This window comes from Aptenodytes patagonicus, chromosome W, assembly GCF_965638725.1.
Source record: "Aptenodytes patagonicus chromosome W, bAptPat1.pri.cur, whole genome shotgun sequence".
In the NCBI taxonomy this organism is placed as follows: domain Eukaryota; kingdom Metazoa; phylum Chordata; class Aves; order Sphenisciformes; family Spheniscidae; genus Aptenodytes; species Aptenodytes patagonicus.
This window is the reverse complement of record NC_134981.1, coordinates 22,125,947-22,414,304: the sequence shown is the minus strand read 5'-3', so window position 1 is coordinate 22,414,304 and position 288,358 is coordinate 22,125,947. Positions and strand designations below refer to the sequence as shown.

At 42.9% G+C, this 288,358-nt stretch overlaps 1 protein-coding gene across 1 annotated transcript; it reads left to right on the top strand.

Moving 5' to 3' along the window:
- The first annotated feature begins 72,905 nt into the window (after positions 1 to 72,905).
- Positions 72,906 to 225,355, top strand: LOC143171939 (guanine nucleotide-binding protein G(q) subunit alpha). Its single transcript, XM_076361125.1, has 7 exons — positions 72,906 to 73,052; positions 110,277 to 110,461; positions 160,942 to 161,096; positions 182,304 to 182,432; positions 183,420 to 183,549; positions 215,773 to 215,926; positions 220,638 to 225,355. Exons 1-7 carry the CDS (start codon positions 72,917 to 72,919, stop codon positions 220,826 to 220,828), a joined length of 1,080 nt encoding a protein of 359 aa, XP_076217240.1. The 5' UTR covers positions 72,906 to 72,916; the 3' UTR covers positions 220,829 to 225,355.
- The last annotated feature ends 63,003 nt before the right edge of the window (positions 225,356 to 288,358 follow it).

The window sequence follows — 288,358 nt, the reverse complement described above, 5'->3', positions numbered from 1 at the left end:
CAGGGGAGACTCGAGATCGACCCCTAGGGTTTTGGATTCAGGGATGCAGCGGATCCGAGGCCCGCTATACTCCAACTGAAAGAGAGATATTGGCAGCATATGAAGGGGTTCGAGCTGCTTCGGAAGTGATCGGCACTGAAGCACAGCTCCTCCTGGCACCCCGACTGCCGGTGCTGGGCTGGATGTTCAGAGGGAGGGTCCCCTGTACACATCATGCAACTGATGCTACGTGGAGGAAGTGGGTCGCACTGATCACACAACGGGCTCGAACAGGAAACCCCAGTCGCCCAGGAATCCTGGAAGTGATCATGGATTGGCCAGAGGGCAAAGATTTTGGAATATCGCCAGAGGAGGTGACTCATGCTGAGGAGGCCCCACTGCATAATGAACTACCAGAAAATGAGAAGCAATATGCCCTGTTCACTGATGGGTCCTGTCGTCTTGTGGGAAAGCATCGGAGGTGGAAGGATGCTGTTTGGAGTCCTATGCGACAAGTTGCAGAAACTGCTGAAGGAGAAGGTGAATCGAGCCAGTTTGCAGAGGTGAAAGCCATCCAGCTGGCTTTAGACATTGCTAACCGAGAAAAGTGGCCAGTGCTCTCTCTCTAGACTGCCTCATGGATGGTGGCAAATGCCCTGTGGGGGTGGTTGCAGCAATGGAAGCAGAGCAACTGGCAGCGCAGAGGCAAACCCATCTGGGCTGCCGCATTGTGGCAAGATATTGCTGACCGGGTAGAGAACCTGGCTGTAAAAGTCTGTCATATACATGCTCACGTACCCAAGATTCGGGCTACTGAAGAACATCAAGACAACCAGCAGGTAGATCAGGCTGCTAAGATTGAAGTGGCTCAGGTGGATCTGGACTGGCAGCATAAGGGTGAATTATTTATAGCTTGGTGGGCCCATGACACCTCAGGTCACCAAGGAAGAGATGCAACATACAGATGGGCTCGTGATCGAGGGGTGGACTTGACCATGGACACTATTGCGCAGGTTATCCATGAATGTGAAACATGTGCTGCAATCAAGTAAGCCAAGCGGTTAAAGCCTCTTTGGTATGGAGGACGATGGTTGAAATATAAATATGGGGAGGCCTGGCAGATCAATTATATCACACTCCCACAAACGCGCCAAGGCAAGCGCCACGTGCTTACAATAGTGGAGGCAACCACCGGATGGCTGGAAACATATCCCGTGCCCCATGCCACTGCCCGGAATACTATCCTGGGCCTTGAGAAGCAAGTCTTAGGGCGACATGGGACCCCAGAAAGAATTGAGTCAGACAACGGGACTCATTTCTGAAACAACCTCATAGACACCTGGGCCAAAGAGCATGGCATTGAGTGGGTATATCGCATCCCCTATCATGCACCAGCCTCTGGGAAAATTGGGCGATACAATGGACTGTTAAAGACTATACTGAGAGCAATGGGTGGTGGGACATTCAAACATTGGGACACACATTTAGCAAAGGCCACCTGGTTAGTCAATACTAGGGGATCTGCCAATCGAGCTGGCCCCGCCCAGTCAAAACTTTTACGTACTGTAGAAAGGGATAAAGTCCCTGTAGTGCACATAAAAAATATGCTGGGGAAGACAGTCTGGGTTATTCCTGCCTCGGGCAAATGCAAACCCATCCGTGGGATTGCTTTTGCTCAAGGACCTGGGTGCACTTGGTGGGTGATGCGGAAGGATGGGGAAGTCCGATGTGTACCTCAAGGGGATTTGATTTTGGGTGAGAATAGCCAATAATTTGAAGTGTATGATGTTAATTGCTATGTAATATTGTATGCCATATCAGCGGTATTACAATAAGGATCACCCAGATTAATGAAGAATGATGAAACCGAGCAAATTGCAGAGATAATAGAACCGGACAAGCGCAGCGATAATGGAACCAAAACTGGCTTCAGCATGAAACAATCCAACACCATACACCACCTCTCCTGCCCTGAAGGACTGTGATGACAGATGGAGCCCAAAGTCCTGGACTAAATGAACTCAACGGACATTTTATAGGGATGGCCCATAGGCTTAGGGAATGATATCCGTGTGTATACATCAAAAGACAGGAAAAGTGGTGGTGATTAGTTGGGATGTATTGGAAAGTGTGGGACCTGGGCATTATGTAGATGGTATAGAATAAGGGGTGGATACTGTCCTGGTTTCAGCTGGGATAGAGTTAATTTTCTTCCTAGTACGTGGTATAGTGCTGTCTTATGGATTTAGTAGGAGAATAATGTTTATAACACACTGATGTTTTAGTTGTTGCTAAGTAGCGCTTACACTAGTCAAGGACTTTTCAGCTTCTCAGGCCCTGCCAGTGAGAAGCTGGGAGGGGGCACAGCCAGGACAGCTGACCCAAACTGGCCAAAGGGATATTCCATACCATGTGATGTCATGCTCAGTATATAAACTGGGGGGAGTTATCCACGGGGCAGGGGCCACTGCTCGGGGACTGGCTGGGCATTGGTCGCCAGGTGGTGAGCAATTGCATTGTGCGTCACTTATTTTGTATATTCTTTTATCATTATTATTATTATTATTGTTTTCCCTTCCTTTTCTGTCCTATTAAACTGCCTTTGTCTCAACCCACGAATTTTACTTTTTTTTTCCCGATTCTCTCCCCCATCCCACTGAGCGGGGGAATGAGCGAATGGCTGTGTGGTGCTTAGCTCCCTGCTGGGTTAAACCACAACATATCTTTTGAGGAAAAATCATTTGACACGTGTTTTTTGAGGAGACTTGTTTATGAGATGACAATCAAAAGATATAGCTAGCATTTACAAGGATAAAAGTAAATTAGACATCAGAGCACTTAAAGTCAAAAGCTATTATGGAGTATCTGATAAATTAGGGTTCTTTTTTATATCATGTATTGCTGATTAAATGGAAGAATTGTTATCCTTATACATTTACTGCTATTTTTGTTTGCATTACTAAGTCTATGACTAAAACTTTATCAGAGTAGTATTAAAAGCTAGTCTAGCAACACAGCAACCTTAGAAATACAATAATATTTCCCTATGCTTCCCACTGAAACCAACAATACCAACATGTAGCAATGCACTAAGAATTTGATTTCTTCTTTCAGTTTTGCTAGTCTAAATGAGTGGTGAATCAACTGAGCTGGAGAGCTGTAAAATTCAGTCAAAATCATATCTTAAAAACACAGTGGTATTTTAATCCAACAGCTATTAAAGGTAATTCCGTTTCTTTGCTTGTAGGTTTAAGTACCTTCCAGGGCTGCTGAAGCTAGTAGTATGCCTACACATATAATGCCTCCCAAAGGTTTTGAACAGTTATGACATTTTATTCCAGTCACAAATGATATGGAACAAATTAAAGGAGAATGAATCTCTTTTAAGTCTGATGTTAAGGTATAGAATTACCTGGATCATTTAAAAACAAAAGATCACACCCTAAATCATCAAGAATAAGGTGGCAGACCCAGAGCATTTGCCACTGGGCATGGAACAAATGTTATAAAAGCTATGGGATAACATCAAATATGTAAGGAAATGTGGAGTGTGAGAATGTTTATTCCAGCAAGGTTATCTGATCTGGGACCATGTAAATTGGGATGATAAGAAAAGGGGAAGAGAATAGAAAAACATACAGAGATGCAGACGTGACAAACAAACATGGAGACAAAGACAAGAAACAAACCTCACCAGTCACAGTAATTGGCTATCAAGAAAGTACAGGCACCACTTCCAGGAAGACCAACCTGGACTTTGCAACTGCTAAGGCTGTAAACCAGGGGAGATCCCAGATACCCGACTGGGAAGGGGTGAGGGAATCAATAGAACTATGCAAACTGATGATGGAACGTGCAGAGGAAGGGGAAGCAGAGAGGAACAAAAGGGAGGGGGGATAGACAGAAAAAGGTATAAAAGAGGCCGGTCGTGTTTAAAGCGGCCCTGGTCAGTATGCTTGTCTGACCAAGCCTTCAGCCTGATCACTGCAGTCTGGCCTATCTTCTTATGAAATCCTTTCTTAGCTGCATAATCTCACTCTCTATCCTGTGTGCATATGTGCTGCAAGAACTAAGTGCCAGCTACTGGTGAGAACAGTGTGAGGCCAGTCAGACTGTGGGTGTAAGCGAGTGGAGTTTCAGGGCCAGCTACCGGAGTGGATGGGGGTCTTGACCACAAGCCACTGGGGAAGGAATGGTGTGCGTCCCAAAAAAAACCAGCTACTGGGGGAGACGGGCATGAGTGTGTGTGTATATGTGTGTGTGAGGGCTGCAAGGACTAGTTGTCAACTACTGGGGAAACAGGTGTTAGTGGATTTGGTGCCAGCAACTGGTGTCAGACCAGGGGTGTAGGCACCTCTGGCTTGTGGGGTCAGCCACTGGAGCGAGTAGCAGTATCAACATCAGTAGACAGAGGAGCCATAGCTCTCTGGATTGTCTTGTGGGTCCTACATACTTCATGCTTGGAGTACCAGCTACTGGGGGAACTGGTGTGAGTGGACTTGGTGCGAGCTACTGGAGTCAGACCAGGGGTGTACGCGCCCCGGGCCTGTGGTGTCAGCAATTGCAGAGAGTAGGAGTCTCAGTGCCAGCTACTGGATGAAGCTACAGCTTTCATCGCCCTTTTTCTCATGGAATGTGTGACAAGTCATCACCATAATCTCATTCCTGCATGACCTGCAGGCCTCCTTCAAAATTTTTACATCTTTCTGGCAATAGTAACTCAGTTCTGTTTGCAAGTCAAAAAATCTTATCCTGATTAGCTGTGTGCCAAGCCAAAAATTGTTTTGTCTTCTCAAGCACCATGATGTCCACCCCAATAATATTCTGGTGGTGGAAGAGGGCCTGCATAACTTTGATTTTCAGCAGTGTTGAAAAAATAACCTTTGCAGCCTCCAAAGCATGGGGAAGGCTGCTTAGTTTCATGGGTAAAAAATGTAAAGAGTCTATTGTCATGGTTTAGCCCCGGCCAGCAACTAAGCACCACACAGATGCTTGCTCACTCACCCCCAGTGGGATGGGGGAGAAAATTGGAAGGGTAAAAGTGAGAAAACATGTGGGTTGAGATAAAGACAGTTTAATAGGGAAACCAAAAGCTGCACGCACAAGCAAAGCAAACCAAGGAATTCATTCACTACTTCCCATCGGCAGGCAGGTGTTCAGCCATCTCCAGGAAAGCAGGGCTCCATCACCTGTAACAGTTACTTAGGAAGACAAAACGCCATAACTACAAATGTCCCCCCTTCCTTCTTCTTCCCCCATCTTTATATGCTGAGCATGGCGTCATATGGTATGGAATATCCCTTTGGGATATCAGTTGGGGTCGGCTGTCCCAGCTGTGTCCCCTCCCAACTTCTTGTGCACTCCCAGCCTACTTGCTGGTGGGGTGGTGTGAGAAGCAGAGAAAGCCTTGACGCTGTATAAGCACTGTTCAGCCATAACTAAAACATCCCTGTATTATCAACACTGTTTTCAGCACAAATCCAAAACATAGCCCCATACTAGCTACTATGAAGAATATTAACTCTATCCCAGCCAAAACCAGCACAGTCTGTGAAACTTATACTCAGGCTGGGTACTTCTGCACACATGAGTTTACCACCTTGGGTGATTAACTGCACATCCATTTTTTCCTTCAGAAGCTGACCAACCACAAAGTAGCCATCATAGCCTTTGGCATTTATGCGCTAGGAAAGTGTAGCCCTGAAACTTTGTGTCCATAAACAACTGAATAAAGTCCAGGAAACATGTCCCCTTCAAACTCCCATTCTCATTCAGTTTTCCTTTCTGCCCCTTCTTCTTCATCCCAAGGGACATTCGGATCCAACTCCATGGCAAAAATGTAGTTTGGGATATGTGTCTGGGTTTCCTGCATACATTCCATGTCATAGATAATATAACCCTGCCCTGCTTCTGGATTTTTGATCATGGGCATGAAACACTGGTGCTGGTTTATGTTACAGATCTGTTTATAGCACATTCCACACTTCCAGTCTTTACAATCATGCTGTTTTTCTACATAGGACTTACACTTCTCACATAATATTATAGCCAAACAATCAATTTGGTTTTTAATAGCCCGGGCTTTGTGCCTCTGTAAACATTCCAGAGCCAGAAATGTTCCCTGGCAGCAAATAAGGCCAACAATGTCCTCGGCTGCATTAGGAGTGTGGTCAGCAGGTCGAGGGAGGTGATCCTTCCCCTCTGCTCAGCACTGGTGAGGCCACACCTGGAGTCCTGTGTCCAGTTCTGGACTCCCCAGTACAAGAGATACATGGACATAGTGGAGAGAGTCCAGCGCAGGGCCACAAAGATGATTAAGGGACTAGAGCATCTCTCCTATGAGGAAAGGCTGAGAGAGTGGGGACTGTTCAGCCTAGAGAAGAGAAGGCTCAGGGAGGATCTTATCAATGCGTATAAATATCCGAAGGGAGGGTGCAAAGAGGATGGAGCCAGGCTCTTGTCAGTGGTGCCCAGTGACAGGACAAGAGGCAATAGGCTCAGACTGAAACACAGGAGGTTCCATCTGAGCATCAGGAAACCCTTTTTTACTGTGAGGGTGACTGAACACTAGAACAAGTTGCCCAGGGAGGTTGTGGAGTCTCCCTCCTTGGAGATATTCAAAAGCTGTCTGGACATGGTCCTGGGCAACAGGCTCTAGGTGGCCCTGCTTGAGCAGGGGGTTTGAACCAGATGACCTCCAGAGGTCCCTTCCAACTTCAGCCATTCTATGATTCTATGATTCCTCAGACCTGCACAACAGCTTGAAGCTGGGGCATCTTATTCTTCTCCCCAAGTTAACTGCACAGACATGAGGCAAGCAGTGACAGCAATAATATTTACAGCTATGGCCACGGTTCTACAATGTATGGCAAAGCTCACAGAAGTTCCTTGCCGCACATGCCTTCCTGACATCCTTAACACCATAATAACGTTCATTCTGTAAAAGGAAGATACAGGTTTTGGGATATCCAAGACTGTCATTTGGCTTTAAAATCCCCCAATTTTTTCCCCCTCAGATAGGAGGATGACACCTATAGTAACATGTAGCAGATCCTCAAACAAGGGGATGTCACTCAGCATGACCTTCAATGTGCACAGACCACCCCAGTTTGTCAGGTAGCTCTTTTGCTCTTTAACAGTTCTGCGTCTGTCAGGTCCCTCTGAGCTGCAAGAGTCCTAGCAAAACAGAGATTATTGTCACTGTTATTTAGATCAAGTAAATAGCACCACTTTTTGTCTATAATTTTGGAATGGGGATAGACTGCAAGGTTCTGCATACCCCACTCCCAATGGCTTTTACGATAATGACAGCCAGGCGGAAAGTCTGATCAAAACACAGTTCTCTCTTACTTTTCAGGAGAGTACTGACCCAGTCTAAAAATTTTACAGCATTCATATAAATTAATACCGGGAGAATATAAAGACTTATGCATGCTGACATCTTCAAGACGGAGCTCAGCATAATCACCAGGTTCAAACAGCTGATGCAAATGATCAAAAATTTGCTCTACACCCCAAACAAATGTTTCATAAGCTTCATGTAGTGATAGCTGACCTAAATTAACAAATCTGTATTCTTCTACATATCACCTAGCTCTGAACCTGGCCTTTCAAATGCCTCCTCAGGACTTGGGAGTGCAGCAGGTGTCCCCCACCCTGGGGAAACATCCTCATTGTGTTCAACAGCCTCTTGCTCTGCAGAGGGCTGCAGTAACCAGGAAGTCCTTTCCAGGAGGTCATCTTCTACCCTAGTGGGAGATATGTTCACTGGAACACCACATTCAGAAAAGCAGTTTGCATTTAAGGGCCTTTGTGGTCCCCATAACCCCTTGCCAATAAGACGCTTGAAGCAATGCAAAATTTGTTTAGCTTTCTTAATTAGCAGACTTTTTTGTAACAGCTTTTTCTCATTTGCAATCCTGTAAGCCAAGGGCCCAGAACAGCCGCACCAGCCCTTTTATCACAACCATCTGGACTGATACTCCTATGTGCTCAAAAATCATCATGGCCTTTCAGTGCTAAAACCATTTGCTTAATGTTGCACCCTCCCAAAACAAACCCCTGACCCTGGATTAGCTGTACTAATTAATGGCCTTGTTTGTGTATTTGCTTTGACGTCCTATGAACAATAGCCACAGCCTTATCAGCACAGCTAGCACTTGTATGACCACCCCCCCGACTTCCGACAGCCTCTGTCATAGCACCACCACCAGCACTTTTATCACAGAATCATAGAATCATTTAGGTTGGAAAAGACCCTTAAGATCATCGAGTCCAACCATAAACCTAACACGGCCAAGTCCACCACTAAACCACGTCCCTAAGCGCCACGTCTACACGTCTTTTAAATACCTCCAGGGATGGGGACTCAACCACTTCCCTGGGCAGCCTGTTCCAATGCTTGATAACCCTTTCGGTGAAGAAATTTTTCCTCACATCCAATCTAAACCTCCCCCGGCGCAACTTGAGATCGTTTCCTCTCGTCCTATCGCTAGTTACTTGGCAGAAGAGACCAACACCCACCTCGCTACAACCTCCTTTCAGGTAGTTGTAGAGAGCGATGAGGTCTCCCCTCAGCCTCCTTTTCTCCAGGCTAAACAACCCCAGTTCCCTCAGCTGCTCCTCATAAGATTTGTTCTCCAGACCCCTCACCAGCCTCGTTGCCCTTCTCTGGACACGCTCCAGCACCTCAACGTCCTTCTTGTAGTGAGGGGCCCAAAACTGAACACAGTATTCGAGGTGCGGCCTCACCAGGGCCGAGTACAGGGGCACGATCACTTCCCTACTCCTGCTGGCCACACTATTTCTGATACAGGCCAGGATGCCATTGGCCTTCTTGGCCGCCTGGGCACACTGCCGGCTCATGTTCAGCCGGCTGTCGACCAACACCCCCAGGTCCTTTTCCAACAGGCAGCTTTCCAGCCACTCTTCCCCAAGCCTGTAGCGTTGCATGGGGTTGTTGTGGCCAAAGTGCAGGACCCGGCACTTGGCCTTGTTGAATCTCATACAGTTGGCCTCGGCCCATCGATCCAGCCTGTCCAGGTCCCTCTGCAGAGCCTTCCTACCCTCGAGCAGATCAACACTCCCGCCCAACTTGGTGTCGTCTGCAAACTTCCTGAGGGTGCACTCGATCCCCTCATCCAGATCATTGATAAAGATATTGAACAAGACCGGCCCCAAAACTGAGCCCTGGGGAACACCGCTCGTGACTGGCCGCCAACTGGATTTAACTCCATTCACCACAACTCTCTGGGCCCGGCCATCCAGCCAGTTTTTTACCCAGCGAACAGTACACCTGTCCAAGCCGTGAGCAGCCAGTTTCTCCAGGAGAATGCTGTGGGAAATGGTGTCAAAGGCTTTACTGAAGTCCAGCCTTTCCCTCATCCACTAGGCGGGTCACCTTGTCATAGAAGGAGATCAGGTTAGGCAAGCAGGATCTGCCTTTCCTAAACCCATGCTGACTGGGCCTGATCACCTGGTTGGCCTGTACGTGCCGTGTGATGGCACTCAAAATGGTCTGCTCCATAACCTTCCCCGGCACCGAGGTCAGGCTGACAGGCCTGTAGTTCCCTGGATCCTCCTTCCGTCCCTTCTTGTAGATGGGCGTCACATTTGCTAACCTCCAGTCGACTGGGACCTCCCCGGTTAGCCAGGACTGCCGATAAATGATTGAAAGTGGCTTGGCGAGCACTCCTGCCAGCTCCCTCAGTACCCTTGGGTGGATCCCATCCGGCCCCATGGACTTGTGTGTGTCTAAGTGGTGTAGCAGGTCACTAACCATTTCCCCTTGGATTACGGGGGCTTCATTCTGCTCCCCGTCCCTGTCTTCCAGCTCGGGGGGCTGGGTACCCACAAGAACAACTGGTCTTACTATTAAAGACTGAGGCAAAGACGGCATTAAATACCTCAGCCTTTTCCTCAGCCTTTGTCACTATGTTTCCCCCCGCATCCAATAAAGGATGGAGATTCTCCTTAGCCCTCCTTTTGTTGTGAATGTATTTATAGAAACATTTTTTATTGTCTTTTACGGCAGTAGCCAAATTAAGTTCTAGTTGGGCTTTGGCCCTTCTAATTTCCTCCCTGCATAACCTCATGACATCTTTGTAGTCCTCCTGAGTTGCCTGCCCCTTCTTCCAAAGGTCATAAACTCTCTTTTTTTTCCTGAGTTCCAGCCAAAGCTCTCTGTTCAGCCAGGCCGGTCTTCTTCCCCGCCAGCTCATCTTTTGGCACATGGGGACGGCCTGTGCCTTTAAGATTTCCTTCCTCAAGAATGTCCAGCCTTCCTGGACACCTTTGCCCTTCAGGACTGCCTCCCAAGGGACTCTGTCAACCAGGCCCCTAAACAGGCCAAAGACTGCCATCCGGAAGTCCAAGGTAGCAGTTCTGCTAACCCCCCTCCTTACTTCTCTGAGAATCGAAACCTCTGTCATTTCATGATCGCTATGCCCAAGACGGCCTCCAACCATCACATCACCCACAAGTCCTTCTCTGTTTGTAAACAGCAGGTCGAGCGAGGCACCTCCCCTGGTAGGCTCACTTACCAGCTGTGTCAGGAAGTTGTCTTCCACACACTCCAGGAACCTCCTAGCCTGCTTCCTCTCTGCCGTGTTGTATTTCCAGCAGACGTCCGGGAAGTTGAAGTCCCCCACAAGAACAAGGGCTAGCGATCGTGAGACTTCTCCCAGCTGCTTATAGAATATTTCATCTGCCTCTTCATCCTGGTTGGGCGGTCTATAACAGACTCCCACCATGATATCTGCCTTGTTGGCCTTCCCTCTGATTCTTACCCATAAACACTCGACCCTTTCATCACCATCGTTAAGCTCTAGACAGTCATAACACTCCCTAACATACAGGGCTACCCCACCGCCTCTCCTTCCTTGCCTATCCCTTCTGAAGAGTTTATAGCCATCCATTGAAGCACTCCAGTTGTGCAAGTCACATGGTCTTTCAGCTCTGCAACATTCCCATTGCTCTTACGAATCCACTTGCTCTTCTTGAAGTAGCTGTGGTCTGTGGGCTGCAGTTTGTATTCCAAAGTTGGGGTCTTATTGCTTTGGAAGTAATCAGGACAGTCTAACAGGACAGTCTTGATTTCATGCTCGGTCCTCTGCCTCTTATTTGCAGCACCGACCTAAGCACAAAGAAGCACATATAGCACCAGCCTGCACCCTGCAATGGTCTTACAGGTAGCAGTAAGATCCCCAACAACCATGAGCAAAGAGAGTTCCCCACCGCCACCTGCACTCTTCGTGACACTTACTTCGAAATCCAGTTTGCTATTCATGGGCCCATTGGCTGTTTTTTCTGGTCTTATGGTGGTCTTTTTTGGGATTCCCTTAGGCTGGAAAGACCTATCCCAGAGGAGAGGAAAGGGGAGGTGCCATTCTTCATTCTCTCCACAAAAAAATAATTCTCTCTTTCTCCGAGGAGAAAAGGGGGAAGGTATAATCACTGATTTTCTCCATGAGGTGGTTCTTGGAATACTGGGACAGCAGCAATGCAGAGGCCACAATCCAGATTAGGCTCAAGGCCAGTGCTTTTGTATTGGGTCTGGCTGGGATGGAGTCAATTTTCCCAACAGCAGCTGTCATAGTGCTGTGCTTTGTATTGGTAGCTAGAAAGGTGTTGATAACACATCAGTGTTTTGGCTATTGTGAGCAGTGCTCCCACAGCATCAAGGCTGTCTCTCCAACATCCCCCCTCACCCCCCAAAAAACAATAGGCTGGGGGTGGGCAAGAGCTTAGGAGGGGACATAGCCAGAACAGCTGACCCAATCTGAACCAAGGGATATTCCATACCATATGACGCTGTGCTCAGCAATAAAAGCTAAAAGAAAGGAGGAGAGGAGGGGGCATTTGTCATTAAGGCGTTTGTCTTCTGAAGCAACCGCTACGTGTACTGAGGCCCTACTTCCCAGGAAGTGGCTGGACATCGCCTGCTGATGGGAAGTAGAGAATAAATCTTTTTTTTGCTTTCCTTTGCTTCCGCGTGTGGCCTTTGCTTTTCCTTTATTAATCTGCTTTTATCTCGACCCACGAGTTCTTGTTTTTTCATCTTATTTTCTCCTCTCCCTGTCCTGCTGAGGAGGGGAGTGATGATAGAGTGGCTTGGTGGACACCTGGCATCCAGCCAAGGTCAACCCACCACAGTCCTTTTTGGCACCCAATGTGGGGCCCGAGACAACGGCAGTTTTGTACTAAGCATGCTATAGTTATAGTAGTTATTAAGTGGCAAGCTTCTGTGCGGGTCATGGAGTTTGCTGGCTGCACTGCTTATCTCTTTATTTTGCTGAGCTTGGGAACATGTTAATACAAACAATTGCTATGCACTTTGCCCTGGCATTGATGCCCTTACTGTGCTGGGGGAGCTATCTTGTGGAGAGGATGAGGGAATACATCTCCCTCTTCCTATCTGGGATTGATGTGGGTGGTTTTATTATGCAGGCTCCTGAGGTCCTTGTTCACCTTTATGTGAGCTGTTTAATACTACTAATTAACACTGTTGGCATAGTGTGGGGTTTGTGGAATCTGGTGTCATCCTGCCAAGTAACTCAGCTGAACCAAGTAATTCAGCTAAAGAGGTATCACATTTATAAATTCAACCTAGCACACTCCGATCAAATCTCCTGTTACCTCAAACCCCTTTGTGCTCCATGTTGGGCGCTTAAAAAGACTGTGGTGGGTTGACCCCGGCCAGCAGCTAAGCACCAAACAGCCACTTTCTCACTGTCCCCCGCAGCAGGACAGGGGAAGAATAGGAAGAGGAAAAGCAAGAAAACTCATGGATCGAGATAAAGACAGGTTAATAAGTGAAGGAAAGAGGAAAAAAACCAAGCCGTGCAAAGGCAATCACTCACCACCTCCCACCAGCAGATCGATGCCCAGCTAGTCTTCAGGCAGTGGCCACCTTGGAGGACCACTCCCCCCCCCTCAGTTTTTATTGCTGAGTATGACAGTATATGGCATGTGTAGGGCCCAAGAAGACTTTGTCATGGTAACCCAGGATAGTTTGCCTCCCCCATCCGAGTATGTAGAGTCCCAAGCACATCTTATCTTGTTACGGTAACCTGGGGTAGTTTGCTTCCCCCCCACCTGCACATACCCTTGCGTGGGTGCCAGCGTGAAGACCAGCTGAGGATCTTGGAATTTGGACAACAGCACCTGCATTACATCAGCGAGTTCGCTAATGAGCAAAACAAGACACTGCATATGTATGATATGTTATCGGCACAAGTTTTATTGTCCACCCCTGCAGTGCTTTCCTTTGAGCTTCACTCCTGAGCAGGGCTCTACTACGTCGGGTCCCCATTTGATTAGCATCAGTGTCCTGGGGCTCCCACCGTGGAAATGCTATGCTTTCAATAAAGCCAAAGCTTTCACTTGCTGAGTGTTGTGCGTTGTCCCTGAGGGATCCACACCTGCTTTTCGCTGGTAACAGCATGGAGCATCCTTTTGGTCAATTTAGGTCAGCTGTCTTAGCTGTGTCCCCTCTTAACTTCTTGCCAACCCCCATCCTACTTGCTGGTGCGGGTGAGTGGGCAGAGTGAGAAAAAGAGAAAGCCTTGACGCTATGCAGGCACTCTTCAGCAATACCCAAAACATCGGTTTGTTATCAACACAGGTTTAGTCACAAATCCAAAACAGCACCATACAGGCTGCTATGAAGTTAACTCCGTTCCAACCAGACCTAATACAGTATGGTTGTGTAAACAGTTGTAGCATACTGTTTTGCACCAGGAGGTGCTGGTTCATTATGATCCCAGTAAGAAAAGCACTCAGACTCTGTAAAGTATCATTTAAAATGCTATTTATTAGAGCTAACACTATAAAAAGGAGAGAATAGTGTAATCTTACATCCTTTAGATGCTGGGAACCCTGAGCTGTGCAGAATTGAATGGGCCTCCAATCAGTGCACAGCATGCTGTGCATATCCTGTCTGTGGTAGGGTTACAACATTTTGGTCGTTTGAGCTACTATAGGATATTCTTACAGGAAAACAAGTCTATTCATCATTTCTACTGTCAAACAGAAAGCATGTTCACATGAGAATTTCTTGCTACACTTTTAGATAAAGGCAAGGACATGCAGGTGGCATAATCGCCAGTACCAAGTGAGTTGCCTGCAAGATCCTCTATTACAATCAACCAGATAAGTTTATCCTGAGGCCAAAGGATATGCATAGCACAACATAGGCCTGAAGGCCAAGCTGTATGTGCAGCATAGCACAGCACAGCACAGCACAGCACAGGCTTGGGCATATTCAGGTTAACTGTTATGTGGATCAGTAACTCCTCAATGTACAATGGTCTTGCAGTCAGGATCAATACACATAGTTCAGAATGAAATTATCTTACTGTCAGAAGCAAAAATAATTAGTAATTTCAAGGCCATATCAGATTCCATATAGTTACTGCATACCTTCTCCTTGTTTCCTTTATGGAAACGAGCACACATTTCCTATCACTCTGTAATGGAGATAGATACACAGAATGACAGTTGCAAAGACACCCACCCATATGCAAAGTATCAGAAAGAATGACACCTGTCTAGAGATACAGGCTCACATGGCTTCATCTAGTACTAAGGAAGCTGACACAATAATAAATGTTCAATCCAAGAGGTTTCAGTTGTCAGCAGCATGACTGTATAGGTTACAGTGAGGCAGACAAGCAGAAGAATCAGCTAAGCACTTAATTCCTATCTCATTTTAAAACTTTGGTGCAGCCCAGAAGCAACTTAATCATCCATTATATTCCTTCAGCCTAGCTGGAGAAGGGAAGGCTAATGAGAGAGGACTTAACTGATTACTATGACTACTCAGTGGGTAGTTATAGACAAGACAGAGCCAGACTCTCCTCAGAGGTACACAGTGAAAGGATAAGAGGCCATGGACACAGGTTGCAGCAAGGGAAATTCTGATCAGATTTAAGAAAAAAAAAGGCTTCATAATGAGGATGGTCAAACATTGGAACAAGGTTCCTGTAGCAATCCTTACCGAGACTTTTGCACGTTTAGGAGTTAAGTGATCCACATCTGTGGTGGGTTGACCCTGGCTGGATGCCAGGTGCCCACCAAGCCACTCTATCACTCCACCTCCTCAACTGGACAGGGGGAGAAAATATAACGAAAGGCTCATGGGTTGAGATAAGGACAGGGAAAGATCACTCACCAGTTACCGTCATGGGCAAAACAGTCTCGACTTGGGGAAATTAGTTTAATTTATTGCCAATTAGAAGTCAGAGTAGGGTAATGAGAAATAAAAACCAAATCTTAAAACACCTTCCCCCCATCCCTCCCTTCTTCCCAGGCTTAACTTTAGTCCCGAATTCTCTACCTCCTCCCCCCGAACGGCACAGGGGGACGGGGAATGGGGGTTGCGGTCAGTTCATCACACGTCGTCTCTGCTGCTCCTTCCTCCTCACGCTCTTCCCCTGCTCCAGCGTGGGGTCCCACTCACAGAAGACAGTCCTCCACGAACTTCTCCAATGTGGGTCCTTCCCACGGGCTGCAGTTCTTCATGAACTGCTCCAGCATGGGTCCCTTCCACAGGGTGCAGTCCTTCAGGAACAGACTGCTCCAGCGTGGGTCCCCCACGGTGTCACAAGTCCTGCCAGCAAACCTGCTCCTGCATGGGCTCCTCTCTCCACGGGTTCACAGGTCCTGCCAGGAACTTGCTCCAGTGTGGGCTTCCCACGGGGTCACAGCCTCCTTTGGGCACATCCACCTGCTCCGGCATGAGGTCCTCCACGGGCTGCAGGTGGATATCTGCTCCACCGTGGACCTCCATGGGCTGCAGGGGGACAGCCTGCGTCACCATGGTCTTCTCCATGGGCTGCAGGGGAATCTCTGCTCCGGTGCCTGGAATGCCTCCTCCCCCTCCTTCTTCACTGACCTTGGTGTCTGCAGAGTTGTTTCTCTCACATATTCTCACTCCTCTCTCCCAGCTGCAGTTGCTGTTGCGCAGCAGTTTTTTCCCCTTCTTAAATATGTTACCACAGAGGTGCTACCACAGTCGCTGATTGGCTCGGCCTTGGCCAGCAGTGGGTCCATCTTGGAGCCAGCTGGCATTGGCTCTATCGGACATGGGGGAAGCTTCTAGCAGCTTCTCACAGAAGCCACCCCTGTAGCCTCCCTGCTACCAAAACCTGGCCATGCACACCAAATACATTATAGCAGTTAATCTGGGTAGGCTCAAGACTGTGCTGTGCTGCACTTAAATTGTGGCTTTCAAGCCTGTGCTGTGCTGCACAAATTCCTTGCCTGCAGGATAAATGTACCCAGCTAAATGTAACAGAGGAGCCTGCAGGCAGCTCCCACTCTAGTATCCTAGAGACACACACATACACACACATGCGCGACACTGACACGGCCGGTCACACAGACTGCCACGGACAAGGTGTTGCCTTCAACAGCACCTACATATAGGTCTCACATAAAGCATAAACATAGACAGCCAAGTCCCCTTCCTCTTCTTTGCCTGGCAGAGGTAGAAGGTCACTAGTGAAAGCACACACACACACACCACTCTCTAGATTCACGAGCACACACACGTTCATGGATCCCTTAAGTAGAGGCACTGCTCCCTCTGTCTGCCCGGTACCCCTGACCAGATCCCAGGCCCTTTTACCTGCCCCATGGGCCCCCTTCTCACCGACTAGTCCAGCTTGATGCTCGCTAGCAAACATGCACGCACTCACACACTCATCCCATAGCCTCTCCACATTCGCAAGTCGCCCTCAGCATACCAGCACAGACCCTTGCCTGTCTGATATGCCTGCCCAGACCCGAGGTGCCCCTGCTACTCACCAGCTAAGCCAGCTTAAAGTTTGCTAGCAAACACACGCACACCCCCATTTACAGCAGATTTGGGGAAGGTACAGTCACTGGCTCACCCCTCCCCAGCAGTCGGCACCAGGTACACAGGCTGTGACTTGGAGTCCTGTTTCAGCTGCCAGTGCTGAGCCCCTCACTCACCTCACTCACACCGGTTGCCCTGCCCCATTAGCTGATTTTTGGGACACATACTGTTCCCATCCCAGTAGCTGGAGGTTAAAGACCACCCACTCGCTCCAGTAGCTGTCACCACTGGCCAGGGGGCCTACACCCCCAGTCCGACTCCAGTAGCTGGCACCAAATCCACTCACGCCGGCCCCCCCAGTAGCTGGCACTCTGGGCTCAAAGTCTGTAGGACCCTCCCTAGATCCAGAGCTATGGCCTCTCCAACTACTGATGCTAGGACCCTCACTCGCTCAAGTAGCTGATACCACAGGCTGCAGGGCACTCACACCCCTGGTCTGACTCCAGTAGCTGGCACCAATTTTCTCACACACACACACACACACACGTACGTCTCACCAGTAGCTGGCACTTAGCCCTTGCAGCACATGTACACATGGGCTATAGAGTGAGATTACGTAGAGAGATAGAATCATAGAATCATAGAATCACTGAGGTTGGAAAAGACCTCTAAGATCATCGAGTCCAACCGTCGACCCAACACCACCACCCACTAAGCCATGTCCCTAAGCGCCTCATCTACTCGTCTTTTAAATACCTCCAGGGATGGGGACTCAACCACTTCCCTGGGCAGCCTGTTCCAATGTTTAACCACTCTTTCAGTAAAGAAATTTTTCCTTACATCCAATCTAAACCTCCCCTGGCGCAACTTGAGGCCATTTCCTCTCGTCCTATCGCTAGTTACTTGGGAGAAGAGACCGACACCCACCTCGCTACAACCTCCTTTCAGGTAGTTGTAGAGAGCAGATAGTTAAGAAAAGATTCAATAAGAAGATATAAGAAGATAGGACAGACTGTGATGATCAGGCGCAGGGCTCAGCCAAAGCAGCATACTGACCGGCCCTGTTTTACACACAACCAGACCCTTTTATACCCCTTTCTCTCTACCCCTGTCTTTGTTCGTCCCTGCTCCCCCTTCCCCTGCACATTGCCTCATCAGCTGGCATAGTTCCACCGACCCACTGCAACATCCTGGACCCTCAGGTTTGCATTCAGTTGCAAAGTCCGGGTATGCCTGCAGTTTCTTGATAGCCCATCATTTAGTGGGACTGATGAGGTTTGTTTCTAGTCTTTGCCTTTGTTATGTTTGCCTGTCAGGTTTGTGTCTCTGTATGTTCTTGTTTATGGTTTCCTTTCTTATTATCCCCTTTGCACTGAAAAGGTTTTTGACCAGATAGATACCCTTAAAGGAGCAGACACTGTCTCCTTCCCCATACCATTACAAAAACCCAGTCACATCAGCTATCCTGGTCTTTGGTATAATACTAGATCAGGGAGACTGATCAGTTTAAAAAGAGAAAGTGGTCTTCCCCAGGCAAAAAAAAGCCCAAACAGAGCAACACTAATTCACACTATCAGCTGGAATAAGACAGCAAGCTTTCCACTCTGTGATCTTCTTGCTTTCTCTTCAGCTATCCTACCTCCCTAAAAGAAAAAAAAAAAAAAACCCAACACATGAAATCTGCCTCAACAGCTACTACAACTTCAGGGGATTATTATTATTATTCCCCTAAACATTAGTTTAAGTAACAAAATTCTTGCTAGCACAAACAAAATGCTACATCTGTACACTGAGTAAATAGAAACGTGCAATGGGAATGGCAGTAAGTTAGTTACCTCGATCACAGGTATACCATCCTTCTTTTCTAACTACAAGAGGTGCTGTTCCAACCACTCATTAAAGAGCTTGAATACACTGTCTTTGAGTCCTCTAAATCCAGTGAAAGGAAGTCCAAACAAAATTGTGTTTCACATATGGCATTACCAATTCAGGCATCAAGGAAGTTCCATTCATGCAATGAAACCATGGTGTTTTAAAGTTTGGGTTCCCCTGCTTCCCTTGTTGCAATCAACAGCTAAATTGATCTGACACTTCATCCATACAAAAGGGTATGTATGTGGTATGTGGAGTGTGCTGGGGAAGAGAGGAACTGGAAAGGGGGTGGGGGGTAGGTAAAGGATTCAAAAGTAAAGTCAAAAAATAATGAGGCTGTTCTGCCCAGCTTCCACTGCAACAAAGGAGCAAACTAGCCTTTCAAATTGGGTGTCACAGCTCCACAGATGAAATAACTGGTCATAGAAAGCTGCAAGCAAATTGCTTTGACAATGGTATTACTGTTTGTCGTGGTTTAATCTCAGTCGGCAACTAAGCACCACGCAGCTGCTCGCTCACTCCCCCCAACCCCGGTGGGATGGGGGAGAGAATTGGAAGAGCACAAGTTAGAAAAACTCGTGGGTTGAGATAAAAACAGTTTAATAATTGAAATAAAATGATAATAATAATATGATAATAATAATAATACACAAAACAAGTGATGCACAGTACAATTGCTCACCACCCGCCGACCGATGCCCAGCCAGTCCCCGAGCAGCAGCCCCCCCCGGCCAGCTTTCCCCAGTTTATGTACTGAGAATGATGTCACATGGTATGGAATATCCCTTTGGCCAGTTTGGCTGTGCCCCCTCCCAGCTTCTTGTGCACCTCCAGCCTTCTCAGTCAGTAGAATATGGTGTCGTGGTTTAATCTCAGTCGGCAATTAAGCACCACGCAGCCGCTCGCTCACTCCCCCCCACCCGGTGGGATGGGGGAGAGAATTGGAAGAGCACAAGTTAGAAAAACTCGTGGGTTGAGATAAAAACAGTTTAATAATTGAAATAAAATGATAATAATAATATGATAATAATAATAATAATACACAAAACAAGTGATGCACAGTACAATTGCTCACCACCCGCCGACCGATGCCCAGCCAGTCCCCGAGCAGCGGCCCCCCCCGGCCAGCTTTCCCCAGTTTATGTACTGAGCATGACGTCACATGGTATGGAATGTCCCTTTGGCCAGTTTGGCTGTGCCCCCTCCCAGCTTCTTGTGCACCTGCAGCCTTCTCAGTCAGTAGAGCATGGGAAACTGAAAAGTCCTTGGCTAGTGTAAGCATTACCTAGCAACAACTAAAACATCGGTGCATTATCAACTTTGTTCTCATCCTAAATCCAAAACACTGTACCAGCTACTAGAAAAGAAATTAACTCTATCCCTGCCGAAACCAGGACATATGGGAAGCTGAAAAGTCCTTGGCTAGTGTAAGCATTACCTAGCAACAACTAAAACATCGGTGCATTATCAACTTTGTTCTCATCCTAAATCCAAAACTGTACCAGCTACTAGAGAGGAAATTAACTCTATCCTTGTCGAAACCAGGTCAATATCCACCCCTTATTCTATACCATCTGCATCATGCTCAAGTCTCATATTTTCCAGTACATTTTCATTAATCACTACCCCCCTGTTCTTTATATATATATATATATATACACACACAGACACACACAGATATCATTCCCTTCGTCTGTGGGCCATCCCTCTAAAATGTTCGGTGAGTTCATTTAGTCCATGACTTCGGGCTCCATCTGTCATAATAATCTTTCAGGGCAGGAAAAATGGAGATGGTACGTGGTGTTGGATTGTTTCATGTTGAAGTCAGTTCTGGTACCATCATCACTGTGCTTTGCTTGGTTTCACTGAAGTTATTCTTCATTAGTCTGGGTGATTCTTATTGTAATAACATTAGTATGGCATATAATACTATTAGTATGATTAGTATATCTGTGTATTATTAGTATAACTATTATAACTATAATTAGTACTTAACATCACATAATTCAGATCATTGGCTATTCTCACCCAAAATCAAATCCCCTTGAGGTACACATCGGTCTTCCCCATCCTCCCGCATTATCCACCAAGTGCACCCAGGTCCTTGAGCAAAAGCAATCCCACGGATGGGTTTGCCTCTGCCCGAGGCAGGAATAACCCAGACTGTCTTCCCCAGCATATTTTTTATGTACACTACAGGGACTTTATTCCCATCTACAGTACGTAAAAGTTCTGACTGGGCAGGGCCTGCTCGATTGGCAGATCCCCGAGTGTTGACTAACCAGGTGGCCTTTGCTAAACATGTGTCCCAATGTTTGACTGTCCCGCCACCCATTGCTCTCTGCATAGTCTTTAACAGTCCATTGTATCGTTCAATTTTCCCAGAAGCTGGTGCATGATAGGGGATGTGATACACCCACTCAATGCCGTGCTCTTTGGCCCAGGTGTCTACGAGGTTGTTTCGGAAATGAGTCCCATTGTCTGACTCAATTCTTTCTGGGGTGCCATGTCGCCATAGGACTTGCTTTTCAAGGCCCAGGATAGTTTTCCGGGCAGTGGCATGGGGCACGGGATATGTTTCCAGCCATCCGGTGGTTGCCTCCACCATTGTAAGCACGTGGCGCTTGCCTTGGCGGGTTTGTGGGAGTGTGATATAATCGATCTGCCAGGCCTCCCCATATTTATATTTCAGCCATCGTCCTCCATACCAAAGAGGCTTTAACCGCTTGGCTTGCTTGATTGCAGCACATGTTTCGCATTCGTGGATAACCTGTGCTATAGTGTCCATGGTGAAGTCCACCCCTCGATCACGAGCCCATCTGTATGTTGCATCTCTTCCTTGGTGACCTGAGGTGTCATGGGCCCACCGAGCTAGAAATAATTCACCCTTATGTTGCCAGTCCAGATCCACCTGAGCCACTTCAGTCTTATCAGCCTGCTCCACCTGCTGGTTGTCTTGATGTTCTTCAGTGGCCCGACTCTTGGGTACGTGAGCATCTACGTGACGGACTTTTACAACCAGGTTCTCCACCCGGGCAGCAATATCTTGCCACAATGTGGCAGCCCAGATGGGTTTGCCTCTGCGCTGCCAGTTGCTCTGCTTCCATTGCTGCAACCACCCCCACAGGGCATTTGCCACCATCCATGAGTCAGTCTAGAGAGAGAGCACTGGCCACTTTTCTCGGTCAGCAATGTCTAAAGCCAGCTGGATGGCCTTTGCTTCTGCAAATTGGCTCGATTCACCTTCTCCTTCAGCCGTTTCTACAACTTGTCGCATAGGACTCCATACAGCAGCTTTCCACCTCCGATGCTTTCCCACGATATGACAGGACCCATCAGTGAACAGGGCATATTGCTTCTCATTTTCTGGTAGTTCATTATACAGTGGGGCCTCCTCATCATGAGTCACCTCCTCCTCTGGCGATATTCCAAAATCTTTGCCCTCTGGCCAATCCATGATCACTTCCAGGATTCCTGGGCGACTGGGGCTTCCTATTCGAGCCCGTTGTGTGATCAGTGCGACCCACTTCCTCCACGTAGCATCAGTTGCATGATGTGGACAGGGGACCCTCCCTCTGAACATCCAGCCCAGCACCGGCAGTCGGGGTGCCAGGAGGAGCTGTGCTTCAGTGCCGATCACTTCTGAAGCAGCTCGAACCCCTTCATATGCTGCTAATATCTCTTTTTCAGTTGGAGTATAGCGGGCCTCGGATCCTCTGTATCCCCGACTCCAAAACCCTAGGGGTCGACCTCGAGTCTCCCCTGGTGCTTTCTGCCAGAGGCTCCAGGTAGGGCCATTCTCCCCGGCTGCGGTATAGAGCACATTTTTTACATCTTGTCCTGCCCGGACTGGCCCCAGGGCTACTGCATGATCTATCTCCTGTTTAATTTGTTCAAAAGCTTGTCGTTGCTCAGGGCCCCATTTGAAATCGTTCTTCTTCCGGGTCACTCGATAGAGAGGGTTTGTGATCAGACTGTCATTTGGAATATGCATTCTCCAAAAACCCACGACGCCTAAGAAAGCTTGTGTTTCCTTTTTGCTAGTTGGTGGAGACATGGCTGTTATTTTGTTGATCACATCCATTGGGATCTGACGATGTCCATCTTGCCATTTTATTCCTAAAAATTGGATCTCCTGTGCAGGTCCCTTGACCTTACTTTGTTTTATGGCAAAACCGGCCTTCAGCAGGATTTGGACTATTTCCTTCCCTTTTTCAAAAACTTCTGCTGTGTTGCCCCACACGATGATATCATCAATGTATTGCAGGTGTTATCCCTTTAAGGAAGATGTCATATGTCGCCCAAGCAAGTGGGCCACCGGAGGAAGAATTATACGAGACAGATGACCCTAGAGAAGGGCCATCACGGAGCTCCACCCTGTTCTAATGCAGTCTGGATCAGTCCATGGCAAATGGTGGGGCTGTGTTTCCACCCCTGGGGCAGTCCGTTCCAGGTGTACTGGACGCCCCTCCAAGTGAAAGCAAACTGTGGCCTGCACTCCGCTGCCAAAGGGATTGAGAAAAACGCATTAGCAATATCAGTTGTGGCATACCACTTGGTTGCCTTTGACTCCAGTTTGTATTGAAGTTCTAGCATGTCTGGCACAGCAGCACTCAGCGGTGGCGTGACTTCATTTAGGCCACGATAGTCTACTGTTAGTCTCCACTCTCCATTAGACTTCCGCACTGGCCATATGGGACTGTTAAAGGGTGAACGAGTCTTGCTGATCACTCCTTGGCTCTCCAGTCGACGAATCAGCTTATGGATGGGAATCAGGGAGTCAGGAAGGAGGAAACATCATAGAAGAAGGTAGTGACGCTGCCATTCTCTATTATTTCCTCCGTAAAAAAACTCTCAGAAAAGTTACTGCAATTGCTAGTTGTCTCCACGAAATGGTATCCATGGTACAGTAACGGCTTCATTGCGAAATTTACATACCACACTAAGGTCAAGGTCAATGTTCTAAAAACAAACCTCACAAGCGTGACATTACTATTCACTGCAGACCACAGCAAACTGCAAAACCCAACACCAATCTTTAACATGTACAGCAGGAAAAAGAGCGCAATGCAGATTATACAAATCAATATCAAGAACAGAGAAACCAACATTGTGACCCACAACTACTAACAGATATGAGTTCCTTAATACACTCCGATTAATCTGTTATTATCTCAAACCCTTCGTGCCCCACGTTGGGCGCCAAAAAGGACTGTCGTGGTTTAACCTCAGTCGGCAACTAAGCACCACACAGCCGCTCACTCACTCCCCCCCACCCGGTGGGATGGGGGAGAGAATTGGAAGAGCACAAGTGAGAAAAACTCGTGGGTTGAGATAAAAACAGTTTAATAATTGAAATAAAATGATAATAATAATATGATGATAATAATAATAATACACAAAGGAAGTGATGCACAGTACAATTGCTCACCACCCGCCGACCGACGCCCAGCGAGTCCCCGAGCAGCGGCCCCCCCGGCCAGCTTTCCCCAGTTTATGTACTGAGCATGACGTCACATGGTATGGAATGTCCCTTTGGCCAGTTTGGCTGTGCCCCCTCCCAGCTTCTTGTGCACCTCCAGCTTCTCAGTCAGTAGAGCATGGGAAGCTGAAAAGTCCTTGGCTAGTGTAAGCATTACCTAGCAACAACTAAAACATCGGTGCGTTATCAACTTTGTTCTCATCCTAAATCCAAAACACTGTACCAGCTACTAGAAAGGAAATTAACTCTATCCCTGCCGAAACCAGGACACTGTTGTAAGAGTTCAAAGGTTTTGGACATCAGGTCAGCAGCTGCCAATCAAGCAGACAGAAAAAGCTGTTTGTTGAGCCTTTGATTTCTACCTATGCTGCAATTATCCCTGACTATTCCTGTACCTCAGCAGCTCCTCTGATTAAAGCAACCTCCCTTTTACATCTCTCGGTGGCGAAGCCACCGAGGCGAAGGGCTCTGGAGCGGAGGATCGCGCCGGGGGACCCTTCCTGAAGCGGCAAAACCGCGGCAAAAACCGCGAAAAGCAAAAGCGCAGGGAGTGAGAGGGTACCCCAACTCCCCACCCCCTCCCCCGAGCCGGAGGAGGGAGTTCCTGACGAGCGGCAGCTCTGACTCAGCGTGGGCGGGGACAAGAGGGACGGCGGCAGTTTAAAACCCAGTGTACCCGCCATTTCAGCGAAGCCACCGAGGTGAATGGCTCTGGAGTGGAGGATCGCGCCAGGGGACCCTTCCGGAAGCGGCAAAACCGCGGCAAAAACCGCGGCAAGCAAAAGTGCAGGGAGTGAGAGGGTGCCTCAGCTATCCCCACCTCCCCCACCCTGAGCCGGAGGAGGGAGTTCCTGAGGAGCGGCAGCTCTGACTCAGTGTGGGCGGGGACAAGAGGGGCGGTGGCCAAACCCTCTCACTTACAAGAGCAGCCCCCAGGGAACATGAGTGACCTGGAGTGTGGCCAACAGGATGGGCAAACAGGATGTGGCGTGGCGTGGCGTGGCGTGGCGTGGCGGTGAGCGGGCAAGGTGCAGCCCCCCTCCTGGTTCTAGAGGCCAACTCAATTAGTAATTGTGGCCTTCCAAGAAGAGGACCAGCTACGGTTTCCATTCGGCTGAAAGCTGTTGCCAGAAGGAATGTGGCGACCCAGACAGAGCTCACATGCAAGCATACAGCTGTCCAGGTCTCTGGCTGCAGGGAGTGCCTGAGCCTGTCACTTGTACCGGAGGGCAGCAGAGACACCACCTGTGTGCGGTGTGACCAGGTGGATGATCTGCTTGGCCTGGTGGCAGAGCTGAAGGAGGAAGTGGAAAGGTTAAGGAGTATCAGGGAGTGTGGGAGGGAGATAGATTGGTGGAGCCGCACCCTACCATCCCTGAGGCAGCAGATGGAGGCTCCACAAGAAGCAGAGGATCCCCTGCCCTCTTGCCACCAGGTAGAAAGAGGGGACCGAAGTGACGGGGGGGAATGGAAACAGGTCCCTGCTTGGGGTGCCAGGCAAACCCCTGCCTGGCCTCCCTCACCTTCCCAGTTGCCCTTACAGAACAGATATGGGGCCCTGGAACTTGAGGGCCAGGCAAATGAGGATGTAGATGAAGGTCCATCCAGGGGGTCACCTAGGGTGAGGCAGTCAGCCCCACGCATTATGACTGCCGCTGCTAAGAAAAAAAGGAGGGTGATTGTTGTAGGCGATTCCCTTCTGAGGGGAACAGAGAGCCCTATATGCTGACCGGACCCATCCCACAGGGAAGTCTGCTGCCTCCCTGAGGCCCGGGTCAGAGACATCACTAGGAAGCTCCCTGGTCTGGTACGGTCTTCCGACTACTACCCGCTGTTGGTTATACAGGCTGGCAGTGATAAGGTTGCAGAGAGAAGTCCTGCAGTGATCAAAAGGGACTTCAGGGCACTGGGGCGACTGGTTGAAGGATCGGGAGCACAGGTAGTGTTTTCCTCTATCCCTACAGTGGCAGGGAAGGATACTGAAAGGAACAGGAAAACACACCTGATCAACACGTGGCTCAGGGGCTGGTGCCATCAGCGGAATTTTGGCTTTTTTGATCATGGGGAGGTTTACACGGCACCGGGCCTGCTGGCGACAGATGGAGTCCAGCTATCTCACAGGGGGAAAAGGATCATTGCTCATGAATTGACAGGGCTCATTGAGAGGGCTTTAAACTAGGTTCGAAGGGGGAAGGGGATAAAACCAGGCTCACTAGAAATGAGTCTAGGGGTGGCATGCCAATGCTGGGGGCAAAATCGATAGCCCAGCTCAAGTGCATCTACACCAATGCACGCAGCATGGGCGGCAAACAGGAGGAGCTGGAAGCCATTGTGCAGTGGGAGAGATATGACTTAGTCGCCATCGCAGAAACATGGTGGGGTGACTCTCACGATTGGGGTGCTGCAACGGATGGCTATAGACTCTTCAGAAGGGACAGGCGAGGAAGGAGAGGCGGTGGGGTGGCCCTGTATGTTAGGGAGTGTTTCGATTGTCTAGAGCTCAACGATTGTGATGATGATACGGTCGAGTGTTTATGGGTAAGGATGAGGGGGAAGGCCAACGAGGCAGATATCCTGCTGGGAGTCTGTTATAGACCACCCAACCAGGATGAAGGGGCGGATGAAGCGTTCTACAAGCGGCTGGCAGAAGTCTCTCAATCGCTAGCCCTTGTTCTCGTGGGGGACTTCAACTTCCCGGACGTCTGCTGGAAATACAACATGGCAGAGAGGAAGCAGGCTAGGAGGTTCCTGGAGTGTGTGGAAGACAACTTCCTGACACAGCTGGTAAGTGAGCCTACCAGGGGAGGTGCCTCACTCGACCTGCTGTTTACAAACAGAGAAGGACTGGTGGGAGATGTGGTGGTCGGAGGCTACCTTGGGCTTAGCGACCATGAAATGGTAGAATTCTTGATTCTTGGTGAAGTAAGGAAGGGGGGCAGCAAAACCGCAACCATGGACTTCCGGAGGGCGGACTTTGGCCTGTTCAGGACGCTGGTTGAGAGAGGCCCCTGGGAGACAGTCCTGAAGGGCAAAGGGGTCCAGGAAGGCTGGACGTTCTTCAGGAAGGAAGTCTTAAAGGCGCAGGAGCAGGCTATCCCCATATGCCGTAAGAAGAATGGGCAGGGAAGACGACCGGCCTGGCTGAACGGGGAGCTCTTGCTGGGACTCAGGAAAAAAAGGAGAGTTTACCGCTTGTGGAAGAAGGGGCAGGCGACTCAAGAAGAGTACAGGGATCTCATTAGGTCGTGCAGAGAAGAAATGAGAAAGGCAAAAGCCCAGCTAGAAGGCAATCTGGCCGCTGTCGTTAGAGACAACAAAAAATGTTTTTACAAATATATTAATGACAAGAAGAGAGCCAAGGAGAATCTCCATCCTTTATTGGATGCGGGGGGGAACATTGTCACCGAGGATGAGGAAAAGGCTGAGGTACTTAATGCCTTCTTTGCCTCAGTCTTTAACAGGCAGACCAGTTATCCTCAGGGTACTCGGCCCCCTGAGCTGGAAGACAGGGACGGCGAGCAGGATGAACCCCCCATAATCCAAGAGGAAGCAGTCAATGACCTGCTATGCCACCTGGACGCTCACAAGTCTATGGGGACGGATGGGATCTACCCGAGGGTGCTGAGGGGGCTGGTGGAGGAGATCGCCAAGCCACTCTCCATCATCTATCAGCAGTCCTGGTTAACGGGGGAGGTCCCGGATGACTGGAGGCATGCCAATGTGACGCCCATCTACAAGAAGGGCCGGAAGGAGGATCCGGGGAACTACAGGCCTGTCAGCCTGACCTCGGTGCCGGGGAAGATTATGGAGCGGTTCATCTTGAGGGCGCTCACAAGGCATGTGCGGGACAACCAGGGGATCCGGCCTAGCCAGCACAGGTTCATGAGAGGCAGGTCCTGCCTGACCAGCCTGATCTCCTTCTATGACCAGGTGACCCGCTTAGTGGACGAGGGAAAGGCTGTGGATGTGGTCTACCTGGACTTCAGCAAGGCCTTTGACACCGTCTCCCACAGCATTCTCCTAGAGAAGCTGGCGGCTCACGGCTTAGACAGGTGTAGTCTTCGCTGGGTAAAAAACTGGCTGGACGGCCGGGCCCAGAGAGTTGTGGTGAATGGAGTTCAATCCAGTTGGCGGCCGGTCACGAGCGGTGTTCCCCAGGGCTCAGTTTTGGGGCCGGTCTTGTTCAATATCTTTATCAATGATCTGGATGAGGGGATCGAGTGCACCCTCAGGAAGTTTGCAGACGACACCAAGTTGGGCGGGAGTGTTGATCTGCTCGAGGGTAGGAAGGCTCTGCAGAGGGACCTGGACAGGCTGGATCGATGGGTCGAGGCCAATTGTATGAGGTTCAACAAGGCCAAGTGCCAGGTCCTGCACTTGGGTCACAACAACCCCATGCAGCGCTACAGGCTTGGGGAAGAGTGGCTGGAAAGCTGCCAGCAGAAAAGGACCTGGGGGTGTTGGTCGACAGCCGGCTGAACGTGAGCCGGCAGTGTGCCCAGGCGGCCAAGAAGGCCAATGGCATCCTGGCCTGTATCAGAAATAGTGTGGCCAGCAGGAGTAGGGAAGTGATCGTGCCCCTGTACTCGGCACTGGTGAGGCCGCGCCTCGACTACTGTGTTCAGTTTTGGGCCCCTCACTACAAGAAGGACGTTGAGGTGCTGGAGCGTGTCCAGAGAAGGGCAACGAGGCTGGTGAGGGGTCTGGAGAACAAGTCTTATGAGGAGCGGCTGAGGGAACTGGGGTTGTTTAGCCTGGAGAAAAGGAGGCTGAGGGGAGACCTCATCGCTCTCTACAACTACCTGAAAGGAGGTTGTAGCGAGGTGGGTGTTGGTCTCTTCTCCCAAGTAACTAGCGATAGGACGAGAGGAAACGGCCTCAAGTTGCGCCGGGGGAGGTTTAGATTGGACATGAGGAAAAATTTCTTTACTGAAAGAGTGGTTAAACATTGGAACAGGCTGCCCAGGGAAGTGGTTGAGTCCCCATCCCTGGAGGTATTTAAAAGACGAGTAGATGAGGTGCTTAGGGACATGGTTTAGTGGGCATGGTGGTGTTGGGTTGACAGTTGGACTCGATGATCTTAGAGGTCTTTTCCAACCTCAATGATTCTATGATTCTATGATTCTTTCAGAGCGCGATTCACACACTAAGTTCCCTGCTCTCCACTGAGATGTGAGACCCTCACTCAAATTATCTCTATTTCAGCCTGCTCAGAGTGACTTCCCCAGTTATCAAAACTTAATCATGCCTTCAAAAATGTTGAAAAATAGGTCATTAGAGGCAAAAGGTCACAGGGTGCAATATTCATTTTTCTCTATCTTCCAGTCATTCAGGTGGCATCTGTAATGACATCTGACATGCTGGAGATTGTGAGAATACATTAATTTGTGCAACCTTGCTTTTGCTCCCACTGTGGTGCACTAGCTTGCTTTAAAGAACAGGTTTTAGCAAGGTCTGAGGTGAGAGGTCATTAATCATGGAAGCATTATATGTGAAAAAGGGTGCTGTGTATTCAGATGACCGCTGTACAGCAGGGCAGTTTTAGGGTTGTTGGTTTTTTTACCACTTTGTCAGAGATAAGAGTTTGAAAATTGATAAGACCTTTCTGTAACCTTGCATTCCTGTGAAATGATGAGAGAGAAAGGGAGGGGAAAGAATGGTGAGAGGGGGAGGGAGCGAGAGAGAGAATGATTCTAATACTGACCATCTTAAATGTACAATAACTTTATGATTCTTGACTGAAACTGGTCATCAAAATCAGTCCCAACTCAATACAGTGTAAAAAAAGATCATTCTTGGAATAAGAGTCCTTTCAGCTGTACATTTCAGAGGCAGTCATAGGTACCAGCAGCCTGCAGTGACTCTCCTGCATATTTTGTATTGCACAGTGAAACCCTGGCATTGGATAACATCATTCCCAGCTGTAACGTTCCAAAGTAGGTTTCAGCAAAATTAGAAGTGAAGAACTGGAATTTGTTGACAATAGGCTTGGGGGATGATTATTAGTCTATCTTTTTTTCTTCCTTGAAACCAGAGGAATGATTTCCAAACCTAATTGCATGGAACTGAATGCGTATATTTGCATGCGATGAACCAATGGAGAATACAAAGGCAAAATCTGAGTGTGCAATAAAATACTTGCCTTTGCCTATGGAGGGTTTCCTGGTGTGCAATGCATATGCAAATGAGTGTTTAACTAGGTTTGCCTCATTTTTTTAATCTACCCTGATGCCTGTATTTTTCCCCTTGTCCAATGTATATTATCAGAGGCTCATAACTTAGAGTGGTTAGAGCCGGGCGCAGAGAGAGTATGCATTGTTATGCTTCCCCCATAATGCTCTGGCAATGTGACTTAACCCTGAACTGCAATCACCCTGCTATTTCAGTCCTGAGCTTTTCTCTCTACCACGTGCAATAATCACCGTTTTCCATTCTCCTGTCCTGGGATCTGAAGCTGAAGAAGTCTCCTGAGTTCTTGTGGTCCAAACAGTAATGGAGCCTCACAACACATTATAAACCAAAATTTACTGAGGCAGTAAGAAAGATGAGCAACAATGTGCCCATATGGTGACTCACCTGATCATCGATAGCAAACACAGGATCATAAGCGATGCCATGGCTCTGGTGGACTATCACGGACACTTAATGTCCGGGTGACCTGACAGCAACAGCCAATTGTGCAAATGCCTTTTGAATGCGGGTAAGAGTTGCATCACCCCTTAGCTGCACCAATGATAGTGTGATTTGAGAGAATCATAACTCACGTGGCAGTAGCGTGTGCTACACATCATTTTGGATGATGTGGGCAGCATCCTGCTTACGCAACGATGTTGGTCAGGAGGCAGGGTGTCGCTTCCACCCCTTGATTCTCTCAAATCATCACTTGACATGGAGTTATAGGCTAGGGTATTATTTGGCAGTTTGTTAGCTATATAATTAGCTAGATGAGGTTGGTGTTCTAACATCTGCAGGGTATAAATTACGTAGTCAAAGCTATATGTGCTCCACACTAGGCACTGATAATGTCCTGAGTCTGAGGTTGAAAGCTGGTGCATCATGAGATCGGTACTGTAGAATCACCTCTATCAAGTATCAATTGCGTGGGCATCCGGGAGGTGATTACTAAGGCATCTTCCCAATTGCTACCAAAGAGGCTGCAAAACAGATTACAACCAGCATCCACTTATATCTAGTGGCCCCAACCCCGGTCAGGGAGTGGCTTGACCATGACTGGGAAAATGCGTTACAAAACAATCTACAACCCCATCCACTAACACAAAACTAAATATAAACAATGGCAATTGTGGTGATTTAACCCCAGCCGGCAGCTAAGCACCCCACAGCCGCTCACTCACTCCCCCACAGTGGCATGGGGGAGAGAATCAGAAGAGTAAAAATGAGAAAACTCGTGGGTTGAGATACAATTTAATAAGTAAAGCAAAAGCTGTGTGTGCAAGCAGAGCAAAACAAGGAATTTATTCACTACCTCCCATCAGCAGGCACGTGTTCAGCCATCTCCAGGAAAGCAGGGTGTCGTGGCTTAACCTCAGCCGGAAACTAAGCACCACGCAGCCGCTCGCTCACTCCCCCCCGGTGGGATGGGGGAGAGAATCAGAAGGGTAAAAGTGAGAAAACTCATGGGTTGAGATAAAGGCAGTTTAATAGGGAAAGCAAAAGCCACACATGCAAGCAAAGCAAAACAAGGAATTCATTCACTACTTCCCATGGGCAGGCAGGTGTTCAGCCATCCCCAGGAAAGCAGGGCTCCATCACGCGTAACGGTTACTTGGGAAGACAAACGCCATCACTCCAAACGTCCCCCCCTTCCTTCTTCTTCCCCCAGCTTTATATACTGAGCATGACGTCACATGGTATGGAATATCCCTTTGGCCAGTTTGGGTCAGCTGTCCTGGCTGTGCCCCCTCCCAGCTTCTTGTGCACCTCCAGCCTGTTCAGTCAGTAGAGCATGGGAAGCTGAAAAGTCCTTGACTAGTGTAAACACTGTCTAGCAACAACTAAAACATCGGTGAGTTATCAACATTGTTCTCACCCTAAATCCAAAACACAGCTCTGTACCAGCTACTAGGAAGGAAATTAACTCTATCCCTGCCGAAACCAGGACAGTATCCACCCCTTATTCTATACCATCTACGTCATGCTCAAGTCCCATATTTTCCAGTGCAACCTCATTAACCAACCACCCCGCTTTCCATCCTTTGATATAACACACAGATATCATTCCCTTAGTCTATGGACCACCCCTGTAAAGTGTCTGTAAAATGTCCAGAAATGTCCATGAAATATCCATTGAGTTCATTTAGTCCGTGACTTTGGGCTCCATCTGTGATGGTGGTCACTCAGGACAGGAGAGGTGGTGTGTTGCGTGGAGTTACTGGGTACCAAAGCCAGCTCAGGTCAGGTCACTGCTGCACTTGCACTGCTTCTTGTAAGGCTTGTCCTCCACTTGTTCAGGTGGTTCCTGCTATAGTAATTCCTATAACACGCAACTCAAATCATGGGTTACAACAATTTAAAGGTAAGGTATTTCCATTACAATCTCCACCCCTGGTCCCTTTGGGCCAGGTTATAGGGTTTAACATTGCAATGAACTCCTCCCCTTGCTCCTAGCCTGGCTAGCAACAAGGGGTTTCTGCTATAGTAATTCCTATAACATGCAACTCAAATCATGGGTTACAACAATTTAAAGGTGTTTCCATTACAGTCTCCACCCCTGGTGCCTTCAGATCAAACCATAGGGTTTAACATTGCAATAAACTCCTCCCCTTGCCCCTGCTCTGGCTTGGACTTATCCACAGACTGCAGTCCCTTAGGGTAGTACCTGCTCCAAGTGGAGCCTTATCTATGAGCCACAGTCTCTCCAGGGGTACGCCTGCTGCGGCATAGACTTATCCACAGTCACTTTGAGATGCACCTGTTCCAGCACGGCCTTCTCCATGGGCCACAATGTCTTCAGAGATATACCTGCTCCAGCGTGGCCTTACTCGCAGCCACAGTCCCTTCAGAAGCAAACCTGCTGTAGCACAAACGTAACCGCGGCCACAGACGCTTCGAGATGTACCTGCTCTGGCATGGGCTTATCCACGGCCACAGACGCTTTGGGGTGTCCTGCTCCCGCATGGACTCATCCACAGGTCACAGTCCCTTCGACTCGAGTTCACACTGGAGTTCCAGCCTGTCCAGTACAGCAGCACAGAAACAGCAGGGATGCCCTGGCCATCTGCCAGCCCAGGCACATCGCCACTGCTGTTATCAAAATGTTCCCAGGCACAGCAGAATACGATGATAAGCAGTACAGCAGTACAGCAAGCAGTGAAAGCAAAAAGCAGCCACTAACGAGCATTGGACTCTAACATAGAGTAAGGCAAGCAAGCCCCATGGCAAGCACAGGAGCCTGCCAATTAATAGCTAAACAGCTATAACAGGTATAAATTCGATCTAGCACATTCCAATCAAACTTGTCATTATCTCGAACCCTTCGAGCCCCACGTTGGGCGCCAAAAAGGACTGTCGTGGCTTAACCTCAGCCGGCAACTAAGCACCACGCAGCCGCTCGCTCACTCCCCCCCGGTGGGATGGGGGAGAGAATCGGAAGGGTAAAAGTGAGAAAACTCATGGGTTGAGATAAAGGCAGTTTAATAGGGAAAGCAAAAGCCACACATGCAAGCAAAGCAAAACAAGGAATTCATTCACTACTTCCCATGGGCAGGCAGGTGTTCAGCCATCCCCAGGAAAGCAGGGCTCCATCACGCGTAACGGTTACTTGGGAAGACAAACGCCATCACTCCAAACGTCCCCCCCTTCCTTCTTCTTCCCCCAGCTTTATATACTGAGCATGACGTCACATGGTATGGAATATCCCTTTAGCCAGTTTGGGTCAGCTGTCCTGGCTGTGCCCCCTCCCAGCTTCTTGTGCACCTCCAGCCTGTTCAGTCAGTAGAGCATGGGAAGCTGAAAAGTCCTTGACTAGTGTAAACACTACCTAGCAACAACTAAAACATCGGTGAGTTATCAACATTGTTCTCACCCTAAATCCAAAACACAGCACTGTACCAGCTACTAGGAAGGAAATTAACTCTATCCCTGCTGAAACCAGGACACAGGGCTCCATCACACATAATGGTTACTTGGGAAGACAAACGCCATCACTCTGAACGTCCCCACTGCCTTCTTCTTCCCCCAGCTTTATATGCTGAGCATGACATCACATGGTACAGAATATCCCTTTGGTCAGTTGGGGTCAGCTGTCCCAGCTGTGTCCCCTCCTTACTTCTTGTGCACCCCCAGCCTACTTGCTGTTGGGGTGGTGTGAGAAGCAGAGAAGGCCTTGACTGTGTGTAAGCCCTGCTCAGCAGTAACGAAAACATCCCTGTATTATAAACACTGTTTTCAGCACAAATACAAAACATAACCTCATACTAGCTATTATGAAGAAAATTAACTCTATCCCAGCCAAAACCAGCACATTCTCCACCCCTTATTCCATACCATTTACGTCACGCTCAGGTCCCACACTATCCAATACATCCTCATTAACCACCACCACCCTTCCCATCCTTTGATATAATACACAGATATCATTCCCTTAGTCTATGGACCACCCCTGTAAAGTGTCTGTAAAATGTCCACAAATGTCCACAAAATGTCCACTGAGTTCATTTAGTCCATGACTTTGGGTTCCATTTCTTATGGTGGTGACTCAGGACAGGAGAGGTGGTGTGTTGCGTGGAGTTATTGGGCACCAAAGGCAGCTCAGGTCGGGTCACTGCTGCACTTGCACTGCTGCTTGTGAGGCTTGTCCTCCATTGGTTCAGGTGGTTCCTGCTATAGTAATTCCCATAACATGCAACTCAAATCTCGGGTTACAACAATTTGAAGGTATTTCCATTACAGTCTCCACCCCTGGTCCCTTTGGGCCAGACCATAAGGTTTAACATTGCAATGAACTCCTCCCCTTGCCCCTGCTCCGGCATGGACTTATCCACGCTCCACAGTCCCTTAGGGTTGTACCTGCTCCAAGTGGAGCCTTATCTATGAGCTACAGTCTCTCTAGGGGTATACCGGCTGAGGCATAGATTTATCGAGAGCCACAGTCGCTTGGAGGAGCGCCTGTTCCAGCGTGGCCTTCTCGATGGGTCACAATGCCGTCAGAGATATACCTGCTCCAGCGTGGCCTTACCCACAGCCACAGTCCCTTCAGATGTATACCTACTCCAACATGATCTTACCCATGGCTGCAATCCCTCCAGGGGCGTACCTGCTTTGTCGTGGGTTTATCCGTGGCCACACCCTTTAAGGTGCTCCAGCATGACCTCATGCACAGCCACTGATGCTTCAAGGTGTACCTGCTGCAGCATGGACTTACCACAGCCACAGATGCTTCATGGTTGTCCTGGTTTTGGCAGGGATAGAGTTAATTTCTTTTCTAGTAGCTGGTACAGTGTTTTGGATTTAGAATGAAAATAATGTTGATAACACACCGATGTTTTAGTTGTTGCTAGGTAATGCTTACACTAGCCAAGGACTTTTCAGCTTCCCATGCTCTACCGACTGAGAAGGCTGGAGGTGTACAAGAAGCTGGGAGGGGGCACAGCCAAACTGGCCAAAGGGATATTCCATACCATGTGACATCATGCTCAGTACATAAACTGGGGAAAGCTGGCCGGGGGGGGGCCGCTGCTCGGGGACTGGCTGGGCATCGGTCGGCGGGTGGTGAGCAATTGTACTGTGCATCACTTGCTTTGTGTATTATTATTATTATTACATTATTATTATTATTATTTTATTTCAATTATTAAACTGTTTTTATGTTAACCCACGAGTTTTTCTAACTTGTGCTCTTCCAATTCTCTCCCCCATCCCACCGGGGTTGGGGGGAGTGAGCGAGCGGCTGCGTGGTGCTTAGTTGCCGACTGAAATTAAACCACGACAATGGTTTAACCATTTTCAAGGCCCAGGATAGTGTTCTGGGAGGTGGAATGGGGCACGGGATATGTTTCCAGCCATCCGGTGGTTGCCTCCACCATTGTAAGCACGTGGCGCTTGCCTTGGCGCGTTTGTGGGAGTGTGATATAATCGATCTGCCAGGCCTCCCCATATTTATATTTCAGCCATCGTCCTCCATACCAGAGAGGCTTTAACCGCTTGGCTTGCTTGATTGCAGCACATGTTTCACATTCATGGATAACCTATGCAGTAGTGTCCATGATCACGTCCACCCCTCGATCACGAGCCCATCTGTATGTTGCATCTCTTCCTTGGTGACCTGAGGTGTCATGGGCCCACCGAGCTAGAAATAATTCACCCTTATGTTGCCAGTCCAGATCCACCTGAGCCACTTCAGTCTTATCAGCCTGCTCCACCTGCTGGTTGTCTTGATGTTCTTCAGTGGCCCGACTCTTGGGTACGTGAGCATCTACGTGATGGACTTTTACAGCCAGGTTCTCCACCCGGGCAGCAATATCTTGCCACAATGTGGCAGCCCAGATGGGTTTGCCTCTGCGCTGCCAGTTGCTCTGCTTCCATTGCTGCAACCACCCCCACAGGGCATTTGCCACCATCCATGAGTCAGTCTAGAGAGAGAGCACTGGCCACTTTTCTTGGTCAGCAATGTCTAAAGCCAGCTGGATGGCCTTTACTTCTGCAAATTTGCTCGATTCACCTTCTCCTTCAGCTGCTGCATGATCTATCTCCTGTTTAATTTGTTCAAAGGCTTGTCGTTGCTCAGGGCCCCATTTGAAATCGTTCTTCTTCCGGGTCAGTCGATAGAGAGGGTTTACGATCAGACTGTAATTTGGAATATGCATTCTCCAAAAACCCATGACGCCTAAGAAAGCTTGTGTTTCCTTTTTGCTAGTTGGTGGAGACCTGGCTGTTATTTTGTTGATCACATCCATTGGGATCTGACGACGTCCATCTTGCCATTTTATTCCTAAAAACTGGATCTCCTGTGCAGGTCCCTTGACCTTACTTTGTTTTATGGCAAAACCGGCCTTCAGGAGGATTTGGACTATTTCCTTCCCTTTCTCAAAAACTTCCCCTGCTCCGTTGCCCCACACAATGATGTCATCACTGTGTTGCAGGTGTTCTGGAGCCTCACCATGTTCCAGTGCTGTCTGGATCAGTCCATGGCAAATGGTGGGGCTGTGTTTCCACCCCTGGGGCAGTCGGTTCCAGGTGTACTGGACGCCCTTCCAAGTGAAAGCAAACTGTGGCCTGCACTCTGCTGCCAAAGGGATTGAGAAAAACGCATTAGCAATATCAACTGTGGCATACCACTTGGCTGCCTTTGACTCCAGTTCGTATTGAAGTTCTAGCATGTCCGGCACGACAGCACTCAGCGGTGGCGTGACTTCATTTAGGCCACAATAGTCTACTGTTAGTCTCCACTCTCCATTTGACTTTTGCACTGGCCATATGGGACTGTTAAAGGGTGAGCGAGTCTTGCTGATCACTCCTTGGCTCTCTAGTCGACGAATCAGCTTATGGATGGGAATCAGGGAGTCTCGGTTGGTGCGATATTGCCACCGGTGCACCGTGGTGGTGGCGATTGGCACCTGTTGGTCTTCGACCTTCAGCAACCCCACAACAGAAGGGTCCTCCGAGAGACCAGGCAAGGTAGACAGCTGTTTAATTTCCTCCGTCTCCAAGGCAGCTCTACCAAAAGCCCACCGGTACCCTTTTGGGTCCTTGAAATACCCTCTCCTGAGGTAGTCTATGCCAAGGATGCACGGAGCATCTGGGCCAGTCACAATGGGGTGCTTCTGCCACCCATTCCCAGTTAGACTCACTTCGGCTTCCAATACAGTTAGCTGTTGGGATCCCCCCGTCACCCCAGAAATACAGATGGGTTCTGCCCCTTTATATCTTGATGGCATTAGGGTACACTGTGCAGCGGTGTCTACTAGAGCCTTATACTCCTGTGGGTCTGATGTGCCAGGCCACCGAATCCACACAGTCCAGTAGACCCGGTTGTCCCTTTCCTCCCCCTGGCTGGAGGCAGGGCCCCTCTAGTCCTGGTCATAGTATTCGTTACTCACTTCTTGTAAATGCGAATCAAAAGTCCCTTTATTAAGATCGGAAGTAAAACCAGCCCTTCTTCTCTGTCTGGGGAACTGCCTGCTGGAAGCTGGAGCAGCAATTTTCCTGGAAGAACCCCCTTTTGTGGTTGTTTTTCCTTGCAACTCACGGACCCGTGCCCCTAGGGCTGCAGTAGGTTTTCCATCCCACTTCCTCATGTCCTCTCTGTGGTCACGCAGGTAAAACCATAGGGTGCCCCGTGGTGTGTACCCTTTATATTCTCTCTCTTGAGCAAAAGAACGCTAACTCCTAATAGCCAAGGTATTGGTCCATACAGGTGGGGAGTAGGACCTATCCTCTCTGAGTTGCTGGACCTCCCGGGACAGTTTCTCCACATCTGAGATGAAAGAGGTAGATATATTCTCTTCGTAGTGCCAGTGTTGGCCAGCCAATTCATCCACCGTTTGTCCCTCTCCGTCTTTCCATGTCATCACTGCCAATGAGTTGGCATATGACGATGTTGTGCTCGGTACAAACTTCTGCCACATGGGTCGTGTGCACTTGACTTCATCTGGATCTTTGGATAGTTGTTCATTGTTCAGGTCATCATAAATCACCTCCAGCATGGCTAATTCCCTCAGGTACTGGATACCCCTCTCCATGGTGGTCCACTTGCCTGGGTGACATAGAACATCTTCCTTAAAGGGATACCTTTCCTTCACGCCTGACAGGAGTCACCTCCAGAGGTTGAGGGCTTGTGCCCCTTTTCCAATTGCTTTGTCAATGCCCCCTTCCCTGGAAAGGGACCCCAGCTGCTTGGCTTCTTTACCCTCTAATTCCAGGCTACTGGCCCCATTATCCCAGCATCGGAGCAGCCAGGTGACAATATGCTCGCCTGGACGATGGCTGAAATCTTTTCGTATATCTCGCAGCTCACTCAGGGATAGGGATCAGGTGGTTACTGCCTCGTTTATGAGTTCTTCCTCTTCTTCCTCCCCGAGCAGTGGCTAGCTCTTCTCCTCCTGTTCTCATGATAGGCCTAGCCCTACTCCAGGGTAGCCTGCCTTGTATAATTCTTCCTCCGGCTCCCTTTAAAAGAAGCTTCTTCCTCCCTTACTAAACGAGCTGACTTCCGCTTCCAAGTTTTCTTCTTGTGTACAGGGGTGACTGATACCAGCATGGGCTGGTTCTCTGGTCAGCCACATTGCCTGTCACCGGGGTCTGAGTGGCCGCAGGGCCTGTCGCCGGGGTCTGAGTAGCCGCGGGGCCTGTCGTTTTATTGTCAGATCCAGAGACCTTCTCTTCCCTTTGAGGGTACTGAATGGTGTTGAACAGGGCTCGGTAGGCATGGGCCAGGCCCCAGCACGTTGCAATGAGCTGCATCTCTCTGGAGTTGCCAGGGTGACAGCATACTTTGTCCAAGTATTCTACTAACTTTTCAGGATTCTGCACTTGCTCAGGGGTGAAGTTCCAAAACACTGGGGGTGCCCATTGGCCTAGGTGCTTGCCCATCCTATCCCACACACCCTGCCAGTCACAACTATTCAGCCTTGGGGCAGATCTCTGGATGATATTCTTAAATTGCTTATTAACCTTAGACAAAACCAAAACAATATTCCCAAGAAGTACCGATAGAAGTACCTTAACTACCCAAGGATGTTCAAAATACTGAAAAGTTACTGTAATGAAGGAGGAAACATCATAGAAGAAGGTAGCGATGTTGCCATTCTCTATTTCCTCCGTAGAAAAACTCTCAGAGGAAGAACTGTAATTGCTAATTGTCTCCATGAAGTGGTATCCGAAGTACAGTAATGGCTTCAGTACGACACTCATATACCATCTTAAGCCCAAGGTCAGTGTCTTAAAAATAAACCTCCCAGGTGAAACATCACTAATCACTGCAGACGACAGCCAACTGCAAAAAACAACACCAATCTTTAACATGTACAGCAAAAAAACGAGCACGATGCAGCTTAGACAAATCAATATCAAGAACAGAGGAACCAACATTGTGACCCACAGCTGTTAACAGATATAAATTCCTTAATATGCTCTGGTTAATCTGTTATTATCTCAAACCCTTTGGGCCCCACGTTGGGCGCCAAAAAGGACTGTCATGGTTTAACCCCAGTCGGCAACTGAGCACCACATAGCCGCTCGCTCACTCCCCCCTCCCCCGGTGGGATGGGGGAGAGAACTGGAAAAGTAGAAGTGAGAAAAACTCGTGGGTTGAGATAAAATCAGTTTAATAATTGAAATAAAATAATAACAATAATAATAATGTAATAATAATAATACACAAAGCAAGTGATGCACAGTGCAATTGCTCACCACCCGCCAACCGATGCCCAGCCAGTCCCTGAGCAGCGGCCCCCCCCCGGCCAGCTTTCCCCAGTTTATATACTGAGCATGATGTCACATGGTATGGAATATCCCTTTGGCCAGTTTGGGTCAGCTGTCCTGGCTGTGCCCCCTCCCAGCCCCCCGTGCACCTCCAGCCTTCTCAGTTGGTAGAGCATGGGAAGCTGAAAAGTCCTTGAATAGCGTAAGCACTACTTAGCAACAACTAAAACATTGGTGTGTTATCAACCTTATTCTCCTACTAAATCCAAAACACAGCACTACCAGCTACTAGGAAGGAAATTAACTCTATCCCTGCCGAAACCAGGACAGAGTTGTACCTTCTCCAGCATGGACTCATCCACAGGTCACAGCCCCTTCGACACGAGTTCACACTGGTGTTCCAGCCTGTCCAGTACAGCAGCACAGGGACAGCAGCCATGCCCTGGCCATCTGCCAGCCCAGGCGCATTGCCATTGCTGTTATCAGAATGTTCCCAGGCACAGCAGAGTAAGATGATAATAGCAGTACAGCAGGCAGCGAAAGCAAAAAGCAGCCACTAACGAGCAGTAGACTCTAATATACAGTAAGGCAAGCAAGCCCCATGGCAAGCACAGAAGGCTGCTGATTAATAGCTAAACAGCATTAACAGCTATAAATTCCATGTAGCACGTTCCAATCAAAGCTGTCGTTATCTCCCTTTGAGCCCTACGTTGGGCGCCAAAAAGGACTGTTGTGGTTTAACCCCAGCCAGCAACTAAGCACCACACAGCCGCTCACTCACTCCCCCCACAGTATGATGGGGGAGAGAATCGGAAGGGTAAAAGTGAGAAACCTCATGGGTTGAGATAAAGACAGTTTAATAAGTAAAGCAAAAGCCGCGCACGCAAGCAAAGCAAAACAAGGAATTTATTCACTACTTCCCATCGGCAGGCAGGTGTTCAGCCATCTCCAGGAAAGCAGGGCTCCATCACGCGTAATGGTTACTTGGGAAGACAAACGCCGTAACTCTGAATGTCCGCCCCTTCCTTCTTCTTCCCCCAGCTTTTTATTGCTGAGCATGACGTCATATGGTATGGAATATCCCTTTGGTCAGTTGGGGTCGGCTGTCCCGGCTGTGTCCCCTCCTTACTTCTTGTGCACCCCCAGCCTACTTGCTGTTGGGGTGGTGTGAGAAGCAGAGAAGGCCTTGACTGTGTGTAAGCACTGCTCAGCAATAATGAAAACATCCCTGTATTATCAACACTGTTTTCAGCACAAATCCAAAACATAACCCCATACTAGCTATTATGAAGAAAATTAACTCTATCCCACCCAAAACCAGCACAGCAATAAACAAGATAATTACAAAAAGTACAGCCAAAATCTTTTCACAGCTACCCTGAGATCTGGGAACCAAGAGGAACCATGACCACAATTCGCCAATTCCCCAGTCGATATTTTCAGTTGCCACCTGATGCAAGGGCTTTAGTTGTTCCTGGATTTTCTTAAGGTCGATCTCAATGTGCACATCTTGATTGACGTAGACACAGCAGGTAGTATTTACTAACACGCAAATGCCACCTTGTGTGGCCAGCAAGTACTCTAAGGCTAGATGGTTTTGAACGGTAGTCTGTGGTACTTGAGCAACTTCTTGCTGCAGTGCTTGGATGACATCAGTTGTTACGTTTTCTATGTTTTCCAGGGTAGCAGAGTGTGGTGGGTTAACCTTGGCTGGACACCAGGTGCCCACCAAGCCGCTCTATCACTCCATCTCCTCAGCTGGACAGGGGGAGAAAAATACGACGAAAGGCTCATGGGTCGCGATAAGGACAGGGAGAGATCACTCACCAATTACATCACAGGCAAAACAGACTCGACTTGGGGAAATTAGTTTATTTTATTGCCAATTAGAAGTCAGAGTAGGGTAATGAGAAATAAAAACAAATCTTAAAACACCTTCCCCCCACCCCTCCCCTCTTCCCGGGCTCGACTTCACTCCCGATTTTCTCTACCTCTCCCTCCCCGAACGGCACAGGGGGACGGGGAATGGGGGTTGCGGTCAGTGCATCACATGTCTCTGCCGCTGCTGCGTCCTCACTCTGTTCCCCTGCTCCAGCATGAGGTCCTACTCATGGGAGACAGTCCTCCACGAAATTCTCCAACATGGGTCCTTCCCACGGGGTGCAGTCCTTCAGGAACGGACTGCTCCAGCGTGGGTCCCCCAAGGGGTCACAGCCTCCTTCGGGCACATCCACCTGCTCCGGCGTGGGGTGCTCCACGGGCTACAGGTGGATATCTGCTCCACTGTGGACCTCCATGGGCTGCAGGGGGACAGCGTGCCTCACCATAGAGCCGGCTGGCACTGTCTCTATCAGACATGGGGGGAGCTTCTGGCATCTTCTAACAGAAGCCACCCCTGCAGCGCCCCCCGCTACCAAAACCTTGCCATGCAAACCCAATGCACAGAGAGATTGTCATCGCTTTCTCCAGCTCAGAGACCCCTAGCCAAGGAAGGAGGTCTGGGCAAACTGGTGAAATCTGGATCCTCGTTCTACCAAAGGGTTAATACCACGCCGATGTCGCAGGGCATCAGGGTAATTGCGGACATGGGTCACATTGATGTTTTCTTCAACATGCATCCCAGGCATTATGAATCCAAGTCTGCAGGCCCCCTCTTGCTCCATAGGAGGGTTTTCATGGCACAGCTGCTGCACAGCCAGCATAGGCCGGGGGCACCTATTGTGCTAAGGTCACAGCAGCAAGTGGTGTCTTTCAGGCAATTGTCAATATTGGCATGGTAGGTTTGCATGGTGTAGGATGGACCCCGCCGCATGGTTTGTAGTTGATCACAGGACAGATCATAGCCCATAAAGTTCTGGAGAACGTAGAATTCTGATCCTTTCTTTACCAAGGCGGCAGTGGGTAGTTGGTCGTTGAGAGATTAGCCCGAATAGAGTAACATCTGACAAAAATTTTAGGTGCATAGCCCCACAATTCCACCAATACCAGCATTCCCACCACAGGAACTCCTTGGTGCCCAGATGCAGGATGTTGTGTACAAATCCAACAATCAGTTCCCATTCTGACATTCGCCAGCTCCTCAGATGTGAGAATTAACAAGTTAGGATCCCAACCAGCAAGGCCCTGGTGGACTGTCCCTAAGAACAGTATCCACAGCATATTCAAAAGAGGGGCTTGCTCAGAATAACCGACAGTAGTACAAGTAAAACAACTACAATAAACAGCAATATAGCAGGAGGCTTTTTCCAGACTGTTGTGGATGAGATAAAGACAGTTAAATAGGTAAAGCAAAAACTGTGCATGCAAGCAAAGCAAAATAAGGAATTCATTCACTACTTCCCATTGATGGGCAGATGTTTAGCCATTTCCAGGAAAGCAGGGCTTCATCACGTGTTCACAGTTATTTGGGAAGACAAATGTCATAACGCTGAACATCCCCCTCCCCTCCTCCTTCCCCCAGCTTCTTGTGCACTTCAGCCTACTCACTGGCGGGGCAGTGTGAGAAGCAGAATAGGCTTTGATGCTGTACAAGCACTGTTCAGCAATAACTAAAACATCCCTATGTTATCAACACTGTTTTGGTCACAAATCCAAAACATAGTACCATATAAGCTGCTATGAAGAAAATTAACTCTATCCCAGCCAAAACCAGTACACAGATCAGTCCGTTCATCCAGGGTGGTCCAGTAGTTGGGCTGAGTCAGTGGCTCCGAGCTCATCATGGATATTATCACTTCCTGAAATACAAAATCACTTCTAGGACAGCCCAAAAGGGCAGTCTGTGGATCCAACAACGAGATTTGGGCCCTGGTGTCCACAACAAAGGTGACTGAGTGTCAGTCATTCACGACAACTTCTAATTGGGGCTAGGACATAGGGTACACAAAAAGGTCTGCTGGGAAACAGAACTACGAGGGCATCTCCATCTGGTGGTGGACACCCGCCCACCATTTCTCAGGCAGCACCTTAGAGAGAGGAAGGAGGGGCTGAAGGTGAGGCACTGCAAGGCTCACATGGAAGGGGGGGGGTAGGGCCCACCTGCTGATGGCCATTCAGAAGCTGTACAAAGACATTGTTTGGCAATTTATCAATTTGTTGGGGGGTGGGTAAACCCCCTTTCCAGCAGGAACCGCCAGAGGCGGCCCCTCTCTGTCTGGCGGGTGGAGGTGCCCCGTCCTCTGCCCGAGTGAGGATTTCTCTGCATCTGACCATGGGGCACAGGAGCCATTGCCACAGCACCCACCCCTGCAGCCAGGGCAAGCAGAGCCCCTGTGTCCCGCGGTCCCCATCACTGAGGTGAATTAGAGCTGCCTCAGTGCACCAGAGCCTCCTGAGCCACTCCACGCAGCCTCCTCCTGGCTTTTTACGAAACTGGTCACACAGGGAGCAGAACTGTTCCCTGGTATAGGCTTGCACCCCGTTAGTGCTCAAGGCAGGTAGAGGAAGGGCAGGGGTGTCTTCCCCTGTAGGGTTGGAAAGAGGGTCAGGGTCTGGTCCAGGGCCATTTTTGTCCCTGTCCCAATTATCATCCTTATGATCGTCCTGGTAGATAGTGGCCCTAACTTGGGCCGTTGTACCGGGACAATTGCTCTGGGCCTCGAGGGCCCGCTGGGCCAAAGGGGCTAGCTTATGCTCGTCCCTCTCGGCCCCTTGCTTAGCTTCTCCCACCCGTTCAATGGCACCATACAGACTGATAATTTCAGCTGGTATTTCAGACAGACTGTGTTGGCAGTGTGTCTACCCTGCGGATACAGGTCAAGGGCAGGGTGTCGGCAGTCTGTCTATGCTGCTGATATTGGTCAAGGGGCAGGGTGTCAGGAGGCAGGGTGTCACTCAAAGCACAAATTCAAATGCAGATTTGCTATAAGTCTGAATGCCACATTATTAGTCAGTGTTCCCAGAACACCACTATAATATCCCATTATTTTTTTTTTCCTTTCTCCTGTGCAAAACACTTCTCATTTTATAGAAGTGGAGGGACAGAGAAAATCCATCAAAACTATAAAAAGGAAACTCTGGTTCTTGCTTTTTATTCTCTACAGAAAGCTGGCTTGCTAGGAAAGACTGGCTAAGACCAAAGTTCTCCAGAGTAATAAAAGCTTCCCTAACATGATTTTGTATTACCTAAGTATTTTTAAAAATATGAAGTGTAATTTTCACTGCCTCTAATGAAAATTCATCCTTACACAGTAAAGGCATCCAAACTAAAATAAAGACATAGTGATAACCAAAAGCAATTTCTGTATTTCAAACTGTGTTTTCTTATGGTAACAGTTCTATTCTTAAAAGGTTCCCCTTCCCGCAATACAAATTATTATTATTCTTCCACAAAGATATTTGTAGCTTACACAGTCACTTTGTTTTTAGTGTGCATTAAGCTATAGTTAGTAGAAAGTCTACTACAGAAGCTGCCATCCCAAGAAATGCAGTTCATACTAAAGCAAAGCTTATCATCTCAGTCAGACAGCTCTAAACCCCACATGAGAGCACTAGGAACAGTATGATGAAGTTATTCCCACCCACCCCCCCAACAAATGCATGAGGAAGATTAAGCAAGATGAAATTACTGTGCTCTAACTACCCAACCTTGGTCCAAATTTATCACTGGGAAGATTTTTTTTTCTAACTTTGGACTCCAATACTCCTTGAATAAGTTTTACTGGGTTTACAGCTTGATCTAGCCCCCAAGACAAGCAAACTCTTCATTTTCAACTGCAAAATCTTTAGATGTGTGGTGGGTTGTCCCTGGCCAGTGTTCTGCCCTGGGGGGGGGGGGGAGGTGAGGTGAGAGATTGAGAGAGATGGTGCAGGGTTTTTTTCTGGATCTCAGTAAGAAAGGCCCAGCAAAAAATGGCTTAATAAAATAGCCATTTTAATAAGACAGAATAAAAAGAGGAATATAGATAGACAGTAAATCTCATGTCCCTTCACATGCTGGGAACCCCGCATTCATGCAGCATTGGATGGACCCCGTATAGATTTCCCCACAGCATGATGTGCAGATTGTGTCCATAAAGAGAAGCTCCTCCTTTTTGGTCATTGTCCTGGTTTCGGCTGGGATATGAGGAAGTAGGATGGAAAAACTACATCAGCCTTAGGGGCACAGGTCCGTCAGTTGCAAGGAAAAACAATCACAAAAGGGGGTTCTTCCAGGAAAATTGCTGCTCCAGTTTCCAGCGGGCAGTTCCCCAGACAGAGAAGAAGGGCTGGTTTTACTTCCGATCTTAATAAAGGGACTTTTGATTCGCATTTACAAGAAGTGAGTAACGAATACTATGACCAGGACTAGAGGGGCCCTGCCTCCAGCCAGGGGGAGGAAAGGGACAACCGGGTCTACTGGACTGTGTGGATTCAGTGGCCTGGCACATCAGACCCACAGAAGTATAAGGCTCTAGTAGACACCGCTGCACAGTGTACCCTAATGCCATCAAGATATAAAGGGGCAGAACCCATCTGTATTTCTGGGGAGACGGGGGGATCCCAACAGCTAACTGTATTGGAAGCCGAAGTGAGTCTAACTGGGAATGGGTGGCAGAAGCACCCCATTGTGACTGGCCCAGAGGCTCCGTGCATCCTTGGCATAGACTACCTCAGGAGAGGGTATTTCAAGGACCCAAAAGGGTACCGGTGGGCTTTTGGTAGAGCTGCCTTGGAGACGGAGGAAATTAAACAGCTGTCCACCTTGCCTGGTCTCTCGGAGGACCCTTCTGTTGTGGGGTTGCTGAAGGTCGAAGACCAACAGGTGCCAATCGCCACCACCACGGTGCACCGGCGGCAATATCGCACCAACCGAGACTCCCTGATTCCCATCCATAAGCTGATTCGTCGACTGGAGAGCCAAGGAGTGATCAGCAAGACTCGCTCACCCTTTAACAGTCCCATATGGCCAGTGCGGAAGTCTAATGGAGAGTGGAGACTAACAGTAGACTATCGTGGCCTAAATGAAGTCACGCCGCCGCTGAGTGCTGCTGTGCCAGACATGCTAGAACTTCAATACGAACTGGAGTCAAAGGCAGCCAAGTGGTATGCCACAATTGGTATCGCTAATGCATTTTTCTCAACCCCTTTGGCAGCAGAGTGCAGGCCACAATTTGCTTTCACTTGGAGGGGCGTCCAGTACACCTGGAACCGACTGCCCCAGGGGTGGAAACACAGCCCTACCATTTGCCATGGACTGATCCAGACTGCACTGGAACAGGGTGAAGCTCCGGAACACCAATGTATTGATGACATCATCATATGGGGCAAGACAGCAGAAGAAGGTTTTGAGAATGGGAAGAAAATAGTCCAAATCCTTCTCAAAGACGGTTTTGCCATCAAAGAAACAGGAGATCCAGTTTTTAGGAATAAAATGTCAAGATGGACATTGTCAGAACCCAATGGATGTGATCAACAAAATAACAGCCATGTCTCCCCCACCGGCGCACGCAGAAGAGAGCGGGGGGGCCAATAATGCAGAAGAATGGACAGTTGCAAAGGCAAGGACCAGCAGGCGGAAGAGACTTCCCCTGAAGCCTGAGGTGCCCTTGCAGAACTGCTTCACCGCTCTGCAGGCCACACTGGAAAGTCCTGTCACACCTGGAGAAGCAATGGAGCTGAGTAATGCAGCCCGATCTGCCCCTTGTATAACAACCAGCGCAACTAAGAAAAGGCGATGGGTAATAGTAGTTGGCAACTCTCTTCTGAGAGGTACAGAGGCACCCATTTGCCGACTGGACGCACTCTCTAGAGAGGTGTGCTGCTTACTGGGGGCTTGCATCATGGATGTCACTGAGAGGCTACCAAGCCTTGTACAGTCCACTGACTATTATCCACTGCTGCTGTTTCACGTGGGCACCAGTGACACAGCCAGGAGCAGTCTGAGGACTATCAAGAAGGACTACAGAGCCCTGGGAGCGGCGGTAAGGGACTCGGGAGCGCAGGTACTTTTTTCATCAGTCCTCCTGGTCAAAGGGAAGGGGTTTGAAAGGGCCAGTCGAATCTGGCGAGTCAACAAATGGTTACGGGACTGGTGCCACAGCCAGGGGTTTGGCTACTTAGACCATGGGACTCGCTTTGAGAAACCTGGTATACTGGGGGCTGACGGGGTCCATCTGTCAGAGGAGGGGAAGAGCATCTTCAGTCATAGGCTTGCCAAGCTGGTGAAGGGGGCTTTAAACTAGAGATGCCGGGGGAGGGGAACCTCAATCCATCCCACTCCTACCATTTTGATGCCAGGGCAAGCAATAGATGCCCAGAGCCTGGAGAAGGATCACAGGTCAGCAGGAGAGCGCCTGAAGAGCAGCACAGAGGAACTCCAGCCAGTAAGACAGCTTCATCGGGGGCCCAACTTAAATGCCTCTATGCAAACGCACGTAGCATGGGGAGTAAACAAGAGGCGTTAGAGACGTGTGCACACCTGCAGGGCTACGACCTTATTGGCATCACAGAGACGTGGTGGGATGGCTCCTATGATTGGAGTGTTGGGATGGAAGGATACAGGCTCTTTAGGAAGGGCAGGCAGGGGAGACGAGGAGGGGGTGTTGCCCTCTATGTCAAGGACCAGCTGGAGTGCATGGAGCTCTGCCTGGGGATGGATGAGGAGCCAACCGAGAGCTTATGGGTCAGGATTAAAGGGAAGGCAGGGACAGGTGACATTACAGTGGGGGTCTGCTACAGGCCACCTGACCAGGAAGACCGAGCGGATGAGGCCCTCTATGGACAGATAGGAGCAGCCTCACGCTCACAAGCCCTGGCCCTCATGGGGGACTTCAACCACCCCGACATCTGTTGGAGGGACAACAGGGCAGGGCATAAGCAATCCGAGAGGTTCCTGGAATGTGTCGATGATAGCTTCCTTCTCCAAGTGGTAGAGGAGCCAACGAGGAGAAGTGCTATGCTGGACCTTGTTCTCACCAACAAGGAGGGGCTGGTGGGGAATGTGAAGCTCAAGGGCAGCCTGGGCTGCAGCGACCACGAAATGGTGGAGTTCAAGATCCTTAGGGCACCGAGGAGGGCGCACAGCAAGCTCACTACCCTGGACTTCAGGAGAGCAGACTTTGGCCTCTTCAGGAATCTGCTTGGTAGAGTGCCATGGGACAAAGCCCTGGAGGGAAGAGGGGCCCAAGAAAGCTGGGTAATATTCAAGGATCACCTCCTTCAAGCTCAGGAGCGATGCATCCCAACAAAGAGGAAGTCAGGCAAAAACGCCAGGAGGCCTGCATGGATGAACAAGGAGCTCCTGGAAAAACTCAGACGCAAAAAGGAATCCTACAGAGGGTGGAAGCAAGGACAGGTAGCCTGGGAGGGATACAGAGAAATTGTCCGAGCAGCCAGGGATCAGGTTAGGAAAGCTAAAGCCCTGATAGAATTAAATCTGGCCAGGGACGTCAAGGGCAACGAGAAAAGCTTCTATGAGTACGTCAGGGATAAAAGGAAGACGAGGGAAAATGTGGGCCCTCTCCGGAATGAAACGGGAGACCTGGTTACCCGGGACATGGAGAAGGCGGAGGTACTCAATGACTTCTTTGCCTCGGTCTTCACCGGCAAGTGCTCGAGCCTCACCGCCCAAGCTTCAGAAGGCAAAGGCGGGGACTGGGAGAATGAAGAGCCGCCCAGTGTGGGAGAAGATCAGGTTCAAGGCCATCTAAGGCACCTGAAGGTGCACAAATCCATGGGACCCGATGAGATCCATCCGCGGATCCTGAAGGAACTGGCGGATGAAGTTGCTAAGACACTATCCATCGTATTTGAGAAGTCGTGGCAGTCCGGTGAAGTTCCCACTGACTGGAAAAGGGGAAACATAACCCCCATTTTTAAAAAGGGAAAAAAGGAGGGCCCGGGGAACTACAGGCCAGTCAGTCTCACTTCTGTGCCTGGGAAGATCATGGAGCAGATCCTCCTGGAAGCTATGCTAAGGCACATGGAGGACAGGGAGGTGATTCGAGACAGCCAGCATGGCTTCACCAAGGGCAAGTCCTGCCTGACCAACCTAGTGGCCTTCTAGGATGGAGTGACTGCATCAGTGGACACGGGAAGGGCTACAGATGTCTATCTGGACCTCTGTAAGGCCTTTGACACGGGCCCCCATAACATCCTTCTCTCTAAACTGGAGAGGTATGGATTTGATGGGTGGACTGTCTGGTGGGTGAGGAATTGGTTGGATGGTTGCATCCAGAGGGTAGTGGTCAACGGCTCAATGTCCAGATGGAGATTGGTGACGAGTGGCGTCCCGCAGGGGTCCATATTGGGACCGGTACTGTTTAATATCTTCATCAATGACATAGACAGTGGGATCGAGTGCACCCTCAGCAAGTTTGCAGATGACACCAAGCTGAGTGGTGCGGTCGACACGCCTGAGTGACAGGATGCCATCCAGAGGGACCTGGACAAGCTGGAGAAGTGGGCCTGTGTGAACCTCATGAGGTTCAACAAGGCCAAGTGCAAGGTCCTACACCTGGGTCGGGGCAACCCCCGGTATCAGTACAGGCTGGGGGATGAAGGGATTGAGAGCAGCCCTGCCAAGAAGGACTTGGGGGTACTGGTGGATGAAAAGCTGGACACGAGCCAGCAATGTGTACTCGCAGCCCAGAAGGCCAACCGTATCCTGGGCTGCATCAAAAGCAGCGTGGCCAGCAGGTCGAGGGAGGTGATTCTGCCCCTCTACTCTGCTCTGGTGAGACCCCACCTGGAGTACTGTGTCCAGCTCTGGAGCCCTCAGCATAAGAAAGACATGGACCTGTTGGAGCGGGTCCAGAGGAGGGCCACAAAAATGATCGGGGGATGGAGCACCTCTCCTATGAAGAAAGGCTGAGAGAGTTGGGGTTGTTCAGCCTGGAGAAGAGAAGGCTTTGGGGCGACCTTATTGCAGCCTTCCAGTACTTAAAGGGGCCCTACAGGAAAGATGGGGAGGGACTCTTTATCAGGGAGTGTAGTGATAGGATGAGGGGTAACGGTTTTAAACTGAAAGAGAATACATTTAGATTAGACATTAGGAAGAAATTCTTTACTGTGAGGGTGGTGAGACACTGGAACAGGTTGCCCAGAGAAGTTGTGGATGCCCCCTCCCTGGAAGTGTTCAAGGTCAGGTTGGACGGGGCTCTGAGCAACCTGATCTAGTGGAAGATGTCCCTGCCCGCAGCAGGGGGCTTGGAACTAGATGGTCTTTAAGGACCCTTCCAGCCCAAACCATTCTGATTCTATATAAATTTTCCCCTTTAAAGATTCTAAATTTGAATTCAAGTTTTATGTTTACCTTCATAGGTTGACATGTTTCTGTTTTCATGTTTCTCCATCCATTGTTTGTTTCAGGTCTGTGGTGGTTTAACCTTGGCTAACAGCCAAACACTGACCCAGCCACTCCCTCCCTCCCTCTCTTCAACAGAAGAAAATGAGGAAATATGATGAAAAAGCTTGTGGATAGAGATAAAGACAGGGAGATCACTGACCATTTACTGTCATGGCAAAACAGACTCGACTTGGTGAAAATTAATTTAATTTCTTGTCAAATAAAGTAGACTTGGGTAGTGAGAAACAAAAAATAAAAATTAAAATTTTAGTCTTGACATTAGGAAGCATTTCTTTACAGAGAGGGTGATTAAACACTGGAACAAGTTTCCTGGAGAGGTGGTTGATGCCCCAAGGCTGTCAGCGTTTAAGAGGCATTTGGACAATGCCCTTAATAACATACTTTAACTTTTGGTCAGCCCTGAACTGGTCAGGCAGTTGGACTGGACGATCATTGTAGATCCCTTCCAACTGAACTATCCTATTCTATTCTACTCTATTCTATTCTAAATCAACACCTTCCCCCCCCCCCCCACCCCTTTTTCCCAAGCTCAACTTCACTCCTTCATTCCTGACTCCTGTACTCCAGCAGCGCAGGGCAGGTGAGAATTGGGGGCTTATAGTCAGTACATAACAGTTTGTCTCTGCAACTCCTTCCTCCTCACACTTTTCCCCTGCTCCAGTGTGGGTCCTCCCCATGGGCTGCAGTCCTTCAGGAAAAAATGTGATCCAGCGTGGGTTCTCCACAGGCTGCAATGTGAATATCTACTCTGGCGCGGTCTCTTCCACAGGCTGCAGGTGAATATTGGCTCCAGTGCCATGGAGCACCTCCTTCTTCTCCCTCCTTCTTCTCTGACCTTGATGTTTGCACTGTTGTTTCTCACTCTTTTTTCCCCTTCTCCTCTCTCTGTGTGGCATTTTTGCCCTTTCTTAAATATGTTTTCACAGATATGCCACAAACTTTGTTGTTTGGCTCAGCTTTGGCCAGCCATGGGTCTGTTGCGGAGCTGGCTGGAACCGGCTGTGTCTGGCACAGTGCAGCCCCTTACCTCTTCTCACAGAAGCCACCCCCGCAGCCCCCCTGTTACCAAAACTTTGCCACATACACCCAATAGAGCTTCTTTCAAAAACTTCCACTGCCAAAATCTTCCATACCAAACCTAGTCACGAAACATAAAATCTTGAATTAAAAATATTGCTATGCGTGCCAGAACACATTTAGGGTAATCTTTACTCACGGTTAGGCCCTTTTCCCATGTGCCAGCTTATTTTAGGTCATTAAAACCAGAATACATATTTGACTCAAGAATATCAGGAAGTGAAGGGGGAGGGTAGCCATTTATAATTACCTGAAATAAGATAATAGAGATATTGCCACTACTGTGCACAGAAATTAAGCATGCTGTTTCTGATAAGCACTGAATTCATTCTTATAGCATCTTATGCTTTTTCCAAGCAAGCTGCAAAAAAATACAACACAACTGATGTGCAATGCACTTTTGAACTAAGCCTTCAAAGGGGAACATTAAAGGCCATTGGTGTGATGGATTTAGATTTCCAGACTCCTAAGGGATATTTTTCCCATTAAAAACACTGCTGCTTGGTACGTTGTGCAAGAAACCACATGAGGAGCCAAATTCTGTTTTTCAGTATATCCACAGGGCTACTCTTTCACTAGTTTGAGCTGTTTACTTGTATTTAATGTTAAAAATGAGCTCTAAGGAAATAAAATGTTTAGCCCTCACCAAAAAGCCAAGAAAAGAAAGTAAGGCTTTAAATGTAGGAAAAGATGCAGATGCATTTTTTTGTATTTGCTGAGCTTTTTGATATTCAAACAGGGCATCTGCCCCAGTTTCCTCCTGGAACTTTTGGAGGAATAAACTGTATCTTATCCTGAATCTAACCTAAAGACTCATCCAAATTGGATTTTCATCCACAATATACGTAGAAACAACAGTATCATTGGCATAAAGTCATCAGCTTCCTTCTGACATCTGTGCACATATATTTGTTGCCATTTATACACATGGGTCCTGAATGTGAAAGGCATGTCATATGAACCGTGGCATGACAACATTTCTAGTGTACCCTTTATAAAGTGCAATGCCATTACAACCACATAAAATGGCTCTGCAGCAGTAAATCACTGGATAACTTCTCTTTATTTCAACATTACGTCTGACTTTCATACTGAATTTCCAACTATTCTGTAACAGGATAGACTTCTACCTCCAGCCATGAAGTCTCATTTGGCTGTTGTGACTGGGCATTCAACCTTCCGGTGTTAGTAGCAAATTACCAGAAACTGAAAAATAGCCTTTCCTTAGTGTTAAAATTTTTTCTTGGGGTGCCATGTTGCCATAAGTCTTACTTTACAAGGCCCAGGATAGTGTTCCGGGCAGTGGCATGGGGCACGGGATATGTTTCCAGCCATCCGGTGGTTGCCTCCACCATTGTAAGCACGTGGCGCTTGCCTTGCGGGGTTTGTGGGAGTGTGATATAATCGATCTGCCAGGCCTCCCCATATTTATATTTCAGCCATCGTCCTCCATACCAAAAAGGCTTTAACCGCTTGGCTTGCTTGATAGCAGCGCATGTTTCACATTCATGGACAATCTGTGCAATAGTGTCCAGGGTCAAGTCCACCCCTCGATCACGAGCCCATCTGTATGTTGCATCTCTTCTTTGGTGACCTGAGGTGTCATGGGCCCACCAAGCTATAAATAATTCACCCTTATGTTGCCAGTCCAGATCCACCTGAGCCACTTCAATCTTAGCAGCCTGATCCACCTGCTGGTTGTCTTGATGTTCTTCAGTGGCCCGACTCTTGGGTACGTGAGCATCTACGTGATGGACTTTTACAACCAGGTTCTCCACCCGGGCAGCAATATCTTGCCACAATGTGGCAGCCCAGATGGGTTTGCCTCTGCGCTGCCAATTGCTCCGCTTCCATTGCTGCAACCACCCCCACAGGGCATTTGCCACCATCCATGAGGCAGTATAGAGATAGAGCACTGGCCATTTTTCTCCATCAGCAATATCTAAAGCCAGCTGGATAGCTTTCACCTCTGCAAACTGATTCGATTCACCTTCTCCTTCAGCAGTTTCTGCAACTTGTTGTACAGGACTCCAAACAGCAGCCTTCCACCTCCGATGCTTTCCCACAATATGACAGGACCCATCAGTGAACAGGGCATATTGCTTCTCATTTTCTGGTAGTTTATTATACAGTGGGACCTCCTCAGCATGCGTCACCTCCTCCTCTGGCGATATTCCAAAATCTTTGCCTTCTGGCCAATCCATGATCACTTCCAGGATTCCTGGGCGACTGGGGTTTCCTATTCGAGCCCGTTGTGTGATCAGTGCGACCCACTTACTCCACGTAGCATCAGTTGCATGATGTGGACAGGGGACCCTCCCTCTGAACATCCAGCCCAGCACCGGCAGTCGGGGTGCCAAGAGGAGCTGTGCTTCAGTGCCGACCACTTCCAAAGCAGCTCGAACCCCTTCATATGCTGCCAATATCTCTTTTTCAGTTGGAGTATAGAGGGCCTCGGATCCTCTGTATCCCCGACTCCAAAACCCTAGGGGTCAACCTTGAGTCTCCCCTGGTGCTTTCTGCCAGAGGCTCCAGGTAGGGCCGTTCTCCCCGGCTGCGGTATAGAGCACATTTTTTACATCTTGCCCTGCCCGGACTGGCCCAAGGGCTACTGCATGATCTATCTCCTGTTTAATTTATTCAAAGGCTTGTCGTTGCTCAGGGCCCCATTTGAAATCGTTCTTCTTCCGGGTCACTTGATAGAGAGGGTTTACGATCAGACTGTAATTTGGAATGTGCATTCTCCAAAACCCCACGACGCCTAAGAAAGCTTGTGTTTCCTTTTTGCTAGTTGGTGGAGACCTGGCTGTTATTTTGTTGATCACGTCCATTGGGATCTGATGACGCCCATCTTGCCATTTTATTCCTAAAAACTGGATCTCCTGTGCAGGTCCCTTGACCTTACTTTGTTTTATGGCAAATCCGGCTTTCAGGTTTTGGACTAAAACAAAGTGTGCCACAATTGATATCGCTAATGCATTTTTCTCAATCCCTTTGGCAGCAGAGTGTAGGCCACAGTTTGCTTTCACTTGGAGGGGCATCCAGTACACCTGGAACGGACTGCCACAGGGGTGGAAACACAGCCCTGCCCAATCAAAACTTTTACGTACTGTAGAAGGGGATAAAGTCTCTGTAGTGCACATAAAAAATATGCTGCGGAAGACAGTCTGGGTTATTCCTGCCTCGGACAAAGGCAGACCCACCCGTGGGATTGCTTTTGCTCAAGGACCTGGGTGCACTTGGTGGATAATGCGGAAGGATGGGGAATTCTGATGTGTACCTCAAGGGGAGGAGTTCATTGCAATGTTAAACCCTATGAACTTCGCTGATTTCAGCGAAGCCACCGAGGCGAAGGGCTCCGGAGCGGAGGATCGCGCCGGGGGACCCTTCCGGAAGCGGCAAAACCGCGGCAAAAAACGTGAAGGCAAAAGCACAGGGGGTGAGAGGGTGCCCCAGCACCCCCCCTCCCCGAGCCGGAGGAGGGAGCTCCTGACAAGGGGCAGCTCTGACTCAGCGTGGGCGGGGACAGGAGGGACGGCGGCCAAACCCCCTCACTTAGAAGAGCAGCCCCCAGGGAACGCGAGCGACCCGGAGCGCGGCGAACAGGGCGGGCAAACAGAACGTGGTGCGGCAGTTTGCGTGGCAGTTCACGAGAGAGGGCGTGCAGGGAAGGCGAGCGGGCAGGGCACAGTCCCCCTCCTGGCTCTAGAGGCCAACTCAACTAGTAGTCATCGCCTTCCCAGAAGAGGACCCAGCTATGGATTCCACTCGGCCGAAAGCCATAGCCAGAAGGAATGTGGCGACCCAGACGGAGCCCTCACAAAAGCATACAGCTGTCCAGGTCTCTGGCTGCAGGGAGTGCCTGAGCCTGTCACTTGTACCGGAGGGCAGCAGAGACACCACCTGTGTGCGGTATGACCAGGTGGATGATCTGCTTGGCCTGGTGGCAGAGCTGAAGGAGGAAGTGGAAAGGTTAAGGAGTATCAGGGAGTGTAAGAGGGAGATAGATTGGTGGAGCCGCACCCTACCGTCCCTGAGGCAAAGGCAGCAGATGGAGGCTCCACAAGAAGCAGAGGATCCCCTGCCTTCTTGCCACCAGGTAGAAAGAGGGGACCTAAGCGACGGGGGGGAATGGAAACGGGTCCCTGCTTGGGGTGCCAGGCAAACCCCTGCCTGGCCTCCCTCACCTTCCCAGTTGCCCTTACAGAACAGATATGGGGCCCTGGAACTTGAGGGCCAGGCAAATGAGGATGTAGATGAAGGTCCATCCAGGGGGTTGCCTAGGTTGAGGCAGTCAGCCCCATGCATTATGACTGCCTCTGCTAAGAGGAAAAAGGAGGGTAACTGTCGTAGGCGATTCCCTTCTGAGGGGAACAGAGGGCCCAATATGCCAACCGGACCCATCCCACAGGGAAGTCTGCTGCCTCCCTGAGGCCCGGGTCAGAGACATTACTAGGAAACTCCCTGGTCTGGTACAGCCTTCCGACTACTACCCACTGTTGGTTATACAGGCTGGCAGTAATGAGGTTGCAGAGAGAAGTCCTGCAGTGATCAAAAGGGACTTCAGGGCACTGGGGCGACTGGTTGAAGGATCGGGAGCACAGGTAGTATTTTCCTCAATCCCTAAAGTGGCAGGGAAGGATACTGAAAGGAACAGGAAAACACACCTGATCAACACGTGGCTCAGGGGCTGGTGCCATCGGCGGAATTTTGGCTTTTTTGATCACGGGGAGGTTTACACGGCACCGGGCCTGCTGGCAGCAGATGGAGTTCAGCTGTCTCACAGGGGGAAAAGTATTCTCACTCATGAATTGGCAGGGCTCATTGAGAAGGCTTTAAACTAGGTTCGAAGGGGGAAGGGGATAAAACCAGGCTCACTAGAGATGAGCCTAGGGGTGGCATGCCAATGCTGGGGGCAAAATCGATAGCCCAGCTCAAGTGCATCTACACCAATGCACGCAGCATGGGCGGCAAACAGGAGGAGCTGGAAGCCATTGTGCAGCGGGAGAGTTATGACTTAGTCGCTGTCACAGAAACATGGTGGGGTGACTCTCACGATTGGGGTGCTGCAACGGATGGCTATAGACTCTTCAGAAGGGACAGGCGAGGAAGGAGAGGCGGTGGGGTGGCTCTGTATGTTAGGGAGTGTTTCGATTGTCTAGAGCTCAATGATTGTGATGATGATACGGTCGAATGTTTATGGGTAAGGATGAGGGGGAAGGCCAACGAGGCAGATATCCTGCTGGGAGTCTGTTATAGACCACCCAACCAGGATGAAGGGGCGGATGAAGCGTTCTACAAGCGGCTGGCAGAAGTCTATCAATCGCTAGCCCTTGTTCTCGTGGGGGACTTCAACTTCCCGGACGTCTGCTGGAAATACAACACGGCAGAGAGGAAGCAGGCTAGGAGGTTCCTGGAGTGTGTGGAAGACAACTTCCTGACACAGCTGGTAAGTGAGCCTAGCAGGGGAGGTGCTTCGCTCGACCTGCTGTTTACAAACAGAGAAGGACTGGTGGGAGATGTGGTGGTCGGAGGCTGCCTTGGGCTTAGCGACCATGAAATGGTAGAATTCTTGATTCTCGGTGAAGTAAGGAAGGGGGCCAGCAAAACCGCAACCATGGACTTCCGGAGGGCGGACTTTGGCCTGTTCAGGACGCTGGTTGAGAGAGGCCCCTGGGAGACAGTCCTGAAGGGCAAAGGGGTCCAGGAAGGCTGGACGTTCTTCAGGAAGGAACTCTTAAAGGCGCAGGAGCAGGCTGTCCCCATATGCTGTAAGAAGAATGGGCAGGGAAGACGACCGGCCTGGCTGAACGGGGAGCTCTTGCTGGGACTCAGGAAAAAAAGGAGAGTTTACCGCTTGTGGAAGAAGGGGCAGGCGACTCAAGAAGAGTACAGGGATCTCATTAGGTCGTGCAGAGAAGAAATGAGAAAGGCAAAAGCCCAGCTAGAAGGCAATCTGGCCGCTGTCGTTAAAGACAACAAAAAATGTTTTTACAAATATATTAATGACAAGAAGAATCTCCATCCTTTATTGGATGCGGGGGGGAACATTGTCACCGAGGATGAGGAAAAGGCTGAGGTACTCAATGCCTTCTTTGCCTCAGTCTTTAACAGGCAGACCAGTTATCCTCAGGGTATTCAGCCCCCTGAGCTGGAAGACAGGGACAGCGAGCAGGATGAACCCCCCATAATCCAAGAGGAAGCAGTCAACGACCTGCTACGCCACCTGGACGCTCACAAGTCTATGGGGCCGGATGGGATCCACCCGAGAGTGCTGAGGGAGCTGGCGGAGGAGCTCGCCAAGCCGCTCTCCATCATCTATCAGCAGTCCTGGTTAACGGGGGAGGTCCCGGACGACTGGAGGCTTGCCAATGTGACGCCCATCTACAAGAAGGGCCGGAAGGAGGATCCGGGGAACTACAGGCCTGTCAGCCTGACCTCGGTGCCAGGGAAGATTATGGAGCGGTTCATCTTGAGGGCGCTCACAAGGCATGTGCGGGACAACCAGGGGATCAGGCCCAACCAGCACGGATTCATGAGAGGCAGGTCCTGCTTGACCAACCTGATCTCCTTCTATGACCAGGTGACCCGCCTAGTGGGTGAGGGAAAGGCTGTGGATGTGGTCTACCTGGACTTCAGTAAGGCCTTTGACACCGTCTCCCACAGCATTCTCCTAGAGAAGCTGGCAGTTCACGGCTTAGACAGGTGTAGTCTTCGCTGGGTAAAAAACTGGCTGGATGGCCGGGCCCAGAGAGTTGTGGTGAATGGAGTTAAATCCAGTTGGCGGCCAGTCACGAGCGGTGTTCCCCAGGGCTCAGTTTTGGGGCCGGTCTTGTTCAATATCTTTATCAATGATCTGGATGAGGGGATCGAGTGCACCCTCAGGAAGTTTGCAGACGACACCAAGTTGGGCGGGAGTGTTGATCTGCTCGAGGGTAGGAAGGCTCTGCAGAGGGACCTGGACAGGCTGGATCGATGGGCCGAGGCCAACTGTATGAGATTCAACAAGGCCAAGTGCCGGGTCCTGCACTTTGGCCACAACAACCCCATGCAACGCTACAGGCTTGGGGAAGAGTGGCTGGAAAGCTGCCTGGCGGAAAAGGACCTGGGGGTGCTGGTCGACAGCCGGCTGAACATGAGCTGGCAGTGTGCCCAGGCGGCCAAGAAGGCCAATGGCATCCTGGCCTGTATCAGAAACAGTGTGGCCAGCAGGAGTAGGGAAGTGATCGTGCCCCTGTACTCGGCCCTGGTGAGGCCGCACCTCGAATACTGTGTTCAGTTTTGGGCCCCTCACTACAAGAAGGACGTCGAGGTGCTGTGGCGTGTCCAGAGAAGGGCAATGAAGCTGGTGAAGGGTCTGGAGACCAAGTCTTATGAGGAGCGGCTGAGGGAACTGGGGTTGTTTAGCCTGGAGAAAAGGAGGCTGAGGGGAGACATCATCGCTCTCTACAACTACCTGAAAGGAGGTTGTAGCGAGGTGGGTGTCGGTCTCTTCTCCCAAGTAACTAGCGATAGGATGAGAGGAAACGGCCTCAAGTTGTGCCAGGGGAGGTTTAGATTGGACATGAGGAAAAATTTCTTTACTGAAAGAGTGGTTAAACATTGGAACAGGCTGTCCAGGGAAGTGGTTGAGTCCCCATCCCTGGAAGTATTTAAAAGACATGTAGATGAGGTGCTTAGGGACATGGTTTAGTGGGCATGGTGGTGTTGGGTTGACGGTTGGACTCGATGATCTTGGAGGTCTTTTCCAACCTTAATGATTTTTATGATTCGATGATTCTAAACTGGCCCAAAGGGCCCAGGGGTGGAGAATGTAATGGATATACCTTTAAGTGGTTGTAACCCATGATTTGAGTTGCATGTTATAGGAATTACTGTAACAGGAACCACCTGAACCAATGGAGGACAAGCCTCACAAGCAGCAGTGCAAGTGCAGCAGTGACCCGACCTCAGCTGGCTTTGGTGCCAATAACTGCACGCAACAGAATACCTCTCCTGTCCTGAGTGACCACCATAAGAGATGGACCCCAAAGGACTAAATGAACTCAGTGGATATTTTGTGGACGTTTTATAGACATTTTACAGGGGTGATACATAGACTACGGGAATGATATCTGTGTATTATATCAAAGGATGGGAAGGGTGGTGGTGGTTAATGAGGATGTATTGGATAGTGTGGGACCCGAGCATGACGTAAATGATATGAAATAAGGGTGGAGAATGTGCTGGTTTTCGCTGGGATAGAGTTAATTTTCTTCATAGTAGCTGGTATGGGGCTATGTTTTGGATTTGTGCTGAAAACAGTGTTGATAATACAGGGATGTTTTAGTTACTGCTGAGCAGTGCTTACACAGAGTTAAGCCTTTTCTGCTTCTCACACCACCCCACCAGCAAGTAGGCTGGGGGTGCACAAGAAGTTGGGAGGGGACGCAGCTGGGACAGCCGACCCCAACTGACCAAAGGGATATTCCATACCATATGATGTCATGCTCAGCATATAAAGCTGGGGGAAGAAGAAGGAAGCGGGGGACGTTCAGAGTTGATGGCATTTCTCTTCCCAAGTAACTGTTACACGTGATGGAGCCCTGCTTTCCTGGAGATGGCTGAACACCTGCCTGCCGATGGGAAGTAGTGAATGAATTCCTTGTTTTGCTTTGCTTGCGTGCGTGGCTTTTGCTTTACCTATTAAACTGTCTTTATCTCAGACCATGAGTTTTCTCATTTTTACTCTTCTGATTCTCTCCCCCATCTCATTGTCGGGGGGAGTGAGCAAGCGGCTGTGAGGTGCTTAGTTGCCAGCTGGTGTTAAACTACAACAAATTTATTACAGATTATTACAGATACCACAAAATTCACCACTAGCAAGTATACTACCACAAAATTCACCGTTAGCAAGTATACCTATGATTAATAAGGTGAGTATATAAATATAAGGCTTTACAATTTATTATCCATTATTATCAATTGCTGTTAATAGCAACCGATAGTATAGCAGCAATCAATGGTATAGCAACAATCACTTACTCCAACAACCAATAACAGCAACAACCAAGTAGGTATATATTATTACAGGTTACTAGAAACTTATCTTTAGTGAAGCGAAGTTATTAACAATATAACAGCAGATATAGAATCATAGAATAGTTTGGGTTGGAAGGGACCTCTAAAGGTCATCTAGTCCAACCCCCCTGCCGTGGGCAGGGACATCTTCAACTAGATCAGGTTGCTCAGATCCCTGTCCAACCTGACCTTGAATGTTTCCAGGGATGGGGCATCCACCACCTCTCTGGGCAACCTGTTCCAGTGTCTCACCACCCTCAGCGTAAAAAATTTCTTCCTTATATCTAGTCTAAATCTACCCCCCTTTAGTTTAAAGCCATTCCCCCTTGTCCTGTCGCAACAGGCCCTGCTAAAAAGTTTGCCGCCATCTTTTTTATAAGCCCCCTTTAAGTACTGAAAGGCTGCAATAAGGTCTCCCCGAAGCCTTCTCTTCTCTAGGCTGAACAACCCCAACTCTCTCAGCCTTTCTTCATAGGAGAGGTGCTCCAGCCCTCTGATCATTTTTGTGACCCTCTTCTGGACCCGCTCCAACAGGTCCATGTCCTTCTTATGTTGGGGGCTCCAGAGCTGGACGCAGTACTCCAGGTGGGGTCTCACCAGAGCAGAGTAGAGGGGCAGAATCACCTCCCTCGACCTGCTGGCCACGCTGCTTTTGATGCAGCCCAGGATACGATTGGCCTTCTGGGCTGTGAGCGCACATTGCCAGCTCATGTCCAGCTTTTCATCCACCAGTACCCCCAAGTCCTTCTTGGCAGGGCTGCTCTCAATCCCTTTATCCCCCAGCCTGTACTGATATCAGGGGTTGCCCTGACCCAGGTGCAAGACCTTGCACTTGGCCTTGTTGAACCTCATGAGGTTCACACAGGCCCACTTCTCCAGCTTGTCCAGGTCCCTCTGGATGGCATCCTGTCACTCAGGCATGTCGACCACACCACTCAGCTTGGTGTCATCTGCAAACTTGCTGAGGGTGCACTTGATCCCACTGTCTATGTCATTGATGAAGATATTAAACAGTACCGGTCCCAATACGGACCCCTGCGGGACGCCACTCGTCACCAGTCTCCATCTGGACATTGAGCCATTGACCACTACCCTCTGGATGTGACCATCTAACCAATTCCTCATCCACCGAATAGTCCACCCATCAAATCCATACCTCTCCAGTTTAGAGAGAAGGATGTTATGGGGGCCCGTGTCAAAGACCTTACAGAGGTCCAGATAGATGACATCTGTAGCCCTTCCCATGTCCACTGATGTAGTCACTCCATCCTAGAAGGCCACTAGGTTAGTCAGGCAGGACTTGCCCTTGGTGAAGCCATGCTGGCTCTCTCGAATCACCTCCCTGTCTTCCATGTGCCTTAGCATAGCTTCCAGGAGGATCTGCTCCATGATCTTCCCAGGCACAGAAGTGAGACTGACTGGCCTGTAGTTCCCCGGGCCCTCCTTTTTTCCCTTTTTAAAAATGGGGGTTATGTTTCCCCTTTTCCAGTCAGCAGGAACTTCACCGGACTGCCACGACTTCTCAAATACGATGGATAGTGTCTTAGCAACTTCATCCGCCAGTTCCTTCAGGATCCGCGGATGGATCTCATCGGGTCCCATGGACTTGTGCACCTTCAGGTGCCTTAGATGGTCTCATAAGTATATTATCATATACTTATTATAGATTACTTTCTGTTCTTTCAGATCAATTTTCTTTTTCCACACTGTTTTCCTGTTCTTGCAGTTAGAACAGACAATGGCAGTTACCGATTCTTATTTTCTCAGGATGTTTTCCCCCTATTCTAGACTATTTTTCACCTTTTCAGATGATAAGTTGCCATTACAGCTCCTTGGTTTTTACACTTATCGATGGTATCTCAGGATGTCTCTGATTTCTAGGTACCCAGCTGTACTTCAAAGATTCCAGCTGCACTTTTCAAGTATACTTCACAGGCCTAGTTCCGAGGCTAACAGTTCCCAGGCTGGCAGGCATTTCCTCTGTCAGTATTTTTTCCAGCAGACATTTTCTTCTGTTCAGTAATTTTCCCCTTCTAACCAGGCCACCTTTCTGGCTGCTCACATCATCTGGTTATTTGGGTACAGTGGAACAATAGGGGGAGCTCAACTTTTTTTCCCTGGTAAACAGAATCATGACTAGTTTCTTAGCATAATCAAAAATTAATGGTGGAATTTTCCTACCATAAGTACAAGAGGTTTGAATATGCAATACAGTTCAAAGTATAGATAGAATTTTCTTAGGATCCAACCTAAAATTTAGCCACTGTTTTTTCTGAAAATTCCCCAGTCTTTTCAAAGAGAAGCTGTAATTCCATTAAACATTATTTAATTTGGAGTTTAAAACTCACTCTTTGCAATCTCTTTAGATATATTCAGCACCAAAATAAAAACAAGATTTCAGAGTATTTTTCATCAGGTCCTATATACGATAATGCAAATCCACAGTTCAAAATGTAAATGGATTAGGAAGTGGAAATACAGCACCCTGAGTGCCTGCTTCATTGTTATACCCACACCAGAGTAATAAATAGGTTTTATTCATATGTGTATTTAAACCATCTTAGCACTCTATACAGCACTCTATATATGTCCAAAGCATCATTTTCTAAGTGTTGAAAAGTTTCTTTTCTCTCAGTCTCTTCAGACAAATGAAACCAATCATGTTTCTAGTTATGTTTCCCCACTAATGAATTTCCATAATTCTTTCAAGTATTATTATAGATTCACCGATCTCCATTCTTTTCCTTAAGAGAAGAGAATACGATCTATACTCAATGCCAGGGGAATTTGGTTAATTGACAGTAATCACTGTAATACTGTTAGCCGTGCATCTCAGGCATGACAATTTTTCAATTTCTACCTGTGTTCAGGTTCAGAAATCATCCCATACTGGTTTAGGCAACATACTAACTGGCTATCTCTAATATAAACAGAGGTTTACAATACAACCCACATTTTTACTTCAGTATCCAACTGCCTCACTTCCTGCACAAGTACCAAATGGAAACCAGTTATGTGCTATTGCCTGCTAACTAAGTTTTCTTCATTATTTTAAATACACTTGTAGGAATCGTATTTTTCTCAGGTATTTCTGATGGCCTTACATAAGACACATGGAGGACCATTTATTCTTAGTATAACATGCTTTTTTAATAGATTCTCACATGAAGATAGAAAGATATCTCCATTGTTACTATATTTCCATTTAGAAGAAGACATTGATTAGTCATCTTAAGATCCTTCTCTGCACTCAGTTTAAAATAATAAAGACTGGAATCAGTCTCCTGATGGACTTCTGTTATCATTTTATAAAATTATACATAGCTGTAAAAAACATTTAATTGCCCATCCCAAAATGCAATTCACCAGGTCACAATTTTTATCCTCATGTCACTTATCACTCAATCATGACAGACATTTCCTTTTATTTTCCATTAAGAGATTTGTTAGTAATGTGCAAAAGATATTTGATGCTTCTATTAATACAGGTTATAAAGCATATATACAGTACAGGATTCACTACTGAAACTTCCAAATTCTTGCAGTGAATTTGGGTTTGAATTATATATTGTTGAAAAGACAATTGTAAGAAGTCCTATTACACTAAGGACAGTAATTATTTTGTGTTGATATTTACTGGAAAAATATCATATTGACTCATGATTTTACATACTCTAATGCTATGTGTATGGATATTCTGTGGAAAGAGATATTTGCAGTTTCCTAGCTGTGAATTGTCAGTTTGCATTCACATACAAATTACTTTTTATACCGATTTTTTTCGATTTATGTCCTTTTGTTTTAATGTTTGCTAATCAGTAAAGTGTTTCCCTTTAAGACAACCAGGTGAAAATACAGATATAAATGTGAGAGAACTAAAATGCATTGTCCATTTAAATCTTTTGCTGATGGCAAACTCTCTTAGTTATCATCTCTTTTATTTGTGGTGTTGAATGATACCTAAAACTGTAATGATAGTGTGTGATATCTGCTGGAATCACACCAAGACTATCCAATTATGATTTACTCAGCTACAGAATTATTTGGGCAGAACAATATAGAAATATTTTGACTTCCAGTTTTGCTGTAGTGGTGATCTCTTTATTTTTATAGTTACATATAATGCATTCTGTGCTGTAAGTACTTGATCCCATCTGGAACACTTTGCTTGCATTGAAATACAAATATTTTTTTTTAAAAGCCCAAATCTCCTATACCTACTACATGCCTGTGTTTTGATTAGGCATTGCTCAGGTATTTTAACTTAGGAAATGATAATGCAAGATGATAATTTTTCATCTTCCATACTAACCTTTCGTATGAGGTTGTGAAAAGTGTTGTGGCATGCTTTGATTTTGGACTAGTCTTCCATTATAAAATTATGGCCAATAAGATAGTTATCCACAGCTATTTTAGTGACATATTTTGGATTGCAAAAATATAACCTCATTTGATATACTCTTTGGACGATGGAAGGAATTATGAATAATACTTTCCAATTATATACTAAAAGAACTACCTCTATCTGCATACTGAATAACTGTTTTCTCCCTGTCTTGTGACACAAAAAGAAATAAGGTGGGAATGATGGCCTACCAAATTATTCTAATGGCTAGAATATTTCTGAGGATGTAGGATCAAATATTCACATAATAAAGTGGAGGATTTACACAGTTACATTGTGTATATTAAAAATCTTAAAAGAGAACCCAGGGTCTGATACTACTATGTACAATGATGAAAAACAATGTAATTCCATTGAAGATGATGTATTTACAGTGCTTTAAAACTTGAATGAAATCAGAATTAGGCTGCATATGCCAAATAATATACTGTAGGAGAAGAGTAAAAGCTACAGCAGGAAAAGAATGTTTGAGGTCTTAGATACATATCCCAAACAACTAATGTTGTTAACATCTATAACCCAGAAAAGCATGAGGTGGCTGCAAATAGTCAGTACGGAAAGTGTCTATAGGTTAATAAGAATGCACAATCATATGCCCAAGAGTTTGAGTTGCACAAAAATAAAAACCCTATAAAGAATAAAAGCTGCCTTTTAAAAAGTAGTGCTAATTCAAGAAGTTGAAAGGAAAGGATAAATGTACTTGAATGCTGAAGAATGTGATAAATAAGCATAAAAGGAATCTTGATAGAAGTGACAGTATTCCTAGGCTGCCAAAATACAGATTTATAATTTAGGTTGCTTGGCATCCATTTCACAATAAAGACAGTAGATAAACAACAGGAAAAAAGTCATCAAAGAAGTGGCAGATGCTAATATTGAACACTTAACTATCTCCCTTTTCTGAGCTGCTGAATTACTGTGGTATCAACTTGTACTCTACCGATGTAACGGTGTAATTTGTGTCATATGGCTATGTCAAGTGTTTTTTCATTGCTGGAACTTAATATCCTTTTCCACCAGACCTATGTGGACTATATGGGAACAGTTGGCTGATACAGCTGATCCAGTGGCTCATTGCCACAGAAAGGGTGGTCCCACCTCCCCATACCTACCAGCCATTTCCCTTGCACTGGTTCTAAGGTTCATCTGAACCTTTGGAAAGCCAATGCAACTCCAGTGTAATTCCTGAGAGCCAGAGCTGGCAAAAAGAGAGGAAGAGGATGAGATGGTGCAGAGCAGGGAAGGGAGCTGCAGAGGGTGATGGAGGGAAAGGATCTCCCTCTGTCTCTTCTGTCCCGCTTGACTGCACTGTGAGCACCAGAGCCCTCTGTCCACAGAAGCCATATCATCCACAGAGCCCACTATCCATGGCAGCCATCTCACCCTGTCACAGTCCATTTGGATCTCTCAAATTTACATGACAGATTATTCTGTAAATTAAACTTTATTTCATGAGCTCATTAGGTTAAAAAAACCCCAACCATCAAATCAAACAAGGGCTCAATCCCCTTTGTACAGACTAGTCTAACGTGAATTCTCTAATTCATTACTTCACTAATTCATGAGCCCATTGCCCACAGGAGCCATCTCACACACAGAGCCTGGCATCAGGCCTCCATGTCTCTCTTGCCCCTGCAGTTGCCATGGCACCTTCCCTTCTCATCAGCCTCCCTCTACACTCTTGAGCCAGAGGAAAATCGAGCTGTGGACAAGACTTTATACTGCCCTGACCTCAAACTACCTTTCTTCAGCAGAGACACCAGAAGAGAAATACCAGGCCATAAGGAGACATTTTACAGAGGATTTTCTCTTGGCTACAAGGTGCAGTTTCTAGAAAGAGCTAGTATGTCGCAGTAAGCCAATATGGCAATGCGCCCCCTGTTGGGTGCCCAGGGCAGATACAGCATGATGCGAGGTGAACAGCACACAAGGTGCCATTCCTCACGTGAAGCCAAGAACTAACCCTCACCGCGCTCGGGACTTGAACTGAAAAGCAATTATAATAACATCATAAGGGTCCTTGAGTGAGGGACGGAGGGATAAGTTACTATTCCCGTTTCAAAGAAGGAACAGGAAAAGGGCAGGATCGCCGTGCGTACCCTGGGCACCGTTCTCTCTCCCTCCTTCTCACCCGGCTGGTGTAGCGCGGGCTCACCGGGGGTAATCCGGGTGGGCAGGGGAGCCGGGCTGCGCGGGGCGGTGGCGTGCCTTCCAGCCGGCAGGTGGCGCCGCAGCTGCGCCGCAGGGGCGTGGCGCCTCCTCAGGGCCGTCCCTCAGTGGAGGCTGGGTTCCCTTCTCCTCCCTCAGAGAGGGGTGCCCAGAGGCACGGGTGTCGCCCCGAGGGAGGCACATCAATAACACCCGACAGGTTCTGCCTAAATGCTCTCAAAATGTCTTAGTCTTTACAAGTGAGGGAAGTTGTAACAGGGTTTAAACATTCTTCAAGAAATAAAATCTCTCATTAGTTTTACACACACACACACACATATTCATACATAGACAAACTTTCCTTCTTTCAAATGTTCTATATTTTGATACAGATACAGAAAGATACATAGGATACATCTGTGGTGTACTGAATCCAGCTCTATGCACAACATACGAGTGAGGCTATATACTTGCCTGGCAAGCAATCCCCTTCTGATAGTTTCTCTTGTGTGCATTTTCTTTTCCTTTCTGTGTTGCATTGTCAACAAATTAACAAATACTTTTTTTAACCCTCTCTTAGTCATTAGTCTATACCTTAGGACCATGGCAGATAGCTATTACTTCTAAATAAACATCACTGGGGAACTCATAAACAACACATACTGGAACACACTGATTATTTCAGTTGAAAGAAATTGCAAATACTGAATGTTACTCATTTAACAGTAGACAACCAGCAGATACAATTTGTTCTTCTAAAAAAAACTGATTAGGAAGGCATACTGGAAGGGTAATTTGCTCTACTCAGACATACTGATGGCCTCTAAATTAACTGTAAGCACTCAAGACTGAGATATAATTGTGCATAGCACTGTGAAAACATCTTCCTAATGCACAATGGCAATCAAAAAGGACTTGTAAGATATTCCATTGCTTAAGATGGGATGCTGACCAACAATAAAAATCAACAATGTTGTTATATATGGTCTGCTGGTTTACTGTCATGTGAGTACCAAGTTCAGATGCTAGTTGCAATCTTTCAAAACATCACAGAAAACATATCTCAAACAATAAATATCTTTAGGTATATGGAAGAAATGAAAGACTGGGCTTGATTAGTGCAAAGAAAGATACAAAGATGACAGAGTGGTGGTTCCCCAGTCTTTGTTGGCTTGTGAGCAAGAATACTGAAGACACAACATGTTTAATATCATACTTTGCTCCCTCTGACAGTCTCACTTTTAACTTTTAATTTCCTGTGACAGTGAGAAACATTAAAACATCTTGCAGGCAATGGGTTTGCTATAAGACATGACTACTTGGATAGAGGAATATGAAATTATTAATGTCACAGGGAAGACTTATCAGGAAGTATCTGTACAGGATTAGGTAACAGTATGGATAATATCTATGGATAATTATCTGTATGGGTAATAATTGTATATGTCATTTATTGACAGTTCTTATTAGGATAAAATATTTATAAAGGATGTTTCATGTTTCAAAACAAAAGCCAACCATTATGGAGATGAGGGCTGAAAAAAATTTCCTCATAGGATTATTATCACATAACTGTCCATTATGGGGGTTCTTCTAACTTCCACTAAGTCACAAAGCAAATGGGTAAAACAGTGTGTAATGGCTATCAGCTGATGCCTGATTCAGGACTACATGGCTCATCCATTAAAAAACTGAAGATATTTATTAAGTAGTGATTTTGAACCCAATTATGTCAATGGGAGTGGTACATACAGATTAAATTTATGGCCCCTGGGGTCTCTTCTCTCACTAAAAATGCAAAATTAAATGACAGTTTCACATTTGAGGTACACACAGTGTTCATGCCTTCTACACTGAGCATGTAAAAGAGTTGGTTAAGAAAGCTGAGTCAGATTTCATCTACTGGGGAAGGTTACAATATTGTTTGAGGTATGTAGTTTTTTCATAGGACTGCTGTGCCCTCAATTTGGGGAGGGATTTTGATCAGTTGATCCATATGTCGCCAATTCATTGACCCATTCATATCCTTTCTTTAGACTTGATGCCAGATGCTGTTTGCTGTGGACTTGAACTCAGTGCAGCAATGTTTCAGGCACAGAGCAGTTGTACATCCATTGAATATTTCTTGCAACCTGCACCGCACACCCATTTTCATCTTTTTGGGCCACAACTTTTAGGAGGAAATTCTGATATGTTGAGAATTTATTTAATGAAGAAAAATCTTTTCCCTTTTGGTTACTTATTTGCATGTTTACATTTATCATATTTGTAATTCAATGTATAGAAATATTTATCACTGAATTTAATATTAACACATTAATCTGGGACCATAAGATAGATAAATACATACATATACCTACATACATATGAATTTTAAAATCCACATCAGGTAAATAAAGAAGATGCTTTTACTGAAATATTTTTGATTAATAAATAGGATTAAAGAATTTAGAATAAAATTCACATATTCATTTACTGGAATAAAGAAACATACTTATAAAAATATTCCAAACTTTCTTAAATGCTTTTATACATTATACATAAAATATGATATAGATCTAAACAAAAATCATGCATTTTTAAAGTAACAAAAGACATTTTCATGCTCTAAAAACTGAGAACTATATTATTCTACTGATTATTACATTTTCATTTTTTAGTTTCCTCTTAGTCTTATACCTTATGGTGGACTCTACTTAATTCATATTGTCAGCATATATGAACAGTTGTAAGAAAGAGCATGTGATTTTCAAGACAGATGACAACAGGTGCTGGAGAGGACATCACACATGAAACTAGAAGATGGAGAGTGATGCACCCCTCTACCTACTTAATAGACTACTATGACTTTCCTGGAAGATTTTGCAATATTCCCAGATAGTTAATTTAATATGGAGGTGGGAAAAGGTAGGGCAGGTGTGGGAATTTTGAAATATTTTACAAATCAACAAAAACTAGAACTTAATATGTCCATCAAATTGTGTGCTATCATTCTGTGGGCTACTAAAGGCTATGTTAAAGACAGGCTTTCTAGTACTGGAATTGAAGGCAAGCTGGTCTGGGGTTGTGAAAAAGGATGGTAGTTAAAAGCATTGGTTGAATAAAGGTCACAACAACAGAATATAAAATGCAATATATTGATACCTTGAAATGATAGAATATTAGGTTCTTATAAGCTAGGGAAGTATCCTACTGTTTTTATTTGTTGTAAACGTCTTTTATTTCTTCTGTATATGACAGAACTATTCAAATACCATTTTCAGGATTATCGGCATAAAAAGTTATTAGTGTCTAGTATACTTTTATCCCCCACAAAAAATTGTCCCTACAGGACAAATAAGAGAAGGCTGTTCCTCGCGGCCGTTTGGTGTGAGAGACCGTCCGCTCCCCTCCCCTCTCATCCCCTCCCCGACAGCTGCGGGCCTGGCAGGGGCAGCCTTCGAGCACCGGGCTTGGTCGGGGACAGCATCCCGGGAGTTCCTGGCTCCACCAGCCGCTCGTTCCTGGCGCGCAGCGGCGCAGGAGAAGAGTGGGAGAGGCAGCGGGAGAGACAGTCCGCCATATTTCTGCCTCACCACGCCCGCGGAGCCAAGCCATTGAAAAGCCCGGCGAGCTGGGCTCACGGTGTGCATGCCCCAGTCTTTGCCTGCTTTCTCTTCCTCTCTGGTGGCGCCCTTTCTACCCGCCCCCTCTCTCTTTCTTACTGTCAGGGCAGGAACGAGCCGCGACAGCTCTTCAGCAGCGGCTCTCCCCGCGAGAGGGGCGAGTGACCGTGCCCGGAAGAAAGGTCCACCGTAAGGAAGTTCTCCCGCCAGGCGCACGCTGAGATTGCCGGGCGGCGGTGGGCTTGCTCACTTTCGAAGGAGCCGAACTCTCGCTTTAGGATAGAGGGAGCGACAGGGAAGTGTGTGTGTGTGTGGGAGGGATTAGCGGCCATTAGCATTTCCGTGGGGGGTGGTTACTTCGGAGGGCGGTGGGGGTGTAGTTTGCGAGGGACACCCGGGGACTGTGGTGGTTGGAGGAGGAGGTGGCGGCGGCAGTAGAGGTAGTGGTGAGGGAAGGAGGGAGAAAGGTGTCTGTGCCGAGCAGCTTGGCTCGCCTAGATAGCACTGCTGCCGCCGTGGCTGCTATGGTGGATGTTTTCATGTTGCTTGGTGCATAATTTAGAGGAGAGGAGGAGTTGGAAGCGGCGACTATTAGAGGCAGGGAACGGGGGATCTGTGCTGCCGGGGCCCCCCTCTCTTTCTCCTTGCCCGTGTGTGGCATCGAGGCAGCTCCCTGCGCTTGCCCTGCAGTGCCCGGGTGGGGGCTCCCGGGCAGAGAGCGTCTGTGTCCCCTAGGGCTGGTGCTCTGGTGGGGTGGGTGTGTGTGCGCGCGCGTTTTTAGGGTGGGGGGTGGGGGTTGTGTCTGAACCAGTTAGGAAGAATGACTTTGGAGTCCATCATGGCGTGCTGCCTGAGCGAGGAAGCCAAGGAAGCCCGGCGGATCAACGACGAGATCGAGCGGCAGCTGCGCCGGGACAAGCGGGACGCCCGTCGGGAACTGAAGCTGCTGTTGCTGGGTGAGTGCGGGCCGCCGTCGGCACACACGCTTTAAGTGCCGCTGGGGGTGCAGCCCAGACATCGCCGCCCCGGGCTCCCTCCGGCTGGCCCCACTGGTGCGTTACATGGCGCGGTCGGTTAGGTTTCCCCCGGGCGCTCGCCACCATTGCCGCGGGGCGGCCGTGGCGGTGGTGACCCGCTCGCCGTTCCTCCGCCGCCGCGTTCTGTGTGTGCGCCCGTGTACAGGCTTCGCCGAGGCGCTTGTAGCTGGATAAATAACTGTGGTTCCTATGGGTGGGTTTGATATGGTCGGGAACCCGGTCTTCCAACATGGAGAGGAAAAGGATGGCTGGTGAGTGAGGGGGGTTTGGGGAATATCCGCGATGATGGGTGTAGGAGAGTGATGGTAAGGAAACAGATTAATGAAAGAACTCGCAGGGGGAGTTGCTTTGCAGATTGATGGTGACAGGCTTTAATATCTGCATTTGTTCTGTGAGCCTTGAAAAGGTTGTTGGGTCACCGGTTGCATTTTTTTAATTGTGATTTTTATTTAATGAGGCAAACTGGGATAAGGGGCTTATGCCCAGATTGTATACTGATTTTTAAAGCAAAAGGAGAAAGAAACCATAAAGACCCAGATGCACCCATGAAGCTGAAGAGTAACCTTAAGTATGCTGGAGGATAACAGGATCTTTAATACCTTTGAAATCCACCCACTGTTCAGGAAATAAAATCTGTTGTATCATTTCTCTTTAATTAAAACAGAGGTTGTTATTTTGGAGCCACAAGTGTGCAAAGGCAATGTTTGTTTGATAGGAATTGGGCTTGTGTTAAAATAAGCCTTTTTAATTAAAATACATTTGTCTATATCTGATGTGCTCTACTACATTGTGTAGTTCTTGTGGTAATACAGCTTCTGCCTTAGACCAGCAGGCCTTGAAATATGTCTGCACCAGTGTTTGGTGTGTGGATGAATGGGAACGTTCCAAGTGGATGTGTGGTGTTTATACCAAAGACTTTTGTCTTGGGTCATGTACGTGAAAGCAATGATTTATATTGGGGGAATAAACTGCCTTTTCAATAAGGTAAGGAGAGTTGAAAGGAAGTCAGAATTTATTTTAATGCTTGCTTATGAATGTGTTATTTCCTACTTTAAATAATACAGTTGGTCTTCTGTATATGGAGAAAGGTATTGGGATCCTTAACTGATGTGGAAAAAGGAGGGGTGGAGACAGATACAGTGCTACCAGTAATAACGTTCTGTCTCATTTTGGCCTAATTTTTGGTTGATGGAAGTGTGTGCTGTGGCTATTTCAAGATCCAAACCCAAGATAAAATAGAGGACAGATAGCTTGCATTTGTTTAATTTTATGGATGTTTAAGTATAGTTACTTAACTATATACATTTGCTACAGGAGAGGCAGTTGACATTTGACTTGTTACTCGGGTCCAAATTGTTTCTGCATTTCCTGGTTTTCTTGCAGTAATGCTAGCGGTTTCTCCCAAGTTTTTAAAAATGCATGAAACTTATTGAATGATACCAACATATACCACCCAGAGAAGGAATTCAGCGATTTGGTTCTACAATCAGTAGTGCAGAACTTGTATTGTTTTATAAGATCCACCCACTGGTAATGTTAAGTGTATGGATAGGTAATGGTAGATTAGGGCCTAATTGTGGCATTACTTTAGACCAAATGAAATAAGGTGATTTCAGAGCAAATAGATAAGAAGCCATCACTTAGAAAGCTTTGGAGAAAACTCACTGATTGCCTGTATAAACATTTTCTGCATATATCAGTATAAACCATGCTTCTGAAGATGTAAGCATGATGTACGAGAAACCAAGAGAGGTAAATGTTTTGCTTCATACTTAATAGCATATCTGTATTTGAGTAGAAACCAGTATAGAAATTGTTATTGTGTACACATCTTTCGTATTGTACTTTGTCAGCCTCAGTCATATATTAGATTGAAAGTGTTTGTGCATGTGCAGCTGTTTAACAGTTAATGATCTCATCTTGTAAAATGCAGTATAGCAGTGAACCACTTGAAGTCACGGGGTTGGATAGAGATTCAAGTTTCAATTTATTAAAAACAAACAAACAAAAAAAGCCCCCGCAACAAAACTTTCTAAAAATTTGTTTTAATTACCGGGTTTCCCTTCGGTATCTGACAGTACTTCTTTCAGTCACTCTCACTGCTTCCCCAGCCATAGTCATTTGTTCAGTTCTTAAGTTTGTGTTATTTGTTTGGGTCATTCATATGGTTGAGATGGACAAAACCATTTTAAAAATAGGAAAATAATAATTAAAATGGTGAGACTGGGAACATAAATGTCTGAAATTGCTTAGTCATCCTTTTTTTTTTTTTATTGACTTGACCTCTACTGTCCCATTACATATCTTTGTCTCTCAAAACTTAAAGTAGCAGTATTGCTTAACTTTATTTTATGTAAATGTTAGGCAAGCTTTTTTCAAAAGTGCCAACTTCTCAGTCCCTCTTTGAAAAGTGTTGTTGGACTTAGAAACCTAAGTAGGTTAAAGGCTTTTGAACATGGGACAAAGGTATATCCTTTTGATCATAAGGAGAGAACACAGTTTAAGCTGAGCTGTGTTAATTGACCATGTGTGCTCTTTGAACTTGTTGCAAGTGCAAAGTAAAAGGTATTAACTCAAAAGGTTTTAAGGAACAAATGAGCATATCTATGCCACATTTTTTTTCTTGTTTAAAAATTAGACGTACATACAAATGCACATATGTAGCAAATATAAAGAAAAAATTCTGGGTCAGAAAAAGAGGATTTCCCCCCTTTAACTTGTAGAAATTATAGTGCTTCCTTGCAAAGTGAAATATTTCCCTTCTAACTGTGTAGGTTACTGTTACTGTGTGACATACTATGCTGTGTACACCCTTCTTGTGTATTAATAATGATATCTTTTTACTTTTCATGGGATCAAAGAGTTTAAAACGTTGAAAGTAATTTCTGGAAAACTTTTTTTGCATGGTAAGATTATTTTAAATTATTAGTTAAAAAATAAACCCTCTCCATGATTAAACATTAAAATACCACTTTTGGGTACTGCATTGAACATCATTGTCCTGTTCTAATCTATTCTAAAAATTAAGCAAAGTATCTTTTTTTATTATTGTAACTCTAAAAGTCAGAGCTCTAACATATGTACTGAAGTGTATTACAAAGACATAGTAATAGTTCAGCTAGCACAACTTGGCTGTAATGTTTAAGGTACTTTGGAACAAATTCAGTCTTCCACTGAATTTGGTTTTCATCTCCTGTATTTTTCAAATTCTTCTGGATTTCATTACTACTGAACATTTTGTAAAACCTTATGATTGTTCTCCAGAGTGTGAAGTTGTTAATATCTATCTGTTTTTTGCTGTTGTAAAAACATTTATTGTTATAGTATGAAAAAAATGAGGTGTTTTTAGTGTTTTATATTGGTATGTACCAAACGATGTACCCTATTCTGCATGCTTGTGTTTTAAGCATGTATGTACATATTTATTGTTAAGTAGTAAGAGCCATGTGTTCTAGCTTTCTGTGTCTATCATTTTGACTGTCATCAGTGGAAGTTTTGCCTGGTCTCAGAAAGCAATGTTTGGGCCTAAATGTTAGATTGTAGCCATAAACCTTCACTACTGGACATACTATGCCTGTATATTGTATATGCTTATGTTATGCATTATTTTCTCATCAGGAAACGTCTTGAGTATCTAGGAAAATAATTAGCAATACCTTGCTAGCTATGTCTATATATCTATAAGCTTTGGCAAAATTAAGTATTGGAGGACTTGACTGTTTGCTATTTTGTATCATGCTTGCAGGTACTGTGACATGCGCAAAACATGGCTCTTAAGGCAAAGGTGTTCTTTTTTGTTTGAAATAGCAGATGAGTCAGTGAAGCAAGGTGTCAAATATGAGTATCCTTTCATTCCCTATATGTTACCAAAGGAAACAGGTGGGAGGTAAACCATTTGAATTTAGCATGAATTGCAACTAGTCTTAACTGGAAGACTTTTTTTTTTTTCTTTCTTTTCTTCTTGTTCTCCAAACCTACAGGATATATATATGTGTTTGGGTTTTTTTGTGGGTTTTTGTTTTTTGGTTTTTTTTTTTTTACACCTGTGTTAGCTGAATGAAAGATTTGCATGCAGAACTTGGTGAATTAGCAAAGACTTAGACTTAAAAAAAACTTGAAGAGGAAGTGGGCCCATCAAGCCAACAATGAATCTTTCTTCCCTGCTGTAATCTGAAATACCTATGCAAATAGACAGTCTCCTCTACTTATATAAGTAGGTAAACTGATACTATGTGATAGTATATTCTAATTGGCTATTTTCTTTGCTCTTCATTAAAGCAGAAAACTTAATTATTTTGAAAGAGCATTGCAACCTTTTCTTCTTATCTTGTATTGATCCATACTTATACTCGCACTGAACACTTGAAAATAATTTTAGGTAGTTACAACAGTATCTATTTACGATTAGAAAACAAACAAATACTTAATATATTATCTTGATGTGTGTTGAAACTAGATTGGTAAGTATCTCTTACTTTGGAGAAGCTGTTTCTAAGGTTATCTAATTTGATTCTGAATGACAAACACTGATATATATTATATATAGACATGTACATCCATATATAAAAATAACTGTTTTTGAGGAAAACATGAATCATCATCTTGATATCAATGTGATATCATGATTTCACATTTGCTGGAAAAGAGCATATTAATTTTTTTAATGCATGATGAAGGAATATTTTATTTTCAGCCCTTATAAAGGATTTTCTTGTGGGTTAGGTTTTTTTGTTTGTTTTGATTTTCCTCCTCCTTTAGAAGTGATCTACTGTAGTTAATGGAAATTAGCTTAGAACCTCAATAGTCAAAGAATTCTGACTAACTTAATTTTGCTCATATGTCAAAAAGCCAAGGGACCCCAAATTTGTACTTCCCATTAAAAACAATATCGAATTCGTATAGGAGGGAAACATATATGCTGAACAGAAACATATATGCTGAACAGAGGAATCTCTTGAGAAGGAACTTTTGGGTATATATTGTAGTGTTAAGAAATAATTCCGTGGTTTTAGCTACTTCAAATTATTTTTGTTGGTGTATAAAGGCAATGGCAATTTCATAGGGACAGGATTTCTTTTGAAGTAATATGACAATCTCTACAAAATTAATCCCATGAAGGTGTGAAAATAGCATTATAAGGTAGATGTATGTTTCTTGCTCTGCCGAATGGAATAACACTCAGGAAAGATGTGTTCTCATACTTGAACAAGACTGTAGGAACAGCTGTTCCTAATAAAATTATGGGAAGTTTTTCAATATTCACCTTTTATTTGCTCTACTTATTTAAAAAGTCTGACTAGCAAGAATCAAGAGCAAGAAAGCAATATCAAAACTGAGGAAGGACTTGAATGTAGAAAATACTATGAAGCCATATATATGGTATTCTTAAGATCAAAGAAGTAAGCGTGCAGCAGGCTTTAAGTATTGTGTTAACCCTGTGCAAAGAAATGAGATAGACTCATGCCCTTCAGTATTAATGTAAGTGATACTACAGTTTGGAAAGTTTTAAGTTACTGGGGAAATTCCAGGAACAACATAAATGTGGGTTTTTGTTTGTTTTTTGTTTGGTTTTGTTTGTTTTCCAAGCTAAATTTAAGAATAGAATAATTCAGTTGGAAGGGACCTACAAGGATCATCTAGTCCAACTGCCTGACCAATTCAGGGCTGACCAAGTTAAAGCATGTTGTTAAGAGCATTCTCCAAATGCCTCTTAAACACTGACAGGCATGGGGCATCGACCACCTCTCTAGGAAGCCTGTTCCAGTGTTTGACCACCCTCTCGGTAAAGAAGTGTTTCCTAATGTCAAGTCTAAACCTCCCCTGGCACAGCTTTGAACCATTCCCATGCATCCTGTCACTGGATACCAGGGAGAAGAGATCAGCACCTCCCTCTCCACTTCCCCTCCTCAGGAAGCTGTAGAGAGCAATGAGGTCACCCCTCAGCCTCCTTCTCTCCAAACTAGACAAACCCAAAGTCCTTAGCCGCTCCTCATAGGATATGCCCTCCAGCCCTTTCACCAGCTTTGTTGCCCTGCTCTGGACGCATTCCAGGACCTTCACATCATTCTTAAATTTTGGGGCCCAGAACTGCACACAGTACTCAAGGTGAGGCTGCACCAATGCTGAATACAGAGGGATAATCACCTCTTTTGACTGACTGGTTATGCTGTGTTTGATGCACCCCAGAATGCAGTTTGTCCTCTTGGCTGCCAGGGCACACTGCTGACTCCTATTGAGCCTGCTGTCAACCAGCACCCCCAGATCCCTTTCTGCAGGGCTGCTTTCCAGCCACTCCTCTCCCAATTTATACTTGTGCCCATTGTTACTCCATCCCAGGTGCAGAATCCAGCATTTGTTCTTGTTAAATTTCATGCCACTGATGATTGCCCAATGCTCCAATCTATCCAGATCCCTCTGCAAGGCCTCTTGTCCCTCGAGAGAGTCAACAGCACCTCCCAGTTTGGTATCGTCAGCAAACTTGCTAATGGTGCATTCAACTCCTGCATCCAGATCGTTGACAAATATATTGAAGAGAACTGGCCCTAGAATTGAACCCTGAGGAACACCACTGGTGACCAGCCGCCAGCCAGGTGTAGCCCCATTCACTACAACCCTTTGAGCCCTGCCCTTCAGCCAGTTCTTCACCCAGCGCACCGTGTACCTGCTCATCTCACAGTTGGACAACTTGTCCAGAAGGATGCTGTGAGGGACAGCATCAAAAGCCTCACTAAAATCCAGAAAAACTACATCCACCGCCTTCCCTTCATCCACTAGGTGGGTGACCTTATCATAGAAGGATATCAAATGAGTTAAACAGGACTTTCCCTTTGTGAACCCATGTTGACTGTGCCTGATTGCATTTTCCTTTAAATGCCTTTCAGTAGTACCTAGTATAATCTTCTCCATAATTTTTCCAGGTACTGAGGTTAGACTAACAGGTCTGTAGTTTCCTGGGTCTTCCCTCATGCTCTTCTTGTAAATTGGAATAATGTTGGCTAGCTTCCAGTCAGTGGGGACCTCCCCAGACTCCCAAGACCTTTGGTAGATGATTGAGAGGGGTCCTGCTGTAAGATCCGCTAGCTCCTTCAGTACTCTGGCATGAATCCCTTCAGGCCCCATGGACTTGTGAACATTCAGCTGATACAGCTGGTCCCTTACAATTCCAGTGTCCACAAATGGAAAGTCACTGTTCCCATACTTGTGGTCCTCCAACTCAGAGGACCGGGTAGACCAAGGTCTATCAGTATTATTAAAGACTGAGGCAAAAAAAGCATTGAATGCCCCCGCTTTTTCTTCATCCCTATTAGTCAGATGACCATCTTCAACAAGTATTGATCCAATGTTTTCTTTAGACCTCCTCTTGCTATTAACATACTTAAAAAAGCCCTTCTTGTTATCTGAAACAACACTGGCCAGTTTCAACTCCAGTTGAGCTTTGGCCTTTTGTGTCTTCTCCCTGCATATGCGAACCACAGCTCTGTACTCTTCCTGCGAAGCCTGACCTCGCTTCCAGAGATCATACAATTTCTTTTTCCTCCTGAGCTCCCTGTTCAGCCCAGCTGGTCTTCTGCCCTGCTTGCTTGACTTAGGACACAATGGGATTGCCTGCTCCTGTGCTTCTAAAAGGTGGTTCTTAAAAACTGACCAGCTCTCATGGACTCCTAAGCCCTCAAAAGCAGCTTCCCAGTGTACTCTGCTAAATAGCTCCCTGAGTAGCTTGAAGTTTGCTCTCTTGGAATCCAGGGTAGCAACTCTGCTGTCCTTTTTTCTCATTACACTGAAAATTTTAAACTCGACCATTTCGTGATCGCTGTGGCCAGGACAGCCACCTACCATCACATCCCCCACGAGTCCTTCTCTAGTCACAAACAACAAGTCTAGGAGGGCATCTTTCCTAGTTGGCTCACTGAGTACTTGTGACAAGAAGTTATCTTCCACAAACTTCAGGATTTTCCAAGACCTGCTCATCACAGCAGTATGATATTCCCAGTTGATGCCTGGGAAGTTGAAATTTCCCATAAGGACAAGGGCTTCCGATCCAGAGATTTCTCCTAATTGCCTATAGAATAACTCATCAGTGCTAACATCCTGGCTGGGCGATCAGTAGTAGACACCCACTGTGACAGCTGCTTTGTTTTCCATCCCCCTAATCCTCACCCAGAGGCTCTCAACCACATCATCCCTAACTGTAAGGGCTGTACAGTGAAACCTCTCCCTTATGTATAGTGCGACACCTCCATCTCGCCTGCCCTGCCTATCCCTCCTGAACAGCCTGTAGCCTTCTATCCCAGCACTCCAGGCGTGGGACTCATTCCACCAAGTCTCACTCATACCAATGATATCATAGTTCTGGGAACTGACCAACGCTTCCAGTTCATCCTGTTTGTTTCTCATACTGCGTGCGTTGGTGTACAAGCATTTCAGACATGCTCCTGAGCCCTCAGTGCTCCCTGGAGCAGCATAAATGTTCCCACTAGCATTTCCACCCTTAGGTGATGCCATGCCAACCCTTGGCTTACCTTCAGCTCTCCTGTTGGTATCCTCTTCCCCCATCGATTCTAGTTTAAAGCTCTCGGTCAGCCCCGCTAGTTTACACCCAAAGTCCCATTTTCCCCATCGGGACAGGTGGATCCTGTCAGGCCCCAGCATACCTTGTCTCTCAAAGGCTCTTCCATGGTTTAAAAACCCAAAGTTTTGGCAGAAGAAGTTTTTCTTATATCCCTGTGTCTTGTTTTTATTTGTAGTGGTCTTCTGAGCCCTCAATCTGTGGAACTTCTTTGCATCTTGAGCTGAAAAAGCAAATAATGACAAGTCATTTCCCAGGCTCACCTTAGCTGATTCTAATAATGGCTATTAGTGGAGTTGGCTTTTTGATGCTATACTATTTTCTTTCTCTCTGAAAATCCATAAATAATAAGGAAAAATCCATTTGAATACTGGATTATCTTTTTTCTGTCCTTTCCCAGTAGCCTGCTTTAAATGTACTAAGGCCTTTGTTTGCTCTAAAGATTTGTCTTTCAGTCTCTCTATAGAATAAATTGTTTAAAAAAAACCCCCACACAAAATAACTTCCATGTTATTGAATAGAAGAAATGGAGAAAACCTTGAAGCTTTAGGTGTTGGCTTTTCCTCCAGCCAAGTATAGTGATCCTGTTAGTTTTCGAATATATCTTCTTCTATGATGAAGTACTCTAGAATATCCCAGGTTTCCTTTATTGAGAGGACTGTAATGAGGAAGTCTAGAAATTAAGTTTAGGTTTGCAGTTGTAAATGAAAGTTTTCCTTCCTGCCGTTCTCCTTTTTTATTCAGTTGCCTTACTAATGAATCTTCTTTCTGGAGATCATAGGTCAGGATCTTTCTCACTCTTTTCCAATTTGGATAGACTTAATCTCTTCAATTAAACTATAGGAAGGCTACTTAAAACCAGACAGGAAATACTTAATTGTTTCCCTTAGCATTTTCTCTTGGAGCAGAGGGGAAAATTATTCTTTTCATGTCTTTTTGAAGTGGAAGACCTCCCTGACCAATTGATATTGCAAATTCAAGCATTTAATGCTTTCATAATAATCTTGTTCTGGATTTGGGCAGTCCTTTAAGTCTGTCAGAAAGCAAGGTAGATTATTTTTCTAATAATGCAGACTATTGCAATTCTATATTGTGACAGAAATGTCACCTAGGAGTGTTTCTTCTTTTTTTAAGCTAACAATATCTCTGTAATGATAAATATTGTGGGCCTTATTCTCCTCCCAGTAATCTCATTGTAATTATAGTTCTTCAGAAAAATGCTGGAAATGACATTAGGCTTTGTTCCTGGATCAATTTAATGAATCCACACTCACCATCATTTCTCAAACAAAACACTGATTCAGGCTGATCTAGGTTTTGGGTGTTGGGGTTTTTGTTTTGTGTTGTGGTTTTTGTTTTTTTTTTTCCCTATTTGCTTTATAGTGCATTTGATGTTGTAAATTATCAGGGAGTCAGACCAACATTGCTATTTGTCTTTGAACCATTTAATTACTATGGCTTGGATCCTGCTGGATGTTTCTATTGCTAAATGATCAGGAGTTTGCCTTCAACTGAGGACTCTGGATCAATATTTTCATATAATAACTTTTCTGTTTGGAAAAGTATCATACTGACACTAAATATTCAAGTTGGAGGAGGAGAGAGGAAGAAGGAGATATTACTCTTGTAGATGATACTGTTCCCCATCTAGCTTATCATCCAATTTATAGGCTGAGGTGGAAAAGAGACCAAGGTACCAAAGCAGTAGCTTTTAGTAATTTATGTTGCACTAAGAAATGCTTGCCAAGGAGTAGTAAGATTTTCATGTTACCCAGACTTCACTAAATGTCTGAACTAAGCTTCATATTTAAATATATTGGGAACATCATCTTGTTATAATTCCATAAAAAAATTACTATTTATAGGACTTTCTTGAAAGATGCAACAAAGGATATAAATATAGAGATTTCTGTAAACTTGTTCGCATGAGTAACACAGCAGAGTAATCCAGCAAATATTGCTTGTAAATATTTCTGAAACTTAGAAATGTTCATGAAGAATTAGACAAAAAGTTGTGTTTGAAATAAGTTGCAGTAGTTCAGAAAATAGAAGGAACCAGAAGTCAAGAAAACAAAATATAACAATTAAATATAGCTATTCAAAAGTGAGGGGAAAAAGAAAGTTTATAGCAGTTTGCAAAAATGCAGGTGCCAAAAATGCTTTTATTTCACCTGTAGCATTGTGTGGCTGTGTTGAAAAGAACCTAGTTAACCAGCAAATCTACCCTTTCATTACCTGTATACGCTGTTAGCTTTGATCAGACAACTGACATATGCAATCTTCCACAAGAGGATGGGGTTGATCTTGCTACAGCTGGAACAAGTAATCCTAGTTTCAGCACACAGTCTGCTGCCCCCAGTGCTGGCTCTGGTACTTAGCAGACCCCTCATTTCAGCTCTCTAAACTGGCAGAAAACTTTTCACCCTTTTGTACTGATTACTGAGAGGTACTAATATTTTTGGTGGCACCAGTAGTCATTTGTTCTGAAAAACCTTATTATGAGATGTTCTAGACTATGCAGTCATACTGGTGTTTGGAAATAATTTTGACTAATATTTTTGAATGTGTATATGGAAGATCCTGTCACTGTCTCCTCTAAATGTCTGTTTAAAACCACTGAAATTCAAGGCGTTTATTTCCAGTACATCTGTCTTTAGTTACTGGCTCCTCACACTGCAGCTATTGGCAGACTTGCACACCTGAATGCGTGCATTTATCCTCATCGTGTCACATTGTGTAGATGAAGAATCCATTTCAAGAGATTCCAGGATTCCCAGAGAGAACTGGGTCCTCCATCAGGGAGCACTTCAGTACCTGACTTATTTGCCCATTGACCTGATTTAGAAGCCTAGGCAGAATAGGATTAGTGAGTAGGCACATGTATAAATAATAACAACTGTGAGGTCAAGGCAGAATCAGAAGCCAGGACTCTGCCTTTTGACTGACGGTGAGAACATGGTAATTTTTGTTCCTTTTATCTGATGATGCTTCCTACTTTTCAATACACGGAAGGAAGATATACTGCAGTGTAGACTGATAGTGAGTTTGCTTTCTTGAGAGATTGAAGATGGGAGTTTGAATTGTATTAGGCAAATGAGGGAAATGAATTAAAACTTTTCCATATCCAGCATGACTCTGCTAAAGACTAAGCTGTTCTATGTAGAAGAGGTTATTGCTTTCTCTGTCTGTATTTTGAAGCAGAGAAATTGCCCTCGCACTGTATGACAAGCTTGCTCTGGTAGATAAACTCTGTCAGTTGAGCCCCTCTGGGAGGCAAAAAGATGTTTTAGTTTATGGACTCTGGTGCTTAAGAATGTGGGACTAAACTCCTTTGTCTTGTCAACAATGAGATGCTTTAGGATGTCAGAAGCAAAATCCTAACCATCTGGGGAACTTAAATGTCAAAAACAGAGGCAGTATGGATTTTGCACAGTAGAAATACAGAGCAGCAGAGCAGATATGTAGAGACTTTGCATTTGTGGAGTTGGGCCTAAATCCCAAATCATTCTTTCTTTTCTTGTTGCTGTGAAGGGAAATTCAGACTGAACATGTCTTACAGTCGTTGACAAAGACCCCGCTAAGGACAATCAGTGAAATACTCAAAAAGAACAGCAGGATGCACATCTGGAGTATAAGTTAAAGCCTTAGTTCAGAGCCCTAGTTTCCAGGTAGAAAATGTGTTCTCATCACATACCTAATGAGTGACTTTTTGTAATAGTATGTGTATTGCTCTATCATCTTCTGCCTCACATTCAGGGGTCTGCAAGTTTGGGTCTTCAAATTCACAACAGACTATTGCTGTACTGCCAAATCTGATTGGTAAGGAACTTTAGAAGCCTAAATATAATGCTAAATAGATATGTTAAAGGTACTTTTGAAAAAGCTGTTTTGTTAATTAATATCCACACATTCCTTACATAATCTTTGGTTAAATTAAGCAAGAATTAATAAATAGAATAGATTAACAAAATACTAGCTGGTATTTGTTGCTTCTGGTTTTGTAGCAATGACATTGTGAAGGGTTCAGTTAATTTTTGCTTGCTTTTTTTTTTTTTTTTTTTTTTTTTTTTTTTTGATCCTGGTTGGTAAGTATTAAATATCCTTCTCAGGCCTATGAAAAACCTTTACTATGTAAAGGGCAGAATTCTACATTACAAAGCAGTATCCTAACTAAAATCAAGAAACACACTTTGTGTGGATATGTCAGAATTTTATCAACTTTTATCAAATAAATATGCTATGATCAGAGTTTAATCAACTGGAGCAAAGTTTAACAGTAGAGAAATTGAAGATATTCCAAATTAATTCTTGCTTTCACTCTGCTTTCTTTTTGGATGATAACAGCTCAGTAGTATTTGTAATAAAAGGGAATATTTATTTAGCACTTTACATGTTCAGTGTGTTGTACACCCACTAGCTAATCAGTCTGTCACCTTGGTGAGGCAGGTAAGTAGGTAATTATTATCCCAGTGATTGTAGGTGGGGGAATGGAGACAAAGGCTATGTCTACATTAGCAAGTAGTACGGACAGGAGAGAGTGGGTCTGTAGGGCAAAACAGTACGTGTTGAGATCCTGATGTCCATGTTCCAGGGGTGGTGGTTTGTTTTTTTTTTTTTGCTTCAGACCAGGTCTAGTCTGATCTCAGGGACTAAATGCCTGTTTGTGGCTAGAATGCATTGTGTGGTCTTAGAGTACATCTTTCAGGATGTACTTAGTTTCCATTTGCCTTCTTAATTTCATTCTAAAGGAATCCAGTTCCTCACTTGGGGATTCTTAGATGCTGATGAATAGTATATGCATAGTAAGCAGGGACAATCAGGAGGTTCACTTCAAAAGTATGCTCCTGAACCTAACTTAGGTCTAGAGGGATACTCTGGACAGTGATTTCAAGTGGGAGTTTTGCCATGCCTACAGACTGAGAAAGCCAAGCGTTCATTTACAGTTGGACTCAATGATCTTAAAGGTCTTTTCCAACCTAAACGATTCTATGATTCTATGATTTTCAGAGCTGCTAAGCACAGCTCAAGTGGCAAAAGGCTTATGTTTGCTAGACATCTCTAAATAGTATTTTATGTACACAGAATAAAAACTTGGCCCTAGTGATTGAATACTACTTTGCACAAAAGTGGTAGCACTGGCATTTCACCTCAGGAACTTTTCTTCCCTGTTAGTGCTGGGTGATAATGAAATATTAATCCTTTAAATAGATCGATTTAGGTTTAGAAACATCTCTTAATTATGTCTGATTCTCATGAAGAATGTGAGCTGCGTATTCTCTTTTTTCTGTATATCGGTGTCAGTAATAACGTAAAAATCATTAGTCTGTTAGGTGAAAACGCTTTGAATGTTTTGTACTCTTTATGGTATTTCTATATTTTAAATTGTCTAAGCCATTGACGGTGTTTCACTTGTCCATTGCCTTGCTTTCCACGTTAAACTGTAGAAAGTTTATATGGTAACCTAATTAATTGATTAGGGAAGTTTTTATTCTTTGATTAGGCAATGTAAAAACTATTCAGTTATTTGTCTTTGTTGACATCTAAATTACCAGTCTTTTTTTGTTTGATTTGATTTTCTTTCAAGTAATGGTTATAACTACTGTCAATTCACATCACTGAATTCAAGGGAAGCATCAGTAAAGTAGGAAATGATGAGAATTAACGTTTCTGGTGTTTTTAAAAATAAGAAAGCAAGCTGGGAAAACTGCAAACAAAAATTTCAGTCTGTCTTTTTGTCAGGAAGAAACAAAAGACAGCTCCCCTCCTGCTTCTCTTTGCATATGCAGGTATATTCACACAGCCTTTAAATTAACTTTGACCTAGGCGATATGTGTAGCTGCACAACAGTATTCTTAGAATGAGAGGTTTGAAGTTGGCTTTCCCATGTGTCAGTTCTAAGTCTACCAAAATGACCCTGAGTTCTGAATTTTTCCTACACTTAAACTGGGCCAGGTGTCTTTAACTTGATTTACAATTATCTTTTACACTGTTGTGGTTTAACCCCAGCCAGCAACTAAGCACCACACAGCCACTTGCTCACTCCCCCCGGTGGGATGGGGGAGAGAATCGGAAGAGTAAAAGTGAGAAAACTCGTGGGTTGAGATAAAGACAGTTTAATAAGTAAAGCAAAAGCCGTGCACGCAAGCAAAGCAAAACAAGGAATTCATTCACTACTTCCCATCGGCAGGCACGTGTTCAGCCATATCCAGGAAATCAGGGCTCCATCACGCGTAATGGTTACTTGGGAAGACAAAAGCCATCACTCCGAACATCCCCCCCTTCCTTCTTCTTCCCCCAGCTTTATATACTGAGCATGACGTCACATGGTATGGAATATCCCTTTGACCAGTTGGGGTCAGCTGTCCCAGCTGTGTCCCCTCCTTACTTCTTGTGCACCCCCAGCCTACTTGCTGTTGGGGTGGTGTGAGAAGCAGAGAAGGCCTTGACTGTGTGTAAGCCCTGCTCAGCAATAACTAAAACATCCCTGTATTATCAACACTGTTTTCAGCACAAATCCAAAACATAGCCCCATACTAGCTATTATGAAGAAAATTAACTCTATCCCAGCCAAAACCAGCACATACATGTTTCTCGGAAGTGCTTTACAAAGGTCATTAGTCACCAATAAAAGCGGAAAAGGAACAGTTTAAGTTAATAAAGAGATGGGAAGCTTTTGGTCAGATAGATGATAGAATAGGTTTAGACCATTGGAGAAGCGTCTCGGAAAATATCCTAGACTAATTAGAAGGGGGAAAAAAAAATCTTAGCTGAGTTTGTAAAGGAAGCGGACTATTATACTCTAATGTTATAAGAGTGCAATACTTCCCTAATTGTGGTCTTCTGTGTTATTGACAGCAAAAGGCTCCCATTCTTAGGTAGGCTATATAACATTGCTATAGGTCATGTATTATTTTTAAATAATAAGAAAAATAGTTGTTTATTAAGTGAGATGAAGAAGGCAAAGCAAAATGGGTGAAAACAGAGACAAGATTGGATTTGGACCTAGGAAATTAGCTAGCTGAATTCACAGGACATGGAAATATAAAACATGATCTTTCTTGTCGATCATTCTCTAACTTCATGGACCGGACAATTTTTCTCTTATGGCTTCAAAACAAATTAATAGATAACTCCTGAATTTAATTAGAAAGATGATCATTTCAAGTAAACAAATCATAGTGTAATTGCATCATGCATTGGTTTCTAACTAAGATTGCCAGTAAAATTCATAATGGTAAATATGAATAGATGCATCTTTTTATGTTAGCAATCCTTCCTAGCAAAACCCAAGACAACATTATTCTTTAATAACATCTCCTTCCCTGTATTTGGTTTACATGGCAAGGGGGGGCTGCAGGTGTGACTTCTGTGAGAATTCACCAGAAGCTGCCCCCGTGTTGGACAGAGCCAGTTTCAGCCAACTCCAAGATGGACCCGGTGCTGGACAAAGCTGAGACAATCAGTAAAGCTGGTAGCGCCTCTGTGATAACATATTTAAGAATGGGAAAAAAACGCTGCGCAACAGCTGTGAGAGAGAGGAGTGAGAATATGTGAGAAACAATCCTGCAGACACCAAGGTCAGTGAAGAAGGAGGGGGAGGAGGTGCTCCAGGTGCCAGAGCAGAGATTCCCCTGCAGCCCGTGGTGAAGACCATGGTGAAGCAGGCTGTCCCCCTGCAGCCCGTGGAGGACAACGGTGGAGCAGATATCCACCTGCAGCCTGTGGAGGACCTCACACCACAGCAGGTGTATATGTCCTGAAGGAAGCTGCAGCCCATGGAGAGCCCACGCTTGAGCAGGCTCCTGGCAGGAACTGCAGCCCATGGAGAGGGGCCCATGCAGGAGCAGTCCGTTCTTGAAGGAAACGGACCCATGCTGGAGCAATTCGTGAAGGACTTTATCCCGTGGGAGGGACCCCATGCTGGAGCAGGAGAACAGTGTGAAGAAGGAACAGCAGAGAGGAAGTGTTATGAACTGACTGCAAACCCCATTCCCCTGGGCTGCTCAGGGTGGGGGGGAGAAGGTAGAAGAGTCAGGAGTGAAGTTGAGCCTGGGAAGAAGGGAGGGATGGGAGTAAAGCGTTTAGTTTTGTTCTTATTTCTCACTATCCTACTCTGTTACAATTAATTGGCAATAAATTAAATTAATATCCCCAAGTCAAGTCTGTTTTGCCCGTGACAGTAACTGGTAAGTGATCTCCCTGTCCTTATCTCAACCCATGAGCTTTTCGTCATATTTTCTCCCCCTGCTCTGTTGATGGAGGGGAGTGATAGAGCGGCTTGGTGGGTACCTGATGGCCAGCCAAGGCCAACCAACCACAGATGTTTGTGGTGCCCAACATGGGGCTCTCGAGGAATTAGAGATAAGGATAGTAATTAGGAGAGGTAATGGGCAAAACATGGACTGAACATTGCTAGAGAGTGGAATAATTGTGGGATTTTTTGTTCTTGTAATTGTGGTGAATGAATGAGGGGTGGAGTGCGTGTAAATTGTCCACCTTTGTCGATGTTGTGATGATGTTATTTTGACTTTAGTGTGGGGAATTATTTTTGTTGATGTAAGTGAAGTTTGTGAAGATTGCATAATGAATGTAATCTCCCTGTCCTTATTTCAACCCACGAGCTTTTCTGTCGTATTTTCTCCCCCTGTCCAGTTGAGGAGGGGGAGTGATAGAGCGGCTTGGTGGGCACCTGGTGGCCAGCCAATGTCAACCCACCACAGGATCTAATCTGAGAAGTGATAATTCACATTGTCCTGGTTTCGGAAGGGATAGAGTTAATTTCCTTTCTAGTAGCTGGTACAGTGTTTTGGATTTAGGATGAGAACAAAGTTGATAACCACCGATGTTTTAGTTGTTGCTAAGTAGTGTTTACACTAGTCAAGGACTTTTTAGTTTCCCATGCTCTACCAACTGAGAAGGCTGGAGGTGCACAAGAAGCTGGGAGGGGGCACAGCCAGGACAGCTGACCCAAACTGGCCAAAGGGACATTCCATACCATGTGACGTCATGCTCAGTACATAAACTGGGGAAAGCTGGCCGGGGGGGGCGGCTGCTCGGGGACTGGCTGGGCATCGGTCGGTGGGTGGTGAGCAATTGTACTGTGCATCACTTGCTTTGCATATTATTATTATCATATTATTATTATTATCATATTATTTCAATTATTAAACTTTTTTTTGTCTCAACCCACGAGTTTTTTCTCACTTGTGCTCTTCCAATTCTCTCCCCCATCCCACCAGGGGTGGGGGGAGTGAGCGAGCGGCTGCGTGGTGCTTAGTTGCCGACTGAGATTAAACCACGACACACATATAGATGGCTTAACCACACCAGGCTCAAATCTGTTCTCATTCAGGCAAATGGATGTTTCACCACTGAATTGGAAACGAATAGGATCAGGACCTGTACATATAATTTTGTGATATCTTGCAAAGAACTGTTTCTCAAATAGAAATTAAAAAGCATTACAGCAGGTTAATAATAAACTTGTAACAGTAGAGCTGCATTAGACTAAATATAGGGAATTAGTGGAAAAATTAAGTGTTCTGCTTTTTTCACTTGACAGTTTAGTTTAAAAAATATAGTGGTTACTAGAAAATTAGAGTGAACTCTAAATAAATTTGACTTCATTTGTTAGTATGCTATAACAAAGCTGAAATACAGAATCATAGAATCATTAAGGTTGGAAAAGACCCTTAAGATCATCAAGTCCAACCGTCAACCCAACACTACCATGCCCACTAAACCATGTCCCTAAGCGCCTCATCTACACATCTCTTAAATACTTCCAGGGATGGTGACTCAACTACTTCCCTGGGCAGCCTGTTCCAATGCCTGACAATCCTTTCAGTGAAGAAATTTTTCCTAATATCCAATCTAAACCTCCCCTGGTGCAACTTGAGGCCATTTCCTCTCGTCCTATTGCTAGTTACTTAGAATCATAGAATCATAGAATCATTGAGGTTGGAAAAGACCTCTAAGATCATCGAGTCCAACTGTCAACCCAACACCACCATGTCCTAAACCATGTCCCTAAGTGCCTCATCTACTCGTCTTTTAAATACCTCCAGGGATGGGGACTCCACCGCTTCCCTGGGCAGCCTGTTCCAATGTTTCACCACTCTTTCAGTAAAGAAATTTTTCCTTACATCCAATCTAAACCTCCCCTGGCGCAACTTGAGGCCATTTCCTCTCGTCCTATCGCTTGTTACTTGGGAGAAGAGACCGACACCCACCTCGCTACAACCTCCTTTCAGGTAGTTGTAGAGCGCGATGAGGTCTCCCCTCAGCCTCCTTTTCTCCAGGCTAAACAACCCCAGTTCCCTCAGCCGCTCCTCATAAGACTTGTTCTCCAGACCCTTCACCAGCCTCGTTGCCCTTCTCTGGACACGCTCCAGCACCTCAACGTCCTTCTTGTAGTGAGGGGCCCAAAACTGAACACAGTATTCGAGGTGCGGCCTCACCAGGGCCGAGTACAGGGGCACGATCACTTCCCTACTCCTGCTGGCCACACTATTTCTGATACAGGCCAGGATGCCATTGGCCTTCTTGGCCGCCTGGGCACACTGCCGGCTCATGTTCAGCCGGCTGTCGACCTACACCCCCAGGTCCTTCTCTGCTGGGCAGCTTTCCAGCCACTCTTCCCCAAGCCTGTAGCGCTGCATGGGGTTGTTGTGACCCAAGTGCAGGACCTGGCACTTGGCCCTGTTGAATCTCATACAGTTGGCCTCGGCCCATCGATCCTGCCTGTCCAGGTCCCTCTGCAGAGCCTTCCTACCCTCGAGCAGATCAACACTCCCGCCCAACTTGGTGTCGTCTGCAAACTTCCTGAGGGTGCACTCGATCCCCTCATCCAGATCATTGATAAAGATATTGAACAAGACCGGCCCCAAAACTGAGCCCTGGGGAACACCGCTCGTGACCGGCCGCCAACTGGATGTAACTCCATTCACCACAACTCTCTGGGCCCGGCCATCCAGCCAGTTTTTTACCCAGCGAAGACTACACCTGTCTAAGCCGTGAACCGCCAGCTTCTCTAGGAGAATGCTGTGGGAGACGGTGTCAAAGGCCTTGCTGAAGTCCAGGTAGACCACATCCACAGCCTTTCCCTCGTCCACTAGGCGGGTCACCTGGTCATAGAAGGAGATCAGGTTGGTCAAGCAGGACCTGCCTCTCATGAACCTGTGCTGGTTGGGCCTGATCCCCTGGTTGTCCCGCACATGCCTTGTGAGCGCCCTCAAAATGAACCGCTCCATAATCTTCCCCGGCACCGAGGTCAGGCTGACAGGCCTGTAGTTCCCCGGATCCTCCTTCCGGCCCTTCTTGTAGATGGGCGTCACATTGGCAAGCCTCCAGTCGTCCGGGACCTCCCCCGTTAACCAGGACTGCTGATAAATGATGGAGAGTGGCTTGGCGAGCTCCTCCGTCAGCTCCCTCAGCACTCTCGGGTGGATCCCATCCGGCCCCATAGACTTGTGAGCGTCCAGGTGGCGTAGCAGGTCGTTGACTGCTTCCTCTTGGATTATGGGGGGTTCATCCTGCTCGCCGTCCCTGTCTTCCAGCTCAGGGGGCCGAGTACCCTGAGGATAACTGGTTTGCCTGTTAAAGACTGAGGCAAAGAAGGCATTGAGTACCTCAGCCTTTTCCTCATCCTCGGTGACAATGTTCCCCCCCTCATCCAATAAGGGATGGAGATTCTCCTTGGCTCTCTTCTTGTCATTAATATATTTGTAAAAACATTTTTTTGTTGTCTTTAACGACAGCGGCCAGATTGCCTTCTAGCTGGGCTTTTGCCTTTCTCATTTCTTCTCTGCACGACCTAACGAGATCCCTGTACTCTTCTTGAGTCGCCTGCCCCTTCTTCCACAAGCGGTAAACTCTCCTTTTTTTCCTGAGTCCCAGCAAAAGCTCCCCGTTCAGCCAGGCCGGTCGTCTTCCACACCCATTCTTCTTATGGCACATGGGGACAGCCTGCTCCTGCGCCTTTAAGACTTCCTTCCTGAAGATCGTCCAGCCTTCCTGGACCCCTTTGCCCTTCAGGACTGTCTCCCAAGGGACTCTCTCAACCAGCGTCCTGAACAGGCCAAAGTCCGCCCTCCGGAAGTCCATGGTTGCGGTTTTGCTGGCCCCCTTCCTTACTTCACCGAGAATCGAGAATTCTACCATTTCATGGTCGCTAAGCCCAAGACGGCCTCCGACCACCACATCTCCCACCAGTCCTTCTCTGTTTGTAAACAGCAGGTCGAGCGAGGCACCTCCCCTGCTAGGCTCACTTACCAGCTGTGTCAGGAAGTTGTCTTCCACACACTCCAGGAACCTCCTAGACTGTTTCCTCTCTGCCGTGTTGTATTTCCAGCAGACGTCCGGGAAGTTGAAGTCCCCCACGAGAACAAGGGCTAGCGATTGATAGACTTCTGCCAGCCGCTTGTAGAACGCTTCATCCGCCCCTTCATCCTGGTTGGGTGGTCTATAACAGACTCCCAGCAGGATATCTTCCTCATTGGCCTTCCCCCTCATCCTTACCCATAAACACTCAACTGTATCATCATCACAATCGTTGAGCTCTAGACAATCAAAACACTCCCTAACATACACACTCCTTCACATACAGTGAAGGCACTTTTCAGGACAGCATTTAAACATGTTTAATCTTACTAACTATTGAGTCCAGTAGAATTTAGTGAAATGAAAGAGGGCTAATAAATTAGTTTATAAAGCTTGGTATTTGTACATAACTAAGTTACACGTGCAACAAAATTAATGTGGAGCAGCTGATATGTGGTAACTATTCGCACCATGGTATCTCGGTTCTTGGACTCTTCCTTCCCGTTTTAAAAAGCTATTTAGATACTTGGGTTACCAAGTGATGTGCAGAAATTTTTCTAAAGCATCTAATGCTTTTTATTCTTTATTTTTAAATAATGCCTCTGAAATGATTAAAAATCCTTGCAGTATATTCTCTTTATCTCTAAGTTTTCTACCCTTGTTCATGTTAATAAAGCCATAGTTTGCAGTAATCTTTTGGGACTACTTAAAGAGTAAGGATGTAAGAATAAAATCCTTAATAAGGTTTCTATTATTAACCTTTCCTGAGGTCATTATCACTTTCCTTAATTTATTTTTCCAAGCTGTTCTGTAACTTAATTTTTCGAAGAAGTGCAACTATATATTTGCTGTACTACTGAAATCAGTAAAATTGGTAACTGGAAATCATGAAGTGGTTTATTATTGAAAATGGTCTGAAGTTCTCTTCTGTTCACTTACATGGTTCAAAGATCTTCAGGGGGAGACTGAACAGCTGGGTGTGGGTTTGTATGAAGGAGCTGTGTCTGAATGGCATGCACAGTCAGTGGAGGTGACACTTCATTCTTTGGTGGTGAATGGGGATCTCTAAATTGTAAATTCTGCAAAATGATATCCAAAGCCATATGGGGAGTCTGTTAATCAGAAATCGTGAATTTAGTGGAAGGAGTAATGTTTATATTTTTCCTTGTGTTGAAAAATGATAGTTTTCAAAGGGACTTTTATTATAAAAGATTGAAGGCCTTTAGGGCAACAGTGTTGTTATGCTGTTAGTTTTTTTATACATCTAAAAGGGCTAGGCTATTTTATAGTCATTATAAGCTATTATCTGTAGTTTCTGTCTGTGTGTCCAGGGCAGGCCTGAGAACAAAGAAAACATTCTTAACTTCTGTTGTATTTCCCAGAGTTTGTTTTTCACAGGACGCTTTCGTACGTTCCAATCCCACTTAAACTGTAGCCTCTAAATCCATTTTATCTGATTTAGAGACTACATTTTATCAAAAAGTTTTTCTATTTTTAACTTAAAAGAATTTAAGATCAGTTATAGAGTGCACCCTCAGCAAGTTTGCAGATGACACCAAGCTGAGTGGTGTGGTTGACATGCCTGAGGGACGGGATGCCATCCAGAGGGACCTGGACAAGCTGGAGAAGTGGGCCTGTGTGAACCTCATGAGGTTCAACAAGGCCAAGTGCAAGGTCCTACACCTGGGTCGGGGCAACCCCCGGTATCAGTACAGGCTGGGGGATGAAGGGATTGAGAGCAGCCCTGCAGAGAGGGACTTGGGGGTACTGGTGGATGAAAAGCTGGACACGAGCCAGCAATGTGCGCTCGCAGCCCAGAAGGCCAATCGTATCCTGGGCTGCATCAAAAGAAGCATGGCCAGCAGGTCGAGGGAGGTGATTCTGCCCCTCTACTCTGCTCTGGTGAGACCCCACCTGGAGTACTGTGTTCAGCTCTGGGGCCCTCAGCATAAGAAAGACATGGACCTGTTGGAGCGGGTCCAGAGGGGGGTCACAAAAATGATCAGGGGGCTGGAACACCTCTCCTATGAAGAAAGGCTGAGAGAGTTGGGGTTGTTCAGCCTGGAGAAGAGAAGGCTTCGGGGAGACCTTATTGCAGCCTTTCAGTATTTAAAGGGGGCTCATATAAAAGATGGCAGCAGACTTTTTAGCAGGGCCTGTTGTGACAGGGCAAGGGGGAATGGCTTTAAAGTAAAGGGGGGTAGATATAGACTAGATATAAGGAAGAAATTGTTTACCCTGAGGGTGGTGAGACACTGGAACAGGTTGCCCAGAGAGGTGGTGGATGCCCCATCCCTGGAAACATTCAAGGTCAGGTTGGATGGGGCTCTGAGCAAGCTGATCTAGTTGAAGATGTCCCTGCTCATTGCAGGGGGGTTGGACTAGATGACCTTTAAAGGTCCCTTCCAACCCAAACTATTCTATGATTCTGTGTTTCCTCCACAAGTTCATGCACATGTGCCTTCTTACAGTTGCTGAAGAAGGACTTACAGGGCTGGTGTAATTTTAAATAAGCCATTTGACAGCTGTTGTGTGTTGTTGTTGACAGCTGGTTGTGTGCCTGGTTGCTTGTTTTTTTGGTTGAACTGAAATTATAATATAAAAAAAACTTATGAAGAATGTTGACTTGTGGGGATAACATTTTAATAGCTGAAAATGGAAGCTAAAAGTTTGGACTTGAACGCTTTTCATTTGACTGTTGTGCAAAGGAATGACATATAAAATAAATGTTTATTTCCTGGAAGTATAAGTTTCCTTTGGAAAAAGTGTGGTGGGGGGAAGAGACAAGCTGCAAGTCCTCCCCCCTCCTCGTGTGAGCTGAAACTGCATTATGATTCGTTGTCAGAATATCAGAATAGGCACTGATTCCCTACCTAAGCATATTCTTAAGTATCTTGTTCCATAACAAATAAAAATGACTAGAAATATATTTGAGTCAGTTCTGCAAAACCAGAAGCAAGTATAACTAGTGAAAAGTAGAAATACTGTAATGCTTATAAAACAGAAACCTTAATTAGCCAGTGACTTAAGTGAATTTAGAATTTTTCCTCAGATGCAGAGGTAAAGCAGGATTTATAATGTCAATAACTTATGCCAGTGAACAGCTTGTGGACTTCTATTAAACAAAAAGCTACATAACATTTCAAGAGAGCGCAGAACTATGAAGAAACTTTGGGAGAGAAAGGAGATGGCTTTTTGTAAGGTACTGAAAGCTGTACCTCAGTAGTATAGCTTATTCGCTAGAGCTGATGCTGTTTGAATAAAACAGTAGTTGTAACTCAACGCTTCTAATTCTTGCATTTATTAAGACTTCTCATACTGTAAAAGTATCAGTGAGTAGATACTGTTTCTGAAAGGCAACAAGGAACACTGCTTATCTATAATTTCCATTGTGTTCTGATTGAGATCATCTCATGATTTTTAATGCCTTTTTAATAGAGAGTGGTTATTTATTTATTAGCCATTTTTGGTTGATATTTTATGTGTGTGTATATATAAATTCTATTAAAAAACTGCAAAAAAATTAAAAACTTTTTGAGGAGTTGCTGATTTGGTATATACAAGGTTACATAATCAAATCTAAATAAATATGTACTTTCAGCATATAACAAGCTGCTAGGTAATTATAAAGAGAAGCAGCAGCTTTTCTTGAAGAGAATGTTGGGAGTATTAGAACCATTAGTTTTGATTTGTCTGAAAAGGCCGGAAACCGTTTTCCTTTTAGCTACTGAATTAGCTCAGCTGAGCAGGTGGACAGAATGGAGCTGAATTCAAGCTAGTCTGGCTGAATGGGCACTACAGGTGAATGCTGTCCGCATAATAATGTGATGCTCTGTTGTGCTGCTAATAATTTTGCAGAAGAAATGGAATATTACGCTGTTCTTTTCAGCCATAGGAAAGCAGTGCTTTAAATGACATGGCGTGTTAATACATGCTGTGTATTAACACTGTGCTGTTATGAATGCAAATGCAAAATGAAGTGACCAGATGCTTTGACTGGTAAAATCTGGCCGTATGTCCCTGGTATCTTCTAATCTCATGTTCTTAGTGACCCAATAAAAGCTTCTGTCCTTCCCTTCCCCCAAGGTTAATTGTGTGGGGTTTTTTTTAGTTTTAATTTATTTTCATGAGCAAATACTGCATCTGAAAATGATATTGCATTTCAGTAATCGTGTAGTTAGCATCAAAATACCTATATGGTATAGTGCATAAGGCTAGCAAGGATGTCCTCTCAGAACTTAGCTATTCAATTTGCTTTCTCTCTCTCTTTTTTTTTTTTAAATAAAAAGCGTGGATTTTTGTGTGTGTAGAATCTAATTATTTTTTTAATTATAAACTTGTTCTTTGATAATATTGCCCTTGACCTGATTTCTTAAACTTGCAGAGTACCAGTGGTATATTTGTATCTATAAAGTCTTCATCACTCTGTGTGTGTCTGTGTACACACATGAAAGTATGCACATAGGTATGTTGATATTAAAATATACAAGGAACATGATTAAAACATGAATTTATTTAATGACTTCTTATTATTACCTGTCTTGCTAGATTTAAAATGGTTGAAATTAGACTTGGGGTCTCTCCTGAGATACAGTAATATAGAAGTTGTATTGTTCCTGTCCAGCTAGAGAGCTGGTTGGCCCTGGTTAATCTGTGAGAGAACATGGCCAGCTCCCATGAGGAGTGCTGGTGAAGGGGAGCTGGCTGGGCTTCCCCCTCTCCCTGCTGGTGGACAAAGTCTGTGGAGGGGCTAGTTTCCTTTGAGAGGGGCTGCTTGGTTTGTGTACAGCTCCTTGCAATGGCTGTAAAGACATAGAAGTGCAAGAGGACAGCAAAAAATAAATTGCTGGTAACTCTCTCCAAGGGAAATAGCCATTAAAAAGCACTCTCAAGTTAAGGACAACCCACTGTAAGCATCAGGAAATGTGTCACAATATTTGGAGCTGTGCTTCCCTCTGGGTGGATTTATAATGCTGTTGCCCTTGGAACCAGTATGGATTTCTGTGTGTGCACACACGTGTCGGTGGGTGGGTGTTGTGAGAGACAGATAAAACTGTAAGTGACCCTATAAATTTAGGACCAAGGGGGAATACAAATTCAACACTTGAGTCCCTCAGATTATGTGAGAGATTGTTGTGGTTTAACCCAGCAGGCAGCTAAATACCACACAGCCGTTTGCTCATTCCCCCCCTGTCGTGGTTTAATCTCAGTCGGCAACTAAGCACCACGCAGCCGCTCGCTCATTCCCCCCCGGTGGGATGGGGGAGAGAATCGGAAGGGTAAAAGTGAGAAAAACTCGTGGGTTGAGATAAAGGCAGTTTAATAGGTAAAGCAAAAGCCACGCATGCAAGCAAAGCAAAACAAGGAATTCATTCACTACTTCCCATCGGCAGGCAGGTGTTCAGCCATCTCCAGGAAAGCAGGGCTCCATCACGCGTAACGGTTACTTGGGAAGACAAACGCCATCACTCCAAACGTCCCCCCCTTCCTTCTTCTTCCCCCAGCTTTATATACTGAGCATGACGTCATATGGTATAGAATATCCCTTTGGCCAGTTTGGGTCAGCTGTCCTGGCTGTGCCCCCTCCCAGCTTCTTGTGCACCAAGCTGAAAAGTCCTTGACTAGTGTAAACACTACCTAGCAACAACTAAAACTTCGGTGTGTAATCAACATTGTTCTCACCCTAAATCCAAAACACAGCACTGTACCAGCTACTAGGAAGGAAATTAACTCTATCCCTGCCGAAACCAGGACACCCCCTCCTGCACCCAGTGGGATGGGGGAGAGAATCGGGGGGGGGGGGGAAGTAAAATTCATGGGTTGAGATAAAGACAGTTTAATAGGACAGAAAAGGAAGGGAAAATAATAATAATAATGATGATGATGATGATGAAAGAATATACAAAATACGTGATGCACAGTGCAATTGCTCACCACCTGCCGACTGACGCCCAGCCAGTTCCCGAGCAGCGGTCACTGCCCCCCGGCTAACTCCCCCCCGGTTTATATACTGAGCATGATGGTATGGAATGTCCCTTTGGCCAGTTTGGGTCAGCTGTCCTGGCTGTGCCCCCTCCCAGCTTCTTGTGCACCTGCAGCCCTCCCAGTTGGCAGAGCATGGGAAGCTGAAAAGTCCTTGACTAGTGTAAGCATTACCTAGCAACAACTAAAACATCAGTGTGTTATCAACATTATTCTCATCCTAAATCCAAAACACAGCACTATGCCAGCTACTAGGAAGAAAATCAACTCTATCCCAGCCGAAACCAGGACAGAGATGAAAATACAAATTGAGTAGTGTTTTCATCATCTTACTACCGTGTCAGAGCTCCTTATTATGAACTTTCATCTAGTTTGGTCTATGCATACTCACTGGGGGAGAAAGGATGAAGGAATACTATTAGTTTTAAGGAACAGGTCTTTCGGGGACATAGCCTCTCAGCATTTCTTAATATCCTGTGAGAAACTTTCACTTTGAACAGTGGCTTTCATAAGGAAGAACTATGTTTTGTGCATAGCCAAGGAAGCAATAGCTGCAGTCTTGGAGCCTTAATGTGAGGGGAAAGAGGGAAAGGATTTCACAATGTGTTCTCAAGGCTGGTAATTGGAAAGTTATATCCTCTTTAGCCTTACCCTCCCACCTCCCTCAGATTACCTCCTTTTCTATTCCTCTATTGGAGGTTGTGGCTAGAATTATCCATATGATTCCTAGGTAAAGTTTCCTCTGTGTGTGTGCTTTTGTGTTTTCTTTTGTTTTTTTAAATTTTATTTTATTTAATTTTATGGAAGGGTGTTTTTGTTTGTTCCTTATCAAATGACTAATGCACCTCTTCTCTCCCTCCCCCCCCTTACCTGAAGTTTAGTTATGTAATCACATGTAATGACACTGAGGCAAATCTGAGACAACAGAGTAGCCAGGATGACAGTATATGGGAGTGAGATGAACGCTCTTTTAAGAAACGTCTATGAGTGACCTTGAAACTAGGTAGGTGTAGGTCTAGATAGTTACTGCTTGTTCAGTCTTCTTAATAAGAAAGAGGAGTATGAAGTAGTTCTTTACACTGGTACAAGGAAAAAGGGTTAAATATGAGAAGAAAATATTTACTGTAAGACTTAATATTTAACTTACACTGTTAAAATAGTTATGTTTATGGTACTCTCAAGATGTATTCTTTTTGGAAACCAATAAGGATATACAATGCGCAACAAATATTGTAAGGTATATTATTTTAAAATTCATGTTATCCTCACTGAAGTTGGTGGAAGGCTTTGGTTGCAAGACTCTGGACTTGTATTTTTTTGTGTTTGTTTGTGGTTTGATTGAAGTAAGAATTACTTTATCATTTTAGTACAAGTGGTATGTTTGAGCCTTGAAAGCATCCTTCTCTCTTTTGGGTGTAGTGTTGACTGAGCAAATGGAAGTTATGGATAATGGAAACTATAAGACAAGCATCTGAATACTGATATTTGATATATAGTAGCTTTATGTTTCTAACATAAGTTGATAATAATACGAGTAAGTTGACTGTCTAATTATGTATTCGTAAACAGCTATCATGTTCTTATCTTACTAGCAAAAAGGATGTGGAGTGTTCTGAAGCACAAACAAACAAAAAGCACAAGCAGAAGAGTCATAGGGGATAGTTTTAGTATCTTCCCCAGGAGTATATTATATAGCACAATGAGATCCCAAATAGCTGCATGGGAGAAACGTTCTTAACCCATCATGTTAGAAGAACCAGCTTGATCTGCATTTATGTTTTGTACCATCTAAACCCATATGATAATGTTCTTTCTTTTGCACGACTAAACAACATATAAAAAGGTTCTAAACCAAAGTATCGGTTGCCAGCAGGTCAAGGGAGGTGATTGTCCCCCTCTACTCCGCTCTCGTGAAACCCCACCTGGAGTACTGCATCCAGTTCTGGGGTCCCTAGCATAAGAAAGACATGGGCCTGTTGGAGCGGGTCCAGAGGAGGGCCACAAAAATGATCAGAGGGCTGGAACACCTCTCCTATGAAGAAAGGCTGAGAGTTGGGGTTGTTCAGCCTGGAGAAGGCTCCGGGGAGACCTTATTGCGGCCTTTCAATATATAAAGGGGAAGATATAAGATATTTTATAAGATCTATAAGATATAGAAGATCTTATAAGATATATAAGAAAGACGGAGAGAGACTTTTTGCCAGTGCCTGTAGTGACAGGATGAGTGGTAATGGTTTTAAACTGAAAGAGGGTAAATTTAGATTAGATATTAGGAAGAAATTCTTTACTGTGAGGGTGGTGAGACACTGGAACAGGTTGCCCAGAGAAGTTGTGGATGCCCCATTATTGGAAGTGTTCAAGGCCAGGTTGGACGGGGCTCTGAGCAACGTGATCTAGTTGAAGATGTCCCTGCCCATGGCAAGGGGATTGGACTAGATGATCTTTGAATGTCCCTTGCAACCCAAACCATTCTGTGATTCTATTTGTGTTTGGTTATTATAAGGAAAAATAATTCTTCTTTCCAGATGTGGTGGGTTGACCATGGCTGGATGCCAGGTGCCCACCAAAGCCTCTCTATCGCTTCCCTCCTTAGCTGGACATGGGAGAGAAAATATAATGAAAGGCTCGCGGGTCGAGATAAGGACAGGGAGAGATCACTCACCAATTACCGTCACGGGCAAAACAGACTCTACTCAAGGAAATTAGTTTAATTTATTACCAATCAAATCAGAGTAGGATAATGAGAAATAAAACCAAATCTTAAAAACATCTTCCCCCCACCCTTCCCTTCTTCCCAGGCTTAACTTTAGTCCCGAATTCTCTACCTCCTCCCCCCGAACGGCACAGGGGGACGGGGAATGGGGGTTGCGGTCAGTTCATCACACATTGTCTCTGCCGCTCCTTCCTCCTCACACTCTTCCCCTGCTCCAGCGTGGGGTCCCTCCCATGGGAGACAGTCCTCCACAAACTTCTCCAACGTGAGTCCTTCCCACAGGCTGCAGATCTTCATGAACTGCTCCAGCGTGGGTCCTTTCCACGGGGTGCAGTCCTTCAGGAACAGACTGCTCCAGCGTGGGTCCCCCACGGGGTCACAAGTCCTGCCAGCAAACCTGCTCCAGTGTGGGCTCCTCTCTCCACAGGTCCACAGGTCCTGCCAGGAGCCTGCTCCAGTGCGGGCTTCCCACAGGGTCACAGCCTCTTTCGGGTGCATCCACCTGCTCTGGCGTGGGGTCCTCCATGGGCTGCAGGTAGATATCTGCTCCACCGTTAACCTCCATGGGCTGCAGGGGGACAGCCTGCCTCACCATGGTCTTCTCCACGGGCTGCAGGGGAATCTCTGCTCTGGCACCTGGAGCACCTCCTCCCCCTCCTTCTTCACTGACCTTGGTGTCTGCAGAGTTGTTTCTCTCACATATTCTCGCTCCTCTCTCCAGCTGCAGTTGCGCAGGATTTTTTTCCCCTTCTTAAATATGTTATCACAGAGGTGCTACCACCATCGCCGATTGGCTCGGCCTTGGCCAGCAGTGGGTCCATCTTGGAGCTGGCTGGCATTGGCTCTGTTGGACATAGGGGAAGCTTCTATCAGCTTCTCACAGAAGCCACCCCTGTAGCCCCCCTGCTATCAAAACCTTGCCACGCAAACCCAATACACCAGAAGGAATGCTCCATGATATCTAGGCTAAAGCCTAGAATTTGAGTGAATTCTGGAAACAGTGGCCGACCATTTTTGAGGGGAAAAAAACATGAAAGCACTAAGAAGTACGTGCTGTTCTTAGTCTCTCATTTAAGACAGTGATATTTAATAATATCAAAAATGCTGCTTGACATAAATATTGCACTGTAACAGAAGTATAACTCTTCCTATGACTTCTGTTTTCAGTAGAGAGATGTTTATGCTGGCTTTGGTATGATAAAACAATTCATTTTGAAAGCATTTATACATTCTAAGAAACAAAATGCTCTGCAGTATCCTTTGATTTCCTGGATGGAGGCCCTCAATACAAGTGGGAGTTCAAAAGTTAATGTTAGGCTGTCAAAATAGACCTTACAAATGTAAAATATGTTAAATATTACCACCCCCCCTTTGGAAAGTGTACTTTTATGTTTTTGCACTTCAGTTTTTAACATATTATTGAAAAATAACAAATTACATAACATACCAGGTTTTAATCTGCATTTCTGATGTATACAAATATATATCAAGTATACTTTCCAGATATTACAGTACTTATTTAAAATATCAATTAGAAAATAGAGCACTAAATATTTTATCTACAATTCATGAAAGCAGAATGTACAAAGTATAAAGTTGTATTTGTATGGTAAATGTGTTTTTTTTGTTTCCTAGATATGTTTTGGTACATGATAATTACGTATAATACTAGAAAAGATTAAGAGATCCAGACTCATCTTTTCATTCAGTGGAGAAAAATGTTAGTCAGTGGGGCCAGAGGGGGACAACACGACAAATTAGGAGGAGCTGTTGATTCCCTTGAGGGTAGAGAGGCTTTACAGAGAGATCTTGATAGATTAGAGCACTGGGCAATCACCAACCGTGTGAAATTTAACAAGGACAAATGCCAGATTCTGCATCTGGGACAGTGTAATCCTGGATGTACATATAGATTGGGGGACAAGAGGCTGGAGTGCAGCCCTGCAGAAAGGGGTCTGGGGGTTTTGGTTGATGGTAAGCTCAATATGAGTCAACAGTGTGCCCTAGAGGCCAGAAGGGCCAACTGCGTCCTGGGGTGCATTAAGCACAGTATAGCTAACCGGTCGAAAGAAGTGATTGTCCCACTATACTCAGCATTGGTGTGGCCTCACCTCAAGTACTGTGTGCAGTTTTGGGCTCCACAATATAAGAAGGATGTAGAAATATTAGAATGTGTCCAAAGGAGGGCAACAAAGATGGTGAAAGGCCTCGAGGGCATGACTTATGAGGAGCGGCTGAGGATACTAGGTTTGTTCAGCTTAGAGAAGAGGAGACTGAGGGGTAACCTCATTGCTGTCTACAACTTCCTCATGAGGGGGAGCAGAGAGGGAGGTGCTGATCTCTTCTCTCTGGTGTCTGGTGACAGGATGTGAGGGAATGGCTTAAAGCTGCATCAGGGGAAGTTCAGATTAGATATTAGGAAAAAGTTCTTCACTGAGAGGGTGGTCAAGCAGTGGAACAAGCTCCCCAGGGAAGTGGTCATGGCCCCAAGCCTGTCGGTGTTCAAGAAGCATTTGAACACGCTCTTAGAGATATGGTTTAACTTTTAGGTTGCCCTGTGTGGAGTCAGGAATTGGACTCGATGATCCTCGTAGGTCCCTTCCAACTCAGGATATTCTGTGATTCTATGATTCAAAGCATATTCTGTTTTACCATTTTGTAGTTTCATTTTTGCAGGATGTGCAACAGGAAAAATAGTAGTAATGCAATAAATTGTGCATGATGTTTGTGTTTAAGGGGTTACTGCTGCATTTAAGCAACTTGACTACCTTCCTGGCTCTGCTATGATTGTGATATCAGTCAATGTCTTGATCTTCTTATAATGCTAATCATGGGACTTTAAAGGTCAAAATATATAAAAATAGTGAAATCAAGGTTTGACTTCAGTGCTGTAATAGTTTTAAACCCCACTCTCCACCAGGAATAATGCTGTAATCATTGCAGCTTTGCTTAGCTAACCTTGGAGATTCATTATTCCCAACTTTTACTTGTTTTGTTGTAGTTAATAACGTTGCTTGTTTTCTTTCCAGTTATTCTAGTTGTGGGGGAAGTATCTGAGCAAATCCCTAGAGACGTGCATGTATTTGTTGTTCTGCCACTACTAAGCAGCTTTCTTTTCACCTAAAGAGGATTTATTTTTTTACAGAAATATTTAAGTTCATAGTTTAAAGAAAAACACTTGAAACTTTCTTTCTGTGTGCTTTTCTTGCCAGTAACAGTATAAAAATATTGACTTTCTTCCCCTTGATCATAACAATCTAAGAGAAGCTATTAATGTGAAGATTTCATAAGTTCCTGTATATTGTGCTGAAAATGACTATATTCACTTCCTAATAATTTCTGTGCAATCCCATAAATTTTATTAGATATATAATTCATAGTCTTTTATTCTATTTTAGTGCATTCTGTGCTGGAAATTTTCCATTATTTCCTTTTTCACCAGGACTACTTTTCACACTTTACATAGTGCATAGAAGCATAGAATCATTTAGGTTGAAAAAGACCCTTAAGATCACCGAGTCCAACCGTAAACCTAACACTACCAAGTCCACCACTAAACCATGTCCCTAAGTGCTACATCTACACGTCTTTTAAATACCTCCAGGGATGGTGACTCAACCACTTCCCTGGGCAGCCTGTTCCAACGCCTGACAACCCTTTCGGTGAAGAAATTTTTCCAAATATCCAATCTAAACCTCCCCTGGCACAACTTGAGGCCGTTTCCTCTTGTCCTATCACTTGTTACTTGGGAGAAGAGACCGGCGCCCACCTCGCTACAACCTCCTTTCAGGTAGTTGTAGAGCGCAATAAGGTCCCCCCTCAGCCTCCTTTTCTCCAGGCTAAACAACCCCAGTTCCCTCAGCCGCTCCTCATAAGACTTGTTCTCCAGACCCTTCACTAGCTTCGTTGCTCTTTGGACATGCTCCAGCACCTCAATGTCTTTCTTGCAGTGAGGGGCTCAAAACTGAACACAGTATTCAAGGTGTGGCCTCACCAGTGCTGAGTACAGGGGCACAATCACTTCCCTACTCCTGCTGGCCACACTATTTCTGATACAGGCCAGGATGCCGTTGGCCTTCTTGGCCGCCTGGGCACACCGCCGGCTCATGTTCAGCCGGCTGTCAACCAGCACCCCCAGGTCCTTTTCCAACAGGCAGCTTTCCAGCCACTCTTCCCCAAGCCTATAGCATTGCATGGGGTTGTTATGACCCAAGTGCAGGACATGATACTCCATGTTGTTAGGGAGGGCTAGAAATGTTTTCACTGTTGCTGCTGGCTTAACCACAAGATTAGTCTGTGGGAAGAAACAGGACGGTTTATTGAGCATTGACCTAAGAAGGGACAGACTTGAGGAAGCACATAAGCAGAGAGAAATGACGTTTTTATATATGTATGTGTAGTATTATACTTTTTTTGTGTGTGTGTATGTGTGGCTATATGAAAAAAGATATTGGGTCCAATTCTGTTCCCTTACAGACTTCCAGAAAAGCTGAAGATAGGAGTAATAGTTTTAATTCAGCACCAGTGAATCATAATCTTTGCAATTTTTAGCATACCTTTAGATTTTCAAATATAGTTTATTATCAGCCTTAGGCTGACAAAGCCTTAGTACAGTGACACCCAATTAAAGAACCACAAACCTGAATAAGATATAGACTCCTTACTTCTTTCTTTCTTCTTTGGATTTTAATTTTGTTTGCCTGTATATTGCAATTTTTATAGACTCACAAAGTGTAAATAATCTGAAATACTGTCTTCTCTAATGTAATGTAGATGGCTTTATCAGCATGTTTTCTTTCCAATTGTGTGTGATTTTGATTGCTACCTAAACTCCCAGTAAAGAATTAAAAGAATTACAAGCTTCAGTTTTTATTTTATTTTAAAAGAGTAGATAATACAAACATGTTCTTACCATCTTAGTGGCTAAATTTTTATTTTATTAATTTTTTTGAAGGAATATGGATTCCCTCTTAAAGAAGCATTATGTTGACTAAAAATGGAAGTTACTTTTTATTCCAATGATTTACAGATATTTGGTGCAAATGATTTTCTTATGCATTAGTTAAAGCAAAATTTTCGATGAGTTAATTATGTCAAAAAGGCATAGCATATACTATTCTGTACTTTATGGGTTCATATTGAACAGACTTATGTACTAAATGTGTGACACATCTTGCAGGAAAAAGTGGAAAATATTACATAATTATTAAAGTAATGTGTGATATGGTACTTTTATTTCACTTCATATATAAGAACATGACTCCATTGCGTAGGTTTCAGAAAAAGGGAAAAACTGAGATCTAAGGGTAGCCTGAAGCATTTTTTTAGTATGCAATAGTTCTGCATTGCCTAGGTCTGTAATTTTATAAACTCTTGAGAAAAGTCATGTTCTCTCCCCTCTGGTAGATTACATCCTGGTGGCCAGTCAGTGCCCTGCAGAGATGGTCTGTGTATTTGGTGCTTTGCTCTTGACCACAGCACAGCCTGGGGATCATAGTAAAGGCTGATTGTGGAAGCAGGTTTGGTCTAACTTTTCAACTTTGGAGAAGTTTCATTGCAATAACAACCATTTGTGTTTCCACAGAGGAAGTAAAATAGGTCTGTATATAACATTGTGCTTGATTTTCTGGGAATGTGTGTGTAAGGAAGACTTGTGTTAGAAGTTTGTTTTATACACGTGGGAGACGGGGCTGAAGGTTTCAAAACAAAGTCCACAGTGTCACGGTCTGTTTGGATCTCAAATTTTCAGGACAACATACTCTCTGATTTAAACTTTATTTTATGAGCTCATTAAGAAATACAACAAACAAACACGACAAATGGGCTCAATCCCCTTTTGCCCAAACTAGTCTAGCACATGAACTCACTTATTCACCATTCAAGTCATAAGGTTTCATAACTTACAACCCATAAGTCTTAATATCATGCACCTATGAGCAAAAGAAAATAATTAGTTACCTAGCCGATGGTGAGAGTGCTCATCCTTCCTCCTCCGTCATGGTGCGGGCATCCCCTGTGTCTCACCGGGAAGCATGAAAGCCTCAGCAGTCCAGCTGCTGTTGGATCTACTTCAAAAGCTTTTTGGGTAAGCTGATGTTTTATACCTTCCAGCTTGGAGGTTTGGTCTATACCATTTCCATAAGTTAGCAGATTCTGACAAGACTGCTAGAGAAAAGATGATAGCTGCCGGAGACAGCAATTTGCAGGTGATAATGGCTGCATCTTGGCCCTTTAGCTCTTTCTGGCCACCTGTCCTGCCTACATGGTGCTCTCTCTTTGACCTAATGTCACTGCTCCCAGCATACATCAGGCCTTAGCATGAGCTGTGTTAGCCAAAAATCTAAGCAGGAGTTGAGTGAACAATCACGCACAGTAAAGACAAAAGCTTTCAGAGGCTTCCAGGTTAGATTTTGCAGTGTACTACCTCAGAAGTACTTAAGGGTTGCCAGCACAGCATCATGCTTTAACCTTACATTGCGCTGCTTGTGAAATATACTACTCTGAGACGCCTAAAACATTATGTAAAGCATAAGGCTTTCTTTGTCCTGGGAGCCAAATATTAGAGCATGAATGAGGCATGAAAGCTTTATAAAAATGATCAAAATAAAATCCAGGCTGAAAGGCTAAGAAGCACTGCATGCAGGTAAATGCATTGCATTTCTTAGGGGGCTAAGTAGCTAGGTGAACATACAGCATTCATATGGCTGTGCAACTGTTTGTTCTAAATTTCAATTCCTCCTTATAAATTATTCATATGATTTGTTTGCTTAGATAAGCTCTCCTAATCACAGAGAGACTGAATTGGGCCAAAGGAAAAAATGTTGTGTGATATATTCTGTGCAAAATTCCCAACAAGCAGATCTTAACTTTAAATTGTTAAACATTCAGAATGTTAATTTATAAGTTATTATTTGTACTTTGTATAAAGTACAAAGATGCAAAGAAATTTAAGGGAAGTAATGACTCTCTGTTAACAAATGAGCCAAATTTTAATTAAAGCTGATTTTATATGTTTCTGAGGTTGAAGTTTGCAGAACTGTAATTGTTATATTATTTGCCTTTCTAACAAATTTATGTATTTGTTGTATATTGCTGCTTACCATAATGTCCTGAAGGTTGGCCAAGCAAGATAATTTTTTTTCTTACTCTATGAATTTTTGTGATAGAACATCTCATAGTAATTCTCTGAAGTTAGTTGTTGTTGAGAACTATATCTTCAGGAATGGAAATTTATGCTTATAATTTTAAATAAACAGTGGTATATTCTAGATATTTTGGAGTGTATATTTTGTTTTAGTTATTAGTTTAGTTATTAACTCATTGCTATCTTTTTTTCTACTTCTATTTTGTCTTTAAAATAAAAGTTTTAATTCAGTGTTGCTTCAGTTGTTACTGTGTTACTGCTGTTTTGATATTGAACAGGTCCTTGTAGCAAGCACCTTGCAAGCACCATAACCACTTGACGGTGTTCTGCCCTGCACTGAACAAGCTGTCTGCTTTGTGCAGAAAAGTCATGTTTGTGTCCAGTGGCTGAAGTATATTCTTCTTATTTGTCTTGCAGGCACAGGAGAGAGTGGCAAAAGCACGTTCATCAAACAGATGAGAATCATTCATGGATCGGGTTACTCTGATGAAGACAAAAGGGGCTTTACAAAATTGGTGTACCAGAATATATTTACAGCAATGCAGGCCATGATCAGAGCCATGGATACCCTCAAAATCCCATACAAGTATGAACATAATAAGGTGAGATTTTTGTTTATTTCCATAGATGAAACTTTTCCTCTTTTATCTTTAGGAAATGTACTGAAGGTCTCTAAAAATTATAAATCATGTACAAATTATATTCTACCTAAAGTTTGGAAGAAAAGGGCTTCTTCCAGTCCTGCCTCTAGTTCTCTGACCTTTGCACTGCTCTGACAACACAGGTGCTGTTCTTAACAAGATGTCTGGGGGGTTTGTCATAGCAAGAGGGTAAAGGGCAGGCTGGTGTTTGTCTGTGACTTCAGTTATCTTTTTTACTTTCCTCCCAGCTCATGTTCTGGTCACAGCCATTTTTCTGGTTTGTACCAGTACTACTTCAGGTTTTCCATTAATATTATGTGGGGAAAAAATAAAATTATTAGAAAAATAGGTGGGGATATCTGCTTGTGTGTGAGTATATTATGAAATAAAACTTGTGATACAAGGCCTTAGCATAAGCAAATTCTTTTGAAAGTGATGATATCATTGAAATTTAGAAAGAGAAAATATATTTAAAGCATTTTGTAAGGTTTATCTTTGGTATAACTAGTATTAAAAAGGAAATTTGCATGTGTATTTCAGCTCCATGTTTTTGCTGTACATAAAGCACTGAATTTCCAAACAAGCTGACTTGAAAAGTTAGTTCATTGTGAAGTGCACATTTTTCTTCAGAATTGATATTGACTGTCACTTTGCTGTAGTATATGAAAGTCCTAATCATAAATCAGTAAATTATTTCCTTGTATTATACTACAAAGTATATATTCTACAGTTATTGTTCAAATTGAGTGTTGAATTTATATAGAATGTTTTTATATAGTTGAAGTGAATTAGTTAGATGTGGCATAGCTGTATACATGTGGCCAGACCTTTCTAATTAGAGCTGTTCACTTTCTCTATATAAAAATAACTTGACTGAAAGTGAGTGAGTCTATCTTTGTGCTCAGCTACTTCACAAGCATTCCCATCAGTTCTAATAGGGCTAGGTGTGGAGTAAAGTAAAACTTGCCAAAGTTGTCAGGTTCTAGATGCAATTCCTTTAAAAACTCGGGGATTTTTTAATTCAGGGGAATTAAAAAATGCAAACTTGTCTTTTTTTTTTCCTTTTTTTTTTTTTTTTCTCCATTGAAAGCAAACTCATTAGTGTTGCAACCTAAAAAACACAGGAAGGGCACTTCCTATTAATTTGAATCTTATATCAGGAAATTCAGTCTCTGGAGAGAATATCTCAAAGTTTGAGTAACAGCATGCTTTTAGCACAGTACTTGTTTTGCACAATAGCTTAGAAAACTACAGCTCAAGCTGATGTTTATGTGGCTGAGCCTAAAGAAAAGAGAGTGAAGTGACCCTTTTATCAAATTCAAAAAGTTCAGTTAAGTAGGCAGTTGGGATCTTTGTAAAGTGTAAAAAACGACATCTAGGCTGGATTATTTTAATATCATCAGTGTAGGAAGAGGCATGTTTTAAGTTAAGGAAGTTAGTTCTTCCAGCGTTGTGTTGGCTTCATAGTCACCAATATAATTAAAGAGGCAGAGTCTGAAATGCATTGTCCTATATTATAATAATCTAGGCTCTTTGAAAGATTTATTATCAGAATAGTGAAAGTCAATTGAGAAATGTAAATATTAGTGTTTACATTGTAATGTCTCAGAACTGAGATATTGTATCATACTTCTTTCATCACACTTTTCATCATGCTGCTTTCTCTTGTCAGCTCCAGAATATGAGCTCTACTGAGGTTTAAGATAATGGCTGAGGGTTATCTCTTCTCTTAGGGATGTGACATAGGAAATGGTGGCTTATGGATTGGTTTTTAGTTTCCTTTTGAGTAAATGTTACTGTGTTTCCATTATTTTTTAACCAGAAGTTGTGAAGTTTTTATATGCATCTTGAATTTTGGAAAAGCAGTTTATAAAACACAGAAAAGCCTTAGGTGGTTTTTTTGTTCTGTTTTTTACAGAAATGGACTTGAGCAATTCTCAGAATTGCCTGTCTGCAAAATTTTTGTGAATATACAGTAGTAACTCACATGCAACCACTGACATTCAAATTCAGTTTTTTAAAATCTAAGATATAGATGTATATATTTTAAAATCTTTTAAAAAACTGTCTTTTTAGAAATCTGACCTGTGTATCTGTGTTTCTGTCAGTCCTTTCAAATACTGAATTAAGAAAACCATTAACTTTAATTTTTTTAACTTCTGACATTCCCAGTGTTGTCCATAGTGGCTTAGAAGCCATTGCTCCAGGTAATGTAGTCCCCCGTTTCTCCTTTTCTATCTTTTTTCATGTCTAATATTGCTGAAGGATGGCTTTTTATTTTTTCTCTCCTGTTGTTACAGAAGTTTTACTAAATAAATCTACTACTATACTAAAGAACTACTACCACTTTTACCCCTTATCGTTCCCTTTCAATGTAATTTCCAGAAGACAGTTGCCTCTTCTTACAGACTGTCAGGAAGGTGTCACTCAGTAGTGGTTAGCAGGCAGGAAATCTTACTTGAATCCATGTCCATAATTTCTTGTGAGACTTCTTAAATATTTATAACAAGATACCTAATGTGAGTAAGATAGTAACAGAACAGGTTACAAGAAAATATAGAGACTGAAAACATAAAATTACGTCTTATTGTAGACCAAGAAGTTTGCTGTAAGTTTCAAAGAGTGGTTCCATTGCTGAAGTTGTTTCTGTATTTAAGCCTATTTCCTATAGGGAATGTTTAAAAATTAAAAAAAGCAGGTATGGGAAAATGCTTTTGAAGTCCAAAATCTTACTGACATTATCTTCAAGGCCAAGTTTACTTTGTTGATAGCTTCCCCCCCCCCATAAGTTGGATGAATCTACTGTAACAAACACAGACAAAAGTAAGACATCAGGATCAAGTATGGAGTCAAATTACATAAATTCTCATCTCGAGTAAACAAATTGCAGTCTTAAATGTTTTGGATCTCTTCAGTGAAATTTCATGTTGAACAAGCATAGGTTGGAGAAAAGGACCTCCCTTATATACCTCACCTGATATGCAGAGTATGAAGGATTGAATCCCAAGCAGCAGTGTGCAAGCTGTGTGTGAGGTTCATTGACTCTCAGATGATGCAGAATGTGTGGGATTTCTGGCCTTTTTTAAAAAGAATGATATTCTTGGGATGTTGAAATGAAATGCTTCTAAAGAATAGCTTATTGGTCTGGAACACACATAATAAAGTGGCTCTTCAAGCAGATGGGGAAAACTCAACTGTGCCATCTGTGCAAACAGTATTCTTCAGTGTCTCAAACCTGAAGCAGAGAGCTTAAAAGCAGGTTGCAGGAAAAAGGGATTTATACTAGTCATGTTAGTTAGCATGCGACATATCCTAGTACTCTCAGATGTCTTCCTCCAGACACACGAAAATAAAGAAAAATTGCCCAGTAAATAGAAGTTTTGCAGACAGTTAAATGCTTCTAATACTGTGAAGCTCTTGATGTAATTTTTTTGACAAGAAATAGAGCCAGCCAGCCACCTAAGAGCCAGCCAACATGGAAGAGAGTGTAGTAAGATTTCAAGTATCATAATCAATTAACATCTATTCAGATAAATTAAAGATTACTTTTTTTTCAGGAGCTTTGTTTGACATGAGGTAAAAACTGGCTCCCCAATAGCTTTACATTTCCTCCCATGAGGATGTTCATCAAAGAGCTTTAGGGGCTTCAGTAAAGCCATGAACGATTTCTTCCTCAGTGCTTCATAAAGAATGAACTTCCACAAAGACTTCCACAATCCTAAATAGATCTCAGTCTATTCCCAACTGCTTTTCTCTTCTTTTTAACTGTCTCCCTCTGACAGTCATTTACTCCTCTTGTGCCTAGCTGGCCTCTCTCAAGTCTTTTTACATTTGACCTTATAAAGTTTTTACCTTATAAAGTTTTTATCTATTTACCTGTGACCTTACCATATTTTCCTACTCTCTACTGTTTTCTTTTTTCATTATATTTGAAGCAAATTTTTTTAAAATCATCTTTTTATCAATGTAGTAACTTATATCCTGGCCTCCTCCTACCATTTCGCTTACTTCCCTCATTTGTTTACCTTTTGGTTAGAGCAGAGATTTCTTGCATTTGTCTGTATTGCTCCAATGAATTTGTAAATTACTTGTTTCCATCTCTTATATTCTGCTTTACTATTTCATATTTTATCCCAATAGAAGTGACTTTTAGATTTATTTTTTTTCCAAGTGTAGGAAAAATGATTGTGTATCAGAGGTAAGGTAGGTTAGCAGGGTCACTCAAAGAGCTGAGAATATCTTTCTTAAAAATAAACATAAATATACAAGCAAACACTTTTCACCTTCCCAGTAAAATTATAGGTAATTTCACCTATATGAAATGAAGAGACTCTCTAAGCCTTCAGTTCTGCAAACTTACTTAAATGTTCACATTTTAGAACAGCTGCAAGCCCCAAAAATTCAATCACATTTAAGTTCATGCATACGCTAACATTTAATTTTGAAAAGAGTAGGACCTTGATTATGGAATATATATGCCAAATATAGGATACTGTAGGCATAAAATTGAAAACTCAGTGTTAGCTACTCATTTTTCAGTGCATTAAAATTCCTTCATTCCTCCTTTTATATTTAATTTTAAGAGAAGCACTTTATTTTTTTAAAAACATAATATTTTAAGTGATTAACTACCCTTTGCTAATGGGAAGTGATGTCATATACAAAAGCATATGTATGGGGTGTGATGTCCATGTTTTATCTTTCCAATTCCACCATTTTACTGCTAGTAGAGAGAATGGGTGGTGAAAATGCTTGCTTACAGATTCTTGTAGATTTTGTGATCGCTCCTACAAGGGTTAAAGGACAATAACTATAGGAAGACGTTTCTAGCTTTTTTTTTGTCATTGTTGTTTCTTTTTTATAAGTATTCTTTCTCTTTTACTTCAGATATGTTTGTCACAGTTATTTTTCTTATTGTGTGTCTGAAAAGAAACATTCGTGTGAGCATGCATTCTGACAATAAAAATGTGAAATACTCTCAGGGCGACTTTTCTATGTAATAGAGGTCTGGAGTTTATTTTAAGGTAATGAGTGAGATGTCAGTGTCTTGGAACAATTCTGACTTTTTCCTTTATTAACAATAGTTATATAACTATATGGGTATTTATATTATATAATATTTAATATACAAATATAAACATATTTTTTCTTAGAGTAAAATATTTGTTAACTTCCTAATTAGTTCATTCGTTTGTACAAGTTATGTGTTTTGATAATCCAGCATTTAATTCTGAAATAATTTCAGATTGAAATATTTTCTTAAAATTCCTCTGAAACTTTAAGAAAATATTTCCTTCCCCCAGTAAACATTTTTTGGGAAACTGACTGATCCAGTTATGTTCCATTTATGTTACGTGAAATTACTAAAAACTCTTCGGTCTCATGTCTTCATCATTCATTTCTACTAACTCACAAGATTTGCTTGAAATAAGATTTACTGCCATGAATTAAGAAACCATCAGCTAAAATGGGCCATTTTTTCTGAAGATTTTGTCGGTCTCTCTTTTTCAGTTTGCACTTCCTATGTGGTAAAAGTCGTAATGTCTGAAATGCAAGAAAGCTTCCTCTTATTATACAATTCAGCTTTGGTTTAGAAAATTGGCTAATTGTTAAGCAAATGAGTTGTGTTTTTAAAAAAATTATAAATTAACCAACTTTTTTTTATCAAGTGTTTGATTATTTATTATTATTATTAGTAGTAGTTTTGTATTTATAGTGGGATGTATTGCCTGATAGAGGTATTCACATAATTACTTTGTCTACTTTTTTCTTTTGCATTTTTTTTTCTCCCTGATTAAAGTAGGTATAAAGTCTAAACATTAGAGTTGATTACATATTCACACTATGTGATTCTGATCACATGCCTACCTGTTTTCAGAATATGGACCTACGTAACTCCGTTCTTACAGTAAAGTGAATACAAAGTCTAACTTTAAGTGACTACATAAAGGCAAGGCATGAGACAAAGGTCCAGTGTTTTATTTCTGGAAAAGGAGGTTGGCAAAGAAAAATCTTAAGTATGACATTATTGGTGTTTGTTTTAATTTCCTTTTGACAATATTCTTTTCCAGAATCAAAGCACAAAGCCTCTGTTGCATGCCTCAATTTTGGCAAAAAAGTATATACACTTTGACTGGTTTCTGTAGATTATTTAATATTATGGTGGACCTAAGATATTGGATAAGTAGAAAATTGTTATGAGCAAGTGACTTCTGTGAACAGTCTTGAGTTTGACAAAACAGAGCTTAGTATTGGATTGGAAGGGTAACAGAGACAGAGTTGCTTTGAATCCCTTCTTACACTTCTCTAATTCTCATGTGGCTCTCAAGTTTCTCAGCTCTTAGTCCGTATTGTGCATCAGAGTTCATGAAATGTATGCCTTGGCTGGGGCAAGTAATACTGTGAAAAAGCTGTTATGATTAAGGTTTTTTTCATGCTAATTAAGTTTGTTTCAGGTTGATGACTTTCCATTTTTCTTCATGTGACCAATAGGGCAGAGTTAAAATTTGGCTTGTTTTTTTTAGTTAACCTTGTTAGCTAATTTGTATACAGTGTAACAATAGATTGCATGTACATGTTTTGCAAATTTGGAGTTTTTATTGAAAATTTTCAAAATGTAAATTATGTGCCAAGTAGTTTGTTTGAAGATGTTCCTCTATTTTTAGATTTTGTTTTCTTTAATAAGCTATGACCCTTGTTTGGAGAACATACGCTCTCAGTATGTATTGTTGGCTGTACAAGCAGATAAATGAGTGCTCTTGGTGTGTGCATATGTTCTTTGCATCTTTCCTCCGGTCCTTATCCAGCTATTTTTTTGGACCAGAGAACCAAGTGCTGCCAATTGTACAGGTTGTACAAAAAAGTAACTGTCTGTCACTGGAGCATAAAAAAGTCTTGGGCACACTTGCTTCCCTTCTGGACTCTGGTACAGCCATATACTGGGTGGAGGGAGAATGGGAACATGCCATGGAGTAAGAGGTATTAACACAGCAGTTGTGTAACCCTGGTGAATCCCATAGCAATCCTTGTGGTGCCAATTGCACCACTTCATGGCTATTTTGATGTTTTTATTTCTGTTTATCCAAAAAAGAAAAACACAGAGATCAAAATTATTGACATTGCATTTTGTTTGGTCATATTTTTCTTATCTAGTCTATATCTATTTGTAATCTACAGAGGTTTTGCTGTGTATGTTGTAGAAGAAAAGCACCATCTTCACCTTGGAAAGTCTGACTGCAAACTTGTTTTTTCTAACTGTACCATTTATAGGGCCACACTATGTCATTTTACATTCGTTAAGAGGTTTAGAACAAAATAGAAATCAAATTTTTGTGTGCACATTTACTATTAGTGTGTTTATTCAATTATGATTATTTTTGAGGTAGTCCAGTAGCTTATTCTTTACTGCTGGTTCTGCTCAACTAGGTGCTTGACATTGGAGAAACATGGTAGCACCAATTATTCAAAGCTCCTTCAAGGATTATTTAAAACAGGAGTCTCCTGAGTACAAAACAGACATAGCTTTTACACCTGCAGGGTTCACTCGGACTACACTAGCAACTTGTAGTTGTGCAGAAACAGGATTTCTGCCTCATCTAAGTATTTTAACAGGTGTTCTGACATAACAGAACTTTTCTGCAGTGTATTCCAGTATTTCTTTTGAACTGGGTATAGATGCAAAGGTAGTATCAGTTATCAATCCACTTTTTCAGAAACTGAAAAGATGTGAACAGTTTGGTTTGGAAGGGTTTTCTTTACTGTTACGATTTTTATTAAGAGTAGGAATCATGATGATATTCCATTAAAAAAACCCAACACCCTCCATTTTTATGTCTAAGCCATAATGTTATATATTGATATGTCATTTGGTAATAAAACTAAGGCCAGAATAATTCATTGTACCAGCCTCTGAAAGATAAACTTGCTTCTTAAAGGCACATGTCACAACCAAATAGGAAGAATCTTGTGTAATTTTAAGCTCTTGAAGGGTGGGGTTTTTTTACTTAACTCACAAAACCATGTAATCAGATAAAATTGTGTGTGTTTTCTGGGATGAAATATTTTTATTTTTAAGAAACATTTTATATACATTTTTTAATGTTTTCTTTGATGACCCTATGCATTTTTTTAAAGCTGGTTTCATTCAAACTCTGGATTGAAAAGGGACTTCTGAAAGCTGAAATCTTTTGCAGTAAGGCTTTTTAATGACTTTTTTTCCCCATAAAACCAGAACTTTCTGGGTTTCCTTTGGTTCTTCTTCTGCCTTTCCTTTCCTCTACTTTCTCTGTCAGAAACTACCTTCAGGAAGTTTCTAAGAACCCTATCTGTCCCTTTTTGGATGCTCGTCATCTTTTGTGGTCTTTCTGTAGAGCTTCCTGTGTACTGTTCTTGGATACCATATGAATCAGCAGTGTGTGTGGTGTTTTTACCCATCTGATAAATAAGAAAACTGCAACAACGGTATTTTTATATTCTTCATTGAGATTGGCTCTATTAAGAGAACTACTTTCTTAAATTGCACTGGAATGAATTTATGTGATCCAGTAGGTCTTTTTTAATTTCTGTCATGTACTAGCTAGGATAAGCAGTAGAAAACAGCCTTTTATGAATGCATCCCAAGCAGGTGTTACAACCGTCTGGGTGTACTGAAACAGATGCCATCTACAGAAGCCTTTGCAACATAAAATGTAATCAAATTGTGGCTGTTCCACATTCTAATGTAAGTTTTCATTGTGTCCTGCATTACTGGGTTGAACTACATGAGAACTGGATTGTATGATTTCTTTCCTCTTGGGAAAGGAATGAAAATTAGATTTCTCATATGAAGCTATCACAATGAGAGGAAATGTACATAAATATGCTTTGGAGGGGATTTGACTGTATAAAGGTAGTGATATAGTTGAGATGCAGGTTGAATTGTCGAACCTACTTTTAAGGTCAGGGTTAATGCCTGAATAAGTGTATTCAGTAATGTTTCTCCAGTGTTCAGATGGTCTCCTTAAGTCATTATTCCTTAAACATGACAGTTATTTCTCAGCAGGATACCAAATTAAGTTTTTTCACTAAACACCTTTTTTGCCTGTTCTGGATTTGGCGATTAGATCTCTTTGATCATGTTAGGGTTGTGTGTGTGGGTGGTGGTTGGCGGGGGGCAGGTTGGTGGGGGTCTTTCTCCTTGGGTATTCTCCATATCTGATCTTGTACAATTGTATTTTGCTGAAGAGAGTAAGAGGAGGAAAATAAACAAGAACTGTTGTACTAATGCTTTTTTCCTGGTTCCCATATTCCTTTCGAGTATTTAGTCTTTTTGAAACTTGGTGAGTTTCTCAGGAAATTTTCTCCAGCAGTATGGATCATGGAATTCATCATATGGGGGTCGTTCTTTGACATAACCTCATTTTGTCCAGCTATATGAAGCTAAGGTGGCTGTGAAGTACAGTCTTTCTGATTTAGTAGTATTTTCAAACACTTATTTTGTGGAGAGAGGGTTATACCAGTTGCAGAGTTTTAGAGAACTGTAATACAATGTTTGTTAAAATAAGTATGCCAAATGTCTGTGGAACCAAACAGAAAACAGTGTCATAATTTTAGGCTTTACAGTTGATGGTATTGTACAAAATACAAAACATCCCTTCTATAAGCTATGTGTAAAGAGGCAACAGTATCTTTTCCTTATGAAGAGCAAAAATGTAATGCATACTTTTACCATGAATTAATTTTGTCTCAGAAAATGGAGTTTATAGATACTTTGATAGGCTGAATAAAATGTGCTTAACCAGAACCATACCACACCCAAAATTCAGATATCTGTATTTATCTCCATCTCCTGATTATGCCTCAGTGCATCAGCAGATGAATGTAATGAGTAACAAGAATAAGTCTTCTCTGTTATGATATGTTACTGGTACCAGCACTGTTATAGTTTATAAATAAAATAAGTAACTGAGCAAAGCATTTTTTTCTGCACTATAGAATTTTTTCCTCAGCATAACCAGTTATAGAATAAGGGAAAGGCTTGTGCACTTTAAAATGTTTCTTCTGTTTTGATGGAATATTGCCATTTTGAGTGTTAGTCTGTGCTATATTTCATGTTTTTACAGCATCTTGCTATTCAGCAGCCCAATGCTGTTAGAGACCAATGGGTAGGACTGAAATATTAATATAATAGACTTTAAAATTAAGAAGAGTGCTGGAAAAGCGTTCAAAACTGTTATCCAGAGACTATTTGGATGTAGACCTCTTCTCCCCCTCCCCCTGAGTGCTGAACTGTGGCATTATCCACTGCCCCAGCCTCTGCATCCCTTGCCCTACTTGCACTCTCATAGTGAGCAATCTCAGAGTAATCCAACATTTGATTTACAGTGCAGAGTCATGAATGGAAAGCAGCAGTAGCATGCCCAGCACATGCTGCCTTGGATTACCATGAGGTAAAAAATCTCTTTGGAACTAGGTCCTCTTTGTGTAAATGATGTGTGGTGAGCTGTAGGGATCCTTCCATCTTCGATCCCTGTCTCTGTCAGCAACTCATTATGTGGCCACAAGAAAGTCAATTTTGCCAGAAGTGTTGAATATGCTTGTTAAATTTGGGTAATTCAATCTAAATATCCTATAATAATGCTTTAATTTGTTTTACTTGCTTTACATACTTAGTGCAGCATATGCTAGCTATTGAAATTGATGTACTTATTGGCAGCTAAGAACCTAAATATAGATCTTGGATTGGATCCTACAGCATTTAAATTTGCATTAATGTTGTTTACTTTAAAGCTATAAAACTTTAAACAAATAAATTTGAATATGATAATTGTCTCTTTTATCCCCCTCTTTTCACCTCTGTGTAAAACAAAGTTGTTTCCTCCCTTTATAACTTTATTGTACCAAAGTGTCAGTCATACTAGTTTGGGGTTGCTGCAAAACCTGTATGATTGTAGAAGTAAATGCTGGAATCGTATTTGTGGCTCAGTGCCTTGTGCCACTGTGCAGGAATACAAAAATACATGCTCTGCATATTACAGGAGGTGGTTCAGCTCTCATAAATGAGTCCTAATTTTGGAAATTGCAGGAGTATGCATAGTCAATTTGTAATAAATAAATGTTAATGCTTTCCTTCATCATCCTCCTTTTTTTTCCCGTCTTACCTTTCTCCCTCCTCTTTTTAATGCACTTCCTTTTTAACTTTCCACTATAACTTTTTCAATTATATGAAAACAAAAGGATAGATTTTGCAACTGAATAGAAATAGAAATAGATGTAACTGTTAGGAATAAAAAACTCCTTTTCATCGTCTTCCAGCTCTTTTAATTGAATGCTTTTAACCAGAAATAGATTTGTGTCTGATAGATGGACAGTGGGAGTACAATGAATGTACTGAGAAGATTCCTCTTTTTAATTGCACCATCTGCCTAACACGGGTAGAGACTGACTCAGCTAACCAGTATTTTCCTCCACCCCATTTGTGTTTTCAGTGTTGGTGTGCAATATGTATTGATAGTGCATGTGACTTCCATACAGATAGTACACTCACACAAATGTAATCTTTAGTGCATAGGTAGGTCAGTTCAGTTGGATGTACTGACAGGGTGGGGTCTACAGGGCAAGCACAGTAAGCTGATTCTTGCTAGGAAAAACACTCAGCTCAATCACCCAATTTTTACATATTTAATTTGCAGTTACTTGTTTGGTTGGTTTTTTTTAAACCAACACCCCACTACCACCCCAGACCAGCTGTCTGTGATTCAGATGCTGTGTGACTTGCATGCAGTTAACAGGAAGGAATAGTTTACCCCAGAGCTCTTTCTCCCATAGGAACCCCTTTGTCTCCGATTTTTATGAAGATTATCTGTTGTGAGTTATTCTTTGCAGTTAAGAAGTACTTAGCCACTCATCATGGACGCCCAGTACCTGCATTTCAGATTAGAAGGGGATGGTTAAAGGCTTTCCTACTATTTACCTCAACAAAACAATAAAGATGAAACAAGTAGTTGAAATTGTAACTAAAAATGTGAGGGCTCTTGCCATATATTCACTCTGCAGGCAGAATCCCTCTTGACATGTGTCCCTCCAAGCATGCTTCTAGTGGAAGCCTCAAGTAAAAACCTTTTTGTAAAACTAATTTGAACAAATATTTGAAGAAATCTTTAAACTTTATAGTATAAATTGAACTAGATTTGGCCCATAATTATTTTTTTCTCCCCCAAGAGCATTCATGACTCAGCGTTAATTATGATGAGTCCAGTGGTTGTCATCTTAATCAAGTTGATGTGCACTTGCTCAAACTGATACCAGATTATTCACGTAAGAATTCATGAATATGAATGCTTTCAATATTTGTGGTTAAAGAAATTTTGGAACAAACTGGATAAAGCTATGACAATCCTAAATTATCTGTGTTAAAATAATTTTATGTTAAGTTGATTGTAAATGTTTCACTATTGTAATAAAAAAATAATCATCGACATCTCAGATTATATCAGTTAAAAGCATAGAGAATGCCTTCAGCTCTGTGCTATATGAGAAAAGCAACAATGAAAATAAACTTAGAACCTAATTCTGGTTCAAGTTTTTTTAAAAAAAAGCTACATTAATGTATATGACATTACATATCAATATATTCAGATATTATAGCATGCATAATTTGAAGTGCTTAAGGAGTTATGAATAAATGTTCTAGAAATAAGAAGGAAAAATAATTAGTTAATTATAAATTAGGGCCTAAAGAAACAGGACAATTTTTTAATTTCTTTCTTTTTATGCAGTTCAGCAGTCCTATGCACTAAATGGCTTTTTACTTCTCCTGTACTGAACCTCATGAAAATAAATGTAGTGTGTTGGTTGTGTTTTGGTTTTTTGTTTGTTTGTTTAGGTTTTTTGGGGTTTTTTTTAATGTGAACTAAAAAAAGGGGGGAGAAGAGGGTGAAGGGTATAATTAGAAGTCTCATAGGAGTTTGGGGGCTTATATTATATGATAATGAAACTTTGTATAGTTATATCACTATGTAGTGTTGTCCCCCCCAGTGGAGTAGAAATACACACAGTAATTTATTCATCGTGTTCTCTTGCTGATTATTTGATTGTTGTTCAGTATGTGCATGGGTAGTAAGGTTAATCTTATCCTCATACTGATTTTCAGGTAAATAGCAGAGTCTATATACTTCTAAAGCAAAATTGAAATTCATCTGTGATTCTCCATAATGCCAAAAATAAAAGGAATATGCATGAGAAAGCAAGAAGTAAAACATTTGCATGTGGCTTTTATTTTTATTCAAATAACATATTGCAAATTGATTCAAACTATGTATATAGGTCAAGGAAAATGTATGGCTTACCAACACTTGCTCTACTGTTTCCATTTTACTTTATTGTTCGTCTTGTGGTGTTTAATCATATAGAAGTATGCTTACTAGATGGCATGCACAGGAAGTAGTCTGAGGAAGAACTCCTTGAAAACCATAGCTAATATTATCCTTGCACTGTTTTGCTAAATTGTTTTACAAAAAATCATCCAGTGCTCTGTCCCACTTGGGAACGTCCTCTCTCGAGCCAGGAGCTCTGTCAGCATCTCTTGGTCTGCCAAGATTCCAAGCTTATGGGTGTGCTGCTATAAGAGGAAAGGAAGTTTCTTGTTTCCTTACTGTGGTACAAAACATGAATAAGCACTCAGTAGTTTTAAAACATAGACATATTGAACCATGTTTCATTAATTTCCAATATATTCAGAATTGCCCTCAGATAACTTAAACTTAGTAATTACATGAAACATATTAAATCATTAAAACCTCAGTGCATTCTGTTTTTCTGGAAGGGTAGGTTGGGGGGGAGGGGCTTTGTTTGGTTGGTTTGGGGGGGTGTTTGGGGGGTTTTTGTTTGTTTGATTTTTTTAAGATTAGTTTGAGTTTCGGGAGTAATCTCAAGAATGTGCTGGAAGCCCCTCATTTTTAAGGTTCAAATATATGAAGACTTGGAAAACATGTTATAGACGACAATCTTGAACATGTAGGTAGATAACTTTTTATATTTCTGTTGTGGTTTAACCCCAGCCGGCAACTAAGCACCTCACAGATGCTCACTCACTCCCCCGCGATGGGATGGGGGAGAGAATCAGAAGGGTAAGAGTGACAATCATAGAATCATAGAATCATTGAGGTTGGAAAAGACCTCTAAGATCATCGAGTCCAACCATCGACCCAACACCACCACCCACTAAACCATGTCCCTAAGTGCCTCATCTACTCGTCTTTTAAATACCTCCAGGGATGGGGACTCAACCACTTCCCTGGGCAGCCTGTTCCAATGTTTAACCACTCTTTCAGTAAAGAAATTTTTCCTTACATCCAATCTAAACCTCCCCTGGCACAACTTGAGGCCATTTCCTCTCGTCCTATCACTAGTTACTTGGGAGAAGAGACCAACACCCACCTCGCTACAACCTCCTTTCAGGTAGTTGTAGAGCGCGATGATGTCTCCCCTCAGCCTCCTTTTCTCCAGGCTAAACAACCCCAGTTCCCTCAGCCGCTCCTCATAAGACTTGTTCTCCAGACCCCTCACCAGCCTCGTTGCCCTTCTCTGGACACGCTCCAGCACCTCAACGTCCTTCTTGTAGTGAGGGGCCCAAAACTGAACACAGTATTCGAGGTGCGGCCTCACCAGGGCCGAGTACAGGGGCACGATCACTTCCCTACTCCTGCTGGCCACACTATTTCTGATACAGGCCAGGATGCCATTGGCCTTCTTGGCCGCCTGGGCACACTGCCGGCTCATGTTCAGCCGGCTGTCGACCAGCACCCCCAGTTCCTTTTCTGCTGGCAGCTTTCCAGCCACTCTTCCCCAAGCCTGTAGCGCTGCATGGGGTTGTTGTGACCCAAGTGCAGGACCCGGCACTTGGCCTTGTTGAACCTCATACAGTTGGCCTCGGCCCATCGATCCAGCCTGTCCAGGTCCCTCTGCAGAGCCTTCCTACCCTCGAGCAGATCAACACTCCCGCCCAACTTGGTGTCGTCTGCAAACTTCCTGAGGGTGCACTCGGTCCCCTCATCCAGATCATTGATAAAGATATTGAACAAGACCGGCCCCAAAACTGAGCCCTGGGGAACACCGCTCGTGACCGGCCGCCAACTGGATTGAACTCCATTCACCACAACTCTCTGGGCCTGGCCATCCAGCCAGTTTTTTACCCAGCGAAGACTACACCTGTCTAAGCCGTGAGCCGCCAGCTTCTCTAGGAGAATGCTGTGGGAGACGGTGTCAAAGGCCTTACTGAAGTCCAGGTAGACCACATCCACAGCCTTTCCCTCGTCCACTAGGCGGGTCACCTGGTCATAGAAGGAGATCAGGTTGGTCAAGCAGGACCTGCCTCTCATGAACCCGTGCTGGTTGGGCCGGATCCCCTGGTTGTCCCGCACATGCCTTGTGAGCGCCCTCAAGATGAACCGCTCCATAATCTTCCCCGGCACCGAGGTCAGGCTGACAGGCCTGTAGTTCCCCAGATCCTCCTTCCGGCCCTTCTTGTAGATGGGCGTCACATTGGCAAGCCTCCAGTCGTCCGGGACCTCCCCCGTTAACCAGGACTGCTGATAAATGCTGGAGAGTGGCTTGGCGAGCACCTCCACCAGCTCCCTCAGCACTCTCGGGTGGATCCCATCTGGCCCCATAGACTTGTGAGCATCCAGGTGGTGTAGCATGTCATTGACTGCTTCCTCTTGGATTACGGGGGGTTCATCCTGCTCGCCGTCCCTGTCTTCCAGCTCAGGGGGCCGAGTACCCTGAGGATAACTGGTCTGCCTGTTAAAGACTGAGGCAAAGAAGGCATTAAGTACCTCAGCCTTTTCCTCATCCTCGGTGACAATGTTCCCCCCCCGCATCCAATAAGGGATGGAGATTCTCCTTGGCTCTCTTCTTGTCATTAATATATTTGTAAAAACATTTTTTGTTGTCTTTAACGACAGCGGCCAGATTGCGTTCTAGCTGGGCTTTTGCCTTTCTCATTTCTTCTCTGCACGACCTAACGAGATCCCTGTACTCTTCTTGAGTCGCCTGCCCCTTCTTCCACAAGCGGTAAACTCTCCTTTTTTTCCTGAGTCCCAGCAAGAGCTCCCCGTTCAGCCAGGCCGGTCGTCTTCCCCGCCCGTTCTTCTTACGGCGTACAGGGACAGCCTGCTCCTGCGCCTTTAAGACTTCCTTCCTGAAGATCATCCAGCCTTCCTGGACCCCTTTGCCCTTCAGGACTGTCTCCCAGGGGCCTCTCTCAACCAGCGTCCTGAACAGGCCAAAGTCCGCCCTCCGGAAGTCCATGGTTGCGGTTTTGCTGCCCCCCTTCCTTACTTCACCAAGAATGGAGAATTCTACCATTTCATGGTGGCCTCCGACCACCACATCTCCCACCAGTCCTTCTCTGTTTGTAAACAGCAGGTCAAGCGAGAAAACTCATGGGTTGAGATAAAGACAGTTTAAGAAGTAAAGCAAAAGCCGTGCACGCAAGCAAAGCAAAACAAGGAATTCATTCACTACTTCCCATCTGCAAGCAGGTGTTCAGCCATCTCCAGGAAAGCAGGGCTCCATCACGCGTAACGGTTACTTGGGAAGACAAATGCCATAACTCTGAACGTCCCCTACTTCCTTCTTCTTCCCCCAGCTTTATATGCTGAGCATGGCGTCATATGGTACAGAATATCCCTTTGGTCAGTTTGGGTCAGCTGTCCCAGCTGTGTCCCCTCCCAACTTCCTGTGCACCCCCAGCCTACTCACTGGTGGGATGGTGTGAGAAGCAGAGGCGGCCTTGACTGTGTAAGCCCTGCTCAGCAGTAACTAAAACATCCCTGTATTATCAACACTGTTTTCAGCACAAATCCAAAACATAGCCCCATACTAGCTATTATGAAGAAAATTAACTCTATCCCAGCCAAAACCAGCACAACTTCCTAATTTTTTTCTTTAAAGTTTGGTGATAAATCAAAGGTAAGTTTTTATATGAAGTATACTGTTGTAATACAGTTACATATCACCATAGGCATATATCAGTTACAGATGTTTTCACTGGGCACACTTCTTTTTTTCCATGTTACCAAGCTGCACACACCTTTTGGAAGCTGGAGTGTTTATAGGTAATTTGGGGACTAACACGAACTGTTTAACAAGTTTGGGCAGCAACTTGGAAGGCTACAGGGGCAGAGGGTGCGTATAAAAAAGGAAATACTTGGAACAATGGAAAATACATGAAAAATGGAGAAGAATACTAGAGGAATAGAGTAGAGGCTGCAAAAATAAGATGATTATAACTTGTGTTACAGCAGCATGTGATCCAGTATAGGACCCTACTTAGTTTTATCTTAACTAATTTAATAAGACTTTTGCATTAAAAATGTTTATTTTTGTAAACAGATCTAAAAGGTGATCACACTCCCATTATCAATATTTGTCACAGATAGAGTTCGTTTATGTCAGTTGTAGAGTTCAATAGTTATTTTTTCCTACTCGTATTCTCAAAAGGATAATAAAAAATAAAGGAAACATTATCAAATAAGGAATATAGTTCTCGCCTTTCCTTGAAGTTTTTTGTTTTATCATTTTTATAGGGTCTCCTAGTTCTCCTGCAAGATCTTTAATGATCTATCAAGCGTTGCTCTTTTTTTTGTTCATTTGTTGAAATCAGACATCTTCATATGTCCTCAGAGACTTCAAAGCAAGAACAGTTAGCCTGTACATAGCTTAGGAATCAGGGCGTTTCTCTTATGCTGTCGTAAGAAATCCTTCCACAGTAAAAGCTTCTATTGAGAGCATAATTCTGCACTTGCCTCCAGAATTGGTTGATTCCAAACTGTTCTAATAGGTTCCTCTGTCTCATTTCATTTGCTGGGTTACCAAAGGACAAGTAGGAATTGCTTCAGTCTTCCCCCCCCATCATCAAAAAAACCCCTTGGATTCTATCTAACCCTTCTACTCCTCTAAAAGGGGTTTCATCCTAATGAGGAATTTATCCCTGTTTTTATTGCTTTTTCCACTGATGTTTCAGAAAACTTAAATTTGGAAAAATGTGACATTTCAGACAATTTGATTTAGGATTTCAAAACTTGCAGGTTTTTTAATGTGTTCAAAAGTTACTTATGCATAATATACTAAATAAGTTTATCTTTGCGCTATATATTATGTTTAACTGCATAGGTTTATTGTCTGCCTTCAGTGGGATTAACAAATAATAACTAGAACAGTAGAAAAATTTCTTCCAACTTTCTTATTTGACTAGTCTGGAGATTTGCTTAAATGATTACTGTACAGAAAGACTAAAATATTGGTTATTGATGATAGCAACTGTGATAAGCACTAAAATGCATAGCAACTTTTTTTTCCAAATTCTCAAATTGTGGTACAATGCAACATACCCTAGAGGAGTGATATTCTGTTGATCACAGAATTGTTTAGGTTGAAAGGGACCTATTGAGATCATCTAGTTCACCTCCCTGCTCAAGCAGTGTCAGCTAAGAGCAGGTTGCCCAGGACTGAGTCCAGTTGGGTTTTGAATATCTCCACAGATGGAGATTCTACAACCTCCCTGGGCAACCTGTTCCAGTGCTCAGTCACCGTCACAGTAAGAAACTGTTTTTATGCGTTCAAATGAATTTCTTGTGTTTTAATTTGTGTCCATTGCCTATTGTTCTGTCAGTGGGCACTACTGAGAAGAGTCTGGCTCCCTCTTCCTCATTTCCCCCCATTAGGTTTTTATACACATTGATAAGCCCCCCACCTTGATGTATGAAGCATTCTCTGATTTTTCACTTATTTTGAACTAAGATAATTTCAGTTATTCCATACTAATAGCTATATTAAGTGCAAAGTGCAAAGCCCTATGATTTTTTTCATGAATCTGAAAACAGGGAAGTATTATTTGGATCAAATACGATGAAGATGAATTGAAATAAAATGTTGCTTTAAATGGTCACTGCTTGGAGAAGAACAAAAAAGTTCTTTCTTCTGGGGAATCTAAATCCAATAGTAAAGAAACAACAAGCACTTCCAGTTTCAACAACAGGGAATGTTCAGCCAAGAAATGTAATGCAGGAAACAAAAAGTAGCAATATTTGTGCCAGTGAATCCTGTCCTATTTCAGTGACTTTTGTGTACACACACGTACCCACCCACCTCACCCCCATTTTGCTGAGCTGTAGTTAAGCTTTTAAATACTTAAAGGAAAAGCCCTAAATAGAGAAACACAGTGTGCTGTTTCCATTGTTACTTTCTCATTAATCAGAACTATTGGCCAGGATATTACATGATGGACTTTTTTTTTTCTTTTTTTCCCCCCCTATAATTTGAAGAAGTTGACATCACTAGAAGAGTTTTAAATGTACACTTTTTCCTGCAAGTTTCTGTAGCTACACCTGTGATAAGTACTTATAAAATGGAGACATTGTGCTTAACACATTTTTATAATTGTGCCAAACACATTCTTGAGTACTTTTATTCCTAGTTACTTCTTTATACTAAAATTTGCAGTGGATCAGTGATACTTTTACTTCTGCAACTTCATGGATTTGGGTAAATGGGTTTATCTGCTGTTTTGACAACTGGTTGGTGAAGACATGTAGATATCCTCCTTTTTTGTGGTTGGATGGTCCTTTTGGATTTGTTTTAAGATCAGATTCCTTTGATGTAATGTTACTGTGTTACAGTATAGTAACAAACTTAACTTTGCTCAAATCATTTGTTAAATTTCAGAATCTGGATGAGATAAAGATAGCTTTGTGTTTGCTACTGTTACCTGGGGCAGTGGTACCATTGTATCATTTTTCATTATCGTTTTAATTATTTCTGGAGCATATTTTTTATGGTTCTTTTAAAATATGTTTTTTAACAAGTGAAATAATAGCTTTGAATTCCAAAGTTCTCTAGTGTTTGGGGAAAATCACTTATATCCTAAAGATTTTTCCTTTTAGGTAGTTTGTAAATATTGGAACAATTCAGATTTTAAAAATGCTGTATGGGATCTTATGTAGATCATGGGTCATGAGACCAATTTTAGACTGTCATCTGGTAATTCCCGGAACAGCCCTGCTTACCTTCCTGCTTGTATTGGTTTTGGCTGGGATGGAGTTAATTTTCTTCATAGCAGCCAGTATGGCGCTGTGTTTTGGATTTGTGACCAAAACAGTGTTGATAACACACCAGCTGAACAGTGCTTGCACAGCATCAAGGCCTTCTCTGTTTCTCACTCTGCCCCTCCCAGCAAGTAAGCTGGGGATAGACAAGAGGCCGGGAGGGAATTCAGCCAGGGCAGCTGATCCAAATTGACCAAAGGCATATTCCATACCATATAACGTCATGCTCAGCAATAAAACTGGAGGGGGGAGTTTGCCAGGGATTGCCATTGCTCGGGGACTGGCTGGACATCAGTTGGTTGGTGGTGAGTGATTTTTTTTTTGCATCACTTGTTTTCCTTTTGTTTTGTTTTGGGTTTGTTTGTCTTTTTTTTCCTCTTTTACTTATAAACTGTCTTTATCTCAACCCACAAGTTTTCTCACTTTTGCCCTTCCGATTATCTTCCCCATCCCGCTGGGGGGGAGTGAGTGAGCAGCTGTGTGGTAATTAGCTGCCTTCCGGGGTTAACCCGCAGCACGGCTACAAATGTCTTCCTGCTTGCCTGCCTTCCTGAAGGTCATGTTTCACAGTCATGCTTTGCTTTTGGTTTCCCTTTCTCTTCTTCTGATTCCCATGTGATTCCAATTTGTCCATCTGAGTCTTCCCAGTGGGCCTATATGTAATTCAGAAAATCCTCTGTGGGGCTTTTTGGACAATATAATGTCGGCATTGGATCCCCTACACAGTTAACTCGATGGGAATCATAATTTATGTGGAAACTATTTCAGAAAAAGACATATTCCCAATCTTATCTAATGAATTTTAATTTTATGTCTGAAATTTGAGGGCTTTTGTGCTTCTGATTGGATTGTCCTAACTCTTTTAGGCAGGAGGGACTGAAAGATTTGAAAAGGGTTGGTTGGTTTGTTTTTCTCAGCGGGTAGGAGGAAGAAGGCCTAAGAAATTTTGGTTCATTTTTTTTCCCATTTTTCAAAAGAAGTCTTATATTCTGATTGCATAAAGTAGCTTGAGTCCATTTTTGAACAAGGGAGAACAAAAGACAAGTCACTAACTGTAAGTTGTAGTGACTGTTTACTGAATGTTTACAAGAAGAGAGATGTAGATATAATGAGATCATTTCTTCTGAAAGCTTCATTACCTCCCAAAGAATCATCTGTCAGATTACAATTGGGGGGAGGAGATTTTGTGTGACTTTTCATGTCTTTTGGTGAAGCTAGTGAAAAGTTTTTCAGTCTTAATTATACTGAAATTACTGTCTGTGGTTATTTTTTTAATTCCCTTCTGCACCCTTCCTGATTTCTTCCCTTACCCTGGCTAGCAAATCTATTTTGCATTATTTGCAAATACGTTGTGTCCTCACTCTTAAGGATTATTGACATAAGGTCCAGGCTTGACATGCATGAAAGAACATCCAAACTCAAAACACTTGATACAACTTGTTCTCTGAAAATTGTTGTTCTCCTCTGATAGTCTTTCTGATTATCAAGCTGGGAACCAGAAGAAGGTTCATTGGGAGCACTTTTCTTACTGGGTTGCGGGGAAGCAGAGTTTAACTTCTTGAATGGGACTTTTTAATGGAACTTCTCCATAATATTGTATACAGTCTAGGACAGCAGAAACACTTTGCTTATGTTGTTTAAACTTCTCATTTTACTTGCATCTCCTATATAAAAGTTCTTCAAAGTATGTAGATCAGTTATGTAGGACTGCAAAACTACTGGTAGTCTAAACTGATAAGTATGAAAAGAGATATATAAGGGAGTCCAAACTGATGTTCTTCCCTTTAGTTTCCCTCTGAGAAAATGTGTCCTTGCTTACCGTGTATAAAGAAGTTGTAGTGGTGTGAAAACATGGTTCTGTAAATTTTTCTTTTTCCACTTGCAGTTTTGCCTTCTGAAGTAATGAAGCACCTTCCCATTTCTCTCTTTCTGCCTGTATTTTCGATTTCTCCAAATGCACTGGATAATCTCTTTTGTGATGCATTATTATTCTAGTGATTATACAGTAATTCCAAGTTACTTCAAGTTAGGTTTCCATTAAAACGGAAAATTATGTGTAGCTCTGGTAATTATTACTCTTTGGACATCTGCCTTTTTTTGAGGGAAAAAAATGTAATTAAAACAGACCACAATGAAGAAAACTACCTATACATGCTGTTCCTTATTGTTCCCTTAGTGCAATTACTTAAAATACACAGTAAGAGGAATAGATCAATTAATTAAAATTCAACTGTTAATGATAGCAAAAACCAACTGAAGCTTAGATATAACTATCTCAGAGCACTGTACATGTCCTTTGCCAGTGATTTTATTAAACATATTATAATTATAATACTGTACTTTAGTGTTGTGGTTTATATAAAGTATAAATATATATATATTTATTATAATATATAATATATATTTTTATATATATACACGCACACATTATATATACTTTTATATATAATCATAATATTATAATTTAGTGTTGTGGACACCCCAGTTAGCAACTAAGCACCACACAGCCGCTCGCTCACTCCCCCCACAGTGGGATGGGGGAGAGAATTGGAAGACTAAAAGTGAGAAAACTCGTGGGTTGAGATAAAGACAGTTTAATAACAAAAAAAAAATTGTAATAAAAAAAAACAACAGAGAGAGAGGAAAATAAAACCCAAGAAAGACAAGTGATGCAAAAGAAAACAATTGCTCACCACCAACCGATGCCCAGCCAGTCCCTGAGCAATGGCAGCCCCCGCCAACCTCCACCCCCCAGTTTTATTGCTGAGCACGATGTCATATGGTATGGAATATCCCTTTGGTCAGTTGGGGTCAGCTGTCTGTCCTGGTTTCGGCAGGGACAGAGTTAATTTCCTTCCTAGTAGCTGGTACAGTGCTGTGTTTTGGATTTAGGATGAGAACAAAGTTGATAACACACTGATGTTTTAGTTGTTGCTAGGTAATGCTTACGCTAGTCAAGGGCTTTTCAGCTTCCCATGCTCTACGGACTGAGAAGGCTGCAGGTGCACAGGAAGCTGGGAGGGGGCACAGCCAGGACAGCTGACCCAAACTGCCCAAAGGGATATTTCATACCATGTGACATCATACTCAGTACATAAACTGGGGGGAGTTGGCCAGGGGAGGGGTGACTGCTGCTCGGGAACTGGCTGGGCATCAGTCGGCGGGTGGTGAGCAATTGCATTGTGCACCACTTATTTTGTATATTCTTTTATTGTTGTTGTTGTTGTTGTTATTATTTTCCCTTCCTTTTCTGTCCTATTAAACTGTCTTTATCTCGACCCACGAATTTTACTTTTTTTTATTTTTTCTTCCCCAATTCTCTCCCCCATCCAACTGGGGACAGGGGGGAGTGAGCGAAGGGCTGTGTGGTGATTAGCTGCCTGACGGGTTAAACCACAACAGTCCTTTTGGCACCCAATGTGGGGCTCGAAGGGTTGAGATAACGACAGATCTGACCAGAGTGTGTTAAGGCAAATTTGTTATAAGCGTTCATCATATTGGTTTAACAGTCGCTGGTCACAATGTTGATTAATTTACTCTCAAAGTTGTCATGCTGGCTCTCCAAGTTGTGTTATGTAACACCTTACTTGCTGCATATGTTCCCTGTTGTGCTGATTATCACCTCTGAGAGCTGGATCAAGGATATCATTTTGCTGCACTGTGTAACACTACTGGTTTATGATATGACAAAAATTTTTGGTTGTGAGACTAATTTTTGCATTTGTACTTCTGTAGTTGTACTCAGTCTTGCCGTCATCTCCGTACCTCGGGAGTCACTTTTCAGAAACTATTAATAATTACACCTTTTACCTTTTCTCCTCGGGGAACCAATCTATGGGGGAGACGTGGGGGGACGCTTTCCCCTGCTCCTTCACCTTCCTTTTTCTCCTTCAGGCTAGTTACAACAGCTCTTGAGAATTTTGAATATCCTTGGGATGGTCAAACCAGCATGGTCCTATTGCTATGTCTCCTGAACGTGGTTCAGGTCGTGATCTTGTTTAAGGTTAAATAATTATTTCAGAATACCATCCAGAGATAAACCCCGTTGACAGGCACTGTGGCTACTCCAACCCCCACAACAGGCACTGTGGCTACTCAGACCCCGGCGACAGGCACCGCAACTACTCCAGCCCCCACGACAGGCACTGCAGCTACTCCAACCCCGGCGTCAGGCACTGCGGCTACTCCAACCCCGGCGACAGGCACTGTGGCTGAACCAGAGAACCAACCCGTGTCGGTATCAGTCGCCCCTATACACAAGAAGAAATACACAAGAAAATCAACTCGATAATGGGGCCCGTAACCTGGAATTAGAGGGTAGGGAAGCCAAGCAGCTGGGGTCCCTTTCCAGAGGAGGGGGCATTGACAAAGCAATTGGAAAAGGAGCACAAGCCCTCAGCCTCTGGAGGTGACTCCTGTCAGGCGTGAAGGAAAGGTATCCCTTCAAGGAAGATGTCATATGTCACCCAGGCAAGTGGACCACCATGGAGAGAGAGGTATCCAGTACCTGAGGGAATTCCTGTGCTGGAGGTGATTTATGATGACCTGAACAACAAGCAGTTATCCAAAGATACAGATGAAGTCAAGTGCAAGCGGCCCGTGTGGTGGAAGTTTGTACAGAGTGCACCATCGTCGTATGCCAACTCATAGGCAGTGATGCCCTGGAAAGATGGAGAAGAACAAACGGTGGATGAATTGGCTGGCCAACTCCGGCAATATGAGGAAAGTCTCTCTTCCTCCCTCGTCTCGGCTGTGAAGAAACTCTCCCGAGAGGTCCAGCAACTCTAAGGGGATATGTCCTACTCCCCACCTGTATCGACCAGTATCTCAGCCATTAGGACTAAGCGTCCCTCTACTCAAGAGGATATAGTGGTTGTACACCACGGGCCACCCTATGGTTTTACCTGCGTGACCACGGAGAGGACATGAGGAAGTGGGATGGAAAACCTACCTCAGCCCTAGGGGCATGGGTACGTGAGTTGCAAGGGAAAACAATCACAGAAAGAGGTTCATCCAGGAAAACTGCTGCTCCAGTTTCCAGCTGGCAGTTCCCCAGACAGAGTAGAAGGGCCAATCTTACTTCTGATCTTTATGAAGAGACTTCTGACTTGTATTATAGAAGAAGTGAGTAACAAATACTATGACGGGGACTAGAGGGGCCCTGCCTCCAGCCAGGGGGAGGAAAGGGACAACCGGGTTTACTGGACTGGGTGGATTCGGTGGCCTGGCACATCAGACGCACAGAAGTATAAGGCTCTAGTAGACACCGGTGCACAGTGTACCCTAATGCCATCAAGCTATAAAGGGGCAGAACCCATCTGTATTTCTGGGGTGACGGGGGGATCCCAACCGCTAACTGTATTGGAGGCTGAAGTGAGCCTAACTGGGAATGAGTGGCAGAAGCACCCCATTGTGACTGGCCCAGAGGCTCCGTGCATCCTTGGCATAGACTACCTCAGGAGAGGGTATTTCAAGGACCCAAAAGGGTACCGGTGGGCTTTTGGTATAGCTGCCTTGGAGACGGAGGAAATTAAACAGCTGTCCACCTTGCCTGGTCTTTCGGAGGACCCCTCTGTTGTGGGGTTGCTGAAGGTCAAAGACCAACAGGTGCCAATCGCTACCACCACGGTGCACCGGCGGCAATATCGCACCAACCGAGACTCCCTGATTCCCATCCAGAAGCTGATTCGTCGACTGGAGAGCCAAGGAGTGATCAGCAAGACTCGTTCACCCTTTAACAGTCCCATATGGCCAGTGCAAAAGTCTAATGGAGAGTGGAGACTAACAGTAGACTATTGTGGCCTGAATGAAGTCATGCCACCGCTGAGTGCTGCTGTGCCGGACATGCTAGAACTTCAATATGAACTGGAGTCAAAGGCAGCCAAGTGGTATGCCACAGTTGATATTGCTAATGCGTTTTTCTCAATCCCTTTGGCAGCGGAGTGCAGGCCACAGTTTGCTTTCACTTGGAGGGGTGTCCAGTACACCTGGAACCGACTGCCCCAGGGGTGGAAACACAGCCCCACCATTTGCCATGGACTGATCCAGACTGCACTGGAGCAGGGTGAGGCTCCGGAACATCTGCAATACATTGATGATATCATCGTGTGGGGCAACACAGCAGGAGAAGTTTTTGAAAAAGGGAAGGAAATAGTCCAAATCCTGCTGAAGGCCGTTTTTGCCATAAAACAAAGTAAGGTCAAGGGACCTGCACAGGAGATCCAGTTTTTAGGAATAAAATGGCAAGATGGACATCGTCAGATCCCAATGGATGTGATCAACAAAATAACAGCCAGGTCTCCACCAACTAGCAAAAAGGAAACACAAGCTTTCTTAGGCGTTGTGGGTTTTTGGAGATTGCATATTCCAAATTACAGTCTGATTGTAAACCCTCTCTATCAAGTGACCCGAAAGAAGAACGATTTCAAATGGGGCCCTGATCAACGACAACCCTTTGAACAAATTAAAGAGGAGATAGTTCATGCAGTAGCCCTTGGGCCAGTCCGGGCAGGGCAAGATGTAAAAAATGTGCTCTACACCGCAGCCGGGGAGAATGGCCCTACCTGGAGCCTCTGGCAGAAAGCACCAGGGGAGACTCGAGGTTGACCCCTAGGGTTTTGGAGTCGGGGATACAGAGGATCCGAGGCCCGCTATACTCCAACTGAAAGAGAGATATTGGCAGCATATGAAGGGGTTCGAGCTGCTTTGGAAGTCATTAGTACTGAAGCACAGCCCCTCCTGGCACCCCGACTGCCAGTGCTGGGCGGGATGTTCAGAGGGAGGGTCCCCTGTCCACATCATGCAGCTGATGCTACGTGGAGTAAGTGGGTCGCATTGATCACACAACGGGCTCGAATAGGAAGCCCCAGTCGCCCAGGAATCCTGGAAGTGATCATGGATTGGCCAGAGGGCAAAGATTTTGGAATATCGCCAGAGGAGGAGGTGACTCATGATGAGGAGGCCCCACTGCATAATGAACTCCCAGAAAGTGAGAAGCAATATGCCCTGTTCACTGATGGATCCTGTCGTATTGTTGGAAAGCATCGGAGGTGGAAGGCTGCTGTGTGGAGTCCCGTATGACAAGTTGCAGAATCTGCTGAAGGGGAAGGTGAATCGAGCCAATTTGCAGAGGTGAAAGCCATCCAGCTGGCTTTAGACATTGCTGACCGAGAAAAGTGGCCAGTGCTCTATCTCTATACTGACTCATGGATGGTGGCAAATGCCCTGTGGGGGTGGTTACAGCAATGGAAGCAGAGCAACTGGCAGCACAGAGGCAAACCCATCTGGGCTGCCGCATTGTGGCAAGATATTGCTGCCCGGGTAGAGGACCTGGTTGTAAAAATATGTCACGTAGATGCTCACGTACCTAAGAGTCGGGCCACTGAAGAACATCAAGACAACCAGCAGGTGGATCAGGCTGCTAAGATTGAAGTGGCTCAGGTGGATCTGGACTGGCAACATAAGGGTGAATTATTTCTAGCTTGGTGGGCCCATGACACCTCAGGCCACCAAGGAAGAGATGCAACATACAGATGGGCTCGTGATCGAGGGGTGGACTTGACCATGGACACTATTGCACAGATTGTCCATGAATGTGAAACATGTGCTGCAATCAAGCAAGCCAAGCAGTTAAAGCCTCTCTGGTATGGAGGACGATGGCTGAAATATAAATATGGGGAGGCCTGGCAGACTGATTATATCACACTCCCACAAACGCGCCAAGGCAAGCGCCACGTGCTTACAATGGTGGAGGCAACCACCGGATGGCTGGAAACGTATCCCGTGCCCCATGCCACTGCCCAGAACACTATCCTGGGCCTTGAAAAGCAAGTCCTATGGCGACATGGCACCCCAGAAAGAATTGAGTCAGACAACGGGACTCATTTCCGAAACAACCTCATAGACACCTGGGCCAAAGAGCATGGCATTGAGTGGGTATATCACATCCCCTATCATGCACCAGCCTCCGGGAAAACTGAACGATACAACGGACTGTTAAAGACTACACTGAGAGCAATGGGTGGCGGGACATTCAAACATTGGGACACACGTTTAGCAAAGGCCACCTGGTTAGTCAACACTCGGGGATCTGCCAATCGAGCTGGCCCTGCCCAGTCAGAACTTTTACGTACTGTAGAAGGGGATAAAGTCCCTGTAGTGCACATAAAAACATGCTGGGGAAGACAGTCTGGGTTATTCCTGCCTCAGGCAAAGGCAGACCCATCCGTGGGATTGCTTTTGCTCAAGGACCCGGGTGCACTTGGTGGATAATGCAGAAGGATGGGGAAGTCCGATGTGTACCTCAAGGGGATTTGATTTTGGGTGAGAATAGCCAATGGTCTGAATTGTGTGATGTTAATTGGTATATAACATTGTATATCATCACTTCTACGGTGGCTATATGCCATATCAACAGTATTACAGTAAGAATCACCCAGATTAATGAAGAATGAACTTTGATGAAACCGAGCAAAGTGCAGTGATGATAGAACTGGACAAGCGCAGTGGTGATGGGACCAAAACCGGCTTCAGCATGCAAAAACATCCAACACCACACACCATCTCTCCTGCCCTGAAGGAGTGTTATGACAGAGGGAGCCCAAAGTCCCGGACTAAATGAACTCAACGGACATTTTAGAGGGATGGCCCATAGGCTAAGGGAATGATATCCGTGTGTATATATCTAAAGACAGGAAAAGTGGTGGTGATTAATTGGGATGTATTGGAAAGTGTGGGACCTGGGCATGACGTGGATGGTATAGAATAAGGGGTGGATACTGTCCTGGTTTCGGCAGGGATAGAGTTAATTTCCTTCCTAGTAGCTGGTACAGTGCTGTGTTTTGAATTTAGGATGAGAATAATGTTGATAACACACTGATGTTTTAGTTGTTGATAAGTAGCGCCTACACTAGTCAAGGACTTTTCAGCTTCTCAGGCCCTGCCAGCGAGAAGCTGGGAGGGGGCACAGTCAGGACAGCTGACCCAAACTGGCCAAAGGGCTATTCCATACCATATGACGTCATGCTCGGTATATAAACTGGGGGGTGTTAGCCAGGGAGGGGTGACTGCTGCTCGGGAACTGGCTGGGCATCCATCAGCGGGTGGTAAGCAATTGCATTGTGCATCGCTCATTTTGTATATTCTTTTATCATTATTATTATTATTATTATTATTATTATTATTATTATTATTATTATTATTATTTTCCCTTCCTTTTCTGTCCTATCAAACTGTCTTTATCTCAACCCACGAATTTTACTTTTTTTATTTTCCTCTCCAGTTCTCTCCCCCATCCCACTGGTGGTGGGGGGAGTGAGCGAATGGCTGTGTGGTGTTTAGCTGCCTGCCGGGTTAAACCACAACACTGTCCCAGCTGTGTCCCCTCTCAACTTCTTGTCCACTCCTAGTCTACTCGCTGGCGGGGCAGTGTGAGGAGCAGAAAAGGCCTTGACTCTGTGTAAGCACTGCTCAGCAATAACGAAAACATCTCTGTATTATCAACACTCTTTTCAGCACAAATCCAAAAGATAAACCTATACAAGCTACTATGAGGAAATTTAACTCTGTCCCAGACAAAACCAGTACACCTTTGAATGAATTTATCTTGTTTTGAAATAGTGTTCAGCCTTTACAATTCGAATATGCTGGAGGTTAATCCGGTCCTCACTGCTGTACTGTTAAGTGCGTTATAATCACTATATATTTATAATAATTATAATTGCCATTTTATAATATGGAAATTACATGTTCATTTCCCACGATTTTTTTCTAGCAATATGATTTTCTTCTGCATCTGGATATAGCATTGGATTTCTGTTGACTTATTTCTGAGCCTTTCTTATTTACAGGCCCAACTCTGTTTTGGCAAGGAAGTAACTTCTTCACATCTTTCAATCTTTTTTACAATTTTCAGTTTTTTCCTAGAAAAATCTCCTTCCTAATGCATCTTTAAAAATATTTCATATACGTGAAACATATATGTGTGACATAACATTTTATTGGAATCATGTTTAAAGAATATATGGGGTTTTAATTTTTTTTTTTTAGTATTCCATCACAGACCAGGCTAAAAATTTGTTTTCCTGTATATCTTTACATTTTACTCAGATTTAATATTTGATAAAGTTAATCAGAATCCTCTTCTGTTGAATTTACATTATTTTCTATGGATTGCAGTATATACTGTTTAAACATCTAAATGCGAAATCAAACATAAAATATAAATTTTAACTGTGAAGACCTACATTCCAAACCAAGTGGGATTTAGATGAATCAATATCAGACTAGATCCCCCTTAATAGAAACATTTACTTGATATATAATAATCTCTCTTTAACCTTTAGCTTCAGATATATGATAGTTATTTCATCCTTCCAGAATGACTGTGAACATTCATAATCCATTTGACAGAAGAGATTTTGAATTCATACCATTCATACATCTGCTATTTACTGGGGTGGAGTAATATTTATCAAAAGGCAATGCTTATTTTGATGATAAAAGGAAAGGTTTTGAATGAGACACTGGTAAAGGTTGAGAAATCTTGACAAATCAACATTGGTTTCAGTGAATCCACACTGATTCCTGTCAGCTGGCCCTGCATTCAACAATTACAGATTACTATTAATGAGATAATTTACTGATTTAGCAAGTTTTGGAAGGAATGTGTTTTTAACTTCTAAAATATTGCATTTTAGCACAAGTGAAAATATTTTTTCCTTAATTGCCCCAAGGTATTTAAATGGAACTGTAACTTCTCAATGAAAAGAAATATTTTCATCTTAAAATTTATTGTTGTGCTTAGTATTTTCCTTTTATTTTCAGAATATATGTCACACTGTGTAAGGTATTTCCTACATAATAGATACCATAATGCGTATAAATAGTATAGCATTTTTTCTTCCAGCCAAACCAGACAACAGTGACTTAAGTGCCTTGTGTAATTGATAATGTGATGAAAGAAATCACCATTGCCACCAAAGGCTTGTTTTTTACAAAGTTAGGTCCAGATATTTTTCAACTCTACGTCTTTTGTATGATATATGTGGTCAAATCTAAATACTGCTGTATGGTTACAGAAAGCCATGAGTCAGTGAATCTCCCTCTTTTGTTGTTGTATAATATACCATAAAAGGTGGTTGTCATATACAGGGGCAGGATCTGTTTCAGTTGCAGAATCTTTTAAGAAATCTCAATAACTACTATGAACACCGGTAATTCATTTCATTCAATAAAGAGTGGCAGGAAGAGAGTTCTTAAGACTCATACTGAATAAGAAAGTAAAAATGTTAAGACTTGTACATTTTGCTTTGAAACAAAATCATTCTATTTCAAATATAATGTAAGTCCATATCTTCTAATACAGCAAACCCCATTTAAAGATCTCAACTTTTCAAACATAATTAAGTTTTAGTAGTGTAATAAATATATAACTAATGTTCTCTGTTTAGTGAGGTAGGAGTGATATTGACATAGCAATGGATCTCATTTTAAAAATTGCAAACAATAACCAAGATTTGTGGTGGGGGTTTTTTTTTTGTTTGTTTTCTTAATAAAAGGTCTTTAGCCTATGTCAGCTTTTGAGATAATTTGTTATGCTTACAAAAAAAATGCTGTGTTGTAAATCTCTTCATTCAGATATTATTGTAGTTTAGATGTCAGAAATCAGAACACCTCTGGAATTCTGTCAGCCAAGGATTGCACATTTTCAACAATTTTGCTGAGATTGTACTAAAATAAAATACCGTAAAATGTTTTACAACATAAGCCTAATTACATTCCTAAAAAAAAAAAAGTTAGTTTCTTCTATTACCATTTATATGTCACATTTCTAGCAGATATTTTCTTCTAACATGAGCAACAAAAAAAAAGAAAAAACTGAAAAAAGGAAATAGACATTACAAAAGTTTCTGTCTTAGTGTTTGACTCATTAATGTTCCATACAGTCATTCTTGCATCTTTCTCTTTTGTCAGTGGGCGGGCAAGGACTGCTGTAGTGGAAGTTGCAGCAGGGGCACACGATACACCGACTATTTCTGGTTACCTCCTCTTCCCATTATTTTTCATAGTGAAACAGGATTTGGGATGCTTTGTGATGTTGGCCAGAACTACTTACAGGCTTTTCACCTGCAGCCTCCCATCTGCGTGATTCTTTGAGGCAAATGTAACTCAAGAGTGAATATATAGTTCAGTGAGTGATAAATCTAAATGACCTAATTTAGCTACAAACTCCTGAACATTTATTGTAATGTACTCCTCTAGAGAAGCAAATCTAGGACCTTGAAAATTGCGTTAGTCTATTCTATTCTCAAGAGGCCAAAAATCACACAGAAGGCTTTTACAATCTCTCATTCCTGGACCAAGTAATTGAGAAAAGGATAACTAACAATCTCCATTAACATGTTTCATGTATTAACATTTCAAATGCCTCTATATCAAGGTTCAAACTAGGGCAGAGCTCAAAGATTATCTCTTATTATAATAATAATAAAACCTTTCAAGAGTAGACTTAGTTTCCAAAGGCTGATCTGAATGAAGGACTGTTTACTGAATGAGTATGTCTACACAATGATGTAATGTGGTTTAATAAACCTTTTAAAAGTGAATTCCAATTAATTTTCCCAAGTGTTTGTGTAGAGAAGCCATTGGATTTGATAGTGAGTGGCATCTAGAATGCCTTGTAATACAGGAAGATTTTTTAAAAGTGGAAGAAAAATATAGGGAGTACTTAATTTATTCTTAAAATAGATTTATGGTGTGGTACCATATTTCTCACTATTCACAAAAGGGGTCACAGAAATGCAAATATCAATATAAAAAATAAAATACTCTCTATAAGCAATAACCTAATTCTATATCAAAATAAATCAGTGAGCATAATTGCAGCAAGCATAGCACTTACTGGAGCTATAGCTGTGATATAAAACAGCCTGCATAATGTACCAGAGAAAAACTCAAAGCAATTATTTCAAACCCTGTTTGTCAAGAACTGCATGATAAATGCATGTGGCTTTGGAATCCAGCAAAGCCTGTGAGTCAGTAAAAACTCTCGTACTGCCAAAGAATGAGCTCAATTTAAATGTTTCTTATGTCCAGAAAAGAAGTTGGTTATTTCCAAATAAGTCTTTTTTTGGTGATAAGCCTATGTTCAAGACCATAAAAGCTAGCTGGCTTCCAAGCTGTCTAAAAGAATCCATAACAGTTTAGCAGCTTGAAAGGAAATAAAGGGTTAAATGTCCGGCTCTTGAACTGAGTTTCACAAGAAAGTAAGTGCTAAGAATTTTGCAGTGCAGTAGCAAATGAAGTTTTTATTTGTTTTTCTGAAAGGGGGGCAAATTTATCAATCCATCTACAAGGCCTTCAGTAAACAAAACTAAAAAATTGCAATGTGTTAATCAGATCTGTTCATATAAAGTTATTCCTGTATATCTGGATGAGTATTGCTTAATGTGAGATGAAAATAAAGAAAGAAGTAATGGGTAATAGAAGATATTGTGTGTGGGGCGGAAACAGGAGCATGGTTTGGGTGAAAAATACAAACAATATTGATAGGGATTCAGTGGTGAAATGCACATGAATGAGTTTGTTTATTTTCTTGACAGCTTTCAGTTTTGATGGTTTGTCTATTTAATAGTTCTGCTGGCTTCAAAAGATTTCTGTCTGGTTCCAAAGTAACCAGAAGGCTGTCTTACAGCAGCCTACCATGTCATTAACACAATTACATGTTTTCTTGATAGTTTTTTATGACCTACTATTCTTTTCACCAGCTGAGCAGTATAAATACTTAGACATTAGTCTCCAGGCTAATTGTGATATAGACAAGGAGCTCTATTCTGAATGCATGATCACTGATTTCAGCTGTTAATTAGAGACGTGATTTTTTTTTATAGATTAGAATAGCAAAATGATAGATTCTAGTTATAAGATGGAGAATGCCCTTTCATCCATATTACATGATATCAGGGAAAGCAATTTTAATCTCAAAGGTTTTTTTGCTTGCCTCTGTTTTCCCCTATCACTGATTTTTTTTTTCCTTTTTTTTTAATCCTCTTGAGGCTATAAATGTGCATATTTCTGATAAGTCAATAAATGCAGTTCTTTTCTAGGTCCTGCTTCAAGCCACAGTAGCTGCCCTGTTTGTTCCTTTTGGGGATATTCTAGTGCACATTTTGAGACATGATGTAGTTGATAAGTATCTTAGGTTCCCTTCTACACCATTTCCTATATTTGCTGTTTCCTAATATAGCTCCATGTTTTCGTTTGCACCAAGGGTTTAGAAATATTTCTAGGGGCAGCTGTCTTGTGCTCTGATTGATTGTCTCTTTGCACTGGTGAGACCGCACCTCGACTACCGTGTTCAGTTTTGGGCCCCTCACTACAAGAAAGACATTGAGGTGCTGGAGCGTGTCCAAAGAAGGGCAACAAAGCTGGTGAAGGGTCTAGAGAACAAGTCTTATGAGGAGCGGCTGAGGGAACTGGGGTTGTTTAGCCTGGAGAAAAGGAGGCTGAGGGGAGACCTCATCGCTCTCTACAACTACCTGAAAGGAGGTTGTAGCGAGGTGGGTGTTGGTCTCTTCTCCCAAGTAACTAGCGATAGGACGAGAGGAAATGGCCTCAAGTTGCGCCAGGGGAGGTTTAGATTGGATATTAGGAAGAATTTCTTCACTGAAAGGATTGTCAAGCATTGGAACAGGCTGCCCAGGGAAGTGGTTGAGTCCCCATCCCTGGAGGTATTTAAAAGACGTGTAGACATGGTGCTTAGGGACATGGTTTAGTGGTGGACTTGGCAGTGTTAGGTTTACGGTTGGACTCGATCTTAAGGGTCTTTTTCAATCTAAATGATTCTATGATTCTACGATTTGTGTATGGCTCACAAGTTCTTGGCAAGCTGCCACCAATGTTTGGATAAGTAATTTGTTTTTCCCCAGAGTACTTGTTCTGCTTGTTGTTTGTTCTAACATCTTTATTTACTCATCATGTTGAAAGGAAGGACCAGATTTAATCTGGGCAAGGCCTCTTGATGAAGAGAAAAGGGCTACTAATGCTATCAACCTCTATTTTTTTTTTTCAGGGGCATGAACTCCTAGCAACCTTTAAGTTTTAGCAGTCAAGTTCCTGTTTTGATACCAAGAACATCGCTTGAACATTTAATACTGAAAATGGACTTCTCTGTAATGAGGTTTTGAGAGGGTTCTACATGAAAACAGCCAATATGGTGGCGCCTTTACCATTAAAAATAATTTTAAAAAATCTAAATATAGCCAATATTATTAGAGCTGTGTTTCTCAGTTACTTTTAATAAATAATTTACCTGACGCATTGAATCTCTGAATAAAAGTGGGGAGACCAATATAGCATTATCATTTCAAATATGCTTCTAAAATAGTGTTTTAGGAATGTTTTTAATACTTCCCTTGGTTTTAAGATATACACCCTTCCTTTTATAATTGTACTCCTAGGACAGTAAGAGACAGCACTGCCCACAGGATGTCCTCTTTAAAGAAGTCATTTCCTTTCCCATCTCTTCCTCCTTGTTGCCATCACATTTTTATGGCACATACAACAGGAGAACGTACTGAGTAGGAGTATTTTCTGTTATATTAATAAAAGTAGATTTAATGTGAATTAAGGCCACTGAATAATCCTTACAGAAGATTGCAGGGCACTTTTCAACATACGAAACCTGTAATTAGGTAACAGCCTTTTGAACCAGTTATCATTCATCAAATACATATGATAGTTGGATTTCCATTATGGTCTGATATCAAGGCAAGGAGAAAAACACAGTGCCCAGATCTTTGTAAGACCCTTATGGAATTTATCTAATGTATCTGGTTCATGTAGGGATATTAATTTCTAGAGTGCTCATTCATTATTTATTTATTTATTTATTTATTTATTTATTTATTGACATAGAAGTATTAGTGCCAGACCCAAGATACTGTTAGTCATAGAGGTGAAAAAGGTTTTGGTAGGTTTAAAGGTTGGTATCAGTCAACCACTGTGATTATTTTTTTGTAAATCAAAGGCTTTGCTCACAGTCATAGAAATGAAGTTATAGGGACTTATGGTATTTACGATGTATCAGGACTGATGGACAGAATTCATGGGCTCCTGTGAATCTAGTAGGTTATATGGGAAAAAAAACAAACAATGAGATCTCTGATAACATTGAGAGGCTGACCAGAAATGTATGCTTGCCTCAATTTGATGAAACTGCTTGTTAAGCCTTTGGTCTTTATGGAATCAAAATATGATTGGATGGGGCTTTGTGCAACCTGATTGAGTTGAAAATGTCCCTGCTCATTGCAGGGGTGTTGGACCAGATGACCTTTAAAGGTCCCTTCCAACCTAAACCATTCTATGATTCTATGATCTCTAATTAATTTTTTGTTTCCTCCTCAAGAGCCCACATTTTTAAAACATTTGGTACTTTTTTCTTCACTAATGGGTCTTGTAAATATCATGCATAGAGCCCACTTACCAGAGTTGAAACAGTATTTGTGACCCTCACGACACTGCAATGTCTGTGACAGTGTAGTGCAGGAGGCTGAGACAGCTTCTGCAGAGCAGCAGCCACGGAAGTGTGCATAGGCAGAGCCTTCTGTTCTTATCCAGAGTTTTTTGTTTTTCATGTGTAGGATTTTGTTCCCCCCCGCACTATTATACTGGAGCTTTGCACTGACTCTCAGGAGCAGACGCTGAAAACATTTGTCTTTTTGCTGCTTAAATTGAACAGAGGGTGACCTACAAAGAGCAAAAGACTTTCTGACCTATTTTTCTGAATGAAAATACTTATTTGCCAGGTCCAAAAAGGAATTATGATCATTTTCTTATTGAGGGGGAGTTTAAAGCTCACTGAAGAAAATAGAAATCTTAATAACAACATCAGTTGGTACTGGGTCAGGTCAATAGTGTTTTGTTGGCTTTTTCAATATAATCCTCTCTTGTTCCTTAAGGTGAATTAATGCTGTCTTCTGTTTTGACTTGCAGGCTATTTTGCTAACTATCTAGTTCAATCTTAATCTGCATTAAAACTGTAATTCCAGTTCAAAGTGCTTCTGTGTGTGTGTGGTAGCTGCATGCTGATTTCTTAAGTAGTTGTCTCTCTCTGATAGTACTTATGAACAGAGTAGATAGGTCCTATTAATATGTTTCTTTCTGGATAGTAGAATTTAACAAACAGCCTGTCTTTTCTGCAGCAACACTTTCCCTAAATTAACTTGATTAATTTGTCTCCCAGATTTTCTGGGAAACTGCTCTGGGCATTTGTGAAAGAATTATTACAGGGGTAGATTCAGAACATTTGTGGCTAATTAGAACCTTTTGACTCCAGGAGATTTGATAGAATATGTCAGTATTTTGCTGTTGACTTTGTCCCAAGATCTTCAGCTCCTTGTTGCATCCTGGAGAATCTCCAGAGTATATCGCACAGAATGATTAAGCAATTTAGTATAGACGTCTTGCTATACTAATAATGAGAATACATAGTTTTTCTCAATAGACTATGTTGTCACTTTTCTACCCTTTTTATTCAGTTCCCAAAAGTTTCTTCCAGATTTAATTTAATCTAAATTCATTCCAAAAAGCTCAGTTTTGCTTTCCTTCACATATATTTAACACTCACTGAAAACAGGGGCTTACTAGAAACATAATACAAACAAACAAACAAAAAAACCTCCAAAAACTGTTTTAATGACTAATGGTCTATTTTATAGGGACCATGTCTAGTTTTGGCTAACATCTTGAGAGGATAGTCATTTATGCTTTGGCAGATAAATAAATCTTCCCAAGTGATTGTTAAAAAACAGCCTTTCCCTCTCAATACTGATTAGTTAGTAAACAGAATTAATCACTTTAAAACACATGTTAATTTGGTTAAGTCAGAGTATGGATCAGTTCTGCACACACCAGGCAACACAGGAAGAAGCTTTCAAGCTCTTATATAAACAAGACTCAATTTTTTTGCAAATAGGAAAGATGTATTTTTATTTGGTTTTCTTTCTCCTTCCTAATGATGGAAGCTGAGTGGTGTGGTCGACATGCCTGAGGGATGGGATGCCATCCAGAGGGACCTAGACAAGCTGGAGAAGTGGGCCTGTGTGAACCTCATGAGGTTTAACAAGGCCAAGTGCAAGGTCCTGCACCTGGGTCGGGGCAACCCCCAGTATCAATACAGGCTGGGGGATGAAGGGATTGAGAGCAGCCCTGCCAAGAAGGACTTGGGCGTACTGGTGGATGAAAAGCTGGACATGAGCTGGCAATGTGCGCTCACAGCCCAGAAGGCCAATCGTATCCTGGGCTGCATCAAAAGAAGCGTGGCCAGCAGGTCGAGGGAGGTGATTCTGCCCCTCTACTCTGCTCTGGTGAGACCCCACCTGGAGTACTGTGTCCAGCTCTGGGGCCCTCAGCATAAGAAAGACATGGACCTGTTGGAGCGGGTCCAGAGGGGGGTCACAAAAATGATCAGGGGGATGGAACACCTCTCCTCTGAAGAAAGGCTGAGAGAGTTGGGGTTGTTCAGCCTAGAGAAGAGAAGGCTTCGGGGAGACCTTATTGCAGCCTTTCAGTACTTAAAGGGGGCTTATAAAAAAGATGGCGGCAAACTTTTTAGCAGGGCCTGTTGTGACAGGACAAGGGGGGATGGCTTTAAACTAAAGGGGGTAGATATAGACTAGATATAAGGAAGAAATTGTTTACCCTGAGGGTGGTGAGACACTGGAACAGGTTGCCCAGAGAGGTGGTGGATGCCCCATCCCTGGAAACATTCAAGGTCAGGTTGGACGGGGCTCTGAGCAACCTGATCTAGTTGAAGATGTCCCTGCTCATTGCAGGGGGGTTGGACTAGATGACCTTTAGAGGTCCCTTCCAACCCAAACTATTCTCTGATTGTAAGTTGGCACCGTGTTTCAGGAGACTGGTAGTTGCCTGAAGCCATGAAAGACAAGTCAGCAGTGCTTTGCTGTCCTTGAGCTCTGCTTGGCGTCTGATTTGACAGAGCAGAAATAAGGTATGTTTCTAGCAATGAAAAGATTGTGACTAATTTATATTGAAGCTACCACTTTTTTATGTCAAACATGACATAAAAATTTTATCTCCCTCAAGGCACATTTCAAATAGTTACTCATCACTATGCTATATATAATATGTCTGTGGTTTCTCTGGAGAAAATAATGTTGGGTTGCTATCTTTAAAAAGACTAAATTCATTCTTCCGTGACCCTGTTCAAGACAACAGCTTTTCATCTGACATTGAATTCTACCATTTATTCAGTCATGCCAGTTCTTTACTCTAGACAAATGCTTGCATAAAGGAATTAGAGAAAGCACACGAAAGAAGTAGGTGATCAGACACTATGTAGGTTTACATGCCTAGGATAAGTCTGAAGCTAATTTTCAGAGTTTATTTCCAAAAAATAAGGTAATTGTTTAGAAAGACAATCATCTTGGTTAGAAAACACACAAATGCAATCATTTAAGTTCGATGCAATTTTTCCAGAGGAAAATTCCCACTGGAATCATTCATTATTTTCAAAGGGACCCTCCCAATCCTGATATTTCTAGAAATATCAGTTTGAAATTACTGCTTTCTTTGCTATGTGTTAGTCAGCAGAGGGCACTCTCTTTCTTTGAAAATACAATAAAATATGGCTTAAAAGTACAGAGAATAAATGCTTCTCTTTGCAGTGCTTTTATTTGACTTATCTCAGTTTTAAATTTCATAAATATAATTTATAAGTGCAAGATTATTTTTAATGCAATACTTCCTCTTCTAAATTGAAACAGAGATATGATGGCATAATTTTTTTAAAAAGAATCTGGTATTTGTTTCCCTCTGCCTGTCCTATATACATCTTAGGCTCTTCTCTAGATATTAAAGGCAGCGAAACTTCTGCAGTTCCTTTGTTTAGGCAATTGAATGGGATTGCTGAATTTCTGAACTGCCTGAATCAACTGACCGTAACTTCTACTCTACAAAGAGGCATACGGTTTTTTTTCAGTTCTAGCTATTTAAATCCATGAAGCCAAGCAAAGCTGTTATTCCTCTGATCCTTAAAAACACCTCTTCTGTAAGATGCATTTGGGCTTTGTACAGGAGTGAGGCTCAGGAGGAGTTCTGTGCATGTGTATGCTTCTTAGGTGAGAATTCACAGACTTTTTTTTCAAATGCACTTGCTATTGTATTGCAATGGTTGATTGAAGCAATGGATTCTTCTGGGTTTGTCAAGTACAGCCACTTATTTCACTTGAAAATAAAATAAAAATTTGAGTGTGTCCATGTTTGCATAACATTATCTTCAATAACGCCAACTATATCACTATATAAAAATATTGCAGAAAAAATTACCATTATTTACAATACTAATATTGAACATCATTCTTCAGAACCAGGTGCTAGGACATGAAGCTTGCTATAAAGCTCTTAAAACCCGTGATGCATGTAAAATAGAAGAAAGATTAGTTTTAATTAAAAAAAAATTACAGTCCTACCTTCTTGTGAAGTCACTGTAGAGATTAGCAATTCAATTTATTATTAACCCCTATTGGTTTCCAGATCCATTTTTTTTTTTTCTGTGGGCAAAGCAGATGAAAGATGCGCTTTGGGAAGGATTGGGAGGGGGCATTTTTGGTTTGGTTTTTTCCCTGTTATATACTGTGGTCCAATATGCCTTTTGATACCTGTTTCCTGGTGACCAGCTTGTCAGGCACATGCTGTTGAACAATATGCATGATGAGGAAGCACGGTGGAATGAAAAAGGCATCCCTGACTCTGGGCCTGGCATGGTTCTCTGCTCACTGTTGTTTAAAGCGGTTCCAAGTCTGCCCCAGGTTATACCGGCTGAATATAGAGCGAGCTCTTTGATTTTTCTAGGTCCAGCTCTGCCTTTGTATAGTCTATTCTGATCCATATAAGCTTGATACAGTAGTTTTAGTGACATTTATCTGGAGTTTCAGCTGGAGTAACACTAAGAAGCAGTCCAGCAGTGCTCTTTTTTGTCATGTATATACTATTGGTTTAGCTAGCTCGAGAAACAATGGTATGATTGCTTGTGTGTCCGTATCATAATTATTTGTTTAATTACTGAACAACATTTGTTTGAAGATGTTAGATTAAGAGCAGATCTTAAAAAAAAAATCCAGGATACTGATATTTTTTCTGAAAACCTGATTGTATATGCATGCTTGGATATGTTTATGAAAACATTTATTGATAATTTTGTCTTTATATAGACAGAGCAGTAATTTGGATTATTTATGTTAGCTACAATAACTGTTGTGGGGGAAGATTTTGTTGTAAATTCTTTCTTATGTTGATTCAAACCTGAAATGTTTTTAAGTCTGTTTCTGTCATTGCAGATTTGTGTTAAATTTTAAATAGATTTTACCACTTGAAAAAGATTTTACCACTTGGGCTTGTCAGTTACTAATTGTGAGGACTTCACGAGGCTTGTAAGATTGTTGCTAGTGACTATGTCCAAGAGAAGAATTGGATTTAGTTTTATGTTCAGATTGTTTAAATTAGCAATGTTAGAACCCAAATGCTGCAATTTCAAACTCCTTCAGAACTTCAGTAAGGGTTTCTTCACCAAGACCTTCCACTACTTCCTTGGAAATTTAAGGATTTATCTGAACCGGAACATTAATCCCATAATTTTGACACCCCTTCGTCTGGTAAAAGGTTCTGGTAAAAACCTATGAAAATTTGGTGGTAAAAGTAACATTTTGAAAACAAATCAAAACAAGACTCATATTTTAAAATACGTAGTAAAAGAACTTTGGAACTCAGCAATCTGGACCGCCCTTTACTTACAGGGTCTGAAATTTACTTGTTGCTCTATTTTCTTCAAAGTAAAAATAGGCAAACCATGGAAAACAAACTAAACTTGTTGAATTAATGGAATAAGGTCCTAATCAAGCACTTAATGTATATAAATGGACTGTACTGAATTCCATAATCAAAGAAGTGGAAGCTATTCCTTTGTTCACAATTAGAACACCATTGCATATATGTTTGGGGTTTTTTTAAGGTGTCAGCTGAAGTGACAGTAATAGAATAGCATGTTTAAATATGCAGCTTGTCTTGAGCAATTGCAGGGCAGAATATCTAGCCTCCTAACATGACATAAATAATGAATAAAGTGTTTTCTTGTGTTCAGATGGAACTTCATGTGTCCTTTTCATGTGTCCATGTGTCCTCTTGTCCTGTCAGTGGGCACTACTGAGAAGATTCTGGCTCCCTTTTCTTCATTCCCTCCCATCGGGTTATACACATTGGTAAGATTCCCCCTGAGCCTTCCCTTCTCCAGGCTGAACAATCCCAGTTCTCTCAGCCTCTTCCCATATGCAAGATGCTCCAGTCCCTTAATCATCTTTGTGGCCTTGTGCTGGACTTGCTCCAGTAAATCCATATCTTTCTTGTACTGGGGAGCCCAGAAATGGGCATAGTATTCTTCAGTGCAGCCTTACCAATGCTGGGTAGACAGGAAGGATCACCCCCTTCCACCTGCTGGCAACGTTCTTCATAATGCAGCCCAGGAGGCTGTTGGCCTTCTTTGTCGCAAGGGTGCATTGCTGGCTCGTGGTCAGCTTGGTGTCCACCAGGACCCCCAGGGCCTTCTCTGCAGAGCTTCTTTCCAGCCGGTCGGCCCCTAGCATATATTGGTGCATGGGGTTATTCCTCCCCAGATGGAGGACTTCGCATTTCCCCTTGTTGAATTTCATGAGGTTCCTGTCTGCCCATTTCTCCAGCCTGTCAAGGCCCCTCTGAATGGCAGCACAGCTCTCTGGTGTATCTGTTGGAATATGTAGAATTCTACGGTGTTTTGGTTAGAGGTAATGATGAGAATATATAATTCTATCTCAGAATTACCCTCTTTCCCATCCTGGAGCCATAGTGTTCTAAAACATTTCTCTTTAAATAGTACACTTAAATAGTACACTATAGCAAAATGAAAAAATTTCTTTGAGCAGTGAAGAACAGAAAGCTGTCCTGAAAAACAAAGAAAAGGAAATATAAACAAATACTGACAAAAAGATGAAAGGGAGTGTCATGGGTTTGATGGGGGAGCTTCCTGGGTCTTGCAACAAAAGAAATTTTTATTTTTCCTTCAAACCCTTTTAAAGACAACTTACACATTAGGAAACTGGGACTGAATTATCTTAGCTATAGAAAGCTATGTTTCAGCCTCAAAGAACAGAGTATTCTCTGTCAGAGACAAACTTAGTTCTTTCCACAAGCAGTAAGCAAGCTATAGCATACATTGTATTCTATCTGAGAAACTTGTTACTCAAAGGAATACTTTCTTCATATATGCACAGATACATTTCCTTAAACTGAACTGATTGTTTAGACAAAGTGTATTTTTGTATTCAGGGATGTATAGCAACATATGTGTGTGTGTTTATGCGTGGGTATTCGAGTAGCATGGTATAGTATATCATTTAGTATTTCTATGACTAGTAATGTAGGTAGATCAGGTTTTGTACTGTGTCAGTAACATAGAAATATTTATAAAACAGTTTTTACCATTTCAAGTTGACAGCAATTTTCTTCTACAGGACTGAAACCAGGTTCATTACGAGTTATGTATATACCTGTACTGTTGACATTTTATGATAATGGATCTAGTAGTCACTAGAAAATAGTTTTGTCTTATGTTTGAGAAATACCTTTTTGTGCCTTTTCATAAGTTTGTATTTACCAAAGGTTTTTCATAATGATAAATGACATTCCTTTTATTCTTATAATTAATCATCTGAGATGTAATAATAATATAGTAATAATTACTGTTATTTGGACACTAATAGGTTTATGCTTTCATCAGTGAAAATGATTGAGCTGTATTGTGATAATTTTATATAACTGCACTTCCTAGTGGTATTTATAACCTTTGTAAAGTGTTTTGAGATCTTTTGGTAAAAAATACTATATTATATAATACAAAATCTAAATGTCAATATTTGCTTTGTAGAGTTGTCAATTCAGGAAGATTTTTATCATATTAAATGTGGAGTTATCGATTCTCTTTTCAGAGTTTTTTTGTAAATTGCTCTGCTTAGACTTACCACAAACAACAGAATTAGGATGCGCATCCAAAATCTTTTTGAGAGAAAGAGATAGCAGAGACTTTAACAGTTGAATTTATCTAAGATCACGGAAAGACTAATTCATTTAACTTCATCTGCCTGTTTGTCATCTTAGTAGAGAGTATGTTGCTTATGGACGCTTCAGTTCTCTTTTTCTCCCTGTTTTGTTTTGCAAACCTGTTTTTTTTTATAGAGCTTGATTGCCAACAGCATTTGTTGAAGAAGTTGTTTCAGTTAATGGACATATTCTTGTGGATATGGGTTTTTGGAAGGGAAGGGGTGAATAGAGACAAAAGTGATAATTCAGGCCTTTACAATTAGATATTCTATCAAAATAACAATAATGACCATTTTGATAAATTTATGTTTCTTTTATTTGTTGGGCAACAGCTTAAGTGATAGTCAGGCAACCTGAAGTTTATATATGGGAAATACGAAACCTGGAGAGTAAGTGACAAAACAGTCACATCCTTTTTTTGCCCTGCAGTGTGGCATAGTGTTTATTGTCTTTGTCTGATGCAACTTAAAAGTAAATAAGAAACCAGGAAAATCCAGGGCACTGATTTCAGTGTAGAAATAAATTTCTGATTTATTCAGCTACTCCGTAAGCTTTCTCTGAGCCCTATTAAAAATAAAAAAAGAAATATCATAGGTGTAGACGTGAATTTTTTTCTTCTGTTATTCCAGTGTTTTCTTATATAAAAGTATTACAGGTAGAGTTTAATGATACATTTTGAACTGAGTCATTTTCAAACTTAAGTCACAAGATATTTTGTTTAAATCCTTATTTATTGTTTTACTGTAGTGCCCATGAGTCATGGGTTAGGACTCATTATTCTAAACATTTTACAGACAATGAACAGTAACAACAAAAATAGTCTTTATTGCAAACTCAAATTTTTAGGTTCTGTTATGTGCCTGTGGAATTCTTTTTCAAAGAGCATATGCTATTTTTCCTACTCAAAAGTTAGAATATAAAGTAGGAAAGGATGACAAATTCTTATTTAGGCAGTTTTGATACCCTATTGACCTTTTTCAATAACTGCAAAATGATTAGCATTGTACCAAGCCTCCTTCCAGCAATTCACAATGCATTTTATTTAAATACAGTTCTTCAGTGTAGCACACCATGAAACCTCTTTCTGTTTAGCCTAATCCATTCTGTGCTTCAGGGTTGCTCAAAGGAAGCAACTACCTCTCTACAGTCCTCTTCCAAATTAGTTCTCTCAGGCTGCTATGTAAAGGCACTTTCCTACCTTGGACTGATCTTCAGAGATTTATGATTTCTGATATGTTAAGGAACACATACCCCATCTGTTACTTGTTCAAGACAGTGAAATATAGCCTACTATTACTCTCCTTGAATGTTACACCTGTTTCAATTATGTGCAGGTTTGCAGGAAAGTCTTTACTTTTTCATTTGCTCTTGATTTAGTAGGTCCAAGGAAAAAGAAAAGAAGGGCAAAGGATAGATGAAGATTTACTCCAAAACTGCATATCTTGCTATACAGCCCAGTAAGGCATGTACCACAGTTGTAGATTACAAGTCATCAGGGTCTGAACCTGTAAATGACTCATGACTTTTGTTGACTGGCATAAATAATTGTTTCTCCTATAAGCAAGAGCTACATTCTCAAGAAATGAATCACACTGGGGTTTTAGTCCTCTCAAGACAAGAGAGACAAATTCATGGTCATGATGATGGCTTTTTGTACTGACTTCCATTCAGCTCCCAGACTGCTTGGATCCGATTTCATGCCATTGCTTTCAATTATACAGTCTATGTGAATTATACCATCCAGACCTATCTAATATCACTGTGCTTGATGATTTAGTTACTGACAGGCCTAACACTACAATCTTTCTTATAGGTTTGGGAAATCCTGTTACAAAATGGAAAATATTTGCTAAGATATATTTTCCCATGTGAGAGAGATTCTTTAAATGGGCATCTTAAAATTGGCTAGTCCACACAGACCATTGATACGAAACAGCCTTGCCTACTGCATCTCAAGCATATTGCTTTCTTCTGTGGATTTAAGATCAGAAGAGGAATTTTTTTTTTAGACTGCATTTGTGTATGTCTCCCTCATAAATCTTTCTGGTAGGTTAGAAAGCTAGTTTGAAAAAATTACAGAGACAATATCAAAAGGAATATAAAAACTTGAACTTTTTTCCAAGCTTGCTCCAACATTGACTGTAACCACTGTTGTAAGATTCCAAAAGGTTGGTGCATGTATGGAGAGAATATGGGAACAGATCCATTTGCAAAAAATTAGAAGATAATAGGTAGAAAACTGACACTATGGACCCTATAGATTAAAAAAATATACTTATTTTTAATAGCAATTATGTGGAAAAGAGTATTGCCAGAAAGACCAGTATAAAACTATCAGACTGAAAAGTCAGTTACACCACCTAGATTTTGTTTGTAGAACATTACAGCGTAACTAGTAATTGCATCTTAATTACCAGTTTGAATTTGGTGGTACCTGCAGAATCCTTCAGTTTTATCTTTTTTGTTTGTTTCACTGCTTTGATAGCAATTATTGGTGTTCCAAAAGAAAGAAATCTCAGAAGGTACAATTTTCTAAGGGGCAGCAGCTTTACTATTTTGTTTCAAGTAATGTCTATTTTTGGGTACAGCAAAAAGTATCAGTGAAGACTAAGAAGTACTGGATAAAGTTTATACTGCAGAAACTGGATGAATGATGAGTCCTCAGATTTTTTCATGCAAGCAATTTGAGTGCTAACAGAATCATCGAATCATAGAATCATAGAATAGTTTGGGTTGGAAGGGACCTCTAAAGGTCATCTAGTCCAACCCCCCTGCAATGAGCAGGGACATCTTCAACTAGATCAGGTTGCTCAGAGCCCCGTCCAACCTGACCTTGAACGTTTCCAGGGATGGGGCATCCACCACCTCTCTGGGCAACCTGTTCCAGTGTTTCACCACCCTCAGCGTAAACAATTTCTTCCTTATATCTAGTCTAAATCTACCCCCCTTTAGTTTAAAGCCATTCCCCCTTGTCCTGTCGCAACAGGCCCTGCTAAAAAGTTTGCCGCCATCTTTTTTATAAGCCCCCTTTAAGTAATGAAAGGCTGCAATAAGGTCTCCCCAAAAGCCTTCTCTTCTCTAGGCTGAACAACCCCAACTCTCTCAGCCTTTCTTCAGAGGAGAGGTGTTCCATCCCCCTGATCATTTTTGTGACCCCCCTCTGGACCTGCTCCAACAGGTCCGTGTCTTTCTTATGCTGAGGGCTCCAGAGCTGGACACAGTACTCCAGGTGGGGTCTCACCAGAGCAGAGTAGAGGGGCAGAATCACCTCCCTCGACCTGCTGGCCACGCTTCTTTTGATGCAGCCCAGGATACGATTGCCCTTCTGGGCTGTGAGCGCACATCGCTGGCTCATGTCCAGCTTTTCATCCACCAGTACCCCCAAGTCCTTCTCGGCAGGGCTGCTCTCAATCCCTTCATCCCCCAGCCTGTATTGATCTGGGGATTGTCCCAACCCAGGTGCAGGACCTTGCACTTGGCCTTGTTAAACCTCATGAGGTTCACACAGGCCCACTTCTCCAGCTTGTCCAGGTTCCTCTGGAAACATCAAAAGTAATGTTCCAGAATTGATATTATATTAGTGGAATGAAACTAAAACCAGTAATTAGCAGTAGTGACACCACACATCATGCATGATTGAGTCTTTTTCTGCATTAAATTTATGCTTCTGCATCTCATTAGGTTTCAGTAGAATTACTTTTGGCTTTTACCAGAGCAAATGAGAAAATAATTAAGCCAATAGATGAGATCCTGTGTTTAGATCTCTGTCTCTTTGACCAGAAATTAGAAGCCAGTAAAAGATAGTGGATGATAAAGACTCAGAGAAAGTAAGAAAAATTGTAATCTACAGGAAAGTATAGTATCTCTGGGGAACAAGATGTAGCCTAGACATAGCATAAAGACTTGAAATCTGTGTGAAGGGTATTTTTTTTTTTTTTAAGAAAAGAAGCATTGTTGTGAAGAGCTGTATGTCAGTAGGGTACAAGTTGTCATGAGTCTACCCAAGCAAATCCCAGGGAACTAGAAACAGTGTTCACTGGGGAAATAATGTTTATTTTAAAAAGGCTAAATTAGATTTCTGATGGATACAACTCATTGGCATATGTCGGAGTTTATTTCAGAAGTTTTGCCACATAGTGCAAAGTCATATTAGTTGTAGGGCAGGACATACAGAACTGGTAAATAAAACAATTTAAAATCTTGGACTATTTTGTAGTAACTATACATCTAAATGGATAACTGAATAAAGTAATTACCTTTTATGATTATCTGTACTGCTGATGTAGAATACTTGAGCATCTGTTAGAGAATGTTTAGAGAACTTAGAGAAATATTTCAGTTATTATGAATTTCTGATGAAAGCTTAAGAGCAACTTTTGAATACCTAGTCAGTCTTTTACCTCTGTTAGCATTTTTATATCAGCTGACCATAATTTCAGAGCTCAAGAACAATTAAAAAAAATCTGAATATATTGTTGTATCAGTTTGTCGTAAGTAGTGAGCAAATACTTGGGGCATCATTCTTTTGGAAGAATACAAAGCTAATTGAACACATAACTGAGCTTGAGGAAAAAAAATATAAAATCCTTTGGAAAAAAAATATATCTTCCTGTTTCACAAGAGTATTGGCTTGTGCTTAGTAGAATACCATTTTTCTTGTTATTTTGTTGTGAGACAGTAGAGACCCTTCATGATTTGTCCAGTTTTGGGATGGATGGATGTGATGTTCCAGAAGAAAATATACTTTGTTAGAACTTGGAGACTTGGGTTCTGTTGTGGTTTAACCTCAGCCGGCAACTAAGCACCACACAGCTGCTCGCTCACTCCCCCACAGTGGGATGGGAGAGAGAATCGGAAGAGTAAAAGTGAGAAAACTCGTGGGTTGAGATAAAGACAGTTTAATAGGTAAAGCAAAAGCTGCGCATGCAAGCAAAGCAAAACAAGGAATTCATTCACTACTCCCCATCGGCAGGCAGGTGTTCAGCCATCTCCAGGAAAGCAGGGCTCCATCACGCGTAACGGTTGCTTGGGAAGACAAACACCATCACTCCAAACGTCCCCCCCTTCCTTCTTCTTCCCCCAGCTTTATATACTGAGCATGACGTCACATGGTATGGAATATCCCTTTGGCCAGTTGGGGTCAGCTGTCCTGGCTGTGCCCCCCTCCTAGCCCCCCGTGCACCTCCAGCCTTCTCAGTCGGTAGAGCATGGGAAGCTGAAAAGTCCTTGACTAGTGTAAACACTACTTAGCAACAACTAAAACATTGGTGAGTTATCAACATTGTTCTCACCCTAAATCCAAAACACAGCACTGTACCAGCTACTAGGAAGGAAATTAACTCTATCCCTGCCGAAACCAGGACAGGTTCTTATAATAGAGAGCATATGTTCTCCATATCTCGAAGACAAACATTTTTCACATTGAACTTGGAGTACTTGATTTCCACGTGAGTAAACAATAATTCCAGGTATAAAATTTTGTTAAGTAATGAGTAGTAGCATTCTCCTGGACTGTCTAAAAAGGGGGGTGATGGGTTGTATGTGTGTAAACAGGATAAATTACTTTAAAAAGAACAAAACCAGTCCTTTCTGTATGCATTTACCTAATTTAAAATGCGAAGAGGTTTGTGTCCTTGCTGAAATGTGTCTAGTCTGAAATGCAGACTAGATTTGAGAATAGAATCCCTTGGGTTTTTTGCTTGACTACGTTTTCATCTGTTCTTTTTCTCTCTTAGTGTATGCACATATAAATGAATCTCTTTAAAAGACAAATTTCCTCCCTCCTCCCCATTCTTTCTTCTCCCATCAGTCTAACTCTGCCAAGTTGGTTAACTGGTTATCATTTAAAAAGCAGGTATATTATATGCCCTAAAATTGTACCTGAAAAATGAAAGCTTTTTTAAAAATTAGCTTAATGAAATATAAATTTTAATGTGAACATTTTATCCATTTCAGCTAAATAATACTGGATTAGGATAAGCTTATTCTGAAATAAGGGCCCATATACACATTTATTAATTCACCTTCTCTCATATCATCCCTATTACTATTTTTCTTAGTTTGAACACACCTTATCATCATTCATTCATAACCTCGCATTGGTGAGATGGCCAGTCTGAAAAATTATTCCTGTTAATCACATTCACTGTATATGAACTATTTGTAAACATAGAAAATAAAGTAAATTTTATTGTTTTCTTTGTTTCAAATTAGGCTCATGCACAGTTAGTTCGAGAAGTCGATGTAGAGAAGGTGTCAACTTTTGAGAACCCCTATGTAGATGCAATAAGAAGTTTATGGAATGACCCTGGAATCCAGGAATGTTATGATAGACGACGAGAATATCAGTTATCAGATTCAACTAAATAGTAAGTATATAGTGGTTACAAACAACTGTATCTTATTTTCTGTTCTTTCTAACAAAGTAATTCTTACTTTTTATCTTTTTATACTAGATTTTTGTGTACATACATGTACAGGGTTTTTTGTGTGTGTGTACAAGTATCTGTGTGTGCATGCATATTCAGCATAAACATGCAATTAATAACTTGAATGTAAAGGCTACTGTAAGGAAGGTAGTGCATCTAGTTTAGTATTATGTGTGTGTTTGTTTCCCAAAACATAAGCCTATGATAATTTGAAATCTTACATTAAGTTTATTACTAGGGAAGTGCAATCAAGGGTAGACCTCCATGCAATTCATAAAAATTATAATGCCCTAGAACATCTGTTTTTCCAGTTTTTTCCCTTTCCCTTTTCTTTCCCTTTTTCCCTTTCTCTTTTGCGGTCCTGGTGATGAGGTAAATAGTACCAATCAATTGTTCTTGTGTTTTGTTCAACTGCCTTTCTTTTGTACAAACAAGACCTAATCTTGAAAGAATATGGCTGCCAAGAAGGCAAACACATAACTGAAAACAGACTTCAATTTGTAAAGGGTGGAAAAAAAGCATTTTAAGTTAAATCCTATTTGTTATAGATCAACAATAATAAAAATGCATATGTGACTAAACTTGGTCTTGAATGGTATGCATGTACTCTCTTGCGGCAGAATTTTGATAAAATAACAATGTGGAATTTAACATTGGACCCTGAGGACTGTCTAAATGTTGGCTCCAAGAAATTCAGTTGCTCTGAGTAATATATTATATAGCTCTGGTAAAATTTTTCATCTGTTAAAAAAAAAAAAAAAGTATGATGGTAGAGGAGGATGACCTTTTGGTGTTGCCCACTAGAAAAAGAATTAGCATACTTGGTTATTAAAGCTGTGGCAAAAACTTCCATGGTCTCCACTGGAACTTTTAGATTAGCTATGAAAATTAATCTGATTATATCATTCTAGTCTCCATGTCAGGTTGGCATGAAAGGAAGCCTCTCATTGAGGAAAGCACAGAAGAAACTGAAAGGCACCGTGAAGGTCCCATTAAAGTCAACAGAACACGGCCATACACATAACAGAAGTCTGGGGTGAGATTTATCTGCACAGTAGTCTGAGGGTCCTTATCTAGCACAATCCTTTATACATGATTGAGTCAAGACAAACTTAAAAATATCTTGCTGATGCAATTTAGGCAGCTAGAGAGCTACTAGTGCATGAATTAGGTCTGCTCAGATTTGCTCCGATGCTCTGTTATTACCACACCACATTCTGCTTCTGCTTTATCAGCCCCACATACAGGGTTCCTGTTGTCCTATGCGATCTGCTGTCCTGTAGAGCTGGTTACCTTCCCAATCTATCACTTTTATTATTTGTATATGCATATTTTGGTGCACAGTGGTGCAAAGTGCAGTAAAATCTCTCTTGTATTGCATGGATTCTCAGTGTCCCCAAATATACAATACTGTGTTTTATTTTTCAGTGGTAAGAAAGCTAAAAATCATAGGAAATTACATATAAGTGATAATCTTTAGGGTACATAAGTGGTAAAAGAAAATTTTAGAGACAAATTAGGCTGACTATACTTTCTAATTGTTTTCATTTTGAAATGAACAGCAGATATAAGTAGAAGGTGAAACAGAGCTTTTCTCATACTTTGAATTTCTAATATTTGTAGGTCCTAACTTTGATTCCACAATAGATATAATACTGATTTCAAAATTGAAATCAATGTATATATTTTAATGGTTGCCTTAGAGGAATAAAATAAAATTAGTAAGTCTCCAAAGTAGGAAATAAGCATCTGATACTACTTCAGATCAAATTGTACTGAATATCTTAGTTTTGACCTAGTTCTAATGAAATCATCACCATAGTAGATCTTTTGAGTAGTATTAAAATAGTATAGCTCATTAAGGAGCTATAGAAACAAATTTTTCATACATTTTCTTCCAAAAGGTAAATGTACTAGTTGATTGGTTATTTTTAAAGCTCAACATATGTAACCATTTAACAACACGATTTATTGCAGATTTGTAGATTTGAATTATAATAGATTATAGTTCATTTTGTGGAGTTCTGCAAAAATTGTTTTAGAACAAGTAATAAAACATTAGAATTATGAATCACTATATATGAGTCTTTATATGAGCCTCTCATATATTTATGCTTGCAAGTAGAGTTTCTTTACATATATAAGTCCAGGAAAAGCAATTAGCAGAAACCAAAGAAACATTGTTTCGAAAATACAGTCCACATGTTTAGGGATAAAACATCTAAACACAATTTGCTAGCTTTAAGTCCCTATGTCATAAAGCAGCAAAACATAATGCTTGAAATTTACTAATGGGATTCACAAAGCACTTAAAAGGAAGTAAGCATCCAGTGCTCACTGACTTGGTGAGACTTCAGTAATTTCATCTGACTTGATATATAAAACCAAAACAATAGTTTGTTGTCCACCAGATCTCTTGTATATGTTTTGAAGCATATGTGTCAATCTCATGCTGCTTCTTCCTTCATCCCTTGCATGAGTCTCTCCTTTAGTCTTCTCAGGTTTTTCCCCCCAGCGTTTTTACAGTAGTAGTATTTTTAATCTGTTCCCTGCGTTGCTTTTTTTTCCCTCACCATTAGTACACATTGTCTTTCTAAATCTTTCTCTGTATTTTGTTTCTGTTGTTGTTTCTAAATTCTGTTGCTAGCTTCTAATATATCCTGTAAGTTTCTATACTTTCACTTTCTGTCATCTTTTGACCTGCTTTGTCATTCTTAGCAACACTTTTGAAGTTTTATATCCACTGCTAGTACACTGGAAGAATACGTCAGATAGACGTGTATTTACCAGAAGAGGTGAGAGGAGTGTCTAAGAAAGTAAGTTTCCTGAAAGGTGGGAGTTGATTTGAACCTCTTGGTAGCTCAGCAAATACATTCCATTCTCTCCCCTTACCATTGGATGTATCAATGGTTGGATGTTCATATTGTTTTTTAATTAATTTCTAGACTTGTATCTGCAGTAAAGTCAAGAGCACATCATATAAATAGACATTATTCACTTTCCATATACATTACTGGGTGACTTAACCACTTATTTACCACTAAACCACTTCCCTTTATGGCTTCAAAGATACCGTTCACAGTGTGAGACAGATGTAAACCAACACCACAGTGTGGATAGCCTGAAATAATAGCTGTGTGAGGTGAGATCTTTATATATATACTCTACAGACCTTAACTCAAATAGAAACAAGTTACCAGTCAACAGTCTGATTGTATCATGGTTTTTCAAAGTCTAAAGGGAAGAGAGGCAACAGTCTTGCCAAGAAGAGACAGTTGTTAGAAGTAACATTTCATGTTCATGTTACAACTTGCAGAATTTGGGCTATAACTAGAGTTTGTTGGAGACTGATCACCATAGGAAGCATATAGAATGTAAACAGAAAACTTCCCATAATCTTGCTAAAAAAACTTCACCTTCGCTAGCCCCCTTAGACGGAAGAATTATGTCATTGTGTACCTCCAACCAAGGGTTTTCTGGTTGTTACACAAGCACTGAGGATATTTATTTAGCTTCTCTTCCCTGACTGTGTTTTATAACACTTCAGATAATTAAATATCATTCTCCCCCAAGTTCCTACCCCACTTTATCTATGCCAGTTAGTATTTAATGCATTGTTTTTAGTCATACGTACAGAGAATCCTTCAGGCTTTTGTTTCTGCATTTGCCATCAACTTTAAAAAGGAAGTCAAATAAAACTAAACTGTTATTGTATGATAATACAGTCTGCATATATCTGTGATAGCATGAGCTGAGTTAGCTGGGCAGTTAATGCATAAATGCAGAGATTCCAATACTTTCCTTTGTAATAAGAAGTGATGCAGAGCTCCAGGGTGCGACTCCCAGGACATCTTCAGCATATCACTGATTGTTAACAGGGAATGAAAGAGATCAGTCCTGATTATGTCTTGTCATTAAACTTCATGTGTCACCTTTTGAAAAAATATTTTAACTGTAGTGCTTTGGCCAGCTAGTAATTTTTGTATGATAGTATTCTACCAGAGTTTGAAGTTCTCTGTAGATTCTACTGAACAATTAATTTCCTCATACCTATCCTTTAAAAGTAACATTTTGTTTCCATATTCCACTTCAGAAGTAGATACATTTCAGTGGAGTTGACTGTGTGCTAAATAAAATGTGATTAGGGACCCACAAGGAGAAAGATCAGTATATGCACCTAAGTTATTACTACAACACTTTTCTCTGTTAGTTGCTATTGCCTCTGGTGATCAGAACATAAATTTTTTTGTTTCATAAAACTATAGGGAATTCTTTGGGCATCTGTGTAATTTTGTTGCAGGTCTCTATAAAAAGAAGAGACTTGTTATGCTGCTAACATCACTGGGATAGTAAATTATGAACAAGTATCTGTAAAAAAAGTTATTTGTCTGATGTGAGAACCAAATTCTCATATACTCGTGATTTATAATAATATACACAGGCACACCATCATTTAATAAACATGTTTATATTGTTCACTGCTTTTCTTGCCTTTTTAAAAATGTACTTGAAGATTCTAAAGCTATATTTTTGCATAATTTGTGCTGCAGAATAGCAGATCCTGATTTTATATATTCACGGTTTACATGAGTTAATTTATATATAGTTTACAATAAGATAAAACAGCAAATAAAAATGACAGGCCTTTACCACATGAAACAGGCTGAAGATTAAGATAAAGTAGTAGTGGTAGAAGTGTGCTTACCCTATCATGCAATAGACATACTAAATATAAAAGGAAGGTCTGAAGACAGACATGGAATTTGCTGTGTAGTGGTGCTTCCTATAGAAAAACTGAAGATTAAGCAATTGAACTAGGGAAATTCAGAAAGGGAAGTGAGATTACATTAAGCAGTATACAGCATACATTTCTTTCAGGATTATTCTTTTTTTTGTGTGGTACTGAATATGCTTTTAATATCTGTATAATTTTTTTTAACCTCATTTCCAATTTAGAAGTTTTGAAAAATTTACACAAGCATTTTTGGGTTTGATGACTTCAGTTTTTTAGCCTTCTGCTAATTTTGGTTTTTAGCCATGTAGGAATTCTAAATTGAGAGAGGCAGTTAGGTAGGATTTGGATGGGAAAAGAATAAAAAGAACATAGTGCAGCTTTCTTCTCCACCTACTACCTCACTTCCTACTAATCTTAGATTTACTATATTTACTTTAGACTAAGATTAGATAATTCTGGAAACTGGTAAACATGCCTCAACTTTTTGCCAGTGGTAAAGAGGCTCAGAGATGCAAGCCTCCACAGAGATTCTGAAAATGTGACTAATACTTCTTTACATTTAGCTTTGTTCACAGCTTGTGTTACTACACTGGAAATTGATTTCATTTACTGTACTGTGTGTTACCAAAGAGGATGCTTGTCTCAGTTAGGCTGGCAACTCTGACGTAGGAAAACATCCTGCTACAACTACTGTAACATTTTGCTTATGTGGAGTTGGGAGACAATAAAGTATGTATTTTTCAAAAGTGCATAAAAAGCCCCTTCCCTTTCAGAGCTTATTGTTTTCTAGCACATGGTCAAAATTACTGCTTGTTTTGGGTAGTCTCATTAACCAGTTGAGTTTTTTGCAAAAAGGAAAGAAACAGACCTCCCCCAACAAACCCCAACAACAACCCAGTAAGGGTAGCTCCACCCAATTTCAGAAGAAACGGGCCCCAAAGGACAGAAATATAACAAACAGAATTAACCAAAGCTTATGACTAAGGCTACTTAATCAGACTATTTAGTTTTATTTTAACTTGAACTGTCAGTGTATGTGTATAAGACCATTTTGTAGAGGAAAATTCATTTTTGCATTAAACCTAACAGCTTTAGTGTTGAAAACATGTAAATGTTTACTGTTGTTATCATATCTGGAAAAAGTCAGCCATACTATGTCTATCTTTACATGTGGTTGAACACACTGAATCCACTTGTGCATGAAATGTTGCTAGTAGGCCTTGCCTTTGTGGCTGTGGTTATAGATTCATAGAATCATTTAGGTTGGAAAAGACCCTTAAGATCATGATGTCCAACCGTAAACCTAACACTGCCAAGTCCACCACTAAACCATGTCCTTAAGCACCACGGCTACACGTCTTTTAAATACCTCCAGGGATGGTGACTCAACCACTTCCCTGGGCAGCCTGTTCCAATGCTTGACAATCCTTTCAGTGAAGAAATTTTTCCTAATATCCAGTCTGAACCTCCCCTGGTGCAACTTGAGGCCATTTCCTCTCGTCCTATCGCTAGTTACTTGGGAGAAGAGACCAACACCCACCTCGCTACAACCTCCTTTCAGGTAGTTGTAGAGAGCGATGAGGTCTCCCCTCAGCCTCCTTTTCTCCAGGCTAAACAACCCCAGTTCCCTCAGCCGCTCCTCATAAGACTTGTTCTCCAGACCCTTCACCAGCCTCGTTGCCCTTCTCTGGACACGCTCCAGCACCTCGACGTCCTTCTTGTAGTGAGGGGCCCAAAACTGAACACAGTAGTCAAGGTGCGGCCTCACCAGGGCACGAGTACAGGGGGACGATCACTTCCCTACTCCTGCTGGCCACAGTATTTCTGATACAAGCCAGGATGCCATTGGCCTTCTTGGCTGCCTGGGCACACTGCCAGCTCATAGTCAGCCAGCAGTCGACCAGCACCCCCAGGTCCTTTTCCAACAGGCAGCTTTCCAGCCACTCTTCCCCAAGCCTGTAGCGCTGCATGGGGTTGTTGTGGCCGAAGTGCAGGACCCGGCACTTGGCCTTGTTGAACCTCATACAATTGGTCTGGGCCCATCGATCCTGCCTGTCCAGGTCCCTCTGCAGAGCCTTCCTACCCTCGAGCAGATCAACACTCCCGCCCAACTTGGTGTCGTCTGCAAACTTCCTGAGGGTGCGCTCGATCCCCTCGTCCAGGTCATTGATAAAGATATTAAGCAGAACTGGCCCCAAAACTGAGCCCTGGGGAACACCGCTTGTGACCGGCCGCCAACCAGTTTTAACTCCATTCACCACAACTCTTTGGGCCCGGCCATCAACCAGTCACGGAGCCAGGTATTGATCAGCTGCGTCGTCATGTTTCTTCCCTCATCATTCCCTGCAACTGGAAGGATAGAGGAGAACACTACTTGTGCTCCTGATCCCTTAACCAGTCGTCCCAAGGCCCTGAAGTCTCTCTTGATCGCCCTCGCACTTCTTATTGCAACTTCGTTGCTGCCTACATGAAAAAGCAATAATGGATGATAATCTGAGGGCCACACCAGGGTAGGAAGTTTTCTCTTCACATCTTTAACCCAGGCCCCAGGTAGGCAGCAGACTTCCCTAAGAAGTGGGTCCGGTCTGCATATTAGGCCTTCTGTTCCCCTCAGGAGAGAGTCTCCTATGACAGTGACCTGTCTTTTTTTCTTTATGGAAGTGGTTTTGATGTGGGGCGTAGGCTGACTTAACCTTGGCGACACCTCCAACCTAGATGGACCATTGCCCTCGTCATTGTTTGGTTCCACTTGCAGAGTGTTGTACCTGTTATGCAAGGGCCCCTGGGAAGGTAGGGTAGTCACGGAGGAGATGCGCCTGCTGCACCGGGCAGGAACTTGTCGCCACCTCCCCCCCATCCCTTAAGTCACCGCGTTCTGCCGGGTGGAGAGAGGATAGGGAATCTTCCGTATCATGTGTCCTGTCTGCCTGACAGGCCTGTCCCAGGGAAGGTATGGTGCAGTTCTAGTAGTCGATCTCCTTCTAAGACTCCCTGATACTCCTCAACCTACTCACCTCCTCCCTGTGATCTCCTGAACAAACGTTCTGTTAAACAGTAAACTTTATAGTTTCTTGCGTTTTGTCCCTTCCCTCTTCCCCTGTACTCCCATTCTCCTCATATAGATTAAGAAAAAGTCTGTTTGCTGTGTTGTAACAAGTCATCTTTACTAGTTTTAGATTGACCCTTTTATTAGTGTGAATAATCACCTCTATTTCAACATATTTATTTTTTGTTTAGAGATTTCTTTTGGAGGGTTTCTAGTGTGGTGCCAGTCATGGGGTTTATAATATGCTAATGTATATTAATTTAGCATCTTGCTCCATCAGATTGCCTGAGTTTGGGAACAGTTATTGGGCAGTATTCCTGAATAGAACAATCTTATTTTTAGCCCTGGAAAGGAAAAGGAGTCTTACAAATAGATATAGGCTATAGCTGTCTACCTTTGCCCATCCCTTAGTGCCTTCTCTTGATTAATTCGACTATATACTAAATTAAGTTTAGAGTTACAGAAATTCATAGAATCATAGAATGGTTTGTGTTGGAAGGGACATTTAAAGATTATCTAGTTCCATCACCCCTCTGCTGTGGACAGGGACATCTTTCACTAGAGCAGGTTGCTCAGAGCCCCGTCCAACCTGACCTTGAACACTTCCAGGGAGGGGGCATCCACAGCTTCTCTGGGCAGCCTGTTCCAGTGTCTCACCACCCTAATCATAAAAATTTTCTTCCTTATATCCAGTCCAAATCTACCCTCTTTCACTTTAAAACTGTTACCCCTTGTCCTGTCACTAGAGGCCTTGGTTAAAAGTCTCTCTCTGTCTTTCTCATAAGCCCCCTTTATATGTTGAAAGGCCACAATAAGGTCTCCCTGAAGCCTTCTCTCCTCTAGGCTGAACAACCCCAACTCTCTCAGCCTGGAGGTGTTCCAGCCCTCTGATCATCTTTGTGGCCCTCCTCTGGACCCGCTCCAACTGGTCCATGTCTTTCCTGTACTGAGGACTCCAGAGCTGGATGCAGTACTCCAGGTGGGGTATCACCAGAGCAGAGTAGAGGGGCAGAATCACTTCCCTTGACCTGCTGGCCACGCTTCTTTTTATGCAGCCCAGGATACAGTTGACTTTCTGGGCTGCGAGCACACATTGCCGGCTCATGTCCAGCTTTTCATCCACCAGTACCCCCAAGCTCTTCTCTGCAGGGCTGCTCTCAATCCATTCACCCCCGAGTCTGTATTGATACTGGGGATTGCCCCAACCCAGGTGTAGGCCCTTGCACTTGCCCTTGTTGAACTTCATGAGGTTTGCATGGGCCTATTCCTCAAGCCTGTCCAGGTCCCTCTGGGTGGCATCCCTTCCCTCTAGCATATCAACTGCACCACTCAGCTTGGTGTCATCTGCAAACTTGCTGAGGGTGCACTCAATCCCACTGTCTATGATGTCATTAATAAAGATATTGAACAGTACCGGTCCCAATACGGACCCCTGAGGGACACCACTCGTCACTGGTCTCCACTTAGACATTGAGACGTTGACTGTAACTCTTCGAATGTAGCCATCCAGCCAATTCCTTATCCATCTAACAGTCTGTCGTGGTTTAATTTCAGTCGGCAACTAAGCACCACGCAGCCGCTCGCTCACTCCCCCCCACCCGGTGGGATGGGGGAGAGAATTGGAAGAGCACAAGTTAGAAAAACTTGTCGGTTGAGATAAAAACAGTTTAATAATTGAAATAAAATGATAATAATAATATGATAATAATAATAATAATACACAAAGCAAGTGATTCACAGTGCAATTGCTCACCACCCGCCGACCGATGCCCAGCCAGTCCCCGAGCAGCGGCCCCCCCCCGGCCAGCTTTCCCCAGTTTATGTACTGAGCATGACGTCACATGGTATGGAATGTCCCTTTGGCCAGTTTGGCTGTGCCCCCTCCCAGCTTCTTGTGCACCTCCAGCCTTCTCAGTCGGTAGAACATGGGAAGCTGAAAAGTCCTTGGCTAGTGTAAGCATTACCTAGCAACAACTAAAACATCGGTGCGTTATCAACTTTGTTCTCATCCTAAATCCAAAACACTGTACCAGCTACTAGAAAAGAAATTAACTCTATCCCTGCCGAAACCAGGACAATATCCACCCCTTATTCTATACCATCTGCGTCATGCTCAAGTCTCATATTTTCCAGTACATTTTCATTAATCACCACCCCTTTTTTTTTTATATATATATACACACACACACACAGAGATATCATTCCCTTTGTCTGTGGGCCATCCCTCTAAAATGTTCGGTGAGTTCATTTAGTCCATGACTTCGGGCTCCATCTGTCATAATAATCTTTCAGGGCAGGAAAAATGGAGATCGTGTGCGGTGTTGGATTGTTTCATGTTGAAGTCAGTTCTGGTACCATCATCACTGTGCTTTGCTTGGTTTCACTGAAGTTATTCTTCATTAGTCTGGGTGATTCTTATTGTAATGACATTAGTATGGCATGTAATATTATTAGTATTATTAGTATATCTGTGTATTATTAGTATAACTATTATAACTATAATTAGTACTTAACATCACATAATTCAGATCATTGGCTATTCTCACCCAAAATCAAATCCCCTTGAGGTACACATCGGACTTCCCCATCCTTCCGCATCACCCACCAAGTGCACCCAGGTCCTTGAGCAAAAGCAATCCCACGGATGGGTTTGCATTTGCCCGAGGCAGGAATAACCCAGACTGTCTTCCCCAGCATATTTTTTATGTGCACTACAGGGACTTTATCCCCTTCTACAGTACGTAAAAGTTCTGACTGGGCAGGGCCAGCTCGATTGGCAGATCCCCGAGTGTTGACTAACCAGGTGGCCTTTGCTAAATGCGTATCCCAATGTTTGAACGTCCCGCCACCCATTCCTCTCAGTGTAGTCTTTAACAGTCCATTGTATCGTTGGATTTTCCCAGAGGCTGGTGCATGATAGGGGATGTGATACACCCACTCAATGCCATGCTCTTTGGCCCAGGTGTTTATGAGGTTGTTTTGGAAATGAGTCCCGTTGTCTGACTCAATTCTTTCTGGGGTGCCATGTCGCCATAGGACTTGCTTTTCAAGGCCCAGGATAGTGTTCCGGGCGGTGGCATGGGGCACGGGATATGTTTCCAGCCATCCGGTGGTTGCCTCCACCATTGTAAGCACGTGGCGCTTGCCTTGGCGGGTTTGTGGGAGTGTGATATAATCGATCTACCAGGCCTCCCCATATTTATATTTCAACCATCGTCCTCCATACCAAAAAGGCTTGCTTGATTGCAGCGCATGTTTCGCATTCATGGATAACCTGGGCTATAGTGTCCATGGTCAAGTCCACCCCTCGATCACGAGCCCATCTATATGTTGCATCTCTTCCTTGGTGGCCTGAGGTGTCATGGACCCACCGAGCTAGAAATAATTCACCCTTATGTTGCCCGTCCAGATCCACCTGAGCCACTTCAGTCTTATCAGCCTGATCCACCTGCTGGTTGTCTTGATGTTCTTCAGTGGCCCGACTCTTAGGTACGTGAGCATCTACGTGACGGACTTTTACAACCAGGTTCTCCACCCGGGCAGCAATATCTTGCCACAATGCGGCAGCCCAGATGGGTTTGCCTCTGCGCTGCCAGTTGCTCTGCTTCCATTGCTGCAACCACCCCCACAGGGCATTTGCCACCATCCATGAGTCAGTATAGACATAGAGCACTGGCCACTTTTCTCGGTCAGCAATGTCTAAAGCCAGCTGGATGGCCTTTACTTCTGCAAATTGGCTCGATTCACCTTCTCCTTCAGCCGTTTCTACAACTTGTCGCATAGGACTCCACACAGCAGCCTTCCACCTCCGATGCTTTCCCACAAGACGACAGGACCCATCAGTGAACAGGGCATATTGCTTCTCACTTTCTGGGAGTTCATTATACATTGGGGCCTCTTCAGCACGCGTTACCTCCTCCTCTGGCGATATTCCAAAATCTTTGCCCTCTGGCCAATCCATGATCACTTCCAGGATTCCTGGGCGACTGGGGTTTCCTATTCGAGCCCGTTGTGTGATCAGTGCGACCCACTTACTCCATGTAGCATCAGTTGCATGATGTGTACAGGGGACCCTCCCTCTGAACATCCAGCCTAGCACCGGCAGTCGGGGTGCCAGGAGGAGCTGTGCTTCAGTGCCGATCACTTCTGAAGCAGCTCGAACCCCTTCATATGCTGCTAATATCTCTTTTTCAGTTGGAGTATAGCGGGCCTCGGATCCTCTGTATCCCTGTCTCCAAAACCCTAGGGGTCGACCTCGAGTCTCCCCTGGTGCTTTCTGCCAGAGGCTCCAGGTAGGGCCGTTCTCCCCGGCTGCGGTATAGAGCACATTTTTTACATCTTGCCCTGCCCGGACTGGCCCCAGGGCTACTGCATGAACTATCTCCCGTTTAATTTGTTCAAAAGCTTGTCGTTGCTCAGGGCCCCATTTGAAATCGTTCTTCCTTCGGGTCACTTGATAGAGAGGGTTTACAATCAGACTGTAATTTGGAATGTGCATTCTCCAAAAACCCACGACGCCTAAGAAAGCTTGTGTTTCCTTTTTGCTAGTTGGTGGAGATATGGCTGTTATTTTGTTGATCACATCCATTGGGATCTGACGATGTCCATCTTGCCATTTTATTCCTAAAAACTGGATCTCCTGTGCAGGTCCCTTGACCTTACTTTGTTTTATGGCAAACCCGGCCTTCAGGAGGATTTGGACTATTTCCTTCCCTTTTTCAAAAACTTCTCCTGCTGTGTTGCCCCACACGATGATATCATCAATGTATTGCAGGTGTTCCGGAGCCTCACCCTGTTCTAGTGCAGTCTGGATTAGTCCATGGCAAATGGTAGGGCTGTGTTTCCACCCCTGGGGCAGTCGGTTCCAGGTGTACTGGACGCCCCTCCAAGTGAAAGCAAACTGTGGCCTGCACTCTGCTGCCAAAGGGATTGAGAAAAACGCATTAGGAATATCAACTGTGGCATACCACTTGGCTGCCTTTGATTCCAATTCGTATTGAAGTTCTAGCATGTCTGGCACAGCAGCACTCAGCGGTGGCGTGACTTCATTTAGGCCACGATAGTCTACTGTTAGTCTCCACTCTCCATTAGACTTCCGCACTGGCCATATGGGACTGTTAAAGGGTGAGCGAGTCTTGCTGATCACTCCTTGGCTCTCCAGTCGACGAATCAGCTCATGAATGGGAATCAGGGAGTCTTGGTTGGTGCGATATTGCTGCCGGTGCACTGTGGTGGTAGCGATTGGCACCTGTTGGTCTTCGACCTTCAGCAACCCCACAACAGAGGGGTCCTCCGAGAGACCAGGCAAGGTGGACAGCTGTTTAATTTCCTCCGTCTCCAAGGCAGCTATACCAAAAGCCCACTGGTACCCTTTTGGGTCCTTGAAATACCCTCTCCTGAGGTAGTCTATGCCAAGGATGCACGGAGCCTCTGGGCCAGTCACAATGGGGTGCTTCTGCCACCCATTCCCAGTTAGACTCACTTCGGCTTCCAATACAGTTAGCTGTTGGGATCCCCCCGTCACCCCAGAAATACAGATGGGTTCTGTTCCTATATATCTTGATGGCATTAGGGTACACTGTGCAGCGGTGTCTACTAGAGCCTTATACTTCTGTGGGTCTGATGTGCCAGGCCACCGAATCCACACAGTCCAGTAAACCCGGTTGTCCCTTTCCTCCCCCTGGCTGGAGGCAGGGCCCCTCTAATCCTCATCACAGTACTCATTTCTCATTTCTTGTACGTACGAGTCAGAAGTTTCTTCATTAAGATCAGAAGTGAGATCAGCCCTTCTACTCTCTCTGGGGAACTGCCCGCTGGAAACTGGAGCAGCAATTTTCCTGGAAGAACCTCTTTCTGTGATTGTTTTCCCTTGCAATTCGCGTACCCGTGCCCCTAGGGCTGCGGTAGGTTTCCCATCCCACTTCCTCATGTCCTCTCCGTGGTCACGCAGATAAAACCATAGGGTGCCCCGTGGTGTGTACCCTTTATATTCTCTCTCTTGAGCAAAAGAACGCTTACTTCTAATAGCCGAGATACTGGTCCGTACAGGTGAGGAGTAGGACCTATCCTCTCTGAGTTGCTGGATCTCCCGGGACAGTTTTTCAGACAGTTTCTCCACAGCCGAGACGATGGAGGAAGAAAGACTTTCCTCGTATTGCCGGAGTTGACTAGCCAATTCATCCACTGTTTGTTCCTCTCCATCTTTCCAGGTCATCACTGCCAATGAATTGGCGTATGACGATGGTGCGCTCCTTATAAACTTCCGCCACATGGGTCGTGTGCACTTGACTTCGTCTGGATCTTTGGATAGTTGTTCATTGTTCAGGTCATCATAAATCACCTCCAGCACAGCTAATTCTCTCAGAAACTGGATATCCTTCTCCATGGTGGCCCACTTGCTTGGGCGACATATGACATCTTCCTTAAAGGGATACCTTTCCTTCACGCTTGACAAGAGTCGCCTCCAAAGGCTGAGGATACGTGTCCCTTTTCCAATTGCTTTATCAATGCCCCCTTCCCTAGAAAGGGATCCCAGCTGCTTGGCTTCCCTACCCTCTAATTCTAGGCTACTGGCCCCATTATCCCAGCATCGGAGCAGCCAGGTGACAATATGCTCACCTGGACGGCGGCTGAAATCTTTTCGTATATCTCGCAGCTCACTCAGGGATAGAGATCGGGTGGTCACTGCCTCGTTTATGAGTTCTTCCTCTTCCTCCTCCCCGGTCAGCGGCTGGCTCTCCTCCTCCCGTTCTCGTGATGGCCCTTCTCCAGGGTATTCGTACAGTTCTTCCTCCAGTTCCCTTTTAGAAGAAGCTTCTTCCTCCCTTACAAAACGAGCCGACTTCCGCTTCCAAAATTTCTTCTTGTGTACAGGGGTGACTGATACCGGCACAGGCTGGTTCTTTGGTTCAGCCACAGGGCCTGTTGCTGGGGTTGGAGTGGCCGCAGTGCATGTCGCTGGGGTTGGAGTGGCCGCAGTGCAAGTGCATGTCACCGGAGTCTGAGTGGCCGCAGGGCCTGTTGCCGGGGTTGGAGTGGCCGCAGTGCATGTCGCCGGGGTTGGAGTGACCGCTGTGCAAGTGCATGTCACCGGAGTCTGAGTGGCCGCAGGGCCTGTTGCCGGGGTTGGAGTGGCTGCAGTGCATGTTACCGGGGTTGGAGTGGCCGCAGGGCCTGTCGCCGGGTTCGGAGTGGACACAGGGCCTGTCGCCGGGATTGGAGTGGCCGCAGTGCATGTCACCGGAGTCTGAGTGGCCGCAGGGCCTGTTGCCGGGGTTGGAGTGGCCGCAGTGCATGTTACCGGGGTTGGAGTGGCCGCAGGGCCTGTTGCCGGGGTCTGAGTGGCTGCAGGGCCTGTCGCCGGGGTCTGAGTGGCCGCAGGGCCTGTTGCCGGGGTCTGAGTGGCCTCAGTGCATGTCGCTGGGGTCTGAGTGGCCGCAGTGCATGTCGCCGGGGTTGGAGTGGCCGCAGTGCATGTCGCCGGGGTCTGAGTGGCCGCAGTGCATGTCGCCGGGGTCTGAGTGGCTGCAGTGCATGTTGCTGGGGTCGGAGTGGCTGCAGGGCCTGTCGCCGGGGTCTGAGTGGCTGCACGGCCTGTCGCTGGGGTCGGAGTGGCCGCAGGACGTGTCATTTTACTGTCAGAGCCAGAGACCTTCTCTTCCCTTTGAGGGCACTGAATGGTGTTGAACAGGGCTCGGTAGGCATGGGCCAGGCCCCAGCACGTTGCAATGATCTGCATCTCTCTGGAGTTGCCATGGTGACAGCATACTTTGTCCAAATATTCTACTAACTCTTCAGGATTCTGCACTTGCTCAGGGGTGAAGTTCCAAAACACTGGGGGTGCCCATTGGCCTAGGTACTTGCCCATCTTGTCCCACACACCCTGCCACTCATAACTATCCAGCCTTGGGGCAGATCTCTGGATGATATTCTTAAATTGCTTACCAACTTTAGACAAAACCGAATGATGTTCAAAATACTGAAAAATTACTGTAATGAAGGAGGAAACATTATAGAAGAAGGTAGTGACACTGCCATTCTGTATTTCCTCCATAAAAAAACTCTCAGAAAAGTTACTGCAATTGCTAGTTGTCTCCACGAAATGGTCTCCGTGGTACAGTAACAGCTTCATTGCGAAGTTTACATACCACACTAACGTCAAGGTCAATGTTCTAAAAACAAACCTCACAAGCGAGACATTACTATTCACTGCAGACCACAGCAAACTGCAAAACCCAACACCAGTCTTTAACATGTACAGCAGGAAAAAGAGCGCGATGCAGATTATACAAATCAATATCAAGAACAGAGAAACCAACATTGTGACCCACAACTACTAACAGATATAAGTTCTTTAATACACTCTGGTTAACCTGTTATTATCTCAAACCCTTCGTGCCCCACGTTGGGCGCCAAAAAGGACTGTCGTGGTTTAATTTCAGTCGGCAACTAAGCACCACGCAGCCGCTCGCTCACTCCCCCCACCCCCGGTGGGATGGGGGAGAGAATTGGAAGAGCACAAGTTAGAAAAACTCGTGGGTTGAGATAAAAACAGTTTAATAATTGAAATAAAATGATAATAATATGATGATAATAATAATAATACACAAAGGAAGTGATGCACAGTACAATTGCTCACCACCCGCCAACCGATGCCCAGCCAGTCCCCGAGCAGCGGCCCCCCCGGCCAGCTTTCCCCAGTTTATGTACTGAGCATGACGTCACATGGTATGGAATGTCCCTTTGGCCAGTTTGGCTGTGCCCCCTCCCAGCTTCTTGTGCACCTCCAGCCTTCTCAGTCGGTAGAACACGGGAAGCTGAAAAGTCCTTGGCTAGTGTAAGCATTACCTAGCAACAACTAAAACATCGGTGCATTATCAACTTTGTTCTCATCCTAAATCCAAAACACTGTACCAGCTACTAGAAAAGAAATTAACTCTATCCCTGCCGAAACCAGGACACAGTCCATCTATCAAACCCATATCTCTCCACTTTAGAGACAAGGATGTTGTGGGGGACCATGTCAAAGGCCTTACAGAAGTCAAGGTAGATGATATCTGTAGCTCTTCCCTTGTCCACTGATGCAGTCACTCCATTGTAGGTGGCCACAAGATTAGTCAGGCACAATTTGCCCTTTGTGAAGCCATGTTGGCGCTCTCTAATCACCTCCCTGTCTTCCATGTTTTTGGACACATCTTCTAGGACGATCTGTTCCATGATCTTTCCAGGCACAGAGATGAGGCTGACTCGTCAGTAGTTCATCTGATGGAATTATTCCTGAGAAAATGCTAATATATCATGTGACTACTTCCAACAGAAATCTGACCTCAAAGAAACTGAAAAATAGCAATTCATGGTTGGAGGTGGGTGTTTGTTTGAAGTGCCTGCCCCATATTTGTTCATGTTGAAAATGTTTCAAAACTTCATTTATTGAAAGTAAATTCAGATAAGTTTTGATGGTCTGTCTTTATTAGGTGTCATAATTCTGGGAAATTAATTAAAGCTGAATGTTGAGTTACAAGGTTATGGTGAATGGGGTTATATTTAACTTCTTGAAGAGGGTTATTGGTTAAAACTACTCTTGTTTGTTTATTGAGTTTAGGAGTCTTGTCACTTCTTTGCCTGATTTCTATATGAGAAAAACATGGGAAAATACAGAGCTAATTAGTCTATTCCTATTATCACATTCTTTCTGTTTATTTTGTAATATGGACAAACAGTACCTTTGAAACTCTCTTTCAAGGGTATCATTAGCACCTTCATAGCCTGGAAATTCCTTGAAGGCTGGCTGCAGTTTTGGCCCTTGTCACAGGGAATATATAATTCATTAAAAGTAAGTACTTCTTTCTCAACACTGACTAGGAAACAAAAGGTTTTCTTCTATTTCTGGTCAGTGTGCAGATCACTTTAGCAGTTTTTCCTGATGTTAAGAGAGAGCTACCATCAGCAGCTTGTTACACACACATTACTTTGGTAATGCACCTTGTGCCTGTTGCTATAGCAACCCCACAGAAAATTACCTCAGCAGCCATTCAAATTCATTTCTACAAAAGTAATTATAGCTATAATTAACTTTTTAAACTTGGTCTGTAGTATACATTTACTCAGACCTATGTTACTGTTTGGTTTTTTTAAGTAATTTTATGCAATTTTCCTTTTTTTGTTCTTTTGTATAATGCTTAGCTGAATAAGTACCATTTGGGTGAGAGGTCATAACTACAATATGTCTCATCAAAATAAGACATTTCTTAGCAGGTGGTAAAAATAAAATCATAGTGCCATGTAGTTCTGCCCAAAATTGTTTGCACAGTTGCTGCTAACTGTGTAACTGACTTCCCAGTAATAACTGTGATTATCTGGTTTTGGACTCTACCTTAAGACAATGGCCAGGATATTTCCAATATCCTTATCATTAGTATGATTTTAAATTTTGAAGTTAATAAACTAAGAAAACATTTGGTTTTGGCAGTTGTTGGCAACACTTTTTGTGAAAGTTCATGTTTGTGACAAGTTTCCTGATTTGTTTGCAAGAGTACGTGTGTAGCAACTTCTAGTGTATACTGAAAAGGCAGTTGTGTTACAAAATCTGATTGCAGAATTTGTGCATGCATGTATGTGGTGAAGCTTCTAAGGGCTTGCAATTTTATTTGGGTGGGGTTTTTTTTAGTTAGACCCTTATCCTAAAATCCCTCATGCATGCCTGTTATGTGCTTGAAATTTTTGTATGTGCACATGATTTGTTTGCCCACATGAGCACTGTATTTGTCAGTAGTTTGATTAGAACTGCAGTAGATGAGTGCTTAAAAGCCATGGTGAATTGGGTCTTTAATAAGTAATTATACAAAGAAATAAATAAAAATCTTCATTTTCTGATAGTATTCACTTTCACTCTTCATCCAGAGCAGTTTGAATTCAGAGACTCTCAAGACATTTCATGTAGCCCTATCATTTCGTTGGGTGTCTTATAAATTAAATGTTTTCACAAGTCCTCTTCTGGTTGCAGATAAATCAGTGGAAGAGGTAACTCCATCCTGCTTCCCTGCTGGAGGTTACGGACTTCCCACACCCCAGTCTGTATCAGTCAAACAAGCTGGCTTAATTTGAACAATTTCCATAGTGTTTCTTTGCTATTCCAAATCATTTTCACAGCAATAGGTTATGGAGACATTGCACAAGTGCAAGAGCTAGCAGCTAGGGATGGACTGTGGCTTTTGGAAAAAGGTGCAGTGAGAAGCAGCTGGAGTGGGGATTTGGCCTGCACAGTTGCAGTTGGAAAAGGTGTTTGATGTTTTGATGTTTTTATTTAAAGTTGCTGCTTGTGCCAGAGTCAATACCAATGTGATTCCCATTACTGTTCTCTATAATATGCTCACTGTCACGACACTGGGCGTCCTCAGGTGCCAGGAAGGAATACGTAGATTGAAACTAGCTCAAGCCTGTTGCTCTTCTCAAAATTCTTTTGTTAGTTGTTCAGTTCTTATACTCTATATTGGGCTGAGCCGGGTATACACTCCTCCCATGCTGGTCTGGCTAACTCAGAGAGACATTCACACTCTTTTAATGAACTCAGGGAGAAACATTTACACCACCAGTTGATCCACTCAACTCGTTGATCCAACTCTTTTGATATGAAGAAGCCTTGAATATAATTCACTGCAACAATAAAGACTTATAAACTATGATAAACCAAAACTATGATAAACCCTTTATCAAAGGGTTATCAAAGGTGCGGCCTCACCTTGAGTATTGTGTGCAGTTCTGGGCCCCACAATTTAAGAAGGATGTGAAGGTCCTGGAATGCGTCCAGCAGAGGGCAACAAAGCTGGCGAAAGGGCTGGAGGGCATATCCTATGAGGAGCGGCTAAGGACTTTGGGTTTGTCTAGTTTGGAGAGAAGGAGGCTGAGGGGTGACCTCATTGCTCTCTACAGCTTCCTGAGGAGGGGAAGTGGAGAGGGAGGTGCTGATCTCTTCTCCCTGGTATCCAGTGACAGGATGCGTGGGAATGGTTCAAAGCTGCACCAGGGGAGGTTCAGACTTGACATTAGGAAACACTTCTTTACCGAGAGGGTGGTCAAATGCTGGAACAGGCTTCCTAGAGAGGTGGTCGATGCCCCATGCCTGTCAGTGTTTAAGAGGCATTTGGACAGTGCCCTTAACAACATGCTTTAACTTTTGGTCAGCCCTGAAGTGATCAGGCAGTTGGACTGGATGATCCTTGTAGGTCCCTTCCAACTGGAACTATTCTATTCTGTTCTGTTCTCAATAAATGAAATTCTAAATATTCTGTGTTACTGTAACAGCTATAATAATTATATTTGAAAATTGTGTGTGCTGGTAGTGTGTGTTTAAATAATAATGGCATTCCAGTTGTCTTTTCTTTTCATTTCTGTTCATTTACACTTTCCATATTCCCCGCTCAGCATTTCAAAATATTCTGTCAACCCAATAAGTAAGTTATTTAAAAAAAAATCAAACCATCATCCCATCCCTCCTAATGGAAAATGTCTTGGTTTTGTGTATGCAGTTCTAGAGGCTTAAAAGTATACTGTTATGCAGTTAATACAAAAGTCATTATAATGATACTGAGCATAAGTGTGTTGATTTGTTCCACTGGCATTTTTGGATTGTACATGACTAAAGAGAAACAATTAATTTCTGCTATATTGTAAAATATTTAGATGTGGTACAAAGCAGTGGGTACAGTAGAGCAGAAAGACCCTGATGTCAATCAGATGATACATGCACTTACCCAATGATGATTTTTTTTTTTAAATTAATTATGTTATTTTGTATCAGAGGGGACATGAGTTTTAAACAGAAATATAAGGAGATTTTATTGATTTTAGAGTATCTTGAAAGGAATTTTGTGTTGCTGATGCAGGTAAAGCTTTCAGTCTGATTTTCAGAAATATGTTTAATTCCCTCTAAGTTGATAGAAGAATGGAAAGTTATATCTACTAATATGGTAACAGGAAGTGTGGCTAATCTCCTGCAAAAGTGTGAAATTAAGTAACATAAAATATGGTCATGAGAAGAAAGTTAAAATAAATCTCTATTCCTTTGCTTCAGAGCAAGAATGTACAAATTGCATTAAAAACTGAATTCCAGCCCAAATTTATATGAAAAGCATAATAATCATGCTGTCCTTTTGTAGAATTTACTTGAAGCTATGAAAATGACCAGGAAGGGAGAATGGAGCACTCCTTTATATTTCCTTCCCTCTTTTATGTCAATATTGCTCTTTTTTTCTGTCGCACTTCTTCCTATCCCACACCCCATTTCTTTTCCCAAGTCTTCCTTTCTCTTTTCCTCAGTGGGATTATGGTATCACTGTCTTGCATTCCTGTTGTTTCTCCCCATCTATAGTTATCTTAATGACTTGGACCGCATAGCGGATTCGGCCTATCTGCCAACTCAGCAAGATGTGCTTAGAGTTCGAGTCCCAACAACAGGGATCATTGAATATCCATTCGACTTACAAAGCATCATTTTCAGGTAGAAAAAAGTTTAACACCCATTTGCTTTGTTTCTTTTGTTTCCTTTTACATTAGTAATACCATGTATAGGATATCGGTTAAAAGTACAAATTATTCAATGTATTTAAAATTTGAGCTTGTTCATTTTACTTTCATGTTTTTCTTCATATATAATTAGCAGCTGTTGTTAAAGATGTCAAGAGGATGAGAGACAAACAGATTTGTCTTTTTCTGAAGGTAGTTATTATTGATAGAAAAACTGGAAGTCATTTTTCAATAAAATGAGTATATCAGTTTTATTATGAATAATAAATTATGAAATGTAAAGGTACCACTTCTGTACTTGATTTTTAGCGAGAAGTGACATTTTGTAAGTTTAATACCACTCCTACAAATAATTTTTCCCACAGCTCATTTTGAGTGCAAATACAATTGCTTAAAGAATAACTATGCAATTACAATTTCAAGTTAGACACCCGAGTATCTAGTTACATTGAGACCCATAATGAATTTGGAGCACACTCTGCCAGCAAATTTGAGGTTTTATTTTGACTATTAACAACTTTAATAAATACAGATTGTATTCTATTTATACTCTTAAAATTAGGCAGCCTTGACAAGTTTTGAATTTTGACTCTGGTAATTTCTTGGGAGAAAGGCAGACCACCAACTTCATTCTGTGGACATGTGTTTCTGCTGAATATACAGGGCATACATTCTAGAATCGTGGCTCAGAATCATGAGAGTTTTGAATATCAGAAATTTGAGGGCTTTGAGACCCATAATAATTCAAATTCAGAAAGCACATCAGACTAAAAAGCAAACAGAATAACCTGTTTACTTACAACACATTCCATTGGTCTTCAATACGAATGGTAAAATTTTTAAGAAAAACAAACCAAATTGTGTTTTCAACTAAATTCTTGAATTCAGTGTTCCGTATGTGATTGTATGTTTATCTGCTAAGGTATTTGTGGAGTTGATGTGGTCATTGTTAATTTTGCAGAATGGTGGATGTAGGAGGCCAACGATCAGAAAGAAGAAAATGGATACATTGCTTTGAAAATGTCACATCTATCATGTTCCTAGTAGCTCTTAGTGAATATGATCAAGTGCTTGTGGAGTCAGACAATGAGGTAAGCAAGCATCAGCATAAATCACCATTTTTAAAGAAAAAATAATTTCACTAAAATTAATTTTAAATTTTAAATATTATTTAAAATTTGATTAAAGCACAAGTTCGTAGAGAGCTTCAGTAGAAATGTGTGTTTTTACATAATTATTTGGATATTAAATTTGTTGGACCAGTAAAGCGTAATGATAGATTGAATACTTCATGCTAAACAGCAAAACTCGAAGTTGTTAGTTCTTTCAAGATATCTTTCAAGCAGACTGGCTTGTCCAGTCCTGGCTGTTTCCAAATGTCTACCAGTAGTTGTATGCAACTACATATAATGAAATGAGAAGTTCTACAGGGATTAAGAGGCTAATCCTCAAATAATATGACACAAACTGATCTCCTCCATGGAGGGTCAGTGGAACCTATCTATTTTGTGTTAAAAGTGGAATAGTTGCCTGTAGAGAAATGTTCTTATTTTAGCTATTTGCATAGTTAGTGTTGTGTAGCAGAGCCATAAAAATAGACAGTGAGAATTAAAACAAAATTCATAGATTCTTTGCTAGAACAGACACTAAAGTAGTAAACTTCATTCCATTGACTTAAAGTATAAGATTTATATTGGCTTATATTTTCTACCTGTATTGCTATTTCAAAGAATAACAGAAGTAAGAAACTTGCGGGTGGTGATATATGAACTAAGCAGGCAAAATGCAGTAGTACACAGAGTTTTGTATACAGTTTTACCAAGTAGGGGGGGAATTTAATATTTGGATTTTTTTCTTTCATGAAGACTATTCCCGTTATTCATCAAACCTACATGAGTTACTCACCAGCACTGTTCTATGCAAATTTTTAACATTAATTTACAAAAGTTAGATGAAAAAAAGAAAGCATTTTAATGTTCTTCATGACTGTGTATATATGTTGATTTCATTGTTTAAGAGAAGGGTTGACATCAAAAGGTAAAACAGATGTCCCTGGGCAGTCATGATTGTATTCTCAACTTTCTTCAGTATTAATTTTTTTAAGAAAGACTGGGAGCTCTGAAAGCTTTTAAATTTATAATTTTCCCATAAAAGAAAGAAATCTCATCGCATTATTTATATCATCAGCTATCTCCTTAAAAAGTACAGCTGTTACAAAGAAGAAATTTTCAGTTGCTTATATAATGAATACATCTTGTCATTTATTTTTGTATTCTGTTTATTTTTGTGTTCTTTTAACTTGGCGGGTATCAGAATTTTTATTTTGTTTTGTAAGACATATATCTTTGATGTTGTGGTCTGAACAGTAATGGAGTCTGACAACACGTTATAAAACAAAGCTTTATTGAGGAAGTAAGAAAGATGAGCAACAATTCCCCCATATAGCAACTCACCCAATCACCAATAGTGAACACAGGATCATAAGCGATGCCATGGCCCTGGTGGACTGCCGACGACATTTGGTGTCCGGGTTATCTGACAGCAACAGCCAATCGTGCAAATGCCTTTTGAATGCGGGTAAGAGTTACACCGCCCCTTGGCTCCACCAATGGTAGTGTGATTTGAGAGAATCATACCTCACATTAATAATGTGGGTGGCACCTTGTCTACGCTGCCAATGTCAGTCAAGGGGCAAGGTGTCAGGAGGTAGGGTGTCAGATGCGATGATAATTATTTTTCTCGGTGTATTGATCTAACAGAATCACACTACCAGTATTGTGTTTTTTAACTAGAGTCCAAGTATGGAACGTAGAGTGGAACATGAATGACACAAGGAAAAATAGTAGTGCAAATAGCTTGCAGCATAAAATGCATCCTACTTAATGGGGTAGAGAGAGATGAATTTAAGACTGTAATGTGTGCTATAAATAGGGTCCTAGTCTTTGTGAACATTTTGGTTTCTGGTAAATGTAAAAAAAAAATACATTGAAATAGTCTTTTTAGGAGAAGGAGATTAAAGAGAAACCTCACTTTCACAATTTTGCATGGATGTTAGTGTGTTAAATTATTTATAACTTGGCCATCTTCTTTAGAAGATGGAAGAATATCTTCCTGGGCTTTCAGAGTATACAGTCTTGTCCTTTGTTGTTCACATGTTCCAAACTGAATGGAACATATGGACTGAAAATTTCCCTTCTGACTTGGGCTCTCCTACTACTTTGAAATAACTGGAATGATATTATTCCATGACTTTTTTTCAACTCTTATGAAAAAGAACTTGCTCATAAAGCTGTCTTCATTTTTCAAGTTTTTACTTTCAAAACAAAAAGTTTTGGAGGTAAACGTGGAGGTAAAAGTTCTAAAACTCCTCATTGTCTTGAAGATGGTTCTTCTACCTCACTGCTAAACTATTTATGTTCCTTATTAACATCAGTGAAAAACTTCTGAAACATTTTGGTTTTCAGTTTGAAATATGTTCATAACTGTAATTCAAAGCATTTTTTCAAGTCATACATACAAAAACTTGTGGCACATTCCAGCAGCCTTAGGCCTGTGTTCCTCTAGCTCTTGGGTGGATCCAGCCTGTCTTGGAGCTTTAGCACCCATCTGGGCAGCTTAGTTTTGGCTTTCAGTAAGCTGTATCCTGTCTATTAGACCATTGTGAGACAGGTTAGTTTTACCCTACTGATGATGTGCTGTTGCAATAGTAATCCTGTTCAGTACGAGAGGAACCACAGATTCAGACCCCTGGTGTATGCATTTGGCTGAGGAGCCACTGGCGTGAGGCTACTATCTGCGAGCTTATGACTGAACGCCTCTAAGTCAGAATCCCACCTAGATGTAGCGATACCGCAGCGCCACCGGCACCTCAGTGGGCTCACGACAGCTGGCTGCCCACCCCATACAGGGCGGGCCCGGTATGAAGCGCTGCTCGTGTTTGGGACTGGAGGGGTGGACAGATGCGGTGCTGCCTCTCCCCCATCACGTACTGCATGATCATGGGGTATCCGGCGCTAAATCATTCGTAGATGACCTGATTCTGGGTCAGGGTTTCATACGTAGCAGAACTGCTCCTGTGCTGCGATCTGTTGAGAATCAGCCCTCGACACAAGCTTTTGTAAAGAATAAAAAAGCAATAATTTAAAAAATAAAAAATAAAAAATAGCACCCATTTTTAAAAAGGGAAAAAAGGAGGACCCTGGGAACTACCGACCTGTCAGCGTCACCTCTGTGCCTGGGAAGATCATGGAACAGATCCTCCAGGAAGCTATTCTAAGGCACATGGAGGGCAGGGAGGTAATTCAAGACAGCCAGCATGGCTTCACCAAGCATCACCAAGGGCAAGTCTTGCCTGACCAACCTAGTGGCCTTCTATGATGGAGGGACTACATCAGTGGACAAGCTACGGATGTCGTCTGTCTGGACTTCTGTAAGGCCTTTGACACGGTCCCTCACAACATCCTTCTCTCTAAACTGGAGAGGTATGGATTTGATGGGTGGACTGTTTGGTGGATAAGGAATTGGCTGGATGGTCGCATCCAGAGAGTAGTGGTCAACGGCTTGGTGTCCAGATGGAGACCAGTGACGAGTGGTGTCCCGCAGGGGTCCGTATTGGGACCAGTACTGTTTAATATCTTCATCAATGACATGGACAGTGGGATCGAGTGCACCCTCAGCAAGCTTGCGGACGACACCAAGCTGAGTGGTGCGGTCGACATGCCTGAGGGATGGGATGCCATCCAGAGGGACCTAGACAAGCTGGAGAAGTGGGCCTGTGTGAACCTCATGAGGTTCAACAAGGCCAAGTGCAAGGTCTTGCACCTGGGTCAGGGCACCCCCCAGTATCAATACAGGCTGGGGGATGAAGAGATTGAGAGCAGCCCTGCAGAGAGGGACTTGGGGGTACTGGTGGATGAAAAGCTGGACATGAGCTGGCAATGTGCGCTCGCAGCCCAGAAGGCCAATCGTATCCTGGGCTGCATCAAAAGGAGCGTGGCCAGCAGGTCGAGGGAGGTGATTCTGCCCCTCTACTCTGCTCTGGTGAGACCCCACCTGGAGTACTGCATCCAGCTCTGGGGTACCTAGTACAAGAAAGACATGGACCTGTTGGACTGGGTCCAGAGGAGGGCCATGAAAATGATCAGAGGGCTGGAACACCTCTCCTATGAAAAAAACCTGAGAGAGTTGGGGGTTGGGGTTGTTCAGCCTAGATGTCGTGGTTTAACCTCAGTCGGCAACTGAGCACCACACAGCCGCTCGCTCACTCCCCCCCCACCCCCGGTGGGATGGGGGAGAGAATTGGAAGAGCACAAGTTAGAAAAACTTGTGGGTTGAGATAAAAACAGTTTAATAATTGAAATAAAATTATGATAATAATAATATGATAATAATAATAATAATACACAAAGGAAGTGATGCACAGTACAATTGCTCACCACCCGCCAACCGATGCCCAGCCAGTCCCCGAGCAGCGGCCCCCCCCGGCCAGCTTTCCCCAGTTTATGTACTGAGCATGACGTCACATGGTATGGAATGTCCCTTTGGCCAGTTTGGCTCTGCCCCCCCTCCCAGCTTCTTGTGCACCTGTAGCCTTCTCAGTCGGTAGAGCATGGGAAACTAAAAAGTCCTTGGCTAGTGTAAGCATTACCTAGCAACAACTAAAACATCGGTGCGTTATCAACTTTGTTCTCATCCTAAATCCAAAACACAGCATTGTACCAGCTAATAGGAAGGAAATTAACTCTATCCCTGTCGAAACCAGGACAATATCCACCCCTTATTCTATACCATCTGCGTCATGCTCAAGTCTCATATTTTCCAGTACATTTTCATTAATCACCACCCCCTTTTTTTCAATATATATATATACACACACACACACAGAGATATCATTCCCTTCGTCTGTGGGCCATCCCTCTAAAAAGATCGGTGAGTTCATTTAGTCCATGACTTTGGGCTCCATTTGTCATAATAATCTTTCAGGGCAGGAAAAATGGAGATCGTGTGCGGTGTTGGTTTGTTTCATGTTGAAGTCAGTTCTGGTACCATCATCACTGTGCTTTGCTTGGTTTCACTGAAGTTATTCTTCATTAGTCTGGGTGATTCTTATTGTCTGACTCAATTCTTTCTGGGGTGACATGTCGCCATAGGACTTGCTTTTCAAGGCCCAGGATAGTGTTCCGGGCAGTGGCATGGGGCACGGGATATGTTTCCAGCCATCCGGGGGTTGCCTCCACCATTGTAAGCATGTGGCGCTTGCCTTGGCGGGTTTCTGGGAGTGTGATATAATCGATCTGCCAGGCCTCCCCATATTTATATTTCAGCCATCGTCCTCCATACCAGAGAGGCTTTAACCGCTTGGCCTGTTTGATCGCAGCACATGTTTCACATTCATGGATAACCTGTGCAATAGTGTCCATGGTCAAGTCCACCCCTCGATCACGAGCCCATCTGTATGTTGCATCTCTTCCTTGGTGACCTGAGGTGTCATGGGCCCACCAAGCTACAAATAATTCACCCTTATGTTGCCCGTCCAGATCCACCTGAGCCACTTCAATCTTAGCAGCCTGATCCACCTGCTGGTTGTCTTGATGTTCTTCAGTGGCCCGACTCTTAGGTACGTGAGCATCTACGTGACGGACTTTTACAGCCAGGTTCTCCACCCGGGCAGCAATATCTTGCCACAGTGCGGCAGCCCAGATGGGTTTGCCTCTGCGCTGCCAGTTGCTCCGCTTCCATTGCTGCAACCACCCCCACAGGGCATTTGCCACCATCCATGAGTCAGTATAGAGATAGAGCACTGGCCACTTTTCTCGGTCAGCAATGTCTAAAGCCAGCTGGATGGCCTTTACTTCTGCAAATTGGCTCGATTCACCTTCTCCTTCAGCCGTTTCTACAATTTGTCGCATAGGACTCCATACAGCAGCTTTCCACCTCCGATGCTTTCCCACAAGACGACAGGACCCATCAGTGAACAGGGCATATTGCTTCTCATTTTCTGGCAGTTCATTATACACTGGGGCCTCCTCAGCATGCGTCACCTCCTCCTCTGGCGATATTCCAAAATCTTTGCCCTCTGGCCAATCCATGATCACTTCCAGGATTCCTGGGCGACTGGGGTTTCCTATTTGAGCCCGTTGTGTGATCAGTGTGACCCACTTACTCCACGTAGCATCAGTTGCATGATGTGTACAGGGGACCCTCCCTCTGAACATCCAGCCCAGCACCGGCAGTCGGGGTGCCAGGAGGAGCTGTGCTTCAGTGCCGATCACTTCCAAAGCAGCTTGAACCCCTTCATATGCTGCCAAAATCTCTTTTTCAGTTGGAGTATAGCGGGCCTCGGATCCTCTGTATCCCCGACTCCAAAACCCTAGGGGTCGACCTCGAGTCTCCCCTGGTGCTTTCTGCCAGAGGCTCCAGGTAGGGCCGTTCTCCCCGGCTGCGGTGTAGAGCACATTTTTTACATCTTGTCCTGCCCAGACTGGCCCCAGGGCTACTGCGTGAACTATCTCCCGTTTAATTTGTTCAAAAGCTTCTCGTTGCTCAGGGCCCCATTTGAAATCGTTCTTCTTCCGGGTCACTTGATAGAGAGGGTTTACAATCAGACTGTAATTTGGAATATGCATTCTCCAAAAACCCACGACGCCTAAGAAAGCTTGTGTTTCCTTTTTGCTAGTTGGTGGAGACCTGGCTGTTATTTTGTTGATCACATCCATTGGGATCTGACGACGTCCATCTTGCCATTTTATTCCTAAAAACTGGATCTCCTGTGCAGGTCCCTTGACCTTACTTTGTTTTATGGCAAACCCGGCCTTCAGGAGGATTTGGACTATTTCCTTCCCTTTTTCAAAAACTTCTCCTGCTGTGTTAGAATCATGTTGCCCCACACGATGATATCATCACTGTATTGCAGGTGTTCCGGAGCCTCACCCTGTTCCAGTGCAGTCTGGATCAGTCCATGGCAAATGGTGGGGCTGTGTTTCCACCCCTGGGGCAGTCGGTTCCAGGTGTACTGAACGCCCCTCCAAGTGAAAGCAAACTGTGGCCTGCACTCCGCTGCCAAAGGGATTGAGAAAAACGCATTAGCAATATCAACTGTGGCATACCACTTGGCTGCCTTTGATTCCAATTCGTATTGAAGTTCTAGCATGTCTGGCACAGCAGCACTCAGCGGCGGCGGCACTTCATTTAGGCCATGATAGTCTACTGTTAGTCTCCACTCTCCATTAGACTTTTGCACTGGCCATATGGGACTGTTAAAGGGTGAGCGAGTCTTGCTGATCACTCCTTGGCTCTCCAGTCGACGAATCAGCTGCTGGATGGGAATCAGGGAGTCTCGGTTGGTGCAATATTGCTGCCGGTGCACCGTGGTGGTAGCAATTGGCACCTGTTGGTCTTCAACCTTCAGCAACTCCACAACAGAGGGGTCCTCCAAGAGACCAGGCAAGGTGGACAGCTGTTTAATTTCCTCCGTCTCCAAGGCAGCTATACCAAAAGCCCACCGGTACCCTTTTGGGTCCTTGAAATACCCTCTCCTGAGGTAGTCTATGCCAAGGATGCACGGAGCCTCTGGGCCAGTCACAATGGGGTGCTTCTGCCACCCATTCCCAGTTAGACTCACTTCGGCTTCCAATACAGTTAGCTGTTGGGATCCCCCCGTCACCCCAGAAATACAGATGGGTTCTGCCCCTTTATAGCTTGATGGCATTAGGGTACACTGTGCAGCGGTGTCTACTAGAGCCTTATACTTCTGTGGGTCTGATGTGCCAGGCCATCGAATCCACACAGTCCAGTAAACCCGGTTGTCCCTTTCCTCCCCCTGGCTGGAGGCAGGGCCCCTCTTGTCCTCATCACAGTACTCGTTTCTCATTTCTTGTACGTACGAGTCAGAAGTTTCTTCATTAAGATCAAGAGTAAGATCAGCCCTTCTACTCTCTCTGGGGAACTGCCCGCTGGAAACTGGAGCAGCAATTTTCCTGGAAGAACCCCTTTCTGTGATTGTTTTCCCTTGCAATTCACGTACCCCTGCCCCTAGGGCTGCAGTAGGTTTCCCATCCCACTTCCTCATGTCCTCTCCGTGGTCACGCAGATAAAACCACAGGGTGCCCCGTGGTGTGTACCCTTTATATTCTCTCTCTTGAGCAAAAGAACGCTGACTCCTAATAGCCGAGATACTGGTCCGTACAGGTGAGGAGTAGGACCTATCCTCTCTGAGTTGCTGGACCTCCCGGGACAGTTTCTCCACAGCCGAGATGATGGAGGAAGAGAGACTTTCTTCATATTGCCGGAGTTGACTAGCCAATTCATCCACTGTTTGTTCCTCTCCATCTTTCCAGGTCATCACTGCTAATGAATTGGCGTATGACGATGGTGAGCTCCTTATAAACTTCCGCCACATGGGTCGTGTGCACTTGACTTCGTCTGGATCTTTGGATAGTTGTTCATTGTTCAGGTCATCATAAATCACCTCCAGCACAGCTAATTCTCTCAGAAACTGGATACCCTTCTCCATGGTGGCCCACTTGCTTGGGCAACATATGACATCTTCCTTAAAGGGATACCTTTCCTTCACGCTTGACAAGAGTCGCCTCCAAAGGCTGAGGACTCGTGTCCCTTTTCCAATTGCTTTGTCAATGCCCCCTTCCCTAGAAAGGGATCCCAGCTGCTTGGCTTCTTTACCCTCTAATTCTAGGCTACTGGCCCCATTATCCCAGCATCGGAGCAGCCAGGTGACAATATGCTCACCTGGACGGCGGCTGAAATCTTTTCGTATATCTCGCAGCTCACTCAGGGATAGAGATCGGGTGGTCACTGCCTCGTTTATGAGTTCTTCCTCTTCCTCCTCCCCGATCAGCTTCCGGCTCTCCTCCTGCTGTTCTTGTGATGGCCCTTCTCCAGGGTCATCTGTCTCGTACAGTTCTTCCTCCGGTTCCCTTTTAGAAGAAGCTTCTTCCTCCCTTACTAAACGAGCCGACTTCCGCTTCCAAAATTTCTTCTTGTGTACAGGGGTGACTGATACCGGCACAGGCTGGTTCTTTGGTTCAGCCACAGGACGTCGCGGGGGTCTGAGTGGCCGCAGGGCCTGTTGCCGGAGTCTGAGTGGCTGCACGGCGTGTCGCTGGGGTCGGAGCGGCCGCAGGGCGTGTTGCCCGGGTCGGAGTGGCCGCAGTGCGTGTCATTTTACTGTCAGAGCCAGAGACCTTCTCTTCCCTTTGAGGGTACTGAATGGTGTTGAACAGGGCTCGGTAGGCATGGGCCAGGCCCCAGCACGTTGCAATGATCTGCATCTCTCTGGAGTTGCCAGGGTGACAGCATACTTTGTCCAAATGTTCTACTAACTTTTCAGGATTCTGCACTTGCTCAGGGGTGAAGTTCCAAAACACTGGGGGTGCCCATTGGCCTAGGTACTTGCCCATCTTGTCCCACACACCCTGCCACTCATAACTATCCAGCCTTGGGGCAGATCTCTGGATGATATTCTTAAATTGCTTACCAACTTTAGACAAAACCGAAACAATATTCCCAAGAAGTACCAATAGAAGTATCTTAACTACCCAAGGCTGTTCAAAATATTGAAGTTACTGTAATGAAGGAGGAAACATCATAGAAGAAGGTAGTGACACTGCCATTCTGTATTTCCTCCGTAAAAAAACTCTCAGAAAAGTTACTGCAATTGCTAGTTGTCTCCACGAAATGGTCTCCGTGGTACAGTAACGGCTTCATTGCGAAGTTTACATACCACACTAAGGTCAAGGTCAGTGTTCTAAAAACAAACCTCACAAGCGAGACATCACTATTCACTGCAGACCACAGGAAACTGCAAAACCCAACACCAATCTTTAACATGTACAGAAAAAAAAAAGAGCACGATGCAGATTATACAAATCAATATCGAGAACAGAGAAACCAACATTGTGACCCACAACTATTAACAGATATAAGTTCCTTAATACAGTCCGGTTAATCTGTTATTATCTCAACCCTTCGTGCCCCACGTTGGGCGCCAAAAAGGACTGTCGTGGTTTAATTTCAGTCGGCAACTAAGCACCACGCAGCCGCTCGCTCACTCCCCCCCACCCGGTGGGATGGGGGAGAGAATTGGAAGAGCACAAGTTAGAAAAACTCGTGGGTTGAGATAAAAACAGTTTAATAATTGAAATAAAATGATAATAATATGATGATGATAATAATAATAATAATACACAAAGGAAGTGATGCACAGTACAATTGCTCACCACCCGCCAACCGATGCCCAGCCAGTCCCCGAGCAGCGGGCCCCCCCTGGCCAGCTTTCCCCAGTTTATGTACTGAGCATGACGTCACATGGTATGGAATGTTTCTTTGGCCCCCTCCCAGCTTCTTGTGCACCTGTAGCCTTCTCAGTCGGTAGAGCATGGGAAACTAAAAAGTCCTTGGCTAGTGTAAGCATTACCTAGCAACAACTAAAACATCGGTGCGTTATCAACTTTGTTCTCATCCTAAATCCAAAACACAGCATTGTACCAGCTAATAGGAAGGAAATTAACTCTATCCCTGTCGAAACCAGGACAATATCCACCCCTTATTCTATACCATCTGCGTCATGCTCAAGTCTCATATTTTCCAGTACATTTTCATTAATCACCACCCCCTTTTTTTCAATATATATATATACACACACACACACAGAGATATCATTCCCTTCGTCTGTGGGCCATCCCTCTAAAAAGATCGGTGAGTTCATTTAGTCCATGACTTTGGGCTCCATTTGTCATAATAATCTTTCAGGGCAGGAAAAATGGAGATCGTGTGCGGTGTTGGTTTGTTTCATGTTGAAGTCAGTTCTGGTACCATCATCACTGTGCTTTGCTTGGTTTCACTGAAGTTATTCTTCATTAGTCTGGGTGATTCTTATTGTCTGACTCAATTCTTTCTGGGGTGACATGTCGCCATAGGACTTGCTTTTCAAGGCCCAGGATAGTGTTCCGGGCAGTGGCATGGGGCACGGGATATGTTTCCAGCCATCCGGGGGTTGCCTCCACCATTGTAAGCATGTGGCGCTTGCCTTGGCGGGTTTCTGGGAGTGTGATATAATCGATCTGCCAGGCCTCCCCATATTTATATTTCAGCCATCGTCCTCCATACCAGAGAGGCTTTAACCGCTTGGCCTGTTTGATCGCAGCACATGTTTCACATTCATGGATAACCTGTGCAATAGTGTCCATGGTCAAGTCCACCCCTCGATCACGAGCCCATCTGTATGTTGCATCTCTTCCTTGGTGACCTGAGGTGTCATGGGCCCACCAAGCTACAAATAATTCACCCTTATGTTGCCCGTCCAGATCCACCTGAGCCACTTCAATCTTAGCAGCCTGATCCACCTGCTGGTTGTCTTGATGTTCTTCAGTGGCCCGACTCTTAGGTACGTGAGCATCTACGTGACGGACTTTTACAGCCAGGTTCTCCACCCGGGCAGCAATATCTTGCCACAGTGCGGCAGCCCAGATGGGTTTGCCTCTGCGCTGCCAGTTGCTCCGCTTCCATTGCTGCAACCACCCCCACAGGGCATTTGCCACCATCCATGAGTCAGTATAGAGATAGAGCACTGGCCACTTTTCTCGGTCAGCAATGTCTAAAGCCAGCTGGATGGCCTTTACTTCTGCAAATTGGCTCGATTCACCTTCTCCTTCAGCCGTTTCTACAATTTGTCGCATAGGACTCCATACAGCAGCTTTCCACCTCCGATGCTTTCCCACAAGACGACAGGACCCATCAGTGAACAGGGCATATTGCTTCTCATTTTCTGGCAGTTCATTATACACTGGGGCCTCCTCAGCATGCGTCACCTCCTCCTCTGGCGATATTCCAAAATCTTTGCCCTCTGGCCAATCCATGATCACTTCCAGGATTCCTGGGCGACTGGGGTTTCCTATTTGAGCCCGTTGTGTGATCAGTGTGACCCACTTACTCCACGTAGCATCAGTTGCATGATGTGTACAGGGGACCCTCCCTCTGAACATCCAGCCCAGCACCGGCAGTCGGGGTGCCAGGAGGAGCTGTGCTTCAGTGCCGATCACTTCCAAAGCAGCTTGAACCCCTTCATATGCTGCCAAAATCTCTTTTTCAGTTGGAGTATAGCGGGCCTCGGATCCTCTGTATCCCCGACTCCAAAACCCTAGGGGTCGACCTCGAGTCTCCCCTGGTGCTTTCTGCCAGAGGCTCCAGGTAGGGCCGTTCTCCCCGGCTGCGGTGTAGAGCACATTTTTTACATCTTGTCCTGCCCAGACTGGCCCCAGGGCTACTGCGTGAACTATCTCCCGTTTAATTTGTTCAAAAGCTTCTCGTTGCTCAGGGCCCCATTTGAAATCGTTCTTCTTCCGGGTCACTTGATAGAGAGGGTTTACAATCAGACTGTAATTTGGAATATGCATTCTCCAAAAACCCACGACGCCTAAGAAAGCTTGTGTTTCCTTTTTGCTAGTTGGTGGAGACCTGGCTGTTATTTTGTTGATCACATCCATTGGGATCTGACGACGTCCATCTTGCCATTTTATTCCTAAAAACTGGATCTCCTGTGCAGGTCCCTTGACCTTACTTTGTTTTATGGCAAACCCGGCCTTCAGGAGGATTTGGACTATTTCCTTCCCTTTTTCAAAAACTTCTCCTGCTGTGTTAGAATCATGTTGCCCCACACGATGATATCATCACTGTATTGCAGGTGTTCCGGAGCCTCACCCTGTTCCAGTGCAGTCTGGATCAGTCCATGGCAAATGGTGGGGCTGTGTTTCCACCCCTGGGGCAGTCGGTTCCAGGTGTACTGAACGCCCCTCCAAGTGAAAGCAAACTGTGGCCTGCACTCCGCTGCCAAAGGGATTGAGAAAAACGCATTAGCAATATCAACTGTGGCATACCACTTGGCTGCCTTTGATTCCAATTCGTATTGAAGTTCTAGCATGTCTGGCACAGCAGCACTCAGCGGCGGCGGCACTTCATTTAGGCCATGATAGTCTACTGTTAGTCTCCACTCTCCATTAGACTTTTGCACTGGCCATATGGGACTGTTAAAGGGTGAGCGAGTCTTGCTGATCACTCCTTGGCTCTCCAGTCGACGAATCAGCTGCTGGATGGGAATCAGGGAGTCTCGGTTGGTGCAATATTGCTGCCGGTGCACCGTGGTGGTAGCAATTGGCACCTGTTGGTCTTCAACCTTCAGCAACTCCACAACAGAGGGGTCCTCCAAGAGACCAGGCAAGGTGGACAGCTGTTTAATTTCCTCCGTCTCCAAGGCAGCTATACCAAAAGCCCACCGGTACCCTTTTGGGTCCTTGAAATACCCTCTCCTGAGGTAGTCTATGCCAAGGATGCACGGAGCCTCTGGGCCAGTCACAATGGGGTGCTTCTGCCACCCATTCCCAGTTAGACTCACTTCGGCTTCCAATACAGTTAGCTGTTGGGATCCCCCCGTCACCCCAGAAATACAGATGGGTTCTGCCCCTTTATAGCTTGATGGCATTAGGGTACACTGTGCAGCGGTGTCTACTAGAGCCTTATACTTCTGTGGGTCTGATGTGCCAGGCCATCGAATCCACACAGTCCAGTAAACCCGGTTGTCCCTTTCCTCCCCCTGGCTGGAGGCAGGGCCCCTCTTGTCCTCATCACAGTACTCGTTTCTCATTTCTTGTACGTACGAGTCAGAAGTTTCTTCATTAAGATCAAGAGTAAGATCAGCCCTTCTACTCTCTCTGGGGAACTGCCCGCTGGAAACTGGAGCAGCAATTTTCCTGGAAGAACCCCTTTCTGTGATTGTTTTCCCTTGCAATTCACGTACCCCTGCCCCTAGGGCTGCAGTAGGTTTCCCATCCCACTTCCTCATGTCCTCTCCGTGGTCACGCAGATAAAACCACAGGGTGCCCCGTGGTGTGTACCCTTTATATTCTCTCTCTTGAGCAAAAGAACGCTGACTCCTAATAGCCGAGATACTGGTCCGTACAGGTGAGGAGTAGGACCTATCCTCTCTGAGTTGCTGGACCTCCCGGGACAGTTTCTCCACAGCCGAGATGATGGAGGAAGAGAGACTTTCTTCATATTGCCGGAGTTGACTAGCCAATTCATCCACTGTTTGTTCCTCTCCATCTTTCCAGGTCATCACTGCTAATGAATTGGCGTATGACGATGGTGAGCTCCTTATAAACTTCCGCCACATGGGTCGTGTGCACTTGACTTCGTCTGGATCTTTGGATAGTTGTTCATTGTTCAGGTCATCATAAATCACCTCCAGCACAGCTAATTCTCTCAGAAACTGGATACCCTTCTCCATGGTGGCCCACTTGCTTGGGCAACATATGACATCTTCCTTAAAGGGATACCTTTCCTTCACGCTTGACAAGAGTCGCCTCCAAAGGCTGAGGACTCGTGTCCCTTTTCCAATTGCTTTGTCAATGCCCCCTTCCCTAGAAAGGGATCCCAGCTGCTTGGCTTCTTTACCCTCTAATTCTAGGCTACTGGCCCCATTATCCCAGCATCGGAGCAGCCAGGTGACAATATGCTCACCTGGACGGCGGCTGAAATCTTTTCGTATATCTCGCAGCTCACTCAGGGATAGAGATCGGGTGGTCACTGCCTCGTTTATGAGTTCTTCCTCTTCCTCCTCCCCGATCAGCTTCCGGCTCTCCTCCTGCTGTTCTTGTGATGGCCCTTCTCCAGGGTCATCTGTCTCGTACAGTTCTTCCTCCGGTTCCCTTTTAGAAGAAGCTTCTTCCTCCCTTACTAAACGAGCCGACTTCCGCTTCCAAAATTTCTTCTTGTGTACAGGGGTGACTGATACCGGCACAGGCTGGTTCTTTGGTTCAGCCACAGGACGTCGCGGGGGTCTGAGTGGCCGCAGGGCCTGTTGCCGGAGTCTGAGTGGCTGCACGGCGTGTCGCTGGGGTCGGAGCGGCCGCAGGGCGTGTTGCCCGGGTCGGAGTGGCCGCAGTGCGTGTCATTTTACTGTCAGAGCCAGAGACCTTCTCTTCCCTTTGAGGGTACTGAATGGTGTTGAACAGGGCTCGGTAGGCATGGGCCAGGCCCCAGCACGTTGCAATGATCTGCATCTCTCTGGAGTTGCCAGGGTGACAGCATACTTTGTCCAAATGTTCTACTAACTTTTCAGGATTCTGCACTTGCTCAGGGGTGAAGTTCCAAAACACTGGGGGTGCCCATTGGCCTAGGTACTTGCCCATCTTGTCCCACACACCCTGCCACTCATAACTATCCAGCCTTGGGGCAGATCTCTGGATGATATTCTTAAATTGCTTACCAACTTTAGACAAAACCGAAACAATATTCCCAAGAAGTACCAATAGAAGTATCTTAACTACCCAAGGCTGTTCAAAATATTGAAGTTACTGTAATGAAGGAGGAAACATCATAGAAGAAGGTAGTGACACTGCCATTCTGTATTTCCTCCGTAAAAAAACTCTCAGAAAAGTTACTGCAATTGCTAGTTGTCTCCACGAAATGGTCTCCGTGGTACAGTAACGGCTTCATTGCGAAGTTTACATACCACACTAAGGTCAAGGTCAGTGTTCTAAAAACAAACCTCACAAGCGAGACATCACTATTCACTGCAGACCACAGGAAACTGCAAAACCCAACACCAATCTTTAACATGTACAGAAAAAAAAAAGAGCACGATGCAGATTATACAAATCAATATCGAGAACAGAGAAACCAACATTGTGACCCACAACTATTAACAGATATAAGTTCCTTAATACAGTCCGGTTAATCTGTTATTATCTCAACCCTTCGTGCCCCACGTTGGGCGCCAAAAAGGACTGTCGTGGTTTAATTTCAGTCGGCAACTAAGCACCACGCAGCCGCTCGCTCACTCCCCCCCACCCGGTGGGATGGGGGAGAGAATTGGAAGAGCACAAGTTAGAAAAACTCGTGGGTTGAGATAAAAACAGTTTAATAATTGAAATAAAATGATAATAATATGATGATGATAATAATAATAATAATACACAAAGGAAGTGATGCACAGTACAATTGCTCACCACCCGCCAACCGATGCCCAGCCAGTCCCCGAGCAGCGGGCCCCCCCTGGCCAGCTTTCCCCAGTTTATGTACTGAGCATGACGTCACATGGTATGGAATGTTTCTTTGGCCCCCTCCCAGCTTCTTGTGCACCTGTAGCCTTCTCAGTCGGTAGAGCATGGGAAACTAAAAAGTCCTTGGCTAGTGTAAGCATTACCTAGCAACAACTAAAACATCGGTGCGTTATCAACTTTGTTCTCATCCTAAATCCAAAACACAGCATTGTACCAGCTAATAGGAAGGAAATTAACTCTGTCCCTGCCGAAACCAGGACACTAGAGAAGAGAAGGCTTCGGGGAGACCTTATTGCAGCCTATCAGTACTTAAAGGGGGCTTATAAAAAAGATGGCGGCAAACTTTTTAGCAGGGCCTGTTGCAACAGGACAAGGGGGAATGGCTTTAAACTAAAGGGGGGTAGATTTAGACTAGATATAAGGAAGAAATTGGTTACGCTGAGGGTGGTGAAGCACTGGAACAGGTTGCCCAGAGAGGTGGTGGATGCCCCATCCCTGGAAACATTCAAGGTGAGGTTGGACGGGGCTCTGAGAAACCTGATCTAGTTCAAGATGTCCCTGCCCACGGCAGGGGGGTTGGACTAGATGACCTTTAAAGGTCCCTTCCAACCCAAACCATTCTATGATTCTATCATTCTATATAGATTTTTTTAGCATACCAGAAAAATGCTTTATTCCCATCCTTTTCCCTTCTCTTCCAGTCCCAGAAAGCAAGAATGTATTAATTTATTCCACATAAAGGAAAGTGTATTTTTGTCAGAATGTGGGTGTGACTGAAATATGAAAAGGTTTTAAATGTGTTAGTTCTCACCTTAAATTAAGAAATTTACGAGAAATATTTTTCTTATTCCTCACTGTGATGTAACAGGTTCATTAAGGAAGACAATAATTGAACTTGGGTACTTTGGTAATCAGTCAATGGATATTTTTTCACACTCTGCAAAATTCAAATAGCCTTTTAACTGTGAAACAGTATTAAAATTTCAGCACCAAAATGAGAGAGTGTGTATAAATGCCCTACTTTTTTCTTATGGATAGCATCGTTGTCATACTGTGATAGAATCTAATCCTTCTTTGATACTTGTGCCTGTCATCTGTCTAAGAAATCTGACTCAACAACTTGCAGTGTTCTGCTGCTCCTCTTGCGTTGCTTTCATGGCCTGATTAAACAGTATGATTTTTGTAAGATGGCCTACTTTCTTTTTCTAATTAGTCCACTGCATGATATTGCCTGAAGTCTTTTTCCTTGTAGTATGCTTTAACAAAGAAAACTATACTTTTTAAATTACCTGTGCTATTCTTTTCAGTTAATACATTGTTTCATTAATCTCATTTTCATGTATAAATATAAATCTATAAGAATTATTATTTGCCATTCAGTGCATCTTTGTTTGTTTATATGACCCTTCATCATTCTGAAACTGTTTTAGAGTTCTTAAGGCTCAGGTTTGTATTTTCAAAATGGAGTGCATTATAGACTTTCTGCTGTAAATCTGTTTGTTTCTTTGTTTAGCTTATTCAAGAGAAATACATTTGGATTATAAATCACATGAGGCTATAGTAAGTTGAGAGGTTTCGCTAGTGTATCTCAAGGGCTTTTACTTACTAGGTATGTGTGGGATTGAGTTAGACACCATTTCTGATTTCATATCCTTAGAGGAGTTAAGTCTTCAGCTACTCTGTAAGGGGACATCATGCATAGAAATGAGACAAGTGTTCAGACTGCCTGTCTTTCAGAGCCCTGTGTAGCATGATGCTTAAATGATATATCCATGAAATTGCAATCCAGTGACAAAGATCTGCAATTAAAGAATTGGAGGTTTCAAACTGAAAGAAAAGCATGCATAGCTACCCAAGTTGTATTATAACTATGACTCCTCTAACAACCAATGCTCAGAAACAATGTCATCTGTCCTCTCTTAAGTATGTGTCTAGTTTGTACATAACTAAGCATCTGATTTTGGTGCATAAATACAAAATGTGAAAAATTGCTAAGGATTGTATATTTAAACATCTCTTTCAAAAATTTCAGATGGTGTACAGATTTGAAATGCCTCTCTCTTCTTAAATGAGTATAAAAGGGCAGATACTTAGGTGTTCCAAATTCTGCCCTTAAATAATACAGTAAGTCTATCTAGATTCGTTGGTGGAAATGAGGACAAAATTTGATCCAGATGACATAATATATTCATTACATTATTAGTACTGTAAATTAAGTAAATCTTCCCTCAGTCTGATATGATGTGATGAAGGGAAACATAAGTTAAATTATCATATGTGTTTGACCTTTTCACTTTTCCAGAAAAGTCTGACAGAATAGTAGTGAGAGGAAAAATGAAGGGATCAGCTCTTTGATAAATTTATGATGTCCTATAGGTCAAATTTTCCCTGAGTTATACCAGTGGATCTGGAGAAACTTGCAGTTTTATCAAAAAGCAGAGTTTAGAACTTTTTTTTTAATAAGTTAAATTTTAAATAAGTTAAACTTACTTTTAAATAAATTTATTTAAATCAATTTCTTTCCTTAAATAAAGGATTTTTCCTACATAAAGTATATTATTATTCCATATTCCAGGATAAGCTGCATTCAAACATGGATCACAGGTAGCTCTTCTAAATATATAAAATCTCATGGTTTCAGGGCAATAAATACAGAAATGAGTTCCAGTTTTCCAGGAGAACTAGTAATCTAGTGGACTAGAGACAGCAGAGTATAGTTTTAAAATCTGGGTTCATAGAAAAGAGATTTTCATGACCTTTGCAGAGCTCGTTAAGTAGCTAGTACTAATAGGAATGGCAAAACAAAGAATGGTATTTATTGATGCTTGGACAAATGACTTTTCCATGTTAACATGCTAAAAGTCTAAGAGTTACATGATTTCATATAACTTCTGTAGGTCTATGGTGGTCTATAAAAGTGTGGGCTTTTTATATAGAGGGATCTTTTTTTGTGTGTATTCCCAGGGGAAAATAGAAAAGACACTTAGGACATGATTTCCTCAGTTCAGCTAAATTAATGGATTAAACACTGATAAATTTATAATAGGATAAATGAAATTCTGAAATTTTTTAAGCTATCAAAAATCAAAAGTATTTTCCGAGATATCATTGGAGACTGAAAAGCTACAGAGGCAATGGATGGCATAAAATATTCATTGATAAAAGATGATTTTTAGAAGTAAAGCAGAACATCCATTGGCCAAAATAATTGGGAAAGAATTGCCAGTTTAAATCATTTTGGTCAGAGTTAATATATTCTGGTTAAATATATATATATAAAATATGATTGTAAAATGTGAGTTTGTAACAGGATTGGAGATAAATTTCACTAGTATTTAGAACTGTAATATTTTTTCCACTTTGACTTTTGAGTAAGGAATTTCACTAGTGCCCTATATATACATAATATGTATCCTATATATACACACATATATCATAGATCTATCTTTATGCCTTAGGAAAACAATATTTTCTCCATTATTTTACTTGTTAAGCAATTTCTTTTCATTGATAAATGAAACCACATATAAAAGAATCATTGAAATGTCTCTTTCTTTGTTGAAACAGACATCTTAAAATATTAACATTAATAGAATTTTAAAAGCTTATATTTCATAGGAGGTTTTCACTGACTGAGTAACAAAACAAATAGAACTAATCATCTTTATTTTTAAGGTCTAATTCATTTATATGTCCTATTCAAACAGGTAATTTGTAATCCTCTTAAGAGAGTTGTTTACATTATTGGTTCTAATTAATTAGAGAAGGAAAAGGTTCTTTTCAAATAAAGAGTGTTGCTCCTTTTTTTAAGCTTTTGTTTAGGTTCTAAAGGTCATATTGCATCTTAATAAATTATTCAGTTTAGCTGCAACTAAAATTTTTAGTGTTTTAAAACAATAGGAATATAGGAAACTGTTATCCTTAAGTTGTCCTAGGTAGAATAGATTAAAGTTGTTTGGATTGTTAAAAAATAATCAAATTAAAGTCTGTTGTATTAAAATTACATGAAATACATGAATACAGGATAGGTATTTTTAGTGTGTATTCATTTGTGCTTGTATACAGGTATGTAGATGCAGGCCTATATGCTCATGTTTTGAATCTGGACAAAATACATCTGTAAAATAGATGAGTATCCAAAGTCTAGATGGAACTTCTGTAGCATTCATCAGTGTGCTCTGACAAATTGGTGCAATGTTCCAGTCGTACTTTCTTTTGATGTCGGCCAAAAATATGAAATTACATGAGGCCACAGAGTTCAGAATACTTTCATTCTTCATGGAGACAATTATCCAATGAATGTATTTCATTTTTACATAAGAACTATCTTTCTGTTCACATCTAGGCATGTTTCCACTTTTCTTCCAGCACTTTGAGTTCCTTATTCACAGGCTAGTCCTACATGGCTTACCACGAAGGCTGAAGGAAAACAATGTTGAGATCAGAGCACTTTTTTTTCTGCATTGTGTAAAAAAACATGTAAAACATTTAGTTGCCTGTTTTTTCCATCAGTGTTCAGCAGTCCAGAACAATTGGGCATGGAGCAGAGGAATAATATGAACTCCCAGATAGAATTAAAATATTATTTCCATGGGAAATAAAAACTCCAGAACTCATTGTTTATTTGGAAACTAGAGAAAATAACAGTTATCTTCTGTGCCAAAATTATTTGCTGTATGTATTATATCTGTTCATGCATGTTCACACACATCCATATAGATATTTTCTTTTTTTCTGTAGATAAAAAACCTTTTGAATCTAAAGTATTAATACTAAGAAGCATTTGCATAACGAAGAGCTAGAGCTTGTTCCTCTGTGTTAAAATGGATGGTTCATAATGGAAATGGAAGTTTGAATTATCATACACCCATTTGCAGATGTAAATGTTACTGGTAAATGTTACTATTGGCCGTGATTGCTGACAAAGAAGATGGCCACTTTTTTTTCAGTAACCAGTGTCAAAACTGACCAGAAAAGGGCCCTTTTCATCGACAATTTTATTTTAAAAGATTTTCACCTGTTTTTCTCAAAAATATGTGGGTATTTATAAAAAACTGTTTATTCCAGCATTCATGATATTTCATCAAAAAACAGTTTAACAGCCATTTTTTATTTAAAAAGTAATTTGGCAGCAATGTTTGGACCATGTTCTTTGACCACTGTTTGGATCACATTTTTGGACAATATTTTTGTGATTTAACAGTCGTTGAACAAATTTATTTCAGTGGATTTCAGCTGTCATTTGATCTGTCTGTCCCTCTTATGGATACATAAAATTGTAATATATTTTGAATGTTGCAACTTTAAGTTGTTGGAGAGGTTAGAGTTCTTCTTTAAGGTGATTTAAAAATACAGTTCTCAGCTACAGAGATGTCTTCCCAGTCTTCTACCAGCAGTTCTTTTCATCAGGCTGGTCTGCAGAAAGATTAAAACAAGTGAAGAGAATAAAGGAATCATTCCTGAGCTCTGTATGTGTTTAAAGTAGTCTCTTACCGCATTTGAGTTATTCATCACAATACAACGGTTTGTACAACCATTACAATTCTCTCTCAGAAAGCTAGTTATAGCTGCATGATTATATTTCATACTGATGGCAAAAAATTAAAGTGTTTCCAGTTTTGAAACTGTATTTACTTTTTTACATAGTGGAGGACTTGGCACTTACCTGATTTCCTCTTATTTCCCAACCTTACATGTAGCAGCCCTATTATATTTCAAGCCAAGGAATATGCTACAGGGTCTTTCTGTGCAGCCAGTAAGTGCTGCTACTTAAATAATTGCTGTAAGTCTTACTTGGAGAATGGAGATATTCCTAATTAATATAGACTTTCCAACAGAAAAAAAGACTCAAATGCACAAACTTTTGTCAGGTCAAATAATGGAGTGCATCATTGTGATGCTAAATAATTTCAGAAATATTAACCCCTGCTTTGTGATCTTTGGGGGTGGGGGGGCTGAAGCTCTCTTGTGTCAGTACCCCCTCTTCATCTGCAGTTATCTCTGACTGAATCGTCTTTCACTCAGATAACCATCTCTTACCAGCATAAACAGTGTACTGGGTGTACATGGCAAGGTTTTGGTAGTGGGGAGGGGAAGGCTGCTTCTGTGGGAAGAGGTAAGAGGCTACCCTGTGCCAAACACAGCTGGTTCCAGTTGGCTCTCCAACGGCCCCACTGCAGGCCAAAGCTGAGCCAATCAGCAAAGTTTGTGGTGCCTCTGTGATAACATATTTAAGAAAGGGTAAAAAAAAAAAATGCTGGATGGAGAGAGGAGGAGGGAACAAAAAGAGTGAGAAACAGCAGAGGGAACACCAAGGTCAGAGCAGGAGCTCAATGGTAGAGCAGATATTCACTGCAGCCTTTGGAGAACCCACCCCAGAGCAGATGGATATTCTTGAAGGAACTGCAGTCCGTGGAAAACCTACATTGGAGCAGATATTCCTGAAGGACTGCAGCCCATGGAGAACCCACGCTGGAGCAGAGGAAAAGTGTGAGAAGGAAGGAGCAACAGAGAGAAAATGCTATGTACAGACCATAACCCTCACTCCCATCCCCATTGTGCCGCTTGGGGGTGGGTGCGGAGTTGAAGAGTCTGAAGAGGAGTGAAGTTGAGCCTGGGAAAGTGGGGAGGAATGCTCTTGTTTTAATGTTTGTCTTTTCTTTCCCACTACCTGAGTCAGTAATTAAATATTTAATTGGCAATAAATTAAGTTAAATTTCCCCAAGTCGAGTCTGTTTTGCCTGCGATGGTAATTGGTAACTGATCTCCCTATCTTTATCTCAACCCCCAAGCTTTCTTGTTCCAGTTCTTTCTGTTTTCTTCCTGCCATCCCGCTGGGGGCAGGGGAGTGAGAGAGTGGCTGGGTGGCAGTTTGGCTGCTAGCCAAGGCTAACCCAGCACACATAGATATATACACAGCACAAGTTCATCATTAAAAAATGCATCTTTGTTTACCTCACCACCTTATCTCTCATCATTTCAATGAAATTCAATCCCTCAAAATCTATGAAATCCTAATTTTGTTAACAGAACCTATTTAAATTATTAATAATTTTTGAGGAAAAAATAACTACATTTTTTTTGTTTATATGTAACAGCATGTCAACTAGATGCCACTCTAGTCAATCATAAAGACATTTAGTTATGGGTGAAATAATCCACTACTGCTTCTGTATTGTTCCAGATTAATATTGTACCCAGTCCTTTCTCTTGGAGCACTATTTTTATTAGCTGAGAAATGCTGCTTTTCCCTTCACTGGATACCAGTTGATACAGATTTTAAATGCTTTTTTAGCCCTTTTCAGCTATTTCTCAGAATTTGACTTGTTAGAGCCAAACTATTATAAATTATGCCAATTATATTATTTCTGTAATTGCAAAAGTAATTGAAGTAATTGCAGATTTTTCCAGAGCAACAGAGATCTTGGGAGATGGTAAAAACGGTGGTTCTGCTGCTCATTTTCCTTATGCCAGGTACCTAGAGAGCTAGGGAGACCACAATAAGCTGTTGCTGCTGTCAAAGGGAGGTTGCTGTGAAGGCTGGCATGACTGCTGTGAAAGGCTGTCAGCCACTGAGGCCTTGAGCCAACTCCAAGCTGCACATTTCTGTACATTAGTTATTCACAAGTTTCTGTCTGCAGCCTTTTCCATTGCAGCTGAAATAGGCTTTTGCTGGAAGCAGTTTGGTGAGGTAGAGCTGGCTCATAAAATGAGAGCTAGTGCTTGAATGAGCTATTAAATACTGCCTGCTTCCCCACTGCTCCTGCCCTCTCTTCAAAGAGCCATGCTGTCTTGCTTGGTTTGGCAAGGCTTCCTTCACATTGCATCTGATATAAGGTCAGATCCCCAATGCAGGACTTGCCCTATATGCCTTGTTATCCCATCCCTATTTCCAGAACTAGTTCATATTTCTTTAGCTGTATACACAGCTAGTTTAGTTAATGTGTTTGTAGGAAAGTTTTCCCTTGGAGGTTAGTTTAGCACTGGAAAAGGGAACCCAGAGAGGTGGTGAAATCTCCATCCTTGGAGGACTTGCCTAGACAAAGCCATGACTGACTTGGTCTCGTGTTGCCAATAACCCTACTTGAGCGAAAGGCTGGACTAGATGGACAAGTTTACCAATTGTGGAAGAAGGGGCAGGCAACTCAAGAAGAGTACAGGGATCTTGTTAGGTCGTGCAGAGAGGAAATGAGAAAGGCAAAAGCCCAGCTAGAACGCAATCTGGCCGCTGTCATTAAAGACAACAAAAAATGTTTTTACAAATATATTAATGACAAGAAGAGAGCCAAGGAGAATCTCCGTCCTTTATTGGATGCGGGGGGGAACATTGTCACCGAGGATGAGGAAAAGGCTGAGGTACTTAATGCCTTCTTTTCCTCAGTCTTTAACAGGCAGACCAGTTATCCTCAGGGTACTCGGCCCCCCGAGCTGGAAGACAGGGACGGCGAGCAGGATGAACCCCCCATAATCCAAGAGGAAGCAGTCAATGACCTGCTACGCCACCTGGATGCTCAAAAGTCTATGGGGCCGGATGGGATCCACCCAAGAGTGCTGAGGGAGCTGGCAGAGGAGCTCGCCAAGCCACTCTCCATCATTTATCAGCAGTCCTGGTTAATGGGGGAGGTCCCGGACGACTGGAGGTTAGCAAATGTGACGCCCATCTACAAGAAGGGCCGGAAGGAGGATCCGGGGAACTACAGGCCTGTCAGCCTGACCTCGGTGCCGGGGAAGATTATGGAGCGGTTCATCTTGAGGGCGCTCACAAGGCATGAGCGGGACAACCAGGGGATCAGGCCTAGCCAGCACGGGTTCATGAGAGGCAGGTCCTGCTTGACCAACCTGATCTCCTTCTATGACCAGGTGACCCGCCTAGTGGGTGAGGGAAAGGCTGTGGATGTGGTCTTCCTGGACTTCAGCAAGGCCTTTGACACCGTCTCCCACAGCATTCTCCTAGAGAAGCTGGCGGCTCACGGCTTAGACAGGTGTACTCTGCGCTGGGTCAAAAACTGGCTGGACGGCCAGGCCCAGAGAGTTGTGGTGAATGGAGTTACATCCAGTTGGCGGCCGGTCACGAGCGGTGTTCCCCAGGGCTCAGTTTTGGGGCCAGTTCTGTTTAATATCTTTATCAATGATCTGGATGAGGGGATCGAGTGCACCCTCAGGAAGTTTGCAGATGACACCAAGTTGGGCGGGAGTGTTGATCTGCTCGAGGGTAGGAAGGCTCTGCAGAGGGACCTGGACAGGCAGGATCGATGGGCCCAGACCAATTGTATGAGGTTCAACAAGGCCAAGTGCTGGGTCCTGCACTTTGGCCACAACAACCCCATGCAGCGCTACAGGCTTGGGGAAGAGTGGCTGGAAAGCTGCCTGGCAGAAAAGGACCTGGGGGTGCTGGTTGATGGCCGGCTGAACGTGAGCCGGCAGTGTGCCCAGGCGGCCAAGAAGGCCAATGGCATCCTGGCCTGTATCAGAAATAGTGTGGCCAGCAGGAGTAGGGAAGTGATCGTGCCCCTGTACTCGTGGTACTCGTGGTACTCGTGCCCTGGTGAGGCCGCACCTCGACTACTGTGTTCAGTTTTGGGCCCCTCACTACAAGAAGGTTGTTGAGGTGCTGGAGCGTGTCCAGAGAAGGGCAACGAGGCTGGTGAAGGGTCTGGAGAACAAGTCTTATGAGGAGTGGCTGAGGGAACTGGGGTTGTTTAGCCTGGAGAAAAGGAGGCTGAGGGGAGACCTCATCGCTCTCTACAACTACCTGAAAGGAGGTTGTAGCGAGGTGGGTGTTGGTCTCTTCTCCCAAGTAACTAGTGATAGGACGAGAGGAAATGGCCTCAAGTTGCGCCAGGGGAGGTTTAGATTGGACGTGAGGAAAAATTTCTTTACTGAAAGAGTGGTTAAACATTGGAACAGGCTGCCCAGGGAAGTGGTTGAGTCACCATCCCTGGAAGTATTTAAGAGATGTGTAGATGAGGTGCTTAGGGACATGGTTTAGTGGGCATAGTGGTGTTGGGTCGATGGTTGGACTCGATGATCTTAAGGGTCTTTTCCAACCTTAATGATTCTATGATTCTATGGTTCTAGATGGGCTCCAGAGGTTCCTTTTCAGCTAATGCTTCTGGGATAATACCCTGCTGTCATTTCAGTGGGAGATGTGTGAAAGTGTGAGTACTTACAGGTGTTTACATTTAAATGGATTAAATATGTGGCTGTTACTTGTTCTATGGTGCCTAATGGTCTCAGCAATGCAGCACCATCCCTGCTGCTGTACACACAGTCATGCTCTCTATGTTCTCTTAGGTTATAAAAGTAACTGCTCTCATCTAACTGCAGCGTTTTACCACTGATAGACCTAACCCTTACTCTGAAGCCACCCATGTAGTCAAACTCTGCATGTGTATTGGGTAGGAGTAGTAGTATTGTATAAGTCTGATTCTGGAAATAAACTGTAAATTACCATTCCTAATTTTATAATGAGTAATTTCTGGTGAAATAAAGGGAAAATTTTTCTCCAAATTTAAGTGTCCCAGTATCTTAGTGCAAAGAATGTAGGAGGTTCCCTCTTGGGAAGAGCTACTCAGCAATAACAGAGCACATGATGATATTTTCCTACTCAATTCCTAACAGCTTACAGCACAATTTCTCTCTTGACTTATGCCTAATGATAAGCAAAGGAGTAGTTTTGCAGAACTACACGCATATTTATAGTTAGAATTAGGCTTAAGTACTTTGCTGAATCCAGATTGTTTACATATTACAGAATCACAGAATGCTTGAAGTTGGAAGGGGCCTCTTTAGATCATCTAGTCCAACCTCTCTGTTCAACCATGGTCAGCTAGAGCAGGTTGCCCAGGAATAATAATAAGGAATTAATAACAGTAAGAAATTAATTCTCCTAATATTTATGCTTGAGGCTTAAGTTGGATATTTATCAGCTACCCCAAAATAAATTTACTGCACTTGCTCCTCATTCTAAATATGAGTGACAAGTTTAACAAAAACAGTCCTTAAACTCAGAAATTCAAATTGTAATATTTTCCTAAAAAGTCCATTACTTTCTATTAGTATTCTATTAGTATTTAAGCTATAACATTTCATCTCTCTGCTTCTTTTGTTATGCCTTTGCTTTCTTTTAAAATTTCTGATTCTATCAAACAGAAACTACAAAAAGCAAAAGGTTTTATTCATGTGGGCCTTTCAATACAAGCCAGAGGCTAATAGTTTTTCATAATGATACATTTTAAATTCAGGTTTACAGTGATGGCTTTTGGGACAGTTTTTAAAAACTGCTGAGAGTTTAATATGTGTTTAATGAGATCATAGAATCATAGAATAGAATCATAGAATCATTAAGGTTGGAAAAGACCTCTAAGATCATCGAGTCCAACCGTCAACCCAACACCACCACCCACTAAACCATGTCCCTAAGTGCCTCATCTACTCGTCTTTTAAATACCTCCAGGGATGGGGACTCAACCACTTCCCTGGGCAGCCTGTTCCAATGTTTAACCACTCTTTCAGTAAAGAAATTTTTCCTTACATCCAATCTAAACCTCCCCTGGCACAACTTGAGGCCATTTCCTCTCATCCTATCGCTAGTTACTTGGGAGAAGAGACCAACACCCACCTCGCTACAACCTCCTTTCAGGTACTTGTAGAGAGCGATGATGTCTCCCCTCAGCCTCCTTTTCTCCAGGCTAAACAACCCCAGTTCCCTCAGCCACTCCTCATAAGACTTGTTCTCCAGACCCTTCACCAGCCTCGTTGCCCTTCTCTGGACACGCTCCAGCACCTCGACGTCCTTCTTGTAGTGAGGGGCCCAAAACTGAACACAGTAGTCGAGGTGCGGCCTCACCAGGGCCGAGTACAGGGGCACGATCACTTCCCTACTCCTGCTGGCCACACTATTTCTGATACAGGCCAGGATGCCATTGGCCTTCTTGGCCGCCTGGGCACACTGCCGGCTCATGTTCAGCCGGCTGTCAACCAGCACCCCCAGGTCCTTTTCTGCCAGGCAGCTTTCCAGCCACTCTTCCCCAAGCCTGTAGCGCTGCATGGGGTTGTTGTGGCCAAAGTGCAGGACCCGGCACTTGGCCTTGTTGAACCTCATACAGTTGGCCTGGGCCCATCGATCCTGCCTGTCCAGGTCCCTCTGCAGAGCCTTCCTACCCTCGAGCAGATCAACACTCCCGCCCAACTTGGTGTCATCTGCAAACTTCCTGAGGGTGCACTCGGTCCCCTCATCCAGATCATTGATAAAGATATTGAACAAGACCAGCCCCAAAACTGAGCCCTGGGGAACACCGCTCGTGACCAGCCGCCAACTGGATTGAACTCCATTCACCACAACTCTCTGGGCCCGGCCGTCCAGCCAGTTTTTGACCCAGCGCAGAGTACACCTGTCTAAGCCGTGAGCCGCCAGCTTCTCTAGGAGAATGCTGTGGGAGACGGTGTCAAAGGCCTTGCTGAAGTCCAGGTAGACCACATCCACAGCCTTTCCCTCACCCACTAGGCGGGTCACCTGGTCATAGAAGGAGATCAGGTTGGTCAAGCAGGACCTGCCTCTCATGAATCCGTGCTGGCTAGGCCGGATCCCCTGGTTGTCCCGCTAAACTAGACAGATCCTGTCTACCTTCCTTATAACAACAGGGAAAGGGAAAAAGCCAATGAGATCTCCCTTAATTCAGGCAACTGGTAAACATTTTTATTTACTTCCTAAGGAGGGGCTCAGTTTTGGAAAGACCACTCATGTGAAGGTAGCAATTACAGGGATGGAATGAAAGAGTTAGATCCTACAGGATTTATTATTGCTAAGACTATACATCAGGAGAAGATACAGGTATGCTCTTGTCTTTAGACCATGTTAGGTATTTTATTTTCTCACACCTTAATAGTTAGAGGTACTACTGTCCATACTGTGAGTGTAGTTCATGGCAGTAAAAAAAAAATAACACAGAAAACAAAAATGGTAAAAAAAAAACCTGTGTGAATTTAGGGCATGTATCCCCTCATTTTTTCTGCTCCTCTGACTCGAGTTTTAACTATGATTGTTATTAGGACTACATATTATAAAGTTATTAAAGGAATGCTCGCGATTTTGCTTTAACAATTAACCTAAGGACTTATGTTTTATGCTCAGCTCTGTTGATATTTCAGTTTTTCTCCTTTTTGAATGAAATTCTTGCACCACTGAAATCAATGCAACTGATTGCAAAAAAGCAAAGATTATACTTCCCTGCCTTAGTTTCTCCATCTATAAATTTGCCTATTTACTTTCACTCACCACTCCAACATGCTGTAAAGTTTAATAAATTGCTTGAAGATTCTGTGGTGATACAAGTTAACTAAACTATCAACTTTTACAAAATTGAATTTTTTAGGTGGTGGGGTTTTTTTAGAGTTCCTATTTTCCATTCTTATGCAGGTCACTAAAATGTAAATTAATATAACTGAAAATACACTTATAGCAAAACTGAGTTTTCTGACAGAATGTTGCATACATTCACAACAAAAGGAGGGCTAAGGAGAATCTCCATCCTTTATTGGATGCGGGGGGAAACATAGTGACAAAGGCTGAGGAAAAGGCTGAGGTACTTAATGCCTTCTTGGCCTCAGTCTTTAATAGTAAGACCAGTTGTTCTTGGGGTACCCAGCCCCCTGAGCTGGAAGACAGGGACGGGGAGCAGAATGAAGCCCCCACAATCCAAGGGGAAATGGTTAGTGACCTGCTACACCACTTAGACACACACAAGTCCATGGGGCCGGATGGGATCCACCCAAGGGTACTGAGGGAGCTGGCAGAAGTGCTCGCCAAGCCACTTTCAATCATTTATCAGCAGTCCTGGCTAACCGGGGAGGTCCCAGTCGACTGGAGGTTAGCAAATGTGACGCCCATCTACAAGAAGGGCTGGAAGGAGGATCCGGGGAACTACAGGCCTGTCAGCCTGACCTCGGTGCCAGGGAAGATTATGGAGCGGTTCATCTTGAGTGCCATCACACGGCACATACAGGCCAACCAGGTGATCAGGCCCAGTCAGCATGGGTTTAGGAAAGGCAGGTCCTGCTTGCCTAACCTGATCTCCTTCTATGACCAGGTGACCCGCCTAGTGGACGAGGGAAAGGCTGTGGATGTTGTTTACCTGGACTTTAGTAAAGCCTTTGACACCGTTTCCCACAGCATTCTCCTGGAGAAACTGGCTGCTCATGGCTTGGACGGGTGCACTGTTCGCTGGGTAAAAAACTGGCTGGCCGGCCAGCCCAGAGAGTTGTGGTGAATGGAGTTAAATCCAGTTGGCGGCCGGTCACAAGTGGTGTTCCCCAGGCTCAGTATTGGGGCCGGTCTTGTTCAATATCTTTATCAATGATCTGGATGAGGGGATCGAGTGCACCCTCAGGAAGTTTGCAGATGACACCAAGTTGGGCGGGAGTGTTGATCTGCTCGAGGGTAGGAAGGCTCTGCAGAAGGACCTGGACAGGCTGGATCGATGGGCCGAGGCCAACTGTATGAGATTCAACAAGGCCAAGTGCCGGGTCCTGCACTTCGGCCACAACAACCCCATGCAGCGCTACAGGCTTGGGGAAGAGTGGCTGTAAAGCTGCTTGGCAGAAAAGGACCTGGGGGTGTTGGTTGACAGCTGGCTGAATATGAGCCGGCAGCATGCCCAGGTGGCCAAGGCAGCCAACAGCATCCTGGCCTGTATCAGAAATAGTGTGGCCAGCAGGACTAGGGAAATGATCATTCCCCCTGTACTGGTGAGACTACATCTCGACTACTGTATTCGGTTTTGGGCCCCTCACTACAAGAAAGACATTGAGGTGCTGGAACGCATCCAAAGAAGAGCAACGAAGCTGGTGAAGGGTCTGGAGAACAAGTCTTATGAGGAGTGGCTGAGGGAACTGGGGTTGTTTAGCCTGGAGAAAAGGAGGCTGAGGGGAGACCTCATCGCGCTCTACAAGTACCTGAAAGGAGGTTGTAGCGAGGTGGGTGTTGGTCTCTTCTCCCAAGTAACTAGCGATAGGACGAGAGGAAACGGCCTCAAGTTGTGCCAGGGGAGGTTTAGATTGGATATTAGGAAGAATTTCTTCACTGAAAGGATTGTCAAGCATTGGAACAGGCTGCCCAGTGAAGTGGTTGAGTCCCCATCCCTGGAGGTATTTAAAAGACGTGTAGACGTGGTGCTTAGGGACATGGTTTAGTGGTGGACTTGGCAGTGTTAGGTTAATGGTTGGACATCATGATCTTAAGGGTCTTTTCCAACCTAAATGATTCTATGCTTTTGTGGTTCTATGGCTCAGGAACAGCAGAATCTGCAGGATTCACTTCCTTCATTTTGTTCTCTGGAGGCCTGTTTGGTGGTGAAACTGGTTTTTTCAGGAGGCAGCTCGTAAAAAAATCTTCCATAGATAGCTAATCAGGCCTGCCTTAGAGTTTTCCAAATAAAGCAAGAAGTATAGTTACTTCCTGGTCCCAAACTCAAGTTGTTCTGACTTTGTATTAACTGCATCATGTCAGCCTAACAGTTCTTCATAATTGTATCAAAACACAACAGAATTTTACAGTGTCAGAAGGCCCTTACAAACAGAACTGTATGCTTCACTTACTTATATTTCCACTCTAATGCAAAATGCTTTTCAGGAGCAATTAAGCAATTAAAGTAAAGGCTAACCCAATGATGTTAGAAACAAATTTACCATTTGTAAGATTTTATGTCATAAGCCTTTGATTTGGGGAAATATTCTCAGGTTATCAATGAGTAAATTCCAGATTTACCTGGAACTATTTTAAAGCTGATCTCTTTCATAAAATTAAAGATTACTTGCATTTAAAGTTCAGGAAAGTCATATAAAATAAATAAGGTTCTTAAAACTTGGTTGTTATGTCTTGTTGTACACTTGTCTCTGCCTTGAACCACATGCATTTCAGTACCCACGAATTTGTTGGCTGATCATAACTGTGCATAGTCAGTATTTACAACAGTACCTGTTACAGCTATCATGTCCGTGACCTGTGTTTTAAAGAATAATTATGCTTCTGTCATTGAGTTTGCAAAAGGAAACTGCCTGCATATTTAATTTACCACTTACCTATGAATTGTAAATGAATCAGTTAAATCTTGCATTTTGGTAAGAAGGTGGAAAACATGAAATGGATCTGTTTATCAAATAAAATGGAATTGCATGGATTGATTTAAAAAATTAAAAAAATTATTTTCACAACCACATAAATTCGTCTCTCTTTTTTTATTCCAGAATCGAATGGAAGAAAGCAAAGCACTCTTTAGGACAATTATCACATATCCATGGTTCCAGAATTCTTCGGTCATTCTGTTCTTAAATAAAAAGGATCTCTTAGAGGAGAAAATTATGTACTCCCATTTAGTTGATTATTTCCCAGAGTATGATGGTAAGTATATTGCCACCAGAGCTCATGCCCCATTTACACTGCGGTAATGAAAAAATGTAATAGCTTTGCCCATATTTTGCTTAGAGGTTCTTAGGACAAAGATTATCACCCATTCTTCATTACACCCATTTTCTTCTTTACAAATTGTACTTAGTACACCAAATGGTTAGTTTGTAGTTGAATGACTTGCTGGTCATGTTTTTTTAAAAATTGTATGAAAAAGAAAAAATGATTAAAAATAGCAATTTTTAATACTCCAAATTTTTAAAGTCACTGAAGTCTTGTGGGATTTTCTAGATTGCTAGGATTTCATTTTATACCTCCATTAATTGTGAATAGGATGGCAGTACCTTTCATGTGAAATTATTGATTGTAGATGAGTAACATAGTATTAGCAATGGACCTTATTCTGTCCTTGTTCATAATTTGGGGTGAGGGTTTGAACTGAAGTATAAAGCTAAAATTACATAAAAATACATTTCTCATTTTTACACAGTGTCTCACATACTCTTCTTTTTTTAATTTTTTGTTTTGGTTTTTTTGTTTGTTTTTTGTTGTTGTATTTTTGTTGAAGGCTGGATATCTAAACAGTAGTGTCATAAATTCGCTGCGGCTGTCAGAGAAACCAGTATCAGTCCTCCCACCCTTTCATTATACCATTTCTTTTTTGTTTCCTTTATTTTAATTTTATGTTACTTATGTGAAGTTTAATGTGCTTGTCCCAGAAAACATTATCTGTTTCTGTACTTTCAGAAATTTCTCCTGAGGTGATAAGTTAGGTATTCTAAGGTAACTGAGTGGAGGCTTTGGTAACAGAGAAAAAAATCAAATTCATACAATAACATCTTTTTTGTCTCACCAGAGAGTGAAAAGCAGATTCAAAAGCTACAAAAAAGATTAAATCGCTCATTTTCAAAACTAGAGAGTGATAAAAGGAAAAAGTTACAGTATTTTCCTGTTTGAGAGGAAAGGATGTGTTCACAGTGAACAGCCTGCAGGATCAGACCATACTTATTTATGAGTCAGTGTAAGTTTAGTACTATACAGAAGAGAACTGGCAGTTGAATAGAAAATATTCTTGTCCTTTCAAGTTACAAGTGTGACAGGTGCCCTAGACGACATCCTACAGGTGAGAAGGCCCTATGGGCCCTTCTGTTATCATCACTCAAGTGGAGATACACCTGTGTTAAATGCTTGTCCAGAAAAAAACAGACAAAATTCACACAGAATGGTTGAGGTTGGAAGGGACCTCTGGAAGTCATCTGGTCCAACCCCCCTTCTCAAGCAGGGCCACCTAGAGCCAGTTGCCCAGGACCATGTCCAGACAGCTTTTGAATATTTCCAAAGAGGGAAACTCCACAACTTCTCTGGGCAACTTATTCTAGTGTTCGGTCACCCTCACAGTAAAAAAGGGTTTCCTGATGTTCAGGCAGAAACTCCTGTGTTTCAGCTTGTTCCCATTGCCTCTTCTCCTGTCACTGGGCACCATCAACAAGAGCCTGGCCCATCTTTTTTATACCCTTCCTTCAGGTATTTGTACACATTGATGAGATCCTCGCCTGAACCTTCTCTTCTTTAGGGTAAACAATTCCAGGTTTCTCAGCCTTTCCTCCAGTCCCTTAATCATCTTTGTGGCCCTTTACTGTAGCTCCATTTCTCTCTTGTACTGAGGAGCCTAGAACTGGACACAGGACTCCAGGTGTGGCCTCACCAGTGCTGAGTAGAGGGGAAGGATCACCTCCCTCGACCAGCTGGCAACACTCTTCCTAATGCAGCCCAGGATACCATTAGCCTTCTTTGTAGCAAGGGCACATTGCTGGCTCATGTTGAACTTGATGTCCACCAGGACCCCCAGGTCCTTTTCTGCCAAGCTGCTTTCCAGCTGGGTGGCCCCCAGCATATATTGGTGCCTGGGCTTGTTCTTCCTCAGGTGCAGGACTTGGCACTTCCCTTTGTTGAACTGTATGAGGTTCCGGTCAGCCCATTTCTCCATCCTGTCAAGGTCTGTCTGAATGGCAGCCACTCTTCCCAGTTTTATGTCATCAGCAAACTTGCTGATGGTACACTCTGCTCCATCATCCAGATCATTAAAGAAGATGTTAAACAGGATCGGACCCAGTATTGACCCCTGAGGTACACCCCTAGTTACTAGCCTCCAACTAGACTTTGCGCTGCTGATCACCACCCTCTGATCCCAGCCATTCAGCCAGTTTTCAATCCCCCCTCACTGTCTGCTCATCCAGCACATACTTCATCAGCTTCCCTATGAGGATCTTATGGGAGATAATGTCAAAAGCCTTACTGAAGTCTAGGTAGACAATAGCCACTGCTTTCCCTTCATCTGCCAAGCCAGTCATTTCATCATAGAAGGTTATCAGGTTTTCAGTCAGCTCAGAGAAACCCTCTTCTCCTTTGCCATGGGTAAGGGAAACAAAAGAAGGTTATGGACCAGTAGGGCCGTAACCAGTAGGCCAGACCTGAAAGTCTTTAAGCGTCTGACTAATTCTGCAGATCTTGCTGGACTTAACCCCTTAGACAAGGTTATGGTTTGATTGGTAACCAGGATGGCAAATTGGACTGATTAAACTAAGCAGTTGTACTGCACAGTATGTCATAACAATGAGAGACTGAGACGTGCTCAAGGGTCAGAGTATCACATGAAGGTATGCTTTCACAGCTAATACTAAAAGACTGACTCACAGACTGGAATGAAGAGCTGGGAGAGGGGAAAAGACAAAAAGGGGCCACGCTTGAGAAGGCAAGAAGAGAAAAATGTCTATCCACAGGAGCCAAATTGTAGTACTTTTTATATAGGACTTGACTATCATATAGAGAGACCCTTTGAAGACTGCTAAATAGGGAGGAATGGACAAGAAACCTACTGATTTGTATTATAATTCTTTTCCAAGATTATTTAGATCATAACCACTTAGCATTGTAAATCTAACATTGGCTCATTCCCTTTTTTCTAAATTCCTGAGGTGGCAAACTTTCTTTTTAACCTCAGTTTTCTGTACTTGAACTCCAGTCAAAAAAAAATTTAAATTACATGATAATCAGCAGACATGTTATTAGGCAAGCAAAATTTGGATACAGGCTTTGAATAGTGCAGTAGATTTTGAGAGAGGGACAACCCTACCTGTGTCTACCCACTGTAAAACAGTTAACAAAATTCTAGGAAGTTGATTAAAACAATAAATGGCTTATTTTGAAGAAATCATTGTCTTTGAAAGTCTAGGAGTCTCCTTTACAAATATTTAAACTTATTAAGAGTAAAAAAAAATAGTAGTGAAATTTATTGTTGCTGCTGTTTCTATAGAATATGTGCTGAAGCTAAAAGCTAGAATATGTTGTTTAGAAATTTTAAAAATTTTGAATAGTCCTCTCTGTCCTACCTCAGAGAACTTATTATCTGTTTACATGTTCTTCTCTACATCTCAGCAAATGCGTAGTCTGTGTATGTGTCTATATATACATACATATATATTCATGTGCATACACCAGGATATTGCAGAATCATGTTGTCCTTCCACAAGGCTTTGCAACCAATAAATATCAGAAAGCATATGATTTCTCTTCTGTGCTTCCTTTGCTACCTAATTTTTGCAGTTATCCAAATTAGAAATGTTTGCAATTGTATTTAAGTATTAAAAATAAGTTTTATTGTGCAGTTACTGAAAGTTATGCGGGTACATGCTACCCCCCTAAGTACAGATTTTATAACCACTGAAGGACAGAACTATATAACAGCTGAGCGCTGGTATTTATATTGTCATGTAACAAGACCAGGACTAATGAGAAGATAGGAGGAGGAGGAACAGCAAACATACATGTTCTGTAGAAACCCACATTGCAGAAACAGGAGGGCAAGGGAATAATGGCCTATGAAAATTGCACTGGAACAGAATTGCAGTATAGGAAAACAATAGCTTGTGGGTAATGTTCCTGCTTCTGTGCTGCTCTTTTGGCTGTGAACATGAACGAATCCTCACTGTTCTAGATTGGAAGTCATTATTTTGCCTTCTGTCTTGTGTAAAGCAGAACATGCAGTTTGGTTACATAGACTTTGCGGTCTTCTGAGAACTACAGACTTAATTTAGATTTAATAGGATTGTTATATATAATTTAGATAATTGTTTTGTTAGAACATTAACTTTTTGCAATTGAACAGCTTCAACTAGCAAGCATTTATATTTTATTATCACTAAAGTAAATGAAATTCTATTGGAGACAGTATCAGACCAGTTTAGGATGTAACTTGATTATGCTACATTTTAAAAGAACGTACTTAAGTATAGTTTAAATATAGTAGATATAGACTGAAAATGGGCCAATTCTATTAATTTTTTAAAATATTTATTAGTATAAAGCAACTATTTCTTCTGTTGTTCATTTTGTGTGGTTATAGATCATCAATTTCATCTCTCCATTTTAAACATCTTATGGAAGAAAGAGGATAGTCAGCAGGAAAAGAACAGCTCTTGCATGATCAACTTCTGGAATTTCCTTCCATTTTTATTTTTTAATGGTTCCTACTGGGAAAAAATAGTATATGGTAGTATTTATTAGTAAAAATTTTCCCTTCTTCTCTTATATGAGGATCACAGACTGAGTCTTTCTTCTGTTTTCTGCTCCTAAGGTTCCCCTCCTAAAGAAGCTCAAATATTGAATTGACTTTAGGAAAAACTGACTTTCTCTTCTTAATTATCAGGACCACAACGGGATGCACAAGCGGCACGAGAGTTCATCTTGAAGATGTTTGTAGACCTGAATCCAGACAGTGACAAAATTATCTACTCCCACTTCACATGTGCTACAGACACAGAGAATATACGCTTCGTCTTTGCTGCTGTCAAGGACACAATCCTACAGTTAAACCTGAAGGAGTACAACCTGGTCTAACTGTGCCTAGGAGGCCCTCCAAGACCACCTTTGTGTGATTCAAGATACACAAGAGGACTGTATTATCTGTGAAAAAAAATTGCATAATACTAATTTATTGCTGGCCTGGACTCTGTGAATGTCCACAGAGTTTTTCATTAATATTATGATTTTATTTAAACTATATGGAGGAAAAACAAAAGATGCTGAAGTACATTCACAGTACATTTTCTTATTTTTTAGGCAAAACCTTGTGACTCAATGTGTTTTAAATTCTCAGTCGTACACTCACAAAGGATAACAGGTTTTTGCTATTGAAGCAAAATCAAGCTGGTTTCCTCTTTTCCTGACCCTTTCTCTCTCCCTCCTTCCTCCCCCCCTTATGTTTTTAAAGGTACAATGGCCATTTTCCCAGTTGCATTCCTTGGTAAAATATTTTCTGTTGCGTGATTTGGTCAGGAAAAATGCTATCATCAGAACTGAAGTTATCAGTCATTCAAATTTTACAGAATGTACTTTCTCTGAAGGATCAAAAGTAGTGTGATTTTTAAATTCTTGACTGTGTTTTCACTTCTGAGGCTATAATATTGGGATTGCAAAATAGAAATAGTTGTGTATGGATTTAGAATTTAACCATACTTTCACAGTTCAGAAAGATGCATAGAAGACAGTAATGAAATAATTAAAGACACAAACCTGGGATGTTCATGGAATATCATAGAATCTCTTTTTAATTGCCATGTGCCATTATTTTCTCTTTTCTTTATTCACAAATGCCAAACAGAAATGTCATGGACACTACATTTTCCCCGGTGGCTACAGCCTGAAACAGTGGTGGTTGTTTTTTTTTTTTCAGCTGTGTGCATTTTTTCTTAAGTTAGAGCTTTTTTAAAGTGTGTTTTTCCACAGTAAAAAAATATTTTTGTTGTATAAAATCTTGCCAAATCTGGCTTTTTATAAAACCAATACTTTTGAAACATAAGATACTGATTGAAATGCCAAACTGATGGATTGGGAACTGACCTGATTGAGTCAACTGCCAAATGATAAACAAACATAGTTTCAGCTCATATGTTCCCTTTTTTTAGAAAGTGTTCCATTTTCTAATGCCAACAGTGTGAGTGAATATGCTACTAGGTATACATGTATAGAAGATGGTTTAACTCTCCTTATGTCAGAGATGGCATGAGATTGCATACAATGTTTTCTGTAATAATATCAAAGCACCTTTGTACAGCATGAAATTATTGATGAGTGATCACATTCAGGAACCTTTCTTGATAAGGTTGCCTCTTAACCGATTCACAGACATTTGATAGGCTTCATGCAAAATAGCCTCTCTTGATGTTCTTTAGAAAGATTTATTAATGTAAATGAAATGGTGAGAAAAATCACTCTTGAAATTTAAACGTGCAAATTTTTAACAACAAAAATGTAGCACACTTTGATGAGCAGCTTAGGTTGAAAGGTGTTTTTTTGACCAGGTGCATGATTGCTAGCAAGCTACAGAGAACTTGGAGGTCAGACGTAATTGGATTGATTATCTACAATGCCAAGTAGCACTAGAGTGCACTTAGCACAGAAATTGCTGCCTCTCGGCAGCAGAGGAGAGGTGGAAAAAGAAAGACTTATTAGTTGAGTAACAAAGTTAACAATAAATACTAATGAGATGTTTTTCATCCTTAACCCTCCCAACTCCAAAACAACAATAAGAACAGTTGCTATTTTTTGCTCCCTCATAAAACACCTTATAATTGAAAACTGGTTGTAGGTATAGTGCAATTATGAATGCTATAATCATTGTACATATATATATATATATGGCAGCATCCATATTGGCTTTGTAATCATTAATTTTTGGCAAATTGAATGTGCTGTGTTGATATGTATCTATGTAATTGTACCGTATGTCTTACAGCTAATTCACATTTTAAATAATGTTATTTTATTTACTTTTTAAAGAGAAGAATGTAAATTATGTCAGTTTATTTCTGACTAGGGATTTGTTGTTTTTATTTAAAAAGCAAAAAAAACTTATTATAGTACAGAGTGGTACTAGCATTGTGCTGTATAAAATCATTTGTACATTCCTGAGTAAAAGTAAATTGGAGACACGCAGAGGACATTCATAATCAAAACAATGCTTAAATCTTGTCAGGGCTTTATACAGATGTAGAAACCGTTTTTGTTGGAAGAATTTATGCCATTATATCTAGGATTGGAACATAAGCTCTTAAATATGAATTTGTATTTGGCAGATTCAACTTTGGTTAATTTTACCTTTCTAATAGCCTTTATTAGAAAAGTGAATTTAGAGATATTTCAAACCATTGAACATAAGTACTAATGGGTATATGCTATTTCCCTAAAAATATAATGAAAAAATACAGAACATCAGATCAGTTAAACATTATTTCAGAAATTACAGAAACCTTAGATCTAACAACAACAAAGTCGCTAGTGTTAACAATTTTAAGGAGTTAAAGAATTTTATTTAATAAAACTAAATCAGGTAGTTATAGGTTATAAAAAGTGACACTGACATTCTAAATACATGATCAGAACAGTTATTCTTGTTATGTATGTCATTATAAAATTGGTCCTGATCTTGCTTATAAACATAACAAATCTTCTGTTTCCACTGTTGACTCTAGAGTGCGTGATAATATCCCTTCTTTTAACCTGGGAATACATTGGCCACCTTGGATTTAGTGATATAAATAGAACTGTAGGAAAAAAAAAAAAAAAGCCAGTGGTGTCTAATGAAGGTTTGGGGTTTGGTTTGGTTTGTTATGGGATACCGGGGGGGGGAATGGGGTTTTAAGTTTTGTATAAAAACAAAACAAAAGTTTACTCATGCTTTATAGATATATTGTGATTGCAAAACTCAAGAGTGTGTGCCACGGCTACTTCTGGTATATTTTAATTGAGTTGAACCTGTGGCAATGTTTAGATCATTTGAGCATATTCTGAAAAAATATATATTCAGCATGCTAATGCAAGCCTTACATGAATCACCTAACACAGCATTGCAGTGTGACAGTGTTTACAAAAACATTTCCTTTTTAAATGACACAGCTGTTCCCACTTGCAATATATTCCGTTGCTGTTGCTGTTTTAATTGGCGATTTCCACTATGCATTATAGTGCTTGAGTCCAGAAGTATGTGCCTCTAACATGAAGCTGAAGGCAAAAACAAGACAGAAACCCTTTTAACTTTGCCAAAATTATGTGATTTCATTGAATGTCATAAATGGGAGAGGAGGGAAGGAAAACATCTTGGGAACCTGTGTATTCTAGGTGTTCACTAGTACAAGAAAGCTGTAATATGTGTTTTACAGAAACCTTAAACTTGCTTTTTTCACTAAGTAACTGGCACTGTCCTGACATATATAGGATGATGAAGCTATAAGGGCAGTTTACTTTTTATAATTCAGACTCTTTGGATTTTCAAGATGTATGAACTGTAATTTTTAATCATACTGCCACATGATTGTGAAACACTTTTTTGAGTTTGAAAGTGGAGAAGAGACTTTATGCTGGCTATCAGTCAGAACTGACTGCATGATTTGCAAAAACTTTAAAAGGGGGTAAAAGGGCTGCATATGAAGACATTGCTAGACTGCGAGCTTTTGGTTGTAAGATGCAAAAGACTTTCAGATTACTCAACCTAATGCCCCTTCCCTTGTTATGCATTCTTCACAAAATAATGAAATAATAGGAGAAAACAAAGACATTTAACCCACATGAAAAAAAAAAATGCCCAAATAATTTATTATATGTGCTGTTGTTCTTGGAGCTCTGTGCATGATTATCCTGCATTACATTAGTAAACTAATGAAGTGTGCACAGTATATTAACAAGGTCTACAAATGACCTACCTCTAGTTAAGAAACCAATAAAGTAAATATGTTTTGGAGAGACTGTCACAAGTTAGGAAATTAAAATGGCCTGTTGTAGATATTTAATGGCTATTTTAGACATTCACACTTTTGTAGATACAGTCCTTCTTCAGACATAAACAACTAAGGTCATATGTCCCTGTCCAATTTGTTAGTTTAGTAGAGATCTTGAAAAACAATGTGCTTTGGTTTGATAAGAACCACTGATATCTCCTCTTTTTTTTTTTGGCTTTTTTTTACCCGTAATATTTTGAGTTGTATCAATCAAAACAAACATTTCCATGTAATCAGTAATCCATTGAGGGTCATTATTTATCTAGTTACGGGGATTTTACTGTAACTTTCACTCAAGCTTTTTCACAGTAGCCATGCTGCAGGAAAGAAAGGAATAGAAGAATTGTTTGGGCAAAGTTGATGTTGAAGATAGTGTCAAAAATGCAAGAGAATTCAACCAGATCAATCTTATTCTAAAGCTGGTTTTGTGGTGGTTTTTTTTTTCCTCTCAAAAGATGGTCTAAGCTGAAGTCTATTGCTGGATTCCTTATTTATCATGCTGCAGGAAATCCTTATTTGACCAATATATTGGGGGGGGTCAGATACATTTTTTAATTTGCAGTGTTTAAAAAAATAAAGATCATATTTGCTATTCTTAAAGTGTCATTTAAATGCATGTATTGTCTATTGTTTGGGGGACAGAAATAGGGTGGGGGTTTTTTTGTTGAAAAAACTAATGCATAAATACTGCTCCTCAGAAATCTTGCTGGTTAAAAATACAGTATTTTTGGCCATAACTTTGTACTATAGTATCTTCATTCTTTGACATTTAGCTTTTCTGAAATATATTTGGGCTTCTTGTTCTCCCAAAATGTTTCTTATGATAAATATTGTATAGATGTATTATTCCAGTGATTATTTTTTTAATTATACATGCTCTGTCCTCATTGTCCATATATTAACATTTCCTGAATATCTTTATTACAGTCAGAAAGTTCAAAACATTTAAGGTTCAGTACAGTGAATACAGTTATTTGACATTATTACTAAAGATTTTTTTGGCTTGTGTACAACAGAAACTCAGAAGCATGGGGAAAAGAAATAATAATCTATGTCTTTATTAATAGAAAACTTTCAGAATTTGTAGGCTAAGGGAATTTCTTAAGTGTTTTGCATGATTGCAGTAGTACTGCAAGAGCAGACTGTTTCTTTGATCTTTTTGATTGCCTAAGTGATGATAGGAATAACACAAAGATGCCTACATGTTGCTTTTCAGGATTCTGGCTCATACTTGAACAACAATCATTGGATCTCACATCTTTACCACTGAAGAAACAGAATTTCAGGCCACTTGCAAAAATGACTTTGTTCTCTATTATGTGATTGCAACAATTTAAATAAGATTCTTGGAATACAAATAATTTGCCTAAGTAAGGACTTCAGTGAATTGCTATTTATTTTTCTTTCCTGTTGCAGAATGTAAAGGAGAGGGATCAGTGAGGAAGGATTTATTTTACCTTTATGTCTCAGTGAGAATAACATCAACAAAAATACAAGTGCAAGTTGTGAAATTTAGATATGTGAAATAGATGTAGAAACTGTATTTATGTGATAAATTGTGCATAGTTGTGACATAAACTTACATCACATACTATGATCATATGACCTGATTGCCAAACCATTTTGTACTATACTGTCCCAAACACCTAGGAGTTTCAGAGTATTTGTAAACAGAGAAAGCTTCATCTGCCACAAAATATGCAGTTGCCTGCTCCTCATGAACACTTCTGGTATCAGTGACAGTGAAGTTTCACAAAGCAGCTGAACCAATTTCATAGCTCATTGCTGCCAAAATGAACCACCCTCTAATTCCTCCTCAGTTCCTGGGTCTCAGCTACATGGTGCTTTCCCTCTCCCTTGTGTCGGCCCTTGATACTTGGTAAGCCAGTAAACTGGGTGAAAACAACCCCACTCATTTCTGCTCTTCTTGCTTGGCTAGTTTAGTACTCTAATTTTCCATTTTTTGAGCCAGTTTGGCTAATCAGTGGTTCAGACAAGTGCCAAGCTGACTAAAAGGAAGAGGTAGAAGTGTGTGGCCAAAAGAAAGGCTTACAAGTTAGAAAACAAGGAGTAAGACTACCCTCCTCTTAAAACATAATCCTGAAATTTCCATGAACAGTAAGTAGTATCTAAACCCCTCATTTTAAGCACTTCATGGGCTACTAGGTATTCTGGCTTGGGAGGATTGCCCTTTTCACTTTGAAAGGTCTTGATTTAATTTTTATTCAGAAAAAAAAGCCTTTAAAAAAATGGTAGGACAAGAAAAACTCTTTTCTGCTCCCCTGCAAGAATAACAAGTTTGTGTAAATATGGACTAAAACCAACTATATTCAGACTGAAGCCAAGTCATGCTTGGTTTTAGGAATGGAAAAGTATAAGAATTGGGCTTTCATTTGTCTCACAGAAAAAAAAATGAGTTCCAGTTTATTTCCAGTAAGATCTTAAAAAGAAAAAAAGTCTTCCTTCTGAAGATATTAAAAATGCCATGTCACTGCGCATGACATTCAAGGTTTACTGTCTCCTTGGCCAAAACACTCCTTCCTTCTCCCTTCACACTTGTCTATCACACTGATTAATTGCTTCCTGCCATGTAAGGAAAATATTTTTACAGTACTGCTCTATGTATGTACTTTCTGGAATACTTTCTGATCCTTCTGAATTAAGTGTAAATTGGTCTTCTAAAACTGAACAATTGATGAAGTGTAGTACAGCTGAAGAATACCAGAGCTTCTTGCTTAGTCTTCTGTCATCTTCCTTCTACCATTTTCCTCTGATTATTTTTCTATATCTTTCCTTTATGCTGTTTGTCATAAAGAGAAGGTTGCTTGACATATCAGATTCAGTTCTAGTAATAATTACAGCACTGTTTATACTGGCTAAATGAAAGATAAATTGTGACTGAGAATAGGATCAGAAAGTTCTGGTAATTGGGGGCAGTTCCCATGTGGACACACATTTTAGAAAACAAAACTACTCTAACAAAATAGTTATTATACAATCCACTGAAGCATACAGTGGGCTAATGTGGGCCAAATTGGGCCAAAATTACCCATTTTAATTTGTCATTTCACGCTGTCAATAGAGAATTGTATTTGCCAAAATGTTACTGAAAATTTGCTTTTTTTTCCACAGTCCTGTATGAGGTGGCTATTTCAATGATCAAAGACTGCCACTCAACTGAAGAAATGCATTAATTCAATATGTTCAATTGTATTCTTGCAGAGATATGTTATTACATAAAATTACTTTATATGATGCTAACACAAAAAAGATGACTTGCTTGCAGTAAATATTTAAGATGTTGCACTTCTATACATTTATTATAAAGAAAAATCACTCTCTCCCTATAAATAAAATTCCATTTATCTCCAGATTAACTATTTGGAGTCTCTTAACAATTGCCAGTTAAATGTGCTCAAAAGTTTGATTATTGTATACTAGAGGTTATTAATTGGTTATCACATGCTGTAGAATATTTGTTTTATTCTAAATGCTGTTTTTAGAAAGTTGGAATAACATTGCGTATCAATATCTTGATTGCTGCTTTTCTCAGCGTGTCTTAGGAGAATATGGAAGGCAAACCTTCACAGTTACTGATAAGACCTGATTTACTTTAGGTTAAGACAATGACTGAAGTGTAAAATCTATGATTAAGGTTTTTATTCAAATACTTTGGAATTTCACTGTTTTATCTGAACTTACTTAAGTTAAGCAACCTGAGTATTATTGTGGGGCAAAAGGCCAGATGTATACTTAATTAAATTGGATACTTCCCTTGCCTAACAATCTTTTGTTTTAACACATAAATCAATAATATGTTTATAATTTAGCTGATGGAGCTACTCTTCTTGAATTCCAGCAGACTATTGTGGTAATAAGACAAAAAGTCACTTTTTCTCATCTTAGGTACATAATCATATAATTCAAATTCTTTACCAGCTGTCAAAAGTGTTCAAATAATGTTATGATTAATATTTGTAAAAAAACCAGCTTAATTGTTTTTCAGTAATATTTAATATGGTCTGGAAATTGGTTGCATTACACCTGTTGTAGGAAGGTGTAGAAATGGTGACACAAGTGGAAGCTTTCTGTGGTTATGGATAAAATTAATCTCTTGATATATATTCATATTCATACGTGTTGATTTCATTTCTGCTAATATGAAACAAAAGCAACTCCACTGAAGATAGCAAGATGTAATTCCATTTAAAACCAGAATAACAAAATATTATATAGCTTCAGAAGATGAATACAGAAGTCATCCTAGATGATGGTGTTTAGTGTAAGTGAACTCAGCAAAATTCAAAAGCAGAGAAAAGCTTAAGTAAACCGAGAAACAATTTTTGAATGGTTTAGGTGTTTACCTGTTCAAGGTTAATGGAAAAACAAAAATTGGGCATGAGATACTTTGTTAGCATATCTCTTAGAGTATATGTCATAGGCATGTCCTATAAGGAGCAGCTAAGGACTTTGGGTTTGTCTAGTTTGGAGAGAAGGAGACTGAGGGGCAACCTCATTGCTCTCTACAGCTTCCTGAGGAGGGGAAGTGGAGGGGGAGGTGCTGATCTCTTCTCCCTGGTATCCAGTGACAGGACACATGGGAATGGTTCAAAGCTGCGCCAGGGGAGGTTTAGACTTGACATTAGGAAACATTTCTTTACCGAGAGGGTGGTCAAACACTGGAACAGGCTTCCCAGAGAGGTGATCGATGCCCCAAGCCTGTCAGTGTTTAAGAGGCATTTGGAGAATGCCCTTAACAACATGCTTTAACTTTTGGTCAGCCCTGAAGTGGTCAGGCAGTTGGACTAGATGATTGTTGGAGGTCCCTTCCAACTGAACTATTCTATTCTATTCTATTCTATTCTATTCTATTCTATAGACTCCTTTAAACATTTCTTGACTGATTTGTCACAAAAGATAGAAAAGTAATGCAGGTTAAGAGCTCTTTCTCCCTTATTCTCATATTCTGAGTTCTGAGTTCAATAATATATACTATTGCAGAGTTTTCAGAATGACAGCTCCAAAGTGCAACAGAGGGGAACAATGCAATGCAGCAAGACATGGAAGACTAATCTTGCATCCTAAATTAAGTAAGTGAAACTAATTCTAATAGTTGATCTGCAAAATATGCATAATTCAGTTATTTGGTAACATATTATTCTTAATTATTTCTTATTAGAAAATGTAATTGTGACTTCAGTAGCTTAGCTAATCATCTTTTTAAGTCTTAATTCTTTTAATTCTTCATTCATTTGTTTTAATTAAAATATAAAGAATAAGGATTGCCTTATGCTAGGCTCTAAAAACTAATGGTAAATTCCTCTCCCCAACCCTCCAGCACATAATATGTCTTGATTTGTTTTCTTATAGAGCCACAGATATGTCCTTTATTTATTCTTTTACTGCACAGCAAGTAAAAAGACAGGTCTCTCATCAGAAATTTAATGAAATGGCATACATATCAGCTGTTCCAGACTTCATTTTCTGCAATCTATTAATATTCTTTTAGTCTTTGCTTTCAACATTTTAATAGAATAGTGTAAGGTCCTGCACCTGGGATGAAATAACCAAAGAGCCCAATACAAGCTAGGAAGCAGCCTTCCTGAAAGGGACCTGGGGGTCCTGGTAGACAACAAGCTAAACATGAGTCAGCAGTGTGCCGCTGCAGCAACAAAGGAAAATCGGATCCTGGGCTGCATCCGCAGGGGCATTACTAGCAGAGATAAAGACATGATCATCCCACTCTGCTCAGTGCTTGTCAGGCTGCACCTGGAGTACTGTGTCCAGTTCTGGTCCCCACAATTCAAGAAAGACACAGAGAGACTGGAGAGGGTCCAAAGGAGGGCCACGGAGATGATCAAAGGGCTGGAGAACCTGCCCTATGAGGAAAGATTGAAGGAGTTAGGTCTTTTCTCCCTGGAGAAGAGAAGGCTCAGAGGGGACCTCATCACAGTATTCCAGTACTTAAAGGGCAGCTACAAAGAGGACGGAGGTGCTCTCTTCACAAGGAGCCACATGGAGAAGACAAGGGGCAATGGGTGCAAGTTGCACCGGGAGAGGTTTCATCTTGATATAAGAAAGACATTTTTTACAGTGAGAACAATCAATCACTGAAACAACCTCTCCAGGGATGTGGTAGAGTCCCCATCGCTGGAGGTTTTCAAGACATGATTGGACAGGGTGCTAGATAATCTCATCTGGGCTCCCTTACCCACGAAAGGTTGGACCAGATGATCTTTCGAGGCCCCTTCCAACCTTGGCTATTCTATGAAATTAAGATTGCTGTTGGACAAAGAGTTGGTGAAAGGCTTACTGGAATAAAAAACTTCCAGAAACAGAAAGCCTACAATTCTAAATAGAAAAAGTGACAGGCTTGATTACAAGACAACTTACTTTCTTTCCAAGGAATTAAAAAACCCCCTACTTTTTTTTTTTAAACTTCTCTTTATTTTAAAGTATAAATAGTTGAATAGTACAAATAGTTGTACTTGTAGAATTGGTAGGTCAGCACAAAAGAAACCAGTAACAATAATTCTGAAGAGGCATGGTTCAAATATTTTGCATACAGTAATATATGTGAAAGTCATGTTCCATGCTAAAAGGAAATTTTTTATTTCTTACATTAAAATTAGTCTTTCCCTTTCAAATCCCTTTTAGTCAAACCCAGGATATGACCAGAATAGTATTAATCACATTCATGGGAGCAGACTTGCAAACCGGACTGTGGAGTTCATTGGCAGGTACTTGCTGCTTATGAAGTCTATGGAGCAGTAGATTGGAGCTCTTGGAATCATAGAATCATAGAATAGTTTGGGTTGGAAGGGACCTTTAAAGGTCATCTAGTCCAACCCCCCTGCCATGGGCAGGGACATCTTCAACTAGATCAGGTTGCTCAGAGCCCCGTCCAACCTGACCTTGAATGTTTCCAGGGATGGGGCATCCACCACCTCTCTGGGCAACCTGTTCCAGTGCTTCACCACCCTCAGCGTAAACAATTTCTTCCTTATATCTAGTCTAAATCTACCCCCCTTTAGTTTAAAGCCATCCCCCCTTGTCCTGTCGCAACAGGCCCTGCTAAAAAGTCTGTCCCCATCTTTTTTATAAGCTCCCTTTAAGTACTGATAGGCTGCAATAAGGTCTCCCCGAAGCCTTCTCTTCTCTAGGCTGAACAACCCCAACTCTCTCAGCCTTTCTTCATAGGAGAGGTGTTCCATCCCCCTGATCATTTTTGTGGCCCTCCTCTGGACCCACTCCAACAGGTCCGTGTCTTTCTTATGCTGAGGGCTCCAGAGCTGGACACAGTACTCCAGGTGGGGTCTCACCAGAGCAGAGTAGAGGGGCAGAATCACCTCCCTCAACCTGATGGCCACGCTTCTTTTGATGCAGGTGGAGATGCAGGCAAAATGGGCAGCACATTCTTATGGCTATACTTCAGACTGTCTTTAATAAGTAGGCAGTTGATGTTTTTTGAAATTAACAACTTTTATGTAATACTGAAAATAATTGTTTAACTCATGTCTAGATGGACACATGCTGAGTGGCACAAAGACATTAGATATCACCAATAACAATGCCAATAACTGATTTCAAAACACATCTTGATGACACAAATAACACTGAGAAATATTGTACACTTAGCACGTTCTCCTAATTTTATTTTGATTATACATTTCTCTTAAATGTATTATGCTTTGTTTATAAGCTAGCTTTGTATTATTCTGTTCACAGGAAGAGTTATCTCCCACAATATATATATCTTACTATCAGAAATATCTGTCTATATTTGTCCTGAGACCCTCAAAGGAGTACTCTGGTAACTGCTAGATCTTCCTTGATTCTTTTCCCAGACTAGCTGGCAATTTATAAGGTGAGCTTTTGTGTCATCAAGGTAAAATGCAAGGGAAGAGCCAAGAGCATTGCACATATTATTCTGTTATTTTATGAAACGTATCTTATTCTGGCCACAAATGGATCTAGTTTTAATCTGAGTTATGTTTGAGGGAAAACAATTTAAATATTATTTCAATATGATTTACAGTTATTTCATTACTGACCCTATTAGCCATAATATTTAGCAATTTCAAAATGTAATGGGCAAAACTTAGAATCACTTGACATTGCTGTTTCTTTCCCAGTCATCACTCAATCTGATAGTAGGTACGTTTCTCCAGCTTTATCAGTCATTTTTTATAATCTAGTTCCTTAACAGATTAATACATTTTTAATATTTGAGTTAAATTAGCTTTTTTTTCTCCTAGAAATAAATAGCATTGCCAGAACTTGGCATTACTGCTGACATTATCAGCAGCTCTAGTGTTTTCAGTTGTACAAAATTAGCAATATGTATTTTAATCACTTTTTATTATAATTTTTGAAGTCAAACTTCCTTTTATGTATCATGTCTAATTCTTTTTGAACATTTACCTTGAACATTTTCAGAAACTTTGTGACTGATTTCCTAGATGATTTCTTTTCTTAATTCATTTCAACTGAATGAATCCAAAAGCCTATCTTCACTAATGTTTCTCAGTCTTTTGATAATTAAATTGGGTAGGCAATCATCTGTTCTATTTCCACTGCCTGGTTTGCAGAACATATTGAACCATAAAATATTCTATCTTAAAGAAACCAACAGTGCTGTCTTTTAGAGACCAGCCTGTATATTCATAAAAGGCAGCATTCGTATTACTTTCTATATAACTTATGGATATAAATCACAGGATTTTAATTATTTTCAATATTTTATATGGTTTTGATTCAATAGACTTTATTTCCAGACATAAACATGACTTTGTTTTGTTCCTAATCTGTTTCATCCAAGTCTGTGAAGATTATTTGGGGATAGAATTTCACTCCTACTGTGGTATAAAAATTCAGTGTTTCCTGCAACCTCTGGTTACAGCTTAGATTTTGCCCAAAATTCAGTCACTCAACAATTCAGACTATTATTTCAGCTATCCCTATGTGATCCCTTTAATTAAGTGCTCTCCATTAAAACCAATTTAAAATTTTAACAGTAGCTTTCAAAGCTCTTCATTTAATATGCCTTGCAACTGATATATGTTGATTTTTTGTAACTTAGCTTATACCTCAAGGAATGAGTTACAGGAATGGAGCATTGATATATCTGATTACAACCTCTGTACTAAGAAGAGTGCATAAAACAGGCTGCTTGGCATTCTCAGTTAAACACACCATTTCTAAGTCTTTAGTTCCTGGTAACTCAAAGCTTTAAGGATATTAAATGTATGGGAACACATGCATTAACTGGGAAAAAAAAAAAGCTAGCAGGGTTAAGAAGAGAGGGAGGAAGGATATTATAAACTATTGAATTAAAAAAGAACACAAATAATTACTCCTAAAGCTCCTGCCTGTAATGTGTTAGAAAACTGTGTTTGGGGGGGATATTAACCTCTTCAATAATAAAATCTAATTTCTTTTTCTAAAAATTATATGCAGGAACTTTCAAAACACAAAATCTTTGCACACAATCTGAAGTGGCCTTTTTAAAAACTGAGTTATGATGAAAAAGATTAGTCATCTGACCAGAAATCAGTTATATAAATAGGCTTCCTGTTCCCACTCTGCCATAGTCATTGTATGATCTAGTGGAAATTGATTCATTTCTCTCTTCCATTTCAAATAGGGATGGTAGAGCAGAGAGAGAAAAAAAACAGTCCATCCAAACAGGCTTTTCTGAGAGGTGATGTATTAATGTTAGTGAAGTTTAGACTATGCAATAAAAGATAATATAAAAATGCAAAACTTTATTGTATTTGCCAGCAATGGAAATGTATTTTTTCCAAAACATCTTTTAAGCCACTATGCTTTTAAGTCCCTCTTTGAACCTGGAGTTATTTACTGTGTTATTTATGATCACCATAAAATATTTGAACCTGACAGAATCTAAAGATTGCTATTTGGACCCACCGCTATAACAAGAGTGTGCAGTTTTAGTTCCTCCATAGATACTGGAACATTAATATAATATTAATTCAATTTAGTGGTTGTAATAGTAAATATATGGGTTTTCTTTAAATCTGCTCTTTATAGAAGTATTCACACATGGAGTTACTTAAGGATTTGAGAGGATTCTTTCTTTTTTCCTTCCACTTACGAGAAACGTCATCTGACACTTCCTTTGCTTCCTCATTTACTGTTCTTCCTTAACATCTTTTTTATTCCTCTCATTAGATGGGCTACCAGAAATTTTATTTTACTCTCACCACTTCTTGTTTGTAGTGTTAGGGTAGAGAAAAAATTCATGTTGCAAAAATGAGATTAGTCTACCATGTAATTAGATTAGCAAAATAACTCCTGATCATCTGTTTTTAAAGTACTCCTACTGCAAGGACCAGTTTTCTGTTTTGAGATTTTTACTGCTTTGTGATTTTATCCAATTAGTTGTTCATTTTTTTAAGTGCTACTTTAATTGGTATCCTTTAATCCAGGCTTTGCTGTTGAAGGGTAATAATGCGTACCTGGAAGATGGTTAAATCTGGGATATTTTTCACTGCACCAGTATTTGGGCTCATTAAACCTGTCAAACTTGATTGAGCCAGTAAGAAACTTTCTCTGAGCCTATTCCTTTTAAGGAGTGTAGCTACTGTGAGTTACCAAGCAATAAAGTGCACATATGCCAGAGAAAATAAAGAAGTCAGCTGGAGTAAAACTTCATCACTGTGTAAAATAACAATACAAATAGCAACTAAACCACCCACCCTAAGGAGAAAGCCACACATGATTGTTAGTGCAAAATTTAGTTTATTTGCATCTCACAATATTGAAATACACATAACTTTTAGAGTCTGTTTGTCTTTGAATCTCTATCTTACATAGTTGTTTACTCCCAATGAAACTGGACATAAAACATTACCAAATAAAAATTCTTTATCCATTTTTTCAGAGGTTAAAATGACCACGCTCTGCGAAGGCCCAGAAATACAAAATTCTCATTTTTCAGTACTTCTTCAGTGAATGAGAGCAGGCTTTCTACTGCTTTTCTACCACTGCTCTTGCTCATAGAAGCTGAGAATATATTCTTGTCTAGAAGTAGTTAAGGAAAAAAAGAGTTTATGTAATTTAGGAGTAAAATTGAAATATTATTGGTATCAGGCATTGCTGGAGTACAATACTCTCTGACCAGGTCCTTTTAGATATTCCATGCATGGAGAGTGTAATGTTTAATATCAAATTTACTTATTTGAAGATAGTTGATGTTACACAGGATTTCTGATTTAGCAGAGTGATACAAAATATATTGCATAACACAATGCAAATGTAAGTTACACTTAGCAAAATATATCAATTGCAATACACAGTTCAATTCTCCAGAACTTGACTGTATTATGGCACACAAGTCTTCTGAAGAAACACTGATCTAGAAGCCTTACTCTGCTACCCATAAGACAGGAACTTGTGTAGCTTCTCTTTTCCTCTCCCTTGCTTTGCTTGTTGCATTACAGTGCTTTTTTAAAGAATCACTGATGAGGGAATTGGGATCCTCATGTTCTGAAAAAGAAGTTTTTACTGCTGCTGTTTAAGAACTGAGCAAGTATATTTCAATAGAACCAAGCAGAAAACCTCATATAGCACAATCCTGAAAATCCTTCTGTAGATGCTCATTTTTGCCTTTGAGTAACACCAATAAAGGTAAGGGAGGTACATTAAGACAAAATTTGGATTACATGGACTTTGAATTTTTCCTTGGAGAACCAGTACTAATGTGGGAACAGAGATATGATGTGAAGTTGTTAGGGTAGTGGGAATTGTATTACTGTGTACACCTTTCTGTAGTTCACCAAAAAACTAATTCTGACATTTATCTCAAACTGTATGTACGGGTCAACAAATATTGTTTGGCAAGGCAAATATTAACCTGCACTAGCAATGAATAACATTATTCACAAAATAACCACATTTGTATGAAACTCCGGGATCAGCAAACTTGGAGGATCCTGACTCCTTTAAATCCTGCTCACATTCTTTCTCATATTAGGGAGATACTACAAAAAGTTACTATCACTAAAAGTACAAAAATATTTAGCTTTCAAATTATGAAGTAATTTCTTTATAATTGCTTACTCACATATTTAATTGGTGAAGGTGAATATAGTTTTCTGTGGACCTTGAAATACTTAGTTTTATCTTTTAAAACAAATATTTTACATTTAAAACATAAATACATACAACTACCTTTGGTCAAGAAATCAATAAATCAACCAGTTATGCTTATTTAAATAAATATTTACTTATCATTCTAGCAGATTCACCTATCACTGTTGCATAAACTTTGAGGCTTGTTACTGAATGCATTTAAAACATTGCAAGTTCAAAAGCTCAAGTACCATTACTGGGTTTGTGTTGTCTTCAGAATAAACCAGAAAAGAAAAATATGATAGAAGATGACAAAGTAAAGAATCAGAGTCTAATAAAACTTTGAAGAAATACATGGAGAAAGCAGATAAAGCTCCAAGAATTTGATTTGTAATGTATACACTGTGTTGTTATAAACTTGAGGGTCTGGCTTCTGTATAATAAATTTCTCCCCCACCAAAAACCAAAAAAAACCCCCAAACCCAAAAAACCCAACAAACTAAAAACCTAAAAACAAACCAGAAAAAATGCTTTCTAAACCTGAAATAACTTGGAAAACATACATGTTTAACCAATTTTAAAATTATGTGCTGATTTTACAGACCTTTATTAGAATTAGAAAGCCATAAATAACACATTCACCACCTTTTGCAAACTCATTTATGAGTCTTCAAAATCTGGGACATGGAGTATGATGTAGGAACACACCTATCCTGTAATGCAAAACAGCTCTAAAGATTATTCTGCCCACAGAACAGAAGGGGCTGAACTGAAAGCACTCCTGAAACCCCATGGATCTCTGACCTGAAGGACTTGCCAGCTTGACCACCCTCAGCATACAGTTATGTTTGCAGTTTTAGCAAAATTGGGTATGTAGTTCTTTCCCTTTGGCACTACATTACTTCAGGAGCTTGCTTGCAGTTCCATATCCTCAAAAGAGTGGGTTATGGTTCTGTAATAAGTCAGTGTTTTGTATATTTAGGAACTGCAAACACACCTTTTGTAATAATGCTAATTGCTACTTGTTAGCAGGATTCACAGTAGCAGTGAAATAGCTCAGCCCAGATCCCACTGACACTGAACAACTAAGTAGCAGGCAGGAGTCAACTATTTCCCTACCATGTGGTAAGGTGGGTTTCTGGGACATTGGCAGGGCACCTGAACCAGACTTCCCCAGCTGGAAAAAGGTTTTCTACACCTCCCCTCTGGCAGCAGGAGCCGGGGTGCCGCTGGCTATGACTGGCTGCTGCCTCTCTGCTAAGGAGGAGTTGCAGCATATCAGCATGGAGATGAAGCGGCAGCTGCATCATGACAAGTAGGACACCCACTGGGAACTCAAGCTACTGCTGCTGCTGGGTGAGTGTAGTTGCTGCCGCCAGGTCCCCAGGGAACTGCCCTCCTGGCTTGGGGCAGGGAAACACCTCCCCCTGCCTCTGCCCTGGCAGGGCTGGGAGGTTTCTGCCTGGCATGTTCTGTCGTTTGCACAGGCACCATCTAGTCCCGCTCTGTGCGCGAGGGAGGCATGAGTAAGGCAAAGATTAAAATACCAACGAGTGCCAGCGCCTCTTCCTTCAAAAGCCGTTGGCGTTCTATTGGTGCTGCTGAATGGCATTGATGGTGGGGAGGTATCCTGTCAGTGTAGGCAATGTCTAAAGTTTTCACTGCTGCTACCATGTGTGTAACTGGACTGGAGACAAATGACAGATTTTCATATAACTTGGACCTGTAAGGTTGTTGCCTGGGTGTTGGTTTTGGGTTCTTGATTTTTTTTTTTAAGAAACATCCCTCCCACATCCAAAAACAGGCACTTAGAAAGAAGAAAGGCCATGGTGTTATGCTGATGCTGTTGTAAAGTTGTGGTGACTTGTTCTTGTGAATGACAAGACATGTTTGAGTAAATGATAGCTATAAACTCAGGAAATCGTATTTACACATTACCCTGACACATGACCTGTTGTCCTGGTAACCACCCGATCCCTATCCCTGAGTTAGCTGCGAGATATACGAAAAGATTTCAGCCGTCGTCCAGGTGAGCATATTGTCACCTGGCTGCTCCGATGCTGGGATAATGGGGCCAGTAGCCTGGAATTAGAGGGTAAAGAAGCCAAGCAGCTGGGATCCCTTTCTAGGGAAGGGGGCATTGACAAAGCAATGGGAAAAGGGGCACAAGTCCTCAGCCTCTGGAGGCGACTCCTGTCAAGCGTGAAGGAAAGGTATCCCTTTAAGGAAGATGTCATATGTTGCCCAAGCAAGTGGGCCACCATGGAGAAGGGTATCCAGTTCCTGAAGGAATTAGCTGTGCTGGAGGTGATTTATGGTGACCTGAACAACAAGCAGTTATCCAAAGATCCAGATGAAGTCAAGTGCACACGACCCATGTGGCGGAAGTTTGTACGTAGAGCACCATCATCATATCCCAACTCATTGGCAGAAATGACTTGGAAAGACGGAGAAGAACAAACGGTGGATGAATTGCAGGCCAACTCTGGCAATATGAGGAAAGTCTCTCTTCCTCCCTCATCTCGGCTGTGGAGAAACTGTCCCGGGAGTTCCAGCGATTCAAAGAGGATATGTCCTACTCCCCACCTGTGCGGACCAGTATCTCAGCTATTAGGAGTCCGTGTTCTTTTGCTCAAGAGAGAGAATATAAAGGGTACACACCACGGGGCACCCTATGGTTTTACCTGCGTGACCACGGAGAGAACATGAGGAAGTGGGATGGGAAACCTACTGCAGCCCTAGGGGCAAAGGTCCGTGAGTTGCAAGGGAAAACAATCACAAAAGGGGGTTCTTCCAGGAAAATTGCTGCTCCAGTTTCCAGCGGGCAGTTCCCCAGAGAGAGTAGAAGGGCCGATCTTACTCCTGATCTTAATGAAGAGACTGCTCACTCGTATTTACAAGAAGTGAGTAATGGATACTAGGACCAGGGCTAGAGGGGCCCTGCCTCCAGCCAGGGGGAGGAAAGGGACAACCGGGTTTACTGGACTGTGTGAAATAAGTGGCCTGGCACATCGGACCCACAGGAGTATAAGGCTCTAGTAGACACCGGTGCACAGTGTCCCCTAATGCCATCAAGCTATATAGGGGCAGAACCCATCTGTATTTCTGGGGTGACGGGGGGATCCCAACAGCTAACTGTATTGGAAGCCGAAGTGAGTCTAACTGGGAATGGGTGGCAGAAGCCCCCCATTGTGACTGGCCCAGACACTCCGTGCATCCTTGGCATAGACTACCTCAGGAGAGGGTATTTCAAGGACCCAAAAGGGTGCTTACAATGGTGGAGGCAACCACCGGATGGCTGGAAACATATCCCGTGCCCCATGCCACCGCCCGGAACACTATCCTGGGCCTTGAAAAGCAAGTCCTATGGCGACATGGCACCCCAGAAAGAATTGAGTCAGACAACGGGATTCATTTCCGAAACAACCTCATAGACACCTGGGCCAAAGAGCATGGCATTGAGTGGGTCTATCACATCCCCTATCATGCACCAGCCTCTGGGAAAATCAAACGATACAATGGACTGTTAAAGACTACGCAGAGAGCAATGGGTGGTGGGACGTTCAAACATTGGGACACACATTTAGCAAAGGCCACCTGGTTAGTCAACACGAGGGGATCTGCCAATCAAGCTGGCCCTGCCCAGTCAGAACTCTTACGTACTGTAGATGGGGATAAAGTCCCTGTAGTGCCCGTAAAAAATATGCTGGGGAAGACAGTCTGGGTTATTCCTGCTTCGGGCAAAGGCAGACCCATCCGTGGGATTGCTTTTGCTCAAGGACCCGGGTGCACTTGGTGGATAATGCGGGAGGATGGGGAAGTCCGATGTGTACCTCAAGGGGATTTGATTTTGGGTGAGAATAGGCAATAATTTGAACTGTATGATGTAAATTGCTACGTAATATTATAATGCATATCAATGGTATTACAATAAGAATCACCCAGATTAATGAAGAATGAACTGTGATGAAACTGAGCTAAGTGCAGCGATGATAGAACCAGAACTGACTTCAGTATGAAGCAATCCAACGCCGCATACCATCTTTCCTGCCCTGGAAGATTATTATGACAGATGGAGCCCAAAGTCATGGACTAAATGAACACAAAGAACATTTTATAGGGATGGCCCATAGACTAAGGGAATGATATCTGTGTGTATATATCAAAAGACATGAAAGGTGGTGGTGATTAATTGGAATGTATTGGTAAGTGTGGGACCTGGGCATGATGTAGATGGTATAGAATAAGGGGTGGATACTGTCCTGGTTTCGGCAGGGATAGAGTTACTTTCCTTCCTAGTAGCTGGTACAGTGCTGTGTTTTGGATTTAGGGTGAGAACAATGTTGATAACACACTGATGTTTTTAGTTGTTGCTAAGTAGTGCTTACAGTAGTCAAGGACTTTTCAGCTTCCCATGCTCTACCGACTGAGAAGGCTGGAGGTGCACAAGAAGCTGGGAGGGGGCACAGCCAGGACAGCTGACCCAAACTGGCCAAAGGGCTATTCCATACCATATGATGTCATGCTCAGTATATAAACTGGGGGAAAGCTGGCCAGGGGGCCGCTGTTCGGGGACTGGCTGGGCATCGGTTGGCGGGTGGTAAGCAATTGCATCGTGCATCACTTGCTTTGAATATTATTTTGTTATTATTTTTACTATTTTACTTTATTTCAATTATTAAACTGTTCTTATCTCAACTCACAAGTTTTCTCACTTTTACTCTTCTGATTCTCTCCCCCATCGCACTGGGGGCGGGGGAGAGTGAGCGAGCGGGCGGCTGTGTGGTGCTCAGTTGCCTGCTGAGGTTAAACCACAACACCTGTCCCATAGCTGAGAGAGGTCAGTAGTTCTTGAGCTTTGCATGTGCTCAGTACTGGGTGAAAGGCCTGTTTACAAGGAGAAGGTAGAGGGAGTACCAGCCTGCCCATCACTACTAGCATTCCTCTGGGCAGGTATCCAGAGCACGTCTTCCGTGATTTCATCTCCTACACCAAACGCTATTTTTTTGATGAATACTCTTTTATTGGTAGTAATTCAGCTTGATGGAGATGTCAGTGAGAGCTTTAGTGTAGATGAGGTTGACAGCTTTAAGCCTTTCTAACTTTTGCTGCTCTGAGCAGATACCATACACATCTATAATGTGAGAGAACTAACTTTACTTTGTGCTTATGCTAACACTCCCTTGTTACAGTCTCCACCTTCTTCTCTACTACAAAACTGGTCAAGCTTTGACAGCTTACATAATATGCCTAATCAAATAACTAACCAGGAATTAACTTACAAGGAATAATCAAACAGTAAGTTTTTAGGAAGACTGGAGAAAACTGTTGATCAAAACCAAGTTTAAAGAGACTGTTGTCAGTGTTAAATTACAAAACTATCTTAACACAAAACTGATTTTAAAAAAAGAAAACCCAAAATACTGAGTTACCCTCAGTGGCATGTCTGGTGTGCTATTGCCTCTGCCTATTACCTGTGTAGAAATCTGTAGTTAACTAATGAAACAGTCTAAACGGATGTCTGTTTATTTTATGCAAGATTTTTGAGGTGAATAGGAAAATATTTTGGATTTTGTGGTAAATATTTATTCATCAGAAATAAGATTTGGTGGTTAAAATGTTGTACTAGAGGACTGCAGTGGGTTAACCTTGGCTGGCTGCCAGGTGCCCACCAAGCCGCTCTATTACTCCCTCTCCTCAACAGGAAAGGGGGAGAAAATAAGGTGATGGGTCACCTCTCGCTCATGTGTCGAGATAAGGACAGGGAGATCGTTTATCAGTTACCATCATGGGCAAAACAGACTCGACTTGGGGAAAATTAATTTATTGCCAATGAATAACAGAGTAGGATGGTAAAAACACCTTCTGCCCCACCCCCACTTCTTCCCAGGCTCAACTTCACTCCTTCATTCCTGACTTTTCTATCTCCTACCCCCACCCCCAAGCAGCACATGGGGGATGGGGGATGGGGAATGGGGGTTGCAGTCAGTTCATAACACTTCATCTCTGCCACTCCTTCCTCTTCACGCTTTTCCCCTGCTCCTGCGTGGGGTCCCTTCCACGGTCTGCAGTTATTCAAGAACTGCTTCAGCATGGGTCCTCTCCACAGGGTACAGTCCTTCAGGAACAGACTGCTCCAGCGTGCATCCCCCATAGTCCGCAGTTCCTGCCAGAAAACCTGCTCCAGCGTGGGCTCCTCTCCACAGACCACAGTTCCTGCCAGGAACCTGCTTCAATGTGGCCTCTCCACAGGCTACAGCTTCCTTCAGGACATATCCATCTGCTGTGGTGTGGGGTCATCCACAGGCTGCAGTGTGGATATCTGTTCTGACCTGGTCTTCTATGGGCTGCAGGGGGACAACCTGCATCGCCATGGTCTTCTCCATGGGCTGCAGGGGTATCTCTGCTCAGGTGCCTGGAGCACCTCCTCCCCCTCCTTCTCCACTGACCTTGGTGTCTGCAGAGCTGTTTCTCTTACATTTTTCTCACTACTCTCTCTCACATCTGCTGTGCAGCGTATTTTACCTTTAATAATGTTTTCACAGAGGCACCACCAGCATTGCTGATTGGCTCATCTTTGTCCAGCAGCAGGTCTGTTTTGGAGCCAGCTGGAACTGGATGTGTCTGACATGAGGGCAGCCCCCCTGGTCTCTTTTCAAAGAGGCCACCCCTACCGCCCGCCCCCCCACCAGCTACCAAAACCTTGCCGCATAAACCCAGTACAAGGAGTTTGCTTATCTGTGTTGCAGTTATCTTAGAAGACTGTGAAGTCACTTTTATTCTAATTTACTTTTCTGCTATATAATGCTCTACCTTTATGCAATTTAAACTTTAGTGTTAACTGGTTTCACACTTTCTCTTATAGAATCATAGAATCATAGAATAGTTTGGGTTGGAAGGGACCTCTAAAGGTCATCTAGTCCAACCCCCCTGCTGTGGGCAGGGACATCTTAAACTAGTTATGTTCGATTCTGGGATATCACACACTACACAATATTGCTTTGCTTCAACTGAAAACACTGGGGTGTTTTTCCATATTAATTTACTGTTTTTACCAGGAAAATAGGCGAGCATGAGAATGGTTCACTTGGTTTTATGTTTTTGAAAACAAACAAACAAAAACCCCACATAAATCAAAATCTTATATTAGCACTCTGTTCATATATTGTCCTGTTGAAATAATTCTAAAACATATTCTCCAGCAGTTTACAGCAGTGTACAACTGTAAATGTTGTACACATTATTGAAAGAAGTTTTCTGTTTGATAGGTTGGCAACTTGAACATAGAGCAGAATGTACAAATAACATTTACTTATGGTTTGGGGCCAAGCATAATTTTTGAGGTCTTTGAACAAGAATTAGCAGATTCTCAGTGTGATTTCAGTAAAAGATATGGGAAAGTAAATTGAAAGATAGAATCTAGCAGGCAAATCGTAAGGAGGTGCTGCATCTAGAAATTGAGTTTATATCGGAGATGAGATGAAATTTGTAACTGAGAGTAATGTCCTTAGGTAACTCCTGGCCATATTACTGTGGCCAGACTGGTCAACACTGTGAGTCATGATGGGGAGAGGCCATGGATGACAAGCCCTGAGAGGGCTTGGTTCTGGAGTCTAGATTTCTACAACCCTTGAGGTATTTAGATGAAAACATTTTTCATAGCTATCTCAAAGGAATGCTTTTGGTTAGCTTAAAGCTTAGGTTTGTGGAGAAATTGAAGTGAAATCCCACGTCCCTATTAGCGAAGAAGTTAAATTATGCTATTGGTTTGTTTTGGGGCCAAACCCGTCCATTACAAAATTTGAATTAAAGTTTAAAATTGTGAGCAACTGTAATGTTGTAACTTAAAAAGGCAAAAGTAAGTTTGACTACTGTCTTTAAGTTCATTTGCTGGTTCTTGTTGCACCATAGTCAGCTTCTCCTGCTTTAAGAATTAATTTAATTGCTTGTAGAGCAAAACCATCAAGAACACCTCAGGTGAAGTTGCACAGGAATGATATTAATCACTCATACAAAAAGACTTCAAACCTGTCAAAGAAGCAGAAGGCTTTCAAAGATGAGACTTTTCAGAAGTACCCATCTGTGACAGTACTCATGGGTCTTGGGGAAAAAAAAGCCTTTTTGAAACTCCTCATTGCAATAAACAAACTGAAACTTCCTTCTAACCTAGGTCTGCTGTTACCCTGTTACCAATGATGGCAGCGGCTGTAACACTGTAACAAGACTAATTTGTTTATGGTAGTAATTAAGATATTTTTCTAGAATATGGATTTAACCATATCTGTCCAGATACTGCAAATATACATGGGAAAGTGCAAACTTAAGCATGTAGTTCCATTCAATAAAAAGTAAAAATGTATCTACCTGTCTGGCAAATTTAACTGTTCCTTAAAGGCACAGGAGCAGGCTGTCTCTATGTGCCGAAAGACGAGCCAGCAGGGAAGAAGACCGACCTAGCTGAAAAGAGAGCTTTTGCTGGAACTCAGGAAAAAAAAGAGAGAGTTTATGACCTTTGGAAGAAGAGGCAGGCAACTCAGGAGGACTACAAAGATGTCGTGAGGTTATGCAGGGAGGAAATTAGAAAGGCCAAAGCCCAACTAGAACTTAATTTGGCTACTGCCGTAAAAGACAATAAAAAATGTTTCTATAAATGCATGCACAACAAAAGGAGGGCTAAGGAGACTCTCCATCCTTTATTGGATGCGGGGGGAAACATAGTGACAAAGGCTGAGGAAAAGGCTGAGGTACTTAATGCCTTCTTGGCCTCAGTCTTTAATAGTAAGACCAGTTGTTCTTGTGGGTACCCAGCCCCCCGAGCTGGAAGACAGGGACGGGGAGCAGAATGAAGCCCCCACAATCCAAGGGGAAATGGTTAGTGACCTGCTACACCACTTAGACACACACAAGTCCATGGGGCCGGATGGGATCCACCCAAGGGTACTGAGGGAGCTGGCAGAAGTGCTCACCAAGCCACTTTCAATCATTTATCAGCAGTCCTGGCTAACCGGGGAGGTCCCAGTCGACTGGAGGTTAGCAAATGTGACGCCCATCTACAAGAAGGGCTGGAAGGAGGATCCGGGGAACTACAGGCCTGTCAGCCTGACCTCGGTGCCGGGGAAGGTTATGGAGCAGACCACCTTGAGTGCCATCACACGGCACGTACAGGCCAACCAGGTGATCAGGCCCAGTCAGCATGGGTTTAGGAAAGGCAGGTCCTGCTTGCCTAACCTGACCTCCTTCTATGACCAGGTGACCCGCCTAGTGGACGAGGGAAAGGCTGTGGATGTTGTTTACCTGGACTTTAGTAAAGCCTTTGACACCGTTTCCCACAGCATTCTCCTGGAGAAACTGGCTGCTCGTGGCTTGGACAGGTGTACTGTTCGCTGGGTAAAAAACTGGCTGGATGGCCGGGCCCAGAGAGTTGTGGTGAATGGAGTTACATCCAGTTGGCGGCCGGTCACAAGTGGTGTTCCCCAGGGCTCGGTTTTGGGGCCAGTTTTGTTTAATATCTTTATCAATGATCTGGATGAGGGGATCGAGTGCACCCTCAGGAAGTTTGCAGACGACACCAAGTTGGGCGGGAGTGTTGATCATTTTAAGGGTAGGAAGGCTCTGCAGAGGGACCTGGACAGGCTGGATCAATGGGCCGAGGCCAACTGTATGAGATTCAACAAGGCCAAGTGCCGGGTCCTGCACTTGGGTCACAACAACCCCATGCAATGCTACAGGCTTGGGGAAGAGTGGCTGGAAAGCTGCCTGTCGGAAAAGGACCTGGGGGTGTTGGTCGACTGCTGGCTGACTATGAGCTGGCAGTGTGCCCAGTCGACCAAGAAGGCCAATGGCATCCTGGCCTGTATCAGAAATAGTGTGGCTAGCAGGAGTAGGGAAGTGATCGTCCCTTTGTACTCAGCCCTGGTGAGGCCGCACCTCGACTACTGTGTTCAGTTTTGGGCCCCTCACTACAAGAAAGACATTGAGGTGCTGGAACGCATCCAAAGAAGGGCAACGAGGCTGGTGAAGGGTCTGGAGAACAAGTCTTATGAGGAGCGGCTGAGGGAACTGGGGTTGTTTAGCCTGGAGAAAAGAAGGCTGAGGGGAGACCTTATCGCGCTCTACAAGTACCTGAAAGGAGGTTGTAGTGAGGTGGGTGTCGGTCTCTTCTCCCAAGCAGCAAGTGATAGGACGAGAGGAATTGGCCTCAATTTGTGCCAGGGGAGGTTTAGATTGGATATTTGGAAAAATTTCTTCACCGAAAGGGTTATCAAGCATTGGAACAGGCTGCCCAGGGAAGTGGTTGAGTCACCATCCCTGAAGGTATTTAAAAGACGTGTAGACGTGGCGCATAGGGACATGGTCTAGTGGTGGACTTGGCAGTGTTAGGTTAATGATTGGACTTGATGATCTGTCCTGGTTTCGGCAGGGATAGAGTTAATTTCCTTCCTAGTAGCTGGTACAGTGCTGTGTTTTGGATTTAGGGTGAGAATAATTTTGATAACACACTGATGTTTTAGTTGTTGCTAGGTAGTGTTTACACTAATCAAGGACTTTTCAGCTTCCCATGCTCTACCAACTGAGAAGGCTGGAGGTGCACAAGAAGCTGGGAGGGGGCACAGCCAGGACAGCTGACCCAAACTGGCCAAAGGGATATTCCATACCATGTGACGTCATGCGCAGCATATGAAGCTGGGGAAGAAGGAGGAAGGGGGGGACGTTCAGAGTGATGGCGTTTGTCTTCCCAAGTAACCGTTACGCGTGATGGAGCCCTGCTTTCCTGGAGATGGCTGAACACCTGCCTGCCGATGGGAAGTAGTGAATGAATGCCTTGCTTTGCTTTGCTCACCTGCGCGGCTTTTGCTTTCCCTATTAAACTGCCTTTATCTCAACCCACGAGTTTTCTCACTGTTACCCTTCCAATTCTCTCCCCCATCCCACTGAGGGGGAGTGAGCGAGCAGCTGTGTGGTGCTTAGCTGCCGGCTGAGGTTAAACCATGACAGTCCTTTTTGGCGCCCAACGTGGGGCTCGAAGGGTCTGAGATAATGACAGGTTTGATTGGAATGTGCTAGATCGAATTTATAGCTGTTATAGCTGTTTAGCTATTAATTGGCAGGCTCCTGTGCTTGCCATGGGGCTTGCTTGCCTTACTGTATATTAGAGTCCAATGCTCATTAGTGGCTGCTTTTTGCTTTCGCTGCTTGCTGTACTGCTGTACTGCTTATCATCGTATTCTACTGTGCCTGGGAACATTCTGATAACAGCAGTGGCCATGTGCCTGGGCTGGCAGATGGCCAGGGCATCACTGCTATTCTTGTGCTGCTGTACTGGACAGGCTGGAACTCCAGTGTGAACTTGAGTCGAAGGGACTGTGACCTGTGGATGAGTCCATGCAGGAGCAGGACACCCCAAAGCATCTGTGGCCGTGGATAAGCCCATGCCAGAGCAGGTACATCTCGAAGCGACTGTGGCTGTGGTTACGTTTGTGCTACAGCAGGTTTACTTCTGAAGGGACTGTGGCTGCGAGTAAGGCGGCCACACTGGAGCAGGTATATCTCTGAAGGCATTGTGGCCCATGGAGAAGGCCGTGCTGGAACAAGTGCATCTCAAAGTGACTGTGGATAAGTCTATGCCGCAGCAGGTGTACCCCTGGAGAGACTGTGGCTCATAGATAAGGCTCCACTTGGAGCAGGTACAACCCTAAGGGACTGCAGTCTGTGGATAAGTCCAAGCCAGAGCAGGGGCAAGGGGAGGAGTTCATTGCAATGTTAAACCCTATAACCTGGCCCAAAGGCACCAGGGGTGGAGACTGTAATGGAAATACCTTTAAATTGTTGTAACCCATGATTTGAGTTGCATGTTATAGGAATTACTATAGCAGGAACCACCCGAACCAATGGAGGACAAGCCTTACAAGAAGCAGTGCAAGTGCAGCAGTGACCTGACCTGAGCTGGCTTTGGTGCCAAAAAACTCCACAGAACACACCACCTCTCCTGTCCCGAGTGACCACCATAACAGATGGAGCCCAAAGTCACGGACTAAATGAACTCAATGGATATTTCGTGGACATTTCTGGACATTTTACAAGGGTGGTCCATAGACTAAGGGAATGATATCTGTGTGTTATATCAAAGGATGGAAAGCGGGGCGGGTGGTTAATGAGGTTGTACTGGAAAATATGGGACTTGAGCATGACGTAGATGGTAAGGAATAAGGGGTGGATACTGTCCTGGTTTCAGCAGGGATAGAGTTACTTTCCTTCCTAGTAGCTGGTACAGTGCTGTGTTTTGGATTTAGGGTGAGAACAATGTTGATAACTCACCGATGTTTTAGTTGTTGCTAGACAGTGTTTACACTAGTCAAGGACTTTTCAGCTTCCCATGCTCTACCGACTGAGAAGGCTGGAGGTGCACAAGAAGCTGGGAGGGGGCACAGCCAGGACAGCTGACCCAAACTGGCCAAAGGGATATTCCATACCATATGATGTCATGCTCAGTATATAAACTGGGGGGAGTTGGCCGGGGGGCAGCGACCGCTGCTTGGGGACTGGCTGGGCATTGGTTGGCGGGTGGTAAGCAATTGCATCTTTCATCACTTGCTTTGTATATTCTTCATCTATTATTATTATTATTACTCTTTTATTTTACTTTATTTCAATTATTAAACTGTTCTTATCTCAACTCACAAGTTTTCTCACTTTTACTCTTCTGATTCTCTCCCCCATCCCACGGGGGTGGGGGGAGTGAGTGAGCGGCTGTGTGTGCCTGTTAGGGGGCTGTGAAAGATGAAATAGCAAGAATACTATAATCTGTACTTTTCTTGGCTATTTCAATTTGACTTGGGAATAATTATCCTGTATTTTTCCACTCTTGTGGACTGCTAGCAAAGTTTTAAAATCTCTGATCTGAGATTATAAAATTTATCAGAAACTTTTGTCGGTTTGTTAAAAACTGGGAAAAAATTATTTTTTTGAAAACAGATTTCTTTAGGATTCATTATGTTATGGGATTTTAAGACAGACACCTCCTCCAGTCGCTCCAGCCCAGGACTCTCTCCTGCCTGGCTGCTAGAGCCCAGCCCCGTGTGCCTGGGGACCCAGGAGCCTCTGACCAGGCTAAGGGACACAGCTGCTGCTTTCCTGTTTGCAGGTTCAACCAGTAGAGAAGCTTATATCCATATTAACGTGGTACGAGTATGGATTCATCCCCATTCACCCCCTCTCTCCCAATAGTATTTCAAAAAGAAAGCTTTGAAGCTGCTGATTCAGAGAGAACAAAATAAGTTTGTTCAAGTGGGGATAATCTTTTCTATTGGGTCTGGCTGACATGGAGTTAACTTTCCCCATAGCAGCCCTCATCGTTCTGTGCTTTCTATTGGTAGCTAGAAAGGTGTTGATAACACACCAGTGTTTTGGCTACTGCTGAGCAAGTAGCTGTCTCTCCAACATTCCACCCTCACCAGTAGGCTGGGGGGTGGGCAAGATCTTGGGAGGGGACATAGCCAGGACAGCTGACCCAAACTGACCAAAGGGATATTCCATACCATATGACGTCATGCTCAGCAATAAAAGCTAAGAGAAAGGAGGAGGTGGGGGGGGGCATTCGTTATTACGACATGTGTCTTCCGGAGCAAGCGCTACACATACTGAAGCCCTACTTCCTGGGAAGTGGCTGGATATCACCTGCTGATGGCAAGTAGAGAATAAATCTTTTGTTTTCCATTGCTTCCATGTGTGGACTTTGCTTTTGCTTTATTAAACTGCCTTTATCTTGACCCACGAGTTTTCTTCCATCTTATTTTCTCCCCACCCCCCATCCTGCAGAGGAGGGGAGTGATAGAGTGGCTTGGTAGGCACCTGGCATCCAGCCAAGATCAACCCACCACAGTCCTTTTTTGGCACCCAATGTGGGGCCTGAGACAACGGCAGTTTTGTATTAAGCGTGCTTCATTGTGGGATTACTGCGAGTTGAAGAACAGCAGGTACCAATTGCTACCAGGACGGTGCACCAGTGAACCAAGACTCCCTGGCTCCTATCCATGAGCTGATTCATCAACTGCCAAGGAATGATCACTAAGACTAACTCACCTTTTAATAGTCCCATATGGCCAGTGCAAAAGTCTGACAGAGGGTGGAGGTTAACAGTAGACTATCGTGGCCTGAATGAAGTCACGCCGCCACTGAGTGCTGCCATACCGGACATGCTAGAACTTCAATACGAACTGGAGTCAAAGGCAGCCAAGTGGTATGCCACAATTGATATTGCTAATGCGTTTTTCTCAATCCCTTTGGCAGTAGAGTGCAGGCCACAGTTTGCTTTCACTTGGAGGGGCGTCCAGTACACCTGGAATCGACTGCCCCAGGGGTGGAAACACAGCCCTACCATTTGTCATGGACTACTCCAAACTGCACCGGAACAGGGTGAAGCTCCAGAACACCTGCAATACATTGATGATATCATTGTGTGGGGCAACACAGCAGGAGAAGAGTAATTCAGATTCTTCTGAAAAGCTGGTTTCGCCATAAAAAAAAGCAAGGCCAAGGGACCTGCACAGGAGATTCAGTTCTTGGGAATAAAATGGCAGGATGGACGCCATCGTGTGCCTATGGATGTGATCAACAAGATAGCAACTATGTCTCCACGAGCTAACAAGAAGGAAACACAAGCTTTCCTAGGCCTTGTGGGATTCTGGAGAATGCATATTCCATGTTATAGCTTGTGAGCCCTCTCTATTGAGTAACCCGAAAGAAGAACTATTTTGAGTGGGGCCTTGTCATGGATGGAGTGAGAGTGCACTTCATTCGTAAGAGAGAAGCAACAGTACACTTTATTGTTAGAAAACAGTGAGTTAACAAAGTTCAATGGTAAATGTGACAGTGGTTTAACAAGATTCGATGGCAAGGTACACTTGATTATTTACTGCATAGAGGACAGGGTCAGACAAAACTGTCAGGGAGACCCTCCCGTTGAGCCATGAGGTTCAGAAAGGACCCCCTTGCTTTCTAAACTCCTTCTCAGAGAGGAGTCTAGGTGCGGCTGGATCCAATCCTAGTCCCAGACTTGGTCAACAGTTTATGTCTAAAGGATTATATATGCACAATCAATCCTTTATATCGCTTAGCTAAGATTTCAAAGTTGAGCATGCTATTAGTCACTTACCGAGGATCTGTTGCGGCAAGGAATCTCTCAACCTTGAGGAGTAACCTTGAGAGGCGTCCCTACTCAAGGGGAGATCCTGTCGTGCAGCCCGCTGCCGTGCAGGAGAGCTCAACGGGCCCTGGGCTGTCCACTATTTATAGAGTAAGATGATTGACTTATAGTCATATTTGCATATCAGCAAGATGTTTGGGTCACTGCTCCAGGCAGCCCTTGGCTACTGTGTTGCCATCCATCCCCAAAGTCCAGCGTAAGCTGGATGCAGCCATCACGACCCCCACTGGTGGTTATTGCTTGCGCGGGGCAGGGGGGAGCACACCACCACAGGCCTTGAGCAACAACAAGCCTTTGAGCAGATCAAACAGGAGATAGCTTGTGCAGTAGCTCTTGGGCCTGTCCGGACAGGACCAGCTATGCAAAATGTGCACTACACTGCAGCCAGGGAGCATGGCCTCACCTGGAGCCTCTGGCAGAAAACATCAGGAAAAACCTGAGGTCGACCATTAGGGTTTTGGAGCCAGGGGTATTGAGGATCAGAAGCCCACTACACCCCAACTGAAAAAGAGATACTAGCAGCATATGAGGGGGTACGAGCTGCTTCAGAAGTTGTTGGTACAGAAGCATATCTGCTCTTGGCACCGCGATTGCCCGTGCTACACTGGATCTTCAAAGGAAACATCCCCTCTACACATCACACAACCAGCACTACATGGAGTAAGTGGGTAGCATTGATCATGCAACGAGCTCGACTGGGGAAACTCAACCACACAGGAATCCTGGAAGAGATCATGGACTGGCCAGAAGGCAGAGATTTTGGAGCATTGCCTGAGGAGGTGTCTCGTGCCCAAGAGGCACCACCATATAATGAGTTATCAGAAGATGAAAGGCATTATGCTTTGTTTACTGATGGATCCTGTTGTGTGGTAGGAAACCATCGGAAGTAGAAAGCTGCTGTGTGGCATCCCACACGACAAGTCATTGAAGCCACTGAAGGAGAAGGTGAGTCAAGTCAGTTTGCAGAAGTGAAAACCATCCAACTAGCCCTAGAGATTGCTGAATGAGAAAAATGGCCAGTACTCTATCTCTATACTGACTCCTGGATGGTGGCTAATGCCCTACAGGGGTGGCTACAGCAGTGGAAGAAGACCAATTGGCAGTGCAGGGGTAAACCCATCTGGGCTGCTGCATTGTGGCAGGACATCGCTGCCCAGGTAGAAAACATGGCTCTAAAGGTATGTCACGCAGATGCTCACATGCCTAAAAGCCGCGCCACTGAAGAACATCGAAACAACAAACAGGTAGACAAGGCTGTCAGAATTGAAGTGGCTCAGGTGGACCTAGACTGGGAGCGTAAGGGTGAGCTATTTGTAGCTTGATAGGCCCACGAAACATCGGGACATCTAGGGAGAGATGCAACATACAGATAGGCTCGTGATCGAGGGGCGGACCTGACCATGGAGGCCATCACACAGGTCACTCATGAATGTGAAACATGTGCTGCAATCAAGCGAGCCCCACAAGTAAAGTCTCCCTGGAACAGCAGGCAGTGGCTGGATTTTTGATATGGCAAGGCCTGGCAAATTGACTATATTGGACCACTGCCACGAACATGCCAAGGCAAGTGCTACATACTCACCATGGTGGAAACAACTATTGGTTGGCTAGAAACATATCCCGCAAACCATGCCACTGCCTGAAACACCCTCTTAGGCCTTGAAAGGCAAATTTTGTGGCAACATGGTATCCCAGAAAGAATTGAATCACACAACGGGACTCATTTCCAAAATACCCTCATAAACTCCTGGGCTAAGAAACATGGCATTGAGTGGGTGTATCACATCCCCTATCACCCACAAGCCTCTGGATAGATTGAGAGATATAATGGACTCTTAAAGACTATGTTGAGAGCGTTGGGCAATGGGGCTTGGAAGCACTGGGATACAAATTTAGCAGAAGCCACTTGGCTGGTTAACACCAGAGGATCTGCTAACCATCCTGGTCCTGCCCAAACAAAGCCCCTACATACTGTGGGAGGAGATAAGGTTCCCGTAGTGCACATAGGGAAGTGGCTGGGGAAGGCGGTGTGGGTTGCTCCTCCCTTGGGAAAAGGCAAACCCATTTGTGGGATTGTCTTCGCTCAAGGACCTGGGTGTACTTGGTGGGTAACGCGGAAGGATGGGGAGACCCAGTGTGTGCCTCAAGGAGATTTAACCTTGAGGGAAAAATAGTCTGTGATGCAAGTTGTATGTTGTAGGAAGTAATGTAGCAGGAACGACGAAGAGTGAGTTTCGCAAGGAACCGGGCGAGTACAATGATGACCCAAACCAAGCTGGTGTTGGTGCCCAACAATCGAACATACTGCTTCTCCTGTCCTGAGCACCCATCTTGACAGATGGGGCCCAAGTCATAGCCTGTTCTTATGAACATCTGGAGGAGTAGAGGAAGCCCATGGAATGGGAGAGTAATATCTATCTGTTAAAGGACAGGGGATAGTAGTTAATGAGAATGTATAAATCTGTATGTTGGGCATAAGGATGGTTTAAGTATGTAGTATAAGTTGTAAGTGCTGGTAAGAAGGGATTTCAGTAATGACAATTAAATATGGTGGGATTGCTGGAAGATATATAAATGTTTTAAATTATGTGGGACCTAAGCATGACACAAATGGTATGGAATAAGGGGTGGAGATTGTATTGGGTCTGGCTGGGATGGAGTTAACTTTCCCCATAGCAGCCCTCATAGTGCTGTGCTTTCTATTGGTAGCTAGAAAGGTGTTGATAACACACCAATGTTTGGCTACTGCTGAGCAGTGCTCACACAGCATCAAGGCTGTGTCTCCAACATTCCCCCCCTCACGAGTAGGCTGGGGGGTGGGCAAGATCTTGGGAGGGGACATAGCCAGGACAGCTGACCCAAACTGACCAAAGGGATATTCCATACCATATGACGTCATGCTCAGCAATAAAAGCTAAGAGAAAGGAGGAGGTGGGGGGGGCATTTGTTATTACGACATGTGTCTTCCGGAGCAACCGCTACGCGTACTGAAGCCCTACTTCCTGGGAAGTGGCTGGATATCACCTGCTGATGGCAAGTAGAGAATAAATCTTTTGTTTTCCATTGCTTCCGCATGCGGACTTTGCTTTTGCTTTATTAAACTGCCTTTATCTTGACCCACGAGTTTTTTTCCATCTTATTTTATCCCTCCCGTCCTGCGGAGGAGGGGAGTGATAGAGCGGCTTGGTGGGCACCTGGTGTCCAGCCAAGGTCAACCCACCACATCTTTACAACTGACATTTAAGGTTACTATAACTTTTTTTTTTTTAAACTAGCCACAGAATTTGTTTCTGGTAATCCAGAATCTTATTGACAACCTGCATGATGTCTTTTCTCACATATAAAGTCAATAATTTTAGTCTGTTTTGACCAGTAATAATTAAATAATGCTGCTGATTTAAGAATCTGTAGGACAATGTGGTGGGTTAACCCTGCCAGGTGCCCACCAAGGTGCTCTATCACTCCCCCTCCTAAACTGTACAGGGGGAGAAAAAGATGACGAAAGGCTGGTGGGTTGAGATAAGGACAGGGAGATCACTCAGCAATTACTGTCACAGGCAAAACAGACTCAACTTGGGGAAATTAATTTAATTTATTACCAATCAAATCAGAGTAGGGTAATGAGAAATAAAAGTCCTCCAAGAACTTCTCCAGCGTGGGTCTTTTCCACGGGGTGCAGTCCTTCAGGAACAGACTGCTCCAGCCTGAGTCCCCTACGGGGTCACAAGTCCTGCCAGCAAACCTGCTCCTGCGTGGCCTTCTCTCCATGGGGTCACAGGTCCTGCCAGGAGCCTGTTTCGGCGCAGGCTTCCCACGGGGTCACAGCCTCCTTCGGGCGCATCCACCTGCTCCAGTGTGGGGTCCTCCACAGGCTGCAGGTGGATATCTGCTCCACCGTGGACCTCCATAGGCTGCAGGGGGACAACCTGCCTCACCATGGTCTTCTCCAAGGTCTGCAGGGGAATCTCTGCTCTGGTGCCTGGAATACCTCCTCCCCCTCCTTCTTCACTGACCTTGGTGTCTGCAGAGTTGTTTCTCTCACATATTCTCACTCCTCTCCTTCCGGCTGCTGTAGTGCAGCAACTTTTTCCCCTTCTTAAATATGTTATCACAGAGGCGCTACCGCTGTCACTGATTGGCTCGGCCTTGGCCAGCAGTGGGTCCGTCTCGGAGCCGGCTGGCACCGGCTCTATCAGACCTGAGGGAAGCTTCTGGCATCTTCTCATAGAAGCCACCCCTGTAGCCCCTCCGCTACCAAAACCTTGCCATGTAATCCCAATACAGACAATAATAGAATATCTGTAATCTATGGTCCAAAATTGTACATTAAATTTGGGTGGTATGCAGAATTGGATGTATAGCAGCTGTGCTTTGATCCCAGTCCAGACACTTGGGAGTCCCTTTCCATTTAGTTGTCACTCTTCTAGGTAGAATCCCATTCTGTCTACCTCCTGTCTCCCAGAGCCATGCAGAATTCATGGCGTTCAAGTCCTCTTCTTGTCCTCCTTGTGACCCAAATATTCTTTTCAAACTCAGTATTATTTTAGCTCAATGCAAGTTTTATGTGAGGTGTCCCTGCTTCTGGAGACTGGGTTTCAGCCAACTTCCAGCTTCTACCTACCAAACTATTATGTTTTTTAGGGGCTGTGTTTTTATCTACATAGTCATAGAATCACAGAATCATTGAGGTTGGATGGGACCTCTGGAGGTTGTCTAGTGCAACCCCTCTGCTCAAAGCAGTGTCACCTAGAGCTGGTTGCTCAGGACCATGTCCAGTTGGGTTTTGAATATCTCCCAAGGATGGAGACAACCTCTCTGGGCAATCTGTTTGAGTGTTCTATCAACTTTACAGTAAAAAAAGTTTTTTCTTATCTTTAAATGGAATTTCTTGTATTCCAGGTTGTGCACTTTGCCTCTTGTCCCTGTCACTGGACGCCACCAAGAAGAGTCTGGCTTTGTCTTCTGTACACCCTTTCATCAGGTATTTATACACACTAATAAGATTCCCCTGAGCCTTCGCTTCTCCAGGCTAAACAATCTCAGCTCTCCTAGCCTCTCCTCATATGACAGATGCCCTTAATCATCTTCGTGGCCCTTCACTGGACTCTCTCCAGTAGCTCCATGTCTTGCTTGTACTGGGTAGCCCAGAACTGGACTCCAGGTGTGGCCTCACCAGTGCTGTGTAGAGGGGAGAGCTCACCTCCCTCAACCAGCTGGCAACGCTCTTCCTTATGCAGCCCAGGAGGCTGTTTGCTGCTTTTGCCACCAGGGTGCATTACTGGTTCATGGTCAGCTTGTTGTCCACCAGGACCCCCAGGGCCTTCTCTGCAGAGCTGCATGTACTGGTGCATGGGGTTATTCCTCCCCAAGTGTGGAACTTGGCACTTCCCTTTGCTGAATTTCATGAGGTTCCTGTCTGCCCATTTCTCCAGCCTGTCAAGGTCCTTCTGGATGGCAGCACAAGCATCTGGTGTATCAGTTTTTCTCCCACTTTCCAAACTGTAGATTCCTCACAGATATAAGCTAGAACCACTAGTCATGGTTAGCAGACAGATCTTATTTCAGGTAAACTTCAACAGGAATAAGGTCTGTGCTATCCCATTCGATACTGGTGAATGGAACAATTTAGAGATGTTTTCCCCTTTTCCTGCAGTTCTGCCCTTTCTTGCTGTCATCAGTGCCAATAGTACTTGTAAAAACTAACCTCTAGTAATGCTGTAGTAAACAACATTATCACAAATAGATGGCAATGTACTGTTCTTAAAAGATTACAAAAATTCCAGCAAGGAAACTTGCCAACTGCTGAGTTTTAAAATAAAGTAAGAACCAAAAGAAGTGTATCATACATAATATGAATGTATTATGAATTATATGAATAATTCTCCTCTCTAGAAATCTTTATTTCACTAGTAGAAAAGCATCTACAGTTGTTATACCCACCTGAGTTAGAATTAGCAACTACCTCCCAAATTAAGTGAGCTATGATTTTTAAACTTTTTTATTTCTAGCTAGGATGCTGGACCAAAGTTTTAAGATATTAAGGAAGGTAAATCCTTCAGTCTCACTTCGATGAAAACTTTGTGTGCTCATGGAAACTACCCAGGCTAGAATTTGGGCCATATAGCAGGGAACATCAGTGTACTGTAGCATAAAGCTGACAAAGGGTGGAGGGGGGGCTTTACTGAAGTTTGTTTTCTTTTGAAGTCAGCTGACTGCTTGTGCAAGTTCATGTCTTGTTGGCATAAGCAATGAGTGGTAGCTTTCTGAATACTGGTTCTTCTTCCTTGATCTAGAAGGGAAAGGATCAGAGAAAAGTCAGCCACTGAAAATCCCCCTGGGCCAGTCTCTGAGAGGTCACCAGCAGGGCAACCTAGAGTTGACTAGCTGTGCCTTCATTGTTGATATATGTCTTTTGTTTTTAAAAAGGAAATGTGTGGAAAATGTCTTAGACAATTGGAAAATTTTCCATGAACACTAAAATGAAGGTTTTCAGTGGGGATGTTGTAAATAGTTGTAAGATAAAATGCTGGACTAATCAAGCGTGCGTCAAACATACAAGGCCAAAGCTAACGAGTACATCGCATACAAGGCCACAGCTAACGAGCACATCATGAGAGACAGATAAGCACTAGCAGAAACTGGACGAGGACAACCAAAACTGTGGCAAATGGCAGTGATGAGCCAATTTGTGACCATATAAGGAGAAGGGCCCAAAGGTTCAAGAAAAGTTCACCTCCTGCAAAGACCACGAGAGACCACGAGAGACCACAAGAGACCACCTAAGACACCTGAAGATGCTCCTAAAGACTCATAACGCATGCGTGAAGGACTATGCAGATATTATAATTAGTTCTCAGAAATATAATGAATATGCATGATTTTTCCAAGAAATTATTATGAATATGTATATTGCAGAACCATATAAGGGACAGTTGATGCAATATACGGTGTGCATGCTAGGAGGAGAGATCCCCCATGCACCCGGCCGAATAAAGTAATGCCTGCTCTTTAATACACCCAGTGTTAAGGAGTTTTATTCCTGATTTTCGGTGACAATTATTTGGCGACCCAGATGGGACACCACATCTGACGCTCGACGGATTCTCGGGATCGAGAGGACTCTGGCGCCACTGAAGCTTTTTTCGGGGAGATCCTCCGATCCCCTGATCTGGTGAGTTCAATGCAAAATCCCCTGGGATTATAAGGCATTACTTCTAAGGGAACCAGTCCGTAAGGGACTAAAAGGGAAACCGGTTAAAGGGAAGGCTTGTTTGCACGTTATTACGGGAACGCCCGGAGTGCCAGCTGTGGAAGGGAAGGCTTGTTTGCACGTAAGTGCCAGCCGTGGAAAAGTGTGAGTGTTGTGAGTATATCCGCGGAAGTGTGTGTTGTTGTGAGTGTGTGAACGTGTCTGATATTGTTAACTGTCAGTAATTGTTGTCTGTAATTGTTGCATCATGGGTTCTGGACAATCCTTAGAAGGGGGAATTTTGAAAAAGTCACCTCTGGGATGTTTATTAAAACACTGGAAGGATGTTGAGAGTGACACCCTCACAAGAAAGCAATTGATTGAATATTGTAATCATTGGTGGCCACTGTATATTTTGGAAGACCAAGAAAAATGGCCAAAGGATGGGACTTTGAAGTATAATACTATATTACAATTAATGTTATTTTGCCATCATGAAGGGAAATGGAATGAAGTGCCCTATGTTGATTTGTTCTTTACATTGCGAAATCGACCGGAATGGCAGAAAGATTGTTGTTTAGTGCCAAACGATCCTATGGTTCTGGCCTTAGAGAAGGGTCAGGGAAAGAAACCAAGGAGATGTTGTTCTGCTTGTAGTATTGGAAAGCGTTGTGTTAAGTATGGAAAATCGGAGGAAGAGGATGTAGATTTACTGGTGGCCCTAGGGCAAAGGAGGCGGGAGTCACAAAGGCAGGAGAGATCAAGGACAAGGCAGGGAGATGAGTCGAGTACAGATGAAGAAGGGGATTTTAGCCCCATAGCTGGGAGAACTAGGAGGGGAATGGAACATCGTGATGCGGAAAGGGGGGAGGCACTTCAAGCACCTCTCCGGCAAGCGGTTGGAACTATAGGGCCAGTTACTGTTAAAATTCCGTTTTCAGTAGTTCATTTAAGGTCCTGGAAGGAATTGGCAGGGACATACAGAGAAGATCCAGAGAAGGTGACAAAAATATTTGAGACCATAGTTCGAACCCAGGATCCGCATTGGACTGATATACAGGTGGTGTTGGATACTCTGTTAACTTTAGACGAGAGAATTATGGTATTAGCTAAAGCTAAAGAAGAGGCAGAAAGGATACATGCTCAGAGTGCCCAACCAGGAACTGTGAATGACCATTTTCCAGCCGCGGATCCCAGGTGGGATCCTAATAACCTGGCTCAACGTGAACTATTGACGAGATACGAGAGATTGATAGTGTTTGGTATAAGACACGCTATTCCGAAAGCTATTAATCTGTCCAAATTGTACCAGGTGATACAAGGGAGGGAAGAACCTCCCTCTAACTTTCACGAGCGATTAATGTCTGCAGCTCGGAAGTACACAAGCTTAGATCCTGAAAAGGAAGGGGATGCTTTGCAATTGGTAACTTTGTTTGTAGGACAGTCTGCACCAGATATCAGAAAAAAGCTTCAGAAATTAGAGGGAGAAGATTCCAGGAATCTTAACAAATTATTAGAGGCTGCTTGGAAGGTGTATAACAACAGGGAGGTCGTTGAGAGGAATCGGGAAAGGAAGCTGATTGCTGCACTAGCAGAACAAGGATTGCGAGGAGTAAGGTATCGGGGAGGCGATGGAGGAAACGGACTTCAGAGCCATCCTCTGGGTAGGGATCAATGTGCTATTTGCAGGGAAAAGGGACATCGGAAACGAAATTGTCCGCGAAGGAGGAGAGTTAACGGGATTACCCCTGATCAGGCTGTAAAACTGTTGACTCTAGATGAGGCATGAGGAGGACCGGGGGAGTCATCCCCAGATGAGCCCCTGGCTACCCTGATGCTGGGGAATGAGAGGACAGATTTTTTAATAGACACTGGAGCAGCATATTCTGTTTTAAATACCTGTAAAGGGAGTTTTAGTCAAGATACTGTAAATGTAGTTGGTGCCACAGGGAAAGGGGAAAACAGGCCGTTTTTCCAGCCATTAAAATTTAAAATAAGAAGGCGATGGTTGACGCATCAATTCTTATACATGCCTGAATGCCCAATGCCATTGTTAGGAAGGGATATTCTGAGTAAACTGAATGCACGAATAACTTTTGAAAATGGGAGTGTACAAGTCCATATTCCAGAAAGTAAAGCCCTGGAAGCCCAGGTTTTTATGTTACAGCAACCCAAGGCAGAAGAAGGGATTCCGGAGGAGGTAGAGAATGCCGTTACTCCACTGGTTTGGGCAACCGAAATCCCAGGGAAATCACGAGCAGCAGAACCGGTAAGAATACAACTAAAACCTAACGCCAGACCGGTAAGACAAAAACAATATCCTTTAAAATTGGAAGTAAGAAGGGGATTGGAAAAATTGATTAATAACTTTATACAGTATGGATTGCTAGTAGAAAGTCAATCAGCCTATAATACCCCTATTATGCCAGTAAAGAAACCTCATTCAGACGAATATAGGCTAGTACAAGATCTTAGGGCTATTAATCAAATAGTGCAGCATATACACCCTGTTGTAGCCAACCCATATACATTCTTGAATACGATCAAGGAGAATGATAAGTGGTTCACAGTCTTAGATTTAAAGGATGCTTTCTTCTGCATACCTCTAGAGGCAGGAAGTCAAGCGTTGTTCGCATTTGAATGGGAAAGTCCAAGTACAGGCCGGAAAACACAACTTACTTGGACTGTGTTGCCCCAAGGTTTTAAAAATAGTCCTACATTGTTCGGAAATCAATTAGCAAAAGAATTAGAAGCGTGGAAGAAAGAAAATGAAGATCTAACTCTGCTCTCTTATGTGGACGATATTCTGATCGCCGCATTCACATGGGAGGAATGTATCCGTTCGACAATCAGTTTATTAAATTTCCCAGGGCAAGCTGGCTACCGAGTGTCAAGGAAGAAGGCGCAAATAGCAAAAGCTCAAGTCTTATACTTGGGATTCACCATATCGCAAGGAGAACGGAGCTTGGGAACAGAAAGAAAAGAAGCAATCTGTCAGATACCAGAGCCAAGATCTGTGCGAGAACTGCGTGCCTTCCTAGGAATGGCTGGATGGTGTCGGTTGTGGATCCCTAATTATGGGTTGCTTGTGAGGCCCCTATATGAAACTTTAAATGAATCTAAGGAAGTATTGTATTGGACTCCTGAATGTAGAACAGCCTTCCAGTCTCTTAAGAAGGCTTTGATGACAGCCCCTGCTTTAGGTTTACCAGACCTGACTAAACCTTTTGAACTTTTTGTATATGAATGCCTTCATTTGGCATTGGGAGTATTAACTCAAAGATTAGGCTCTTGGAAAAGAGCTGTAGGGTATTTCTCCAAACAGCTGGACAACGTAAGGGATGGCCAGCCTGTCTCAGAGCAGTAGCAGCCACGGTATTACTAATCCAAGAAGCCCGAAAACTGACTATGGGACAAAGAATGACTGTTTATGTACCCCACATGGTTATATCTGTTCTGGAACAAAAAGGAAGTCACTGGCTGTCTCCAAGTAGGATGCTGAAATACCAGGTGGTGCTTTTGGAGCAAGAAGACGTTGAATTGAAAACAACGACTGCCCTCAACCCTGCCATGTTTCTTGAGCCATCAGTAGAAGGAGAAATATTACACGACTGTCTCCAGACCATTGAGCAAGTTTATTCAAGCAGGGAAGATTTGAAAGGCACCCCAATAGCGAATCCCGACTGGGAACTGTTCACAGATGGAAGCAGTTTTATGTGCAAAGGGAAAAGAGTGGCTGGTTATGCGGTCATGACTCAGACTGAAGTTGTGGAAGCTCGTCCACTACCTGGGAACACATCTGCTCAAAAGGCAGAATTAGTGGCACTCCAAAGAGCCTTAGAACTATCTAAGGATAAAAGAGTCAACATATGGACTGATTCCAAGTATGTGTTTGGGGTAGTACACGCTCATGGAGCTATATGGGAAGAGAGAGGACTGCTATCTGCACAGGGATCTCCTGTCAAGTATGGGGATATAATTAAAGAACTGTTGGACAGTGTTCAGCTACCAATAGAAGTAGCCATAATGCATTGCAAAGCTCACCAATCTGGACAAACATCAACCGATATAGGGAATCGATTAGTGGATAAAGTAGCAAAAGAGATAGCAGAGGAAAGCATCCTGATTGTTGCTCCATCGAGGTATGTGAACCTCCCAAATGTAACCCCGGAATATCGGAACCAAGATAACCAATTGGCCGAACTATTAAAAGCCCACCTAAACCCTGAAGGGTGGTGGATAACAGCAGATAGACAAGTGATAGTACCCCAGGCAGTAATGAGACAGTTGGCAGAAGACAAACATAAAGCAACACATTGGGGTGCAGAAGCCATTGCAAATGCCTTGAAAGATCAGGTACTTAGCGTAAGGATGACAGGAATTGTTAAGAGTGTAGTGGGTAAGTGTGAAATCTGCTTACAAAATAATCCACATTCCTATAAAAGACCCCCCCTAGGAGTTATCAAAAAGGGAAATAGTCCTGGAGACTACTGGCAGATAGATTTTGCCGAGTTACCTCGACAAGAAAGATACCGGTATTTGCTGGTCCTAATTGATACATTTTCTGGATGGCCTGAAGCCTTTCCCTGTCGCACCAACAAAGCTAGGGAAGTTACTAAGGTATTATTAAAAGAAATAATACCCCGATTTGGGGTTCCCTTTGGAATGTCATCAGATAGAGGATCACATTTTATAGCAGAAATTGTACAGAACTTGTCTAAAATGTTGGGAATCAGATGGGATTTACATACTCCATGGAGGCCACAATCCAGTGGGAAAGTTGAGAGAATTAATCAGAGTCTAAAAAGACAAATGAATAAAATTTGTCAGGAAACATCACTTAAATGGCCACAGGCTCTTCCCCTAGCCTTATTGAGAGTCAGAATTCAGCCAAATTCCAAGGAAAAGGTGAGCCCGTACGAGATCCTCTATGGGAGACCTTATCAAGTTACCATCATTCCAGGGGAAAGCCAAATAAAAGGAAATCATGATTTAAAGGAGTATGTAATATCTCTGGGGAGAATACTTTCATCTTTACATCGATTTATTGTTTTAGCTTCTCCAATAACTTTGGACGTCCAGGTACATCCCTATCATCCAGGAGACTGGGTATACGTCCGAACCTGGGGAGATGAACCACTTAAAGAGAAATGGAAAGGACCTTTGCAAGTTCTTCTGACTACCCACACAGCGGTAAAGGTAGACCAAATAAATTCATGGGTGCATTTCACCCGGATAAAACCGGCTCCAGAACCTAGTGAACCTCAGTGGAAAATAAAATCAACAGAAGGTTTGCAGGTAAAACTGACAAAGAGACAATGATACTTTTTCTGTTGTACATTCTAGAGTTGAGTGTATTAAAAGGGGCCGCTATTATCGATGGGGTTGGACATGAAAATACCTATGAGAATTTAAAGATAAGCTTTGCAAAAGCGGTGAATATGACTGATTGTTGGATTTTTTCACAAATCATGAAAGGAGGGACAGGATTTCCTTGGAAAGTTATCCCCTTAAGTTGGCTTGAGATGTGTTCGTTTTGGTTAACAAAACAGAACATGTATTACTATGAACATGAGTTGTGAGACTCCCAAGAAAAGAATCTTGGAAGTCTCAAAGGGCGGAATTGTTGTAAATAGTTGTAAGATAAAATGCTGGACTAATCAAGCGTGCGTCAAACATACAAGGCCAAAGCTAACGAGTACATCGCATACAAGGCCACAGCTAACGAGCACATCATGAGAGACAGATAAGCACTAGCAGAAACTGGACGAGGACAACCAAAACTGTGGCAAATGGCAGTGATGAGCCAATTTGTGACCATATAAGGAGAAGGGCCCAAAGGTTCAAGAAAAGTTCACCTCCTGCAAAGACCACGAGAGACCACGAGAGACCACCTAAGACACCTGAAGATGCTCCTAAGGACTCATAACGCATGCGTGAAGGACTATGCAGATATTATAATTAGTTCCCAGAAATATAATGAATATGCATGATTTTTCCAAGAAATTATTATGAATATGTATATCGCAGAACCATATAAGGGACAGTTGATGCAACATACGGTGTGCATGCTAGGAGGAGAGATCCCCCATGCACCCGGCTGAATAAAGTAATGCCTGCTCTTTAATACACCCAGTGTTAAGGAGTTTTATTCCCGATTTTTGGTGACACTCCTTCTTGCCCTTCTTGAAGATAGGAGTGACATTTGCATTCCTCCAGTCTTTGGGCACTTCTTCCAGTCACCATGATCAATCAAAGATTATCGAGAGTGGCCCCGCAATGACATCAGCCAGCTCCCTCGGCACTCGTGGATTCATCCCATCAGGGCCCATTGACTTATGTATGTCCAGTTTGCTTAAGTATTCCCTGACCTGATCCTCTTCCTCCAAGTGTACATCTTCCTTGCTCCATGTTTCCCCCCAGTCTCCAGGGCCTGGGATTCCTGAAGGGCGATCTTGCTACTAAAGACTGAATCAAAGAAGGAATTCCATGTCCTGTGTCGCCAGGGCCCCTGCCCCACTCAGCAGCAGGCCCTTAGTCTTCTTTTTGTCACCTATGTACTTATAGAAACCCTTCTTGTTGTCTTTGACATCCCTTGCCACATTTAATTCCATTTTGGCTTTAGCTTTCCTAACTTCATCCCTGGATGCTCAGATGTGGTGAAACATTGGAACAGGCTGCCCAGGGAAGTGGTGGAGTCCCCATCCCTGGAAGTATTTAAAAGACGTGTAGATGAGGCACTTAGGGACATGGTTTAGTGGACATGGTGGTGTTGGGTTGACGGTTGGACTCGATGATCTTAGAGGTCTTTTCCAACCTCAATGATTCTATGATTCTATGATTCTATGTCTCTGTATTCTTCCCAGGTTACCTGGGCTTGGAGGAAGTGATCCTTGAATATTAACCTGCTTTCTTGGGGCCCTCTTCCCTCCAGGGCCTTATCCTATGGGGCTCTTCCAAGCAGATCCCTGAGGAGACCAAATTCTGCTCTCCTGAAGTCCAGGGTTGTGAGCTTTCTTTTTGCCTTGCTCCCTCCTCTTAGGATCCTGAACTCCACCATCTCATGGTCATTGCAGCCGAGGCTGGCTTCCACCTTCACATCCCCAGCAAGCCCTTCCTTGTTTGTGAGTATGAGGTCCAGCAGAGCACCTCTCCTTGTTGGATTCTCTACCACTTGGGCCAGGAGGTTATCATCAGTGGTCTCCAGGAACCTGCTGGATTGCTTATGCCCTGCTGTGTTGTCCCTCCAGCAGATATCGGGGTAGCTGAAGTCCTCCATGAGGACCAGGGCCTGCAAATGTGAGGCTACCTCTAGCTGTCTGTAGAAGGCCTCATCTACTTGTTCTTCCTGGACAGTCTATAGCAGAAAAATTACCTGACTTGTAAAAATGGGGAAGACAAACACACAGTGACATAAAACCTTACCAGTTATCATTGAGGAAGACAATGACCAAAACCAAACCTGCTCAGTCACACTAAGTGGTAAGGGTATATGGAGTGTGAGAATATTTATTCTTTTGCAGCAAGATTACCTGACTAAGGGCCCTGTAAAAATTGGGATGGTAAGGAAAAGGAGGAAGACACATGCATAGAGACATAAAACTGGCCAATTAGCGTTAATGAAATCAGTGACCAAAACCAAACCTGGTCAGTTGCACTAACTGATAAGGAAATGTTGAGTGCGAGGATGCTTATTCCAGCATGGTTATCTGATTGAGGACTTCGCAAATTGGGATGATAAGAAAAGGGAGGACAATAAACAAACATAGGGAACCACAAACCTGACAAAATGAACATAAAGACAGTGATAAGAAACAAACCTCGTAATTAAGCAATTACAGGCACCATTCCCAGGAAGGTCAACTTGAACTTTGCAACTGATAAGATTGTAAAGCAGGGGGGAGATCCCCGACGTTGGATTGGAGTGAGTGAGGGAGCTGACAGAACCATACAAACTGATGAAGAGGAAAAAGAGGAAAAGGGAGCGGGGTGGAGTCTTGAACAGAAAAGCATATAAAAGGGGGCCAGTTGCATGTAAAACAAGGCTGGTCAGTATGCTTGTCTGACTAGGCCCTGCACCTGATTACTGCAATCTGTCCTATTTTATTAAATAGTTCCTCAACTATCTTTCTGCGTAATCTCACTCTCTATCCCCTGTGTGTGTGTTTGCTGCAAGGACTAAGTGCCAGTGACTGGTGAGACCTGTGTGAATGGATTTGGTACCAGCTACTGGAGTCAGACCGGGGGTGTGGGTGCCACACAGCCTGTGGTGCCAGCTACTGGAGTGAGTGAGGGTCTTAGCATCAGCAGTTGGAGGGGCCATAGCTGTCTGGATCTAGGGAGAATCCTACAGACTTTGTGACCAGAGCTCCAGCTACTGAGGCATGAGTGGACTGGGTGCCAGCTACTGGAGTCAGACTGGGGGTGTAGTTGCTGCTGGCCTGTGGTGTCAGCTACTGGAGTGAGTGGGGGTCTCAGCCACCAGCCACTGGGGTGGGAACAGTGTGTATCCCAAAAAACAGCTACTGGGAAGGACCTGCATGAATGGGGCAAGTGAGGGGTTCAGCATCGGTGGCTGGAGCAGGACTGTGGATCACAGCCCATGTGCCTGGTGCTGGCTGCTGGGGGCGGGGCGCTGAGTGTCTGTGTCTTCCCCAAACCTGGTGTGGGTGTGCATTTGTAACTTGCTAGCAAACTGGCCAGTGAGTAGGAGGCCCTGTGTCTAGACAGGGGTTTCAGGCGGGCAAGGGTCTGTGCTGGTATCCAGGGAGAGTTGAGAATATGGAGTGCCTGTGGGACGAGTGTGTGAGTGCGCGCATGTTTGCTCATGAGCATCAAGCTGGACTAGCTTGTGAGTAGGGGACCCATGAAGTGGGCAAGAGGGCCTGGGATCTGTGCAGGGGTACTGGACTGACAGAGGGGGCAGTGACAGTACTTGGGGGATCTGTGAATGTGCATATGCTTGTAAATTTAGAGTGTGTTGTGTGTATGCTTTCACTAGTGACCTTCTATCTCTACCAGCTGAAGAAGAGGAAGGGGACTTGGCTGTTTGTGCTTATGTTTTATGTGGGTCCTATATGTGGGTGCTTTCGATGGCAGCGCCTTGTCTGTGGCAGTATGTGTGACTGGCTGTGTCAGTGTTCTGTATGTCTGTGAGTGTGTGTGTCTCTGGGATACATGCTCAGCTTCGCTACAGGTTGAACCTGCAAACAGGAAAGCATCACCCGCGTCCCTCAGTCTGGGCAGAGACCTTGGGTCCCCAGGGGCACCGGACTGGGCTCCAGTGGCTGGGCAGAGGGAGTCCTGGGCTGGAGCTGCTGGAGGAGGCGGCCCTGCTCGTAACATTCCTTAACCTTGCATCCTAATGTGCATATGTTCTAACATATTTTTAGAATTACAAAGTCTGAAGTCTGTTCTTTTGTGTCTCATTGAATTGCCTTTTAATTGCTAAGAGAAGCAAACAATAAAAATGTAATTCTAGCCACCATGTTCAAGGTTTGTGATCGAGTAGATGAGAAAAGGCTTCCTGAACAATGATATTGCCAATGTTTGGGAGTCCTGTTGGTTTTGAAGGTTTATAGAATTTACACTAATGTTTATATCGGTCATGTTTTAAAATTTTCAGGTTTACGTTTTAAATTTACTTTTGTTAATATCATATTGCAGCTGGCATAAGAATCTTCAGTGTATTTCAGGATTGTTTTGGTTTGGTTTTGTTGGCTGTTTTCTTAGTGTCTCATTAAATGCTGCCTTAATGGTCTTTCTGGTGGAAATGAAACACAAATTTGAAAAGAAAGTCATGGTGGATATAAGCTATAAGAAGGGGAGAGATGACACTGTTCTTGATGTGATTGTTCAAGAGAGATACCTTTGTACAAGCATGGAATTTCTACTTACTGCTGCAGATATATTCCTTAAGGCTAATGCAGAAAGTGCTGCTGCAGAGAGAAATCTCAAACAATCTTTACCTTTAAAGGAGCAAGGTATGTACTGGAATTTAAAAAAAAAAACTATATTGAAACATGCATTTAATGTCAGCATTATAATACTCTTTTTTAATGCTATTTACTGTGTGTGTTTGTGTGTATAAAACAGCTTCTCTTAACCAGACACATTTCTTTCTTTGGATCACAGAAATTGGTTTGTGTTCCTCAGTCCTTAGATGCTTATTTCCACATGAAGCTCTGCCTTCAGAGGCAAAGAAAATACCTAAAAATGTATTGCTAAAATAAAATAAAATGGAAAAGGACAGTTACTTATGGAACTCTTTAGGTTTGTTTTGCTATCTTAGTAATCTTAAAAAATTTATAATGATGGCTACCACCATCATAATTTTCATAATTCCTGAGACTACTTGAGCATATTGTATTATGCCTGAATATGAATTCAGCCTGCTAGTTATCACTACCTAGAAATGTCTTTTCACTTTTACACTGATGCCCTCTTCTCCCTACATCAGGGTATAGACTTGCAACATGAGTTGCCTGTATTGGGCCAGACCAAAAGTCTTTCTAGTGTAAACTTCTTGGGATCTTTTGGTGTATCTGAAGGTAATCAGAGCTTTAAAGGTTTTGTATCTCCAGTGAAGAGCCTAGAAACAAGTCTGTCCCAGGGATCTACAGATTTTCTGACACCAGCACAGACTTCATGGGTGCCCTCTTCTGGCTCCTACAAAAGACTGTTGAGCCTAAAATGTTGGGATCAGTGCCTGGTCCTCTCATCACTGCATTCTATGCATAGAAAGCAAAGGAATCTGGTAGAACACAACTGCTCCTCCTATTATGTGAAATATAGTGGGATATTCAAAATGATTATGCAAATCACATCCCCCTAAGATGTACTAATTTACTAGGATGCAAATTATTTCATTAGCTTTCTTGACTAGAATGCCCTTTATAGACATTTTATATTTTCTGTGGGGCAATTTGGCTTTCATCGTGCTGTTGCTTAGACCTCCTGCTCTGATGTATCATTTTGACACGTTAATCACAAAGTTTCTGTTTATAAAGGCTCATTACCTGCAGTGACAGCTACTTGGGAGTCAGTCAGTGGAATAACCTCTTGAAAAAGGAAATTATCACCTGTATATGTGACTGTTTGTTTCTTAACTTAGTGTATATGTATGTATTCTGCATTTTCTTGACACTGATATGTCTTGATGTCTTAACATATTTGACCATTTTAATGTTCTAGCTATGTTAGATCTCATCTCTAAATATTTAAAATACTTTTAAAAGATATAAATGATGACAATCTAATCTTTGAACCATCAGTCTAATTTAATTTATATTTTTGAAGCACCTCTGCAACCTGTATCTACAATGGAAATGAATATTATCATTAAAAATCCAGAGATTGTTTGTGGCCAATTTAACAAGAAATGAAGTTCCTGTACTGATGGTTACAACACAGTGTGAGATCTTCATTAAAAATAGCCCTGAAAGGTATAGCATGTCCCTGAAAGGACAGTTGCTGTTAGAGATGCAAATGAAAGCATGCCCTTTACTCCCAGAAAAAATGAAAGGGAACATTACTGTGCTGAGTTTGCAAACATCCAGTTTGTATTTAAAAGGCACTGTATAACTTCTACTATTGACAAGTGGAAATGCCTTGACTCCTGGAGCTCCGTAGTTTTTCTGCCTCTATAGCAGACTAAATCTCAGTTAACTCTAAAATAATGTTGTAGCATTGGAGAAAAAAGTTCAACTTTCCAGTATATCCAACTGTTTATCTGTGTCCTCAGACACCTGGAGCACCTCCTTCCCCCCCTTCTTCCCTGACTTTGGTGTCTGCAGGGCTGTTTCTTCTCACATTTTCTCACTCCTCTCTCTCACAACTGTTGCGCAGTGTTTTTTTCCCCCCTTCTTAAATATGTTATGACAGAGGCACCAGCAGTGTTGCTGATTTGCTCAGCTTTGTCCAGCGACGGGTCCATCTTGGAGCTGGCTGAAACTGGCTCTGTCTGACATGAGGGCAGCTCCTGGTGTCTTCTCACAGAAGCCACCCCTGCAGCCCCCCCCCCCCCCCCCATCTTGCCAAGTAAACCCAATACATTGGTACCAGTATTGCACATTAATGCTTCAAATTCTGGTTCATAATTTAAAATTTGTGACATAAAATTCATTAATTGTTGTAGGCAGATTATTTTTCCTTTATTTTATAGTGCTTTAGACTTCCAGTGCCTACAGTCCAATTCAAAATTATATATATATTATAAAGTGACAGAGTTTAAGTGACATCACTTATATGGAAATGGGTCCCTGCCAGAGAGATGCCTCATTTATTTCTAATGCATTTGCTTCATCTTATAGTGGGAAAGTGCAGTCTGATTGGAAGTCTTCTATATTACCAAAGCAATTCTTATATTTGTAAATCATACTTTTAAGTCTTAAAATCTGTAGAGCTTTCATTGATTTCACAGTTGTATGTAATTTCCTAATTGTGTAGCAACTAATTGATTTTTTGCATTTCCATAGGTACACTATTTTAATTTGGAGTGTAGGAACCTTTACTTGAACCACTAGAAATTGAGAAGACTGATTTATTCAGATCATGGATTCTTGAAATCAAGGTATATTTTCCAAAACTGAACTCAAATAATTTAAATACCTTTTAAAAGAAAACTTTGCTTCTTTCATTGCTGAGACTAATTAAACCTCTAACAATATGGTGCCTCCTTGTTGGTTACTGAGACTTATTGCCATTTTAGTGAGTAAAACCAGCTCTTGCAGTGTACACCAGTGAACATTCGGACTCACAGATCTTTTAAACAATATTGCCTTTTAGGTGGCAAGAATATATGATTCCCATTGCACTAGATAACCACAATGGCTTTATATCAGTTTCTCTAAAGTCAGGTCATATGCTAATGACATATGCAGTGGCTTTGGAAAGATAGAAGACCACTCACCTCATTCCACGATAGTATCTGTAGCAGAATCATATTGGAAAAACTGACACCTGTTATTTATTAGCACAAAGCGTACTGTGGGAATAGAGTTGTTCTCACTTCAGGTATATGTTTCATTAGGGCATAGTCTAGATTCTGGTCTCAAAGTAGATAAGCATTAATTTTAAGGAAGGGAAATACTTTTGTTTTCTCTATCTTAACTATATTTTCTTGCATTGTTTTCTTATTTTCAATTTTTCAAGTATTCTTGGCCTGAGAGGTTGTTCAGAAAGGAAAACCTGTCCTCTTCCTGGGACTGTCATTATCAAACAACTTCCTACAGTAATGGCCTCAGAAATATAAATGTTATAGACTAAGGCACTGCAATTAAGAAATTGCTATTAAAAATATTCCTAATAATTTTCCAGGAAAATGAGTATCAGTACCACTGATATACAAGATAAGAAGTGACAGGTGCCCCGCCCATCAGCTTCCAGCAGAAATCCCATTCCCTACCAGCAGCCTCAGGGGCCATTTGCCCCAGAAGTCATTACCCCCTTCTGGTCATGTGTTCTGTTGTGATTGGCTAGCAGGACCAGCCACACCTTCCAGTTTACCCGGAAGTACATCAAACATGGAAGGCCCTTCCCCTATATACACAGGGGCCACCATTTTGTTTTGGCCACCATTTTATGACAGAGTTCCACCATTTTATGGCAGGAGGCTGCCATTTTGTTAAACATCATACTGCTCTGTGATTGGCTGATGGCCATTTCTTGACACCGTCATATCCACATGTTCTCAGGCAGCCCTGTGATTGGCTACCCACTTCCTTTGGACCAGGAAATGTTCAGATATAAAAATATATACTTTATATACAATATATACATATAGAGAAATATATATAAAAAGGAGTGTACAAATATGTCCTTCATGGGCTGCAGTGGGACAACCTGCTTCACCATGGTCTTCTGCATGCAGTTCTGGGGCCCCAGTACAAGAAAGACATAGACCTGTTAGAGCAGGTCCAGGGGAGGGCCATCAGAGGGCTGGAACACCTCTCCTATGAAGAAAGACTGAGAGAGTTGGGGTTGCTCAGCCTGGAGAAGAGAAAGCTCCAGGGAAAACTTATTGCGGCCTTTCAATACTTAAAGGGGGCTTATAAGAAAGATGGGGACAGACTTATTAGTAGGGCCTGTAGCAATAGAACAATGGTTTTAAACTAAAAGAGGGTAGATTCAGACTAGATATAAGGAAGAAATTTTTTACGATGAGAGTGGTGAAGCACTGGAACAGGTTGCCCAGAGAAACTGTCCTATATCGGGGCAGCTCCTAATCTCTTCTCACAGCAGCCACCCCTGCAGCCCCCCCGCTACCAAGACCTTGTCGTGTAAACCCAATACACCGCCAAAGATTTGTCCTTACTAAAAGTTGCATTTAATATATTCACTCAGCTGGCATTTGTGCCTGTTTCTTGGCAATTCCACAAAAAATGGGAAAGCTGCTTTTACAGAGTGATATTACTGTGTCAAGTGAAAGAAAAGGAATATATTCACGGCCCCTCCTGATTACTTTGTTTCTTTCTAGTATACCTTTTTGATGAAAATAGATTGATGATTGAACCCTTATTATACAGTGTCTGTTAGTCTTTAATTGCAGGATTAAGTTTGATTTCCAATGTAATGTAATAGATTTTTAAGATGCTAATAGATTTTTAATATTTTAAACCTCTTATAGATTTTGAATGTATTTGCCAAATAATTTTGCCACTGTCTTTGTCATATATGATTTTTTTTCTTTCCAGGATCACAAGTTTTGGTTTTTGATTTTTTTTTTTAAATGAAACAAGTATATTCTCCTATTTCTAATGTATTCAAAATTAGTTACCTTTTTTTATTACCTATCTTCTTTTTCTGTACCTGTACCATGTCATCTAGAAGCAGAGATATATTTAAAAAAAAAAAATCAGCCTGAAATAAGATAGCCCCAGAAAAGAAATTTGGAATATAAAAAGTTACAGCACTTTCAATGCTGCTTTTGCTGTTACTGCTTAAACCATGTTTAAAGAGAGCATAATGTGCTATATGTTTTAATTAAGAGTGAATTCTGGAACTTATTTATTGCTTGTATTTAATTTGAAAATTTTCTGTGCCAGTAACTGACATTGTTAACATGTGCTTGTGCTGTTTTGCATTTCCCCTTTTTGTTTCTTGGTTCAGTCTGTAATAACTGTAGATTTGTTCTGTTTTGTTTTCTTCTTATATTGATAAGTACTTTCTGTTCTTTCTCTAGAGCACCTGCTACTCATGCATTAGAATACTGTATATTTTCACAATGTTTCTTGGTCTAACATCTTAGTGGTAAGCGAGAATTCCATCAACTTCCACTCTTGCTTTGAGAGAAATGAAAACCAGATTTCTAGTGTGCTTCCAAGTTGCAAAAGAAAAATTTAAAATATAACCCTGTCCACTTGAAACACTGAGGACCACTTCCTGCCAAAATCTCCTTATAAAGTTTAATGGAATTCAAACTACTTTCACGGTATGCTGTTGGCAATACCAAAATATACTTGTTAAAATGTAAACTTAGATTATTACTAAGTGTTGACAAGATTTAATAACCCTTTTTTAGAATTCCTGGTAGTGGGATTCTACAGCAGAATAATAAAAGCCCTGTAAGCCTTGTGTAGCAACTTAGCATTATTCCATTACCTTTCACAGTGTTTAACCACAGAAAAAAAAAAAAGGACAAAGCATTTTATCTGACTTTAAATTAGTTTAAAGGGCTGTAGCCTGTTACAACAGCGTATTTTGCTTTCATAGTTTGTGACAGATTCAAGGGGTACTTATTTGCAATAATCAGCAAAAATCCTTCAGTGGATTAGATGTAAGAATGCAAAAAAAAAAAAAAAAGTCCCGATTATCAGAATTCTTTCTTATGATCTACTAGAAGAGCAGCATATCCAGAGTTTGCGGGCTTACTTAATTTTGCTTGGGCTTGCAAATTTTCAGGTCAGTTGCAACAAATATTTGTGTTGTCTTTGAATAAAATACAGAATATCTACAAATAAGCTGTAGCTAATATCAGACAGCCAATATTATGCAAAACATGTACAACCAACAATCCATTTCCTATTATAATTCTATTATAATTCTATTTTATGCTGGTATGTTTCATCATGACAACACAATTATGTAGAAAAATAATTTGCTTCGATCATTACAGTAGTCAGAGGTTAAAACAACTGTCATTGCTGTGGTTGTTACTTATGATGAATATTTGCTGTTAGTACTAAATTGTTCCCCCCCCGCCCCCCACCATTTAGTTAAAATGCTGACATGACCCAGTATAAAATATACAGGACTTTCTCACAGTCCAGTTTGAAGGACTTTCTGCTGCTTCTAACTACCTTAGAGTGTATTTCAAGTCAAATCCCCTTCTCTGTCAGTTCCTTGCTGGATTATAGCACATCATTGTCTCTTAAGATTACTCATTTATCCTCATGGCTGCATTTTAAGGAAAGTAAAATTTTCTATATCTTATTTTTGTATCATATTATCTACCCATAATGCATACCAGAGGCTTTTTTTTTTAGGAATGGGCCTGTTTACTGAGGATGAGGAAGAAGACATGCCAGTAGAATGATGCTAAAATCACATGGTGCTTTAAGTAATTTTTCACTTCATTTTGTTGTTTTTGGAGGATTTTTTCTTTGCATTACAAGAGCGAGACTAGCTGTCAGTGTTGTACTCTATTTCTTATATACTATGAAATAAAAAATTAATGTGAACTATTTTCCCCAAAAAAGATTTTTGTGGTATCACATGGCACTTGACTAGGTAAGCTGACTGAGGTTTGTAGATGTAGAAAATTATGAAATATTTCTTTTCACAATGTTGTGTTGTCTTTGAATAAAATACAGAATATCTACAAATAAGCTGTAGCTAATATCAGACAGCCAATATTATGCAAAACGTAGCAAAGTTGGTTTTCAGCTACAATTATATGAAGTCCTCTTAGACACTTGTAAAGCTTTAGCATGGAATGAAGCCTGAGTCAAAATGTTTTGATGGGTATTTGCATGTCAAGTAGAAGTTCCCTCCATGAAGAAAGTTCATTAATCCCCACCCTGGAAACTGCTTTCATTTTAAAGTTGACAAGAAAATAATTTTGCAGCATTCCAAGTAGAACCATTTGCCACTATTGTATCAGGTTTTTGTTTCTATATGCAAAAAATCTCTTATCAAAATATCTGTTCTATCTGAATAGAACAGTCTTGAAATCTTTAAAATGCTGAATGTTTTCAATATAAATATGTAATCAATAACAACGTGTTTATTTTAGGTAAAAAATTATACTGCAAACAACTCTTGTGAAAAGTTATAGTTTTTCTCTGCTGTATGCTAACAATACAAAAAGTTAGTCTTTTTTCCCTCTAAAGACATTATTATTTAAACGGTGTTTTCAGCAGCCTTCTCTTAATACTGGATGTTAAAAATCACAACAACAGAAACTTTCTAACAAAACTCTAGAAAATAATATCTGTTCTGTAACTTTAGCAAATTGAAGGAAGAGTTATTTGTAAACTAAATTATTCTGCACATGTATTTCAAGAGATAAGATTGAAACTATGGACACAAGTTATTCCTAGGATGCAATAATATCTTGCCTCATATCCGGTGCCTAAATAAAATACAAGTCACAGGTTGAGCTCTTCCCCTGTTGTTCTAGACCAGCATGAGTATTTGATGTAATAATTAAGGAAGGACAATATTGCCTGTCTTGTTAACATAGTTATGCTGTGTAAAATTAAGGTAAAAAACATTATGGATTACATCATGTCTGCAAAGAAATGCTAACAAATTTTAATAGCATGATGCAATTTAGACTATTTTAAATTTATTACATATTTGCAGTTGTATTGGCTTTATGTGACAAGGTTTTGGTAGTGGGGGGGGGATGCAAAGATGGCTTCTTTTACCCATTTTAAATGGGTCTCTTGGCACAATTTGGAAATTTGTCTTTTAATAGTTTGATTCATTCTTTCTACCTTGCCACTAGACTGGGGTCTCCAAGGGGTATGTAATTCCCACTTAATCTGCAAGTATTTTGATACTCCCTGTACTACTTCTGCAATAAAATGAGGTCCGTTGTCAGAGGAGATCCCTTCTGGAACCCCAAATCTAGGGTTTATTTCTTTCAGTAAAAACCTTATAACTTCTCTCGCTTTGTTGGTACGGCAGGGGAAAGCCTCTGGCCAACCAGAAAAGGTATCTACTAATACCAACAGATACCTGCATTGATTACATTTAATCAATTCTGAAAAATCTATTTGCCAGTGTTCCCCTGGAGTTATTCCTCTTTTAACACTTCCACCTATTAGTCCTGTGATTTTCTTATCTACTTTCGGGTTGTTGGCACAACAGGTAATACACGTCTTTACCACTATGTCAGCATAGGCTTGCATTCTTGGTCCAAAAAAATTCCTTTTTGCCGTTAATATCAACACATCAGCTCCAGCATGCGTTTCCAGATGTAATCTTTTAAGCAAATTTTCCATCATATTTTTGGGAATTAACAATTGTTTCTGTGGTGTTATCCACCAACCTTTTCCAACTTTAGTACAGTCTAGTTGTTCTGCCAGTTGATTTTCCTTTTCAGTGTATCTTGGTGGCAAGAGTTCTACATGGGGCCCTGGGATTAAGGCTCCTTCCAAAATTGGGTCCTTTAATGCAGCCTTCTTGGCTATCTGATCGGCCCTTCAGTTTCCTCTTATAATCTCTGTTTCCCTTTTGATGAGCTTTGCAATGTATTATTGCAACTTCCTTTGGTTTGAGGACTGCCTGCAGCAATTTCATTATTTCAGTTCCATATTTCACAGGGGTTCCCTGTGAATTTAACAGTCCTCTTTCTTTCCAAATTGCTCCATGTGCATGTACCACTCCAAATGCGTACTTAAGAGTCCGTACAGATGTTAACTCTTTTTCCATCACTAAGTTCCAGAGCACGAATCAAGGCAATCAGCTCAGCTTTCTGAGCAGAGGTGTTATTCAGTAACAGCCTGTTCTCTAGTACTTGCGTGTTTGTTGCCACTGCATATCCTGCTTTCCGCTTTCCATTTAACATGTAACTACTTCCGTCTGTGAAGAGCTCCAAATCTGCTTCACACAGGGGGTTATCTTTTAGATCTGGTCTACTGGAATACACCTGTTCAATAGTCACTAAGGAATCGTGTTGTAATTCCCCTGACTCAGAGACTGGGAATAGAGTAGCAGGGTTGAGGGTAGAGGTGAGAGAAAGCGTTACGTCATCCTGTTCTAGTAACACAGCTTGGTATTTGGCCAAGCGGCTTGGAGATATCCAGTGATGTCCCTTATTCTCTAAGAGGGAAGTTACAGCATGAGGTACATATACAGTGATGGGTTGGCCCAACGTTAACTTTCGAGATTCCTCAATCAGTGTCACGGTCGCAGCCACCACTCTCAGGCAGGCAGGCCAGCCCTTACTTACTTCATCCAGTTGCTTAGAAAAATATCCCACCGGTCTTTTCGAACTCCCGAATTTCTGAGTGAGTTGGCTCACTTGTTGTCTTTCATGTACATAGCTACTTGTTGTCTTTCATGTACATACAGTTGGAATGGCTTTTGTAAATTAGGAAGTCCTAAAGCGGGAGCTTCCATTAATTTTCTTTTGATCTCATTGAATGCCTTTCGGCATTCTGGAGGCCATTCCAGCACCATCTCTGGTCCTTTCGTAGCATCATGTAAGGCTTAGCAATTAGGCCAAAATTAAGGATCCACAATCGGCACCACCCTGCCATTCCTAATAATCCTCGTAACTGTTTCTTTGAGGTGGGCACAGCAACTCTGCAAATAGCTTCCTTCCTTTCAGCACTTAGCTCTCTTTGTCCCTTCATTACTTCAAACCCCATATACTGGACCTTTTCCCTTCCAATTTGGGCCTTTTTTCTTGACACTCGATATCCAGCCAAACCCAAAAAATTAAGTAGGCTTATAGTTGCTTTCAAACATTCCTCAAGTGTGTCAGAACCAATCAATATATCATCTACATATTGTAACATTGTCACAGTCTCATACTCACGATGCCACTGTTCCAATTCTTTTGCCAAAATATTACCAAAGGTCGTAGGGCTATTCTTGAATCCTTGTGGAAGGACTGTCCAGCACAATTGCATCTTTCTTCCTGTGGTTGGGTTTTCCCACTTGAAGGTGAATATGGTTTGGCTCTGCTCGTCCACAGGTATACAAAAGAAGGCATCCTTTAAATCTAGCACTGTAAAATAGACATTAGTATCAAGAATTGACGCAAGTAAGGTATATGGGTTAGGGACTACAGGGTGCACATCTACAGTCCTCACATTGACCTCCCACAAATCTTGTACTAACCGATATTCCTGTGAACGGGGCTTCTTTACGGGTAAGATAGGGGTATTAAAATCTGATTGGCATTCTCATAACAACCCATGTTCCAGGAAAGAATTTATTAAAGGTTCCAGTCCTTTTCGATCTTCCAGTTTAATAGGGTATTGTCTTTTTCCTACCATCACGGCTCCAGGTTTCAGTTCAATTTTTACCAGAATTACATTCTTAGCCCGTCCTGGCACCTTTGAGGCCCAAACCAATGGGATCACAGCATCCGAAACTTCTCCTGGGATGTCTGCTTCTTCCATCATCATTTTCTCCGTTAATAAACAAATCTGAGCTTTCCAAGCATTTTCTGGAGGAATATGTAACTGAACAGAATTCTCAGAGAAGGTTAGTTGTGCATTTAATTTGCAAAACAAATCTTGTCCAAGCAAAGGTAGGGGGCACTCTGGCATATAGAGAAATTCATGCATCAATTTAGTATTTCCAATTAGAAGTTCCATTGGTTATAAAAAGGTCTGAGAGATCTCTTCCCTGTTGCACCAACAACATCTACCTTGCTTTTACTCAAAGGCCCTTTACAACTAGTTATCACGGAATAAGTAGCCCTGGTGTCAATTAAAAAGTTTGTCTTGTTCCCCAGCTTTACTGGAACCAGAGGATCGGCTGGGGAAACTTTAATAGATGCCTCCGGTCCCCTTCAATCTAATCCAACTTAAACAACATCCTATTACTTTCATCCTCCGGGTTCAGATCAGTCCACTTGCGGGCCACTTCACACAGCCTTTCATAGAAGGCGGAAGGGGCTTCCTTTTCTCCCTGTTTTACTTCATACAACTTGGTCAAATTCTTAGGTTTTTCAACTCCATTTTGGATCCCATATGAAATCAACATCTGATATATTTTTACTTTCTCTAACCCTGCACTTCTATTTGGATCCCATCCTGGATCCTCTTTAGGGAGAAGATCATCAGGGCTTGATGTTCCCCCAATCTTTTGATTCAAACCTTCAATTTTCCCATTCAGTCTTTCTCTTGCCTTTTCCAATACTGCCCTTCTTTCCTCATACATAAACAAATATTCCAATAAGGCTTGGATATCTCCCCAGTTGGAATTATGTGTCATCCTTACTGTCTTAATCATACTGTACATTCCATCTGGGTTACTACGATAAGATCCAACACTCTGTTTCCAGTTTAATAAATCAGAGGTAGTAAATGGCACATGCACATATACCGGTTCCCCCGTAGGTCCCACAGCTTGCCTTAAGGGAGCTTGCAACACCGGCTTATTTGATTTATTTTTTTCCCCTAGTCCTTTCGGAGATCAGGCTACCCTTTGAGTTCCCTTCATCATCTGAATCTAAATCCTCAGGTTTCCCAGGCGGAGCTACTGGTTTTTCATTTTTCCTTTTTTTATCCTTCTGTACTGAGTAGATCCCCACTTGATGTTTGGAATCTATTAACCCACATTTGTTTCTCCGATCCCAATTATTTCTTAAATCAAAAAAATACATCCACATACGGTATTTCATCCCATTTCTCATTTCTTCTACAAAATAACATTAATTGAAGAATTGTATTACATTGTAAAGTTCCATTTTCTGGCCATTTTTCCCCATCTTCTAAATCATATTGTGGCTACCACTGATTACAATATCTTTTCATCTTTTCTCTTGTCATCGGATCTCCCCCAAATTTATCCCAATATTTTAGGATGCACCCGAGAGGGGAACAACGGGGAACTTCCTTTGAAGTAGAGGAACCCATTTTAACCTAATCCGATGTTTCATACACTATCCCAATGCACACAGTTAAGCCTAACATGAGCGACAATTTAACCAAGACACGCATCTACCAAAGTGTAGAAACAATTATATGCTACTGCTGCGTATCTCCGTGATGTGACTTATGCAGAGCTTCAATAAAACCTAAACCCCATTACTTCTCGCAAGTTCCCAGTCACGCCCCCTCCTTTTGTCAGAGAAATACCTCTATGCAGCGTTGCGCCGTTGAGTTGCCTGTCGTCTGTCCGCAGAGAGGAACCGGTGGATTCCCCGATCAAAAGGTCAGTGCGTGCTGGAGTCCTTCCCGGTCCCGTCTCTCATCCAGAGCAGCAGGACAATCCGGGCAAGGCTTAGAATAGAGGTCCCATCTGGGTCGCCAAAAACTGTTGTCCCGAATGTGGGCTCGTTGCCTGGTGCACAATGCCAGTTCACACACCGAGGTATTTCCATTTCTTTATTCTAGTTTGAGCAAAGTAGGGAGCTAGGTGGTAGCCCACAAAAGACTAGCTCTCCGATTATCAAAACCTTTCACTATTTATAGTCTCTGTCAAATGGTCTTCTCGCCTCTTATGCTAATTAGTTCACATGCTCAGTCTTCTGTTTTTGGGTCGGAGGGTTTCTTGAGTCGGTGGGCCGTGAGTCAGTGGTTGTGATCTCCCCTTGCCAGAATTACCTCTTCTTCACCTTTAGGTTCATGTTTCAACCGCTGCTGCTCAGTTCCTGCAGCTGCCTTGGTAAATTGGTTATTTCAGGCTTCGATCACCACCATCCATTCTTTGAGGTTTCTCTTGGCAGAGATTTCACTTAGCAAAACAGATTATTATAGAATCATAGAATCATTGAGGTTGGAAAAGACCTCTAAGATCATCGAGTCCAACCATCGACCCAACACCACCACCCACTAAACCATGTCCTTAAGCGCCTCATCTACACGTCTTTTAAATACCTCCAGGGATGGGGACTCAACCACTTCCCTGGGCAGCCTGTTCCAATGTTTCACCACTCTTTCAGTAAAGAAATTTTTCCTCACATCCAATCTAAACCTCCCCTGGCGCAACTTGAGGCCATTTCCTCTCGTCCTATCGCTAGTTACTTGGGAGAAGAGACCGACACCCACCTCGCTACAACCTCCTTTCAGGTAGTTGTAGAGAGCGATGAGGTCTCCCCTCAGCCTCCTTTTCTCCAGGCTGAACAACCCCAGTTCCCTCAGCCGCTCCTCATAAGACTTGTTCTCCAGACCCCTCACCAGCCTCGTTGCCCTTCTCTGGACACGCCCCAGCACCTCAACATCCTTCTTGTAGTGAGGGGCCCAAAACTGAACACAGTAGTCGAGGTGCGGCCTCACCAGTGCCGAGTACAGGGGCACAATCACTTCCCTACTCCTACTGGCCACACTATTTCTGATACAGGCCAGGATGCCATTGGCCTTCTTGGCCGCCTGGGCACACTGCCGGCTCATGTTCAGCCGGCTGTCGACCAGCACCCCCAGGTCCTTCTCTGCTGGGCAGCTTTCCAGCCACTCTTCCCCAAGCCTGTAGCGCTGCATGGGGTTGTTGCGGCCGAAGTGCAGGACCCGGCACTTGGCCTTGTTGAACCTCATACAGTTGGCCTGGGCCCATCGATCCAGCCTGTCCAGGTCCCTCTGCAGAGCCTTCCTACCCTTAAAATGATCAACACTCCCGCCCAACTTGGTGTCGTCTGCAAACTTCCTGAGGGTGCACTCGATCCCCTCGTCCAGATCATCGATAAAGATATTGAATAAGACCGGCCCCAAAACTGAGCCCTGGGGAACACCGCTCGTGACCAGCCGCCAACTGGATGTAACTCCATTCACCACAACTCTCTGGGCCCGGCCATCCAGCCAGTTTTTGACCCAGCGCAGAGTACACCTGTCTAAGCCGTGAGCCGCCAGCTTCCCTAGGAGAATGCTGTGGGAGACGGTGTCAAAGGCCTTGCTGAAGTCCAGGTAGACCACATCCACAGCCTTTCCCTCATCCACTAGGCGGGTCACCTGGTCATAGAAGGAGATCAGGTTGGTCAAGCAGGACCTGCCTCTCATGAATCCGTGCTGGCTAGGCCGGATCCCCTGGTTGTCCCAACCAATTGTGACAATTATGTCACAGTTTCCTTAGATCCCACGTTAAGCATTCACTTCAAATGACCTTGAATACTTAACAAAAGCATTGGGCAAAATAATTGCACATTAATCAATGACAGCCTCCTGCAAACTTACATCAAGAAGACACCAGAAGCAGTCCCCATGTCTGACAGAGCCAGTTTCAGCCAGCTCCAAGACAGACACACCACTGGCCATAGCTGAGCCAATCAGTGATGGTGGTAGTGCCTCTGTGATAACATATTTAAGAAGGGGAAAAAAGTGCTGCGCAGCAGCTGTGAAAGAGGAGAAAATGTGAGCGAAAAAACTATGCAGGCACCAAGGTCAGTGAAGAAGGAGGGGGAGGGGGTGCTCCAGGTGCCGGAGCAGAGATTTCCCTGCAGCCCGTGAAGTCCATGGTGACGCAGGTTGTACCCCTGCAGCCCATGGAGGACCCCACGCCAGAGCACAGGTGGGTTGCAGTCAGTTCATAATGCTTCATCTCTGCTGCTCCTTCCTCCTCACACTCTTCCCCTGCTCCAGCATGGGGTCCCTCCCACGGGATAGTCCTTCATGAACTTCTCCAACATGGGTCCTTCCCACAGGCTGCAGTTCTTCACGAGCTGTGCTGCTTGGGGGGGAGGAGTACTGGGGGAGGAGTACAAGAGTTAGGAGTGATGATGAGCCGGGGAAGAAGGGAGGGGTGGGGGGAAGGTGTTTTGTAGTTTTGTTTTATTTCTCACTATCCTACTCTGTTACAATTAATTGGCAATAAATTTAATTAATTTTCCCAAGTCGAGTCTGTTTTGTCCATGATGGTAATTGGTAAGTAATCTCCCTGTCCTTATCTCAACCCACGAGCTTTTCGTCATATTTTCTCCCCCTGTCCTGTTGATGGAGGAGGAGTGATAAAGCAGCTTGGTAGGCACCTGGCAGCCAGCCAAGGTTAACCCACCACAACAGTGTAACAATGTAATTCTAATGGTTATGTTAAAAGCTCTTAGCTGCGTATTTTAAAAATACACAGAGAGTTTTAATAAAATTCAGAAGACTTGGCACTAATTTTTGTGTAACAGAATACCTGTAAAATCAAATATAATTCTGATTTCACTTGTTTAATGGCCCTGCTCTTCTCAGCAAGCTAGACCATTTTTGCTACCTTAAGATTGCCAGTTTCCCTTGTTTTTCCTTTTAAGTTCTTTGTGAAGAAAGGAGAAATGCAGGGAAAAAATTAATAACTTTTTTTTTTGCCCCCTTTGTTTTGGGGGCAAATAACTGCACTATTTCCAAATTATGGCTAGAGAAAAAGTGGCATGGATAGCAAAACAACGTACTGGACTGGATAGTGAAAGCAAATACAAAGCAGTTCTGATAAAGCAGAATTTGTGTCAAACCATGAATGCTTTCTCTCAGACTCCAGTAGTATATGAATAATGACACCTCTTTGGCCTGTATGTACTGTTAGGGTCCCTACATCTTGTGAAGAAATTACAGTAGACATGCTTTTGCAAAAAAAAAAAAAGTCCTCTTTTATCTACAAATCATTAATGATAAGGGCTTCTTTGGACATATTTATTTTGTGCTTTGTCCATCTTTAAAGGAGAAACATCCTATTCAGGGTTTTAATTGGGGAACAAGTTATCTGTCATTCTCTGATTATTCCTTTACCCAGAAGGAAAGTTTGAAATCTCCTAGGAGATGCTCAACCTTTTTTTTTTAATTTTAAATCCAGTTATGCTTCATGTAGATGTAGTTGTAACATTTCTCAATCTCTCAATCACAGTCAACAAAATTTTCTCAGCATATGCAAACAGACCAAATTTTGTCCTGTAGCTATGCAGTATGAGAGAAATCTGGGTAAGGTGTTTACTTTGTAGAATCTCAGGAGCATTAATCTCAGTTATATGTGACTGCTTATAAGAAGTAGATTTTATTTGTCTGACAATCTAATTTACTCACTGTAAAATCCTTTTTAATGTAACTATTTCTACTTTTTCCAATTATATTGAATTTTTAATATTAAACTCATCTTACTAATCCTTTTTTATTTGAGTATACTACACTCTTTGCCTTAATGATTCTAATGTAATTTCTGCAATATTTTTACTCAAGAACTATTTTTGGTTTAGGCTATTAAACAAATGTTCTTATTCTCAGCCTTGATGTTATCCAGGTTAAAATCTCTACTGGCTTCTTATGAAATATAGCACAAATGGTTACATATGTATTATATTGAAAATGTGCCTATATTAATACATGCTTTTTAAAAAAATTAGATTTATACCTGAAAATTCAAAGTGAAAGTGCCAGGAATGGTTACTGGAAAACTCAAATGAGATAAAAATGAGACAGTAGTTTCACTTACTTTGAAAAATACTGTTCCTTACAAACCTTACTTTTCAATAAGTCTGCTTTTAATATTTGCCTTTAAATTAAGCAGAATTCAGAGAATGAATTAGTATTTTAAAATAATTTTTATTCTCTCTCACGCTCTCTCAATATATAAATATACATACACACACAAATAAATACATAATATTTAATAAATGTATAAAACATATTATTTGAAACTTAAAATAAATGAATTCTGCCCCCCCGGAGCCATCCAGGATCCTGAAGAATTTATAGGAGGAATGGGACTAGGAGTTACAGCACTAGTAGGGGGACCTGTTGGTAAATTTCAGCAGTATACTTAACAGTGAACACAAAGAACGCAATATAGGCAAGTATTTAAAATTGCCTTGGCATTTTATTGAGAATCTTTTATTTTCCAGTAGGTGGATTAGCTGGTGCCACATTGAGAATCACTGGTGCTATGACAAAAGGAGTAGAGGAGATAACTATGGATGAGGATTACTAGCAGAAAAGGAGAAAAGCCATGAGTAAACTGCCCACAGGTCTGAGAGAGAGTATCAGTTGTGGTGGAAAAGCTTTAGTTTCTGTAAGGAGAAAAATTAATAAAAATATTAATGAATTTTATCCAGGAAAAAGGAATACATATAAAGGATGCCATAGTCACCAAAGAGTTGCTTCTCTTTATTTTAAACCTGTTTTTCAAATATATTGCCATAATTGCATGGTAGTTTTAAAGACAAATGTGTGAGAATTGGAGAGAAGGTAGGAACTGTGATCTTAAATTATTCATATTTGATGAGAGATATTATAAATGACATAAAACTTTTTATCAAGATTTTATATTCTTATTGAATTATAATTTAAATGTTACTGACTTGAACTTTGTATGGAGGAGACTGTGTAGTTACATATCTAATTAGATAAATTATTGCATATTAATTACGTTTGCTAAGATTATTGTTGTATGAAAAAGTCAAAATATTTTATAATGATTTTCTGCTTTGAATCCTTTTAGGAGCTCAGAAAGAAGGAGCAGTTTGCATTATCAAAGGTGTCGTAAAACACTCAGTGGGAGCAGTAGCTAGACCTACTGGAGGAGTCACAGATATAACAAGCAGCACATTTCAGGGTATTAAAAAGTATGTAGAAGTATGAAGATGGCACATGGCATGAAACAGAGGAGTAGGAATATATTGTGTCTTTGCATCACTTCTTTGTCAATATTACTGTATCTTTCAACTATTTCTCATTGATGCATTTGTCACTGATCTGGAAAAAAAATCCTATCCATATTGTTATTTATATAATAAATAGGCATCTCTTTAAATAATACATGCTTGATAGTATTTAAAAAAACACAAAATCAAATCTCAGCTATTTAGACTATTATCAATAACCTAATTAAAAAGCCTCAGAAATCAGTTTTCCTTCATTTGCTGTTTTTTCCTTTTACCCAGAATATGCAGGGAACAAAAGACTTTTCAGTTACACTAAAAGTTACTTTTTACAGTACTTGTATTCCAAATGGGGAAAATGGGCCCTGAGACTACCAGGTCATATCAGAATCTTTTTCCTTGTTGTTCAGGGTGAGAACTCTGTTCAAACTGCAGATTGAATACTGTGATAGTCTCAGTCCCTTAAATGGAACTTTAATAAACCCATGGATGTAGATTTTATCAGACTGCAATGTGTAAAGAAGCAGGAGAAAATGTTTTGAGGGGGCATTTAGGAGCTTTTGCTGATTTCAGTTGTTTAATGGCCCTGCTAGACCACTTTTGCTACCTTAAGATTGCCAGTGTCTCTCGTTTTTCCTTTTAAGTTCCTTGTGAAGAAAGGAGAAATGCAGGAAAAAAATTCAGAACAGAGGTTCTGCATGGCATAGATGTTTTTAATCTTGAAGCTTTTAAGTAGAATACTCAGACACTAATTTAGTATTGCAATTCTGCTACCCTGTGCCATCTCATTTTTTAACAGTTATTCTCTGAAAGGGATTTCATTTCTGAGTTAAATATGTTACTGTTTCATAGAATAGTTACTGGATGGGTATTCATATGCCAAAATTGGGTATTCATATGCCAAAACAACATTTGCTTTACTAGTTCTTGAATTTAATTTGTAATTAAAATATTTTAGGGTGTTCAAAAGTGCTAGTAGAGATATTGATACATATTTTAATTTTCTGCTTTATTGTCAGAGTTGCAGATTCATCAGAAGATGTGATAAGCCTGCGCCCACCTCTCTTCTTTGGTGAAGATGGAGTTATTAGACCTTACAGGTCAATATATCGTATTATAGCCATTGAAAGGATGTAAAACATTTTCAAGTGGAATACTGTTTGTATGAAGAATGTGCCAAGGAGCTGTTAGTTTGGACAATTGCTCTTTGATAATTCAGCTGCTATTTAAGCATATTTGAAAATTGATTGTAACTCAGATCTTAAAGTGGAAATATTTTCAACCGTTATGCAGTTTATAAAGTTTCTATTTTTCCATTTTTATAAATAGGACTGCATTTTAGAATTATTCAAACCTAGGAAATAAAGAAGTAAATAGTGACTAGATTAATGGAAACTGAAGATATAAATAGAATTTTTTCAAT

What these genes read in the sequence shown, in the direction of transcription:
- LOC143171939 (XM_076361125.1), top strand. Translation starts at nt 72,917, where the DNA reads ATGACTTTGGAGTCCATCATGGCGTGCTGCCTGAGCGAGGAAGCCAAG. An exon ending in ACTGAAGCTGCTGTTGCTGG is followed by an intron (nt 73,053 to 110,276) that starts GTGAGTGCGGGC and finishes TTTGTCTTGCAG; the next exon opens with GCACAGGAGAGAGTGGCAAA. An exon ending in TTACAAAGCATCATTTTCAG is followed by an intron (nt 182,433 to 183,419) that starts GTAGAAAAAAGT and finishes TTAATTTTGCAG; the next exon opens with AATGGTGGATGTAGGAGGCC.